Source organism: Schistocerca americana, chromosome 8 (genome assembly GCF_021461395.2).
Source record: "Schistocerca americana isolate TAMUIC-IGC-003095 chromosome 8, iqSchAmer2.1, whole genome shotgun sequence".
NCBI classification, from domain to species: Eukaryota; Metazoa; Arthropoda; class Insecta; order Orthoptera; family Acrididae; genus Schistocerca; species Schistocerca americana.
Genome location: NC_060126.1, coordinates 472,656,364 through 472,940,053, shown reverse-complemented (window position 1 = coordinate 472,940,053; position 283,690 = coordinate 472,656,364). Strand labels below are relative to the sequence as shown.

The following is a 283,690-nucleotide window of genomic DNA, read 5'->3' as shown; positions in this document are numbered from 1 at the left end:
CTGAAGGCGCTAACTACTGATAGGCATAGTTGGCAAATGAGAGAACAAACAATGTATTTACCTAAACAATGTTCAAAAGTCATCATATCTATATCCATCAATTCATGACATCCATCTTTACAAATTTCCTTTTTCTGGCGGACACACGTCCAGATCGTCCGCTTATAGTAACCTCTCAAAACTCTGGCACCTCTCCCCCCACATCCACCACTGCTGGCGGCTCACCTCCAACTGCGCAACGCTATGCGCTGTTCACATCCAACTGCCCAACACTACAATAGAGAATATTCCAACAATGCCAACCAGCCATAGATTGCACACAGCACAGTCAATGATTTTCTTATAGAGCGCTACGTGGCGTTACCAACATAAAAACCTAAACAGCCTACTAACAGCTTCACTGAAGAAGTCGAAGTAAATATACCAGAACTGTAATCTAGAACAATGGTCAATATGAGTAACTTAGAATTTGATATCCTAGGTGTAGCGAAGCAGTTCAAATCACTTAATAAAGGCAATGTCTGCGGTCCAGGTCGTATACCAGTCAGGTTCCTTTCGGACTATACTGATACAATAGCTCCATACTTAACAGTCCTATACAACCGCTCGCTCGTCGAAACATCCGTACCTAAAAACCGGTAAGCTGAACAAGTCACATCAATACCCAAGAAATGAAACAGAAGTAACCCGTTGAATTACGGTCGCATATCACTAACGTCGATTTTAGAACATGTACTGTGTTCTAAAGTTATGAATTACCTCGGAGAAAACGATTTACTGACAGATAGTCAGCACGGATTCAGTTCATCTGAAACATAACTAGCTCTTCATGACAACGAAGCAATGAGCGCTATCGACACGGGATTTCAAGTTGATACCATATTTTTGGATTTCCAGAAGACTTTTGGCACTATTCGTAACAAGCGACTTCTAATAAAATTGCGTGCCTATGGAGTATCGTATTCGTGATTTCCTTCAGAAAGGTAACAGTTCGTAGTAACTAATGGAAAGTCATCGAGTAAAACAGATGTAGTACCTGACGTTCCCAGTGAAACGTTTTAGACCCTCTGCTGTTCCTGATCCACAAAAGCAACATAGGAGACAATCTGAGCAGTCGTCTTAGATTGTTTGCAGATGAGTCTGTCATTTACCGTGTTGCAAAGTGATCAGATGATCAGAACAAATTGCAAAATGATTTAGACAAGATATCTGAATGGTGGGAAGAGTGATAATTGACTCTATTTAATGAAAAGCGTGAAGTCATCCCTCATGAATACCAAAAGAATTCCGCTAAATTTCGGGTACACGATATATCACAAAAATCTCAAGGCTGTGAAGTCATCTAAATACTTACGGATTACAGTTACGAATAAATTAAATAATGTTGTGGGGGAAGCAAACCAAATACTACGTTTTAATGGCAGAAACTTAGAAACTGTAAGAAATCTACTAAAGAGACTGCTTACATGACACTCGTCCGCCCTCTGCTGGAGTACTGTTGTGTGGTGTGGGACCCACATCAGATGGGACATACAGAGGACACCGATAAAATTCAGAGAAGGTCAAATCTTTTTCTATTATCGCGAAGTAGGGGAGACAGTGCCAGGGACATTACAGGTGAACTGGTGTGGCCGTCATTAGAATTACGGCAGAATTCTTGCAGGATCTTCTCGTGAAACTTCAATCACCAGCTTTCTCTTCTGGCTACGAAAATATTTTGTTGGGCCTCCACCTACGTAGGAAGGTATATAATACAATAAGAGAAATCAGAGATCGCTCAAAAAGATTTAAGTGTTCGTTTTTCGTACGCACCATTCGAGAGTGGAATGGTAGGGAAATAGCTTGAAGGTGGTTCGATGAACCCTCTGCCAGACACTTAACTGTGATTTGCAGAGTAATTATACAGATGTAGATGCAGATGCAGGGAGACCCAGGCTTGCCTACAGTAAGCTAATAGAAACGGCGTTAAGTTGCGATAGCGTCGTAGAGGTGGCGAGACTGAAGATAGTGTAGAGGACTCTAGCAAAGCAGTCTTGCGACTGAAGACCACAACAGAAGTCAATTCAAGGCATTATATGAAGCGTTAGGTAAATGGGAATTAGGCTACGATTTCGAGGTATAGTTTGTTCGGTAATTACAGGGAATAATAAGAGGGACAGAGGAAGACTAGGAAATGCTTAGCGAATTGTGGTGGATACTGGGTGAAACAGTACCGTAGAGTTAAAAAGATTAGCAGAAGATAGGAAAAGTGAAGGGAAGTATTAAACCAGTAGAAAAACCGATGACACAAAAAGCGTGACAAGATACCGAAAATTGAAATTTCGGCATCGAGACCAGTACATGTGCTCTCGTTCGTTGCTTAGCTCCGCGACCAGACAGTGGAACGTCACACGTGACGCGTCGAGTTCCCCACCTGTCGATAGACGGCGTATCGACGCCCCATGACGGCGACCTTATTTTTAAGACTTCGGTATTTGGTTTGCGGCCTACGGTAGTCATTAGCAGTCCTGCCCCCACAAGACATCACTGGTTACGTCGGACATACGTCGCCTGCGTGACTTATGTCATGGATATAAAGCAAGGCTTCGGTGCAATCGCCGAAAAAAACCGTGTGAAAGGAGGAACTGCTGCGGGTTTTTTCCACCCGGATGTTCACAACGGGCTTGTGCAACAGTGTATCGGTGCAGCGGTGCGAGGGTGTCCGTCACGAAATCGTTTACATCGTGCAAACTTGCTCTCTCCTACATAGCTTTTCCTCAGTTCCCCAGAGAGACATAAAATGGCCTTCCGAACGGGAGTCTGTTACCTCAGACGTTAAGATCGCCCTTTGGCACGTATGTTCTATCAGTTAATAGGTAGTTGAGAAAAGGAAAAGATCTGCTTGGCTTACCATACACAGTTACGTCAGAAGTCGCTATACTCGCTGATACGATGACATTTCGACCACCCATTGCCTTGATTATTTTTCTGTTTACCACGATACAGGCACTGAAATTAGGAAAAGGTGCAGTCTTCAAAGTACGTTAGTAAATCTGAGTGAATGTCTTCTATCCCAGGTGCATTATTTCGACTTAGATATTCCAGTGTCCTGCGAAATTCTTCTCGCATTACTGCAACTCAGTTCTCATCTCATCTTCGTCCACTTCTTCTGCCACTGCATAATACTATACTTTGCAATGCCCTCTGATATATTCCTTCCACCTTTTAACCTAAAACGGTACAAACTTCTTCATCTTCTTCTTCTTTACTTTGACTGATTCCTCTTCATTACTGCAGTTCGGTTAAGACAGTTGATGAATAGTTGCAAGGACTTTCATTCGACGAGGTGTGCTATAATGATTTTCAGCTTGTCCTGCAAGTTAATACGCAGTAGATACCTTCCCCCACCTTAGCTTGTGAAGTTTGAAGGTACCTTACTATACGCAACACTTATGTAGCTAAATTTTCACCAAAAACACCTGTTGGGGTTAAGCGCCATACACCCTTCCATTTAATCCAACCACTAATTAGACTGTTTCTGTCCTGAGCTAGTATGTCTCTCATATTACTAGGTAGATAGTGTCTGTCTCTAAGGAAGACTAAGATCGCAGATACAGAACACTAGTACGCTTCAATCACATACAAAATGAATACATATGAGGGAGACATATAGGCAGATAAAATAGCCACAAATATTATTTAGCAATACCTGCTGTGACAACAAGCAATTTTGGGTTACTATTTGCTCCTGAAGATGGGTGGATGGATAGGGAGTCGAACTGTGTTATACGGTTACGTCTTTCACCAAGCTAGTTAATTTGATGCGTGTTAGCTTATTATTCTTTTCAACTTAGATATGTTAGCATTCAGAATGTCCCTGGTGGAAAACTTTAACTATCGAGCAGTGCAATCAACAAATAAGTGAATGATTCCTGATTGAAATAAAGTTGATGTTAGCGTTAAAGCTTGAAATGACGCAACTGTAAACTGTTTCGACTTCAGGTTGGTGGTAACTGTAGTGCCTCTATTGTTTCACAAGCAATACCTTTAAATAAAGTGGATTCACTGTATAAACAGAGCAAAATTGCTCAGGCTTATCCCCAATATCTTCAAAACATCGCTAGTTACATTATGGCATTTGTATTACCACGAGTTATAGAAGTAATGGAGAAGTGATGTCCTCATCATTACCGCTATGTGTAGTCACATTATTGCGTGGAAAATACGTAAGGTTATGACGCAGAAATAGCCCTAACAGCAGCAATTCAATTTTGCTTTGAAGTGTTACTGAAGGAGAGCAGTTGAACGGTAAATCGAAAACTGACTTGAACCCAGGCAATGCACTTTAAAAATATTAATCTATAGGAGCTCGTACTGACTACCCGAAGCAATGAATGACAGTTGACAGTCGGCAGTGTGCGCAGCTTCCTGCCTGAAACGTCTGCTGTAGGATCTCTGGTACGAAGCTCCGTTGTCTCGTTGTTCTCTGGTCTGACAGAACACTCCATAAATAAACTTTCTCTGGTTCAAAAGCACGACGGGATACGTCAGACGTGTTCTGTACACACGAAGTCGTTATAACCCGAGGTAAGCAACGTTAACAGATGGAGAAGAAAAATGTGTACTTCATTAATTTATCCTCTAGCCACCCGTGCTTTGTAATTTTACGCCTTCCTTATATCTGATGCTTTAGAGATCTGATTTTCCTTATACTTACTTCATATGCCGTGTTTTTATATTTTCACTTTCATGATTTAAATTTGATATCTCACGTGTTATATAAGGATTTTTACCGCGTCTTGCCTCTTTAGTCAGTAAAATGTATTATCTCATGTATTATCCACGGATTGTCTTGTTGCCCATTCGTTTCTCTACTCCCTTCACTCTCGTATCGCTCGAAGTCATTCGTTGATTTCCTGTGGTATTTCTTTCGCCTGTTTCAGTCAGTCGCTGCGTATTTCTCCCTTTAAAACACTCAAAAATCTCTGTTTCGATTCACCCATGTCTCTACCTTCTCACAATTTCTTCAGTTTTAATCTACATTTCATAACTGGCAAATTATTATCGGAGTCCACATATCATCTCGCAAATGTATACGACCTTCTTAAGGCAAGTGTCAGCAAATATTAAACTGTGATCTGTACCAAATTCTACCAGGTGTCTGCCCATGTCATCATTTTCTCCCATCCCTCTTGTTATAATATTCTGCCTTTTCTTGCTACATCAGAATTGCATTCCATCAGTACCAGATATTGGTCTTCCATTACATATTTAATGACTTATTACTTAATGACACATTTTTTCAATCTGTTGATCATCTGCGGAGCTAATAGTCATATTTTAAAGTCATACTACAGTGGATTGTACTTTGTGTCTGTTTTAACTGTGGTAACTAGTTCAGTATGTTGATTATGGTAGTTCACCCACATCCCTATTTTCTTATTCATTATGTTATATAGTCATGCATTAGCCCCATTTGATTTGGTTTTGATAGCCCTATAGTCACCTGATCAGCGGTCCGTTCTTCCTGCCACCGCACGTCCACGCCCCAACCTGTGGAAAGCAAAAGTACCGCATAGTTCCCAGCTGAAGATTCGAATGGAGAACTACTTTACCTCCATAACTATGTTATTACATGAACTTTCACACAGACATTATGTCAAGTTTGTTCTTCTGTAATTAGTTACATGTTTTCTTTGCCATTTGCACGGAAAGAAACTTTGAACTACTTTGCGTGTTTTTCTTGCACTTGCAAGTTCTTTATGTTTCAGTAAAAAAGCAAACTGTATATCCCGTAACGACAGTTCCGAGAACGTGTTATTGTGAGTTCAAGTGTGCTAATACGTATGCACGTCGGGTGACCTTAGAGTCCAATGCCAGACGTGCAACTGTCTCCCGAGTCCGGACTTCCGCATAATCTCTGAGGGACCTTCGGCTGTCTCAACACGCGATGCAGGTGTTGTGTTGAAACTGTTCACTCGTGAAGGAAAGTACAAATAAATACTCAAATCTGAGTTTTTACAGCAGCAATATCTGTACTAATGTGTGTGAAACCTTAGGGACTTAACTGCTAAGATCATTAGTCCCTAAGCTTACACACTACTCAACCTAAATTATCCTAAGGACAAACACACACACCCATGCCCGAGGGAGGGCTCGAACCTCCGCCGGGACCAGCCGCACGGTCCATGACTGTAGCGCCTGAGACCGCTCGGCTAATACCGCGTGGCAGTATCTGTACTGCAAGTATGACAAACTGCTAGCATGTTAGAACAATAACTGAATAATAGACTGACGGGAAAACAGCACAGCACCAAGAAGGAGTAGTGCGACATAAACGAACCATCACGCTCGGCGTATGGCTCTGTCGCACCGCACTGCACCTGCGCAGCAATTTGAGCAGCAGTTGGCATCACAGTGACACGACGAACTGTTACAAATCATTGAGTTCAAGGACAGCTCCGATCCAGACGCCCTGTGTAGCGTGCATTCCGCAGAACCCCAAATCACCGCCATTTGCGACTTCAGTGGTGTCAAGCGAGAGTTCGTTGCAGGGCGGAATACAGCTCTGTTGTGTTTTCTGATGAAAGCAAGGTCTTCCTCGGCGCCAGAAACAGCCATGTGTTGGTTAGAAGTGAGCCTATTGAGGGCGTGCAATAAACCTGTGTGTGTGCTGGATACACTGGACCAACACTGGGAGTTAGGTCTAAGGTGTGATTTCGTATAACATAAGGAGTTCTCTTGTTATCCCATGCACCCTAATTGCAAAATTGTACGCCAGTCTGGTGATTTGATCTGTTATGTGCAATTCATGAACAGCACTTCAGGGGCGTTTTAAAGTGGATAACGTTCGTCTGCATACCACTGTTGAAACCCAACAGGCTCTACATTTGTTGACACGTTGCCTTGATATGGTCGATCACCAGCTCTGTCTCCAATGGAGCACAGTAGTACATCAACCTGCATAGACAAATGTAATGTATTGCGCATACATAGAAAGAAGGATCCTTTATTGTATGATTATATGATAGCGGAACAAACACTGGTAGCAGTTACTTCCGTAAAATATCTGGGAGTATGCGTACGGAACGATTTGGAATGATCATACAAAATTAATTGTTGGTAAGGCGGGTGGCAGGTTGAGATTCATTGGGAGAGTCCTTAGAAAATGTAGTCCATCAACAAAGGAGGTGGCTTACAAAACACTCGTTCGACCTATACTTGAGTATTGCTTATCATTGTGGGATCCGAACCAGATCGGGTTGACAGAGGAGATAGAGAAGATCCAAAGAAGAGCGGCGCGTTTCGTCACAGGGTTATTTGGTAAGCGTGATAGCGTTACGGAGATGTTTAGCAAACTCAAGTGGCAGACTCTGCAAGAGAGACGCTCTGCTTCGCGGTGTAGCTTGCTGTCCAGGTTTCGAGAGGGTGCGTTTCTGGATGAGGTATCGAATACATTGCTTCCCCGTACTTAGACCTCCCGAGGAGATCACGAATGTGAAATTAGAGAGACTCGAGCGCGCATGGAGGCTTTCCGGTAGTCGTTCTTCCCGCGAACATACGCGACTGGAACAGGAAAGGGAGGTAATGACAGTGGCACGAAAGTGCCCTCCGCCACACACCGTTGGGTGGCTTGCGGAGTATAAATGTAAATGTAGGTAGATCAATGGTCGACAACGCCAGCTTCATGCAGCACCAGCATTAACCGTCCCTATATTGACTGACCAGGTACGACAGACATGGAACTCCATCCCACAAAGTGACATTCGGCACATATACAACACAATGTATGCACGTTTGTGTGCTTGCATTCAACATTCTGGCGGTTACACCGGTTATTAACGTGCCACCATTTCACATTTTGCAATGGCTTGTCTCGCGATTACATTAATCTGTGATCTTTCAATGTTAATCACATAAATATGCTACCTAGAAAAACATATTCTAGAAATTTCATTACTCTACATTAATTATTTCTTGGTGTTGTGATTTTATTTCCATCAGTGTATGTCTAAGAGTGATGTAAGTTCGTATGTCCAGGCAACTTTAGGGCTCGAAATGCATTATGCTTCAAATGAAAACAAGTTTATGACTGAATTCCGATCTTCCTTAGTTTGTGTATGAGTTAGTCACAGGTAGAAAATTATATGCTGTGAATGAAATAAAAAAAATTAAAGACTTGAAATTTGAGCCACAGATCGTTAATCGTGAAGTAGCGTCTAGACACTCGTGAATGAGACAAGAACTGAAATTGAGGGTTACAAACCAAAAACGGAAATGCTGAAATCTTTTTACCAATATTCCTCTACATTAAAAAAAACCAAGAAAATTGCCTCAAGATTCTTGTACAAATCAAAAATAGGTGATATAACAGTAGCGTCAGTGGTGCTGAGAAACAGCTGAAATTGCCATGTTTGAATAAGGCTTCAGGGTCCGGTGGAATCCCTATCAGATGCTATACCGAATTTGCGACTGAATTAGCCCATCAACCAACTATAATCTGCCGTATAACCATAGGACAAAAAATCGTACCCAGTACTTAGAAGAAAGCATGGATCACACCTGTCTACAAGAAGAGTAGCAGAAGTGACCCACAGAGCTACTGTGCAATATCCTTCATATTAATTTGTTGTAGAATCTTAGAACATATTCTGAGCTCAAATTTAATGAGGTATCTAGAACGGAATAATCTCCACCATGCCACCCAATATGGATTTCGAACAGATCTAACATGTGAAATCAAACTCACCCCTTTCTCACACGACATCCTGAAAGCTGTGGATCAAAGCAGTCAGGCAGATGTAGCATTTGACTCAGTACCCCATCCACGACTGTCATCAAAAGCACGATAGTACGGAATATCAAGCTATATTTATAACTGGATTGAAGATTTTTTGGTAGGGAGGATGCAGCTTGTTATCTTGCATGGTCATGGCCATCGCAGGTGCTTGGTGCATAAGCTTGTAGAGCTTTTGTTATGCATGTTGGTATTCCAGTTGCTGTGAGTTTGTTTATCTGTTGTAATTTTTATTTGTAGTTCACGGTTGCTATTTGACTTTAGAGATTGTCATTTTGTCATGTGGAGATACTGAGTGGAGCTGTGGACGCTAGAAAATGGAGTGCAGAATAGAGAAACTGGAACATTTTCGACATATTCTTCTTTTTCTATTCATTAGACTGGTAACAACAGCGGAGGCAACCAGAAATATTTGCGCCACATATGCCATTGGACAAAGACGGTAAGAAAATGGTTTCCTCGTATCAACAGTAATGACTCTCCATGTTCAGGAACACGTTCGTGTTTTGATGTAGATCGTTTAAACATATTAATCCACAATGATCCAAGTCACTGTGTAAGGTGGCAGAATAAATGAAGGTCAGATTCACACCTTACATGAGAGCTTTATACATCGCAATGGGAGGGTGAATATGGCACCTAACTTAATTCAGCGGTAAGGAGAAAATTTGCCTAGCAGTATGTAACGCAAAAAGGGATTACAGTCAAACGACAGTAATTAACACACCATTCCTATAATGCATGTTTGAGCGGAATGTGAAACAAACAGAGAGAGACGTTTTAGTTTGGAATTCATAGGTGCGATGCAGAGGCAAGGCCGCACTACAGGGCGTACCACAGAAATCACTTAAAGGGGTGTCCCAGGCGGAAAGTCAACGACGGACCAGGTGGCTCAGGTGGGGAGAGCGAATATATGGCCCATCTGAGGGAGGACAGGAAAGAAAGCTTTTAGAAAACTGCATTTCGGAATTCCAAATGGATGCGAAACAAGACCAGTGACGCATTTTCGATCATGTGTCCAGCGAGTGGTACACACGTGAGAGAGTCAATGTACGCATTTAGGCGTCTGGAACGGGCACAAAACGTCCGATTGGCGGAAACGCACTAGGAAGGAGAAAAGAGCCAGAGTTTCGACGCAATTTAATGGTAGGGACCATGCAAATGGTAGAGAGAGTTTCTACAAAATAGGAGGAACGCTCCTATTGGTCGAAAAAAGCCGTGACGTGAAGAACTAAAGAACCCAGATGGGGAGACAGTTCAGCTATGAGTAAGACAAGACGGAAATTTTCGTGGACTCTTCTCTGAACTGGCGTCAAGTGCAGAATGGAGCGCTTAAAGCTCTGTGCGACGCAGAGGAGTAATTTGTGTGAAACCTGCGTTCACAACGGTTGATATCCAGCTAGAAATTAGCTGTAGCATCGTTTAGCTCCAACTGTGAAGGAACGAACCAGCGAATTAGTTAATTGTTCTTGCGAGAACTGAGAGATCATTATAATATGCACACTGCTCCAACACCGGCCGCGGTGGCCGAGCGGTTATAGGCGCTTCAGTCCGGAACCGCGCGACTGCTACGGTCGCAGGTTCGAATCCTGCCTCAGGCATGGATGTGTGGGATGTCCTTAGGTTAGTTAGGTTTACTTAAACCTAACTAAGTTCTAGGGGACTGATGACCTCAGATGTTAAGTCCCATAGTGCTCAGAGCCATTTGAATTGCTCCAACCATGCGCGTGTTTATCGCCACATTCTAAGACTAGGGATGAGTACTTGCTCTCGCATAACGAGAAACATAGGGAAAGTTTCTGCTGGAAAATTCAGCAAAGGTGTAATTAGTTTTATAGGAATTCCAGCGGAAGAGAGCGGCCTAGCAGATGACAGCTCATCGCACCGTGTGCAGAGGCATAAATTTGTTGGTTCACCAGCTTGCGTCCACTGTAAACTCTAACGACCTTGGGTAATCTTTTGCTCTATTTGTCACATAACTAACCGCCCACCGTAGACTTGATTGTCATCTTAAATAGTACCGAACTTTGAACCGGAATTGGACCATTGTCGCAGTACTGACGAACATCATAGCGTAAGTGTAGGAACAATTTTGTAAAGAAACTTCTAGTTAAACTTCAATATTGTCATGTTTAGGATAATTTAACCTTCTGAGAGTTAATATTTAATATTGTTGTGTTTAGGATTATTTCACTTTTTGATGTTGACGAGTTGGATTATCCTTACAACTGTTATTTTTTTATTTTTTTTTGTTACATTGAAAACTGCGTAAAAGCTTGTTATTTTGAGCTAATACTGCGAGATTAAACATGTCATTTCAATTTACACAGTTGTCTTCAATTCTAGAATAAGTAAACCACAAATATTGAACCTTACAACTGTACTCGAGAAGTAGGAAATGCGATGCGCTGTAATCTTTTCATCATCATGTGACACTTGCATACAATGGAGGAGGTTCAAAAACCGGGTGTATGGATACCTCATGTTCTAAACCAAAATCACAAAAATCAGTGTGCATCTTTGCTTGCTCCTCATCAATTGGCTTGTGAACAACTCTGACTTTTCCTATCCTGTATTGTTACTAGCGGCGAGAAATGGTGTCTTTATACTAGATAAGGAAAAGAAAGGAATGGCTGGGCTCAAACAAAGCAGCAGCTCCCCGTACAAAGACCTGTGCGCATCAACAAAAGATAATGTTACGCATCTGATGCAACAGCGGCGGTTGGGTGTACTTTGAATTGCTTCTCCGAGCTCTAACCACCATTGCTGACATTCACAGCTGAGATGCATTGCAGACGCATTACGATAACAACGACCAGGAAGTCTGTGTGAAGTGGTGCTTCTCCAAGATAACGCCTGCCCGCATTCTGCTAGTCTGACAAAAAACACTACACAGGAGCTGGGTAGGTAGTCATTCTGCACCCACCTTCTTACTCATCCGATCTTGCCCCCTCTGATTTTCACCTTTTCTGCTCTCTATCGAACAACTTTCAATGAACCTCCATTACGGATGGAAATGTACTCCGAGTAGCGTAATCGAAAAGTTTCTCCAGCGTTGGCAGAGTATTTTAAGCAGTGGAGGACAATATATTATTTATGGCTAAAGTCTCTGTTATGGGTATCAGTTGTGTTTATTAAACTTATGGAAAAATACTACGCACTTATGCACCAGCCTAACAGAGATAACTTCAAGTGTGTCTCAGGGAGGTGAATTGGGGCGCTTGCTCTTCATGTTGCATATTAATGACCTTGCAGATAGTAACCTCAAACTTTTCGCAGATGATGCAATTATCTGTAATCAAGTACTATCTGAAAAAAGTTGCACAAATATTCAATCGCATCTTGATAAGATATCAAAGAGATACAAAAATTGGCAACTTGCTTCAAATGTTCAGAAATGTAAAATTGTGTACATAAAAAAACGACTAAAATCAACGGGTCACAACTGAAATCAGTCAACTCATAGAAAAGTCTGCATGTAACGGTTTGTAGGGATATGAAATGAAACGATCACATAGTCAGTCGTGATTAAAGCAGGTGGCACATTCCATTTCATTTGTAGAATACTAGGGAAATGCGATAGGTCTCCAAAGGAGAATGTTTACAAAACACTTGTGCCACCTATACTAGAATATTTATCAAATAGTGCTAACAGGGGATACTGAACGTATACAAAGTAGATCAGCAAGTATGATCTCAGATTTGTTTGAACCATGGGATACTGTCACAGAGATGCTGGAAAACTCAACGGGAAAACGTCTGATGACAGACCCATAGTGTTCCGATAAAGCCTACATAAAAAGTTTCGAGACCAGCTTTTAGTGAGAAATCTGGGAATATACGAAAAGCCCCTATGTGTCCCTTCCGTAGGAATCGCGAGGAGAAGATACAACGTATCTTAGCGTATCTCAAACGACGGAAAAGGAAAATTTTGATCTAAGAAACCAGAGGCGAGTGGTTTCTTTTCATTTTAATTGCAGTTGTTGGCCTTTGGCGATCGTCATTTAGCCAAGGAAATGAGTAGTTACAAACTGCTATTCAGAACCACATACACAAAACATCATTTTAAATTACATTAAAACAATTGAAACCTCATAAAAAACTTGGTAAAACTGAAAGCTGTTATTTCATTTTGTTGCTTGGAAAATCACAATAACATTGAGAAATAAACGTTCACAGGCGCTGTAGGCAGTCCCTCGTGTGTGCCACGTCTGGTTATCTTGAACATATGATGATGTAACATGGACAATAACCCGACAAGTAGCTCCACATCTGAAGAGATCCAGAGTGTTCTTCACTGGTATATGTCTCTGGAACTACTGATTGTTCAATGCTATTCATAAGACATCTCACCCTGGATTCTAATTACTAGGCAAGAATTTCTCAGACAGTTCTTTAGTATGGGAGTCCCTCTGTAATGGACAGCCCTCTACGTTTGTGTCTACGTTACATTAATATATCCTTGCCTTTGAGAAACCGGGAAATACTGACGTAGTCCGCAGTGCGAGCTAATTCTGCAACAGACGTAGTTCGGGGAATTCAAGCTGTTACCAATCCCTTGATAAGTTAGTGCCGTTGCCTTCCACATCGCGAACAGCCCATTATCGCATTGTTGATGTCTACGATGTCATTTAGATATTCTTTGCATTACAGAGATTGCTCAGCTTTCATCCCATGTAGGTGCGACAGATAACAGCCTTGACCCAAATCAATGTGTGTTATAGTAGTGATGTGCCGCCCAGACAGTTTTATCTGTAGACAAACTTATAGGTGGGGCAACCACAGCTATGAGTTTTCATCTTGGGTATTAATAGCACCATTAATAGTACCATTTACGAAACAAATCGTGAGAGCCTATTTCTCCCTATGTAGGTGGAAGATTGAAATTTCGCTAAAAGATACTGCCACAACGAAGAAAAAAAAGAAAGGCTTGGTAAGAATCATTCCTTGGTGCCCTAGCCACTGTTCCACCCGCCAGGCGGCACATCATTGTTATCAATTTGATAGGCTAATTGATTAAATTGATCATGAGAATCACTTTGTATGATGAGTAGCTTTTTTTTTCAGCAGTCGGATTATACTCGCCAAGTAAGAGAACTGAGAATCCATGGAAAGAACACGATGTTCTTTTCAAGGAACGCTATTGAGAAATGACGTCTGAAGCTGACGACAGAGGGATTCTACAACCTACAACATACATTTTTGCGTAAGGACCGCACTGTTAAAAAACACGATAATAACCCCTGTATTACCTATATCACCACACTCCACAATGGAACTACTTGAGGAGGGATCTGCAGGATTTCAACTACCTTTTACAACTTGGAGGTCATTAAACCGGCTGCGCACTGGAGTAACTGCGTGCAAATTAAACCTATTTAAATGGGGCTACAGTGATAACGATAGGTGTGAATGCGGAGCAATACAGGACTTGGACCACCTACTGATTTGCCCAGATATGTCTATAACATGCACTAAAGATGATATTTTGAAAGTCAATGACAAAGCAAACTACGTTGCTAATTACTGGGAAGGGAAGATATAATTGGTGCATCCGGATACGGAAGAAGAAGAAGAAGAAACCATCACCCTGCATAAAAAGCGGTCTTGAGTCTACAGACACACGCGGTCGCTGATAGTGTGACGCTTTCAGGCTGAAATGCTGTCAGAAATGCTGTATGAAATTTGGAATCAAGTCTGTCCATTCAACCACATATTTGCGTATCTTAATGATTACAGCCACTGGCGAATCATAGCCGTGCCACTCTCGTATCTCGAAACGAGCTACCTTTTTCTTTTTCCGAAACTTTCTGCTAAGGATTCCATAGATCAAGAACTCCAGCGCTGTTTTCAGACAGTCCCTCTGCATCTCGTAACTGCTCCTAAGTCTCTGCCCCGCACTCCCTGCATCTTATTCCATGTAATCGTCCCAATTTAAGTCTGACCTGGGTGGAAGTCGGAGAGCGCTATATCTAAGACCTTCTGCATCCTGTGGGGAAACAGGACTGAGTTAATGCGACAGGAGCGCATTTTGACCACTCGGTAGAAATGGGAGCATGGTGTCATAGCTCCGCCAGCTGTTTACAGTGTGTAAGGCTAGCGCCAAAGGAAGCTTCCCCCTACAACATGAGGTATTAGAAGAGATAGTACAAGCAGTTGTGGTGATGTTTTTTGTTGGGAAAGTCAGGAAGACTGCACATCATACATGGCATGGAGGAAGGACGAAGATTTTGCGACACATCTCCAAACTACACACAGGTAGTCCGAAGCAGATCTGTGTCTCTCGGGTTGCATTCATATCTATGATCCAAACATATGTGGCGATCCTATTAAATATACAGGTATTGGTTCATTGGAGCAGGTGGTTCGTGACTGAAGTCGCTTCCACAGACAGGTGTAAAGTTTCATCACTTGTACTGTAGGACGACCATCCCCAACAGACTATCAATCACATGAGAGGGTTTCCTGTATTGCTCCTTCATAAGCTGTTTAATACGAATCAGTGTACACCGCCATGCACTTTGTTTTTTCTACCGTGACTTAGAGACTGTCAACTGCTGCTAAACCGACATTAACACATTTCGATCCTCTGACTCTCACAGAAAACTGAACATCGCATATCATAAACTATACAGCAACCATACTACAGGCTGGTAGAAATAAATCACAGATGCGATGTTTCTCATTGACAAAAATGTGAAAGACATCGCAACATATGGAAACTGGAGGAGTTTTCAGTATTGTAGTGCGCTTCCAATAACTATTCAAAGGTACAGTTAATCTCATCTTCCGATGGAAAAGGTGGCAGATCTCCCGGTGCTCCGTTCTGAAAAGCATTGTTCCATCGTTTTGCAGTCATGTATGTGATTACTGTTCCGGTGTTGACCATCGCTGGAAGGTGCTGTTCACAACACGCGTGAGGTAGCACAAATAAAAAGAGGTGCTGTTGTCTTATCGGTAAAAAAAAAAAAAATAATGACCGTGTGTAGGGTATTGCAGCAAACGGTAGTAGGACGGGTCTGTAGCAATGAGGAACACTTCCAAACAACTGTATTAAGGTGATGATCTTTACATTTAGTCTCATGTTCCACAGCAACAAGCAACAGATATTCAGTGTTCCATCAAGGTTCCCTTCATCTCAAAGGAGTGGTGTCAGTCAATCATTATGTGGTAATCAACAGTGTACCCAGTGGACAGTCGGGACTGGAAAGACGCCATGGATATACCACTGTATATATACACTGCAGTTGATAGCGAAATCAATTTTAGGAATTTTACCCAGAAGTAGGAGAGAGAAATATCCACTACATTCTGCAACCCGTGTAGAAACAGAATGAGCTGAGTTAATGCTATAGGGGCGTGTTTTGACCACTCGGTGGAAGTGGGAACACGTTGTCCTAGCTCCACCACCCATGTACGATGTGTAAGGCCAGTGTCAAATTAAGCCTGCTCCTGCAAAACGACGACAGTACGAACAGTTACTGTGGCATCTCTTGCTGGGAAAATTAGGAAGACTCAACATCGAAGCAGATCAGTGTCCCTCAGGATCCATTCACATCTGTCACCCATCCAGCAGAGAACAATTATGAACTATAAATGCTCCATTAATTTCATCCGATAGATTTTTACCTCATCTCTCTCCTCCGATATACCGAAAACGAATACCGTCTATGTGCCAGCATCCAGCATATGTGGCGTTCCTATTAAATACACAGGTATTTATTCATTGGAGTAGGTGGTTAGCGAGCGACGTCGCTTGCAAAGACCAGTGTAAAGTTTCATCGCTTGTACTGTACGAGAACCTTCTCCAATATGTTGTCAGTCACAGGAAAGGGACCCTGTTTCGTTGTTTGGTACACAGCTTTTTCTGCTATAACACGCTTGGTACACTGCCATGCATTTTTTTTTTCCGCCACTACTTCGACGTCTGTGTCAGATTCTAAACTGACGTTAACATGTTTTGTCCATTGACTTTCCCAGGAAACTAGACATCCCCCGGTGTAATCGCATTATGTGGTAATCAACAGCGTACCTGGATTGTTGGGATGGAAAAGACACCGTCGATGTACTGTAATAATATGCATCATAGTCGATAGTGCGATCAATTTTAGCAATTTGATCGTAATTTCAACATCAACCAATGACGCAGCAGAATGCTTACGAATTTCTGTATCATCGCTAAATAGCCCCTCCATTACTTTGAGAGTACCAGCGCGAATGTAAGTAGATGACTGTACAGTATGTTCATTCATTGTTAATGCTCGCACACATACACCAAAGTATACCAGACAGCGACCTACATATCTCTAGCACTTCGATCATAGTGCGTAATTTACGATCTTTCTCTATGTGGATGGGAGTTACAGGGTATTTTATCATTATTAGGACAAACTTAGAGACCGGAAGATCTCCTCGCATTGTCTTTGACCAACGCTCCCTGCAGCTGACCAGAAGTAGAGCGCTACATTCCACGTTTCGTGTAGGAACAGTGCAAACCGAGATTGTAACTACTGTCCCGCACCCATCCAGAGCACAAGATTACTCCAGATGCGCGAATGTCGAGGAGGTTAGCAGCCCTTATCGGCGTACTGTAGATATGAAACTGTTGTGATGATATAACACACGGATAAGAACAAGAAACAGGTGGTTTTTATGCATGATGGAGCTCCTGATGGACGGAGTGTACTGTGTTTTACGTAACTCAACTGCGCTAGCAATTCTAAAGTATTGTCATAGTGTCTGGGGTCATTACCAAGAAGGTAAGAGAGAACATAAACACATGCATTTCTAAGGCTGCAATGCTCTGCACTTAAAATACGCTATAATGTTAGATCGTTGGGTTTCCAACCTATTAGTAGTATGGAATGCAACGCTGTTACTGTCCCATTGTAAGGAATATATTTTTCCCCAGTACATGTGCTGTTTTATGACCTGTTCATTATGAGTGCTGCTTTTTTCACGACAATTTCGAAGTGTAATCAGAACTGTGACGCATTTTTTTCCATCAGTTGTGGTAGCGTGTATTGGCTTCGATTACCGGGGCTGCAGGATGGGTTCTGAGCAGGCATCTGTCACGAACAGTGACGTAAAACAGTGATAGGTACTGTATGGTTACAGGTAATACACTTTTTAAACTCCTCTCTGTCCAACACCATCATCTTGTCAGTTGAACATATTTCCCATCAAAAAGAACAAAGTCACCGCTGCCTTTTTCCTGCCAGCTTGTAGGTGTTGGTTAAAGTTTGAGTGTGTCTGTCACTAGTTTCGAGTGGTACTGCGAAATTTTCTCCCAGCAGGATAACACCAGTTGTGTGGTTTTTGAGCTGTATTGCGCTTTTATCCCGTCCTTCTGTAGTGCTATATATATATAGTTGGGTAATTAGGACCAATCTTTGTGATTAATGCAATTAATATCGATATCAGCGTCAGTTTCCGAACCAAAATAAATAAAGTACACTAAGTTAACATTCCTTTCCCTCATTTGGACAGTTTCCAAGTGTTAGGGGGTGCACGTGGGCTTTGCATCCACTAGAATTAGGGTTCCAGTTCCGGAAAGGGCACCACCATTTTTAATTTCTTGTCAATTAGAAGCACCACTGGTGGTTTAATTGTGTTAGGGGTGTACATTTAGGCTTTCCACCCAGGAGGATCAGAGTTCAAATCCCAGACAGGGAACGCCGATTTTAATTTTCCGCCAATTGCAGGGTTGGGGAATTCGAAATTCCCGCCGATAGGATAGGTTGGGGGGAGGAGGTTGGGGAATGGGGAGGGGGCACACTTGCAGCTGAGAAAGCACGTGACGTCATCCAGGGGCGGGGGTGGACGTGGTCTGGGGTGGGGGTGGGTTATTAACTGATCAATTTAATTAATTTGCATATCAATTTGGTATCAAAATTGTGCTGACGTCGCCAACTCCCTACTGCTGACAATCGTGTGAGCTTATTTCCAAAGTGTTGCAAAAGGATGTGTTGCAGTTGCTCCACCAAGGACATTGGGGCACTGTTCGCACTAAACAGTTAGCACGACGGCACTGTACTTGGCAGGGCATGAACGCCCACATTGAACAGATGACATCACACTGTCGCGCATGCGCTGTAAACGAAGCCGTTCCGCCACAGACGCTCTAAGCTTGGTCTAAGATTCAATCACTATGGCAACGAGTGTGCATAGACGTTGCAGGCCCATTTTGGAACAGTCGTTGGCTCATAGTGGTCGATACTCTTGGCAAGTTCCCGTTTACCGTGCCTATAGTTCACAATACATCATGTAGCACCATATTTTGCATAAAAGTTTCTCCAGAAGTACTTGTGTCGGACAACGGACCACAGTTCACTTCACGTGATTTTGAAGAGTTTTGTGTACGAAATGGGATTCGTCATCCAACAAGTACTCCGTTTCACTCCAAGTCTAACAGAGAAGCAGAACGCTTCATACGCACTTTTAAGCAACCGATGGCCAAGGTTCACACCACCCACACATATGAACAGGCGCTGCAACTCTTTCTATCGCTTCCACCCACGAGACGGACCATCACGAGCGGAAATTATGCACGGCCGCCGCCATCGGACTTTGCTTCACTTGATCCACCCACCACAGCATCTGGCACTGCCAATGGTCCCCAAGTATCACTTTGCGCCGCACGATCTTGATCTTTTCAAAGATTATGGCAAACATGGGTGCAGGGAAAGATGTGTGATCCAGGAACACATTGGCTATTTTATGTACTGACCAGGTGTACCGGTATGAAATGAGCGTTTTTTGTGAATACGTAACACTAATTTTGAATTGAAAAGTAAAACATTTTATTCAAAGTACTGACCATTGCTTTCTATATATTTTGACCACCTTTCTGGCAATTTGTGGACACCACGCCAATAGAAATGTTCGTCTTTTGAAGCAAACTAATCAGACACCCAATTTTCGACTTCTTCGTACGAATCGAAGTGTTCCTCAGCCAATGCGTGTCCCATTGATGAAAACAAATGGTAGTCGGAAGGGGCCAAGTCTGGCGAATACGGCGGGTGGGGTAGCAGCTCCCAGCCAAGTGTTTTGATTGTATCCTGAACCAAAAATGGTTCAAATGGCTCTGAGCACTATGGGACTCAACTGCTGAGGTCATCAGTCCCCTAGAACTTAGAACTAGTTAAACCTAACTAACCTAAGGACATCACAAATATCCATGCCCGAGGCAGGATTCGAACCTGCGACCGTAGCGGTCTTGCGGTTCCAGACTGCAGCGCCTTTAACCGCACGGCCACTGCGGCCGGCTATCCTGAACCAGTTTTGCTTTGTGTGCAGATGCATTGTCGTGTAAAAAAATTACTTTGCCATGTCTTCTGGTCTTTTTTCGATCAATGCATAGTTCAAATTGATCATTTGTTGTTTGTAGCGATTAGCATTCACAGTTTCACCGGGTTTTAGACGCTCATGATACACCACACCTTTCTGATCCCACCAAACACAGACATCGTCTTCTTGCCGAATCGATCTGGTTTTGCAGTCGATGTTGATGGTTGTCCCGGATTAACCCATGATTTTTTCCGTTTAGGTTTCTTAAAATAAATCTATTTTTAATCGCCAGTAACAATTCGATGCAAAATTGAGTTTCTTTCATGTCTTTGAAGCAATATTTAACAAATGGTTTTTCGGTTTTCCATCCGTCTTTCATTCACTTCATGTGGCACCAATGTCTCACAGTTTTGGATCTTTCCCATAGCTTTGAAACGGTCAGAAATTGTTTGTTGTGCAACATTTAGCATTGCTGCCATTTGCTTCTGACTCAAAGTATCATCTTCATCCAATATTGCTTGCAATTCGGCGTGTTCGAACTTTTTTGGTGGTCTTCCACGTTCTTCATTTCTTACATAAGATCATTATTTCTGAGCCGTTGAAACCATCTTTTTCATGTTGCTTCTGACAGAGCATGATCACCATATGCCTCGACAAGCATTCGATGCGACTCTGCAGCACTTTTTTTTAAAAATAAGAACAAAAAATTAATGCTTTCCGCAAATCACCACTTTCTGGTACAAAATTCGACATTGTTAACACGATGAAAACATATGATGTTATTTGTTCCATGACTTGATGTATACGACATATCTTTGACAGATGTCATACCAACCAAACAAAAAAATAATTAAGGCTCGTTCACAACATATATATATTTGTCCTTAGTATTCTGCCTGGTCTGATGTGACCCACCACGAATTCTTCTCCGTATCAAGCTCTCCAACTCAAAGTAGTAAATGCAACCTACGTCCTCAATTATTTCCTGAATGTATTCCAGTCTCTCTTCCTCTACATTTTTACCCACTACCCCTCCCTCAAGTACCACAGCAGTTATTCCCAGATGTAACACATCCTATCATCCTGTCCCTTCTTTTTTGTCAGTGTTTTCCGTATATTCCTTTCCTTGTCAGTCGACGTAATATTCAACATTGTTCTGTGGCAGCACATCTCAAATACTTCAATTCTCTTCTGTTCCGGTTTTCCCACAGTCTACGTTTCACTACGATACAATGTTGCGCTCGAAACTTACATTCTACGAAATTTCTTCCTCACGTTAAGGCTTGTGTTTGATACTAGTAGCCTTCTCCTCGCCAGGAATGCTCTTTTCGCCAGCATTACTCTGCTGTTTGCTACCTAGGTAGCAAAATGTCTTCGTCTACTTTCTCGTCCACGATTCTGGTGTTAAGTGTCTCGCTGTTCTCATTTCTGCCACTTCTCGTCACTTTCATTTTTCTGAGATTTACTCTCAGTCCATATTCTGTGCTATTGCAAGTTAAATGCAGGTGGAGAGGGTCACTAAAAAAGGTATCACATGTCTTTACTGTCTGTAATTTTGAGCTAACAGAGTTACTTATCTTCCTCGGATTCTATCGGTGTAGAGAATCGTGGTTTATTGTAAAGCGGCTCTCAAATAATTTTCCTTTGTCCTTTATTGCAGATTTGACTTGGAATTCGTCAAAATGGTGACGAGGAGAATGTGAAAGGTGTCCATCTGGTACGCAGCATCCAAATCGGTGACAATGGAACTGCGAAATTAACGGCGGCGGTATGGAAGGGCACCACCGGCAACAACCATCATGAATGAGGCCGTTCAGAAACTTTAAAGAGACAAGCCATGTCAAAAATATGGGAGAGAGTGTCACAGAAATGATACAGGATTTGGGCTGGAAATTATTAAAAGAAAGGCGTTTTTCGTTGCGACGGAATCTTCTCACGAAATTCCAATCACCAACTTTCTCCTCCAAATGCGAAAATATTTTGTTGACACCGACCTACATAGGGCGGAACGATAAAATAAGAGAAATCAGAGCTCGTACGGAAAGATATAGGTGTTCATTCTTTACGCTCGCTATACGAGATTGGAATAATAGAGAATTGTGAAGGTGGTTCGATGATCCCTCTGCCAGGCACTTAAATGTGATCTGCAGAGTATACATGTAGATGTAGATGAAAAACCTTCCTCGAAGTGGATGCACCCCAGAGTCTCAAGCACATATTGACAGAGTTAAAGCTTCCTGCGTTTCAACACAACCTCCAGAAGTCAGTTCGACGTGCGCGAATTGTAGGAAGCAAGAAAAACTGCCCGTAAAGTGTTAGCTTCTTGCGTTCACCGGTCAAGTGGCCCCACGCATCGCAGCCAAACGATCGTTCTCTGCATATTCGTGTATTCCATTCTCGCCTCCACAGATACTGACAACGACTACCTGAAAGAAGGCCTGAGGCAACCCCCGCATTCTAGACGCATTAACCAACACAACATTAAGATCTGAAGGTTCTGGAAGCTGACGAAAGACACCTGACCACATCCGTGATAACCCGAATGTTTCGTGTGGCCCAATGGTGATAGGGCCAGTTTTCTTCGTACAGAAAACAATAACTGGAAATATTTACCTGGACATACTCGAACAATTCCTGGTGCCACAAATTACACCGCTGCAGCCGTCCATCACCTTCCAGCATGATGATGCACCCCTACGTTGGAATTCGAACGTGCGGGAAGTACTGAATGAAATTTTCTCAGAAACCGCTGGCGTCATAGTCCCATTGCATGGCCCCTGCGTTCTTCTGATAGCATGCAATTTCACTTATTTTTGTGGGGTTGCAACAAGGATCGCGTGTACACAACACCAGTCAATGGCATTGCTATATTCTGTGCACCTATCTGTCAAGCATCAGAGTTGCAGAATGAGATTGTCACTCTGCAGCGGAGAGTGCGCTCATATGAAACTTCCTGGCAATTAAAACTGTGGGCCGGACGAGACTCGAAATCGGTACCTTTGCTTTCGCGGGCAAGAGCTCTACCAATTTTTTTTTTTTTGTAATCTCATTTTTGTTCGTTTCATCTGTTCGGTGCGGACGTCGCAAGACACGCGTTTCAGTTCGTCGTTGATCCATTAACTCAGTTTTTTTTATCACAGAGGGCAGCTAACCCTCTGATCGGACACGCTGAGTCACCGTGCCGGCTACCATCTGAGCTATCCAAGCACGACTCACACCCCGTCCTCACAGCTTTACTTCTGCCAGTATCTCGCCTCCTACCTTCCGAACTTTACAGAAGCTCTCCTGCCAACATTACAGAACTGTAAAGAAGTAAAGCTGTGAGGACGGGGCGTGAGTCGTGCTTGGGTAGCTCAGATGGTCAGTGCGGCTCTCGCAGCCGAGCGAAGCAGACGTGCGGTGTGTGCTCTCCGCTGTCAGAGAGAGCCCGCGCGCCTTGTTTACTTTCTTCGGCCGACACTAACGTGACGCCGTAGCGCTACAAGACCATGGCAAACCAATACAGAAGATCAACCTTGAAATTCACATTTCGGAACGACTTTACCCGACCAAAGGCGCTCGAAGTCGAACGCTTTTTAAAAGATGAAGCCAAAATCCCGGCTGCCGACATTGCCGGCATTCACTTTTCGATCGTCAGTAGCACGGTCTATGTAAAGCTCATAAACGAAACTACATGCGACAAGGTGCTTCGTGAGATGAAACAAGAACTCCGCTTCTGCCACGCAGATGGCAATGTTGTCAACGTCGAGGTTGGCCATGCCGCAATGGGACTGCGGACTATCCGCATATTCGAACTTCCATTTGAACTCCCGGCGGCAGACGTTGTAGCGGCGCTCCGCCCCTACGGCACGGTACACGAACACGTGGCTGAAAAATGGACACAGTTTAAGACCTATCCCGTACTCAATGGAGTACGCCAAGTGCGCATCGATCTCCAACGACACGTGCCATCCTATCTACAGATAGGAGGATGCCGGGCCATAGTTATTTATGACGGCCAGCCGAAGACGTGTTCCGGATGCGGCAAAGAAGGGCACCTTCGTTCCGAGTGCCTCCAGCGTCGGATCACACAACTCCCACCGAAGGACGTTGCACCACCAGCGGCGAAGACTGTTCTACCCGTGACTTACGCGGCGGCGCTCACGACGTTCTCCACACAACAGACACGGCCGACCGCTTCAGCGGTACAAGAATCACTTTCCACGGACAAAAACCTGGATGATCCGCCGACCTGGCCAGTGGTGGAAAATAGTACTACGACTCTGGAGCTACCGAACGCGACAGACATTGACGCCGGCAAGATGGCAATTGATTCCCTTATTGTACCGACCGAAGCGTTTGTTCCGGCGGAGCGTGAGTCAGTGCCGTCTTCTGACAATGAAGGCCATGTACGGAAACAGCGATCACCGAAACGCCGAAAGCGCCGTCGTCGGACCGTGTCGGAACACAGCGGTTCGCATTCGGCCGGGGAAGAACAACTGACCCCTCAAGAAGCCAGCCGCGAAGCTGGGGCTGTTTCCACTGACTCCAACCTTGCAGAACAGACAGAAAAACATGCAGCTTTCGAACATCAGCCCATTGACAGAAACAGTGAGCAGCGGGAAGGTACCAGTGCAGGCAGCGAAGTCGCCCGGTCCCTTACTACCAAACATTCCGAGGCTATGGAACATGAACAGACATCCGCGCCCGCTTCGTGGGCCGAGGACGTCGAGACACAAGATACCGACCCGCGGCCAGCTGAGGCGCCGCCGGATCATGCAGCATAAGCAGCACAGGGAGGACCGCGTTTGGCGGGGAGTGACATTACTTCCGATGTTCGCCTCTCTCCAACTTCAACATGGATAACCCCGCCCAAACAACGCGTTGCCAGGCTTACCGCCTGGCGACAATGAATATCAACATGATCAGTTCTCCTGTCAAGATCCAACTTTTGAAAGAAACCATACGAGCCATGGGAGTTGACTTTGCTTTCCTACAAGAAGTGAAAACGACTGCACTCCCGCACTTTTACGGTTACGCCACACATGTGACGCCCGGTAGCCCTGCAGACACCGGAGTGGCGATATTAGTGCGTGAAGGTATTGAAGTTACCGACGTCACGTTTCTTCCCTCCGCGCGAGGAATAGCATTTGCGGCACTCAACACCCGATTCATTAATGTTTACGCGCCGTCGGGTACCACAAGACGTCACGACCGCGCCAGATTCTACTCCACAGATGTCGCTCCCCTTTTCCTTGGACGATACGACCACAGCGTCTTCGCCGGCGATTTTAATTGCGTACTTCACCCCAAGGACCAAATCCCACATTACATGCCTTGTCCGGAACTGGGTGCGATGATCCAAGAACTTCACTTGTGCGACACGTGGGAAAAAGTCCACGGTAACCGCTCTGGCCACACTCATCTTACCAGTCATTCGGCCAGCCGACTTGACCGCATATATGTGTCACAAGATCTCACACAAGGTGTGGTGGACGCCGAATTATGACCTCAAGCCTATGCCGATCACAGTGCCTATATCTGCACTATACACCTACGCCCCCAACAAGTCTGGCGCAGCAATGGCTTTTGGTAGCTCAACATAACTCATCTCCAGGACCTGGATTGCCGTCGGCAAGTTGCAGCAACGTGGACTGACTGTGAACGCCGCCACCCACGATACACCTCGACCCTGGAGTGGTGGCTCCTCTGTGCCAAACCAGCAATCCGTAGGACACTTATGCGATATGGCAAGGACGTGACTGCGTGGCATCGACAGACCCTCGATTTTTACTACGCGGCACTCAGGGACCTCGACGCCTTACCCCCTTCCCCGGAGAGGCAACATGACCAAATCAGAATCAAGGCTCACATACTATCATTGACGAAGCGTCGACTAGAAGGTGCAGTAGTCCGCTCGCGACGGCACGACCGAACGGTTGCAGAGGAACTCACTATGCACCACGTTGTGGCGGATAAGCGCCGACAACGTCAACATTTAATCACACAACTCAGGACACACGACGGTCGCTTATGTACGACCCAAGCAACCATAGTAAAGGCGGTGGAGGATCATTTTCGTCTTCTTTACAAGGAAAGAACCGTCATTGACGAGGCCACTACTGAAGTGTTACAGCAGATAACACGTACTATCGACGAGGCTACCGTGGATGCACTAACAGAGGAAATCTCACTCGAAGAAGTCGAAGACGCCGTGGACAAAGGTGCGGGCAATAAATCTCCTGGACCTGATGGATTGCCCATCGAATTCTACCGGACTTTCCGTGACATCATGATGCCTCACTGGGTTATAATGTTCCGCGAACTTATGTCTCCAGACTGTGTTGTGCCGCCAGCGTTTGTAGAAGGTCTCCTCATACCAGTACACAAGCCAGGTGGAGGGCTATCGATTAACGACTATCGGCCGCTTACAATGTTGAACGCCGATTACAAGATTTTCACCAGGATTATGGCGAGCCGTATTAAGACGACTTTGCCGATGATCCTCGCTCCAGAACAGACGTCGCAGGGGGGAGAAGCCAACATACACATGGCCACCGGTGACTGCAGGGACTTAATAGCGATCGCTTCTGCGTGCCGTCTGAGAGCGGCGATCGTCTCCGTCGATTTCAACCGCGCCTTTGATAGAGTGCACCAAATCTTCCTCCTACGAGTGATGGACTGCATGGGATTCCCCCCGGGCCTCATCGACACCCTACGGCGTCTTTGGGCCGCAGCCAGCTCACACGTCCAGGTCAATGGAAGGACGGTAGGACCAGTACCCATTAAGAGGTCTCTACGACAGGGTTGTCCCCTTTCTACCTACCTTTATGCAATCGCACTCGAGCCACTCCTAGGGGGCCTTAACCACCGCCTATCTGGTATCACGCTGCGGGACGTCACCTTTCGCTATAGGACATACGCTGACGACCTGCTACTGCTGGTTCGTTCCAATGACGAAGTTCAAAGCGTACTAACCTGGATTGAGCGATACGGACAGGCCGCAGGCAGTCTTCTGAACATCAACAAGTCGGAGGCGTTGGACATTGGGCGTGGTCTCGGACCGGAAGCCCTCGCTCCCCTCCCACCAGTTTCTGATCTGCGATATTTGGGCATCACGTTCAAGAAAGATGTACGTAAAACAGCTGCAGCAAACTACCGACGGTTATTACAGATCATACGCGCAATGGTGCGACAGAACCTGCTCCGGGACTTGAATCAGCTACAACGTGTTGAATACTTGAACCTCCACGTAGCATCCAAACTCAACCACGTGGCACAGGTCCTCCCACTACCGCTGCAGATAGGTCGCCGGCTTCAGGCGGCCTTCAGTTACTACGTTTCAGCAGGTCATATCTTTAAAGTACGATACGACACTCTTACCCTCCCAGTGCACAAAGGAGGGCTGGGATTGGTCAACGTCAGGGCGAGAGCAGCTGCCCTTTACATGAGCAACATGAGGAAACGATGGAAAAGTCAATATACCTCTCTTACGGGTCGTTTACTACAGGTTCTGATGCCAGCCTCTAACGTCCCGCCGGTGTCGGTTGCGCACGTCGCACCACAGCTCTCCCATGTGTCGACCTTCATTCTTGATTACAGCTATGTCAGCTTGAACCTCTCCGCCACACGTCCACCGAAGGCGAAAGATTTTTATACCAACCTTCTGCGGGCTGTTCACCATAACGTGGTGGAAAACAAGTACCCTACGGTTCACTGGCCAAGAGTGTGGAAAACGATACACCACCACTTTCTGTCATCCACGGTGCGTTCGAAGTGGTATCAGATCGCCAACAAAAAATATGCCACACGCCAGCGACTTCACACTATTGGACTGGCAGACACCCCTTATTGCCCAGACTGTCACCTTTTGGATACCGATGAACATCGTTTTACTTGCGCATCATCGTCAGGAGTTTGGCGACTAACACAGAAGATACTGGCTTGTTACCTCCGGGTCACACCTGATATGATTGACCCGCAGACCCTACTCTGTCCCGATGAAACTTACTTTCCGGCTGCAAAATATCATGCGCTTACATGGTTCAAGGGACTTACCGTCGCCTACATCTTTAGCGACGGAGAGAAAGAGCAGCTTGATTACTGGTGGTTCCTACAAAATGCTCACAGTGCCCTCGAACGCACACCGAAATACCGTACGCTCTTCGCAAATTATTTACGCAGCGTTTTCGTTAACCCCCCACTCAGCTGGGGAGTGCCAGGCTGTGGTTAATGTGCTGTGCTGCATCACACTAACGGCTCAACGTTCTGCCTTGTCAGCCATGACCAAAGGAAGAGACAAGCTGCTGCAAGGATACTGTTTTCCTTGAGGCACTAGCGAAGCAGAATGCCGCCGTTGCAGATGCCCTTCAAAGGCGTTATTGGAGATTTCAGATAACGATGGCAAGGCCCCAAGTGGAACCAGTTACATTATTGAAGAACCTTTTAGTTAGAATTACATCAGTGGTTTATATTTTTATTTTTTTGATTACTGTTTTATGCCACCTTTGTTGTTGTAACACTTACTTGTAACACTTAGTTACTAGAATTCTCATTTGTACACGCTCCCTAAATGTAATCATATAAAAAAATAAGAAAAAGTGGCAACGAGTAGATCTAACCTTGATTCCCATACTTCCCCTGGTCTATAGGCAGCTCTCTGGGGTGGGTTTACTCAGGAGCCAACGCCTGAAGTGGATCAGATATTTTTTTGTTATAGGATGACAAGTGGCGGTGGCACTTAGGTTTTTTTCTTTTTTTCTTTTTATTTATTTATTTTTTTAGTTCCATTTTCCTAAGGGGCTTTTTAAGGGAAAAAAGTGGTCCAAAAAGGGGGTAGCGTCTAAAAAAACAAAAAAAACAAAAAAAATAAAAAAAGGGGACTGATGACCTCAGCTAAAAAAAAAAAAAGATGGTAGAGCACTTGCCCGCGAAAGGCAATGGTCTCGAGTTCGAGTCTCGGTCCGGCCCACAGTTTTAATTGCCAGGAAGTTTCATATTAGCGCACACTCCGCTGCAGAGTGAAAATCTCATTCTGGAAACATCCCCCAGGCTGTGGCTAAGCCATGTCCCCGCAATATCCTTTCCTTCAGGAGTGCTAGTTCTGCAAGGTTCGCAGGAGAGCTTCTGCAAAGTTTGGAAGGTAGGAGACGAGATACTGGCAGAAGTAAAGCTGTGAGGACGGAGCGTGCGTCGTGCTTGGGTAGCTCAGATGGTAGAGCACTTGCCTGCGAAAGGCAAAGTTCCCGAGTTCGAGTCTCGGTCCGGCCCACAGTTTTAATCCGCCAGGAAGTTTTAAGCATCAGAGTTGTTTACGCTCAGTGCCGACCAGTAAATGGGCAGAGATCCAATATCGCCTCGACGTTCTACGAGCGGCGAGTATAGCACGCATTGAAATTCTAGCTTAAGAGAAAAATTTCTGTGAGCTGCTAAATGTTCTACAATGAACCACCATGCTCTGTCTCTAATAGTTCCTAAGGGTTTTTTGTTTTGTTTTTTAAAACATAGGACTTCATGGAGACTTGATACGGTACTACACGTTACGTGAACTTACCGATATGCGTCTCATGTATAAAGTTCTCGGAAATTGTAACGAAACTAAAGAGAAAGGTTTCACAATAGGGAGTATTCCGATTGCAAGAAATTTATCACCATATGTTATTCAAGCCACAGGCGAATGGCTGATATTTTCTACAAAGAATTTCTTGCTCAATAAAATGAACTGACGGAAAAATATCCCAAAACCAAAAAAAATAATTAATGTACAGTAGTGAAACTTGGGGAATACGTTTGTTTAGGTGACATTTCAGTGATTAACACTGCAAGGTCACAGTTTAATTCAAGAGCGAGAAAGCCACTGCAAACGTGAAATGCTGGTACTTTAATAACCGGCGTAACCGCCAGAATGTCAAATGCAAGCGTGTAAACGTGCATGCATTTTGCTGTGCAGGTGCCTCATGTTCGTTTGTTGGATGGAGTTCAGTGCCTGTTGCGCTTGGTCGGGCAATACAAGGACAGTTAATGCTATTTGTGGATGGCGCTAGAGTTGTCGTCAGATGAGCTCTATTGGAGACAGGTCTGGTGATCGAGCAGGCCGACGCAACATGACGACACTGGAGTATGTTGGGTTGCAACAGTGGTATGTGGACGAGCGTTATCCTGTTGGAAAAAAACACGCCTATGGAATGCTGTTCATGAAAGGCAGAACAACAGGTCCAGTCACCAGACTGAAGTTGAAATTTGCATTCAGCGTGCGTGGGATAGCTACAAGAGTGCTCCTGCTGTTAGACAAAATCGCACCCCAAACCTATCTCCAGTTGTTGGTCCAGTGTGTGTACCACGCAGGCCCTGAAGTGACCTCCTAGTAACCACTACACAACCATCACTGGCACCGAGGCAGAACCAGTTTTTTCAGGGAACCCAACAGGCCTTCATCCAGCCCTCCAGTCAGATCTCGCTTGACACAACTGAAGTCGCAAAAGGCGGTGACTTGGGGTCAGTGGTACGCACGCTACAGGACGTTTCGCTCGGAGCTCTTTCTTGAAATAACCGATTTGTAATCGTTGTTTTACTGCGGTGTCAGATGCAGCTCAAATTGCTGCTGTAGATGTAGTTCGTTGCGCCAGAGCCATACGCTGAACACGGCTGTCTTCCCTCTCAATAGTGCTATGTAGTCGTTGGGGGCCCGGTCGTCTTGCGACCGTACATCGTCGTAACCACCGCAGCCAGTAGCCATGTACAGTGGCTACATTCTTGCCAAGTCTTTCTGTAATATCGCATAAGGAACGTCCAACTTCTCGTAGCCGTATTGCGCGACCTCGTCCAAACTCAGTGAACTGTTAATAATGGTGTCTTTCTCGCCTTAAAGACACTCCCTACTATCATCATCTCACCACGTGGAATCTCGAAGGTAACTAACGCCCACGACCGTTACAGCGTGTATTTAAAGCAAACCTAATTTGCATTCTTACAGTGGCGCTACTAACGCCACTGTTATGCAAATGGAATTAATTTTGTACAGACATCTTTCAGAAGTAGAAAAACGTATGTGAATGGCGCGAAATTTGAAGAGATATCGTATTTCAGATGTAGAAACACCCCTATTAACTTTCGTATACGTCACACAAGTCTTGGTGTTCCGATGCCCCCACCCCTAGAAGCGGAAGAATCAGCAATGATCAAGGGCATGAGGATGCAGCAGGCAACGGAAACCACTGTATCAAAGACACACAACGGGTATCCACAGGACATGTGACCCGTAATTGAAAAAAAGTGTCGTGATGATCTCTCCATTGGCGAATTATTCCGGAATAGTCTTCATTCGGATCTCCGGGAGGGGACTGCCAGTGAAGTGGTGACCATGAGAAAAAGATTGAATGGCCAACGAAAGGATAACGTTCTATGAGTCGGGGCGTGGGATGTCAGAAGTATGAATATGATAAGGAAATTAGAAAACCTGAAAAGGGAAATGCAAAATTTCAGTCTAGATATAGTAGGGGTCAGTGAAGTTAAATGAAAAAAAGACAAGAATTTCTGGACAGATGAGTATAGGGCGATATCAACAGCATCGGGAGTAGAACTGGTGACGAATGGAAAGGTAGGGCAGAAAGAGTGTTACAGTGAACAGTTCAGTGATAGAGTTGTTCTTGTCAGAATCGACAGCAGATCAACACCGACAACGATAGTTGAGATGTACATGTCGACGGCGCTAGCTGAAGATGATGTGATCGAGAAAGTATATGAGGATACTGACGGGGTAATATAGTACATAAAAGGAGAGGAAAATCTAATAGTCATGGGGGACTGCAATGTAGTTGTAGGAGAATATGGGCTTGGGACAAGGAATGAGAGAGGAGAAAGACTAATTGATTTCTGTAACAAGTTTCAGCTAGTAATAGCGAATACTCTGTTGAAGAATGACAAGAGAAGGAGGTATACCTGGAAAAGGCCGGGTGATACGGGAAGATTTCAGTTAGATTACATCATGGATAGAGATTCCGAAATCAGATACTGGATTGTAAGGCGTATCCAGGAGCAGATATAGACTCAGATCACAATATAGTAGTGATGAAGAGTAGGCTGAAGTTCAAGAAATTAGTCCTGAAGAATCGATATTCAAAGAAGTGAGATACAGAAGTACAGGGTGATTGCAATTTAACTTTCAAACCACTGCAGAAATAACACCACTGGTCGGAATGACGTGAAATAGCAACGGAATATTATCGGAGAAGGGGGAAAACGTATGGCAGAAGAAAAACATATACAAAATGTAGCAATAAATGGCGCTGTAAGCATCGCAATTTAATTGTGGTCGACTAAAAGTAGCAAATGAATCATACAACAACGCCTAAGGCGTAAGTTTGACGTTAAACAAACCGTACTACTCAGTGTCGATGGGTGTACAGGTGTGATACTGTTAGTTACGTAATCACATCCACCACGGCAAAGTCTATCACATCGGACTGGAAAAATCTGTTTTTAATTGTCTTGAGGCCAAAAAGCATCAATCACATCGGTTTTTAATTGTTCTGAGGCCAACAACCGCATAAAAATCATCAATCAAATTCCAATCGGATTATTAATTTTGCGTATGACAGGCGCAAAACATGTTCGGTTTGCTGTCCACCGTTTTCTGCAACAGTTTGAAATCGAGAAACAGCGTGCTCTACAACTGATCGGAGTGTTTACAGGGTTACGTTCAGAATGTGTTGCGCAATGCGTGCCTTCAATGCAGCTACGTTTGCTGTCGGAAGACTGAACACAACATCTTTCAAACAGCCCCATAGCCAGAAGTCACACGGGTTAAGTTCAGGTGCTCAGGACGGTCAGGCTGTAATGAAATGGCGGCTGATAATTCAAGCATCTCCTAAATAGCGCTTCAGCAAGTGCGTAACAATTTGCCGCGTGTGGAGGTGCGCCATCTTGTATAAAAATCATCCCATCCACTCTGTTGGAGAGCTGGAATGACGTGTTTGCGTAAAAGACACTCGTAGCGCTTACCTGTGACGGTATAGGTAACAGGACCTGAAGCACCTGTCTCATCGAAAAAGTATGGCCTTATGATAAATGATGCCGTAAACCCGCACCACATCGTGACCTTTCAGGATGAAGTGGTATTGGTTGATTTGAGTGTGTCGTATTCGACAATGCTGTGTATTGACATATCCTGTAAGATGGAAGTGGGCTTCGTCTGCACACATAACCTTCCACAGCAGATCATTGTCCACTTCCATGAGAGCGAGAAATTCTGAAGCAAAGGTCTCTCTTGCTGGCAGGTCAACAGGAAGCAACTCGTGCTCATGGGTAATTTTGAATGGATAGCAAAGAAGGATATTTCATAGGATTTTACGCTCTGTGCTCACGGGTATGTCCAATGTTCGGGCAATTCTCCGTGCGCTACACGTTTGCACACTACCACTATTCTCCTCCTGCATTGCTGTGGCCACTGCTTCCACTGACGTCGAATGAATTAGCTTCCTCCCTCTACCAGGTTGCACACGAAAAGAACACGTCTTTTCGAATGTCCTAATCATTTTCTCCAGACCCACAGCAGTCATCGGACCAACGCCTTTTTTTTTCAAACCTTTCAATGCCAGGAACTTCTGCGGGGTGACGTGTGCACAGTCATCATTCTTGTAGTACAGCTTTACAAGCAGAGCGCGATCCTGTATTGAGACAGTCATGGGGAACGTTGCAGACGCGGAAGGAGGAAAAGCTGTGTACCCGGTGTGTCAATACCAACTTCAGTGGGTCGTGCGCATGACAGTTGTTTTCATTTACGTATTCTGACAGATGCAGCTGAGCCGTACGTGGCTCGTGTTCGTGCCATATCTCATTTGACATCAGGTTTTTACTGTACTAGCACCTTGTTATGTTAATTTCAAATAATGATGTCACTCAGTTTCCACGTTGTCTGCCCGTGAGCGGCAGCAGCGGCGCTTATCGATATAAGCCCTGGCGTATTATCCTTGCTGACTGCTGTCACTTCCCGGTTGTCGTATGTTCGGAGTTAGTTCAGATCTGCCAGTGAGTTGGGAGGCGCTAGCAGTGCAGTTCGGACATGGCAGTGTCCGACTTACAATGCAGCAGAAGTTCAGTCGGGGCGCGGCTGCAGTGAGGTCCGGACAGCCATGACTCGCCTGACAGTTACGCACCACCCTGGTTGGTCTTTGGCCGGTCGTCTTGTTGGGCGACGTGTATGTTGGCCGGCGATCGCTTATGGGTTGCCTGTGGGTGCCGACTCGTGATTCGTCCTTGTTATTGCACAGTCGCTGCCGTTAGTATTGTCTAGTCCTTCGTCCAAGTGTTCGTGAAACTGTGTGTAGTTTGTCATGTCGACTGCTCAGTTATTTTAGTGCTGTCTCCGTGCTGATGTGGGAGAGTCTGTCGGTTGGTGTGGGGCAGCGAGGAAATCTCTGTGGGGCGTGGTTTGGCCGGGCCCACTGGCAGTCTCTACGTAGTGTCGGAATGTGTGAGGCTGTTTCCATTGCTACGAGGTCCGTGGCTCACCGACCCTGGACACGAAAGTTGAGTTTGGATTTAATTTATTAGGAAGTCAAGACTTCACATTGTGCCATCTGGTTCTCGTTGTTGGCCCCACGAGCAACAACGTGTGTGTTCGAGTTGGCGAATGTTTAGCCACTGTCCGGTGGAGTCTAACTGTATTTGGTTATTTGCAATTGAAGTGCACCAGCGGAAGTTTCTGCCTTGTGGCCATTAATGTTCCGGTTACCTGCCCTGGCCTTTGACGTACATTCAGGCAGTGTCCTTTCCTCACCTTGTTGTCGCTGTCCAGTATGAAGTGTGGTTTGACAGCTTAATCTATGCTTGGTTGTGGGCGTCCATGCCTTTTACGTTTTGCATTGATCTCCTGGTTGTGTGCTGGTCAAGTGGAGCACAAGTTACCTTGTCGGTGGTTCCATTGACTGTCTGTTGGTTGGGCTGGGTTGTAGTCTGATCGAAAATGGTTGGGCCGACTGCCTGTGTCACCTAAGTGACCGTTGGCATTTCAAGTGCTGGCCGAACCCCGAAATTTCTGAGCGCTGTTAGCTGCACTGCCTGTTCTTATTTTCTGTTGTGTGTATTTTTATGGCTCATAGCCGATGGGTTTGAATTAAAGTTATGGGCCTTCATCCGTTTTAAAATTAAAAGTTTCTTGCTTGTCAAGTGTTACATTATTTGGGCCTTCAGCCTGATTAAAAGATTTTTTCTTAAGATAAAGCCTTGGGCCTTCTGCCTACTAAAAATTATTTTAGTTGTGTTTTGAGTCATGGGCCTTCAGCCGTCTTTAAATGAAGGTTGTTGCTTTTCAAGTATTAGATTTTGGGCCTTCAGCCAAATTGTAGAACTTTTGTGTCTGAATTTTGAGTTATTGTCTTTCAGTCTTTTTTTAAAAAAAATTAAAGTGATTGTGCCCTTAAGGAATAAGATAGTGGTGGCATATTCAGGCGATGACTAAGTTCAAAAATTTGTACTGTAATGGTTGGTCAAGTAAATAAAGTTGTGTGTGTTCAAGTGTAACTGACAACCGCTCATTTTGGCCCCTTTCCACAATTCGAACTACCTGTTCTGTCCTGCGGGTTTAGCAGAGCGTTTCAACAGCACCATCTATTGATCAATTTCCACACAAAATTACTTCTTCCTCCCTTGCACTTTGACGTCATTCTGACCAGTAGTGTTACTTCTACAGCGTTTTGAGACACTGGCTTTCGTTACAATCACCCTGTACTAAGGGATGACGAGACAGGTTTGAAGTTCTCTAATACTATAGATATAGCAGTATGGAATAGCTCACTAGGCAGTACAGTTGAAGATGAATGAACATCTCTAAAGAGGGCAATCACAGAATTTGGAAAGAGAAACGTTGGTACAAGGAAGCTGAATGCAAAGAAACCATGGATAACAGAAGAAATAATTCAGTTGATCGATGAAAGAAGGAAGTACAAAAATGTTCAGGGAAATTCAGGAACACAGAAGTACAAGTCGCTGAGGAATGAAATAAATAGGAAGTGCAGGGAAGCTAAGACGAAATGGCTGCAGGAAAAATGTGAAGACATCGAAAAAGATATGATTGTCGGGAGGATAGACAGACTCAGCATACAGGAAATTCAAAACAACATTCGGAGACAAAAAGCAAGGGTGGTAATATTGAAGTGCAGGGCGAATTCCACTGTTAAATGCAGAGGTGAGAGCGGATAGTTGGAAAGAGTACATTGAGGGCTTCTATGAGGGGGAAGATTTGTTAGATGTAACCGAAGAAAAACAGGAGTCGATTTGTAAGAGATAACAGATCCAGTATTAGGATAATAATTTAAGAGAGCTTTGGAGGACTTATTATCAAATAAGGGATAGATAACATTCCAATACAATTTCTAAAATCATTGAGAGAATTGGCAACAAAACGACTATTCGCGTTTGTGTGTAGAATATATGAGCCCGGAGACATACCATCTGACTTTCGTGAAAATACCATCCACGCAATTATTAAGACTGCACGAACTGTCAAGTCCAAAAATTATCGTATAATCAGCTTTACAGCTCACAGTAAATAACTGAGAACATAGGTTGCAACTGCTTCTCTGAGACGAAGAGGTTGGCACAAGAGAGGAATCCTTGGCGGGCCACATCAAACCAGTCAGAAGACTGGTGATCTAGTAAAAAAAATAAAAGATAATAACAGAGCGTTCCAAGGAGGATTTAGATCCTGGAGAAGCTGCCCAGAACAGATAATCACCTTGAAGTTAGTTATGGATGTCTACAAAAGAAGGCAAAAACAACTAGTCATAACCTTTGTAGATTTAAAAAAGGCGTATGATTGCATCCATAGATCTTCAATGATGAAAATATTAAGAAATTTTGGACTTCATCCTAAATTAATAAAAACCTTAACAAACACCAAATCCAAAGTAAAATTTAGAGGAGAAATATGTGAACCATTTACGATTAAAACAGGGTTGAGACAGGGAGATTGTTTATCACCATTGCTATTCAATTGTGCTCTTGAATATGTAATGAGAGAATGGTTCAAGGAAAATCCTATGAATATTAAAATTGGAACTAATAAAGATAAAATAAACCTAAATTGCTTGGGATTTGCTGATGACCTAGCATTACTAGCTAATAATATTCAGGAAGCCACGAAACAAATAACAAGCTTACAAAATATAGCACAAAAATTAGGACTCCAGATATCATTTGAAAAGACTGAAATAATGGTAACGGATCCACTTGTAATAGATCACATCACAGTGAACAATAGGGAAATTAAAATAGTGAAACAATTTAAATACCTGGGTGAAATTATAACACACAAATTGTACGAGAAAACTGCATGGCGAGCAAGAACTAATAAAATGATAAAAGTTCAAAAACTAACATGGTCTACGTACAATAAAAAATGTCTATCAATTAAAACAAAATTAAAACATTACAAGACGGTGGTTCAACCAGAGGTTACATACGGAAGTGAAACTCTTTTTAAAGTCACCCAGAAAAACAGAATTGACAAAATTTGAAAAGTAGAGAGAAGAATTGCTAGAACATGCATAAATAAGAAATATCAAAAAGCTGGGCACTGGCGGATAGTTCCAAATGAAGTGGTATACAGAGAACTGGAGCCCATCACTGATACTATACGAAAGAAAAGGATCTCTTTTTGTGGTCACATTCTGAGGACACCAGAAACCAGATTATCAAGGAAAATTATTGAGAAACTCTGGAATTTGAAACAACAAGGAGGATGGCTTAGGGAAATAAGAGAGGATATGGACGAACTGGAAATAACTCTGGATGATTTACAGAACAAAACGCCAAATTTAAAGAAGTTGAGGGACACAGAAATAAGATTTAAACCAAAAATTGACAAACGACATACAATGAAAAGGGTATTTACAGATAAGGAACGACGAGAAGCATCGGAACGAATGAAGAGATACTGGGCCACTCGGAAGGGGAAAATACCAAAGAAGAGGACCAGAAATGATTGACTGAAGTGGTCCAATGAGGCCGTAAAAGCAGAAGAAGAAGAAGAAGAAGAAGAAGAAGAACAGAGCGTTCCAGAAATGGTGCGACGAATTTAGAGTCGTCGTGGAGGGTGCCTTGATGAAATGAAACCTTGGCCGGAAAGGTCATCCAACGACGCTACAGAGCATCGAAGCTACAGGCGCGTGCTCCTGCCACTACGCTTCCCCTTCGGCGGCAAAAGTGACTTTGTACGCTGCGGGCAGCAGTCTGAACGTCTGGCAGTGTTGCTTGTTGTTCGGTGAACACGACTGATTGCCACGTTCGCCAATGGAGAAGATGGTGCCAGCGGCTGCATAGGAAGGCCTTGTCTTCTACACATGCGATGCTCTGTTTCCTGGTTGATGCCCGTTTCAGAAATAGGCTTCTATCTTGTTTATTTTTCTCCTGTATACCGACAAACACTGGAGATTTGAGGGGGTTCCTGGAGAAAAATACACTGCAGATGGAAACCCGTGTCCGAAACCATTATCGACCGAGACAAGAGAGTATCGCATTCCTAGGAGACAATGTCTGCCTACGCAGCAGCCAGCTCCGTCTCCACTGACGATCATGCGATCAGTCGCTACAAGATCCATACGAGGCTATCTCATGAGGAAGCATACAACACTGACAGTTCTCCAGTAATAATGAAGGGAATGATCTCCAAAAACTTGCACAGCACATTTTTGTGGTATACAGTGAGTTTTGTGAGACACTTCAAGTAGCCCACAACATACACAGAAGACAATGAAAAGAAAAGCTGTCCGTCGTTTCTCCGTTCGTGTTTTTGAGAACATTCTTATCAATTTTGCTCACTTCCTAATTTTCTATTATGTTTTCTGGAATTTTTTTTATTTTATTACAATTTTTAAAATTCCTGCGATTGTAAAAGTGATACTTCGTCAAAAAGGGCATATCCACAACAATGCACACAATGCACATTATTTTGCACTGCCTCAAAACAAGATTGCAAAGCTGCACAGAAAACTTTTTACATAAAAACTGCGTGTTCCAATTTATCTGAAAATTTTTTGTGCCTACCGAACTCTCTCACTTTGGTTAGGTGTGTCCATTATGCATCTTTCAGGTCCGTTTCATTTTGTATAAGCCTCAAATGCTACACAATAAGCTACAACGAAAAACAAGTACATTTACTGTCCGTATTAAGTTAACTACATTTACGTTTTTAAGCTGTGTTGCCACATTTATGTTCTAGCGGCACCGTGTAACGGAACTGTGTGTTTAGATACTGACAGTGTGCATACACTGTCATCGCGTGGACAGCAATAGTTGACATTTCATTTCCTGCCAGCATGAATGTTCATGCTGAGCTGATAACTTTCCGTCACATCCCAACGTGCCTTTAGATTTACGGACGGACTAATAGAAAGGAACGACAGTGTTGATGGAACAGGGTCACGGAACGTGCAAGCGAAGTGTTAAATCTGGGTGAGTAGGTGTCTGCAAATTACGGTTCGAGGGACACTACTTTGAGATGACTGCTCCAAAGAAAAAGGTTTGCTCGTTTGGATAAGTGTATTATTAGGTAGGAAGTTCTGCGATATTATTAACAATACATCGGAACACAAACTTTGCGAAAACTTCAGTGGCTTTATACAACAGCAGTGGACATCAAGGCTGATAAGGAAACTTTGAGCAATTGTTCTCTATGGGATTTGTTGCGAAAAAGTGCCGTAGTAAACAAGCTATGACGTGCGAGATGACATTGTTAAAAAGAAGAGGCATATCACATTAGGTTTCTACGAAACAAATGAAGCACCAGCATTAAGGTGGCGAGTGCTTTATCCAGACTAAACAAGGATTCATCCGAAATACACTGTAAATAAATGTTACCACAGTGATAGCGTGCACGATAAAACGCCAAACAAAAGTGTCAGTCAGCGTTTAATTGCTGGGCTATGCAGCGCATGTAGGAATCGAGCCTGGCTATCTTTTTTTATGGTCTTCATGCTCCGGCACAGTCAGAAAAATCGATCCAAATAACGCGCTTCATACAGTCAGTAGGAAAGGACTGTTATAACTACTGTTGAACATTCGGTATCCTAAAGTACTGAGATGACCAGATCTTTTCACGATAACATGGAGGGTGCTGTGATATTTGGAGGAAGCCCATCAGATACATTTGCTGCGGAAAGTGGAGTTCCTAGAGCGTGCGTAGTGGCACCCGTATCTTGTTCGGTATACTCTCTTCCTTCTCAAGGTTGCTTCCGGCGAAACAAACCTGGCCATCTGTCTATACAGGGTGTTACAAAAAGGTACGGCCAAACTTTCAGGAAACATTCTTCACACACAAATAAAAAGATGTTATGTGGACATGTGTCCGGAAACGCTTAATTTCCATGTTAGAGCCCGTTTGGTTTCGTCAGTATGTACTGTACTTCCTCGATTCACCGCCAGTTGGCCCAATTGAAGGAAGGTAATGTTGACTTCGGTACCTTTACAAGTACGACACAACATGTGGTCCATATACGATGGAGCTCCTGGACATTTCAGTCGAAGTGTTCGTACGCTTCTCAACAACAGATTCGGAGACCGATGGAATGGTAGAGGCGGACCTATTCCATGGCCTCCACGCTCTCCTGACCTCAACCCTCTTGACTTTCATTTATGGGGGCATTTGAAAGCTCTTGTCTACGCAACCCCGGTACCAAATGTAGAGACTCTTCGTGCTCGTATTGTGGACGGCTGTTATACAATAAGCCATTCTCCAGGGTTGCATCAGTGCATCAGGGATTCCATATGACGGAGGGTGGATGCATGTATCCTCGCTAACGGAGGACAGTTTGAACATTTCCTGTAACAAAGTGTTTGAAGTCACGCTGGTACGTTCTGTTGCTGTGTGTTTCCATCCCATGATTAATGTGATTTGAAGAGAAGTAATAAAATGAGCTCTAACATGGAAAGTAAGTGTTTCTGTACACACGTCCACATAACATTTTCTTTCTTTGTGTGTGAGGAATGTTTCCTGAAAGTTTGGCCGTATCTTTTTGTAACACCCTGTATAACAAAGCTGACAAAACTTTATATTGATTTGGTACTCTGATCCAAACGCTATCGTGAAGACTTAAGCAACTTTTTATTAGCTGACGATCCAGCATTCCTAGCACACGCTCAACAAAACCTTCCAAGGCTTATGGACAAATTTGCTGTTGCGTGCCAGCTCTTTTTCATGTCTATGAATGTGAAGAACATTGTTATGCTCAAAGCAGATTCCATATTTCTAGATCTCCGGAAAGCGTGGGACACGGAGCTCCTTTGCAGGCTGTTAAAGAAAGTACGATAATTTGGAATAGCTTCACAGATATGTGAGTGGCTCGAAGGCAACTTAAGTTATAGAATCCAGTATGTTATTTAAATGGCTCTGAGCAGTATGGGACTTAACTTCTGAGGTCATCAGTCCCCTAGAACTTAGAACTACGTAAACCTAACTAACCTAAGGACATCACACACATCAATGCCCGAGGCAGGATTCGAACCTGCAATCGTAGCGGTCGCGCGCTTCCAGACTGTAGGGCCTAGAACCGCTCGGCCACCCCGGCCGGCAGTATGTTGTTCATTAGAGGCAAAATTTCCCCAAGGTAAGTGTGATAGGGGCACTATTATTCTCTATATGCATAAATGATATGGCGGACAGTGTGGGCAGCAATCTGCGGTGTTTGCTGATGATGCTGTGGTGTACGGTAAGGTGTCGAAGTTCAGTGACTGAGGATACAGGATGACTCAGACAAAATTTCTAGTTGGTGTGATGAATGGTAGCTAGTTCTAAACGTAGAAAAAAGTAAGTTAATGCGGATGAGTGGGAAAAAACAAACCCGTAATGTTCACATACAGCATTAGTGTCTTGCTTGACGCATTCACGTCGTTCAAATATACGAGCGTAACGTTGCAAAGCGATATGAAATGGAACAAACATGGAAGTACCGTGGGAAGGAAGGCGACTGGTCGACTTCGGTTTCTTGGGAGAATTTTAAGAAAGTATCGTTCCTCTGCAAAGGAGACCGCATATAGGACGCTGGCGCGATCTATACTTGACTGCTACTCGAGTGTTTGGAATCCGTGCTAGGACGGATTGAAGGCAGGCCAGCCGCTGTGGCCGATCGGTTCTAGGCGCTTCAGTCCGGAACCGCGCTGCTGCTACGGTCGCAGGTTCGAATCCTGCCTCGGGCATGGATGTGTGTGATGTCCTTAGGTTAGTTAGGTTTAAGTCTATGGGACTGATTACCTCAGCTGTTAAGTACCATAGTGCTTGGAGCTGTTTGAATCATTTTTTTTGATTGAATGAAGACACTGAAGAAATTCAGAGGCGGGCTGGTAGATTTGTTTGTGTGGGTGGTGGTGGGTAGTGTTTAACGTCCCGTCGACAACGAGGTCATTAGAGACGGAGCGCAAGCTCGGGTTAGGGAAGGATGGGGAAGGAAATCGGCCGTGCCCTTTCAAAGGAACCATCCCGGCATTTGCCTGAAACGATTTAGGGAAATCACGGAAAACCTAAATCAGGATGGCTGGAGACGGGATTGAACCGTCGTCCTCCCGAATGCGAGTCCAGTGTGCTAACCACTGGATTTGTTTGTGGTAGATTCTATCAACACGCAAGTGCTCCGGAGATGCTTCGGGAACTCCAATGGGAATACTTCGATGGAAGGCGACATCGTTTTCGAGGAACAATACTGAGAACATACAGAGAAATGGCATCTGAGGCTGACTGCAGAAAGATTCTGCTGCTTGGAATACACATTGCTCCAAAGGACCACGAGCATAATACGCGAGAAATTAGAGCTTATATCGAGGCATATACACACACTTTTTTCGTCTTTCTGCTTGCGATTGGAACAGGATGGGAAAGACTAGTAGTGGTATAGGGTACACTCCACCACACACAGCAAGGTGAATTGCGGAGCATCGATGTAGATGTAGATGGATATGTATGCCATGATATTGCACGGCTACTTGTTGAATGCAGTCGGAAATTTTTACTACCTCGGCCGCTGTCAGAAGGACGACGAAATAAGAGCGAGAACTGGCAAAGGTGCGAGTAGTTTCTGGAAGCCCTGCATAAGAGTGGGACAATAAACTTATTAGGTGACCACCAAAAGACTACCAAGTCTAGATGTTGAGACCTGGACACTATATGCAAAACAAGAACGCTAGCTCAACGCCTTTCGTCTGCAGCGCCTACGAAATATTCAGTGTGTGGTGTTGAGGGACCATATGATACACGAAATGGTTCGGAATACGGCAAAGCTAGCGAATACCACGGCCACTCTAAAGGCACGTCGCCTGCGATCGCTAGGACACGGTGTGGACCTCCCCCGTCTTCCCCGACCCACATTACTTAGTGAGACAGCAGGTGCAAGAGATCGCCTGGAAGATCCGCATTGTGCTTTAAAGACTCAGCCAAGCGCGATAGGAAGGCGTTCAGTACTAGCTGCAAACGGAGCGAGCTCTCCGAGGACAGCAGCAAATGGAAGAAACTCGTCGAGGATGCCAGCAAGCTTCACAACGGCGCCTGGCTCAACAACTGAGATGTTGAACGAGCGTGTACACACGCGCTTATGACGAACCCCTCTTTCCGAGTGGTGTGCACTGTCAGCACCTATGGGCGCCAGTGTGGTCGTCGCGTGGGCTCCTAAGTCACTAAAGTCACGAAGGTGACTGGATGAGGCTATTTGAACCTTCCAGTGGTGATATAGGACACTGGCGTCTGGACACTGCTCTACTTTTGAGAGTACTAGGTACCAGACTGTACGGTGTGAGATCATGAACAATGATAGCAGCCAGTGAGGCTACACTATTTTGAACTGAGTACTGTCAGTTGTTTCAGTTGTAATATATGTATTGTTGCTATTAAGGTGTAAGTTGTTTTCGTCAATTATACTGATTTTCAAACAGTTTCTTATCTGGAGATCCTCCCTTCATATCTCTTACTAAAGCCTAAGTGCTCGTGTGCTGATCGTTGCCTAGGTTATATAACACTCGCTAGTATGTGAATTTAGAATTATTAACTCCCTATTTGTTATCAGTGACGCCTGAGACAGTGTTATCAGAGTAGTCTTTATTGCGAGTTAGAGAATCACTATACGCATAAAAGTGATCTTAGATTTCTGACGACCTGTGCTTGCAGATTACTGAATGAATGCAAACTTCACCTGAATGCATAAAATATCGGCGCCGCCTTTCTGGAAGTGGAAATTTTTCCTTTCATATTAAATGACACTGCACTGGATCGCCAAGACGAAACCGAGTTTACAATTTTTCAGCTATAGGGTATAGTCAAATGAAAACGCGACAGGTGGAAAAAATAAGTGAATCGTTTATTATTTCAAAAGTTATCGCCGTAACTAATACATTTATGCAACTGAGACAAGACTGTCAATGCCTTCATGGAAAAACGTTTGCGGTTGCCTAGGGAAACTTGATTGTATGTAGGCGTGCACTATTTCGTCGAAAGCGAATTGACGGCCACTAATATTCTTCTTCGGGGCTCCGAAAATACGGACATCGCATGGGGAGAGATCGGGGTTGTATGGCGGTTGCGTAAAGTATTCGCAGTGGAACTTCTGCAGTGTAATGTGAATAACCTTAGGAGCATAATAGGCTCTGGAAGAAGAGATGCACGCGTGTATACAATCATGGTTCCGTAGACAACCGCAGATATTTTCTTTTTCAATGAAGGCATTGACTATTTTGTTAAACAGTTATGGCGATTACTCTTAAAATAACAGATTACTTACTTTTTCCCAAGTGTTTTGTTTTCATTTGACCTCCCCCTTGTACACTGACATCGACATTACTGTCAAGACGAAAACACGTTTATAACGTTTCATCCACATTAGTCTCATAAGGAGACTGAATGGTCAGACAGGGATTCGAACACTGCTGCTTCCTAATACGTTGCACTACCTCTCTTGCTAACGAATTTGCTGAAACATCGTAGTTGTGTTGGCACAAGGAAACCTGAACACTGTAGAAGTTAATAATCAATATTTAAAACTAACGTGAGCACAATGGGCCTATACCCAAAGCGAAATTCGCTGGCAATTGGATACAGAGACTATTTTATTTAGAAACAGTTATCTTTATTTAATACAGTTCAACTGTTAGATTTACAATACCACATTTAAATACTTGAATACCTGTAATATGGTTTTGGTTTGTACATTATAAATAATTAGTATGAATAAAGAGTTATAAAACAATAGATTGCTGTAGTAATTACTAATGAAAACGTGTTTTGGAAACTAATTATTTTGAATTTCAGAAATGACACAGAAGCGAACAGCACACGGCGCAAGAAACTACAGAAAGCTACCTACATTTTAAGCTAATTTTAGCTAACTGATAATCCATATTGGTAATAAAATCGAGAAGTACATGCTGTAAAAGACACACGGCGGGCGTGAAAAAACGAATACTGGTTCGCGTAGCAAACAAGGCGGGACAGAATAGCGCCCAGTTATTTAGTAAGTAAAACATTAAAACAAAATGTTTGCAAAAATAATTAAGCGGCTATCAACACAGCTGAAATAAATTTCGTACTTTTTTCGACACGTGAGTGAGGTTTCTGAAATTATTTTACACCTAAGAACTCTGAATGCTCTCCGAACATAATTAACACTCATGCCAACTACACAGATACAGAAACTAACACATACGCGACATGTTTTTAGAAGTATTACTGTGAAATATTTGTTGCTCTTTCTATGAGTATAATCATGTTGAGCTGGACTGTCGTTTCACTTTGAACTGGTATAATAATATTTAGACTTTTCCATCGCTTTCTGCTATTCTTTCATGAAAGAACATTTAAAGCTTCGAGATGGAAAATGCCAAGTAACCAGAAGCGCGAAGTAATTGGTGTATTTTTTCAGCTTTGAAGTAAATCGTTGGTGTTCTGTTCTTTGGAGCTAATAATGAATCCAGCACTACGAAAGTTTGTAGGGCCACGCACAGATTCACAGGCACTGTGAATATTAGGGTCGTTTCGGACGTTGGATCGTCTTCAGGAGGTCAGTCTACGGCGAGCTGCCTGAAGGAGCCGGCCATGTCGAAGACGTCGCGGCGCGCCTTGGAGCGGGCGGCGGTGGGGCGCAGCTTCTCGTCCACTCCGTACTTGCCGTCCTCCAGGAAAAAGTCCCGTCGGGACTCGAGGCGTTTGCGGAATCGCTCTGAAACACACAAATCATCTTTACTAAGCAGCAGCTACTGAGAGGCTAAACGTTTTTACCTTTGTCTCACTTATGAACACCAGATGTATAGCTTGCTGCGAGAGGCGTTCGGTAAGTAATGCAACCCATGTTGAAAAAACCCCGGTTGAAAAAAATCGTGGAATCCGGTTGTGGGATATCGTGGAATATTCCCGTTTCAGCTTGCTCAGGATAGAATAGCATGGAGAGCTGCATCAAACCAGTCTCAGGACTGAAGACCACAACAACAACAACAACAACAACAACAACAATACGTGGCCTTCAACATTATAACGGAGGTGCGATCCAACCAGATAGCTGTCATTGAACTTTTGGTGGAAAACCAGGGTATGGCAGATATTCATAGGCGCTTGCAGAATATCCACGATGAGTCGCTGGGCGAGGTGGTGTCATCGCAACGACAGTCGCGTAACCTGTCCGATTCCCCCTAGCCGGCCGGCCGCACACAGGTGTGACTCCTGCGATGTTGGAACGTGAAGACACACCCACTCCAGGTGATCAGCGAATCACAATCAAACACCGTGATGCACTACTAGACGTCTCTGTTGGTAGTGCTGACACACCAGTATCAGTTGGGGTACCCAAAGGAGTCGGCCTGTTGGGTTCCTCATCATCTAAGAGAAGACCATAAACAGCGACGAAGGACTATCTGTGGGGAAGTACTTGGGCGTAACGAGGCTGACCGAGACTACACTACTGGCCATTAAAATTGCTACACTAAGAAGAAATGCAGATGATAAACGGGTATTCAATGGACAAATATATTATACTAGAACTGACATGTGATTAAATTTTCAAACAATTTGGGTGCATAGATCCTGAGAAATCAGTACCCATAACAACCACCTCTGGTCGTAATAACGGCATTGATACGCCTGGTCATTGAGTCAAACAGAGCTTGGATGGCGTGTACAGGTGCAGCTGCCCATGCAGCTTCAACACGATACCACAGTTCATCAAGAGTAGTGACTGGCGTATTGTGACGAGCCAGTTGCTCGGCCACCATTGACCAGACGTTTTCAGTTGGTGAGTGATCTGGAGAATGTGCTGGCCAGGGCAGCAGTCGAACATTGTATCCAGAGAGGCCCGTACTGGACCTGCAACATGCGGTCGTGATTTATCCTGCTGAAATGTAGCGTTTCGCAGGGATCGAATGAAGGTTAGAGCCACGGGTCGTAACACATCTGAAATGTAACGTCCACTGTTCAAGGTGCCGTCAGAGCGAACAAGACGTGACCGAGACGTGTAACCAATGGCACCCCATACCATCACGCCGGGTGATACTCCATTATGGCGATGACGAATACACGCTTCCAATGTGCGTTCACCGCGATGTCGCCAAACACGGATGCAACCATCGTGATGCTGTAGACAACTTGGATTCATCCGAAAAAAATCACGTTCTGCCACTCATGCACCCAGGTTCGTCGTTGACTACACCATTGCAGGCACTTCTGTCTGTGATGCAGCGTCAAGGGTAACCGCAGCCATAGTCTCCGAACTGATAGTCCATGGTGCTGCAAACGTCGTCCAACTGTTCGTGCAGGTGGTTGTTGTCTTGCAAACGTCTCTATCTGTTGACTCAGGGATCGAGACGTGGCTGCACGATCCGTTACAGCCATGCGGGTAAGATGCCTGACATCTCGACTGCTAGTGATACGAGGCCGTTGGGATCCAGCATGGCGTTCTGTGTTACCCTCCTGAACCCACTAATTCCATATTCTCCTAACAGTCGTTGGATCGCGACCAACGCGAGCAGCAATGTCGTGACACGATAAGCCGCAATCGCGATAGGCTACAATCCGACCTTTTTCAAAGTCGGAAACGTGACGGTACGCATTTCTCCTCCTTACACGAGGCATCACAACAACGTTTCACCAGGCAACGCCGGTCAACTGCTGTTTGTGTATGAGAAATCGGTTGGAAACTTTCCTCATGCCAGCACGTTGTAGGTGTCGCCACCGGCGCCAACATTGTGTGAATGCTCTGAAAAGCTAATCATTTGCATATCACAGCATCTTCTTCATGTCTGTCAAATTTCGCGTCTGTAGCACGTCATCTTCGTGGTGTAGCAATTTTAACGGCCAGCAGTATTTTTTGTCGAAGATCGTCGTAGGCAGTGGATTCACTTCGAATTGGAAACGAAACGAGAATCAATGGAGTGGCGCCACACCGCTTCCGAACAAGTAGTTCAAAGCTGCACCTTCAGCCGGTAAAATAATGGCGACAGTCTTCTGGGACTTTAGAAGGGTTATTCGGTTTACTCTGTCCCTCATGGTGCAACGACCAGTTTGAAGTGTGTTGTGCTACTCTCAGGAAATTGAAGGAAACACTTCAGCGTCTTCCTCGCCACAAAAACGCAGAACTACTTCGCCATGACAACGCAAGTTTGCGCACCCGAGAGCAACTCACGAAATTTCATTGTGTTGGACTGTTCTCCCTCATCCATCCTACAGCCCGGATTACGCACCGACCGACTTACGTCTGTTTGTCCCAATGAAGGATGCACTCTGCGGGAAGCAGCGAGGTTCCAGCTTCGACCGGTTAGGGTGGTCCATGCGAGCATATACGCCCTCCCAGAAATCCGGCGTAAGGCCGTCGCATCGAACGGAAATTTTATTGAAAACTAGGGCTTTCTAGTCCAAAGAGTGGGAAATAATCTGATTTACTGAAATCTTTAATAAAACCGAGCTGCTTTCAGAAAATAAAATGTGTTGCATTAATTATTAAACGACTTCCGTAGTTTTGAAAGATGTGCGTAAAACCTCTTATTTCTTCAATAATTTTTCATAATGCGGGGCCACAGTCACATTTCTTCAAAGACAGTACCGCCTTACACTTATTTATTTACAGTGTTACATTTACGCTTGCTTACACAATCATGATTTCGGCTTCAAAGTGCGATTATCAAGTGTTTTTATGTGTTATAAACTGCCTAAGATGGCATACTGTCGTATTAAAATGCGCTATTAGACACATTGTGTAAGAGTCGATATTTCTGGCAGAGCCTACTGCTTTGTTTCATTACTAAGTACACCATCTTGACTGATTCAGTGCATTTTAATACGACAGTATGCCATCTTAGGCAGTTTATAACGCTTAAAACACTTGATAATGGCACTTTGAACCCGAAACCGTGACTGTGTAAGTGTAAATGTAACACTGTAAATGAACAACAATCTAATGGCGGTACTGACTTTAAACGTCTTCTTTCTTTGTATTGGATCAGAGACAAATGCTTCCGGCAAAATATCTACGATGGTGCAATGGTATAGAAATAATGAAACTTGCTGCAGCTCAAAATTTTCTCTTGCAGCTGCGTGCTACTGTGACGAGAACTTAATTTTTGTTATGAAACAGGCAACTTCAGTTAAGTGAGCGCAATAAAAAAATGTTCAGATGTGTGTGAAATCTTATGGGACTTAACTGCTAAGGTCATCAGTCCCTAACCTTACACACTACTTAACCTAAATTATCATAAGGACAAACTACACACCTATGCCCGAGGGAGGACTCTAACCTCCGCCGGTACCAGCCGCACAGTCCAGCGCTTAAGACCGCTCGGCTAATCCCACGCGGCGAGCGCAATACTTCCGTTTTATTTGTGCCTGCAGTTCTGAAATATTTAAGAAATCCTGTTTCTCTCATTTTAATGTAAGTTGCTGGATAAACTAGCTCACAAATTTCTAGCTACGTATTACGAGTAGTTCAAGAGTAAATTATATCTAGAAGACTGAATTTTGGGTAAAATAATATCATTAAAGGATTCGCTGATGACATTTCAATGTTCAGTGGAAGTGAAGATTTGATGGATCTCTTGGATGGAACGAGCAGTGTAATGAGTACAGAAGATGGAAAGAGTAAATCGAAGAAACACGAGAGTAATGAGAAATAGCAGAAATAAGGACAGTGAGAAACTTGACATTAGAATTAATTATCACGAAATAGATGAAGGTAAGGCAATCTGCTACCTAGGCAGCAAGGTAACCTATGATCTACGGAGCAAGGACGATATAGAAAGTATACTAACACTGCAAAATATGCATTTCTGGCCAAGAGAAGTCTACTACTATCAAACATATGCAACAGTTTGAGGAAGAAATTTCTGAGGATGTACGTTTGGAGTTTAGCTTTGTAGGCCAGTGAGACGTGGACTGTGAGAAAATCGCAATGTAAGAAATTAGAAGAATCTGAGATGTAGTCCTACAGAAGAATGTTGAAAATTAGGTGGACCGATGAGGTTTGGGGTGGTTATCCGCAGAACCGGAGAGGAAACGAACACATGGAAAACACTGGTAATAACAACGGAAAGGATGATAGGACATCTATTAAGACAACAAGGATAACTTCCATATTACTATGAGGAACATTCGAAGGTAAAACTGTAGAGGGAGGCTGGAATACATCCACAAATAACTGAAGTAGTTTTGCAAGTGCTACTCTGAAATGAAGAGTTAAGCACAGGAGAGAAATTCGTAGCGACCCGCAAACCAGACGGGAAAAAAAAAAGAATGGTGAGCAGTTTTGTTTAACGTGGGCAACGTTAGCCGTGTGTTTGAGTTCACAACTTCTTTAAAACACATAGGAATCAACATCCTATTTTCATTCAACCATCCGAGCTTTCAGGTTGCTAATCTTAATCTTCCGCACATCACGTAGTGTTTTGCGTGTTAATATAAGTATAAGGCGATTTTCTTTGCCTTTTGTGTATAGATGGTCTTGTGAACACATGATCCATTGAATGGGATTCGTATATACAGCACGAAATAGCACCTTTAGTTTCTGAACAATTTATTCAAGTTGTTCATACAACTTTGAATTATATCCAATTCGTTTTCACTCCTCCAATGTTTACTCAAATCTTTACGTATTATCAAATGTATTACGTTCACTTTAACTACATTTAAAGCCGAAATATGAAGCGATCAACGGTGTATTTGTGACTTATACTTATGTAGGAGAGTTATTCGGCCGTCTACAAATAGTGCGAGGTAAGGCAAATTTAATTGTACCGCTGAGCGGTGGCCGGCGGGTCCAGTCGAAGCGACCCGTACAAGTCAGTCCAGGTAGAAAGGCGAACGGTGCGTGGTCAGAAATAAGCAAACCGTAAATTCCAGAGCAGGGATGATTTGGACAAAGGTTTATCGCATGCGCAGAGTGCAGGAGACTTATCAGACATCGCTGAGGCAGTCAAACATGACGGGTTACAGATCTTAGAAATTCTATGAGAAGTCACAGATGTGTAATAAAGCAAATGTGAATGCATCTGTGACCTCAGAAAAACGAGGCAAAGTAATATTTTCAGTATTGTAAAAGCTAAGATGTTGATACTTTACAGTGACTAAATATTTTCACTATGAGCGTTAGAATTATCAACTTTTGAACACTTCAAGCGATTTCAACAAACAATATCATAATAGCATTGCACTACACTGAAGCGCCAAAGAAACTGGTATAGCCATGCGTATTCAAATGCAGAGATATGAAAAGAGGCAGAATACAGCACTGCGGTCGGCAACGCCTCTGTAAGGTAACTGGTGTCTGGCGCAGTAGTCAATTCAGTTACTTCTGCAGTCGCAGGTTATCAAGATGCGAGTCTGAACGTGGTGTAAGTAAGAGCACGAGCGATGATACACAGCATCTCCGAGGTAGCAATGAAGTGGAGATTTTCCTGTACGACCGTTTCACGATTGTACCGTGAATATCAGTAACCCGGTGAAACATCAAATCTCAGACATCGCTGCGGCCGGAAAAAGATCGTGCAAGAACGGGGGCAACGACGACTTCCACGTGACAAAACCGCAACCCTTCCCAGCGGACCAACCATTCAACGAAATATCATCGATATGGACTCTCGGAGAAGAAGGCCTGCTCGTGTACCCTTGATGACTGCACCTCACCTGGGCCCGTCAACACCGACATTGGACAATTTATGATTGGAAACATGTTGCATGGCCGGACGAGACTCATTTAAAATTGCATCGAGCGGTTGAACGGGATGGACGTGTACGGGTATGGAGAAAACCTCATGAATCCTGCATGTCACCAGGGGACATTTCAAGCTGGTGGAGGCCCTGTAATGGTTCTGGGCGTGTGCAGTTGGAGTGATATTGGACCCCTGATACGTCTTGATACGACTCAGACGGGTGACACGTACGTAAGCATCCTCTCTTATCACCTGCATCCATTCATGTTCATTGTGCAATCAGACGGACTTAATTCCAGCAGGACAACGCGACACTCCACAGTCCAGTATTGCTAGAAAGTGGCTCCAGGAACATACTTCTGAGTTTAAACACTTCCGCTGGCCACCAAACTCCCCAGACATGAACAATGTTGAGCGTATCTGGGATGCCTTGCAACGTGCTGTTCAGGAGAGATCTCCAGCACCACCACCACCTCCTCTTACGGATTTATGGACAGCCCTGTAGCATTCATGGTGTCAATTCCCTCCAAGACTATTTCAGACATTAATCGAGTCCATGCCACGTCGTGTTGCGGCACTTCTGTGTGCTTGTGGGGACCGTCCACGGTATTTAGGCAGGTGTAACAGTTTCTTTGGCTTTTCAGTGTATATCGTAATGGAGCGACCCCGCGCTCATTGTGACTTATCACGTGGACGCTGTGCCGCAACGTATTATCTATCCGGGCAGTCATTGTTTTCTGGTCGTTGATGAAGACACGACTCACTTTCGAAAGAAGCGCCTTCTGAGTCGGGTTTGAGATAGGTAAGAAAGTGGCGTGTCTGGTTTATTCTGTTCCATGAATCACGAGTACGACACTTCATAACGATGTGGAACGTGTCAGTTTAACAGAAGTTTCTTTACATACCATAATTCAACGGCACTTTTCTTAAAATCGTGTGATTACTAATTTACATCTTACAAAAGACGTTTCTAGCAAGCAGACGGAAGCAATTATTTGAACAAGATATAACATTTTGTTGTCGTGTAACGTGAGTCCACATTCACAAGAATGTTGGTTTATTTATTTATGAATAAAATATATTTATTGTAAACGTTCTGAGTATCACGGAATGTTTGTAACGTACTTTCTATTAAATATGATTATAAATATTTACTGTAGCATGGAAACTGGAGAAGTCGAGTGTAATCATGTCTGTGGAACATCAGAACGATGTATTTTGGTGGGGATGACCTTCAGCCAATGGAGAAGTAGACAGTGACGAAACACTACTTGAATCAAGTAGAGATGACACTCTTAGAGTGGTGCATTCAAGCCAATGGTTGGAACACTTTACGTGGAGTTTCGGAAGAAGGGAGACCTGCCGGAGGTAACTTCTGGGTAGTAAAAGGCAGCTCTCGAGGGGTCTGAATGTGCTCCAGTGCAGAACTTTTTGGCTTTGATTGTGGAACAGACTAGACAGAGTGAGTTCGTGCCCTTTATCTCTCGTGTGTTGATGGAAAGATCGTCGTGCTGAACTCTCAGTAACTTTGTTCTGGTGAATATTTCCTGTCTTCTAATCACGAGATGGACCCAGCTTTTAGCGTGCCTTGGATGAATACTAAGTTCGGGAGTCTGCTACCTTTCTTGTAACGCACTTAATGCAAACTTTTGTTTTTTTAGGTTATCTTTCTTTATTTCTATCTCATAAATGGAGATCATAGGACCACTTTCCGTTTATATGAGAAGGGTAGGCTCACTTGAATAAACATTATTAAATAATTCTCTACTGTCGCCTACATCAGTTTCAGACATTATAATGGAATCCTTTTTGTTAATCAATCTATCTTTAATATTTTTCATTAATTTATTAATTCATAATTCTAGCCAACGCATAGACTACGTGACTGCAGGATCACAGGTATGTATTATTTGCAGCCAGTTTAGCCGCAGAGTATGAAAGTAAGCGTGTACGGCTCTACGTAAGACTTCAACAGTCCATCCTAAACAGAGCTGTGCACAGCCAAATTACCTAAGGTTCAACTAGCCGCAGGTAAAACCGCGAAGTCAAAGACTATTCCGAAAAATAAAACTTCTTTTATTCATTTGTTTTCAGACTTATTCTACACATCTACGTTCTGGATGATGTGTCCTACGGGAAGACGTCACTTTAGTTTCGAATATCACGCTTCCAGAAAACGTCTAGCATTTCTTCATTTCCGATGACGTAATGAGATGATCTCCTCGACGACAGAGGGTCAGCGGTTACACGGTATTTAGTTTACACAAAGCATTCTGTGTGACGCTGTTGGCGTAGGCACCCGAACACCATCCTTTCGATATAAGAACGTAGGCTTCTGGGTATTATGTCGCGTCATTGCTAAAAACTAACAACAATAATAAACTAAAACCGACGTTTCAGCCAAATTGCAACGGCCTTCCTCAGGGCACGACTGGTTTTGCATGGGGATACGTGTTTCTATTTATTACACGTCCGTGTCCCGTGTAGCTTCTGCCCCGCGACCACTCGCTACCCGTTGGACTGGGATGGCCGGCAGCCAGGACGCCGTGAGTTTGTAGCCATCTTCTCTGTTGATGTTGTCAGGCTGCTTAGTAATTTCGATTGCCTCCCATATTTTGCGTTCTCGCATCCACGATTCTTTCGCCAGAACTCGGGCTTCCTAGAACCTGATAGGTTGTCCACAGTCACGGTGGTGTTCCGCTATCGCCGATTTGTTACGTTGTTGTAATCGTACACAGCGTTCGTGCTCTGCTACTCGTAAGCTGACAAGTATTCCTGCACTCAAACTATAGTTCGTGAACACCTGCAGTGTTAAGATTGTTCACTACATCCTTGGTGCCGGACGGTGTAGCCGTGCGGTTCTAGGCGCTTCAGTCTGGAACCGCGTGACCGCGACGGTCGCAGGTTCGAATCCTGCCTCGGGCATGGACGTGTGTGATGTCCTTAGGTTAGTAAGGTTCAAGTAGTTCTAAGTTCTAGGGGACTGATAACCACAGATGGTAAGTCCCATAGTGCTCAGAGCCATTTGAACCATTTTTACATCCTTGGTGGAACCTATCACTTCGTGGATCCTCGAGGCGATCGAAATTATTAAGCAGCATGACAACATCAGCAGAGAAGATGGCTACAAACTCCTGGCGTCCTGGCTGCCGGCCATCCCAGTCCAACGGGCCGCGAGCGGTCGCGGGGCAAAACCAGTCTTGCCCTGAGGAAGGCCGTTGCAATTCGGCCGAAACGTCGGTTTTCGCTTATTATTGTTCGTTTTTTAGCAATGACGCGGCATAATACACAGAATAATTTTAATCACCAACCTTTCGATGGGCACGCGGTTGCGCTTTCTAGAACATGCTCTTTTATCAGCACCAAAAACAAATACCCACTGCTAAATACCGTACGATCACCCACCGCTCGTTAGCCGCAATGAGTTCGACAACTGATCCAACTAGCAATAAACGACTATGCCAAGATACTGATGCAACCTACTACAGCGATGCCGATTAACGCGACAGGACGCTTCTGAGAAGTGGGAATAAGAGTAGAGCAAAATTTCGGCACTTTGGTCGCAAGAAAATTTGCAGCATTTTTTGTTCGACAAGGGCATAGCAGTTCGAAATCGATTTCAGGGGAAATGACGTCATTTGTTAAATTTTACACACGTTTGGGAATACGGAGAAGCAGCTGGCAGGTGTGTTAGGCGTCTCGGAAAGCCACGACATGCATACGGTGGCCCTGCCACAGATGTAAGCTGTTCTGTATTCTGGGTATGTAGGGCCGAAGACCGAGTGGCCAGCCAAAAGAAACTAAGTGGCGCGCGGCGACGCTGCTCTTCACGGAAATGGACACCGCAGAGCAGCGATCACCTGCGATAGGAATGAACAGCAAGCTAACGGGTGCTTAGTGCAGCCGACAAGGGACGTCAGAAGGTAAATGTTTAAGTAGTTGTAAGAGCACTAGACCTAGGAGACATCTTTGCTTACTTTAGGAACAGAATTTGAAGAAGGTCGAGCGTACTAGCACCTGTGTTTCCGCTTTTTGCCACAGCCACCCCGAGACCGTGGTTGGAGTTGGAGACAAGCGGACGGTGTGTCTCAGGTCGATCTTGGGCATCTTAGAAATCTTTTCGAATACCGACGGGGCTTGTAGGAGCGCTGCGGTATTAAGGGATAATTTGATGGTGCCGATTATGTGACGGAAGTTTAAACGGTTTACCTGTTATGGACTAACACCCACACTGATGTGTGTTTATGTAAAAACACGAGCTGTTGCTCTTAATGACGATCATTACTGAGCAAAGCGTGACAGTTGTCAAAAATTGTGTATCTCTGGTTGCAAAACATTTTATATTATTTATTAAACAGCAATAATGACAAGCTAGACACACAATGACCTGTTTCAGCTACCCAGTTTTTTTTCATTCTCTCCTCCTCCCTCCCCCCAACTAGACTGTGCCACTTGAAATGCAACCCATTATGGCGTCTCGGCTGTCATCAGCCAAATATCAGTCGATCAGCTAATGGCACACAGTGGTCATCAATTGCTAATAAATTGGTCGGGGTAAACGGTTCGGAGATTTTACATGTATGCAAGAGAAACTTCACGAAAGGCTTGACTGAATTAGGTGATTGCGAGTATTTTTTTAAATTTATTTTTGGGCTATTGCTGACTAAATTCCCAGACAAAAAGTGTGTGTGTGTGTGTGTGTGTGTGTGTGTGTGTGTGTGTGTGTGTGTGTGTTTTACACTCTTCCTCTAGCTCCGAAATTAAGGGAGACTGTAGCTGCCCTTTAACAAGATGTAACAACCAAGAAATTATACTGAACGCGCAGTGCTAACGACATACTGACACCGACACCAAGGGTTGCCATTCCAGAACGGGTTATTACAAGTGGGGTTATATGTATACTATCTGATCGGAAGTAAAAGGAAACCTATTGCTGGACAAAGTTGGAGACGCTTTCTTTGAGGTGTCTCAATGTCTGTACAGGACTGACATCTTATTCTTCCTCAACTCCCGTCAGAGAAGCTAGTGATGTTGGACCCTGCGGTCTGCAGCGAAGTCTGCGTTCTTACTCATCCTTAAGGTGTTCTACGAAGTTGAGATCGGGACTCGGGCCAGGCCAGTCCATTTCAGGAACGTTACTGTCCACAAACCATTGCCTACAAGATACTGCTTTGCGACAAGTGCATTGTCATGTAGGTATGGACATTCATCGTCTCCGCAATGCACAGTGCTGCAAAACGTGTTCACATCCTTCTGCATTCAGCGTTATCTTAAGCACAGTAACGAAGCTACACTGTAGGAACGGGAAACCAAGCACAGTAACGAAGCTACACTGTGGGAACGGGAAACCCCACCCACACCGTAACACTACTTCCTCCGTATTGACTGTTGGCACTGCACGTGATGGTAGTTAAAATTCTCCGGGCATTCGCCTAAACCAAACATTTCCATCAAATTGCCACAGAGTACAGCTTGATTGATTACTCCAGATAACTCGTTTCCAGTCATCCAGTGTCCAATGGTATCGCTGCTTACAGCCCACTGAGTGTCGCTTAACACTGACTAAAGAAATGGGCGTCTTGCGAGGAACGGCTCTACGTTTGTAACCTGTTCCCTTTAACTCAATATACACAGTCATTATTATAGATGGACTGCTTGTAGCACTTTGAAGCTTACGAATGATTCATTTCATTCCGCTGAATGTGTGCAACTCTTGGGGTTCCATACCTCAATTTGCATAAACGGAACCATTATGGGATCACTTTGTTGTCCGCCTGTGTCTGTCTGTCTGTCAAAGCTTTTTTGTCAGCAACAGTAAATTTATATCTGTAACTAAGGTGTATAGCTCCCCTGGCTGTGTAAAAAACTTAAGGGGAGTTTAACTATGTTTTGGTTGAAAAAATCGACTTTTTAAAATTGCATTTTTGGATCCATAAAACTGTTTAGAATCCACCCCCGAAACGGTTTTTTCGAATACAGAACGCAGATGTTTGTTATTCGCGATTGAACAAAATATGCACCTGCCTGAAATCGGCCTTTTCCACGCACCAGTTTTTTTTCTTTCAGAGGGGAGGAAACACACAAAATTCAAATGAAAGTTTGAACGTATGTGTTTGGAAATTAGCCCCTAAGCATTTGCATTCTGGTGCAAAGACTGAAGATTGCGACTTTCCTGGCAGTGAGAAGCTTCAACGAAAGGTACTCAGCACTTCTGAAGAACATGACAACGATGGACGCCACCCTGGGACTATTCGTCGCAGTTCGCCAAACATTCGGACGACCACCGGATTCGAACGGCCAAGAACCTCTTGTCACCGGCCGTACGAGCGGCTCTGGAGCAGCGCAGGATGGCCCAGATCGTGCAGAACGCCCTCTATGAGGGAGGACTAGTTTATGGACCCAGAACAGCAGATTGAACGAGAGTTGCATAATATTGCATTTATATGTAGTCAAAACTTCAAACGCGTTTTTCTCGAAATGAGATTTTTTTTAATCGCGAGGTATGGTAACTTCAAATCTACTGAACCGATTGGCACGATTCTTTGTTTCTGACGAAGCTAACTAAACTGTCTAGGAGTTGTACCACTTTTATTCCGATCCATCAACTATAAATATTTTTACATGGCCGACGAAGTATGAAAAATCAATGAAAAAACCCTATATTGTCAAATGGCCGCCGTTTTGTTTCCTATGGTCCAAATAACTTAAGCGGGGTACAACTCCTAAAGAATCTTATACACTTCGCTAACGTTCACTCAACTTTGATTTCAGACGAGCCGGCTGACCCGTGACATACCGCGCGTGCAGGTCTACATCGAAATTTTGTTTCGTTCCAACGGTATTTCCGCCTTTACTCTTCGACATTTCCAGTCGAAAAAATTCCAGTTTGTAGAGGAAATATGAAACATTTTGACTAAATTTGACATTGATATCTGTAACACATCCAGAGAAAAACAAACTCTAAGACCATGCTTTCTTCGGGCCAAAGATAGTAAACCTCACTTTAAGCTTTTAAAGTAAATTCACTCTTAGTATACGCTCGTTTATGTCACATGTCATACTCGAAAACTCGCTGATCAAAACTTACAGGACCGTTCCCTTGACCTAGATTCAGAAATTTGGAAGGAAGGGAGGTCTCACTGGACAAGTACAGGAAGAAAAAGCAGAAAACTTAATTTCTGATTATACAACACGAAAAAGACGTGTTGTTTGTTATTGTACTACAAAATTGAAATTAAGATATTCTCTGAAGTCTTGGAATCCTTACGACCGGTGTCTTCCGCATATCAGCTTAGATAGCAGGGAAAAATCGTCGAGACTCGGATCCCCAAATGGATGAACTGTGTACATACGTAACTAAGTCTGTACGGAACTCCCGGTACGTGAGTCCGAAGCGTTTATGTCCAACTTTTTTTACCATCATCACCCACAATGAAACACAGTATTAATCTGCCAGGAAGTTTCATATCTGCGCACACTCCGCTGCAGAGTGAAAATCTCATTCTGGAAATCACCCACAATGTTCGGCGGCCCCCATTTGTCAGGACGTGATGTCTGCTGATCATGTTGTTGTTGTTGTTGTTGTTGTTGTTGTTGTTGTCCTCAGTCCTGAGACTGGTTTGATGCAGCTCTCCATGCTACTCTATCCTGTGCAAGCTTTTTCATCTCCCAGTACCTACTGCAACCTACATCCTTCTGAATCTGCTTAGTGTATTCATCTCTTGGTCTCCCTCTACGATTTTTACCCTCCACGCTGCCCTCCAATGCTAAATTTGTGATCCCTTGATGCCTCAGAACATGTCCTCCCAACCGGTCCCTTCTTCTAGTCAAGTTGTGCCACAAATTCCTCTTCTTCCCAATTCTATTCAATACCTCATTAGTTGTGTGATCTACCCATCTAATCTTCAGCATTCTTCTGTAGCACCACATTTCGAAAGCTTCTATTCTCTTGTCTAAACTATTTATCGTCCATGTTTCACTTCCATACATGGCTATACTCCATACAAATACTTTCAGAAACGACTTCCTGACACTTAAATCTATACTCGATGTTAAATTTCTCTTCTTCAGAAACGCTTTCCTTGCCATTGCCAGTCTACATTTTACATCCTCTCTACTTCGACCATCGTCAGTTATTTTGCTCCCCAAATAGCAAAACTCCTTTACTACTTTAAGCGTCTCATTTCCTAATCTAATTCCCTCAGCATCGCCCGACATAATTCGACAACATTCCATTATCCTCGTTTTGCTTTTGTTGATGTTCAACTGCACTTCCAAGTCCTTTGCTGTCTCTGACAGAATTACAGTGTCATCGGCGAATCTCAACGTTTTTATTTCTTCTCCATGGACTTTAATACCTCCTCCGAATTTTTCTTTTGTTTCCTTTACTGCTTGCTCAATATACAGATTGAATAACATCATGGACAGGCTACAGCCCTGTCTCACTCCCTTCCCAACCACTGCTTCCCTTTCATGTCCCTCGACTCTTATAACTGCTACTGATTTCTGTACAAATTGTGAATAGCCTTTCGCTCCCTGCCACCTTCAGAATTTGAAAGAGTATTCCAGTCAACATTGTCAAAAGCTTTCTCTAAGTCCACAAATGCTAGAAATGTAGGTTTGCCTTTCCTTAATCTATTTTCTAAGATAAGTCGTAGGGTCAGTATTGCCTTACGTGTTCCAGCACTTCTGCAGAATCCGAACTGATTTTCCCCGAGGTCGGCTTCTACCAGTTTTTGCATTCGTCTGTAAAGAATTCGCGTTAGTATTTTGCAGCTGTGACTAATTAAACTGATAGTTCGGTAATTTTCACATCTGTCAACACCTGCTGATCATGGTGGCTGTTATTCCTTCGAGTTTCCAATTCACGATCTCAACACCGATGTCTATGTGAGCAGCTTTACAATGGCTGGAATGTCCCTGATGTGTCCTGTGACTAGTCCACGTTCGAAGTTACTGAACTATCCTGACTGACCCATTCTGCTGTCATACAGCTTCTCTACTGACTGAAGACCCCTGCGTCGTTTTGTACTCTATGGCCTGCCTCCCGTGACGTCTGGCGGTGAACTCTGCGTTAGTTGGTCGTGCCCAAATACGTTTTGTCAATACATAGAGCTCAATTAAGATTCCAATATTTAGAGGGTCTACCAGTACCACAGCGGGTTTCCGGCCAGCGGTGGAGTAGCAGCACTTCGTTATTGGCCGCATGCACACGGAGACCTGACCTGTTGGCAGTCAGCGCTCGACCAGCTGCTTGTGTGACGTGAGATTCCTGGAGCTGCAACCGCCACCAGCAGCGGCCCAGATATCGCGCCGCGTGGAACGTCAGATGGAGGAAGAGCGTCAGCGCGGCGAGGCCATCGAACCACGCCTTCTAAGAAGGTGACCCCTTGGCTGCCACCTCACCAGTGCGGGCAACGGCCTCGTCTTCTGTACGTGTTACACCACACGTAACCCGGGCTCGCTAACAGCGGAAAACAGCTTGTTGTGTGAAGCTATTAATGTGGTGACAACCGACATCCAGGCTCGGCAGCCAGTTTAATCCTAACGCATTAGAGTGCCGCATTTGCAACCATAAACAGAGTAAGTGCGTCAGCTGCAGAAACGTAATCAAATTCCACAATATTGCTTTCATGTCCGCATTATACAGGCTGTTTCTAAGAAGGGAAATCACACGGGACGAATACACAATGTCTACATTACCTTCAGGACAATACGTTGGAGTAACTAAAGTCATCGTATACCTCGCAATATTGTGTCTGACCTTTTTCCGGAGTATTGCAGCAGCAAGTCGTGCGATGTACTCAAGTCGTTCGAAGTTCGCAGCAGAAATACTGAGCCATGCTGCATCTATAGCCGTCCATAACTGCTAAAGTGTTACCGACGCACTTTTTTTTTCTTTTTTGCACGATCTGACGTCTGAATTACGTCCCATAAATTTTCAATGTGATTCATGTCGGGCTATCCGGAACGCCAAATCATTCGTTCCAACTGTCGATCATGTTCTTCAAATAGCCGAAAACAACTGTGGCCCGATGGCATGGAGCCTTGTCATCCTTAAAATTTCCACCGTTGTTTAGCCCCAAATGGTATCCAAGCAGCCAACCACAACGATTTCAAGCCAATTATGGGCTCATTTGGACCAGAGGACCCAGGTCTATGGTAACAATGCTGAAATTTGGTATTTTGGGCGCACTCTTGACAAGTATAGCTCTGAATATCAAATGGGTCAAATGGCTCTGAGCACTATGGGACTTAACATCTATCGTCATCAGTCCCCTAGAACTTAGAACTACTTAAACCTAACTAACCTACGGACATCACACAACACTCAGTCACCACGAGGCAGTCTGAATATCGATTCCCGGAGTGGAATGTCCCATGTGTATCTCAGACTACTATTCCGCGTTCGAAGTATGTTAATTCCCGTAGTGAGGCATAATTGTGTCCGCAACCTTTTCACTGGAGATAGCTGCTTCGCCACTGCCCTTTTATACCTCGTTTACACGAGACTACTGCCGTCTGTAGGCGTGTGTGTTTGTTTTCCCTTGACTTGTCAGTTTGGTGTACACCGTACGTTTGCTGTCATGAAGTGTAATACTTTTGTAAATTGAGTCTATGGAACAGAATGGCCTGAAGATGGTGTGTATTAAACCGTGAACGTAGAAACGGTGGAGAGGCTTTGTCCCGCCGTAGCCGTCAGTGGTTCACAACCCTACAACAAACACAGGGTTATTGTGCGGTACAGCCCCCAATGGACCTCCTACTCCTCCTCCTCCTCCTCCTACTACTCCTCCTCCTCCTACTACTACTACTCCTCCTCCTCCTACTACTACTACTCCTCCTCCTACTACTACTACTACTCCTCCTCCTACTACTACTACTACTCCTCCTCCTACTACTACTACTCCTCCTCCTCCTCCTACTACTACTACTCCTCCTCCTCCTCCTACTACTCCTCCTCCTCCTCCTACTACTCCTCCTCCTCCTCCTACTACTCCTCCTCCTCCTCCTCCTACTACTCCTCCTCCTCCTCCTACTACTACTCCTCCTCCTACTACTACTACTACTCCTCCTCCTACTACTACTACTCCTCCTCCTACTACTACTACTCCTCCTCCTCCTACTACTACTACTCCTCCTCCTACTACTACTACTACTCCTCCTCCTACTACTACTCCTCCTACTACTACTCCTCCTCCTACTACTACTCCTCCTCCTCCTCCTCCTACTACTCCTCCTCCTCCTACTACTACTCCTCCTCCTCCTACTACTACTCCTCCTCCTCCTACTACTACTCCTCCTCCTCCTACTACTACTACTCCTCCTCCTCCTACTACTACTACTCCTCCTCCTCCTACTACTACTCCTCCTCCTACTACTACTACTACTCCTCCTCCTACTACTACTACTACTCCTCCTCCTACTACTACTCCTCCTCCTACTACTACTCCTCCTCCTCCTCCTACTACTCCTCCTCCTCCTACTACTCCTCCTCCTCCTACTACTCCTCCTCCTCCTACTACTACTCCTCCTCCTCCTACTACTACTCCTCCTCCTCCTCCTACTACTACTCCTCCTCCTCCCCCTACTACTACTCCTCCTCCTACTACTACTACTCCTCCTCCTACTACTACTACTCCTCCTCCTACTACTACTACTCCTCCTCCTACTACTACTACTACTCCTCCTCCTACTACTACTACTCCTCCTCCTCCTACTACTACTACTACTCCTCCTACTACTACTACTACTACTCCTCCTCCTACTACTACTACTACTCCTCCTCCTCCTACTACTACTACTACTCCTCCTCCTACTACTCCTCCTACTCCTACTCCCCCCCTTCCCTCCCCCCCTCCCCACCCCCCACCCCCTCCCCCTCCCCCTCACCCAGGAACGCCTTATACCAGATGAGTGTAACCCAAATGTTTGTGTGGTTGATTAATTATGGTGTACACGTACGTGGAGACAGTATTTTCGCAGCAATCGCCAACATAGCCTAACTGAGGCGAAATAAGGGCAACCAGCCCGCATTCGCCTAGATAGATGGAAAACTGCCTTATATACCATCCACAGTCTAGCCGGCACACCAGACCCAGACACTAATCCGCCGGGCGGATTCGTGCCGGAGACCGGCACGCCTTCCCGCTCGAGAAGCAGCCCGTTAGACCGCGCAGCTAGCTGGGCGGGCTCTGAAGATGGTACTGTGTACCGAAACAGATAGCCAGTCGGCACAATAAATAAACTGTGACCACAGAATAAAACACTTTTTTCTAGTATTGCATTGGTCGCTGTTCCATCGAGAGTATTACAGGAATACATAAGGTTAAGATGAGGGTACGATACTTCAAGATAAATCTGACAGAACAGAAAGACTTTAGTGGAAACAAGGCCCTCTGAGTAAACGACATTCCCTCAAAGTTACTGAGATCCTTGGGCGAGCCAACCACGACAGAACTGTTCCACCTGCTGTGTATGATCTATAACACAGGTGAGTCTCAGATCTCAAGATGAATGTAGTAATTCCAATTCCAAAGAAAGCAGGCATCGACAGGTGTGCATACTAATAAACTATTAGTTTAAGGACTAACAGTTGCAAAATACTGACGTGACGTATCCTCAGAACAGAAGATCACTTTGGATTCCAGTGGAATACAGCATCGTTCCAGACAATACTGACCGTCTGACTTACACTAAGTTAACAAGTCATGGAATCCGAAGTGGAAGGTGACTAACGTCAGGAGATAAATACGTGCTCAGATACAGATGGCGATAATGTCACGTAAACTAAGTATAAAAGGGCAGTACATCGGCAGAGCTGTCATTCATTTTGTACTCAGGTGATTCATGTGAAAAAGTTTCCTAGGTTGATTATGGCTGCACAACAGAAATTAATTGACGAAGGCAGAATGGTAGTTGGAGCTAAAAGCATGGGACATTCCATTTCGGAAATCGTTAGGGGCTTCAATATTCCGAGATCCACAATGTGAAGAGTGTGCCGAGAACACCACATGTAAGGCATCAGCTCTCACCACGGAAAACGCGGTGGTCGACGGCCTTCACTTAACGATCGAGAGCAGCGGCATTGGCAGATAGTTGTCAGTACTAACAGACAAGCTACAGTCCTTGAAATAACCCCATAAATCTATGTGGGACGTACTACGAATGTATCCGTTAGGACCGTGCAGCGAAGTTTGGCGTTAATGGGCTAAAGCAGTATACGAACGAAGCGAGTGCCTTTGTTAACAGCACACGCAAGTCACTGAAGTTGCGTCAACTCAAGACTTGCAGCAGGCGAACGGTCTACTCGATGGGAGGCCCTTATTACATGACATTTCATTTCATCGCTTCCATCGCCGCACGTGGGCTCATGACCGTATTGATTGGACCCCACACGATTGGAAAACCGTTGCCTGGTCAGGCAAGTCCTGATTTCAGTTGGTGAGAGCTCTTTGTAGGGCTCGAGAGTGACGCAGAATCTAAGATGACATGTTCCCAAGTGGTCAACAAGACACTGTACACGTTGGACTGGGTCCTCCGGTCAAACTGAACCGCTAGTTGACTAAATGGTTATTTTCGGCTGCTTGGACAGCATTTGCAGCCATTCGTGAACTTCATATTCCGAAACAATGGAATTTTTATAGATGAGAATGCGCCACGTCACCGAGCCACAATTTTTCGCCATTAGTTTGAAGTACATTCTGGACGGTTTGAGCAACTGATTTGGCCACCCAGATCGCTCTCGGTGAATCCCGTCGATCATTTATGGGAAATAATCGAGGGGGACTGCTTGTGCGCAGAATGACGCATCAGCAACATTTTCTCAATTATCGACGGCTGTAGAGGCAGCTGTGGCTCAATATTTCTACAGCGGACTCTCGAGGACTTGCTGAGTCCCTGCCATGTCTAGTTTCTGCTCTACACCGGGCAAAAGGAGGTCCGACAAGGTATAAGGGAGTATCCCATGATCTTTATCACCTCAGTGTATCTTAGAAAATACATTTTTGAAAGGTAAAACTACGCTTATATCATTTATAGATTTAGATACCCAGTCTTTGACACTCTGAAGGTAGCAGGGAGAAACTGCAGGGAGCGAAAGGTTAGTTACAGCTTATAAAGACACAGGCTACCATTGTGTATGAAAGGGAAGTTGCAACTGAAAAGGGACTTCAGATAGGCTGCTGCCTACCTCCAATGTTATTCAGTCTGTAAGCTGAACAGCCAGTAAAGGAAGTCAAGGTGAAATTAGGAAAAGGAACTAAAGTTGAGGTTCGTCGATGATACTGTATTTCTGTTAGCCTCTTGGAAAGATGTTATGATGTGAACAACAACATAGGTAAAACAAGGGTACTGGAAAGTGAAGAATTAAATCAGGCGATAGTGAGGGAATTAGATTAATAAATGAGAGACTGGTAGATTAGGCAGCAGAACGTTATTAGGGACACAATGGCAAGGAAAATTTAGTAGAATATAGTTTGAGGAATAAATGTTGTATAGGTAGCCAACGATGGACTACAGTAAGCATTTACAAATGGATGTAGGCTGCAGCACTTACACACAGATGAAGAAGCTTCGACATGGTGGAGTAGGTTGCAGGGTTGTATCAACAAATGCTTTGGACTGAAGACACCCCTTTCCCTGCAGAAGATTTTAAATAAACAACACGCGACACTACACTGAACTGCGTTATTGTTTATCGTGTCAGATTCTATACTTTTTTCTAAGTTTTCCGCGTCGTTTGCTCCTAGCGCTGTGAGGCGTAACAAGAATCGTAGGGACTGTGATGACATGCCATCTTTATTCTTCTTGCCCTTTACGAGGGACAGACTGGGTGAGAGGTGGCCGCCAGGGTCTCGAGAAATCGTACCTGGACCTTCCAGAGGTCATCATCTCCTTTCTGCTTCCAGAAGCACCGAGTGTTTTGCCGTAGTGCAGTTCGTAAACCTGTCGGCGGTTTAGCATGTTCAGAGCTCCTCGTTCCTTATTAGGTCTGGCCTGTAGCATTGTCTTGGCACACTACCTGATCTGAGAGCTAATTGCTCAACACTGACAAACTGACAAGTGCTCGTGGTGCGTCTTAGTGAACAGATTAGACTTTGGTGATGTCTCGACAGCTATTGTAATGCTCCTGTGGTCTGCTAGAAGTAAGACATTCTTAACGTTTCTTTTGTGTTAGGAAAAAATAATGTGTGGACGAACAGCTGTGAAAAGTTAAAAATTCGACCGAAATCAAGCCTGAAACAGGGATCCCTTTCTTTCATGCATGGTGCACTATACAGGTTATCAGTGAATAGCATGGTGGAAACAGTACAGTGACCACGAAACTTTTAGAAGGGCAGGCTGCATTAACACACATTATTACGCCATATGCACACGCTTCTTGGACGAATTCAAAGCTTCAATGTATCGGTTGTTGTTCTCCCTATCACCCTAACTCAAAATTTCTCCCTAGGTGCTATAGAACTAACACCCTTGACTGTGTTGGTACGCCCTATACAGTACAGGGTGTGGTCGATAAGTAATGAGACTCAGTCTAGAAAAACAAATTTATTGATCCAATTTGTACAAAACGTTAATATTCTTCAAAGTACTCGCCTTGGGCGTCGACACAACGTTGCCAGCGCGTTTTCCAAGCTTCATAGGCCCCACAGTAGTCCGTTTGAGTTATCCCAGTTAGTGCCTTCGTGACAGCACGTTGGATGTTCGGAATATCGTCGAAACGATGACCCTTCAGGCATCTTTTGACCTTCGGAAATAGGAAGAAATCAGGAGGACTCAAGTCAGGGCTGTATGATGGCTGTGGCAAAACTTCAACTCCAATTCGGGTCAAGTAGGAGGTCACGAGGAACGGTGTGTGCGCCGGAGCGTTGTCGTGGTGGAGACGCCAGCGTTGAGCAAGGTCCTGTCGCTTCCGTTTAATGGCTCTGTGCAATCGCTGAAGGACTTCTTTGTAGAATTCGGCATTGACAGTCTTCCCCTGAGGGACAAACTCTTTGTGAATTAACCCCCGCTTGTCGAAAAACACAATCAGCATTGTCTCGATGCGGGAGTTTGACATTCTTGCTTTCTTCGGCCGCGGGGATGCCGGTGTGTGCCACTCCGAGCTCTGGGCTTTCGTCTCCGGGTCGTACTGGAATGTCCACGATTCGTCGCCTGTTACTACATTGTCTAAAAAGTGTGGATTATTTTCCAAATCATTCAACATCTCACGGCAAACGTCCACTCGTTGTTCCTTTTGTTCGGCGGTGAGCACTCGGGGAACCAATTTTGCGCAAACTTTCCTCATTGTCAAATCTTGCGTAACAATTTGGTGAACCGTAAATTTATTCACGGAGACCTCATCGGCGATCATTTTGAGACTTAAACGACGGTCGGAGTCCAGGAGTTCTTTCACTTTGGCCACCGTTTCATCCACACGACTCGTTGAAGGGCGTCCAGATCGTTCCATGTCTTCAACGGATTCCCTCCCGTTTTTAAATTCATTAAACCACCAGAACACTTGAGCTCTTGATAGGGAGTCTTCTTTGTAGGCCTCCGTAATCATAGCAAAAGTTTGCGAAGCAGTTTCGCCCAAGCGAAAGCAAAATTTGATTGCATACCGCTGTTCTATCGAGCGATCCATCTTCAGCGTTTTCACAAGTGTCACGGGCACACAAACAACGTAATACGCGAAGCTCGACCCTCACTGCACCAGAGCTCCGACGAGACTGCGAACCGGTTCTATTGTTAGCTCAGATCCCCCACCACGTGACGTACAAATGGAGACCGGCCTGCGAGCGACTGGGGCGCCGCGCGGCGGGCAGTCTCATTACTTATCTACCACACCCTGTATACAGTTTGTGCTGAATCCGCTGAGCACTTCCTGTGAAGGTGGGTTATCAGCTGGTGGTTGTTCTATTATGGTAAGATCCTTTTACGGGATTTCAATCGCCTGGATTTACTGTCACTGCCAAAAAGGGGATGTCGATTATCAATAGTTCATCTGAGCCTCTCTGTGAATTCATGTGATGCTCTCCCAGAGTTGGGATGCGCAAATCCGGCAACTATGTAGTATTGGTGGGGAAGTAGGTTTCATGCATCCCGTTGTTAATCGACATATTTCAATAAGACTTATGTCGACCTTCTTTGCATGGGTTGATCTTAACCATACTGGGCAGGCATATTCGGTTGTAGAGAAGCGTAAGGCTTGTGCGGTGGTTCTTAATATGGAATGTTTAGCACCTCATTTGCTGTTAGCTAGTTTCCGCAGAATATTAATTCTGGCTGTTAGCTTTTGTCATGTCTTTTCGCATTGGTACCTGTATGTCAGATCTATGAAGCACAAAGCCCAGGTAAGTTGGTTTGTCGGTATGCTCCAGTGTGGTGTTATTTCAAGAGACGTTAAGTTTACGGTTAGCTTGCCAGGATAGAAGGTGGAAGGCACTGACTTGTGTTTTGGATGGGTTTGGCTTAAAGTTGTTTTTATAATACTGACATTTCTCTAAGAGCTTTTCCCAGCTTCTGTGCTATAACTGCCAGATCATCCGCATACAGAAAATGTTTCGTTTGCTTCGGCATCGGTTTATCGTTGGTGCACATATCAAATAGGGAAGGCACCAAAAAGCTTCCTTGGTCCAGACCATTTTTCTGGTTTCTTCATCTGCTCTTTTTCCGATTGAGGACAACAAAAAATTGTCTATTTTGTAATAGGGACTCGATCTTAAATTTATAGTCTCTTCGTTCACTATAGAACTTCTATAGAGGTCAATTCCGCCTCACATAGGTGTATTTGGATCCTTTTCAACCGATCTCCTGATGGTCTCGTTATGCTGTTCTTTAAAGAAACCAGAGCTGTACAGCGTTGACCATAACAAGTGTGTTAGAAGCAGGTTAGAAGTGAAAACAGACAAATGAATGTTAAAGGTTTTCGAGTGCTGCGACGGATGGTATTGTCTGAACTGCGCAATATTTTGGGAGGCATCTGATCCTATCTTCAGGTGCTTACGAAGGTACTGCTCTTTTTGACTTGCCAAATTACACCGCAGTTCGCAACAAAAGTGCAGACCGCAAAAATCCCGACCGCAAGCTGCGGACCACAATACATGCTTGCAAGCAATGTGTTGGTGCCCATGGTGCCCAACTTAAGGGTCCTAATCTCGATTCTCTGCTGGTGTTATTTAATTTATCTACGGTCGATTCTTTAGTTCCGCCAGTGATGGTTCCCATGCTCTCAGGAAAAGAAAGCGCGTGCGCGCGTGAGTGCGTGTGTGTTTTTCTGTGAGCAGTGTTCAGTAAGTAATCCAACTCTCATATCTCGGCCAATTTCGGTTGAAAAACTGTGCAATTTGTTGCGAGACATCGCGGAGTAGTCACGCTTCAGCCCTATAGTTTCATGAAGTTCCGGTAAGCGCGGCCCTGTAAGTAGCCTTTCAACATTTGCAACGAAGGTGCGTTCCAAGCAGAGAGCTGTCATCGAGTTTCTTTTGGCAGAAAACCAATGCATCGCAGATATTCGTAAGAGTTTGCAGAATATCTACGGAGACCTTGCAGTGAACAAAAGCACGACGAGTCGCCGGGCGAGGCGTCTGTCATCATCGCAGCAAGGTGGCGCAAACCTGTCGGATCTCGCACGTGCTCGCCGGGCACACACAGCTGTGGCTTCTGTAATACTGGAATTCAGCGTGTTCGTCGCCACAAAAATGTAAACGAACTACTACTTCTCCATGACAAGGCAAGACCTCGCCGAAGTCTGCGCACCCGAGAGCAGTTCACAGTCCGAATCTCTCACCTTCAGACTTCCATCCGTTTGGCACAATGAAGCAGTACGTGGATGACGGAGTGGTTATTCATACAGCAGGACGTTGGCTCCGACGTTGACCAGTACAGTGATACGTTGCAGGTAAGGCGTTCGATACAGTTCCCCACAGTCGTTTAATGAACAAAGTAAGAGCATATGGACTATCAGACCAGTTGTGTGATTGGGTTGAAGAGTTGCTAGATAACAGAACGCAGCATGTCATTCGCAATGGAGAAGTCTTCCGAAGTAAGAGTGATTTCATCTGCGCCGCAGGGGAGTGTCGTAGGACCGTTGCTACTCACAATATACATAAATGACCTTGTGGATAACATCAGAAGTTCACTGAGGCTTTTGCGGATGATGCTGTTGTATATCGAGAGGTCGTAACAATGGAAAATTGTACTGAAATGCGGGAGTATCTGCAACGAATTGACGCATGGTGCAGGGAATGGCAATTTAATCTCAATGTAGACAAGCGTAATGTGCTGCGAGTACGTAGAAAGAAAGATCCTTTATCATTTAGCTGCAATATATCAGGTCAGCAACTGGAAGCAGTTAATTCCATAAATTATCTGGGAGGACGCATTAGGAGTGATTTAAAATGGAATGAGCATATAAAGTTGATCGTCGGTGAAGCGGATGCCAGACAGATTCATTGGAAGAATCCTAAGGAAATGCAATCGGAAGACGAAGTAGGTTACAGTACACGTGTTCGCCCACTGCTTGAATACTGCTCACCGGTGTGGGATCTGTACCAGATAGGGTTGATAGAAGAGAGAGAAGATCCAACGGAGAGCAGCGCGCTTCGTTACTGGATCATTTAGTAATCGAAAAAGTGTTACGGAGATGATAGATAAACTCCAGTTGAAGACTCTGCAGGAGAGACGCTCAGTAGCTCGGTACGGGCTTTTGTTGAAGTTTCGAGAACATACCTTCACCGAAGAGTCAAGCAGTATATTGCTCCCTCCTACGTATATCTCGCGAAGATCATAGAGATTAGAGCCCACACAGAGGCATACCGACAATCCTCCTTTCCACGAACAATACGAGACTGGAATAGAAGGGAGAACCGACAGAGGTACTCAAAGTACCCTCCGCCACACACCATCAGGTGGCTTGCGGAGTATGGATGTAGATGTAGAGTAGAGCTCTGAAATGGCTTAAGGGTGTCGGATTGAGCGGAGGTTACATTGGAAAACTTTTTGTAGCCTAAAGAGTGGGGAATGAAGTAGTGTATTGAAATCCTAAATAACCCAACTAGCTCTCAGAAGAAATGTGTCACGTTAATTATTGGACCCCTCCCCCGTAGTTATGTGTGTATTTTTATTTGCGCTTTAACGACGGTGTCCAATTACATGGAGGCGGACGAGACTATCTTGGACTCTCCGTAGTTCATAGCATGCCCCATATCGGGTTATTTTTTTTTCCAAGGTGCCTAGCCTTGAGTGATAAGGTCCATCGCCTCTGTTTTTGAGTGTCAAGCATCTGCCAAATGTGTTGTTTTCCACGCTCAGAGGGGATCTGTTATAGGCCTGGTCTCCTAAGACTTAGGTCGTGTTCTACGGAACCAGCGTCTATTGCACTTGCGCCGCAAGACAGAAGATATTTTATTCGATGTTTCTTGAAGAGAGCCTGTTGATCTCTGAAGACAGACCGCCAACTTCACGCTAGAAAACCGTTCTTCTGGCTACTGCTGAGATTTCATACGTGCTGGTCGCGAAAGCCTCTAACAGTGAAGACACGAATTTCCCACGACAAAAATGGTTCAAATTGCTCTGAGCACTATGGGACTTAACATCTGAGGTCATCAATCCCCTAGAACTTAGAACTACTTAAACCTAACTAACCTAAGGACACCACACACATCCATGCCCGAGGCAGGATTCGAACCTGCGACCGTAGCTTTCCCACGACAAATGAGGCACTTATTCCGCACTTTACGTTATTTTCTGTGTATACAGAGCGAAGTGAGAGCTAACTGGTCTCGTTGGGCTCCAAGCGAACAGTCTTTACGACACAGTGTTCTCGGAATGGAACAGGAAAGCCGCTAGCCTGTGCCAACTTCGTGACTGCCGAATGGACGCAGCTTCCGGTGGCGTGGAAACACAGACACGGCACTGGGGCCGCCAACGGCACGTCTGCCTCTCTAACTCATTCAGTAGCGTGAAATGTATTCACAGATACGAATACAAGCAATCATCAGCTGTGTAAGGGAATGACCATAACGAAAATCTGTGTCTGACGGAGTCCAACCCCGATCTCCGAAGGAAGTTTGCATCGTCCTTATTAACAACACAGGCAAAACAAAATCGGAATTATCTACACTACTGACCATTAAAATTGCTGCACCACGAAGATGACGTGCTACAAACGCGAAATTTAACCGACAGGAAGAAGATGCTGTGATATGCAGATTATTAGCTTTTCAGAGCATTCACAAAAGGTTGGCGCCGTTGGCGACACCTACAACGTGCTGATATGAGGAAAGTTTCCAACCGACTTCTCATACACAAACAGCAGTTGACCGGCGTTGCCTGGTGAAACGTCGTTGTGATGCCTCGTGTAAGGAGGAGAAATGCGTACCATCACGTTTCCGACTTTGATAAAGGTCGGATTGTAGCCTATCGCGATTGCGGTTTATCGTATCGCAACATTGCTGCTCGCGTTGATCGAGATTCAATGACTGTTACCAAAACATGGAGTCGGTGGTTCAGGAGGGTAATACGGAACGCCGTGCTGGATCCCAATGGCCTCTTATCACTAGCAGTCGAGATGACAGGCATCTTATCCGTATGGCTGTAACGGATCGCGCAGCCACGTCTCGATCCATGAGTCAACAGACGGGGACGTTTGCAAGACGACAACCATCTGCAAGAACAGTTCGACGAAGTTTGCAGCAGCATGGACTATCAGCTCGGAGACCATGGCTGCCGTTACCCTTGACGCTGCATCACAGACAGGAGCGCCTGCAATGGTGTACTCAACGACGCACCTGGGTGCACGAATGGCAAAACGTCATATTTTCAGATGCACCCAGGTTCTATTTACAGCATTATGATGGTCGCATTCGTGTTTGGCGACATGGCGGTGAACGCACATTGGGAGCGTGTATTCGTCATCGCCATACTGGCGAATCACCCGGCGTGATGGTATGGGGTGCCATTGGTTACACGTCTCCGTCACCTCTTGTTCGCATTGACGGCACTTTGAACAGTGGACGATACATTTCAGACGAGTTACGACCCGTGGCTCTACCCTTCATTCGATCCCTGCGAAACCCTACATTTCAGCAGGATAATGTAAGACCGCATGTCCTGTACGTGCCTTTATGGATACAGAAAATGTTCGACTGCTGCCCTGGCCAGCAAATTCTCCAGATCTCTCACCAATTGAAAACGTCTGGTCAATGGTGGCCGAGCAACGGGCTTGTCACAATACGCCAGTTACTACTCTTGACGAACTGTGGTATAGCGTTGAAGATGCATGGACAGCTGGCTGTACCTGTACACGACATCCAAGCTCTGTTTGACTCAATGCCCAGGCGTATGAAGGCCGTTATTAGGCCAGAGGTGGTTGTTCTGGGTACTGATTTGTCAGGATCTATGCACCCAAATTGCGCGAAAATGTAAACACATGTCAGTTCTAGTATAATATATTTGTCCAATGAATACCCGTTTATCATCTGCATTTCTTCTTGGTGTATCAATTTTAATGGCCAGTAGTGTACCTACACTGGGCAGCTACTTTCAATTAAAATGTTATCCCCTAACGGGAATAACCGTGTTGAACAGGTAGTGACGCAGGAATGACGACTTACGGAACTTTGGGTCTCGCTGTGAGTCGCGCATTGATAGCCAAAGCGGTTATGGCGACCGCTGGCGTAAGGCGAGGAATTTGAGTTAGAATCCCGTTCCGGCACAAGTTGTGTGTGTCGTCATTCCCTTATGGTTGTTCGTATTCCCAACTCCGCCAATATTTCATGTATTTCGCAACTGAGGTAGTCCCTGCAGTGTATATCGTTCTTCTGAACAACATAGGCACTGCAATACCGCATCGTTCATGGGCAGTGAACACAGTGGACGACACACACCGACGCACTTACACCGGGTCAGAGGTAAACAGTAAGACTCACTGGATCCCAGGACACCACGTTTTCGTCTGCCTTGTTGGAGAAATCATAATGGACTGTTACAGTTATGAACGAGGACGCAGGCATAATGTAAAGCAGTACTATTGCCCCAGAAATATTCGTTTAAACAGAAGGGTACCCAGGGCCAGTGCTGTTGGTAAGCCTGCAGCGGAACTTTATTCAAGCAACAGTTTTCTTCTTCGGTCAGCAGTCCTCTGACTGGTTTGATGCTGCCCTGGACGACTTCCTCTCCTGTGCCCATGTTTTCATTCCAGAGTAGCGCATACACCGAATGTACTCTGTTATTGGATATTCTCCAATCTCTGTCATCCACTAAAATTTATTCCATTTACAGACGGCTCTAGTACCACGAAAATTATCCCACCCTATCTTTACCTATGTCCGATCATAGTGTCCTTCATTCGGGTCAGTGTTGTTCACACATTTCTTTCCTCGTCGGTTCTGTGGAGAACCACCCCACTTCTTATCACTCTGATTTTTAACATCTTTCTGTGACACCGCATCTCAAACTTTTAGATTCTCTTATCCGTTTTTACCGAAATACCCGATGCACTTCCATGCAATCTTGTGTTGCAGACGTACATTCTACGAAAAAATTTTCATTATTTTCCCAATAAAATGAAGTTTGACATGTAACAAAGCAAGTTTTAAATCTAACCTAAAATAATTTCTATTGGAGAACTATTCAAAGCCGAATTTTACTTTAAAAGCTGGTACCCCCACAAAAAAGAAAACCCGTTTTTAAGTTTAGTTGGTTGAGAAAGATTGAACAGTAATTCGTTCATTAATGTTAAAATGAATTTTACATACGGTGTCAACTGACCCCTTTCACACAATTTGAATAAAAAATTGTTGAAATGATCTATGGGAGATGTAAATAATTGTGGATGTATTATTTGCTACAGGTAACCCGAAGTAATTTCTTTAAGAATGATTACGCATTTCTTGAAAATTTTTAAGACATTTGTGGGCATATATTTATGGATTGGAAGAGATCCTGTTTAAGTTACAGACAACATTTTGGCTGGCGACGATTCATAGTTTGGCGAACAGCGACTGCAACATAGGAGAGGAATCTACTGAGATGAGGAGGTTGGGTGAGATGTATTGATCTAAAAAAGGAAGCTGTAGTAAACTCTCAGCATTTTTTACTTGAAAATAGTCTTAGAATCAGCTAAGAACTTTGCAGTTGGTTCTCTTGTTTTCCCTGTGTTTTACTGGTACGCTATAAGATAATTCAAGCATTTTATTTCGTCTTTCGTATGTCGGACAAACCACTTTAAGCGGATTGAAAATGAAGGAATCAAATTTTATTGCGTTTTTGTGTGTAATTTTGTGACAAGGAAAGTACAATTAACGGAGCCTAAGCAAAAGAAATAGCCACTAACCCAAGAACTCACCTTCGGAGAGTGCAAATTTCTACTGAAGTTTTATATTTTGCAGTGAGCTGGAACAACCCATACATGTACATACATACTCCGCAGGCAACAGTACAAGCAAGAGTACTGTGCATGGTGAAGGGTATCCTGTACTTTTACTCCGTACGTGCCCCAGTCTCTCCAATCTTATCTTCGTGGCCTTACACGTAATGTACATTGGCACCAGTATAATCGTCCTCTAGTCAGCTTCAAATGCTAATCCTCTGAATTTTCTCAATAGCGTTCCTCCAGGAGAACGTCGCCTTCCTTCCCGGGATTCCCATTCGGATTTCCAAAGCACCTCTGTAGCACTTGAGTGTCAATCGAGCCTACCTGTAACAGATCTAGCAGCACGCCTCTGAATTGCTTCCATGCCTTCCTTTAATCCGACACTCTAGCAGTATTCATCAACAGGTCGCACTAGTGTTCTATATGCGGTCTCCTTTACGTATGGATCACAGGTTCCTAAAATCCTCGCAACAAATAGAAGTCTACCATTCGGATTCCATACTCTCCACTTTACTTGCTCACTCCATTTCATATTCCTTTGCAACAATACACCTAGATACACTGATAAGCCAAAACATTATGACCACTGCCCACCGTGACGATGGATGCCGCTTGGTGACGTTGCGGCCACGTGTCGCGGTAACAGAAGTATGTAAGAGGGGGCAAACACGTACGGGGATCACCCTAGGGAAGGCATTGGACGCAAATGGGGGAATCCATTGAGATAAGCGACTTTGACAAAGGGCAGGTTATTATCACACAGAGCCTTTCTCTAAAACGGTGAAACTGGTCGAATGTTTACGTGCTACTATCGTGAAAGGTCGCTAGTCGACACAAACGCCGGCATGGAGGTGAACGTCGGCTGGAAACGTGCAGCGCACCACGGACGCAGGCTGATGGGAGCATTATTATGCTATGGGAGACTCTCTTGCCCTTGCATGGGACCTGTGACAAGGATCTAAGGCACGCCGACAGCTGCGAACCACCTGTATCCTTTCATGCTTGATGTCTTCCCAAACGGCTATGTCATCTTCGACTAGTATTTTTTTGGGGGGGGGGGGGGGTTAGGGCGCAAAACATGTAAGGTCATAAGCGCCCAGCATAGAACCATAGAATGCTGGGACCACGAGGGTAAAAAACCGTTTCAATGTCCAATACAGAAAGGAAGAAAAAATCTAAAACGTCAAGACGTTACGGAAGAGTATCTACAAGACGTCGACAAGACACCGGAGTCACCAGGTAGAAATCAAATCTCTTGTCATATTTCTGCTTTTTAAAAAAAACTTAAAATGCGAGCCACAGCTCTCACGTGATCCGCTAAAATGTCTGGCAAAGCGGGCGGCATCCTGACCGTGAGTTGCTGGCTACAGAAGGGACAGCTGGGTGCAGGGTCGCCTCTCAAGTGACTAAAGCGGCAGTGCCCTATTCGCAACCGAGCTAACATTTCCTTTCTCACGGCGAGACGGCCGGGAGGAAATCGACCAAGCTGTTGGGAGAGGTTTGACTTATCTGAGTTTGTTCCCATGAAGGAGGTACCAATGGTCATGCCAGATTGACGTGATACGCCGATACAGAAAAGTACGAATATCTTGCGAGCAAACAGAGTAAGAGGCGGGACTACCGAGATCGACTGCGGCCTTGGATGCAGCATCGGCAGCGTTATTCCCAGGCACACCAACATGGGCAGGAACTCACATGGGCTCACTTGGGCTCCCCCATCCGAGAACAAATGGAGGCGGTCCTGGATCCGTCGAACGATGTGGTGGACTGGATCTGGATCATCCAGACTCTGAAAGGCACTGACGGAGTCACAGCAGATCACACAGCGAGTGAGCTGGTGCCTCCGAATGTAGTTAACAGCCTGATCGAGGGCAAAAAGCTCCGTGGTAAAAAATTGTGCACTGATCGAGAAGCTGGTATTGAAACTTATCAGCCCCATCTTTGACCAGTATAAATGTCAGTGTGTCAGAGCCAGAAACTTGTTACAGTAGTTTGAGGAGCATTGTATGAACTCAAGCTGATGTTTCGGCGAACAAATCCGTCCAATGTAAATCAATTTAAACCCATTTTGGTCGCTATCGGGCGTCATCACCACGTACCCAAACCAGCCGTCCTTTATTTATACAAATTACATGACATGCGTGTAGACATCTAATGCCACGGACCTCCAAAAACCTATCAACAACCTGTCGAAGCCCTGATACACAGAATCAGTTATCTATTTCCTTCCAAAGACAGATGGACAAACAAATTATTAAGCAGGTGGTCATAATATTTTGGCTCCTCAGTGTATTTACTGGAACTAAATGTGTGAAGAAGGACACTACTAAAGCTGTATTCGAACATTATGGGTTGTTTTCCCTATTCGTCTACATTACATCACATTGTTCTACATGCAGGGTTAGTTGCCGTTCATCACACCAACTGGGAATTTTGTCCAAGTCATCTTGTATTCTCCAACAATCACCAAACGGCGACACTTTCCCGTACTCAACAGCGAACAATCGCAGACTGCTGCTCAACCCATCGATCAAATCATTTATGTACACTGAAAATAACAGCGGTCCTCTCACACATCTCTGGCGCTCTCCTGACGATACCCTTGTCTCTGATGAACGCTCCTCATAGAGGACAACGTACTGGGTTCCTTTTTTTTTGTTTGGGGTTTAAGGGCGCTCAAATACTGAGGTCATTAGCGCCCAGTCACAATTGTTAGAGCACATAGAATCTAGTAAAACTCAAGGGGGGGGGGGGGGGGGACACCAGAAAGTTCTTACAAAGATGCAGATAAAATAAGTGAAGGAGTTAGATGTCTTTAGACAAGCCAGTCAAAGTAATGAAACGAAGAACACGAGCAGCTGCTCGAGCGTCATCAGCTAAAATATCCTGTAAAGTAGATGGCAGAGACAGGACAACACGAGATTGATTAAAACGGGGACACGACAATAAAACATGGCGCACTGTTAATGCATGACCACAAGGGCACTGCGGGGCTGGGTCACTGGAGAGCAGGTAGCGGTGGCTAAACCGGCAATGCCCAATCCGCAATCTGGTCAGAAGGACCTCTTCTCGCCGAGATGGTCGGGAGAAGGTTGTCCAAGCAGTGGGGAACGGTTTTACTGCCCGGAGCTTGTTTCCTTGAAGTGATGACCAAGTATCCCACCACAAGGACACAAGCCTCCTACAAACAACCCCACTAATGTCAGAGGCCGGGACACAATGGGAGGCTGGCCAAGGCAGGAGGACTGCAGCCTTGGCTGCAGCATCAGCAGCCTCATTCCTAGGCACTCCTACATGGCTGGGAACCCACAGAAAGCCGACAGGAGAGCTATCAGCAGCAGAAGAATGGACTGCTGGATCCGTTGCACCAAGGGATGGACCGGATATGGAGCTCCAAGGCTCTGAAGAGCACTGAGTGAATCAGAGCAGAGTACATACAATGAGTGGCGGTGGCGGCGGGCATACTGAACGACCTGATGGAGAGCAAAAAGCTCGGCCGTAAAGCTGGAACACTGGTCGAGGAGCCGGTATTTAAAGGTGCCAGCCCCGACGACAAAGGCACAGCCGACACCATCGTCAGTTTTGGAGCCATCAGTGTAAATAAAGGTGTGACTGGCAAGTCGCGCACGAAGTTCGACAAACCGTGAGCAATACACTGCAGCCAGAGTACCCTCCTTCGGGAGCGAGCTGAGGTCGAGATAAATATGAACCGGAGCCTGGAGCCACGGTGGTGTTGGGCTCTCACCCTCTCTGAAGGTGGTAGGGAGGGCAAAATCCAATTGTCGAAGGAGGCGACGAAAGCAGACTCCAGGGGGCAGCAGGGCAGACACATACAACCCATACTGACGGTCGAGAGAATCGGCGAAGAAGGACTGATAAGAGGGGTGGTCGGGCATTGACAACAGCCGGCAGACGTACCGACAAAGCAGTACGTCGCGCCGGTAGGTCAATGGTAATTCGGCAGCTTCAGCATAAAGACTCTCGACGGGACTAGTGTAGAATGCTCCAGTCGCAAGACGTAACCCCCAATGGTGGATGGAGTTGAGACGGCGTAAGAGGGATGGCCGAGCAGACGAGTAGACGAGGCTCCCATAATCCAGCTTTGATCGGACTATGGACCGATACAAGCGAAGCAGGACAGTGCGATCCACTCCCCAAGATGAACCACTAAGAACTCTGAGGACATTAAGGGAACGTGTACAATGGGCAGCCAAATAAGAGACGTGCAGAGACCAACAAAGTTTCCTGTCCAGTGTGAGCCCTAGAAACTTAGTTGTTTCCACGAATGGGAGAACAAAGGGACCGAGATGTAAGGATGGCGGAAGGAACGCTTTATATCGCCAAAAGTTGATGCAAACCGTCTTCTCTTCAGAGAACCGGAAGCCATTTGCCACACTCCATGAGTATAGGGTGTCTAGACAACGCTGAAGGCAGCGCTCCAGGAAGCATGTTCTTTTGGCACTGCAGTAGATCGCGAAGTCATCGACAAAAAGAAAGCCTGAGACATTAGGTGGAATGCAATCCATAACTGGATTGATCGCTATGGCAAAAAGGGCTACGCTCAAGATGGAGCCCTGAGGCACTCCGTTCTCCTGGAGGAAGACATCGGACAATACGGAACCCACACGTACCCTAAACTTGCGATCTGTTAAAAAGGAATCAATGAAAAGGGGCAGGCGACCTCGTAGACCCCACCTGTGCATAGTTCGGAGGATACCTCCTCTCCAACAGGTATCATAAGCCTTCTCCAAATCGAAGAACACGGCTACCGTTTGGCGCTTTCACAAAAAGTTGTTCATGATGAATGTCGACATGGTCACTAGGTGGTCAACAGCGGAGCTGCGGCGACGAAAGCTGCATTGAACATTGGTAAGTAGCCGTCAAGATTGAAGAATCCAAACTAACCCAGCGTTAACCATGCTCTCCATCACCTTACAGACACAGCTTGTAAGAGAAATGGGGCGGTAACTAGAAGGAAGGTGTCTATCCTTCCCGGGTTTGGGTATAGGAACAACGACGGCGTCACGCCAACGCATGGGGACTTGCCCTTCGGTCCAGATGTGATTGTAAGTACGAAGAAGGAAGCTTTTGCCTGCCGGAGAAAGGTGGGCCAGCATCTGAACGTGAATGGCATCTGGCCTCGGAGCAGAGGACCGGGACAGTGCAAGTGCACGTTCGAGTTCCCGCATAGTAAAGGGGGCATTGTCGGTTTCCAGATTCAGCGAGTGGAAGGAAGGTCGCCGAGCCTCTTCTGCCTCTTTCCTGGGAAGGAAGGCAGGGTGGTAATAGGCGGAGCTTCTCCGCGAAAAAGCGGCCGAAGGCGTTGGAGACATCCACAGGATCAACAAGGACCTCAGTACCTGAAGTCAGGCCAGGTACCGAGGAGTGGGCCTTAATGCCAGACAGCCGGCGCAGGCCACCCCAGACAACAGAAGAGGGAGTAAAACTATTAAAGGAGCTGGTGAAAGAGGCCCAACAAGCTTTTTTGCTGTCTTTGATGACTCTACGGCATTGCGCTCGGAGTCGTTAGTATCCAATACAATTCGCCAACGTAGGATGGCGGCGAAAGGTGCGTAAAGCACGTCGTCGAGCACGGATAGCGTCTCTACAAGCCTCATTCCACCAGGGGACGGAAACGCGACGTGAAGAAGAGGTAGTACGAGGAATGGAACGTTCGGCAGCATTGATGATAACATCCGTGAGGTACTGGACCTGACTGTCACAACTGAGAAAATCGTGGTCCGGAAAGGTCGCCAGGGAGGAGTAAAGTTCCCAGTCAGCTTTCGGTATGTTCCAGCTCGAGGGACGTGGGGATGGGGTGTGGTGCAGGAGACGAACGACACAGGAGAAGTGGTCGCTCGAATAGGTGTCAGAAAGGACATACCACTCGAACCGACAGGCAAGTGTGGTAGAACAGATCGAGAGGTCCAAGTGGGAGTAGGTATGAGTAGAGTCCGAGAGGAAAGTTGGGATGCCAGTATTGAGGCAGACAAGATTGAGATGGTTGAAGACATCCGCCAAGAGGGAGCCTCTCTGACAGGATGCAGGAGAGCCCCAAAGGGGATGATGGGCATTGAAGTCACCAAACAATAAAAACGGCGGAGGAAGCTGAACAAGCAGGTGCATCATGTCAGCCCGACTATCTGCGGATGACGATGGAGCGTAGATGGTACAAACGGAAAAAGTAAAAGCAGAAAGAGTAATATGGACAGGTATTGCTTGGAGTGGGGTGGTCAATGGGATGGGATGGTAATAGACATCGTCCCGAACGAGCAACATGACCCCACCATGAGCTGGAATACCGTCCACAGGGGTGAGGTCAGACCGCTCCAAGGTATAGTGGGTAAAAGCAAGACTGTCAGTTGGGCGCAACTTGGTTTCCTGGAGGCCAAGGACGAGCGGACAGTGCAGGCGGAGGAGTAGTTTTAATTCCTCCCAATTAGATCGAATACCTCTTATGATCCAATGTAACAAAGCCATCGCTAGTCAGAAGAAAGGGGGAACGAAACGGGTGAAGAGCTGGTCACCTCGACGGCCACGGAGGGCCAGGTTTCGAGGGAACAACGCTACAACCGGCGGGAGGCGGATCCTGTTCCATCGAGTCGTCGCCAGCTGTGGCCGCTTTCCCGGGTTGCATAGGAGGGGCAGCATCATTCGCCGACGAGAGGCCAGCTGAGCGCCTGGCAGCAGAGTGTCCCGGCGAAACTGAGGACGGCCGGGAGCAGCGACTCACGGATGGAGCGTCAGACGAAACGCGCCAGGGTGGAGAGGGGGATAAAGACTTCTTCTTGGAGGCCTTCTGGGATGTCCGATGAGGCACGGGGATGGTGGGCTGGATCCAAAGAAGGTCCTCACCCGCGGGATCCGTTTTGGAACGCCGGACCTCGGAAGCCGGGGTCCGGAACGTTTCCCTGATGGACGCCTCAGAAGAGGATAGCTTCTCAGGCGGCGGAGGGGGAGGAGGAGGAAGGGTGGCCCCTGGAGAAGAGGGGGCAGGGGCCGCGAGGGAGGATGATTTGGAAGGGAGGGATTTGGGAGGCGGAGACATAGACCCCGGACGGGGTGAGGAAGTGGAGGGGGGACAGGATAGGGGTGAGGATACTGTGGAAGGAGTGGACATGACTGAGGCAAACGAAGTTGTCAACATCACGGGATGGAGGCGGTCATACTTTTTCCTGGCCTCAGAATAAGAGAGGCGATCCAAAGTTTTTAATTCTTGGATCTTCTTCTCCATCCTATACACGGGGCAGTCTAAAGATCTAGGCAAGTGGATGCCAGGACAATTGATGCACCGAGGTGGTGGGGTGCACGAATGTTTCTCATGAAGAGGACGTCCACAATTGCCACAAAGGGGCTCAGCCTCACACTGTGACGACATGTGCCCAAAGCGCAAAAACACCGAAAGCAGCACATAGGAGGCGGGACGTGAGGTCGCATGTCGCACGGGTAGCATATCACCTTTACCTTCTCCGGGAGAACGTCCCCCTCGAAGGCGAGGATAAAGGCCCCGGTGTCGATGCGACGGTCTTTGGGGCCGCGCTGGACTCGGCATCTACTCCTTGGCCGACGTGGGGAGGGTGCAGCTCAGGTATCGGCAGTACGATCCCTGTGTTGTCAGGGGGCTACAACCTAGAGGGTACATGACGACCCCACCACAACGGGCTGGCTACCGTGCTGGATTTCGGGTGCCATGGAGAGTCCATCATGATCGTACGTGCAGATGGGGACGCACTATGATCCTAACTTGTGCAACCCATCAGGCGTTTAGGCCCAATTTGAGGAATAGCGGGTGTGGTTACAATGCCGTTACAATGCTGAGTGCCAAGGTCTTAGTGCACTGAGGACCAGTGAGACACCACATAAGGCGTCCTTCCCCAAAAGGCTCGTACTTCTGTAGAATTTTGAAAAATGGAGGTCAAACCCAAAGGGGGACCATCACATGGAAGGCCGAAACGGTTGAAACTCCTTTTAGTCGCCTCTTACGACAAGCAGGAATACCTCGGGCCTATTCTTACCCCGGACCCGCAGGGGTGTACTGGGTTCCGTTATGTAAGAAGTCTTTGAGCAATTCCCATGTCTGGGAACCTATTCCGTATGTCTGTACTTACGTTAACAGTCGACAGTGTGGTACCGTATCAAATGCATTACGAAAACTTAGAAATATGGAATCCGCCTGTTACCCTTCATCCATAGTTCGTAGTATATAATGTGAGAGAAGGGCAGGCTGAGTTTGACATGGAGGATGCTTTCTAAAAACATGTTTATTTGTGGACATAAGCTTTTCCCACTTATTCGAACTGAGAATATGTTAGAAGATTCTGCAACAAACAGATGTTAAGGATATTGCTCTGTAATTTTGCAGGTACGTTCCTTTATGGTATATGAAAGAGTCACCTGCGCTTTTTTTTCCAGTCACTTGAGATTTTGTGCCGGCCGGAGTGGCCGAGCGGTTACAGGCGCTACAGTCTGGAACCGCACTACCGCTACGGTCGCAGGTTCGAATCCTGCCTCGGGCATGGATGTGTGTGATGTCCTTAGGTTAGTTAGGTTTAAGTAGTTCTAAGTTCTAGGGGACTAATGACCTCAAGCAGTTGAATCCCATAGTGCTCAGAGCCATTTGAACCATTTTTGAGATTTTGTGCCGGGCGAGAGAATCCCGATAATTCAATCTAAGTAAGAGACCAGTGCTGTGAAGTACTCTTTGTAAAACCGAAGTGGGATTCCATCTTGACCTGGCGACTTACCTGCTTCCAGTTATCTTAGTTTCTCTACGCCAGGGTTTCTAATTACTACGTCCTCCATACGGGAGTATGCACGTTGGTCAAGCGGAGTGTTTGTACGATTCTCTCGCGTGAATAATTTCGTACACGCAAAATTTGAACCTTCGGCTTTCCTTTTGCTACGTTCTATTGCCACACCGGCCTAGTCAACGACTGACTGGATGGGAGTCTTAGACCAGTGTTGCCATTCTAGCGACGAAGTCGCTAGAACTAGCGGATTTTATGAACTTTTAACTGGCAAAATTGTGGCTTTAGCGGGAAAATTTTTTTTAGCGAATTCTAACGACTTTTTAGGCAGTCAAGACTAAGTTACTTTTTAAAACTTTTGCATATGAGTCGGTCTTAAAACTCAGTCACTTTCGGCTATGGACCACCGGTACATCCTGTACTTCCCCAATTCCCCTTGTGGGGAGGGAAAATAAAAGATTACTCCATGGAAAAAACTCAACAGATGCATATTGTACCGCAAAATACTTTTACACCACCAGTATCCGCTAGAGACTTAATTAACTCTTCGTTTCTACTCGCATAATGTAGTCAATTGCGATTCAAAACGCTTCCTTGCTATCATGAACTTTCTTACGACCTGCTAATTTTAACAATTTTCTTGGAAACTTATACACGGCTATCTTAATTATGTACAAAAAGATGCACATATTTCCTTAATCTAGTACAAAAATGCACAGCTGTGTTTTCTTTTTTAATGAAACTGAAGTATGAAACCAAATACTAGTATATTAATAGGCACAGATTGGAAAAGTTGTCAACTGACAAGCTTGTCAGCTTCAAGGTAACCACTATTATTAAGCCTTCGCGGCCAGCTTTGGAGAACGGCTATCCAACTACATCATCGTTACCTGCATTTATCACTAACTTGTAGGAATAGTGGTGAGAGATTCCCTTGAAAACAGAACAGGGTGTGTATTTACTCATTCCGAAACTACTGGAAGCTGTTTTGAATGCCAGGTTTCCTACATCGCGTTAGGCTTGGTAATTTCCCGTGCTTTTTGCTGTTTCCGTGTTTCTGTCCAACCCTTTTAGCTAAAACGAAACTATTTAACTATCTTTTTCGAGGTGATAAACTTTATGACCCATACGTACAGCTGCGATGAATCACATGACTGGCTAGAACACACTAAAATAAGAATAAATGGGAAGATCAGTTGAAGGAGGGAAGTAATCGAGGGGGGAGGCAGAAGTGAATAGCACAGTGGCTCAAATGGCTCTGAGCACTATGGGACTTAACATCTGATGTCATCAGTCACCTAGACTTCGAACTACTCAAACCTAACTAACCTAAGGACATCACACACATCCATGCCCGAGGCAGGATTCGAACCTGCGACCGTAGCGGTCGCGCGGTTCCAGACTGTAGCGCCTAGAACCGCTCTGCCACCAAGGCCGGCGACACAGTGGCAGCTGCGTTACTGCGCAGGTGCACGGTGTGCGATATGAAAGTGAAAAATGCTTGATTCTTCACCGAAAAAGCTCGTAGAAGACAAAACCTGCCGCAAGAACGTAAGCAACAAATTGGCGCCTGTGTGGTTGCTGTTGAGAGGATACGTGCAGTCCGCTTGCTCGTAGTACACCGTGCTGTGAAGCGAAACAGCGGCTGGAGAAAATGTTGCGTGTAACCATCTGCATGCGGCGCACGTAAGAGCTTCTGCGAATTCTGCGCTGCAGAGGTGGCAACGTGCAATTTCGCAAACAGCTGATCGGATGTCAAGCGAGTGTAGGACTGCTTCGTTCCAGGAGGCGCAGCAGCTAACATCGCATGCGCGGTGATTGGGCGAGACACTTTTCCGCGAACTGCCTGCTGCAGTAATGACACAGTGGCCGGCCGATCGCCTCCAATTGCCGCACCGACAGCGGCCCACAACGTGTCATTTTTCCTATCGACAGCCGGATCCGTCCAGTTTACTAGTCACTGGCGCGGCTCCTCCTTCCCCACAGCCTGATTTTACTGCAACCGACAACCCAAATCCAAAGCTTCTGCTGTGACATTCTCTGAAATTTAATCTCGACAGTGTGGTTAACGTACTTTGTGTGAACGCTTATTAAGACTCTCTCCCCCCCCCCCCCCCCCCCCCAACAACAAATGTAAGGCAATCGCCGTAAATTGCACGGACGACGGCTATCATTTTCAGACTTGTTAAGAATAATGTCCAGTATTCCTGGAAGGTTTGGAAGATAGTGTTCAACAAGCACTAGTTACGCAGTAAAATAAATACTAATTTGCACTGCCTACGCCGGCTGCTGTGGCCGAGCAGTTCTAGGCGCTTCAGTCCGGAACCCCGCGACCGCTACGGTCGCAGGTTCGAATCCTGCCTCGGGCATGGATGTGTGTGATGTCCTTATGTTAGTTAGGTTTAAGTAGTTTTAAGTCTATGGGGACTGATGACCTCAGACGTTAAGTCCCACAGTGCTTAGAGACATTTGAACTTTTTTTGCACTGCCTACACGTTCCAGCAAAATGGAAAAATCTTCGCAGCAGCTAAAACGTCGTGTTCGAGGAAGACCGATCAACATTCCAGGACGCCTCTGCACGTGTATTTGACAAATCGATCCATATACCCTGTCGTAGTGGGAACCAGTGTGGTCACACTTTTAAGTACAGTCGCGTTCCAGTTTGAACTAGTGTGCGTTGCTACCTCGTACTGCAAAGTCAAAGAAATTGCCTTCGCGGGCCGCCACGAAGGCTTCCTGTTGACGTAATTAAATCTTTTAGATTTTATTAAAACCTTTATTTGGCCAGGACCGCAATGCGTGAAACTGATTACTAGTTTCAACCGCTTAAATGGTCATCTTTGAATCTTGATACAAACCTGAAGTGTATCAGTCAACGGACTACGTAAGACGCTTTGTGCCATCTTGGCCGAATAAAGTTTTTAATAACATCTACGGCATTGAAGTTTAAGTCATTAAAATTGTTGTTGATCAGGAGAGAAAGCAGTGACACTGATGAAAACGTGCAAGCAAAAAGTCGAAGGTGAGTAGGTCGATGATGTGCGTACTACGGAAGAAGGGATTCAATGCCGAGTGGAGTGGAATTCAGCTATCTCCACAAATAAGTGGAAAGACACACAATAAATATTCCAGTTAAGATTCCGATAAATGTGTTATTAGGTAAGAACTTCCACGGTATTAGGCAGAATACAATGAAATACCAACTTGGCGAAATCCTCACGGCTTTTGTAGCACACAGAACTTTGCTTCAAGGAAGTGTAGCGTAGTAACTCAGTGAAAAACACACACTGGTTTTAAAAGACGCCGAAATAAACATTTGCAAATCAGATTACATAATAATAATAATAATAATAATAATAATAATAATAATAACAACATACAAGTATGCACCACTAAGTGTACTGGAGAATGATGAATTCAAATTATACTGGAACAGAACCATTATAACAGATAAAACACCACCACATAACAAACCTGACATCATACCAATAAAAAGAAGAAATTAACACAACTCATCGAAATATCCATACCCAATACAACAAATATACAAAATAAAACAGGAGAAAAAATTGAAAAATACATCCAACTGGCTGAGGAAGTCAAGGACATGTGGCATCGGCATAAAGTTGACATTATACTAATTATACTATCAACTACAGGAGTCATACCACACAATATCCACCAGTACCTCAATGCAATACAGCTACATCCAAACTTATATGTACAACTACAGAAATCTGTAATTATTGATACATGTTCAATTACCCGAAAGTTCCTAAATGCAATATAACACATACCATACAGTTAAAAGGAAGTGACGCTTGATCAAGGTCCGCGTCACTTTCCATTTTTAACCAGACTTAACGTCTGAGAAAGTAAAGAAAGAATTAATAATAATAATAATAATAATAATAATAATAATAATAATAATAAGAAATAATTATAAGAAATGAAATCTCGGAAAAAAACGAAAAAGGTTCGGTAAAATCTCACAACAAGAAGCTACAGAGCAATTACACGAAAAGAAGCAGAGATTACAAGCAATAGCCAAACGACTCAGAAGATACAAAAAAAGTGAAAATAGAAGGAAACAAAACCAAACATTCAACACAAACCAAAAGAAATTTTACCAGACAATAGATAACACACCCATTAAAATAAACAATCCACCAAACATAACAGACATGGAACACTTCTGGAGCAACATATTGTCAAACCCGGTACAACATAACAGGCATGCACGATGGATACAAGCAGAAACAGACACATACAAGATGATACCACAAATGCCTGAAGTGATAATTTTGCAACATGAAGTCACCCAAGCAATTAATTCTACTCACAATTGGAAAGCCCCTGGAAATGATAAAATAGCAAATTTCTGGTTAAAGAAGTTCACCTCAACACATTCACATCTAACTAAATTATTTAACAGTTACATTGCAGACCCATACACATTCCCTGATACACTTACACACGGAATAACATATCTGAAACCTAAAGATCAAGCAGACACAGCGAACCCAGCTAAATATCGCCCCATAACATGCCTACCAACAATATACAAAATATTAACTTCAGTCATTAAACAGAAATTAATGACACATACAACACAGAACAAAATTATAAATGAAGAACAAAAAGGCTGTTGCAAAGGAGCACGAGGATGTAAAGAGCAACTGATAATAGATGCAGAGGTGACATATCAAGCTAAAACTAAACAAAGGTCGCTACACTATGCATACAATGATTACCAAAAAGCTTTTGATAGTGTACCCCACTCATGGTTACTACAAATATTGGAAATATACAAAGTAGATCCTAAATTGATACAGTTCCTAAACATAGTAATGAAAAATTGGAAAACCACACTTAATATCCAAACAAATTCAAATAATATCACATCACAGCCAATACAGATTATGCGTGGAATATACCAAGGAGACTCATTAAGTCCTTTCTGGTTCTGCCTTGCTCTGAATCCACTATCCAACATGCTAAATAATACAAATTATGGATACAATATTACTGGAACATACCCACACAAAATCACACATTTGCTATACATGGATGATCTAAAACTACTGGCAGCAACAAAACAACAACTCAACCAATTACTAAAGATAACAGAAGGATTCAGCAATTATATGAATATGGCTTTTGGAACAGACAAATGTAAGAAAAATAGCATAGTCAAGGGAAAACACACTAAACAAGAAGATTACATATTGGATAACCACAGCGACTGCATAGAAGCGATGGAAAAAACGGATGCCTATAAATATCTAGGATACAGACAAAAAATAGGAATAGATAATACAAATATTGAAGAAGAACTAAAAGAAAAATATAGACAAAGACTAACAAAAAATACTGAAAACAGAATTGACAGCAAGAAACAAGACAAAAGCTATAAATACTTATGCCATACCAATATTGACCTACTCATTTGGAGTAGTGAAATGGAGTAACACAGACCTAGAAGCACTCAATACACTTACACGATCACAATGCCACAAATATAGAATACATCACATACATTCAGCAACAGAAAGATTCACATTAAGCAGAAAGGAAGGAGGAAGGGGATTTATCGACATAAAAAACCTACATTATGGACAGGTAGACAATTTAAGAAAATTCTTTCTAGAACGAGCAGAAACTAGCAAAATACACAAGGCAATCACTCACATAAATACATCGGCTACACCACTGCAATTTCATAACCACTTCTACAACCCTTTAGATCACATAACATCAACAGATACGAAGAAAGTAAATTGGAAAAAGAAAACACTTTATGGCAAGCACCCGTATCATCTAACACAGCCACACATCGATCAAGACGCAGCCAACACATGGCTAAGAAAAGGCAATATATACAGGGAGACAGAAGGATTCATGATTGCAATACAGGATCAAACAATAAACACCAGGTATTACAGCAAGCATATTATTAAAGATCCCAATACCACAACGGATAAATGCAGACTTTGTAAACAACAAATAGAAACAGTAGATCACATCACAAGCGGATGTACAATACTAGCAAATACAGAATACCCCAGAAGACATGACAATGTCGCAAAAATAATACATCAACAGCTTGCCTTACAACATAAACTTTTAAAACAACACGTTCCTACATACAAGTATACACCACAAAATGTACTGGAGAATGATGAATGCAAATTATACTGGAACAGAACCATTATAACAGATAAAACAACGCCACATAACAAACCTGACATCATACTCACCAATAAAAAGAAGAAATTAACACAACTAATCGAAATATCCATACCCAATACAACAAATATACAAAAGAAAACAGGAGAAAAAAATTGAAAAATACATCCAACTGGCTGAGGAAGTCAAAGACATGTGGCATCAGGATAAAGTTGACATCATACCAATTATACTCTCAACTACAGGAGTCATACCACACAATATCCACCAGTACATCAATGCAATACAGCTACATCCAAACATATATATATATATATATATATATATATACAACTACAGAAATCCGTAATTATTGATACATGTTCAATTACCCGAAAGTTCCTAAATGCAATATAACACATACCGTACAGTTAAAAGGAAGTGACGCTTGATCAAAGTCCGCGTCACTCCATTTTTAACCGGACTTAACGTCTGAGAAAGTGAAGGAAACAATAATAATAATAATAATTTCGTGAGTGTCAGTAGCCGTGTGGAAGTCTTTCATGTGTCGTTCCAGTCGCATGTGACACTACATTAGATTTTACTGTAAAAAAGTGAAACGTCAAAATAAAAGCGAACAATATTTTATACAGGAGTAATTCAAATTCACACACATTACGCTGTGAAGAAATGTAAACGTTATTTGTGTACATCGCAAATTCAGAAAACGGTATGACCTGTTTCGCTTGTGCTACGCAATCACCTTTAGTTCGTAATTTATTACAGAGTATCCTTTCAAACACTGTTAATTTAGATAGTAAGTCACCGAGTTTTAATGACAGATTACTTGATTGTACAACACTTTTTGACGTTTGCACACGGTACAGATATTTTAATATCTGAAGATGATTGCTAGCAGAATCGAAATGTCTTATTTTATACACCCCCGATCTACCCAAATAAAGAGTATGATAAAAATTAAAATCCCTTACCAAATTCTTGAACTGTCAATAAAAGTGACAAAGCGATAGTCCGCGATAAGTATTGTTAAAAAACGTATGGCATGCAGTGCACTGACGCCTTGGCACAAGTCTGTATAAAAATATTACAAGAAGGTATGTTTTAAAACTTATCAAGAGTGATTTGTCAGTGTGACGTAAAAACTTTCTGGGAATGTGAATACCGCAAGAACACAAGTTAGTACGTGGTCTGGTTTACTGTCGGTAATTTAAGTGAAAAGTCCAGGATAGGTGAAAAAACTGACGCCCACATCAAATCCACTGCAAGAGTGCTACATCTAATGGCCACAAGAATAACATTTACGGCTGACAAACCCACGTAGGTTATGCTTATAAATAAATACTTCTGTTGATAAAATGTCCGCAAATGATAAAATCCACGTATCCGTGTGCATTTTACCAACTGTGTGCATTTTATCGATTGGATTTTTGTTAAGACGTGTATATGCGGGTAGTGCTTTTTATGGTTCGACTTCTTGTAATGTAACATGACAATTTTGTAACAAGTTCCACAAGATCAGATGACAGTGTAGAACTGTTTTGGAGCAATAGAAGTGTCTATACTGCTATCGAAGTGCGTTCATTTTCAATTATACCGACCATGTCATGGCACAGTATGTGTACCTTACAAAATACTTCTGTAAACTGAGACACAGTCTTTCTTTTGTTTCGCGCGTACATGACAGTTGCTGGTTCGAAAATAGAAACTGTTCTTTTAGGCTTTGTAACATTATCTATTAGCATCGAAGTAACTTGAAATAAAAGGTTGACAATTGCGGAATCGAAGCTCAATTTAATGTTTCTGACACGCTAAAGGTTAACGTGAAACCGAAGCTAACAGGAGCAATGCTGATACACCTGTGAACGCATCATTATCCGAGGTCCAGTCGACTTTTTCAGTTTTCTTTGTTGCCTGCTAACAGTATTTTCTCAAAAGTCCGGATTTTTTTCGTCTCAGAATTTTAATTTTCCATGTTAACTTAATATTATTGGTCTACGAACAAAATTTATTCTTGTGAGTAATCATAAGTAGTTTTAGATTGTGAACCAAAATGGTGGCATTCGTATTTATATTAATAACACGGCATATAATATTGAATATCAAGAGCTTTGATGGAAACTCCGTACTAAGCAAAGAAGGGAAAGCAGAAAGGTGGAAGGAGTATACAGAGGGTCTATACAAGGGCGATGTACTTGAGGACAATATTATGGAAATGGAAGAGAATGTAGATGAAGATGAAATGGGAGATATGATGCTGCGTGAAGAGTTTGACAGAGCACTGAAAGACCTGAGTCTAAACAAGGCCCCCGGAGTAGACAACATTCCATTAGAACTACTGACAACCTTGGGAGAGCCAGTCCTGACAAAACTCTACCATCTGGTGAGCAAGATGTATGAGTCAGGCGAAATACCGTCAGACTTCAAGAAGAATATAATAATTCCAATCCCAAAGAAAGCAGGTGTGGACAGATGTGAAAATTACCGAACTATCAGTTTAATACGTCACAGCTGCAAAATACTAACGCAAATTATTTACAGACGAATGGAAAAACTGATAGAAGCCGACCTCGGGGAAGATCAGTTTGGATTCCGTAGAAATGTTGGAACACGTGAGGCAATACTGACCGTACGACGTATCTTAGAAGAAAGATTAAGGAAAGGCAAACCTACGTTTCTAGCATTTGTAGACTTGGAGAAAGCTTTTGACAATGTTGATTGGAATACTCTTTCAAATTCTGAAAGTGGCAGGGGTAAAATACAGGGAGCGAAAGGCTATTTACAATTTATACAGAAAGCAGATGGCAGTTTTAAGAGTCGAGGCGTATGAAAGGGAAGCAGTGGTTGGGATGGGAGTGAGACAGGGTTGTAGCCTATCCCCGATGTTATTCAATCTGTATATTGAGCAAGCAATAATGGAAACAAAAGAAAAGTTCGGAGTAGGTATCAAAATCAATGGAGAAGAAATAAAAACTTCGAGGTTCGCCGATTACATTGTAATTCTGTCAGAGGCAGCAAAGGACTTGGAAGAGCAGTTGAATGGAATGGACAGTGTCTTGAAAGGAGGGTATAAGATGAACATGAACAAAAGCAAAACGAGGATAATGGAATGTAGTCGAATTAAGTCGGGTGATGCTGAAGGAATTAGATTAGGAAATCTGACACAGTAGTAAAGGAGTTTTGCTATTTGGGGAGCAAAATAACTGATGATGGTAGAAGTAGAGAGGATATAAAATGTAGACTGGCAATGGGAAGGAAAGCGTTTCTGAAGAAGAAAAATTTGTTAACATTGAGTATAGATTTAAATGTCAGGAAGTCGTTTCTGAAAGTATTTGTATGGAGTGTAGCAATGTATGGAAGTGAAACGTGGACAATAAATAGTTTAGACAAGAAGAGAATAGAAGCTTTCGAAATGTGGTGCTACAGAAGAATTCTGAAGATTAGATGGGTAGATCAGATAACTAATGAGGATGTATTGAATAGAATTGGGGAGAAGAGGAGCTTGTGGCACAACTTGACTAGAAGAAGGGACCGGTTGGTAGGATATGTTCTGAGGCATCAAGGGATCACAAATTTAGCGTTGGAGGGCAGCGTGGAGGGTAAAAATCGTAGAGGGAGACCAAGAAATGAATACACTAAGCAGATTCAGAAGGATGTAGGTTGCAGTAGGTACTGGGAGATGAAGAAGCTTGCACAGGATAGAGTAGCATGGAGAGCTGCATCAAACCAGTCTCAGGACTGAAGACCACAACCACAACAAGAACAACAACAACAACATAATATTGAAAAATTTTTACCATTTCGGTCTCTAAGTAATGTACCTATAAAACGTTGAGTGGATTCCAGCCAGTCATTTGGGATACATTATGTGTGTAATTCCTCTCAAGTTTTTCTTTTGGGGCACTATACGTTCTGAATCTCACCCTTTCATACTAAAAACGGAAATTACCAAATCTTTCCGCCTCTCGGAAAAAGTGCCTGGAAAGAGAGGAGTCGCGGCGCCGAATCCCGGCCGGACCACGGGAATTTCGTCTGCCTTTAACGTAGCCTTCAGAAAAAAGGAAAATTAAGGTTTAACGAGCCGTCGACACCGAGATCATTAGAGGCGGAATCTAGCCGTCACCTTTCGCCGATGTGAAGTGTAGCCAAGAAAGACAGGCGGATCGGATTCCGCGTCAACCTGTAGGTTGATCTTACCCGCTTTGACAACTGGGGTAGGTAAGGGACACACATGACTTAAGTCGTCGAAGTGGAATCCAGTTTAAAGACTCACACTATGCTCTTTACACACACGAAATAGTAATTACATTAGATAAATTTCTGCAGTTGCCAAAGATGGAGTGACTGCATATTTTGACATACTTCACTTGGTGCTGTAACTTCGACATTGTTGTCAGTGCTCGGCTGGAAAACAAGCCTTCTTGCATCTTATTAAGTAATCAACCTTCTACGAAAGTAAATAACTAGCGAGGGTTACTGGCAGTACTGAAGCTATCGGGGAGGGTTCTGAGTCGTGTCTTGACATTTCAGACTGTTAAAGAATTACTCGCGTTCACGATATGATTTCCGGTACGGCACACTGTTTTAATCCGCCAAGAGGTTTCAGTTTTAAGAAGACGTTAAGCAGTGCAGATGGATGCCACTCGTACATATCTTTCTCTACGGATAGAATTGGTGTGGCAGTCATTAAAACGTTTTTCGTTGCGACGGGGTCTTCTCACGAAATTTCGATCACCAGTTAACTCCACAGATTGCGAAAACATTCTGTTTGCGCCAGCCTACATAGGGAGAAATGATCATCACGATAGAAATAAGATAGATCAGGCCGCGCACAGAAAAATTTAAGTGCTAGTTTTTCCCGCACGCCGTTCGCGAGTGGAACAGTACAGAGACAGGTGGTTAATTGAAACCCCTGCCAGACACTTTATTGTGAATATCAGAGTAATCACGTGGATGTAGATGTACGGAAACAAGGAGCCCATCTAACTGTGACCGAAGAACGCAGTTGTACATTCGGTGGTGGCACTTCCTGCAACAGCGCAGGTACTGTCACTGCTGCTTGAGACACGCAGCTCTAAGTGGTGACTTACCGTTGAGCTCTGCCAATGTTCCCGCTTCCCCGCCGTACTCCTTCGGCAGAATCCTCTTTGGGAAGAACTTGTGAAGTGACTCCAGGTCAGCGTGCTGGTGAAACTGTAACATACGAAGAGAATACAGTAGCAGATCAACAAAGGGATCTTTGAATCAAATAATAATCGTTCCAAATGCAGTGTCTCAAAAAAAAAAAAACATTTTGGGCGATAAACTGTGACGAAGGAGATGACCATGAAGTCGCAATGCAAGAGTGAGAGCAGCTAAATGGAACGCACCTGGGGTGTTGAGACTGGCTGTTCAAACTTTTTCAGTACATTATTGTGTATGAATATAAAATATTTCTATATAATTTTGGTTCGTGATCAGTATAGGAGGGCAAGCCGTTGATAGTCAGCAATTAGTTCTGACTTGAAAACTAAAGTTTCACAGCGGCCTTATTCAGTGCCGGTAAGAGAAAATTTTTTCACACAAGCGACTTACGGTATGTCCTCTCCACCCCTTCTCCCTCGTTTACTTTCATTCGTGTCAGCTTTTGCAACTAATTGTGATCCACTCTGTACACAAATCTTACACTTATGAGCCTCTCGTGTCCCTCGCCGTTTGACACCCTAAGTGGCAGCTTGAGTCGCTTTGACCTTAAACCGGCCCTAGCCCTAATTTTATCACTACAAGAAAAACTTACGTACTTCTGAAACTTCCTGGCGGACCGAGACTCGAACTCGGGACCTTCTCGTTATTGAGAAAGTATAGTTCCAGTTGGAAGCAGCAGATGTGCTCATCGAAGCACTCAAGTTCCTGTTGTTCGCAGTGAGACCCCTGTAAGAGGTTGAGACTTGTTAGTTTAGTGAAGCGTGATATTGTAGCACCACTGGTAGCTTACTTTTCCAGAAAGGTTCTACGAAAAACGAGGAAAGGCGGAGAGAGAGAGAGAGAGAGAGAGAGAGAGAGAGAGAGAGAGAGAGAGAGAGAGAGAGTGGTCTGACGTTCCGCAGGTTTTTTAAGGACGGTGAAGAAAATCGGCAGTGTCCTTTCCGAAAGACCCATCGCAGTATTTCCCTTAAGCGATTTGGGTATAAGCTAAAACATACGTCCTTATGGCAGGCTGGGGAACTGAACCTAGACTCTCCAATGCGAGATAGTGTTTTACCTCTGCACCACTTCATTCGGCTTAGTCACATTGTGTGAGTTGACTGCTGTAAATACGAGGGAACTCGCCGATAATTTAGTTTGAACTGAAAGCCTCCAGCTCACATTTATTTTTCGTCAGCGTACCCAAATAGCAGGGTCTCAGTGTTAATGCAATGAAAACCTTCCCCTTCGCGTACAAAATTTTGACGCATGAGGGAACAATAACACGACCACACTTTTTTCTTTCATTCGTAAGTCTTCTGGTTTGATATAGCCCGCCACGAATTCCTCTCCTGTGCCAACCTCCTTATCTCAGTAGCACTTGCAACCGACGTCCTCTATTTGTTGGATGTATTCCAATCTCTGCCTTGCTCTACAGTTTTTACCCTCTACAACTTTTAGTACCATGGAAGTTATTCCGCGATGTCTAACCTCCTTGTTGTCAGTATTTTGCGTATATTCCTTTTCTCGCCGATTCTGCGCAGAACCTAATTCCTTACCTTATCAGACTAATTTTCAACATTGTTCTGTATCACCACATCTTAAATGCTTAGATTCTCTACTGTTCAGTTTTTTCCTAGAGTCCATGTTCACGGCCGTACAACGCTGTGCTCCAAATGTACATTCTCAGACATTTCTTCCTTAAATTAAGTCTATGTTTGATTCCAGTAGACTTCTGTTGGCTAGGAATGCCTTTTTTGCCATTGCTAGTCTACTTTTTATGTCCTCCTCGCTCCGTCCGTCACTGGTCATTTTGCTGTCTAGGTAGTAGAATTCCTTAACTTTATCCACTTCGTGACCGTAGATCCGGTGTTAACTTTATTGCTGTTCTCATTTCTGCACTTTTCGTTACTTTCGTCTTTCTTCAATTGACTCTCAATCCATATTCTGTACCCAGAAGACCGTTCATTCCATTTAGCAGATCTTTTAGTTCTCCTTCACTTTCACTCAGGATAGCAATGTCATCAGCGGATAGGATCATTGATATTCTTCCACCTTTAATTTTGAGAATTTCTTTTACTTCCGTTATTGCTTTTTGTAGCGTAACCCTACTTTTCCCAATTTTGAACATCTTTCGGCATTTTACATTGCCTAACTCTCTTTCCAGGTCGACAAATCCTATGAACCTCTATTTTCTTCAGCCTTGCTTTCAGTATCAACCCTATCGTCAGAACTTGCTCTCTGATTTCTTAACTTTCCTAAAGCCAACTTATCGTCATCTAACACATCCGCAGTTTTCTATTCTTCTATTTATTATTCTTGTCAGCAACTTTGATGCGTGAGATGTTAATTCTGACTATGGCGTAATTCTCGCACTTGTCAGCTCTTGCTGTCTTCGGAACTGTGTTTCGTGATTATCATGACACTTTCTCAGTTACAGTCCCCATGTCTTGTGGGTACACGTTACATGCATTGCATGCAGTGGTTTCCATAGCCTTTCTCATGCTGCTGATCCTTGCCGATTCTTTCACATTTAGGAGCGGCTTCCCATCCTAAGGTCAAGAGTGCCCTGAACCTCTGACAACGCAGTTGACTGAATGAAGGTGAATTGTGATTCTTAAAGTCTTCGGCCGCCATTTCTGATGATCTCTGTTAAAAATTTAAGCGTAGCGGGGTTAGAAACCGGGACCAAGGACGTTTCTGATCAAATACGAATCAAAGGCGCTACCCCTCCCTATACCACGGGTGAACTGATCTGACAGTATCTATGAGATATTCGGGTGTACAATCAACTCTCTTAGTATAACGAGAACTAGTCCGAGTTGCTGTCTTTAACTGAAACCTAAACTGAGCCAATGTGAGCAACTTCACTTTGTGGGGATCGTGTATCTTTGCACATCGATATATTTGTCATTCTTTGTTGGAGTGGGACCTAAACTTTTCGATCTGGTTCATTGCAGAGTGTATTACAATAACGCAACCATTGCTGTTTAGCCGGGTCCCGTATTCCAACGTAATCACAGCTGACTGACAATGCTTTCAATAATAGTGATTGTTGCGATGAGCACTTAGCGTGGTGGTCGAGTGCAGCACTAGACGGGCTGTAGACTTACGACGATGTGCGCGCCAGCATTACTCGGACGTGGTTCCCAGCTATCTTTCAGTATAATTATTCGCGCCATATTTCGATCGTTGGAGTGACGTATGGTGGATTCTGAATATTGCTAAAACTAAGTGTATTTAAGAGTTTTTGAAATGAGTAATGATTTCGATGACAAACCGTGCCGTTTGTGATATGGTAACTATCACTGTTCTCAAACGAATCCGTCATTATTCACTTTCTCAAATTGCTGGTAAATGAAATAAATACACTACTGGCCATTAAAATTGCCACACCAAGAAGAAATGCAGATGATAAACTGGTATTCATTGGACAAATATATTATACTAGAACTGACAGGTGATTACATTTTCACGCAATTTAGGTGCATAGATCCTGAGAAATCAGTACCCAGAACAACCACCTCTGGCCGTAAAAACGGCCTTGATACGCTTGGGCATTGACTCAAACAGAGCTTGGATGGCGTGTATAGGTACAGCTGCCCATGCAGCTTCAACACGATACCACAGTTCATCAAGAGTAGTGACTGGCGTATTGCGACGAGCCAGTTGCTCGGCCACCATTGACCAGACGTTTTCAATTGGTGAGAGATCTGGAGAATGTGCAGGGCAACAGTCTTAACATTTTCTGTATCCAGAAAGGCCCGTACAGGACCTGCAACATGCTATCGTGCATCATCCTGTTGAAACTTAGGGTTTCGTAGGACCGAATGAAGGGTAGAGCCAGGGGTCATAACACATCTGAAATGTGACGTCCACTGTTCAAAGTGCCGTCAACGCGAACAAGAGGTGACCGAGACGTGTAACCAATGGCACCCCATACCATCACGCCGGGTGATACTCTAGTATGGTGATGACGAATACACGCTTCCAATCTGCGTTCACCGCGATGTCCCCAAACACGGATGTGACCATCATGATGCTGTAAACAGAACCTGCATTCATCCGAAAAAATGGCGTTTTGCCATTCGTGCACCCAGGTTCGTCGTTTAGTACACCATCGCAGGCGCTCCTGTGTGATGCAGCGTCAAGGGTAACCGCAGCCACGGTCGATGCTGCTGCGAACGTCTTCTAACTGTTCGTGCAGATGGTCGTTGTCTTGCAAACGTCCCCATCTGTTGACTCAGGGATCGAGACGTGGCTGTACGATCCGTTACAGCCATGCGTATAAAATACCTGTCATCTCGACTGCTAGTGTTTCGAGGCTGTTGGGATCCAGCACGGAGTTCCGTATTACCGTCCTGAACCCACCGATTCCATATTCTGCTATCAGGCATTGGATTTCGACCAATGCGAGTAGCAATGTCGCGATACGATAAACCGCAATCGCGATAGGCTACAATCAGACCTTTATCAAAGTCGGAAACGTGATGGTACGCATTTCTCCTCCTTACACGAGGCATCACAACAACGATTCACCAGGCAACGCCGGTCAACTGCTGTTTGTGTGTGAGAAATCGGTTGGAAACTTTCCTCATGTCAGCACGTTGTAGGTGTCGCCATCGGCGCCAACCTCGTGTGAATGCTCTGAAAAGCTGATCATTTGCATATCACAGCATGTTCTTCCTGTCGGCTAAATTTCGCATCTGTAGCACGTCATATTCGTTGTGTAGTAATTTTAATGGCCAGTAGTGTATATCTGTAGCTTCTTGGTATGGAGAGAGGCAATATCGTTTTAATGTAGCACAGCTGGCAGTCTTATTATACAGGGTGACCAACAAATGTTGCGATAGAGTTCGAGGTAATGCAGAAGATTTCTTGAGGAACAAATCGAAGATCGAAGCCCGTGTTCGGAAATTCCTCCAACGACGCTACAGACCAAGTTATAGGCACAGGCACCTGGGACGAGGCCAACCCTTCAGTAGGAAACGTTACTTTGTACGCTGGCGGACTGTAGGCTTTTCAGTGATCATGACTGACCGCCACGATCGCCAGTGGAGAAGATGGAGGTAGCTGCTGCATAGCTGGGACTTTTCTTGAGTCCAGTGATCTGTTGCCTTGGTTCATGACGGTTTCGGACTTCATTCAGGCTGTAGTTTATTTTTCTCATGTATACCAACAAACATGCGAGTTTTTAGAGGGTCCGAGGAGAAAAACTGTGAATGGAAACCAGTGTCAGAAACCATCATCCACTGAGGCAACAGAGCATCACATTCACAGGAGACATGGGCTGGCTCCGCAGCAGCTAGCTCCATCTTCTACACTGTTGCTCATGGCAGTCAGTGGCGATCATTGAAGAACAGCAATACGTGACTTTCCGCTTATGGACCGTCAGTATACGAAGTCACGTTTGCTGTCTAACTTTAACGTTCTGTAGCGTCACTCGATAACGTTTCCGTGCACAGATGGGTTGGTTGGTTTTGCTTTTTAAAAGGAGGGTGGGGGGGGGGGGAGGGGGGAGAACTGCGGGGTTATCGGTCCCTTTGTCCCGGTAAAATAATTACACAAGGGAAAGAAGAAAAAGACGTACAGCACAATAACAGGTGGAAGAACGACAGAAGAACGACAGAAGAACGACAGAAGAACGACAGAAGAACGACAGAAGAACGACAGAAGAACGACAGAAAAGCAACCGACACTACTATGGTCATAACAGGAAAAGAAAACCGCAAAGAAGTTAGAAATAGGTAGAAGAGGGTAAAACCAAGAGCGCAGATGACTGGCTGGACGACCACGAGAACAAAAAGGAAAAGCCAGCCACATTAAAACATCCACCCTTAAAGCATTAGAGTGCAGAACACTAAGGGACAAAGGATATGCGCTAAAACTTGCATAGAACGGTAACACCCACCGTCACATATAAAACTAAATTAGCCGATGAGGCGTTGTCAGCTAAAATTAATGACAACGAGTCCGGTAACTGAAGAGTCCGTCGCAGGGCAGCCAAAGAAGGACAGCTCACCGAGATATGGCCACTATCAGCCGGGCGCCGCAACGACACTGAGGCGGGTCATCACGGCACAGAAGGTAACCATGTGGCAAATGCGGAGCCGACACAGAATCACATAGTCCCTGCGAGATGCCCGCATGGAGGACTGCCACACATTTGTAGTCTCCTTAATGGTGCACAGTTTGTTGTGCGTGCTGAGGTTATGCCATTTCCTCTCCCAAAGCCGCAGAACCTTGCGGCGTAGTACTGAACGCAGGTCAGTTGCAGAGAAGCCGATTTCCATTAGCGGTTTCCGCATGGCCTGTTTGGCCAGCCTGTCTGCAAGTTCGTTGCCTGGGATTCCGACATGAACTGGGGTCCAGACAAACACCACTGAACGATTGGACCGTTCCAGGGCATAGATGAACTCCTGGATGGTCACTACTGATCACGAGGGTAGCACTGGTAGATAGCTTGTAGGCTGGTCAAGGAGTCAGTACACAGAAGAAACGACTCCACAGGGCATGAACAGATGTGCTCAAGAGCACGAAATATAACCAGCAGCTCAGCAGTGAAAACACTGCAGCCATTGGGCAAGAAATGCTGTTCAATATGTCTTCCATGGACATATGTGAAACCTAAGTGAGCGTCAGCCATCGAGGCGTCTGTTTAAATCACTTCGTGGTCTTGGTATATGTCAAGAATCTAGAGGAAGTGGCAGTGGAGAGACACGGGGCTAACTGAGTCCTTAGGGCCATGTGAAAGGTACAGGTGAAGACGCTGCCTAGGCGTACACCATGGAAGTGTACATTAATGGACCTCAAGTATAGATGGTAAGGGCAAAGACTCCAGTTTGGAAAGAAGAGATCGGACATCAACTGCAACTGGAAGCCCTGACCTGGGCCGCCGACACGGGAGATCAACCGCCGTGGGTGGGAAAAGAAGCCGGCGATTTGGATGCGCAGGAGAACTACGAAGGCGTGCAGCCCAACTGGCCAGCAGTTGTGCATGCCTAACCTGCAATGGAGGGGCTCTGGCCTCCACAAGGACGCTGGTCACCGGACTCATCCTAGAAGCTCCTGTCCCTAGACAAACGCCACAGTTGTGCACTGGTTCGAGTAAACGCAAAGCTAAGGGCGCCGCCGAACCATAAAGCAGACTCCCATAGTCAAGGCGGCATTGAGAAAGGGCTCTGTAGAGCTGCAGCAGCGTAGAGCCATCTGCACCCCAGTTGGTGTTGCTCAGGCAGCAGAGAGCATTGAGATGCTACCAGCACTTACGCTTAAGCTGACTAAGGTAAGGAGGCCAAGTCAATCGGGCGTCGAAAACCAGTTCTGAGAATCGACATGTCTCCACTACAGTGAGTGGATCGTCATTAAGGTAAAGTTCTGGTTCTGGATGATCGATACGACGCTGACAGAAGTGCATAACACACGACTTTGCGGCAGAAAACTGGAAACCGTGGGCTAGAGCCCATGGTTGCGCCTTGTGCATGACTCACTGTAGGCGGCGCCCAGCAACACCAGTACTGGTGGAGCAGTACTAAATGCAGAAGTCGTCTGCATACAGAGGTGGTGATACGGACGGCCCTACATCTGCTGCTTGACCATTAATGGCCACTAAAAATAGACACACACTCAATACACAGTCCTGCAGGACCCCATCCTCCTGGATATGAGGGGGAAATATGGGAGGCACCAACTTGGACATGGAAAGTACTAAGCGACAGGAAATTCTGGATAAAAAACGGGAGCGGGCCTCCGAGACCCCACTCGTATAAAATGGCAAGGGTATGTTGTCGCCAAGTCGTGTCGTATGCTTTACGTAAGTCAAAAGACGGCAATCAGGTGTTGGCGTCTGGAAAAGGCTGTTCGGATGGTCACAATATCAGTGGTAGAGCGACGCTGGCGGAAGCCGCCCTGACATGGAGCCAGTAGGCCATGTGACTCCAGGACACAGCCCAACCTCTGACACCACATCAAGCGGGTTTTTACCAGGTTTGAGCACCGGAATGATGGTGCTCTCCAGCAATTGCCATGGAAAGATACATCGCACCAGATCCGGTTGAAGAGGATGAGGAGCTGTCGCTGAGAGACGTTTAATCATCTGACTATAGGGTTCACTGAGGCGTGTAGTGGAAGAGTCCTTTCCATCCGCCCTTTGAGGATGGGGTAATTCTCCGCAGCATAGGCTCGAGCATAGCGCTCAGCAAAGTGCTCGGCAATAGCGCTTGCGTCGGTAGATAACAGGCCATTTATGTTAACAACATGAACACCTGTTGTGGGTCTGGTACCCGAAAAACACGTTTGATCTTTGCTCAGACTTGGGAAGGTGACGTATAGCACCCAATGGTCGAAATGTATCTCTCTCTCTCAAACACTTGCTTCCGTGGTCTGATAAGTGACGAATGCAGGCACAGAGCCATTTAAAGGCTATCAGGTGCTCCAGGGAAGGGTGCCGCTTATGTCGCTGTAGAACTCGCCGACGTTCCTTAATTGCTTCAGCGACTTTCGGCGACCACCTCGGGCACCCTAAAGAGCGAGGGATCGCGTTTTCAGCCGCAGAAAAAAATTGTGCTAGTCACCTGCTCAACCCTCACATCGATGTTACCGTGTGGGGGAGATTCAGCGGTGGTAGCAGAGGTGAAAGTTTTCCAGCCGCCTTGTTCATAGCCCATCTGGCCAGGCGTGCATGTGCCTGATGCTGGGGCAGTGACAGGAAGATGGGGAAGTGGTCACTACCCCACAGGTCGTTATGAGCTCTCCAGTGGAGAGATGGGAGAAGTCCTGGGCTGCAAATTAATAAAGCAATGGCCAGGTAACTACCATGAGCCACACTGAAATGCGTGGCAGCCCCAGTATTTAAGAGGCAGAGGTCCAATTGCGACAGTAAAGTTCCGACGCCTCTGCCTCGGCCAGTAAGCAGAGTGCCACCCCACAAGAAATTACGAGCGTTAAAGTCTCCCAAAAGTAAGAAAGGTTTATGGACTATATCAATCAGTGCAGTTAATACATTCAAGAATACTGCACCATCTGGAGGAAGATACACATTGCAGACAGCTATTTCCTGCGTCACAGCCACAGCTCAAGAGGGGTTGGAAGGGGCATAGTTTCACTACAGACTGAACTCAGGACATAAACGCAAACTCCACCTGACATTTGATTATAGACGCTACGGTTTTTGTAGTATCTGTTATAGCTGGAAAGGACAGGGGTCCACATTGCTGGGAACCAGTTTTCCTGGAAGGCAATGCAGAAAGGAGGTGTAAAGGTTAATAGCTGCCATAGCTCAGCCAGGCAGTGGAAAAAACCGTCTCAATTCCACTGGAGGATGGCGTTATCGTAAGACTGGGAAGGCATGGAAGATTCAATGAGGCAGTTCACACCTCAGAGTGACCTCCTGCCACTAACTTATTGCCCGAGCGGTCTACATCCATTGTGTCTGAGGGTCCAGCGAGATCTAGATCCTCAGTGGACGCCAGAATCTCTACCTCATCTGCAGACACAGAGCTTGTAGGTAGCGGTGGTGTGGGTGCCACACAATTCCCTTGGTCTTGGGAACCTATTTTGGGATTTATCTCGCTGCCTCTTGGGTTTCCCTGGCTGGGAGAACTTCACTGACTCCGTCTACAGGACTGAGGATGAACTTTAAGCCCTACAACCAGCTGCTTTTGGGCTCTTCAGACACTGGCAGGCATTATTTTTCCCACTGGGAGAAACCTGAGAAGGGAGTAACCCAAGATACCAGTTCCTAGCCAGAGGAGCCAAAGAAAGGCTTCTCCAGCTCAAACTGATATCCCTGGTTGTTGGGGGGGGGGGGGATGTTGCTTCCAAAGCACCAAAGTAGTTGGTACAGGAGCAACAGGGAGGGAAGTGCCCCCACCATCAAGGAGGCAGTTGTAGTCTTCCGTTTCTGAGAGGTGACAGGAATGCAAGGAACTAATGGGGTGACAACTGTTCTCGTAGCAGCAGTGTAAGAGGTGGTCATAGCCACAGGGTGTAGGCACTCTACTTTCCTCTCAGCCTCAGTGTAGGCCAGTCGGTTCAGGGTCTTATATTCCAAGATTTTCCTCTCTTTCTGTAAAATCCTGCACCTGGCGAGCAAGGTGATATGAAGCTCTCTGCATCTGACACAGATGGGAGGTGGGGCACATGGAGTATTGGGATGTGATTGACGTACACAATCTCGACATATGATTCTGGAAGTATGGCAGGAAGACACACAGAATAACTTCCAGCACTAAAAGCACCACATCGGGGGAGGAATATATGGCTTGACGTCACAGTGGTAGAACATAACCTTGACCTTCTCAGGCAATGAGTCACTCTCAAAGGCCAGAAAGAAGGCACTGGTGCCAACCTGATTATCCCTTTTACCCCAATGGGCATTCCGGCGGAATGCACACCTCGCCGCTCTAAACTGGAGCGCACAGATCGTCATCAGATTGCAAAAGAATGTCCCTGTGGAATATAATACCCAGGACCGAATTTAAGCTCTTATTGGGCGTGATGGTAACAAAACTTGTCACAAGCTAGTAATGCCTGTTTTTATCAAGACTGACCCAGAGCGCATTTTGGACAAGCCCTCCACCACCTCAAACTTCTCCAAATGCGCCACAAAAAATTGAGGCTTCACGGTTATGAAGGATTGCCGATCAACTCTCGTACATACGAAGTACTGGGGCGAATAAGCTTCACTGCCATCCTTGGACTGGCGTTCCTTGCAAGGTGTGGCCAGGGAGGGGAACTATTTGGGCTCGTATTTCTTAGCATTGAGGTTAGACCTTGACTGCTTAGAGACTGCTGGTGCCAGACCACCAGCAAGAGATGATGTACTACACCTCACTTCATGGTGTGTCATCTGCCCTGATGCCACCCACTCCAACCTGGGGCCCTCCCCATGGGCGCCACCCATCATCGACAAGGGCCACTGGCAGGATGGCCATTGCTGGAGTCCTCATGCCCCAAGGAGATGGGCATCTACTACAAGGCATACGTGGCGAGTTAACGGCGCAGTTATCAGCAGAGCGATCCACGTATTGACAGGGGCTACAATCAACAGCGTACATGGTGGCCCCACCACGAAAGACTGGCTACCGTGCTGGATAGGAGGTGCAAAGAATTCCATGGTCCTCGTCGGCACAGAGAACTACACTGCATAGTGGGTGGAGGAAAACGCACCCAGGAAGGTGTCCTCGCTCAAGGGATTGGAATGAGTGGGACTGCAATGCTAAGACGAGGAAGGGGGATAAAGATCTCAATGCACGATGGACACTATACACAATGTAAGGCACCCTTCCCCAATTGGCACGTTCTTCGGGAAAATTTTGAAAAATGGAAGTCAAACACTACAGGGGACCATCACATGAAAATCGAAAGCTGTGAGACTCCTTTTAATCGCCTCTTACTTCAGGTAGGAATACCTCAGGCCTATTCTAACCCCTGGGCCCGTAGCGGGGTCCGCACAAGGATTCCTATCCTTTAATAGTTCCTCAACACGACCTCTACAACTCTTCGAAGTTCGTTCCAACATTTCTGGGACACCCAGTAAACAGAGACTGCTGACAAGGACATTCAATCGAGCAAAACAGTGTCAATATGGAGACTTGTTGGCGGCATGAGACTGTAATTTTCAGTAAGGCAACGCTTTTTCGAGCAATAGTGAATAGGAAAAGCGATATGAACAGTGAAGAGTTAGCTATAAATATTGTATTCACTATATATATTTGAATAACAATGGGTAGTCAACTGAAGATGTCCTTTTCATTAATAATATTGATCAGGATTGTGTTGGTATGGAACTCATTAACAAATTGAGATTAAGTAATAGAATTCGAACTATAGACGAAGCGACGAACGAAAATTTAAATTTGAACGTCGACACTATCATGAGAAACATTACTGGACAATTATCGTGATGAAAATTTAAAAGGGAGGAGGTGCCGGGGAAGTTTTTGCAAAATCTTAGCAAAAATGTTGAATATGATAGAAAACTAGACGATATTAAAATTACTACAATAGACTTGAACCATGGACCTTGGCGTTGGTGGGGAGGCTTGTGTGCCTCAGTGATACAGGTGGCCGTACCGTAGGTGCAACCACAACAGAGGAGTATCTGTTGAGAGGCCAGACAAACGCGTGGATCCTGAAGAGGGTAGCAGCCTTTTGCAGTAGGTGTAGGACAACAGTCTGGATGATTGACTGATCTGGCCTTTTAACACTAACCAAAACAGCCTTGCCATGCTAGTACTGTGAACGGTTGAAAGCAAGTGGAACTATAGCCGTAACTCCTCCCGAGGGCATGCAGCTTTACTGTATGATTAAATGATGGCGTCCTCTTGGGTAAAATATTCCGGAGGTAAAATAGTCCTCCATTCGGATCTCCGGGCGGGGACTATCAAGAGGACGGCGTTATCAGGAGAAAAAAAACTGGCGTTCTACGGATCGGAGGGTGGAATGCCAGATCCTATAATCAGGCAGGTAGGTTAGAAAATTTAAAAAGGGAAATGGATAGGTTAAAGTTAGGTATAGTGGGAATTAGTGAAGTTCAGTTTTTTTTTTTTTTTGTGGGGTTTAAGGGCGCTCAACTGCTGAGGTCATTAGCGCCCAGTCACTGTTGTTAGAGCACATGGAATCTAGTAAAACTCAAGGGGATGGGGGGGGGGACACCAGAAGGACCTGACAAAGATGCAGATAAAATTAGTAAAAAGGTTAGATGTCTTTGGACAAGCCAATCAAAGTTATAAAACGCAGAATACGAGCAGCTGCTCTAGCGTCATCAGCTAAAACATCTGGTAAAGTAGATGGCAGGGACAGGACAACACGAAATTGACTAAAACGGGGACATGACAATTAAACATGGCGCACTGTTAATGCCTGACCACAAGGGCACTGCGGGGCTGGGTCACCGGAGAGCAGGTAGCGGTGGCTAAACCGGCAATGCCCAATCCGCAACCTGGTCAGGAGGACCTCCTCTCGCCGAGATGGTCGGGAGGAGGTTGTCCAAGCAGTTGGGAGCGGTTTTACTGCCCGGAGCTTGTTTTCTTGGAGGGATGACCAAGCATCCCACCACAATGACACAAGCCTCTTACTTACATCCCCACAAACGTCAGATGACGGGACACAATGGGAGGCTGGCCGAGGCAGGGGGACTGCAGCCTTGGCTGCAGCATCCGCAGCCTCATTCCCAGGCACTCCTACATGTCTGGGAACCCACAGAAAGCTGACAGAACCACCGTTATCAGCGAAAGAATGGACGGACTGCTGTATCCGTTGAATCAAGGGATGGACCGGATACGGAGCTCCAAGGCTCTGAAGAGCACTGAGTGAGTCAGAGCAGAGTACATACGATGAATGGCGGAGGCGGCGGGCATACTGAACGGCCTGATGGAGAGCAAAAAGCTCGGCCATAAAGCTCGAACATTGGTCGAGAAGCCGGTATTTAAAGGTGGCGGCCCCGACGACAAAGGCACAGCCGACACCATCGTCAGTTTTGGAGCCCTCGGTGTAAATAAAGGTGTGACCGGCAAGTCGAGCACGAAGTTCGACAAACCGTGAGCAATACACTGCAGCCAGAGTACCCTCCTTCGGGAGTGAGCCGAGGTCGAGATAAATATGAACCGCAGCCTGGAGCCAAGGTGGTGTCGGGCTCTCACCCTCTCTGAAGGTGGTAGGGAGGGCAAAATCCAATTGTCGAAGCAGGCGACGGAAGCGGACTCCGGGGGGCAGCGGGGCAGACACATACAACCCGTACTGGCGGTCGAGAGAATCGGCGAAGAAGGACTGGTAAGAGGGGTGGTCGGGCATAGACAACAGCCGGCAGGCATACCGACACAGCAGTACGTCGGGCCGGTAGGTCAATGGTAATTCGGCAGCTTCAGCATAAAGACTCTCGACAGGACTAGCGTAGAAGGCTCCGGCCGCGAGACATATCCCCCGATGGTGGACGGAGTTGAGCCGGCGTAAGAGGGATGGCCGAGCGGACGAGTAGACTAAGCTCCCATAATCCAGCTTCGATTGGACTATGGACCGATACAAGCGAAGCAGGACAGTGCGATCCGCTCCCCAAGATGAACCGCTAAGAACTCCGAGGACATTAAGGAAACGTGTACAACGGGCCGCCAAATAAGAGACATGTGGAGACCAACACAGTTTCCTGTCCAACGTGAGCCCTAGAAACTTAGTTGTTTCCACGAATGGGAGAACAACAGGACCGAGATGTAAGGATGGCGGAAGGAACGCTTTATATCGCCAAAAGTTGATACAAACCATCTTCTCTTCAGAGAACCGGAAGCCATTTGCCACGCTCCATGAGTAGAGGCTGTCTAGACAACGCTGAAGGCAGCGCTCCAGGAGGCATGTTCTCTGGGCACTGCAGTAGATCGCGAAGTCATCGACAAAGAGAGAGCCTGAGACATTAGGTGGAATACAATCCATAATTGGATTGATCGCGATGGCAAAAAGGGCTACGCTCAAGATGGAGCCCTGAGGCACTCCGTTCTCCTGGAGGAAGACTTCAGAGAATAGGGAACCCACATGTACCCTAAACTTTCGATCCATTAAAAAGGAATCAATAAAAAGGGGCAGGCGACCGCGTAGGCCCCACCTGTGCATAGTGTGGAGGATACCTCCTCTCCAACAGGTATCATAAGCCTTCTCTAAGTCGAAGAACACGGCTACCGTTTGGCGCCTTCGCAAAAAGTTGTTCATGATGAATGTCGACATGGTCACAAGGTGGTCAACAGCGGAGCGGCGGCGACGAAAGCTGCATTGAACATTGGTAAGTAGCCGTCGAGATTGAAGAATCCAAACTAACCGAGCGTTAACCATGCGCTCCATCACCTTACAGACACAGCTTGTAAGAGAAATGGGGCGGTAACTAGAAGGAAGGTGTCTATCCTTCCCGGGTTTGGGTGTAGGAACAACGACGGCGTCACGCCAACGCATGGGGACCTGACTTCGGTCAAGACGCGATTGTAGGTACGAAGAAGGAAGCTTTTGCCCGCCGGAGAATGGTGTGCCAGCATCTGAACGTGAATGGCATCTGGCCCTGGAGCAGAGGACCGGGACAGTGCAAGCGCACGTTCGAGTTCCCGCATAGTAAAGGGGGCATTATAAGCTTCCAGATTCAGCGAGTGGAAGGAAGGTCGCCGAGCCTCTTCTGCCTCTTTCCTGGGAAGGTAGGCAGGGTGGTAATGGGCGGAGCCTGAAACCTCCGCCAAAAAGCGGCCGAAGGCGTTGGAGACATCCACAGGATCAACAAGGACCTCAGTACCTGAAGTCAGGCCAGGTACCGAGGAGTGGGCCTTAATGCCCGACAGCCGGCGCAGGCCACTCCAGACGACAGAAGAGGGAGTTAAACTGTTAAAGGGGCTGGTGAAAGAGGCCCAACAAGCTTTTTTGCTGTCTTTGATGACTCTACGGCATTGCGCACGGAGTCGTTTGTATCCAATACAATTCGCCAACGTAGGATGGCGGCGAAAGGTGCGTAAAGCACGTCGTCGAGCACGGATAGCGTCTCTACAAGCCTCATTCCACCAGGGGACGGAAACGCGACGTGAAGAAGAGGTAGTATGAGGAATGGAACGTTCGGCAGCATTGATAACAGCCGTGAGGTATTAGACCTGACTGTCAACTGAGAAAATCGTGGTCCGGAAAGGTCGCCAGGGAGGAGTAAAGTCCCCAGTCAGCTTTCGGTATGTTCCAGCTCGAGGGACGTGGGGATGGGGTGTGGTGCAGGAGACGAACGACACAGGGGAAGTGGTCGCTCGAATAGGTGTCAGAAAGGACATACCACTCGAACCGACAGGCAAGAGTGGTAGAACAGATCGAGAGGTCCAAGTGGGAGTAGGTATGAGTGGAGTCCGAGAGGAAAGTCGGGGCGCCAGTATTGAGGCAGACAAAATTGAGATGGTTGAAGACATTCGCCAAGAGGGAGCCTCTCTGACAGGATGCAGGAGAGCCCCAAAGGGGATGATGGGCATTGAAGTCGCCAAACAATAAAAACTGTGGAGCAAGCTGAACAATCAGGTGCATCATGTCAGCCCGACTACCTGCGAATGACGGAGTGTAGATGGTACAAACGGAAAAGTAAAAGCAGAAAGAGTAATACGGACAGCTATTGCTTGGAGTGGGGTGGTCAATGGAATGGGATGGTAATAGACACCGTCCTGAACGAGCAACATGACCCCGCAATGAGCTGGGATACCGTCCACAGGGGTGAGGTCATACCGCTCCGAGGTATAGTGGGTAAAGGCAATACGGTCAGTTGGGCGCAACTTTGTTTCCTGGAGACCAAGGACGAGCGGACAGTGCAGACGGAGGAGCAGTTGTAATTCCTCCCGATTAGATCAAATACCTCTTATGTTCCAATGGGGGAAGAGCTGGTCACCTCGACGGCCGCGGAGGGCCAGGTTGCGAGGGAACAACACTACAACCGGCGGGAGGCGGATCTGGTTCTATCGAGTCGTCGCCAGCTGCGGCCGCTGTCCCTGGTTATGTAGGAGGGGCAGCATCATTTGCCGACGAGAGGCCAGCTGAGCACCTGGCAGCAGAGCGTCCCGGCGAAACTGAGGACGGCCGGGAGCGGTGACTCACAGATGGAGCGTCAGACGAAACGCGCCGGGGTGGAAGGGGGATAGAGACTACTTCTTGGAGGCCTTCTTGGAATGCTGAGGAGGCACAGTGATGGTGGGCTGGACCCGAAGAAGGTCCTCACGCGCGGGGTCCGTTTTGGTACGCCAGACCTCGGAAGCTGGGATCCGGAATGTTTCCCCGATGGACGCCTGAGAAGAGTATCACTTCTCAGGAGGCGGGGGGAGAGGAGGAGGAGGAAGGGTGGCCCCTGGCGCAGTGGGGGCAAGGGCCACGGGGGAGGAAGATTTGGAAGGGAGAGATTTGGAAGGCGGAGGCAGAGCCCCCTGATGGGCGGAGGAGGCGGAGGGGGGACAGGATAGGGGTGAGGATACCATGGAAGGCGTGGACACAACTGAGGCAAACGAAGCGGTCAACGGCATGGGATGGAGGCGGTCATACTTCTTCCTGGCCTCAGAATAAGAGAGCCGATCCAAAGTTTTGAGTTCTTGAATCATCTTCTCCTTCTGATATGCGGGGCAGTCTGAGGATCTAGGCGGGTGGATGCCAGGACAATTAATGCACCGAGGTGGTGGGGTGCATGTATGTTCCTCACAAAGAGGACGTCCACAATCGCCACAAAGGGGCTCAGCCTCACACCGTGACGACATGTGCCCAAAGCGCAAACACCTAAAACAGCGCATAGGAGGCGGGACGTAAGGTTGCACGTCGCACCGGTAGCACATCACCTTTACCTTCTCCGGGAGAATGTCCCCCCTCGAAGGCGAGGATAAAGGCCCCGGTGTCGATGCGACGGTCTTTGGGGCCTCGCTGGACTCGCCGGTCGCAATGCACGCCTCGGCGCTCCAGGTTGGCCCTGAGCTCCTCATCAGATTTTAGCAGGAGGTCACGATGAAAAATAACCCCCTGCGTCCTATTCAGTGCCAGATGCGGGACAATGGACACTGGGATGTCCCCTAGGCGGTCGCACGCCTGGAGCGCCGCCGACTGTGTGGCGGAGGTGGTCTTGATAAGAACGGACCCTGAACGCATCTTGCTGAGAGCCTCGATTTCCCCGAAGATGTCCTCAATGTGCTGAACAAAGAAAATGGGCTTGGACGTGGCGAACGTCCCCCCATCGGTTCGAGAACAGACCAAATAGCAGGGGAAGTACTTCGCCCCCAAGCCGGTGGGCCTGTCCCTCCTCCCAGGGAGTGGCCAAGGGGGATAAGGGCAGGAGAACCAGAACTAGAAACGGTACCTTTTCTTTTGAAAGACTCGGCCGCAGAGCGACCTGATACATGTTGATGTTTCATGTGCGATACCACCCACTCCGACCAGGGGCTCTCCCCACGAGCGCCACCCAGCCTCAGCAAGGGCCACCTGGCAGGATGACCATTGCCGGGAGTCCTGATGCCCCAAGGAGACGGGCATCTACTACATGGCCGACGTGGGGAGGGTGCAGCTCAGGTATCGGCAGTACGATCCCTGTGTTGTCAGGGGGCTACAACCTAGAGGGTACATGACGACCCCACCACAACGGGCTGGCTACCGTGCTGGCTTTCTGGTGCCATGGAAAGTCCATCATGATCGCTGGTGCAGATGGGGACGCACTATGGGCGTAACTTGCACAATCCATCAGGCGTTTAGGCCCAATTTGAGGAATAGTGGGTATGGTGACAACGCCGGTGCAATGCTGAGTGCCAAGGTCTTAGTGCACTTAGGACCAGTGGTACACCATGTAAGGTGTCCTTCCCCAAAAGGCTCGTACTTCTGTAGAATTTTGAAAAATGGAGGTCAAACCCCAAGGGGGACCATCACATGGAAGGCCGAAACGGTTGAAACTCCTTTTAGTCGCCTCTTACGACAGGCAGGAATACCTCGGGCCTATTCTTACCCCGGACCCGCAGGGTGGGGGGGGGGGGGGGGTTGATGCTGAGGAATTACATTAGGAAATGAGAAAGTAGCAAAGGAGTTTTGATATTTGTGGGAGCAAAATAACTGATGATGGTCGAAGTAGAGGGGATATAAAATGCAGACTGGCAATTGCAAGGAAAGCGTTTCTGAAGAAGAGAAATTTGTTAACATCGAGTATACATCTAAATGTCAGGAAGTCATTTCTGATAGTATTTGAATGGAGTGTAGCCATGTATGGAAGTGAAACATGGACGATAAATAGTTTGGACAAGAAGAGAATATAAGCTTTCGAAATGTGGTGCTACAGGAGAATGCTGAAGGTTAGATGGGTACATCACATAACTAATGAGGAGGTATTGAACAGAATTGGAGAGAAGAGAAATTTGTGGCACAACTTGACTGGAAGAAGGGATCGGCTGGTAGGACACGTTGTGAGGCATCAAGGTATCACCAATTTAGTATTGGAGGGCAGCATGGAGGGTAAAAATAGTAGAGGGAGACGAAGAGATGAACACACGAAGCAGAGTCAGTAGGATGTAGGTTGCAGTAATTACCCAGAGATGAAGAAGCTCGCACAGGATAAGGTAGCATGGAGAGCTGCATCAAACCAGTCTCAGGACTGAAGTCGACGACGACGACGACGACGACGACGACGACGACGACAACAGCACTTGAAAATACTAACAAAAACTAGATGATACTAATGAAGAATTAAGTCCAAATTTGAAGAAAAGTGCCTAAAAACGGAAAATGGATTTGACAGAATGTTTGATCAAAATGTGGCAGATCTTCAGGTGGGATGCAGGATTAGTTCAAAGTAGCAAACCTCTCAACTTGCAACAATGAGTTCATTCACAGCCTCAACACATTGTAAGCGGGTAGAAGCAGATTTAACTATAATACTGACCCAAGTAAAGTCATTGTTGGTACCTTTGTTGGACAGTGCTGCAATGAATGACGAGGTAGTTTGCTCTCATAATGCATGTGCACGAAATACAAAACGGTTCTAAACAAGTAATGGACGTGAAACAACAATCCGAATTAGAAAAAATGAAGGAATTTAAATGAACAATGAAGAATGTGAAAATATGCAACTCGGCTGATATTGTGAATGTAATCAGATAGGAAACAGAAGCACTAAGCCAAGATAATTGTATTGCAGGTTGTTATACAAATATTATTGTTTATGAGATGCTTGGTCCAGGAAGTTTAAGCAATTACATCCATTTGATATAATCCGAGTTGCTTTCGCATAAATACTAAGCGAGTCGGAGAGAATGGATATTTGGGTGCTACACCTGAGTGCAGTTGCTGTAACATGGGGAAATCTGGAGTCCAACCAATACACGGCTTTTCTAGACTATGAAAATGCGTTGCTCCTTAAGTGCTGATAGTGAGACAAACAACGAAGTCAATGCACATTTGCCGGCCGATGTGGCCGAGCGGTTCTTGGCGCTACAGTCTGGAACCGCGCGACCCATTGTGGTTGCAGGTTCGAATCCTGCTTCGGGCATGGATGTGTGTAATGTCCTTAGGTTAGTTAGGTTTAAGTAGTTCTAAGTTCTAGGAGACTGATGACCTCAGAAGTTAAGTCCCATAGTGCTCAGAGCCATTTGAACCATTTTTGAATGCACATTTACAACTCGCACAAAGAGTCAGTGACTAACTTTCTTCGCAAGCACTAGGAACGGAATAGTTCTTTAGATAACGTAGTCAGTGGCGATTTAAGCACAATTTTGATCCAGCTTTTATCGTGTAAAATAAGGAAACATAGTCTCTTTAGCATTTGATGGTTATGGTGAGCTGTTACGAGCTGTTTATCCTTTAGAGGAGATTGACAATGAAGGTGCACGCAGTGAATCAACATGGCACCCCACACATCGCGATTGACATTTTCAGCACACAACATACTATAGCAAGATCATTTTGGGTACCCACTGTGGAGTCAATAGAACTGCAATCGACCACGGTACGATGGAGAACACAAAGACCATCATTTTAGAAATGACGAGATGAACAATTATTTGGCAGATAGAACTAGCAGGCGGTCCAGGATGGAGGATTTCAGTATCATTCACCGCTCTGAGATACGCATGGCGGACACTGAAAACGAGTGAGGGCCGGTAAACTACGAGAACATGCTGAAATTTGTGCCTCCGAATATTTTATGTGAAAATTCTTAAACCTGTTTAAGTAAGACATAGGTTATGAGTATTCTACGTATTTTTCATGTATACATATCTGCAGCCACCTGCCGCTCGAGGGCTCCGGAGTGTAGCGTGTAATTTGTAGTGTGTAACGTGAATATGTCTGTGCTTGAGAAACATGCTATAATCTAGTTTTGAATTCGAGAGAGGGGGGAGGGGGAGGGGAAGGGACCGGGCGGTTTCGAATTCGAAGAGGTATTCCACACGAGGAGCACACACTCCAAAGCAAGACAATGCCGGAATACACTGTGAAGGTAACACCGGAGTACCACAGGGAAGTGTGACAGGACCGTTGCTGTTTCCAATACACAAAAATGATCTGGTAGAAAGCGTCGAATGCTGTTTAAGGCTATTCGCAGATGATGCAGTTGTCTATACCAAAGTAGTAACGCCAGAAGATAGTAAGAATTTGCAGAACGACCTGCAGAGAATTTATGAATGATACAAAATCTGGCAGTTGACCCTAAAAGTAAATGTAACATAATGCGCATACATAGGAAAATAAATCCACTAGTGTACAGCTACACTATTTATGACAAACAGCTGGAGAAAGCGTCTGCTGTAACATATCTAGGCGTAGCTACCCAGAGCGACCTGAAGTGGAATGACCATATCAAACAGATACTGGGAAAAGCAGATTCAGATTCATCGGAAGAATCTTAAGGAAATGTAACTCATCCACGAAAGTAGTGGCTTGTAAGGCGCTTGTTCGCCCGATTCTTGAGTATTGTTCATCTATCTGGGATCCTTATCAGGTATGGCAGAAAGAGAAGGTCCAACGAAGAGCGGTGCGTTTCGTCACGGTATCGTTTAGCTGGCGAGAGAACGTTACGGGGATGCTAGACAAACTCCACTGGCAAATGTCGCAAGAGAGGCGTGCATGACAGGGAGATTTACTATTGAAATTTCAGGACACCACTTTTCAGGAGGAGTGTGACAACATATTACTTCACATCAGCACAATCACTATAAACTGCTTTCATTCTTTGGTTCAAATGGCTCTGAGCACTACGCGACTTAACTTCTTAGGTCATCAGTCGCCTAGAACTTATAACTACTTAAACCTAACTAACCTAAGGGCAGCACACACATCCATGCCCGAGGCAGGATTCGAACCTGCGACCGTGGAGGTCGCGCGGTTCCAGACTGAAGCGCCTAGAACCGCTCGGCCACTCCAGCCGGCTCTCCTTTGGGGTGACACCTTCTGCTGTGAAGAATTCAATGACTGCACGTTGCTTAAATCGCATTGACCGACCGTCTGCGCAGTGTTCCATACCTCACACTGTAGCAACACAACCGTTCAATGGCAAGTCTTCCCGCCAACTGGAGCTGTAGAGAAGAGGCTGCGTAACAAGCCAGTACCTGCCGCATAACAAGAACAACAACAGAAGACAAACGTGTTAGATCCCAAGAAACAGGTATATATCTGTTAGATGGTCAAGATTGTGAATCAGTGTATTTGGGGATTAGTGTAATGGGAAACAGCAGGGATTTTTCTTGCAGAAGACAGTAAACTCAAATCAACCGAGACAGAAGTTAAAGCTGCATGCGAGATCATTGGGACAGAACTCAGTATCAGCGATATGAAAAAAAAAAACTAGCTGGATCCTATCATCAAGCTCAACTCCTGATGCAACTAAAGACTTTCGAGAAAACCTCATGTCACTTGCAAGTAAGCTCTCCAGCCATACTCCAACCATCACAGGACACTTTAATGATACAGCATTCATTTGGGATGATTACAGTTTTGTTAGTGGCGGGCGTGAGAAGATATCCTGTGAAACGATTAGACTTCACCTCTTTCAGGATGTCCACATTGACACTGATATCAGTGATCTCGGCACAGTTTTAGTAAAAATTTATACTGAAGCGCAAATGACAACTAAAAGTAGTAGAAAGCTTTATATGTTCAGTAAGCTAGCTAAGGAAGCTGTAGTGTCAATCTTTATTTAGGAACGTAAAACCTAGCTTAGGAAAGGGGGCATGTAGAGGAACTATGGCTTAAATTGGGAAGATAAATATACCATTCAGTGGATAGATATGTACGCAGCAGAGAAGTTCACGACCGAAGGCACTTCCATGGTATGCAGTCACTGTAAAGAAACAAACTACTGCAGAACAGGGGTAAAACAGAACACAGGATTATAGATAGAAAGACGCTGAATAGAGCGCTTTTGGCTCTTAAGACAGCACTGCGTGATACCTTCAAGACTACCATAGCAGAGTATTGTAGAATGATCTTTCACGTTACCCCAAAGAAATCCTAGTATATCTAAGGGCTGTTAGTGGCACCAGAATTAGTATCTATTCACTAACAGATGAGACGGGAATTTAAGTGTAACAAAGCAAAAAAAGAAGCACTTTACTCCGTTTTCAAGTGTTCCTTTACAAAGGAAAACTCAGGATAATTGTCCCAATTTAATCTTTTGCCACTGAAGATGTGTGAAAGAAGTATCAGTGGGAGCGGCGTTGGGAAATAGCTGAAGTCATCAAAACTGAACAAGGATCAAGGGCCTTATTCTTTATGGAGGTGTTGCAGGAAACATACAAGATGTTAAAACCCCTAGCGTTCAACAGATAGCTTAGTGGCTCGTGACGTCTCACTGAGGAAAAGCTACCACCATGGCCGATTTGTTATTAAGACATAAGTGAAGGCGCAAAGTAGTCAACCAATGAGTTTTATGAAACGTTTATTAACGAATCTGCCAACATTTACAGTACAAACGTTTGACCAAATGTGTGTACTGCAACTGCTGACTGACTTTTTAATAAACGCATCACGAAATGTTAGAAATGTTTCTTACTATCAATAAAATGTTGAAAAAGAAAAACTGAGTATATTTTAATTTTTTTACTAAGAAAATTGTTTTGGAGACTTATTTGCACTGTGAGACATTTTCCCATCCTTTATTTAAGTTATTGACCTCTATCTATACTACTACGTATTCCTTAAGGCAAGCGAGTAGTTTTGTCTTGAATTTACACACAGTTTCAAACCTTCACGAACCTTTTTGTTGCTGACAACCAAAATGATGAAATGGAAAAGTTCATCGCTTTCTGCAGTTCCTCGGTTAAGTAAAATTGCCGCATCCAGCTTGACTTTTGAATTTACTATTTCTTTTCTACAAACTGTTTTCGCGACAGACTCTGCAGACAATATTCACATTTGCCATTGATTGTAGAAACAGAATTATTTTTTGTGTAACTCACACTTCACTTCACTGGATGAAGTCAAACATTGATATGTGTGAAAACTAAATTGCAGGGCGAAATTCGTTAGAGATACAGGTAACGTCTGAGTGCAAGTATGTGTGGAGTATATTAAATATATGTGCCATGTGCTTATGTGGGCAAGGCCAAAGAATCTCTTCCTGAATCCCAGGATCGATTTCAATCAAACTTGGTACATATATTACTTACTAACTGGAAACACGTAATGTGGGAGCAAGAACCAATAACACAGAATTGGGGTAGGCGTGATAACCTGCAGAAACAATGTGGGGAGGACGAGATGGACCGAGGGGAGTGCGGTATCAGATGGGCAGAGAGGGGCAGGGGAAGATGTGGCCAGAGAGATTAAGATGTGCGGAGAGAGGGAGGAGGTGGAGGAGCTAATAGAATTGGGGTAAATACTTACCCAGGCAACGTTAGGTACTCACTACGTTATGTATTTAAGAAGTTGTGGCTTAAGACAGTAAGAGTTACACTTTTGCACTATCTGCTTCAGAGAGCTGCTGCGTACAGCTTGTAGCAGAGTTGTTATCAGAGCAGTGACTGTAAGTAAGGAGCGAAGAACAGTGCGAAATTTAGAACTTGAACTCTGTGGACTATCGATAAACACTGTATCACTCGATAAAATATAAGCTGAAGTGCCAGTCCTGATTGGGAACACTTCTAAAGTCAGTAATTGACGATGCAGTGAACAGTCACATCTCAAGATAAAAACCAGTTAGTCGCATCGCGCCAGAGGCAGTACGTAGTCTCTCTGGCAACCAAACAAATCTAACAGCGATGCTTACAGAGTGTTGACCTTTCTCTCCACCGCAACAGGTTTCTAGGACCATTACTTACGACTGTACGGATTGCGGCTGTGTACACGCTGATAACACATGGAAGGCATTGATTGAATGGAAAGAATGACAACGTGGAGCTCTGTGACAGATGGCAAACTGCGCGTTTTCTTCGACTGACATAGCGATGCCTGCGAAAGCAGGTGTCCAGATTCGAATTTCAGGTTTGCCACTTTAAAGTTTATCACCAATGAGTAGATAATCCGTGCTCATAATACTGCACACCTACATAAAATGTTTCCTGTAGTTTAACGGTTTTTCAAATACTGACTCGCTGATATTTAATGCTGGTGTAAGTTAGCCTCGAATTTGAATTACGTTCTTCGCTCGTTGGGAGTTTTTAAATTTACTTAGGATCTATGTGAAACACCATAAAAAATGGTCTTTTCGTGGCCGTGTCGTCATCCGTGCTCTAGGGATAGCGTCTATGACTAGTAATCAAGTCGACCTGGTTGCTTGGTTCGAATCTCGTCACTGCTAAAATTTTGAATAAAAATCATCAGCAATTACGGCTCAAGATTTCCAGTGTAAGAAGTCACCACGGTCTTCCAACAGCTTTGTCAAAATTGCCGGAGAAGCGAGCAGAGGTTCAGGGCACTCTTGTCCCTACGCAGTGCATTTCCCCTAAAAGACCAAGAATCAGCAATGATCAACAGCATGAGGATGCTGAAAGCAATCGAAACCACCACATTAAAGACATGATGTGCACCCACAGGACGTATGTCGGCTAACTGGAAGGTATCATGATGATATCTCCAATGGCAAAAGATTCCGGATTAGTACTCTGTGAGGTAACTGCCAAGGGGGAGATGACTACGAGAAAAAACCTGGAATAGTAGCGAAAGTCTGACGTTCAACGGGTCGGAGCGTGGAGTACCAAATGTTTGAACCTGATAGGTAAGCTACAAAATCTGAAAATGCGAAGGATCAATCTCGATGTAGTAGTGGTCAGTGAGGTGAAATGGAAAGACGACCAGGTTTTATTGGTCAGATGAGCGTAGGGTGTGTTCAGTGAATGGGTTGTTCAAATCAGAATCGATAGCAAACCGACAACGATGATTCAAGTATACAAGCCGACGACGGAAGCAGGAGAGTACGAGGACACTGAACGTGTTCTTAAGTACACAGAGGAGAAATGAGAACCTAATAGTCATAGGGGATTGGAATGCGGTTTCAGGAGATGGAACAGAATAAAAAAGTTACGGGAGAATATGAGCGTGCTAGTAGGAGAGAGAGGAGCTAGTAATAGCTAATACTCTCTTTAGGAATCACAGGAGACGGTGGTAAAACTAGGGCCAGGAGATACATCATGGTCAGACAGAATCAGATATTAGAATGTAAGGCTCATCCTGGAGCAGATACAGACTCAGATCACAATTTAATAATGATGGAGTGTAGGCTGAAGATTTGGGAGTCCCGTCAGGAAGAATCAATGGTCAAATCAGTGGGATATGGAGATTGTAAGCAATCAAGTGAGACTAGTTCGCTGTGGCTATAGACACAGTGATAACGAATAGCGCAGCTAGCAGCTGAGTTGAAGACGAATGAGTTTCTCTCTAAAAAGGCAGTAACAGTAGTTGGAAAGACATAGCACGAAGAAGGTTACTGCGAAGAAACCGTGGGCAGCAGAAGAAATACTGTGCTTGATCACCGAAATAAAGAAGTACAAAAATGTTCAAGGGAATTCAGGAATACAGAAACTTAAGTCACTTAGAAATGATATAAACAGGAAGTGCAGGGAAGCTAAGGGGAGTGTACTACATGAAAACAGTATACAGGAATATCTTAAAGCCAGTCGCAGCCTGGACGTATAAAACGAAAATGGAAGACATGGAACAGTAAATTATTTTCCGTTTTAGGGGTAAAGAAATTCTTTTGTTTTTTAAATGTTACCTATGTTGCCTTCTGGCAAACACAGTCCAATTAGATGATTACGAATAGCTATCCCAAATTGTCAGAAATGCCATGCTTTGAGGGAGTCCTTTTAAAATTATCCTCTGCTAATCCTTTAGAGACTGATCTCCAGCCGAAAACAATGACTTCTGACCCATGATAGATCAAGTACATAGTTACATCTTTAAACGGAACCGCTCGAGGTAGAAACGATAGTAGTTGATGAGTTCATGTGTATAATGTCGCCAATAAATAATATTGTTTGACCGTGTGTACCTCTGTCGACTTGTGATCGTTTTGTTCATGGAACTAATGTGTATGAAACCGTAACGATAGTGATGCTTTACATTTGTGGTACGAGATACAATTCTCCGAATAGCGAACCAAGGATATTCGAACGTACATAACCCTATCGAGGGGGGAGAAATAATTTTGCTGAAGTGGAGTTTAGTGTTACTGAACTTTACCGTTTGTCGTGTGTATTCAGACATAAAACGCGTCGTAGCTGGCCAACGTCATCAGAGAAATAAAGAAAGAAAAATCTGTGGAGACCGTGGTCCACAGATCATGTCAACATTTGTGCAAAACGCACACATTGTGTATGGGAATCAGGTTGGTGGCATAACCATTTTCACTCGGATAAATCGAATTAGGTATCTCAACAACATAGAGTACAGAGTGGCAGAGACGATTTTTAGCAACCTGCTGCTGCTGAAACTTTAAAGTAAAATTCTACTATGTAGCAAGTATTTTACACTTGTAAACGCAACTTTTGAAATGCCCACCATTTCTCTTCTAGTTGGTAGCACTGAAGGCTCACGACTGTCGTCTGTTTTCTTTGTGGTTAGTAGTGGAGCGCTTGAGAATGGAACACCGTGTAGTCCTAGTGAAAACGTTTCACATGGGTAGTGAATGTTGTGCACAGACCATTTGCAAACTTTGTGGAACGTTTGGTCAACTTGATGCACCAAGTAAGAACACTGTGATGAGAATGATTGCTAAATTTGAGGACATTGTTTCGGCCGTGGACAAATTCTCGAGGCTTCTTCGTATTAGTCGTTCTGCGGGAAACATCTCCATCGTGAGTGGTGATGTGACTAAGTCCTGTGAAATCTGTTCGCCCACTTTAACCAGCAAGCAACGATTTTTTTAAAGATGATCTGCGTCGTTCGGCCTACGAAACCCAACTGACAAGAACTGAAGCCAAACGATCACAAAAAGCCACGAGCATTTGCTAACTGGGTGCTTGCGAAACAAAGAACGGACAACCATTTCAACAAGGCACCTTTTCTGTTGAATGGCTTCGCGTACGAGCAAAATCGTTGAATAATTACGGAGAATCCCCTGTATCGTCAACTAGTGTGACTGATGTGGCATTTGGGCTGAGCTGCTCCTTGGGACGTTCTTTATCTAAGATTGCGCAGGAAACCCATTAATAGTGGCGGTGAACGCTATCGCAGTGTGTTAAGAGTGTTTCTGAGATCTGAAATGGATGGTGCGAATGCTGACGAAGTTCGGTTTCAAGAAGTTGGAGCAATCTGTCACACGTCTATTTCAACTATGGACTTGTTGACTGCCTGTGAAATTCCTCACAACGCTAACGGATTGGCCACCTAGATCTTGCGAAATGACACTAAGTGACTGCATTCTGTGGGGACGTTAAAAAATGTTATGTCAGCCAACAAACCACAATCGCATACAGAGATCAACGCCGAGATTAAGCTTGTTATTTCAGAATCAGAGGCACAAGCATGTCAAAAAATTATGGATAATTTCATCGAAATAATTGGTGTGCCTGCAAACTCAGAGGCCATTTGAGGAATATATTTCGTACATACCCACAGATAGCATACAACATAATATTTAATTTACTTAATTTCATCAATAATATGTATGTCACTATGCACTCTGATGCTGCGTTCTTTGTGGGACACACTTTACACTAAGCTCAGTGGACCGCAACGTACCTGTGTGGCCAGGTAGCCAGAGAGGGAGTTCTTGAAGAGCGACATGACCACGTCCACCGCCGAGGGGGCGTTGATGTAGTGGATCGCCAGCGTCCTCAGGGGGTACGCCTCCTGCAACATTCGGAGCACCACTGTTGGCTGTTTTCTGTAAGACCGTCACCGCAAGTATCTATTATGCAGCTGTAGGTGTGTAATGTAACGCCACCAATCTTGTTTTTGACTTTTAGGCTACTTGTTTAATTGGTGATTTTCCATGAGACGAACTGAATCGTCTCAAACTGTAATATTATCGATTGGTCTTTAACCATCCGTTTGCCATTCAACAGGTACTTTAAGGACGAAAATTATATTTGGTAGGACTTCGTATGTACTGTTTGACGCTCCTCGAATTCCATAAATCATAAATAGTCTTTTCAGACAGTGAAATACAATAACTAGACAGTATTAAATTCTTGGGGCGTGACATATATCACAACCTTCATTAAAAATCGCATGAAGCGCCTTAGTTCAGCTACATTTGCGGTATGCACGATTACTGTTGCAGACGACTTAAGAAATGGATTATTCTCTTTCTTTACAATTCCTAAGAGGTTAAGGAATCTTTGTGGGAGGGAGGGGAGGGCACTCGCCTTACAGGAGTATCATTTTCAGGACTATAGTTCAGTGGCCTCTTCAAAAAAAATTTGTTGTCTGAAACCTATGTCACAATACAGATTGATTTTTAAAGTCTCTTGCTAGTAACTGTATTTCTCACCTCTCAAATAATAGTGTAAAGCATGCACTTAATAGATAAAAAAACCGTTAAAGGCTTGGCTACATGTTAGTGAACTTTAATAAAAAAAATCACGGACTGCAGATATTGATGGTTTCACTTATGCACGTGTCGATCTATCTGATTCTGTGTACATTGAGTGCATAGCGGCCTGAAGATGGCAATGATGATATGCCGAAACTGGTTGTCTAAATAAAATAGCTTCTGAAAATATTAGGCTGCTTGGAAATTATTCTTTAGTAAATGGCTGACCAGCCGCTGCTCCCCATCCACTTTATTTTATACTTAGTATTAGCTTTTTAATAAATACTGTTTCATAATTTGGTCACTTTATTGTATTGCACGTAATTGTACATTCTTGACTTCGTTCCACAACGAAGAGTTCGCTCTCTTGACACAAATGGAATACAATGTAATACACTGAACATTTATGTGCTACGCATTTATAATACACGTGAGATTGTACCAGTTAGGATGCACATTCCACTGCAGCTTATAACAGACATAATGAATCAGCATTTAGAGATTTCTTTTAGTATTTAAGCAGTCAAAGAGATGAATAAGAAAAACAATTAACAACGAAAATAATGCGAGACGAGTCAAACAAAGCCACTGACGATTTCAAAAAAAGAGAAAGGCGACAGAAGATTGTGTTTCAAAATAATGTTTGGTATTAGAGTAAAAGTAACCCAAGAGAAACTCGCAAGACAATTTATAGAATATCTGCGGAGCAACACAGTTATCCAAACCAAAACAGTACTGTAACTGTTCTGCATCACAAAGAAACAGACGGACAATATACAGAAAGTTATAAATTTGGCTTACTTCCGTTCGTAAGTTCCACGGTAATCATCAAAATTAGCACCACAAAGCACCTTAAAGCCTAGAAAGAATTTTATAAGATTTTGAGTCTTCAGTCTTTTGAGTGGTTTGACGCGGTACGCACTAGTTCCTCTCCTGTACGTAGTACTTGCCACCTATGTCCTCAGTTATTTGCTAGAGGTATTCTTCTAGAGAAAAAAAAGAGTTACAGACCAGATCAGTCACTAAATTACAAATAACTTTTGTTTGTGATTTACTGAGTTTTAGAAAGGTACTGACTATTTCAGCAGCCCCTGAGAAAAGAGGTATTGATCCAACGTATGCTAGTTTAGTGTATATATATATACAATTTCTTTAGACTTCCTCAGCATAGTGGGAAATATAAATGTAAAGTATGCTCAGAAGCCCAACGGGATTTTTCAAATCCCTAAATTTGGAAAGGGTGAGGGGATACGTGCTTACGGAGCATATGCAACCAGCCAATGTTCTGGTGTTGACATACTGTTTGCCTCTAGAGCCAATTTAGTCCAGTAACTAAAGGTATGCCTTAAGGTGCAGTTTAGAAATAACGTCTGGGAAGTAGTGAACCCACCAAACGGAAACTTGTTCAGATTCAATACGAAATCATAGAAGTAGTTAATTTATAGCAGTTGAAGACAATGATTCAGTGGACAGAAATTAAGGGAATCGCGACTTCTCTGGATAGAGTCAGACAGATCCGTCCGGCATTTTCTTATGAATCAGGTGATAGAAGAGATGATGGAAACAAAATACTAACATCTCACAGCTACAGAAAATTTGAAGAAATATTAAGAAAACGAAAAAACCGAAAGTCTCCAGTTCAGCAGAAATTTCTACTGGAATACAGAGGAATGCCAATGAAATATCGGTTTCTGCATTTCATAAATATATTATGGCTTGAAAACAGGATAACGGGAAGTAGATTGCAGAAAATACAGTATTAGACTAAGAAAGATTTATCCAGCACCGAAGATTGTAGGGGAATAAGTATCTTTAACACAGGATACGAATTACATGCTAAAATATTAACGCTCGTTTCCAACCCATGACAGAGGCAAAGTTATCTTAAGTTCGAAAAGATTTTAGGGAAGGAAGATCTAGCACTGATAGTACACCCGCATAACTAGAATATTTGAGAAGTGGAGAGAATATGATCTTCCGACATGTACTGCTTTCGTCGAGTTTCAGGAAGTGTTGAACAAGCTAGATAGGAAGACACTGAAGGAAATTTTACAAACACATGGATATCCTAAATATCTTCCATCAGCAGTAAAGAGCCTGTATTTGAATACACAGATAATTCTACAAAATGAAAGAGAACAGCACTTATTAATTATAAATCAAGTAATAAGACAAGGGCATAGTCTTTCTCCGACACTGAAAAATGTCTTTAGACGACACAACTCTTATGAGGCAAGGTACACTTCCAACAACTCAAACTGTGACAAAGTGAATTCATTAATACGCTGTTATCTGCTAACGGCCAGCTGCTTATAGGTAAGACAGAAGATGGATTGCAAAGAGGATTACGTAAGTCACAGCTGTGCTCAGCTCAATATAATCCTAATCTTTCCATTAACGAAACACAGGTGATCGCCTTGTCACGAAGAAACGACCTACACTGCCGGAAAAAAGTAGTATACCCTTTTAGAAATTTCCAGTTCACACAAGATTTAATGTTGCAACATTGGACTAGGACTACATGAAAAAGATGAATAGCACAACCGGTTTGCAGATAGCAGGTATCGGCCCATGCTGGAACACCGATATTAGTACGTGGTGTAGCCCACACGGCTGGCAGTGCAGACGCAGACACTGGCATCGTTCAGACGGCGGATACCGTCATGGGATACGTTATGCCACACCTGCTCCAACTGTTCACTTAGTTCTGCAATATTTATCGGACGTGCCACTTCTTGTCACATCCTATCCCACAAGTGCTCGATGGGAGACAAGTTCGGAGATCGTGCTGGCCAGGGAAATTGCTGCACGTCTTTCAGAGCACGTAGAGTTTCACGGGCAGTGTGTGTGGAGAAGCATTATCCTGCTGGAACAACACGTCACGTTCCTGTTGCAAGAACGGAAGAGGAACGGGTCTAACAACATTCTGCATATCCCGAGCGCTGGTTAGCGACCCCTACACGAACACCGAAAGTGCACGAAAGTTTTAGCTTAGCCCACCCCAGACCATAAGGCCTGAAGTGGGGCCGCTGTGTCTTGGATGAATGCACTCTACGAAACAGCATTCACCAGGTCTACGTCGTACGCGCAATGGGCTCTCACCTGCGTGCAGGGAGAATCTGCTTACATCGCTGAAGACCAAGGGACCAAAGTGATCCTCTGACGGGATCAGTCGAGCAGTGCACGTCGATGCTGTGACGTGAGTGGAAGACGGGCTAGAGGCGTGCATGCTAATAACCCGTTCGCAACAGTTCGTGTTGGCACGTCTGGGATCACAAACCCTCTTATCTGTGCCGTGATAGCTGTACGATTGGCTACTGCTGCCGTTAGAATAAGACGATTCTGGCGGGCGTTTTATGATGGGTGGACGCCCAGAACCTCGTGTGCAGGTGTGAGAATGCTCACGTGAACACTGATACCAGCACCGTTGCACAGCTGATGCAGCACCTCCAACTTTTGTGACATTCCCGCCACTCTGAAGTCCTCAATTTGTCTCTGTTGGCAGTAGGAAGCACGAGTGCGTCTCCGTAGCGTGTTAGCGTGCTTGCTTCACACCGTGCCTTCTGGCTGAGAGCGTTCCCTATTAAAGTTTAGACATAGATGGCGCTTTGGCAGGTATCCCGCTGCACTGCTAGCGGACGACGTTCAAACGGTCATCAGTAAATGTGCTGTCCCCTGGGTGGTATATGCCGTTATCGGATCAAAATCTACACCTTTCCAGGTGTACTAAATGTTTCCGGCAGTGTATCATATCTTTCGAACTCAAAAGAGACATGTATATTGAATAAATTCCAAATGATACGCAGCACCATAAGGACACTAAAACAAAACCCAGAAAAAGACTGCTCAGGTTCTATAGTGTAACAGCTCTCCCTATGCTACTTTGTGGAATTGAGTCACCGAGATTATAGGCAGACGTTACAAGAGAGGCTTTGTGCGTGACGGAGATATTTCCTGTTGTAATTTCGGGACAACACTTCAGTAGGAGTCAGACAAATAATACTTCCCCCCTCCACAACATCTCGCGTATTGACAATGAGTAGAAAATTCGAGCGATTAGAGCAAATACAAAGGCTTTCCGACTATCATTCTTCCCACGCACTATTCAGAAGTAGAACAGGGCAGGAGGGATCAGATAATGGTACCGAAAGTACCCTCCGTCACACCCAATTAGTTCGCTTGCGAATTATGATGCAGATAGACGTAGATTTCAAGCTGGCTGCAGAAAGATTCTGTTGCCTCTAGCGGACATTGCAGGTAAGGAACACGAAGGTAAGAAACAAGAAATTAGGACTCGTACGGAGGCATACAGACAGTTTTTTTACTTCTTTCTATTTGCGAGTGGAAAGGGAAACGAAATGTAATCTTTCGATTAATCCCCTTCTCAATGGGGTCCAATTTCACACACGTGTGTTTTTTAATTTAACTTATTTACGAACATGCGTAGTCAATTCAACATCACAAATTTTACATTATTTCACACTCCTTGGGGCTAGGTATCACCTGGAGGCCGACTCCGTCTAGAGGGAAGACTCGTTCGCCTGGCTGCTGTTGTGTCTTTATGTTGATAGCAGCTCGGCGTTTTTTTTTGTTTAAGGCACGTTCGCGATAATCTTCCAAACGGGTCGTCTGCTGCCTCGTGTTCGCTGAAATGTCTTTGCTTCTGTTCTCGTATACTTCAACGAGTGTCGCATTTCGCTATTACCTATGATACAATCTGTAAAAAACTTTTCCATGCAGCGTGTGATGTGAACACGTCGAATTCTCTGAGCATTAAGAAACGTTGCTACATCTGTAACTGTATCTACATAGACACTCCGCAAGGCACCGTACGAATCATGGCGGAAGGTACCTTGTGCTACTGTTAGTCATCCGTTTCCTTTTTCACCTTCATATGGAGCTAGGCAAAAGCGACTAAATATTTTACACGCAGGATATCAGTAGCTGCTGAAGGTTTGATGCTGGAGACTCCGCTATCAACTGGTAAAACTTTATTCTAATTTTAAGAAAATTAAACACCTACAGCCGTTCTTTTTATGTCATTTATTATGTAGCTACCAATTTCGCCGCTTCAGTACACTATCTTCAGGCATTAGTCCATACATACGAAGCATCAGTGGCCGACATAGCTCGTTTACGCAGACCATCTGTAACTGTAATGTCATCACCTGGCAAAATTTGATGGTTGGAGAAATGACATCATAGAGAGAGTCTACGTAAACCTGTTGTGTTGGCCCCTGAAGATTTGATGACATCTTCAGCATCAACTAAGGTCTGAAGATGGTGCTCTGAAGCGCCGAAACAGGTATCTACAAAATATATGACGTAACAATAACGGCTGGAGGTGTTTCATTTTCTTACAATAGCGAATGGCCATAGTCCCCCAGGTCAAAAGCATGAACATACATTGTTCTAATTGTCCACACTAACGGTTTCACGTCTTACAATCTCATCTTCAGGTGCGAACTACATATTTAAGAACCGAAATACACTCCTGGAAATGGAAAAAAGAACACATTGACACCGGTGTGTCAGACCCACCATACTTGCTCCGGACACTGCGAGAGGGCTGTACAAGCAATGATCACACGCACGGGACAGCGGACACACCAGGAACTGTGGTGTTGGCCGTCGAATGGCGCTAGCTGCGCAGCATTTGTGCACCGCCGCCGTCAGTGTCAGCCAGTTTGCCGTGGCATACGGAGCTCCATCGCAGTCTTTAACACTGGTAGCATGCCGCGACAGCGTGGACGTGAACCGTATGTGCAGTTGACGGACTTTGAGCGAGGGCGTATAGTGGGCATGCGGGAGGCCGGGTGGACGTACCGCCGAATTGCTCAACACGTGGGGCGTGAGGTCTCCACAGTACATCGATGTTGTCGCCAGCAGTCGGCGGAAAGTGCACGTGCCCGTCGACCTGGGACCGGACCGCAGCGACGCACGGATACACGCCAAGACCGTAGGATCCTACGCAGTGCCGTAGGGGACCGCACCGCCACTTCCCAGCAAATTAGGGACACTGTTGCTCCTGGGGTATCGGCGAGGACCATTCGCAACCGTCTCCATGAAGCTGGGCTACGGTCCCGCACACCGTTAGGCCGTCTTCTGCTCACGCCCCAACATCATGCAGCCCGCCTCCAGTGGTGTCGCGACAGACGTGAATGGAGGGACGAATGGAGACGTGTCGTCTTCAGCGATGAGAGTCGCTTCTGCCTTGGTGCCAATGATGGTCGTATGCGTGTTTGGCGCCGTGCAGGTGAGCGCCACAATCAGGACTGCATACGACCGAGGCACACAGGGCCAACACCCGGCATCATGGTGTGGGGAGCGATCTCCTACACTGGCCGTACACCACTGGTGATCGTCGAGGGGACACTGAATAGTGCACGGTACATCCAAACCGTCATCGAACCTATCGTTCTACCATTCCTAGACCGGCAAGGGAACTTGCTGTTCCAACAGGACAATGCACGTCCGCATGTATCCCGTGCCACCCAACGTGCTCTAGAAGGTGTAAGTCAACTACCCTGGCCAGCAAGATCTCCGGATCTGTCCCCCATTGAGCATGTTTGGGACTGGATGAAGCGTCGTCTCACGCGGTCTGCACGTCCAGCACGAACGCTGGTCCAACTGAGACGCCAGGTGGAAATGGCATAGCAAGCCGTTCCACAGGACTACATCCAGCATCTCTACGATCGTCTCCATGGGAAAATAGCAGCCTGCATTGCTGCGAAAGGTGGATATACACTGTACTAGTGCCGACATTGTGCATGCTCTGTTGCCTGTGTCTATGTGCCTGTGGTTCTGTCAGTGTGATCATGTGATGTATCTGACCCCAGGAATGTGTCAATAAAGTTTCCCCTTCCTGGGACAATGAATTCACAGTGTTCTTATTTCAATTTCCAGAAGTGTATAATCTAACTGTATTACAAATTTATGCTATTGTAGAGAGATTATTTGAAAGCTTATAGTTACAAAAATAATTACGTTAATCCATCATAGATGAACACAACTTGCTTAGTCTCATTCTGAGACCAAGTTAAAAAACTGGACGAGCGAAGGGTAACTGAGAAGGTCGTCCATGAAGTAGTCTGGTTGGTTGGTTGGTTGTTTGGATGTTTGAGGTTTAAGGGACAAAACAGCAAGGTCATCAGTCCCGTGTTTCAAATATGCTCCATTCCGCTAATGGGACATCTGAGGAAAGTCAGAACAATAAAACGGAAAAAGGTAAAAACGTAAAAGGGCAGTCATGTTGTCATTGGTAAAAACAAAATGAGGGAAGTCAGCAAGAGAACGAACCCAACGCTATGCTGAAGCAGCATAGGCAAGACCACCTGTAACTTAAAAGGTGCAACCGCTAGAATGTAGAAATACGTATGGGAAAAGGAGACTAACCAGTCCTTAAAAAAAAAGTAAAAACAGAGTAAAAGGGGAAGAAAAGAGGATCTCCGTCAGGGAGGTGAATCGGGAATCTCCCAACACGGCTTACAGTGGGAGACACCCCAAACACTCACCGCCCTGCCCCAACACCAGAGAGAGATTAAAAACCTTAAAACTGAGAATGAAAACCACTTTCCCGGAGGAAACCAAGAACCAGAGAGACCATCCGGGAATCGTCAGCCAACATCAAAGGTAAAGTGTGGGGGAGTCTGTAATTAGCACGCAGAACCAAAAGAAGGGGGCATTCAACCAAAATGTGGGCAACTGACTGGAAGGCTCCACAACCACGAAGTGGGGGTGGCTCATCAAGCAAAAGAAAACCATGGGTCAGCCTGGTATGGCCAATGCAGAGACGACACAGTGTGGTCGAGTCCTTTCGGGAGAGGGGAAAGGAAGAACGCCACGGGACTGGTGTCACCTTAATCGCTCGAACTTTATTAGATGGGGGAGTAGCCTCCCAAGAATTGGCCCATGACTGTGCGAAGTGGGATTTGATGTGAAGCCGTAAATCCGCTGCAGGAGGGGTTACAGAAAATGGGGGGGGGGGGGGGGGGGGTAAGTGACTGCTCCCCCAGCCAAACGATCAGCAAACTCATTACCCGGGATACCCACATGGCCAGGGACCCAAAGGAAGTCAATGGAACAAGCAGCACGGTGAATATCAGCAAGATGGTCATAGATGGCAGAGACCAAGGGATGGCGCGAAAAACACCGGTCAATAGCAAGAAGGCCACTCAAGTCTGTACATAACAAAACGCGGTTGTGTTGGGACTTTTTAATAAAGGTAAGGGCCTGGGAAATTGCCACCAATTCCGCAGTAAACACCCCACATGTAGGTGGCAGTAGATGATTTTCCGCGCCAACAGAGGACGTGAAGAGATACTCAACATGATCAGCAGATTTAGAGCCATCAGTGTAAAAAACAACAGCATCCCGAAACTCCCATAGAATTTGGCGCAAAAAGGAACGGAACACCACCGGGGGGATGGAATCTTTCGGACCTCGGCGGAGATCCATCCGAATTCGAGGCCGAGGAACTAACCAAGGAGGGGTGGAGGGGAGGGAGCGAGGAAGACAGGACAAAGAAGGAAGCTGAAAATCACGGCAAAGAGACGCAAGGCGGAGCCCAACCAGTAAACCCGCCCGAGGGCGGGAGTCGGGTAGGCGACGTCCATGGTCTGGGAACAGGATAGAATAGGAAGGCTGAGTGAGAGAGGAACGGATAGTGAGTGCATAAGACACCAGAAGCTGGGACCGCCGGACAGAAAGGGGGGGGGGGATCCCAGCTTCAACCAGGAGACTGTCAACAGGGCTAGTAGGGAAGGCACCGGTGGCCAAACGGATACCACGATGGTGGACTGGATCCAGCACGTGCAGTGTGGAAGGAGCAGCTGCACCATAAACTTGACAACCATAGTCCAAACGAGACAGAACTAGAGCACGATAAAGACAGAAGGAGGGAACGGCCCACACCCCAAGAGGAGTGGGCAAGGAAGCGAAGGACATTGAGTTTATGGAAACATCCTACCTTCAGGAGTCTGATATGGGACAGCCAAGTGAGCTTGTTGTCGAAAAGAAGATCCAGGAAACGAAACTGTGGGACCACAGGCAATCGTTGTGCAGCAAGATAGAGTTCTGGATCAGGGTGGATCGTAGTACGGCGACAAGTGGACCACCCGCGATTTTAAAGGAGAGAATTGAAACCCGTGTGAGAGGGTCCATGCAGAGGCACGCCGTATAGCTACCTGGAGCTGCTGTTCTGCAGATGCCATCGAGGAGGAACCAACCCAAATGAAGGAATCATCTACATACAGGGCAGGGGCGACCAAGGGACCGACAGAGGCCACAAGTCCATCGATAGCAATGAGGAAAGGGACACTCAAGACAGAACCCTGTGGGATGCCCGTCTCCTGGGTCCGTGGAGAACTAAAATCAGTGCCAACTCGAACTCTGAATGACCGATGGATCAGGAACTGGCGGATAAAAATCGGGAGTGGGCCCCAAAGACCCCACTGATGAAGGGTAAGTAAGATGTGATGGCGCCAGGCCGTGTCATAGGCCTTGCAACCAAATGGCGGCGCTGGGAAAAAGCCTGCCGAACTGCGGATTGCAAGCGAAGTAAATGATCGATTGGAGACCTCTCGAAAGCCATACTGGTAAGGGGACAATACATCCCGAGATTCGAGGACCCAACTGAGCCGACGGGCTACCATCCGTTCAAGTAACTTACAAACAACATTGGTCAAACTAATTGGCCGATAGCTGTCAACAGATAGGGGGTTCTTACCAGGCTTAAGGACAGGAACCACAATGCTATCCCTCCACTGAGAAGGGAAGTCACCCTGGAGCCAGATACAGTTAAACACCCGAAGAAGACGTCGCCATTGTGGAACACTGAGATGTTGAAGCAGTTGGTTATGAATGGAATGTGGGCCAGGGGCCGTATCATGAGAAGAAGAGGGAGCAGAAAGAAATTCCCATTCAGTAAAAGGTTCGTTGTAAGATTCTGACTCACAAGGGGTGAAACATAAGGTGGAAGTTCAGCCCGCTGTTTTTGGTGAAAGAAAACAGCTGGATAGGAGGCTGACGCTGATGCCACTGCAAAATGGGTCGCAAGATGTTGTGCAAGAACTAATGGGTCCGTACAAATGCCATCTGGGAGGTGAAGGCCTGGGAGGGTGGACTGCCGATGGCAACCTTTGAGAGAGCGAAGTGTAGCCCATACCCGTGACAGATGGACAGTAGAACCAAGGGAAGAAACGAATCGTTCCCAACATATCCGCTTGCTCTGTTTGATTAAATAACGGGCTTTAGCACGGAGGCGTTTAAAAGGTAGTAAGGCTGGCTACGGATGGGTGCCTCTTAAAATGTTGCAAAGCTCGACGGCGATCACGGATGGCAATGGCAATGGCTGTACTCCACCATGGGACTTGCCGGCGATGAAATGGTCCAGGTGAGCGCGGGACAGCAAGGCTAGCAGCGCGAACAATTGCGTCAGACACGTCACGTAGGACGTCATCAATACAACCAGACAAAGAGGGAGAAAACACGACATGTGCAGTGTATAGAGGCCAATCGGCGCGGTGGAAAGACCAACGAGGTAACCTGTCCATCGGGGAGCGGGAAGAGAGCGTGATAATCAACGGGAAATGATCACTATCACAAAGGTCGTCGTGTGGCGACCAGTGTAGTGAAGGGAGGAGAGAGAGGGAGAAGAAAGAGAAAGATCAATGGCAGAAAAGGTACCATGACCGGCACTGAAATGGGTAGGGGAGCCATCATTAAGAAGGCACAGGTCGTGGTCTGCAATAAATTGGTCTATAAGAAGACCTCGTCTAGCTGGAAAGGCACTGCCCCTCAAGGGATGATGAACATTAAAATCCCCAAGGAGGAGGAAGGGACATGGAAGTTGCTGAAGAAGGGCGGTTAAGGCAGCAGGTGTAAGAGTCCTGTCAGGAGGGAGATAAAGATTGCAAACTGTGACTGCAGAGTCTAAGTGGACTCTAACAGCAACCGCTTCCAATGTAGTTTGGAGAGGAATCCACGTGCTAGCAATGTTTGTACAGACCAATGTACAAACGCCACCAGAAGCCCGCAAGGGTCCGACCCGATTTCGACAGAAAACACGGAATCCACCGAGGGTCGGTGAGTGAGCATCAGTAAAATGAGATTCCTGGAGAACCACACAAGCTGCAGAGTAGGACGAAAGAAGGGATTTCAATTCTGGAAGGTGACGATAGTATCCATTACAATTCCATTGGAGAACCACAGAACGATGGTTTAAATGGGGGCTGAACACGCTAAATCCAGTCATACCGCCGGGTCCCCACCCGTCACCGACAAGGAGGGGGCGACATCCATGAACGACAGGTCAGAATACGGTTGTGAAGTCGGGGAAGGGACCTCCGGTGACACCAGAGGCTCTTTGTCCCGGGACTTATGTTTCTTCTTCTTTTCAGGCTGAGATCGAGGAGGGCTGTGTGGCATAAAGGAGCCAGCTGCAGCAAGATCAGGAACAGAAAGAGACCGGGCGACCTGGGGTCCGACAGACCGCGGCTCCCGCGGTCGTCGCGCGGCAGCAGACCTTTGGCCTGGAAGGTGCCGGGAAGGGGCATCCCGGGAGAGGCGCCCGTGACCGGCAGACGCCGAAGGAGTGGGAAGGGGGAGGAGAGGGGTCCGGGATGGGGGTAAGGAAGAGGGAGCAAGGGGAGTACATGTAACCAAGGCGTAACTAGATGTCATGGACACAGGGTGAAGTCGTGTATATTTCTTACGGGCCTCAGTGTAGGTTAAACGATCGAGTGACTTTTACTCCTGTATCTTTTTTTCCTTCTTATATACTGGGCAATCTGGTGAACGTGGAGAATGACTACCATGACAATTTACACACACAGGAGGGGGAACACAGGGACTGCCCTCATGTAGTGGACGTTCACAGCCACCACAGAGAGGGGCCTGTGAACAGCGGGAAGGCATGTGTCCAAAACGCAAGCACTTAAAACACCCCACCTCATAGGAGGTGGGGTGTACGGCTTCACATCACAGCGATAGACCATAATCTTAACTTCCTCAGGGAGGGTATCCCCTTCAAATGCCAGGATAAAGGCACCAGTATCAATGCGATTGTCTTTAGGACCCTTCTGAACACGCCGAACAAAGTGAACACCCCGCCGTCCGAGATTGTCCCGAAGTTCATCAGTTTGAAGGATGAGGTCCCTGTGAAAAATCACACCTTGTACCATATTTAGAGACTGGTGGGGGGGGTAATGGACACAGGAATTGTGCCAAGATGGGTACAGGCACGAAGGGCCGCAGATTGGGCAGCTGAAGCAGCTTTTATCAGCAACGAACCCGACCGCATCTTGCTCAGGGAGTCCACTTCGCCGAACTTGTCTTCAATGTGTTCCACAAAGGATAAAGGTTTGACACTGGTGAAAGTATCTCCATCAGTCCTGGTGCAAACTAGATAACGGGGGAAAGGTTTTGCCCCTAGACGACGGGCCTGACCCTCCTCCCAGGGGGTAGCCACGGAAGGGAAGGCCGAAGGGGCAAGAGAAGCAGCACTTGAGGAATCAGTACCACGCAGAGAGACGGCCGCAGAAGAACGGCCAAAGTTTTGGACCCGTATGCGTTTCATCTGCATAGCGTCCGCCCTGATACCACCCACTCCGATCAGGGGCTCTCCTCACGGGCGCCACCCAGCCACAGCAAGGGCCATCTCGCACGGCGGCCATTGCCGGAAGTTCCGATGCTCCAGGATGACGAGCAACCACTCCAAGGCATGCATGAGGAGGTCACAGCTCAGGTATCAGAAGTGTGATCCCTGTGTGTTCAGGGGGCTCAACCAAAAGGGTACATAGCGACCCCACCACACGGGCTGGCTACCGTGCTGGCTATGCAACCTAGCATCAAACAACGACGTGAAAGAAAAGGTGGAATGTACTAGGAGGGTGACGTCGGAGACACTAGGTAAGGTGCTCTTCCCCATATGGCTCACACTACGGAGGAGAAATTTTGTAATGGAGGTCAAACCCCATAGGGGGACCAAGGAATGCCAAAAGGAGGAGATGATTATGCAACAAAGCCGAATTGGAAAACCAACAGAACCAGGAGGATAGTGGGGGCCAACACAACCAAGGACACCAAGAGAGGGCGAGGGGAAAGGACCAAGGAGGGGAAAGGACCAAGGAGGGGAAAGGACCAAGGAGGGGAAAGGACCAAGGAGGGGAAAGGACCAAGGAGGGGAAAGGACCAAGGAGGGGAAAGGACCAAGGAGGGGAAAGGACCAAGGAGGGGAAAGGAGCAAGGAGGGGAAAGGAGCAAGGAGGGGAAAGGAGCAAGGAGGGGAAAGGAGCAAGGAGGGGAAAGGAGCAAGGAGGGGAAAGGAGCAAGGAGGGGAAAGGAGCAAGGAGGGGAAAGGAGCAAGGAGGGGAAAGGAGCAAGGAGGGGAAAGGAGCAAGGAGGGGAAAGGAGCAAGGAGGGGAAAGGAGCAAGGAGGGGAAAGGAGCAAGGAGGGGAAAGGAGCAAGGAGGGGAAAGGAGCAAGGAGGGGAAAGGAGCAAGGAGGGGAAAGGAGCAAGGAGGGGAAAGGAGCAAGGAGGGGAAAGGAGCAAGGAGGGGAAAGGAGCAAGGAGGGGAAAGGAGCAAGGAGGGGAAAGGAGCAAGGAGGGGAAAGGAGCAAGGAGGGGAAAGGAGCAAGGAGGGGAAAGGAAATGCAGCTCGCCACGCACGTATCCACAAAAGAGTTGTGGACCCCCTGGGGGGATGAAGTATTCTGTAATAATGTTGCCGGGTAGACTGAACCGATGCACTGGTCGTTCCTTGCATATGCAAGTATCTATCAGAAAAAGAAGCACTCCTAAGGCGAACACTGATTTCCAAGGTGTACCTAATAAGGGTAGCTAACGCTGGAAATAATGCAAGACCGTAAGCACAAAGATGAAACTAGGCACGCTGCCTTCATACTTATCTCAGACCCGATACAGAAGGCGCAGCTTGTGAACGTAGGTCGTGCCTTCACAGGCTACTAGGAAACACTGACTGTTCAGGTAAATAGTAACTACCACGTGGACGCTGTGTCGCGATGTTTAAGTCACAATCAGCGCCGGGCCGCTCCATTGCAACATACTCTTAGTTAACCGTACAACCAACCAAAGTTGGTCAAAATATTATGACGCTTTAACTCTAACTATTGGGCGTGTTCTGTGTACTATCTTTTATGTACCTACGATTTTTCTCCACTGCTTCCAATAGATTCAAAATCTTGCCGCCTTCTTTTGTTTGGAATTTTAGAAGATTTTCAGCAAGATTTGCGATACTATGTACGCCTTCCCGTAGCTGCAGGGTTAAAGCAGATTTCGAGTTTGTTAGATTAAGAAGCTTCTGGAACCATGGCGCACCTTCTCAATTATCCTTCGTACGCCTAGACTTAAATTTTGACTGTATTTTCAGAACGGCGATACCTTGACTGATAACTTTGGGAATTTATGGGATTAATGTAATACGTTTTTTCAGTGTAAGTCATCAAATAATCTTTATATAATAGCACATATTTTCATTACGGTTCATAAATACATTTCGGTTCTGAAATATCTAGATTACACATGAAGATGGGCGTGTAAGCCGCGAAACCGGTGATGTGCTGAATTAAAACAAATTTTATCAGTTTCAGCGGTCCTTATGCTAACTGTACTTTGAGGATAGTATAATCTTTCTGCGCTCAACCGAAAAATGCCTGTTCATATTTTCTCAGTGACGTTTTTGCTAAAGGAACGTCGTTTCTCCACTAAGGAATCCCTTTGGGTTCACGGAGTTTTTGCCGTAATACTCTTGTGTTTATCAAACCTGCCAGTGACAGGTCTTCCAGCACGTCTCTGAATTTCACTGTTCTAGGCGAGTTTGTGGAGATCACTAACACTTGAGCAGTAATGAAGAAGGGAAAAAAAAAGAAAATCACCATTATTCTGTACGTGATCTCTTTTATAAATCTACACTTATCTAGAATTATAGCAAGAAACCGAAGAGGATCATTCGCCTTCTCTACTATTGGCTTGTACCCCTTTCATTTCATATCTTATTGCAACGTTATGCGTAGTTATTTAATCGACGTGACTGTATAAAGTAGCACAACACTAATCTGTATCCACACATTACAGGACTGGTTTTTCCAAGTCATCTGAAGTAATTTTTTTTACATTAATAGGACGCTGCCATCCATCACAAGAAACAGAAGTTCGGCATAAGTTATCCCGTATACTGCAGACTATAGTCACGCAACAATGACATTTTCCTGTATAGAAAGAGGGGGAAACCGCTTTCATCGTTGGGAACTGAACTCACTGGCGACGGTTCCTTTTCGTGAACCCTTCATTTTTACTCGTTCGCCGTGCCTTTTTATCTAATTGACCATGTTCTATGGATTTTAGATAAATTTCCAGAAAAAATATCAAATACAGCTAAGTGTTACTTCCGCATGATAAATTCACTGGTAACCATATGTCGGCACGTCGCTTACTGCGATTTCCTCATGTAAATGTGTTCTCTGAAAGCGTCAAATTAGTGAAGTGATGGGACGGGCCACTGGCCGCAACTCACGTAGAGGTCAAAGCAGGGATGAATGGAAGTACGGATTACGTAACCTGTTTACGACGCACCGCGGAACACCTCTATCGTCATTCGCTTTCCGGGGAAGCTCTTAGTCGAGCACGTACACTGGTTTGGATTTAAGTTCGTTTACAGAAAATTATACATATCTGTGCGGGCATTACTAGCAAGAAACAACTGAAAATAAACTATTATCTGTCAAACTGACATTCGTAGTTTTACAATTTGAAGAACTACTTCGGAGCCAAGTTCGAATTGAAGTATTTATTTTGAATTGATCACCGGTTTCAACAGTATTTTGTCATCCTCGGATCTAAAAATTTTAAATGTTTTAAGATTTTAATGTGATCTTTGCTCTGAAGTATTTCTTCAAATATTACAGTCTGCAGAAAGTCCCCTGACGAGAATGTCTAAAATATATGAATAGTTTTTTTTTTTTTACAATTTCGGGGTTTGTGAATTACTGTGTTGGAAAAACAACGACTTCCGACACAGGACCTGAGACACTGCATATTAAAAATGGAATGATTGTATCCGCAACCGTGGCAACTATATAAGAACTTTGGAAGGTCGTCGGAAATTAACAATGAGAAGAAGCAAGACTACTTTGTTAAAAACTTTTACAACACAGCACGTGTCATTGCCTTTAAGATTTCTTCAATCGAAAACGATAACTAGTTTTTGATTAGTCAGCAGTTTAAAGAGGCCGCAAATTTCATGCATGGAATCAATTATATGAGAAAGAACTTTTGAGAGAGCGCAGGCAGCCATTAATAGACGAGTGAAACGAATATTAAAGTCGACAACTCAGCAAATTACGTGTTAGTGTAGTTACTGAAAAATTTTACACATATATGTATTTGAAAATAAAAAATATCCACTGCTATTTCAATGCTGATAATTTTACCGGTATTTCGATCATTTAACTTACTATGTTAAAGTGCAAGACAAAGTTGTCGATGAAAAATACGATAATTTGTAGAGGTGCGTGTGCTTTTATTGAAAACATTTCGGGAAAGTCTTATTTACCTTACAGGAATAAGGTATGGGACGACTATGCTGAAAGTTTTTGAATTACCTGTAAACTCTCTTCTGGAAGAAGCATTTCATGGAGTATTTTTCGTGTTGTAAGGAGATTCGTCATGCAAGGTGGATTGTGAAAACCATTTGTGTGTTGAAAAAAAAATTATGTTCAGTGACGAAGTTTGAGTTCAACTTCAAGATTAGAATGCAATTTGTTCTATTTGCAATTTCGTTACCACTACGTATCTCGAAAGCCAAAGTACTGTATTTAGATTTCATGATTTTTTCGAATCTTTTATATATCACGTAGTCGATAGTTTTAACACACATGTGGCGTTACAAAAAACTGAAGAATCATTTATGGTTCCTATCCCCTGTTGTATCACAATCTTCTCAATCGCGAATTTAAACAGTCACTAAGCTGAATCGTGAAGCAAACAGCAGGCGAAGATACGTAAGTAGGGGTCGACCAGATCTAAAAAATTTGGCCTAGTGGGATTGAACCGCTCGTTTATAGTAAAGTAAGAGCAACTTTAAAGAAGCTGATTTCAGTTACAAATTGTTTAAGACGGTTTCTTCACATTGGCATGTAAATGAAGATGCTGTCAACACTCTGTATCTTGTTTCTAAAGTAAAAGTTGTAAATTATCCGGCTAGGAAAGGCGTTAAGATTGTGGAACGCTATAATAAATCATTTAAAAAATTGAAAGAAAGCTATATATACACACCTCAGGTTGTGTCTGAATACCCCTTAAGGCTCTAGGACAAGAAAAAGACTTTATCGAAGAATAAGAATGTATAAAAGAAATTTGCCACACACGCTTAGTAAATAGTAGGATTATAGGCTGTATTATTGAAGTTAATGCAACAATACAGCATTAATAATGAAGTTTGAAATAATGAAGTTTTGCGTTGGTATGGTACTTCTGAACAGCATATTTCAAGGTAAACATCAAACACGATTTTTTATCGTAAAAACTAGCGAAGTCAAGCAGATGAAAAAAATCTGTGCTAAAGTTACCCTGTAGTAAGGGCGTGTTCTACAGTTGATTAGAACGACTGAGAAGGAAATTTTTTTAGTTGTATGAAAAAATTGATATATTAGATGACACTTTCTTTTTATACAAGTTACACAACTGTAAAAAGGTTGAAAAACATGCAACGAGTTATTACTCGAAAAATAACGAGACCATGGCGGGAACGATGAACGAGCCCGACTGTCTGACAAGACTGGCCACGTTCCAAGTGAACAGTGAACGACCGTTCCGGGAACGAGACCGGCCGCGATCAAACTGGACGATGAACGACCATTCTGGGAGCGAGACGGGCCACGATCAAAGTGAACTGTGAACGACCCTTCCTTAGAGGTCATGCCCTGGTGCTTCAGTCCACTTTAGTGAACCATTCCTTTGGACCTATTCATCTGCAAACGACCCAGCCCTGTATCCTACAGAGTCATCAACGAACAACCTCAGAATGCAACTAACTAGCCGTCAGATCGTTTATGTATATGCAAAAACAGAGTGGTGCTACCGCATTTCTCTGGAGCCCTGCTCATGATATCTTTGTCCCTCACAAACACCTACCGTTCACGACCACGTACTGTGTCCTATTATTGAAGACTTAAGGCGGAAAGAAGTTGCAGTGCAGGAGCAGTCAGTGGGCTCACCTGCAGGATGGTCATGATCTTGGAGACGAAGGCGGGCGTCATCTGGAGCACGTGGCCCATGTTGGCGCCGTCCAGGTCCAGCAGGATGACGTTGCCGCAGATGATGGCGGCCGGGTCGTCGCGCAGCATGAGGTCGCCCGCCATGAAGTTCAGCTTGAAGACCCTCTCCACGGGGATGGCGGCCGGGTCGGCGGCGCCCAGCCGCAGCAGGAACACCCGGCTGCCTTGCTCGTCCGGCTCCGGTAGCTCCAGCAGCACCCTACGCACCAGCAGGGGTACCAACATCTCACGGTGGACGTACTAGCAACTCTATACACAACCATTCTTAATACTTCTCACATCAGTGTGGTATTGCTAAGGGTAATGTCTCAATGTCTCACCACCAGAGGTGAGAAAACTTCAGCAGTGTGTAAGGTAGTAATATTTTGCACCTTACTGTAATACAGGGTGATTCAAAAAGAATACCACAACTTTAAAAATGTGTATTTAATGAAAGAAACATAATATAACCTTGTGTTATACATCATTACAAAGAGTATTTAAAAAGGTTTTTTTTTCACTCAAAAACAAGTTCAGAGATGTTCAATATGGCCCCCTCCAGACACTCGAGCAATATCAACCCGATACTCCAACTCGTTCCACACTCTCTGTAGCATATCAGGCGTAACAGTTTGGATAGCTGCTGTTATTTCTCGTTTCAAATCATCAATGGTGGCTGGGAGAGGTGGCCGAAACACCATATCCTTAACATACCCCCATAAGAAAAAATCGCAGGGGGTAAGATCAGGGATTCTTGGAGGCCAGTGATGAAGTGCTCTGTCACGGGCTGCCTGGCGGCCGATCCATCGCCTCGGGTAGTTGACGTTCAGGTTTCATAACTAACCTTTTTCGTAGGACTCTCCATACAGTTGATTGTGGAATTTGCAGCTCTCTGCTAGCTCTGCGAGTCGATTTTCCTGGGCTGCGAACAAATGCTTGCTGGATGCGTGCTACATTTTCATTACTCGTTCTCGGCCGTCCAGAACTTTTCCCTTTGCACAAACACCCATTCTCTGTAAACTGTTTATACCAACGTTTAATACACCACGTATCAGGAGGTTTAACACCATACTTCGTTCGGAATGCACGCTGAACAACTGTCGCCGATTCACTTCTGCCGTACTCAATAACACAAAAAGCTTTCTGTTGAGCGGTCGCCATCTTAGCATCAACTGACGCTGACGCCTAGTCAACAGCGCCTCAAGCGAACAAATGTACAACTAAATGAAACTTTATAGCTCCCTTAATTCGCCGACAGATAGTGCTTAGCTCTGCCTTTTGTCGTTGCAGAGTTTTAAATTCCTAAAGTTGTGGTATTCTTTTTGAATCACCCTGTATAATAATTGTTGCAAAGACGATTTGGATACCGGTTATTATATTATTTATCTGGCAATCAGCCTATTGAAATTAATATAGGGAGTATCAGACGGCATAAGACGCGTAATAACTTTAAGAAATTCGCATGTTGCACGAAGTCTGGGTTCAGGTGATATTTTCAAGGAGTTTGGCTGGAGCGGACGAGCGGCACTGCTCAAAGGCAGGGCAGAGGGGTGCGGAAGTTTATAACCGACTATTACGAGTCGGCACGCGAAAGCGTCCCTCCGGAGCAGGTAGGCACCCATTGCGCGGACAACACAGGCAGGGCTTCAAGGGACTGCGCCTCGTTGGCGCTGGGCGTTACACGACGCCACTATGTCGAGATGAGCTGGCGCTTAAGGGAGCCTTCCCACGAATCTTAACGTTTTCTGGGGCTTTCTAAGAAACGCGGTTAAGCTGGTGCAATGACCTTTTCCCGTGCGAGGATGAACAGAGACACGATTGGTGGGTTCAATTTTGAGCGGAGTTTCAGTTTGTTCCAGAACATTCTAGGCACAGTAAGGAGCAGAATGTTTTAATTGGCTGGAAGAAGCCAGGAAATAATAGTGGGAGCAAACTGTGCTGGTCTAGAGCCACGGGATTGGCCAGCTCGAAAAATAGCGTGGGGTTGCTGATTTTTGCAGAAGGAAGCTTTTGGAGCTGTTATCGAGAGAAGCGTCTTAGCTCCTGTAGCGAGCGGACGTCGTGCATTCGGCTCTCCTGTAGGAGAGTAAATTCTTTTCAGTGTGCTGTGCAGAACTTTGAATAAGTCTGCCAGCTGCAACTGAAACTAGTATTCAGTTAGGGGTACTGTCATGTTTTACTGTTAGAGATAGGCTAATTCCGCTAATTACGGTTGGGAATACTGTCTCACAGGAAGCAGACAGGAGCAGAGCAATTTCCTTGAGGCACACTTTATTAAAGACATTAGTGGATTCCGCCTTTGGGCTGGTGAGTCCCATCTTAACGAGTGCGTGACGATTGGAAAGAATGCGGAATTAGCTTTTGAATAGGAGTTTACGAACAGGAAGCCTGTTCGCGAAAATAAATTCATTTTGTTGCAATTGAGGCTCCTCGACAACGCAGACGCCATCGGCAGCTTGCTGACCTGTCTACGATGCTGCATTTGGTAACGTGATGCTCAGTTTCGGCATTTAATCCGGTATTACGCACGCCTGTGATTACCAGAGCTCAGTTTTCCAGCCACGCTTTTATTGATAATTTGTTAACTGCAGTAGGTTTGTCTGACGTATTTTATGCCGTCTGACAAGGGGAGAATGTAGAAAATAAGTACAGATGCGTTATCCGACCTTAAGAGTCATTTTTGGAATTTAAGGGCCATTGCCATTACTAGATTAATTTTATCACTTATAAATGTATGTCATTGTTCAGTTCGATGTTCGGAAGATTGTTGTCCAATAAACGTGTTCAATGCTATCCTTGTTTGTTTAGTAGAGATCAGTTCCCTGAACACTATTTAGTTATTAAATATTGATCAAAATTAGTGAAGGGGCAGTTTTAATTAACAGGTTGGGTCTCCGCCTAGGGTCCCTAATCGTGATTTTATTGAAAGAGACCCCTTCCAAGTGTACCATCCACAAATCGCTGTAAGATAGGTGGAGGTGCATATGGGACACTATCTACTGATGAGATAGAAGACAGGGGTGGTTGCCGAGCTGAAATACATTGGTGATCCAGTTATGAAGTCTCGGTTTTAACATTTAACAAGGCAGAAGGTGTGGACAAACTTTTATTCACGTAAACCGTCACTGTAGAAGACCGACAAGTGTCAAGTTGTCGCAAAGTAAGAGCGATCTTAGAACAAACTTACGCAGCGATCGCACAGTCTCAGGTCTAGACAATTCGCCTGAAGAGCTTGCCCACACCTAAAGACCGCATTCAGGAAAATATTGATATTCCGCACAGCAGATGAACTGTCAGTTAAAAACGAAGAATCACGGATTGAATGAAAAGGAGAAAAATACGGCAAAATCTTTAGCTGGTCTTACTTTTGTGGTCAACACTTCCTTTAAAATACCAAGAATCCTCTACAAATTTCTTGTGAAATGTCACTTTCCGTCCAACGCCCAAGATTGCAACGTTTTTGGGATCAGTGGTGACAGAACCGCACAATAGGGGGGGGGGGGTCTGCTGTGGCCTGTTGTGGGGTTGTGAACCACTGAGGACTACGGCAGCACGAAGCCTCTCCGTCACTTCTAGGTCCCCAGTTTAATACACGATACAATGCAACCCAAGAAATGCTGCTACCGGACGAGCTGAGAGCATTTATATTCTCCCTGGGCGGGTGTGTTACCACAGGTTGAAAGGGAGGCATAGGAATGTTGCTTGTTTCCTATCCCTGAATATTTCACACACAGTTGGAATGAAGTTCCTGAGCGCAGATTCTGAACGAGAGGATCTAACATCTTTTGTAAAGACTAAGTGCACTTCCGAACAATTAACATTCCGTGAGCAAAAGGCTCGTATTGGTACAAGATTGATCTGACCCCATAACTGAATTACATTATTACTTCGCACAACGGATAGCGGAATTTGATACGTGCAGGCCAGGGAAGACAGCGACTCCTAAGTGTGTGTGTGTGTTGTATTACACAATACTATTTCCTTTCATTACTCCACCTTTTATGGTTCTTCTTACAACCGTGTTGTAACACACACACACACACACACACACACACACACACACACACACACACACACAGTTAAACCGTGGGCAACCATATAAACCAATTACCAAGAGCAACTTAAACCAAGGGCGAACACACTGGGTGGTGAAGGAAGCTCAAAGATACTGTACACAGTTACTGACGAAGTCTGAAATAATTAAGAACATGTTACTGATTATAATTGGGGTGGCATGTAAGTACTCGCTCCCACGCAGATTTTTATATTCTATACATATGCAGGGTAGTATATCCCTTTAGATTTGAAACCATGAACGATGTGGCAGGGTGGGTGGTGGTAGCAAATAAAATATGGTGCAATATTCGCAGAAAAATGACCTAAAGGTATCAGTAATCTTACACAAGCTTCTCCTTTACTTTTAATAGTGAGTTAAATCAAGGAGTAGGCATGGTTGGTGCTGGGTGAAGCCTGCAATTGCAGATTTACTGTCAGCAAAACTCTCAAATAACTGAAAACAAGTTCCTAGATTAAAAATTCTTAAGGAGTAGGTATTCATTCTGTTCTTACTACAGAGTACCACCCATAATGCCTTACTCGGCATTAAGTGATAAACACACAAGTGTGGGGGTTTAACGAAGATCTTCATACTGGTCGCAAGGAACGAAGCACTAAATCTGGATAAATTTCCAACTAACGTGTGTGTGTGGTATTTACCAGCTATGAGCCATAATGCTTAAGGCACGAGATTCTCTGGCCTATATCCGTGGTTCACACTCTCACAAACAATGATCAGAAACCTCAAACCTTTCCTTTAAGGTAAGTATCGCTGAAAGAATAAATAGGTGATTCTACAACTAAACACATTCTTATTCCAGTATCCAAAACCTCACCTTATCGTGCCAGAGCCCGAGTGAGCATGGTGGGCGCTGAGAGACAGCTCCACTTTCAAAAGAGTGGTGGGTGGGAAAAGGACTACTTGGGCCTCACCAGTTATCGCACAATGAAGTTCTAGCCTGACACATATCTCTGACTTCTCTCCTAGTCCTTGTTCTTTGGTGAACTTGCTCCTGAAGTTGAGTTGTTAATGGAGGTACTCACATTAGCATTCAAACTTATCATACACATTTTCACTATCATGAGCACGGGAAACAGACCCATCACCTCATATCTCCTCCAGAGGCTACTGGCCTGCAGAATTATAATATACACCACATGTGAAAAATACGCAACTTGCATCAAAGATTGAATCCGTTTCAGGTGTTAGCCTCTAGTCACGTAGTGGCTGTGGAAACACGAAGTTGTGCTACAATTAACCCCATCAACCACTTATTGCAGGGTGTCTCATTCCAGGGTATTGAGCTAGCAGTGCTGCCCCAGCATTGTACTCTTTCCCACTATTTACACTTGACATGTCCATACCTACAATCTCTATAACATGATATATAACGATCAGGGCAAGCAGAATGTTTCGTCAGTTGGGTTAAACGTCGTGGTCCATTCATTACGTTGGAAGGTAATGGTGGGCATAGGTCACACATGTTGAAGATCAAGAAAGCTCCCATAGCAGACATTCCCATTAGCATGACTCTGTGTTTGTAACGACTACAGTACTGCTGATTATGCTGGGACAACTGGTTGGTGAAAATTCGCGCATCTTGTGCTGCTAACAGCTTGTCGAGGGAACTAAGTACGATGGTTAGGTTCATTGCCGACAATTTCTAAAGGATTATTGATTAGATACAGCACAGGACTCCTTAGGTTCAGAGCCATACTCCCTGTTACGGTCGCTGATAGCGAAAAATTCAGCGCGAGATATCCTATTGGCCTCCATTTAGCAGTATCCCGCTGTTCCGTGATTCGAATCATTCTGTCTCCTCCGTGCTAAGTATGGACTTCCAGAGTCATGGGTGCTTGACCTGGGTCTCGGCTTTCTCCACTAAAGTCGTTTTTAGTCTGAATTATAAGATTTTAATCTACCTCCAGAGCAGTGGCAGTGTGGGTGGGGAAGTGGCTTCTCCCGCCGCATGTTAGGGCTGCGGAATCCCCGGCCACACCTCCTTGACCAGGCTACTCTCTCATCCCTCTTTTACTCTGCTTTAATCGCGTTTAGATCCGGCTTGCCTCCTTTCTGTCACATTCAATTTTCTATGCTAGGTGTCGCACTTTGTTAAATATTGAAAGCCCTTGACTTTAACGGACCAGGAGTGGGACATGGGTGCTTCGTTTCCTGTTGCATGCAGAATCCTGCCGACTTCCCTGTATCCTCCATCTTTCTTTTATTATTATTGGAGGTACAAAATATGTTCGTGTCCATGTCCGACTAGATCAGAAAACGTTCGTGATGGACTTGTCTACTTCCAGATGCACTACTCTGGGTCGAGGGAGTGAGGACATCATTTGTTCATTTAGCCAGCCAACCAACCAACCATTCAACAAAAACAATACCAATCTCCTTTGTACAGGTTTATTTATAGCCAACCAGTTTCGACGTTCCACTACGTCATCTTCAGGCCTAAACTGCTCCAATCCAGTAACCATGTTATAAATATAGCAGTGACTTTAACTGGTCTTTTAATATCTATTACGGGCATACGTGCTCGCTGGACAGCAGGAAGTTGCTGACTGCTGTGACGAAGTTGCTTGATCATATCAGGCAAGAAGAAAGTACTTCTGCTTTTAATTAACGTAACTGGTGTACCCAACTTTAATAAACAATCATTAGCAGTTGTGTTCACAATTTATTTTGAATAGTTAGTTCCACCAAGTGTGAGATGTGATTTGTTATCGCTAACTCGAAGATTCGTTGCTTGTGTATGTACAAAAGTATCGAAGAGGCTCAAACTGGTGGAGTCCAACAATTCGCGTACCTCCGGTGGTCGAATACACAGATTAAGCAATTCAGGTCGCTGTGTGCATGGTATACAGTTCTTTACGTAATGCTCTACACTCTGCTTTTGTGCGCGCCACCAACATTATTCAGCCACATGTCTTTCTGTTATTCTGCTAGAAGATGATATTGTGCATACTGTAATGCCTTTTTCCGCGTCGGAGCTGGTAACATGAAACTGAGTTCTGTATTAAAGATTCAAATCTGCCTGCACCTTCGCCATTCCACGAAAGTGGAACCCACTGTCACACGTCCTTGCCATTTCAGTATCACTCGCCAGGTCGATAAATCACCTGAAAATCAAATTCACTGATTTTTAACGCCCAGCGTGCTAACCTGCTCGAAGGATCTTTTAGTCACAAGAGCCACCACAAAGCTACATATTCCGTTATGATCTTTAATTTTCTGCAATGCAAACAACACTTAGTGTTATGCCCCATATGCTGCTCAGAATCTCCTTTGCGAAGAGGTTATTTTTCCGCTCCATTCAGTTGCTGTGAGTGGTGGACATGTGGATGTTTTGCTCAATTCTCTTTCTGCCTTAACATAGAGCCGAGCACCTGGTTGTTCGCATTGCACGCCAGCACAGAGTGCTTGTCATAACCCGGGAAAACTAATGCATGTTCATGTGTTAACAATGTCTGTGACTGACTGAATGCCTCCTCGCACTCTACTGACCAATTAAATGTCACACTTTTCTTCAGAAGATGCGTGCCTGGTTGCGAAGACTTGCCTGAAGTCCAGGCCACTGCAGTGTATCACAACTCTTTAATGTGGGCAGCTACAGCCCTTGACGTTCATGGTTAACTGAACTTTAATAAAACCACAGACAGCTGATTTAAACATGACCAGCTGTTTGCTGTTTTATTCAAGGTCAGTTTACCAGGGCACTATACACTGTCCAGTCACTCTGTGACCACTTGTCAAAGCCAGAATAATCATCTTCTGCAGAGCAGACCACAGAGAGGTGCAGGAAGGGAGTCGGTGAGGTTCTGGACAGTGCCAACAGGAATGTGGAGCCACACAGACTCTTGTGCTGCAGCCACTTACAGCTAGTTTTCTCGGTTGATGATCCACGGCGCGAAGAGCCAGATCGAAGTAGTCTCACAGATTCTCGATTGGGATAACATTCGAGGAGTCTGATCGCCAGGTGAGTAAGGTGAATTTATCCCGGTGCTCCTAGAACCACGCATGTGGACTGCGAGCTGTGTGATTCAATTGGTTCAAATGGCTCTGAGCACTATGGGACTTACCATATGAGGTCATCAGTCCCCTAAATGTAAAACTACTTAAACCTAACTAACCAAAGGACATCACACACATCCATGCCCGAGGCAGGATTCGAACCTGCGACCGTAGTGGTCGAGCGGTTCCAGACTGTAGCGCCTAGAACCGCTCAGCCACTTCGGCCGGCAGCTGTGTCACTCATTGTATTGCTCTGGTGGTAGATGCCATCATGCCGAGGAAAAACAAATTGCATGCTGGGATTCCTAACGGTAGAGACACTTGTGTTGATGCACTGTGTCTTCCACAATGAAGACATTATCCAAGACAAGATTGCCCAGACTATGACGCTCGCTCCTCTGGTCTGAATCCTTCAGACGATCAGGTTATTCGCCTTCTAACATTCTGCGTGGTGTCTGTCTGTTCTAAGTCGTGTCTCCCTACCACTTTCGCGCAACGACGCTCTCAGCGTGATTTTTTTCAGGGAATTGACTAGTTTGAACCTGGGACCTGTTGCTGGTAAGGAGACGCCAGACCACACATGACACGCAGAGTTCAGAAGAGTTCAGTGAGACTACCGATGATATAATCAAATACTTAATGATTTCAGCGTCAGCTCCACTGAACTCCCTGTAAAAGAATCTTAATACTAACTAAATTTAGTGGAACGGGTTCAAGGCTTTCCTATTTTTAGTTAGCTGGTAAAATAACGTCGGAAAAGCAATTGAGTTTACCATTGGAATTTTTTATTCTACTCACAAAACATCGTTTATAAATTGGGCTATTGATGAAAGGAAATATTTTAATACAGGATGACAAAAACCAACTGCGTTCAACAAAAATGTTAACGAATATTCCCTGAATGGGTTTCCAAGTTCTACAATGGATCGAAGGACGACATATGCCATATCACATCTATAATCTAGATTTAAGTTAAGTTTCATAAAAGAGAAAACTATCAAAATGGTCTACAGTGACCCTCAATTATCTTTCATTACTTATCTAACTTGTAACTTACAGTGGCTGATGTGGCTTCCCAGTAACTATATAACAGAAAAATCATCGCGTTTCAGATTTTTACTTCAAGTAGCAAATATGAACACCATGAGATTTGATTGACGATCGACACTAGTATTACTTAAAAAGGGGGTGTAACAGATGAGACTTCTGCAGTTCTGAGTGAAGCTTTATGCGCTCAAAAATGCGGCATCATGTGCGTTCATAACCTTGTCGGTGTCTAGGCAGCCGGCCGAAGTGGCCGTGCGGTTAAAGGCGCTGCAGTCTGGAACCGCGGGACCGCTACGGTCGCAGGTTCGAATCCTGCCTCGGGCATGGATGTGTGTGATGTCCTTAGGTTAGTTAGGTTTAAGTAGTTCTAAGTTCTAGGGGACTAATGACCTCAGCAGTTGAGTCCCATAGTGCTCAGAGCCATTTTTTTTGTCTAGGCAGCGTCAGGGGGCGGCGGGCGGCGCAGCTTCATACAGCTCGCCGTCTCGGAAACAACTCCCCCCCCTAGCTTCTCCTTACTACAACTTACCGAAGTTGGTTTAAAAAAAGCTATCTGGCTGTGTTTTCAACTGACCAATCAGGGTCTCAATGTTAACCTTAAGCTCCGCCTACAAAATTCTGTCTATCCAATGAGAAATGTTATACTTTTCGTGGTGGGGCAATGTTTTTAACTTTTGCAACGTAACAGACGGGAAAAAGTCTCACGCTAAAACTTGCAGCTGGTGTGGCCCTTTTAGTGTTATCGTAAGATCTATACTGTTCTTCTTGAGGGCTCTATCTGGGGGGGGGGGGGGGGTTTGGCGGTTGGCCGGCGATGTAGGGCCTTCTAGCTTAACACGGTTCTGGTCTCTGCTTCTGTTCTCGTTTCTTCCATCGGAACTGCGTCTGTTTCACGGTGGGAAGGTATGACATGCATTTAGGTGTTCTCGTGTTGGTCTGTGGTATTCCATTTGCTCACTCGTTACTCGTATTGCTTTGGTTAATTTGAAGTCAGGATTTATTTGGAGCTATGTGAAATACTGCCGGATTTGCTATCATGTCAGGGCTTTCATGGAAGGTGTTGGATTTGCCTGACACCTTACAGCCTTCAGATGTTTCACGTCATACACTCCAACAGCCATGTCATCTAAAAATGCCACTTGTCGCTTCCGGTTTCGGCACTGGCGAGCAGATTACAGCTTTTGTCACCGATTAACAGCAGTCAGCATGGGTGTATGAACCAGGTGTCTCCTGAGGAGGGCCATAAGCAGCAACGTTCGCTGAACGGTCGTTGAGGAGACACTGTTAGCAGCTCCTTGGTTGATCTGGGCTGCCAGTAGCGCGACAGTTACACGTCTATTCGCCCGTACACATCTACGCCGCTGTCTTTTGCCTCTGTCCTCTGTGACCTGTGGTCCATCATCGTTGTCTTGGCGCAAGTTTTGGACAAGCACGGTACACGATGGCATGCAAACAGTTTACAGAATTCGCCGTTTTGGAAATGCTTACATTCTTGGTCTGAACGCTAATGATCATGCCTTTCTGGACTTCAAATAAATCGCCCTATTTCTCTGGATATAATATTAGCTACATTTGGAAGTATGTGGCGTCATATATTGTATAATTATTTGAAGGTAAGTCCCGACTATCGTTTGCAATATTTTATAAACCTGTACCTCTTCCAGAACTACTTTATGGGGGTGAATTCTAGGTGCCTGCGAAAAGGACATCAGAAACGAAATTTTTAGAAAGAACGAAAGGCTAGTCCATTACAGACCACACACTAAACGAAACAGTGCAGCAAGATTTGAAATGGGGGGGGGGGGGGGCAGTTGAAAGAGATGGTTGGTTGGTTTGTGGGATTAAAGGGACCAGACTGCTACGGTCATCGGTCCCTTTTTCCACAACGGAAACGACAGACGACAAGAAAGACAGACAGACAGACGACAGACGACAAGAAAGACAGACAGACAGACGACAGACGACAAGAAAGACAGACAGACAGACGACAGACGACAAGAAAGACAGACAGACAGACGACAGACGACAAGAAAGACAGACAGACAGACGACAGACGACAAGAAAGACAGACAGACGACAAGAAAGACAGACAGACGACAAGAAAGACAGACAGACGACAAGAAAGACAGACAGACGACAAGAAAGACAGACAGACGACAAGAAAGACAGACAGACGACAAGAAAGACAGACAGACGACAAGAAAGACAGACAGACGACAAGAAAGACAGACAGACGACAAGAAAGACAGACAGACGACAAGAAAGACAGACAGACGACAAGAAAGACAGACAGACGACAAGAAAGACAGACAGACGACAAGAAAGACAGACAGACGACAAGAAAGACAGACAGACGACAAGAAAGACAGACAGACGACAAGAAAGACAGACAGACGACAAGAAAGACAGACAGACGACAAGAAAGACAGACAGACGACAAGAAAGACAGACAGACGACAAGAAAGACAGACAGACGACAAGAAAGACAGACAGACGACAAGAAAGACAGACAGACGACAAGAAAGACAGACAGACGACAAGAAAGACAGACAGACGACAAGAAAGACAGACAGACGACAAGAAAGACAGACAGACGACAAGAAAGACAGACAGACGACAAGAAAGACAGACAGACGACAAGAAAGACAGACGACAAGAAAGACAGACATAAACCAGACAAAAGGAATTAAGATCATACAGTGGGTGTGAGTGGACCACCGTAAAAAGGGATCAGCGACATAGAGGTGGGTCCTCGCGTCGCAATAAGTGGCCATGTGTCATCCATGTATGCCCGATGCGCAGCCGGCAGAGGACAACAGAGACTCCTTGCGAGAGACCCGCAAGGAGGAGCGCCACACACCGGTATCCTCCTTGATTGCCCGAAGTTCGTTTGGTGAAGGCAGGGCGCGCCATTCAGTGTCCCAAAGTTCGAAAACTTCGCGGCGTAAGACAGCTCGCAAATCAGTCTCCGGGAGGCCAATGTCGAGAGTCGGTTCACTGAGTTGAAAGAGAGAAACCAAATACAGCAACACTTGGTATGAACACGCACAAAGAATGGATACTAAAAAACGGACAGTGAACGACTTCCCCAGCTAGCCTTTGGCTATACACCGACTGGAATCAGTACTGTTCGAAGTCCTAAAATCAGGTGGACATTCAATTTATGAAGACTGAACAGGCTCGACAGCTAATCCATGAGGCGTAGAAGAATTACTGTGAAATCCTTTCTACCAAAATACTCAAAATATCCCTGACAACCTCGAATTTTTGTTGGCGTTCGGGCTCGCCGCGTATAAAAGACACCGTTTGGTACACTCAGCCCCTGACAAATGTGGTTACCTCGAAAAGCTCGAGTTGCAACAAACATGACCCAGCTTGGATATCTAGAGAATTTTGCGAAACGGTCTGAAAGTTGAAAGACCTACCTGGCGCTGACTGCGGCCACCAGCTCCTTGCCGAGTGGGTCCCGATTATCGAAAACATCCGGCATGAGGGAGCGCAGTGTGTAGTAATTGTCCAGCCGCTCCTTTGTCCTCTCCAGCGAGAACTCGCAGCCTCGCAGGAACGCTAGCAGCCAAGCGTCATCTGCAGAGAGAGGAAATCTCAGATTCCGGTACCACAGTCTCTACAACGGGCGACACGCCATAACTTCCTTCCCAGTGCCGAAGTCCTGGTTTTGGAGTAGCACGGTGACCACGGCAACACTAAGCGATACCTTTATACAAACTACATGCAACAGGTTAACTGGTGGTGCCAAGTTTTTGTGTGCGACGTGAAAACGTACTGCAAAGTTTGTGTGTTTTGAACGATGTCGCATGCTCTAAGTTGGAAGGCTGCGCCTCAATCCCGTTGAAGCACCATCACAATAGTGTATTATGATTTTGCAAACAATAGCAGCATCTAATTTCTTGAACGCAAACTTGGGTAACAAAAGGAAAATAATAAGACCTTTATGGTGAAGGAGAAAATTATTTTAGTTTGTGAATGACGCAACCAGCCGGAAATACTTTTTGAATGTTTTGTTTTATTGCCATAACCGGTTTCGTTGTGGCATGCCCACATTTTTCGTTACATGGATGTTTTGGTTAACAGATGTCTGCTCCACAATATATTCCAGTAGAGGATGGTTCGTTTTGTTGTGGTCCACATTGTTCTCTAGCTCACTGTATCCGTTCTTGAAATCCACCACATCACATACATTGTGAGTTACTGTGGCACACTTCACAAATTTTTAAAATGCTTGTTGAGCATCGTACATGTATTATACATGTGATGTTTTTCTTTATCGCAACAAAACCAGTCATCTACTGGAACATACTGTGGAATGATATGCTTATAACCCAGCAAGTTATTACGAGATAACATTCGTTGCAGTAAGGCACGCAGCCATCTAGTACGGTGGCTGCAGGATGGTTTTTTCTTTGCCTCGCTCTGCTCACAGCATAACTGACGCTGCCTGCCGCGAGAACTGCATAGCGTAACATTCAGTCTATACGAAGGTTCATACCATCTACGAATCTAAATAATCCATATTAGTTATTATCCGATTTTGTTCAAATTTGGTACACAACCTTTGTTATTAATGGAATGATTCTGTCAAAATTTCAGATTTTTATTTGTTATAGTTCTGGAGATAAAGAGAATTACCTAGAAACCCTAAAACCTACGCTTGGTTTTTAAAACCAAGTTAGGAACAACAACCGACTGACTCATCATCATTTGAAACCATTACAAAGTTGTGAGAGCATAAAAATCAATTAGAATTTTCTTTTTAAAACTTAGGCACTTTGCATTACGCAATACAAAAACCGGTCAAAATTATTTGATTATATTTTGTTGTCCGAGTGCGTGGGAATGATTGAGAGAATGTATGTGGGGCACACGTTAAAATTTAATATCTCGTTTTACGTAAAACTTCGTACGAACCGTGGGAAAGCTATGTCAGTGTGAACATGCTTTTGTATAAAAGCAACCAGAATGGAAGTTAGAGGCGGAGTAAGTTTATTTATCAATTTGAAGAATATTTCGCACTTATTTTGATTAAACATAATACAAGATACTGAAGTTTTGTTGACACTAATTACTATCAAATTAGTGACTGGATATGGCAAGATTTGCAGCGAGAATCAGGAAGTAACGTTCTGATTGGACGTTTAGATCAACAGACAATCAAAATTAAGCTGTTCCCACGCGAATAGAGGAATGGTCAGAGAGGAGAGTACCTCGACAGTGTCGCTTGCTAGACGGTCTACAGATAATACGATGTTAACTCGCTCCTTAAAAATACTGTAAGATGAAGAAATAGTGAGCTAATTTCGGATCGTACATATCGTGACTGAAGCGACTGGAGTTACGAACATTTTAATGAAATGTTTGATGTTTATAAGTTAAATAGTTTGAGAGAGATGAGCATCTGAACTTTCTGGTCGTAGTAACAACTCCACGCGGCTTGTTTCGTGTTCTGTACTGAGTATTTTGGCAAGCACTTCTTACGAAGAAGACCACTGAAATGACCGAATGTTTAACTCGCCAATAGTTGTGGGTCTGTGACTTTTAGAACGTGAAAATTAGTCGGGTCGAACTTGTTAAAATTCTGGCTGCTTTTTCGAGTGAATAGTTGTTACATGGACAGTGGACTTTCAATGATAACCTTTTACCATATCAAATACGGACTGTATAGTCATTTCATGTGTCTCAATATAAATAAAAAGCAGAGTTAATCTAATTTTAAATGCTTTTATGCAAGTAGACTGAATAGCCAGAACGCCCGATTTTCATCAGGACCTACTTCCAGGATCTACTTTCAACTGGAGTTACGCGGCCTCTGTGTGGTGGATAGTGGTTTCATCAACGCTGCTTTTTATACTGCCTAGCACGTGTCTGCTACCACAGAGTGAAGGGACATCGGCAAAAATTCTATCGAGGTAGGCGGACTGAACGATAGCATTAACACGGACGACCGACCCACCCAGCCGCATGCTGTTAACCAAAACATCTGTTCAACAAAAAATTTTAGTTATTTTAAGATGGGTATGGTAGCCCGAAACCGGTTATGGCAGTAAAATAAAACATTCAACGTCTTTGTGGCTGATTGCGTGATCCAATTATTATAAACGGCCACGGAATTCACAAGATCCATCATTAATAAATTAACAGAGTTATTTGTTGGACGTCAAAGATCTAACAACGGATTTGTTCAGGAAACAAAGGATTGAAGATATGTTAAAAAAAAATTGCATTAATGAGTTTAGAAAATTTGAGGTACTTATTGCGTAAGGCCATCCAAAAACAAAAATCTCATATCAACCATCTTGAGACAGTACTGGCCGGTAAGAGACTGTTAGTGATTTTAGAATTTTGAGCTAGTGATGACGGACTTCCCTTATTGATGTGCATGTTCCGGATGTCTGAACCAAGTATTTCAATTATCCCCACAGGTACACAGAATTTTTCCTCCACGATTTTCTACATACAATTAGGTTAGCAGTGTCATTCCAAACATATACACGATCAACCAGAACTCTACCGACAAATTTTCCGGGGGTTGTAGTATGGACCAAAACTCTAGTAAGTATGGTCTCTAAAATGTGTACCTTATACCTTAAGAGCTATGAGTACTTGTTGGGTAGAAGAGATGTGTTCCACAGAAGCGAAGATGAACAAGTGCTCGTAACTCTTAACGTATGCGTTTTAGAGCCCATCTTTACTAGATATTTTCTTCTTGTTTTGGTCCGTACTACCAGCTCTGATGGTTTGTGGGTGGAATTCTGGTTTTCCTTGAATATGCAATTGGTTATTTTCAAATCATTCTCTTTTTTGTTAGGAGACGGAACGCTTTTCTTCGACTGTTGAAGTCGTCACGTTCGCTACAGATTGTAAATTTTTCGTTCTGTTCTTTACTTTCAAAACACCTTGCTCACCTACTGAGCATGTAGAGTGTGTCTGTTGCGAACTCAGAGGAATCATGGGTAGCGTAAAGATCACTGCTGTGACCACCGTCACAAATGGTGCACAGCCGTAATGTCAAGGGCACCATCAGTCAGGCATTCTCCAGAGTCGAGCCACATGGCTCCAGTCAGTCACCACATAGAGGCCACTCTTACCACCACCACACAGGGCGCTAAAACTAGGAAGTATTTTCTTCAACAAAATACATGGTGGTTGAAGTCAAACTTCCGCTAGTTGGGAATACCTCATGGCAAGCGAGCGATCGTTGGACATTGAAGTTCGTGGAAAATTTTGTAAGGACATGCAGAAGAGAAAGAAAAACTACTGAAAGAAACTTTTTAATTCTCACGTCGGAGGATAACATTTGTTCAGTGCATACCATGTCTACGTTCCACTTTACAAACGATGCCCAATGCGAGGATCAGCTGCAGCCACGACACACTGGAACGGCACTTGAAATTACCCTACTGTTGCCCGAAACATCTCAGGTGAGATGTTGGCTGCCTTCTTCAGTCTGCTCATCTTCAGCCTCCAAAATGTGTTAGTATTCCGTCGATAAACTCCGTCCTTCAGGTAACCCCACAGCGAGAAATACACGGATTCAAATCTGGTAATCTTTGTGGCCACGCAGTTTGGAACGATCGGCTGACGATTCGACTTTTTCAAAATGTGTTATGGAGTAACAGACGTCACGAGCAATGCGTTAGTACTCTAAGAGCACCATCACTATTGCTGTTTTGCCGAAACGGCTTAACGAGTAAAGCCGTGCTCACCTTGTCCGGACCCAGATTTACTATTTGCACCTGAAATTCACAATGACGCCTGTGTTTCAGGCCTACATCGCCGTAACAGTACCGGCACGTAACGTCAAGTCTTGACACTCATGCTACTAACAACACAGATCCTGCATCGCACTACCTGAACATTATTCCTATAAAGTTGGGTACCCATACGGCAAATATTTTTCCGTCTATACTGGCTCAAGTAGCGAAAGTTCAGTTATAACCACGCTGCAGTTCGTAGAGGAACGTCCTTCCACCGTTCTTGCAAATCGAGTTGCCGATCAGTTCCAATCATGGACCAATTCACTGAAGTTGCCGCAGTTACGACCGCTCAACTTTGAAAGACTGATTATCAGACAACCATCGCCAAGCGTCGAAGTGTGTACCTTCCTGTGCGGAGTAATATTGCTGAAAGCATAGCAGATGTATTTTTAAACATACTCTGGGCAGTATTCTTCAGTTCACAAGAACCCTTTCTACGAAAATTACTACTAACACTACGTCCACAACACATTGCTATTCATAAGAGGAAATGACCGACATACAAACAATACACTAGGTAGTCAATGGCTTACATCCTAAAATGTAATTCACTATACAACTTTAAAACAAAATCGATAAACCTTCTGGTTCCCATAGTAACCAACAACTAAAAACAAACGTGGGAAATCGACAGAAAACCAATCTCTGGAGATGGAATAACTAACCATACATCTACACACCCAAAATCTCTCAAATTTGCATTTTTTCATTCCATGATAAACAGGGTCATAAATCTGCCAGTGCAACAGGGTGGCCGTACCTGAAGTATGGAGTACGCTGCAGCAGATTGCACCCAAGAACAATTACGACCCTAATATTGTTATACAAGTAAAGAAAGAAACATCCTAAATAAACCCCATAAATCATAAAATAACACTAACGAGAAAGACCACATTATAAAGATCACCTATATTCCAACAAACTATATGAGGAAACTATACGATAAAATAACACCTTACTAAAAAAATACAGAAGTGAAATTTGCCTTCAAACAAGTAATATTAGCACAAAACTACGTTCAGAAATACACACACTCCCGAATCACTTGAACACCGAAATTTACGAAATTAACTGCAATAAAAGCACAAAATTTTATGTAGGACAGATGAGAAGAAATTCCGCTATCAGATTCAGAGAACACACGAGGGAAACCAACAACAACCAATGCACTTACTTTACACACCTCAAAAATGAAAAACACGAAGTTGACAGCATTCGAAATGCACTACAAATCCTGCACAAAATCCACAAAGTCAACCAAGTATTTAGGAGACATTTCAGATAGAGATACGCACTGAGAATTATCCCCTTTTTTTTGAAAAAATTATTGAAATTTTGTACAGGTATAACGGATAACAAACTACGGGGGATTACAAACACATCAGCAGATGCATTCCGCAGATGCACGACCCGAAACAACAAATATCTTTCATTAAAGAAACAACTAGCTACTAAATTAATTTCTATGACCGTCAAAATAACAAAAGATATAACACGTACAACATCAAATCACCGATCAGCTTTAAACCGTTACTGAAAGAATGCTATTTCTAGCAACTACGGGCAGCAGTAATAGTTTACTCACAGTTGACATATGTCCGTCTACAATGTCAGGATGTGAGTGGGCCACATCTAGAGAGTACGGGGGATGAGGCATCACAGTGATTTCGTTTTTCGTGCGGTGGTCACGCACCAACAGGGGTGAATATGCGGGTGCGTAATCGTGATGCAAAAACCATGAATTGTTTCGCCACATTTCAGGCCACTTCCTTCTCACATACTCTCGCAGGTGTCGAAACACGTCCCGATAGTACCATGGATTGACAGTTTGTCTCCGTGGAACGAATTCATGATGCACTAATGCTTCAAAGTCAAAGAAAACTACCTGTATGGCTTTGACATTTGATCTGACGCGAAGTGTTCGTCTTTGAAAACCTTTGCCGACCGATTAGGTGAAGACTGAACCTTAGTCTCAACATCATAGCCGTAGACCCACGTCTCATCGCCAGTTATGATTCGCTTAAGAAAAATCTCTCATTTGAGAGATTCAAAAGCTCTTCACAGATTGCAACTCGACGTGCTTTCTGGTCTTGACTCTTAAGCCTCTGGATGAGCCGGCCGCGGTGGTCTCGCGATTCTAGGCGCGCAGTCCGGAACCGTGCGACTGCTACGGTCGCAGGTTCGAATCCTGCCTCGGGCATGGATGTGTGTGCTGTCCTTAGGTTAGTTAGGTTTAAGTAGTTCTAAGTTCTAGGGGACTGATGACCACAGCTGTTAAGTCCCATAGTGCTCAGAGACATTTGAATCATTTGAACCTCTGGATGAACTTCGCGGCAACAGATGCATTCCAAGATACTGTGTCACGATTTCATGACATGATCCGACTGAAATGTTACATTCTTCTGCAATCTTTTGGACAGTCAGTCTTCGATTGCCACCCACAATTTCGTTGACATTCCTGACAGGAGCGTCGTCTGTGGATGTCTAAGGGCGTCCTGAAGGAGGGCCGTCTTTAACTTCCATTTTTAAACCGTGTGAACCATTCTGAACACTGAGTACGGCTCAAGTACTCATCATCGTAGGCTTCCTGAGTCAATTGGTGTGTGTCTAAAGTCTCCTTGAGTTTCACGCAAAATTTGATGAGGACGCATTGCTGCTCTAACTCTTCTGTGTGAAATTCACAAACTGTGCGACCCAAAGTTTTACTCAATACAGCACTCAACAATAACAGATACAACAATGAAACTTCCGGCAGTCGCCCATTAAAAGCAGGTGTGCGCTGGGGTGCCAGCCGCATTTCGGTACAACACACCACTGGCGCGAAGTTAGGAACGTTCCGAAATTTTTGAACAGACCTCTTATACAAAAATAAAATATCGAGTAGCATACTGTCTACTTATTCTCTGAAAATTTTTGACGTTTCACCGAGCTGAACTAATAGGGAGTTAAGTGACAAGTCCATGAGTGAACTATTCAATTAGACAGTCATAATTAGACAGAATCAGAACTGCAGTCGGTGCCAAGCCTCTACATCACAGTTTAATATTTGTTGTGTGTATTATTTTAACAAACGATTGTTACTCGTTTCATATTATGTTCCCCCACATTCTTCGTGTCATACATTTCATCGTCCTGTAACCAGGCCAGTTGCATGCTTGCAAGCACGCTACCGTCAATATAGCAGCAAGGGGCTTCGCTTTCCGCTACCTTTATATAAGACGCCAAACTTCTTTGGTGAGCACAACAATCATAATTTGAAAAGTTAAAGACAGCTAAAGTGACTTTTGTTGACAAAATAGCACCAGGAAAGAATCCCATCCCTTACTAAAGCTGTGTGTAAATAATCATGAACAAATTTTCACTGTCTCCAGTAAGATACTGTAAGGTTATTAGTTTGAAACATTTTATCCTCGGTATTGACATTTGCAAGCTAATCAGTTCGAAATTATTTAACGGTATTAATTAGTCTGGCTTCATTACAAAAGACGAAACTTCACAATTGTTACCGCGATGCGAGACGCTAAACCGTGGGGGTTTGTCTCTTACAATGAATCTCTAATGCCTTCATTGACACTTTCGAGAATGAATATCGTGAAACTGTTTCGCGTCCAGGTACCTACCCAGCGATGGGACAAGGGAAGACAGCTGCTGCACCTCCCATATACCTCCCCTCCCCCCTTCTCCCCCTCCCATCCTAGAAAGAAAATCTAAACTTCGCAAACAAAACAACCTTAGTAGACGGACACGTATTAACCCGTTATCAGTTGGAAGAAAGCCAGAATATGCAGACAAGCTTCAAGTGTACCCGGAGCAATCTGTCGTGAGGTATCAACTCTTTTCACCGTTCCCAGATATCCCCGTTGCTACCGTGAATGCCAGAAGGATTTGGATCCTAAAGGAGTCCAGTAGCCTTCTGCCTCCAGTTCTTGATGCTTTTGTGTTACCAGGCAACATCAAGAGTACCTTCCTGACAGGAATTGCGTGTGTGTGTCTTACAAAACTATACTCTATTAATAAGAACATCGCAAGGTGTGTCAGTTGTGAAGTGGTAGTGTTAGTTTGTTAATGAATAAAAACAATATTTCAATAGTTTTGAGTTTTATTTTGGTAACGGGGGTGATTAGTTACTTCCAGTACTCGCCCCACTTAACGCCCTCCCTCCCCACCCAGCTGAAATTCAGGGAACATTCTCCCATCCCTCAGTGATTTACTTTACATCGCCGTCTGGGCAGCCGATTTCAGGCTGTCAGTGGTGCAGTGCCTCCGACAACAGAGTGACTTTACTTCGTCATACGCGTTGCAGTTACATAAACATCGCTTTAAGTACTCCAGTGACACAGGGAAACTTCATTTCGCTGTCTAATCCCTTCCTGCCTTTGACGTATCTAGTACGGCTTAGCCGATACTTCCTGCAACTCACCTGTCCTGGCTTTAATGTGTGGTTGCTTGCTGAGCCAGTCCCTGATGTGCTTTATGTCCTCCCCTCTCCTCCTGGGGTCCTCGTTCAGGTCCTGCTCAGCTCTCTTCTGAAGTTCGGGGGTCAAATCCATCTGTAACGGCAACACGAAAAGTATTTTATAAGAGATAGACAAAAAGAGCTCTGTGTCACAGTACCTTATTTAGTCAGTACTGTAGGCAGTTCATAGTGGATCTCGCACTTTACATAGCCTTTATTGCCAAAATGTTCATCTTTAGCGCTATTACAACCTTCCACATACACAATGCGTCTAAATTACACCGACAAACTTCGAGAGGTTGTAGAAGGCGCCTTGAACGAAACGAGAACGATGTCACAGAGCGTCGGAGTTATAGGCGCTGACGCCTGTATGTTTATGTCTATGTAGGGTGAGTCCGTGATTATGTTCCAGACTTTCAGGTAGGTTGGAGAAGGATAAATGTAATACTTTACTCGATTTCAGAAGTTTAAATATTGCATTCGCATTTAAAGTAGAGGCGGATTGCTTATAACTCATATGAATAGCCAGCTTTTTGGAGGTTTCCATCCTTCTTCAGCTAAAGTGTGTTCGTCATCGCTGTCTGGGCCCCTGAGAGCCAGAACTGTGACACGGGTAGCACGTGTGATTGGGCCCCAGCTCCAAATATATATAAAAAACAAGTTTTATTGTCATGATGGTTTTGAGATGGTTTAAACATAATTCGGGGAATTCTGTAGATACACAAAAAATACTTATTGGGATGAAATAAGATAACGTATATTCACGAACGTAATGTTTACTGTGATACGAGAGGAATTCCAGCGAACTGACAGTTGTTCATGGCGTAATGGGTTGAAAAACATGCGGTGGTATACACCTGTGGGTATCATAGAACAACTATTAACTGTACTAAGGTCGGTTCCGTGTTGGGCGTACTGTTTTCCTGTGTTACAGATCCTGTAAACATTCGAGGAAGCTGTATAGACTGACATGTCATTGCACTGCGTTTAGGAAGCATGCGTCCCCGAAGAAATCGCGCGATGTGTTGCGATCTAGAGCAGAAAGTTTACATATAGTTTATCCGAATGGTTTGAGGTGGTAGACGACATTAACATAAACATTACCTATCAATAATACAGTGTCTGCAAATGCATCGTTTTCTGTGCAAAAGCCAGTGCTCATCATTCAGATTTTAGATGCTATCCTTTCGGCAGTTATTCTTACCATATAAACTAAGAACTATGGAAGTTTGTTATGATAGGTTACAGAGTATCTTCTGTGAAATGAATTTATTTAATTTCGGGTTTTAAAATACGTAAGATTCTTTTTCTTAATTACAGAACTGACACTGGAAGTTACATTTACTTTCTGCAGTATCCATTTTTCCCGTGCACACTTCCTACATTCATGTCTAATGTCCACACATGTTTTCGCTCATTTAGCATAGATTGCGGTATCCACAAATTTAAACAACATTTTTAAATATAATTTCAATATTATATTTAATTATTTCGTAAAAAGAAAATTTGTAGGAAACCTGCGTGAAGTGTCATTGCTAAGATAGTGCTCTAAATTTTACACTCGTTTTGCAGTGAAATCCTTCCTGCACGTTTTACAGTATACAGTTTCCTTCATCTTAGTGCAAGCTCAGAACTACACGTTTCTGGATATGTCTTCACTAACAAAAATATTTCACTAGTGCCCTCTACTATTTCAGAGAACTAGAAATCGTTGTGACACGTTGTATAATGTACTTTTGCAATCAAATCATTTGGAATGTAGTAAAAAAGGTCGTAAACCGTGACTAATTCCTGCTGAGAACACACGAATCTAGTGAATCATGAATGACTGTGCAATGGTTAAATAGTTCGGGAAAGAATGCAAGCGCCATGACGTTTCCATGGAGGGGAGCCTGAAAGAGTAGTAATAAATATTGGTTTGGAAAGTAGTGATGAAGACAATCAGAAACTTAAGACCACACCTAGGGAACTGCATGACATGTTTGAATCACAGCATCAAAATCTGGTTGATTTGCGACATTGTATTCAGGTGGTAAGGTCCCCAAATCTGCGAGATCATATTGATGCATAGTTCATCTGGCAATTTTTAACACGAGACGAAACTGAATTAACTTTCCGCATCAGCTATAGTCACTGGAAGAATAAAATATGTGCATACCTACAAAACCATCCGGAAATAAGACAAATTTTAAGCTCGTGGATCTTGCTGAAGAGGTCTAATGGTTCCCAAGAAATGCGTCGAAACTTTGAAGTATGTACTGTTTTGAGATATATAATTTCTCCCTGTAAATCTGTTGTGACGTAATTACGATATTCATTGATAAAGACCTTTCATGTCTCAGCAGTGTCAGTTATCTTTCAACGTTTTCATAAAAATCCAAGTGTTTTATCTAAAATCTTCAGGTTTTCATGTTAGCCACTAGACTGTCATTGAAATAAAAATATTTATCTTTAATAAATCTGAGTTTCATACCAATCCACTTCATGATGTCAGTGCGCCACATCTTTAGAAATACAGGGCTACAACTTTAGATTCACGACGTACGGTCTCTCAATTTTCGCTAAGATATTTTAAGTTATTTCATAATCTCGCGAAGTGTTTCACCTCACCATCAATGGTAGTATTTAGAGCTTCTTTTAACTTTTTTTTGTAGCCAGTTGGTACCAACAATATTAGCCTATATTGATGATATTGTTCAACACTTTGAATATCTCTCATAATCCAAAACACCTCACACCACACAACGTGTTTAAACTGACCAATTTAACTTGGAGCTTCAGCAGCAACAGCAATATTATTCAAGTTAGCAGTAGTTTGTTTTATAGTGTCAATCTGAGCACTACAGGAGGCATCAGACATTGAATATAATGAACGGCCAAAGCATTCTTTCAGAATTTCCCATTTTTGTGGATTGTAGCTGAACAGGTTTAAAGGAAGCTGTATCAGACCGAAAAAATGTATCTGCTACATGCCAACATGTACCCCACGTAATGTTGTGACAAGTACACACAGAAAATTATGCAAGAGGATTGCCCGAAGAAAGCATGTCCAAGGTAATTTATAAGACCCTCTCGTATTACTTCTGTTATCATAACTCTGACTCAGTCATTCACTAATAGGAATTGTGTGTCTCACAAGTATTGCTCAAATTAAATGCCAATAGCAGCTCCTGTTTTCTGATTACAATCTACGAATCCTAAAAACCATTCACTTATTTCATAATTATGAAATTCCATATTCAAGTAAATTAACGCAGGATGAATGTTTTCTTTTCAACAAGACATGAATTAGGACTTGCATCGACAATAATTGAATGATACTGTCTTTCTGTACCAAGAGGGCAGTCTTTACGTGATGGGCAGGACTACAAATAAATTCCATTCGGGATATTGATATTGCACTTGTACGCATTCCAGTTTAACAAGAACTGGATCATAGTCACATAACAGCTGCAATATTCCGATGAAATTTCCGTTATATGGACTCCACTTCTGTGAGAAGCCAAAGCCAAGCTTCCTTGACCAAAAAATGCCACATCAGTAACATGTGTGTTCCCGCGTATGGCGTGTAAGACGGCTATTCTATGGATGAAAGAACATTACCTCTACTTACAAGCATCAGCATGGTCAATGTATCTCTTGTACGTTTCATTTCTTCACTTGCTCGGTTCTTCCAGGACAAGTAGATACAAATAGTTTTTCTTTTGTGTTTACTCTCGAATGCAAAATACTTGCTGTGTATTTTGTGTAAAATCGCGTTGTGAGGGAATCAGAAGTGAATGTTGTTGGCCATCTTACCATATTATTACGAAGTTTCATAGCTGTGTAAGTACACAATTGTTGGGGAAATGTGTCGGTAGGATTTGCAACAATATTTAAACAAAGCACATTTTCGACTCCATCGCAAGGTGGCTTTAGGTTACCACATCGGAAGAATTCAATATTGAACTTTAAATATGACTGTATGCAGTTGCTCTTCACGCAACATTAAAATGATGGAACGAAGTAAAAAGAAAGAGCTAGTTTGGCTATGCTGGCACCGGGTGAATGTTCTTTCATTTATTAGATGACAAGATTTGTTTTACAATATCAGTCCCATATTTCCCAACCGAGCATCCTGGAGTATCCAAACGCTTCAGAGATTTCCCTACTAAAAAAAAAAGAAAAAAGCATGTTGTACCGCATGTCTTCTACTCCTCCCTCACTACAGCCTTCCACTCACATGAAAATTACAACACGTATTGAACTATCCTTTCTATGGTCCGCCCCCGGTAGCTGAGTGGTCATCGCGACAGACTGTCAATCCAAAGGGCCCGAGTTCGATTCCCGGCTGGGTCGGAGATTTTCTCCACTCAGGGACTGGGTGTTGTGTTGTCCTAATCATCATCATTTCATCCCCATCGACGCGCAGGTCGCCGAAGTGGCGTCAAATCGAAAGACCTGCACCAGGCGAACGGTCTACCCGACGGGAGGCTCTAGCCACACGACATTTCATTTCATCCATTCTATGTCCCCATACGATTTCTCTAGTTCCTAATATTCTGCTTGAGATGTCGGGATGTCTATCTGAACCATTGTCGTTGGCGTTGGTTTGATGCCAGTTCTGACTGGAATAATCCCAAAACCGAATTGTTCACAGTTACTCGCTTTCAGACTGATGTTGCTATTCATAATGAATCTTTCTTGCTTTGTACCATTTTTCGCTTCAGTTGATATTGCCACATGACAAATACTTATATTGTTTCCAATTCATTATACTGACTCCGCCATACCTAGGCTGGGCCTTTACATTTCTCTTCTTAGATTCATATCTCGTTCAGCTTTCCAACTCTTAAAATATTACGCTTTCGTCGGTTATTCAGTGTGTTGCTCGTGGTTACCTCTTTTTGGCAATAGCCTCCTAGATAGCCGAATGGAGGACTAAGTGGGACTCCTTTAGCAATGGAGACAGTTTTTCCATTACAGATGTTCTGTGAATACACAATACGTGTGTTTAACGAAGTGGTTTCTAGTATCTTCTATTCCTCATATCGTTTATCACTGCTGAATCATCTGCCTTTTAGGGACAGTTCCCCATCCTAGGAGCAAGTGCTTGCCGTGAAACTCCTGTCCGCTTGTCCACCCTCTTTTACGAGGTCGTTGGCGAGGGTGACTCACTACCCCGGGAATCTTCGGCAGTCATTACAGACTGTCTACTCGCAATTGAGGTTTGGCTGGAACGTTACCGGGACTAGGTTAATAATGAAAGATAAGATGCTTCCCTGCACCACATTTTATGGCTGTTATTAAAACCATAGGCACCTGGGCTGTGTTGTGTACCGCGAATAACAGTGTTTGATACTAATAGTAGCTGCATAATAATCTGTATCAGAGCTGTATATGGCGTTTATAAGTCACCAAGGCGCACGGAACAAAATGCTGACGTCTATAAAGGAGTGGTGCATGTCAAAGTGATTTGGAGGTCTATGTCTGTGAGTGGAACATCCAAACGACAAGCTCATTGTGAGGAAACGGAACAGTTGTAAATCTCAAATAACGTACACAGTATACTAATCTAATATTACAGCCGATGGGAACCTTGTGATATCAAACATTGCTTATACTTCAGTCTGCGGCTTGATCTGCATCTGGAGTGCATAAAATGAAGCGTCTGGATTGCGAGGAGTTGTTCTTAAGACGGACTAAATCAATAGGCCATGTAATAAAACGCACTTAAACCTTGTGAAGCTGAAGACCAGGATCATACTGTAGTAACAACATACCGAAGGAGCTCTAAATTTAAGCACATCGCTCAAAAGAAGCAAACAAGCTGCCCTTTGAGAGGATCGAGTATCAGATACGTAGCTTTCTGTTAACTTAGTCGTTGTGGTTGTCCTCAGATGACTGGTTTGATGCAGCTCTGAAATGTTAATCTAGTAGTAGTATTTTTGTTCATCCGTGGAATGCTTTTACTGTGACAAAAGTGATGTGGTACCTATTAACATAGTGTCTGATCTATTTTTCCCTGTGTAGTGGAGCAACTCTAAGTGACACACACTCAACAAGTCCCTGGAAGTACCCTGCAGAAATATTGAGCCCTGCTGACTATAGCCGCCCATAAATGCGGAAGGGTTGCCGGTGCAGGATTTTGTGCACAAACTACCCTCTCGATTACGTCCCATAAATGTTCGACGAGATTCATCTCGGATGATTTGGGTGACCGAATCATTCGCTCGCATTGTCCAGAATGTTCTTCAAATCAATCGCAGACAATTGTTGCCCGCTGATCTGACACATTGTCATTCATAGAAATTCCATCGTTGTTTGGGAACATTAAGTACATGAATGGTTGAGGTGGTCTCCAGGTAGCCGAACACAACCACTTCCAGTCAATTACCGGTCCAGTTTGACCAGAGGACCCAGTCAACTCCATTAAAACACACTTCACGGGATTATGGAGCCCAGACACACTTGCACAGTTCCTTGTTGACAAGTTGGGCCCATGGCTTTGTGGGGCGTGCGCCACACTAAGCCTACGATCAGTTCTTACCTACTGAAACTGGGACTGTTCCAGCGAGGCCACGGATTTCCAGTCGCCAAAGGTCCAAACGGTATGGTCACACGAGTCCAGGAGTGGTGCTGCAGGCGGCGTCGTGCTGTTAGCAATGGTATTCGCGACGGTCGTCTGCTGCCGTAGCCAATTAACGCCGAATTTTGCCGCACTGTCCTAACGGATACGTTCGTCGTACGTCACACGTTGATTTCTGCTGTTATTTCACGCAGTGTTGCTTATTTGTGAGCACTGACAACCCCACGCAAACGTCGCTGCTATCAGTCTCCAAATGAAGGCTATCTACCACTGCGTTGTCCGTGCTGAGAGGTAATGCCTGGAATTTGGTATTCTCGGCAGACTTGAGACACTATCTGTGAATACTGAATTTATAACAGTATTTGTTCACGGTTAATTTAAATTTTTATAATTCTTTGCTTTAAAGTTTTCGCATATTGATACTATACTTTCTCTGTAAGTAAAGTGTACTATACTTGAGACTGAAGTTCTTTGTATTTATGTGAGTAATGTATGTAAAATACTATGTAAACTGTTTATTACGTTAAACAATTTTCTGATGACATTTTGTATTCAAAAATATTTGTGTGTACAAATTGTTCATGTTAATGTAAATTAGACAATTTAAGGAATGGTCACGCTTAGGAACAATATGTGTTACGTAAAATCCAGTGATCTTTTGGTTCAAACTAAAATGGCTCTGGGGAGTGGACTACGTGACAAGGGCGAATTGGTGCGCTGCCTAGAGCAAATGCGGAATGTAAGGGAGCGTCTGTAGGCAGCAGTGATTGAGGCAACATTTGCAGAGCAGGAGAAACTTTGCCTGCAAATTAGCACAAAATTCCTCGGATGGAGACTGCAAAAGGCTTAAAGCATAGGTGCGAGTTGTTGGGCTACTGTAGAACTGAATGACGCCAAGAAGAGAAATTGAGCTCAAAGATACTTGCAGGCCGTACCGTGGGTTATGTAGCCGTTATAATTGTTCGCCACACCCACGGCTATAGCCACCAGATAAGACTTTTTTATAGTTATATACTTTTGTACAGCGTGAACCATTAATGTAAACTCTTTTTTAAAAATCATTCTTGAACTTTAAAGAAAGTGGTTCGCCCCGTCATTTCATGCTGATCATACACCTATGTAGCGTTCCTTCCTGGTGTTTGCCGACTCCGAGTATCCTAACTTACAGACATATGAAGTGCCAAGTTAATATAAAGAGACACCATTTAAATAGTTTTGCGTTTTCTCGACTATGTCAGAGTGTTATAGTAAAAATTTGCTTACGTAAAATTCAATCAGAGTGTAGCCAAGTTACTAGAATCTGGTAAATGACTATACGGAGTCAGTTCAAAGAATAGCTTTTGAAAGTAAATTCCAGTAAGAAAGAGGATTTCTTGAAGTGAAATGATTAGTATAAAAATGTGTGCTTTACTATCTAAGTACACTCCTGGAAATTGAAATAAGAACACCGTGAATTCATTGCCCCAGGAAGGGGAAACTTTATTGACACATTCCTGGGGTCAGATACATCACATGATCACACTGACAGAACCACAGGCACATAGACACAGGCAACAGAGCATGCACAATGTCGGCACTAGTACAGTGTATATCCACCTTTCGCAGCAATGCAGGCTGCTATTCTCCCATGGAGACGATCGTAGAGATGCTGGATGTAGTCCTGTGGAACGGCTTGCCATGCCATTTCCACCTGGCGCCTCAGTTGGACCAGCGTTCGTGCTGGACTTGCAGACCGCGTGAGACGCCGCTTCATCCAGTCCCAAACATGCTCAATGGGGGACAGATCCGGAGATCTTGCTGGCCAGGGTAGTTGACTTACACCTTCTAGAGCACGTTGGGTGGCACGGGATACATGCGGACGTGCATTGTCCTGTTGGAACAGCAAGTTCCCTTGCCGGTCTAGGAATGGTAGAACGATGGGTTCGATGACGGTTTGGATGTACCGTGCACTATTCAGTGTCCCCTCGACGATCACCAGTGGTGTACGGCCAGTGTAGGAGATCGCTCCCCACACCATGATGCCGGGTGTTGGCCCTGTGTGCCTCGGTCGTATGCAGTCCTGATTGTGGCGCTCACCTGCACGGCGCCAAACACGCATACGACCATCATTGGCACCAAGGCAGAAGCGACTCTCATCGCTGAAGACGACACGTCTCCATTCGTCCCTCCATTCACGCCTGTCGCGACACCACTGGAGGCGGGCTGCACGATGTTGGGGCGTGAGTGGAAGACGGCCTAACGGTGTGCGGGACCGTAGCCCAGCTTCATGGAGACGGTTGCGAATGGTCCTCGCCGATACACCAGGAGCAACAGTGTCCCTAATTTGCTGGGAAGTGGCGGTGCGGTCCCCTACGGCACTGCGTAGGATCCTACGGTCTTGGCGTGCATCCGTGCGTCGCTGTGGTCCGGTCCCAGGTCGACGGGCACGTGCACCTTCCGCCGACCACTGGCGACAACATGGATGTACTGTGGAGACCTCACGCCCCACGTGTTGAGCAATTCGGCGGTACGTCCACCCGGCCTCCCGCATGCCCACTATACGCCCTCGCTCAAAGTCCGTCAACTGCGCATACGGTTCACGTCCACGCTGTCGCGGCATGCTACCAGTGTTAAAGACTGCGATGGAGCTCCGTATGCCACGGCAAACTGGCCGACACTGACGGCGGCGGTGCACAAATGCTGCGCAGCTAGCGCCATTCGACGGCCAACACCGCGGTTCCTGGTGTGTCCGCTGTGCCGTGCGTGTGATCATTGCTTGTACAGCCCTCTCGCAGTGTCCGGAGCAAGTATGGTGGGTCTGACACACCGGTCTCAATGTGTTCTTTTTTTCATTTCCAGGAGTGTATTTTAGTACTTAAGTTTATTGTAGAAAATTATTTTCTGTATGTTCCCTGGCCAATTTTTTTTTAGCTTCCCTGAAGTTATCTACTGGGCTTTTTCTCTTCTTAAAACGTAATGTTTAAGGGGGAAGTAGTCAATAAGAAATTATAGTGTCTGCACCAACATTAAGTTTAGTAATATTAATATGAAGAACGAAATCAAACAGTAGGAAGACAATAGGCAAACTTCATACTCTGCTTTTCCAATACTTCACTGTTTGATTGCCTGGATAGGCTGGCTATCATTAGTACATATTTGAACCACTAAATGAACTTTGACCTGAGTTGTCCTAGTTTCAGTATACTTTCATACTGCGTTTCTATTTAACTGCTGGGTAATGTCTTAGGAAAAGAAATAGTCTGATTTACTTACCCATTAAACACATCACACGGTCAAATCCTGTAAAAAGGGTAACTCTATTGATTGGCTTTTCCTACTAACTGGAATGTTCTTCCATAGTTTACATTATTTGGAATCTAAACTAAATTTTAGTAAGAAGGTTATACGTGGCTTTTCCAGTAACACGACTTTTGTTCTGTATAGTATTCGTGACAACATAGACAAAGGTTTTCTGCTATTTAGGCAAAAGCATGCTAAATTGCAATAGTAGGGGTAGTGTTATAAATTCTCCAAAGATTTCCGAAATGGAATGTCCCATGCGTTTAGCTCCAACTACCATTCCGCGTTCAATGTCTTCCCGTCGTGTGGCCGTAATCACGTTGGACACCTTTTCACACGAATCTGCTGAATACAAGCGACAGCTGCGCCAGTGGACTGCGCTTTTATACCTTGTGTACGCGACGCTGCTGCCATCTGTGTATGAGCATATCTATCTCTCTCTCTCTCTCTCTCTCTCTCTCTCTCTCTCTCTCTCTCTCTCTCCCCACACACACACACAAACACACACACACACACACACACACTTGTCGTGGTAATAGAGCTTAAGACCAAAAAGGAAGTAGATATATACAGAACCTCAAATAGAAATCTTACAAGCGTGGCTCAGGTAATCGGCCGCAGCCTTACAACAGAAATCACACCATCATTTCTGACAATTTAGGGCAACCATGAACAAACAGGATAGTCTGATTATCCCTAGTATATGATACTCTTGTTTATACACTCTTGATGTAGACAGATTAGTAGTTCCCTATACCGGTCATTGTACACAGAGAACACATACATTAATTAGTCTGTAATGTAACAGTGCATAAACTATCATCCGATTTCAGGATCATGATTATGTTTTGTTTCCATTCTATGTACGGAAAATTCCCATTTTTTGCTTGACAAACCGAGTCTTATAATGAGAGATGTTGAGCTCAGAAAGAATGTAAGTTTTTAGTATTATCCGTCGCAGAGGTATGATGTGAGGATTTCCATGCAAGGAAATAAACGAGAAATAATGCGAAATTGTGTTGCGAAATGACACGTTTCATTATTCTTATTTATTTGTTTTACGTCTTTTACCAAGCCCGGCGGTGAAGAGAGCAGAACCAAAAAACGGGGTTAGGAATGAATGTACCTACGTGTTCGTGAGACACGAGGAACAAACGTTCTATGGTGGAGTACTAGTGAAAAGAACCACATCCGAGACGCAGGACTGAAATATAAACTGATCGATATGGAACTGCAATACTTGTGTTGCAATTCATCTTTTATCTTTTTATACTGCTCCTAATTTCATGTCTGCAACTGTTTTATTCAGTCGTATAGATTTTGCTTTGTAGACGTTCACCACACAGACGATAACACTTCAAAATTTCGCTCCATTCTTCTGTACAAAACTCCGTTTTATTCTCCCTACCACAGCGTCTCAGAGACGCGACACCTGAACCGGATTGCTCCGCAACCGATGTGATATCGTACACATTGTTACGTCTTATCACATGTGTGGACTACAGTGATAACGTATCATTGTGCTTCACATCCTTTTCACTTATTTAAACCGACCAGAAGTAGTTCTACAACTGAACGACACCATTTGTCGTTGCGGCAAAACTGTGGCTGACTAACGATGGACATTACAATAAGGTGATAGTTTACCACAGAATCAGTTTTAGATATCCACCATGGGACTATAAATGGAGCAAATGACTGAAATAAGTTTGACAACAGTCGAATAAATTATTTCAGGTAATACGAGGTACGGTAATTGTAAAATTGAAAGATCATGGCTGTATTACACACATCAATAAAAGTTAGTGGTTGTTGACGGTAGGTGAGCTAGCTAGATGTTGAATACTAACGAGACACACCCGAACAGGGTGTTGAATTATGCTATCTAGGAAGTAGTAAACATAAAGAAGGAACCTGCAAGAAATGTACAGTAACATGACAGGAGTAAGGCAAAAAAGCTTTCTATAAAGAGAAATAGGTAACAAAATCCAAAAAATTTGTTTTGGACAGAAAAGGATTCATGGGAGGATATGTTTGGATCAGCTATTGTCGTGTACCGTTGACAAATAGTGAAACAACAGGATCGTAAGGGTTTGTGGTATGGTTTTATAAAATTATGTTGGATATGAGATGCATTGATCGAGTAAGCAACGACGTCGATAAAAAAATAATGAAGAGGAAAGATAAAATAGTTCTGCACGTCTGACATTCCTGAGATCTGTAACTGAACAGGTAGTGGGAGGAAAGGATGGTAGTAGATATGAGCAGATCGTCGATGATACTGGATGCGCTTTGTCATGCGTCTTCTGTCTGGTTTGATGTGGTCTCCTATGAATTCCTCTCATGTGAGAACCTCGTCATTCCAGAGTAGCACTTGTGACCTATGTTCTCAATTATTTGCTGGATGTATTCCAATCCCTGTCTTCTTGTGCGGGTGGAGGAGGCTCCGCCTGCAGCGACTAAGTGCACTGGATGCACCCGACTGCAAATTGTGTGTCACGTCGGTACGAATCAGAGCTAGCATTTTGCAGAATCGTTCCTGGAATCGATTGTGGTGCTCTGGTTTGGAGCCGAGTTGAGAGGCTCGAATGATTCTGTAACGATCTTGTATGAGGATATCTGTAACTCAGTGGAGAGCTGTAGGATCTACTGTTCATCAGGTTCGACCTCCGACTCAGGTAACGTATAACAGCGAATTAGTTATTGTAAGGCTGTTACAGCACTGCTTAAGGGGCTCCGGAAAGGCTCAAAATCATGGAAAGTTCAATTTTTACTTTTTTGCGTTTTCTGAACTTGAAACAAAAACTTATTAAATATCGCTTCAACACTTTGTCGAACTTATGTAAAGCATGTTTCTGTTATTCTTGAACAACTTGCGCATTTATGAATAAGAGGAAACTCGCGCCTTCGATCGTGATGAACGTTCTACTGAGAACAAAACATAAAAAATGTTTCGGTTACGTAAAAGCGCTTAAGTTACGTGATCAACTAATTTTTATCATTTATAAAATGCAGTTTATAGTCCTAAAGATATAAAATTCACAATGAACTGGCACTGGAAGTGTTGTGTGCAAAAGAAACAACCAAACGAAAACAAAAAGAAGCCGTCGGCTTCCCGTTTCTCGGCTCTACATTCATTCAGTTATGTTTCTTTCCCTACCAATGCTACCGGTGCTACCGATAATCCTACCATTTACTACCGAACCGTAGTTTTGGTAGAGCGGCACACTAGGCTCACGTAAAGCTTTCAGCGAATCCTAAAGTAAAACTGTATCTACAGACTTGACAGAAAATCATAAGAAGTTTATATCTTGCGTTAAATAAGCGAAGGAATGGAAACCATGTGTTTGGACACTCAGTGGTCATAATGACTCGAAACCAGAGGACGACAGAAGGTCGAAATACTGAACTTTTTCCAAAACTGTTTTACTGGGGAAGAGCGTACTGTAGTTCCTCCTCCAAGTCGTCGTACGAACGTCGAAACGACAGACATCGAAGTGAGTGACCACAGGATAGAAAAGCAAATGAAAGCGCTCAACAGAACAAGGGATATCAATATGGGTTTGCGAAGCTCATGCGGAAGAACTCTTTTAGAAGCAGCGAGGGCGAAGCGTTCCCAGTACTGCAAAAAGGTGGAAGTCACTAACATTTCCTAGAAGGCTCGTGGAACAAACGCACGAAACTTTAGGCTTACACCTCTGATGCCAGTCTGTAGAAGAATTTTGGAACATGTTTTACGTTTGCTTATGACATTTCTAGAGACCGAAATATTATGTGGGAATCAACATGGGTTCCAGAAACAAGTATCGTGTAAAACACTGTTAGTTGTGTTCCCCCACGAGACCTAGGAAGCCGCTGATACCGGTGGCAAGGCTGATGCCGTGTCCCTCGACTTCAGGAAGACGTTTGAAATAGTTCCACACGGCCGCCTAAGGAACAAAATAAGACCGTACGGAATATCAGACCAGTTGTGAGAAGAGTTTCTAGCAAACAGAACACAGCATGCCCTTCTCTTCAGACATTAGGTAACTTCAGGCATATCCAGTGTCTTACTCTGGAAGCATTACTTTACAGTTTATATATAAACTGACGTTGAAAGTCACATGATACTTTTGGCGAATGATTCTGTTATACAGGGTGTTTTCTTAAGAGCGTGCAAAAATGTAACATAAAGAATGCTCCACTGAACAATGAGGTAGGGAACCTGGGGTCTGAGAAGTCAGCTTAAGACGATATGGAAGTGAACTTGCCTACCGCTTTGTCTAGCATTACAGTTTACCAGCTTCTTTACAGCTAATAACCGTAAAGGTTTATTATACCTACTGTGCAGTTTATTTACACGTAAATTATTTCGTGCAAGGAAACAAGGAGAGCCCGATTACTAGGAAGTGATGATGCAGGTTTTGTTTACTTTGTATGTCCGTAACGCAGCTCTGTTGTATTTACATTGTCCCCTGTCGTGAGAGAATATGCGCACAACATGAGTGAGTACTGCATCACTTCAGTATGGATGTCTGCAACAACCTCAGTGCTGTGTATTTCCTAGTCGCTCGACTGGGAGAGAGGCCTTATTGCGTGGCCTGCGAGGTCACCTGACCCGAATCCCCTTGATTAATTCCTATCGCGATATTTGAAGTCACTCGTGTACGAGACGCCAGTGGATATGGAGATGGAATTAGCTGCCAGAATAGCAGTTGCCTGTTACGTGATCCGAAACACACCAGGGATATTTGTCAGCGTGCGTCAAGATCTTGTTCGCCGGTCTCATGCCTGCATTGAGGTTATGCCTAAAAAACGAAAACTCACCCCAAATGTAAAGTTTCTGTCCTTAACTGTTTGGGCTGGACGATGAGTTAGCCAGGACATTGTCTTTTGTACATATGCAGATTAACTGCATGTATAGATATATAGAGACATGAATATGTAGATTAACTGTATGACAGTCTCTGGAAGGAGTCACACCCATTGAATACAGTGTGAACCACAACACCGACAAACTTTGGAAGGTTGTTCCGGGGTACCTTCTGAGTATTTTGCTTTCCGTTCGGTTCCTTGTTCGAACTGAATTTGTATACGTATTGCACTGAAAATTGCAGTGAAAATGTCGAATCTGTACGCTGGCTGTTTTCTCTGGAAACAAACTCACTCTTGGTACTGTTTAATGACAGCACTTTACTCTTCTCCCTCAAGCTTGTGTTTCGCGTTTTGGCTATTGCATATTACAAGGTTCTCCACTGCCGCGAAGGCATTTTCTCAAAAATAAGAGTAACTGCGGTAACAAGCCAAATAAAACGTAATATCGTTATTACCCTGTAACGAACTGCCGGAGACGGTGGGTCCTTTATACCAAAATACTCTGAAGATATCCCTTACAATTTGTCCAGGGGTCCTCATTCAACCTGTATACAGTATGGTTACGGAGTGATTGAAAGTAGAAAGCCGATATGGAACTAATCAGAGGTAAGACAGATGCCAGACAGATTCACTGGAAGATTCCTCAGGAAGTGCAGTCCGCCCAAAAAGAAGGCAGTTTATAAAAATCACGTTCGACCAATACTTAAAAATTGCTCGTCGGTCTGAGAATAGAAAGGATACAAAGAAGAGTAGCACGTTTCGTTACAGGTTCATTCAGTAACCATGGAAGCGTTACGGAGGTGCTCAGCCAACTCCGGTGGCAGACGCTGGCATTCTGCGACATGGCATAGTCTACTGGTAACAATTCTAAGAGCGTACGTTTCTAGAAGAGTCAGTACAATGCTTTCCTACTTACATCTTTAGACAAGACTATCAAGATAAAATTAGACAGAATGGAGCCGACACGGAGGCTTACCAAAGAGGGGCAGTTACGCTGATACGCGAAGAACCCTTCACCACACACCCTAAGGCGACATGTGGAGTATAGATTTAGACGTAGACGTAGGGAATTGAAACTATGGATTACAGTCAGTCTGCTCTAAGGTACTTAAAATTTTGTCGCACGTTGTATGTAATAGTAATTGCGGAGTTGATGAATTAACCTTCTACAGATGAGCTCGACAGGTTTGTAACCCTTGCAGCAGACTGCTGAATCTGCATAGCGAGAAGCATTTTCTCGCAGACACTGTGCTTAGCAGGTTCGTAACGCTCGAGACCAAGAGAATGGGATGTTGCGCTGCACTGTGAGAATTTCTTCAACAACGTGAACATTTGCATCTTGGGAGTTCTGTGTAGCGTGGATGCTTGTATTTCAGCTGTTGATAATTATTAGAGATTTCGAAAAACATATGCTACCAACTTTACATGCATATTACGTGATGGAAGTAATTTTGAGTTTTATCTGGATAGTAAGGATAAAAAATTGTGGTAAACATTCATAGAATTTCTGAGCATGTTTTTCAAACGTTAAAATTCTGTCAAGTTACTTATTCACAAGCATTATTTTAGATAATAAATCCTGCAGTAATGGAAAGAGGAGTGTTGTCACTCTTGAAGCTGGTGGAGAGACTGTTGACTGTTGCACGAGTGTGTCCTCTAGTCATACTACTAGGTAAAGTGAACAAGTTCGATAAACAGGCCAAAGAAAGGTTTTGAGTCGACTGTCCCGCAGTTAACCTCTACAGCGGCCTGGTGGGGGTGGGGAGAGGGGGGGGGGTGGGTCTTTTATTCAGTAACTGCATTATACAGACTCAACGTAAGATCGAAGAAGTACTGCCATCGGCTAGTTTTAATACCTTCAGATATTTATTCACTTCTTGATATGATGGTAGTAACTCCATGGATATTTCACAGGAGGGACTGTGACTCTTGTTACACCTAAAAATAAGCAGAGGCCACTGTCAGTTCGAAGCTGAAGTAGCTAATGCCTTGTACAAAAACAAAGAGGACGTAAATGAGCAAAATGATTTTCAAATGTGGATACTGAACTAGCAAGAAAGTACAAAACACGGCATGGACGAAAGCAAATTCCTGCTATGTAAGCAAGAGGTCCCAGGTTCGAGTGCCGGTCGGGGGGGCACATTTTTCAGCTGTTCCCGTTGGTACTTATCAATGCCTGCAAGGAGCTAAAGGTCTGAATTCATTATAATTTAATTCCTCAAACTGTTGTTACTCCAATGGTTGAAACTGGCCAATTGTGTGTACAAAGAGGTAGATGTGTTACAGTACATAGTAGTAAGAGGACTGGAAATTAGAAAATTTTATTGAAACTCTCATCTTGCTACAAGCAACGTGTGGTTATGACAGAGGCAGAGAAAGAGCCAGCAATTGGGTCAGGCCTCAGCACTTTACAACACCGCGTAGAGAGAGAGAGAGAGAGAGAGAGAGAGAGAGAGAGAGAGAGAGAGAGAGAGATATCAGAAAATAGCACAGGACAAAACCAACGGAAAGTTGACATGCATATTCGTTAGCTCTTAAGAGACGTCGAAAGAGACTGTACCTATTTCATAAGAACCAGTATCAGAGAACCATACGCAGCAGTTAAGAGCCTGTTAAGCGAATACAGCAGAGTAAGGACACACTGTCATTAGGAACCGACCATCACGTGATAGCCTCGCGTTATCGCCTCCAGCTCCCAAGGAGTTGATCCGTCGGATTGATGGCGTTCACAGTAATAGCACTCGATTCCATGATTACTATAGCGAATCAATGTCCTAGATACTCCAAAACAGTCTACGAACGAGCCGAAGGTGTACCTGAGGTGACCGTCTTCACCTGTTCGCCGCCTGCCATTGCTGGCAGAGGAGCTGGCTGACTGCCGACACCACCACATCGCGGAGTGCTGAGAGCACCGAACCTCCGCGCGGAAACTGGCAGCTGGGCTTCGTGGGGTGGACGTTCCTGCTCAGCACTTAGACACCTATGGGTGCTGGAACCTACGTGGGCCGAAGGAAGTAGGTCGACCGACCACACGACTTGCGACAACAACACATCGCGGATGGGTCATCAAGGGTCAACATAGAACTTTGAATGGGATAAAGCACACTCCAGCTCCTAATACGAGACCATTCGTGTTGGACCACAGCCGCGCCGGCAGCTCGCCGCGGCCTGAGGTCATTCCCCCTTCGCCTAGACCCGCAGACGAGGACACAGCAGCAGTCATCGGGAATCGAACACGCGGCTGAATGATGCGTCGACTATAAGGCCGGTGTGGAACAAGACGACTGTAAAAATGGTTAATAAATAACTGAACTTTGACAATGTTTTACTACAGTCAGAGATGCTTCATAGGTATCCATCTGCTATCCTGACTTCACGAAGAGGTGCGTCTCGTAGGCGCCTCTGTAGATGCAAGATACCAAGCTGCAGAGGCAGTCCATGTTTCAGCCAGTAGCCTAGTGCTAATTTGTGAATTAAGAAAAAAGTAACTTTTCTGGACTTTTGTAAAGTATAAAAATTATGATGCTCAGCAGTTTCAAATTCTTAAACATTTTTCATATATCAGAAAAATACACGATACCAGTCCTCAAGAGCCGACACCACAGATGGTAGTGATGTTGGACGCTCAGAATGGAGCGAGGTGGACGTCCTGTCTCACCCCAAAGGTGTTTAATTGGGTTCAGGTCAGAGCTCTGGGCAGGTCAGTTAATTTTAAGAATGTCATTGTCACCAAAACGTGTGAGAGGATGCTTTGTCATGGTGATATAAAAAAGCGTTTTCTGAAGTGCGATACGGGAACACACCCTAACTTCGAAAATCACTCCGTACTCTACCACTACCTCCTCCTCACTTCATTGTCACCATTGCACGTGATGGCAGGTAACATTCTCCAGGCATTCGCTAAGCCTAAACCTTTCCACCGGATTGAAATACGGTATAGCGTCATTCAGAGCTCCAAATCATACTCTTCCCGGTCATAGTGTAACAAGCGACGTCGCTCTTTACACCAGCTCAAGCGTGATTTAGAACTGAGTACAGACGTGCGTGGCTTACGCGGAGCTACTCGACTGTTGTGCCACCTACTTAAGTCCCTATGAACAGCCTCTGTGCTAGCTGGACTGCTAGTGGCACTTTGAGATTCACAAGAGATTACTTCCGCGGTCGCATGCGTTTTATTCATTTTTTTTACGACCAACATCTGCAATCCTCTATGGTTCCTGTTCGTCTGTACATCAGGTCAGCGTAGTCTGTTTAGCTGCGCTTATTCCTCCGCCTTCCACTTTACAATCACCACCAACAGTCGACTGGTAGGTTTTGAAGGGTTTAAATGTACCTACCGTATTTGTTAGTCAGGTGACATCCAATGACTGTAGCTGCGTTCAAAATGACTGACCTCAGCTGACCGACCTGTTCTGCCTTTACTGCTTACCTACTGACAACTCCATCCTTTTGTACTGGCTTTGGAACGGCCTTGGCGCAATGGTAACGCCGGTTCCCGTCGGATCAAAGTGAGGCGCTGTCGGGCTGGGGTAGCGCTTTGATGGGTGAACATCCGGTCTGCCGGGCGCTGTTGGCAAGCGGGGTGCACTCAGCCATTGTGAGATTAACAGAGCTACTCGACAGAAGTAGCGGCTCTAGTCTTAAACTGACATACGGTCGGGAGAGCGGTGTGCTAACCACATGTCAGTTCATACCCGCATTCAGTGACGCCTGTGGTTGAGGATGACACGGCGGCCGGTCGGTACCGTTGGACCTTCATGGCCTGTTCGGCCCGAGTTTAGTTAGTTTAGTTGCGCCTCTAGTGACATCTAGCGGCAAGCTGCACACTACATAGAGGTATCCGCATACCGTCCGGCTATTGTGGCTCTACCAAACAATTTACACTAAATTAACGTTATTGGGATACGCGAATAAGTTTCAGCTCCTGAAATTAACCTGCTCTATTGAAACTTTTTACTTTATCCAGTGCGGCTATACGAAGCAGTCAATGTGCCGCGCCATAAATGCTATACAGAAATTCTATTACAGTATGCATGAAAGTCATGCAATGAAACATACTGCAAGGTTCATGTTGCATATTCGTCAGTATGTTCCATTATGGATAAGGAAAATTGAAGATTAGGGGTGTTAGAGAAGTTTGTCTACATGATAAACTTCATCTGCGAGCAAGCAGTATGTCCTGAAATTGTGCAGTAACTCGCTAGCTTGCGAGATGAGCCAGAAAACTGACTCCTGAATAATAATTTGGTATAGTGAAATTATCAGCATAAAAATTGTTTGTAGGCTGCTTCTCATACCTACTAGACACATGCCATGCTTGTTCTGCATATCAGTTCGACACATACAAATTACATGCAAGTTAAATATATCATGCAGAAGAATGTTTATAGATTGGTATTCAGATTATGTATGTATGTATGTACGAGGTGCATTTAAGTTCTAAGGCCTCCGATTTTTTTTCTCCGGATTGGAAAGAGAGACACATGCGCATTGTTTTAAAATGAGGCCGCGTTCATTGTCAATACGTCCCAGAGATGGTAGCACCATACGGCAGATGGAATTTTACCGCCAGCGGCGAGAATGATAACTGTTTTAAATACTTAAAATGGCGACGTTTTCCTTACTTGAACAGCGTGCAATCATTCGTTTTCTGAATTTGCGTGGTGTGAAACCAATTGAAATTCATCGACAGCTGAAGGAGACATGTGGTGATGGAGTTATGGATGTGTCTAAAGTGCGTTCGTGGGTGCGACAGTTTAATGAAGGCAGAACACCATGTGACAACAAACCGAAAGAACCTCGGGCTCGCACAAGCCGGTCTGACGACGTGATCGAGAAAGTGGAGAGAATTGTTTTGGGTGATCGCCTCCAGGGTTGGCATTTCTGTGGGTTCTGTGCACACAATCCTGCATGACCTGAAAATGCGAAAAGTGGAAGCACACAGATTCACCACCACCAAAAAAATTTCGGGTAACTGCCAGTGCTGAAATAATGGTGTCCATGTTCTGGGACAGCGAGGGCGTAATCCTTACCCATTGCGTTCCAAAGGGCACTACGGTAACAGGTGCATCCTACGAAAATGTTTTGAAGAACTAATTCCTTCCTGCACTGCAACAAAAACGTCCAGGAAGGGCTGTGCATGTGCTGTTTCACCAAGACAACGCACCCGCACATCGAGCTAACGTTACGCAACAGTTTCTTCGTGATAACTTTGAAGTGATTCCTCATGCTCCCTACTCACCTGACCTGGCTTCTAGTGACTTTTGGCTTTTTCCATCAATGAAAGAGACTCTCCGTGGCCGCACATTCAACAGCCGTGCTGCTATTGCCTCAGCGATTTTCCAGTGGTCAAAACAGACTCCTAAAGAAGCCTTCGCCGCTGCCATGGAATCATGGCGTCAGCGTTGTGAAAAATGTGTACGTCTGCAGGGCGATTACGTCGAGAAGTAACGCCAGTTTCATCGATTTCGGGTGAGCAGTTAATCAGAAAAAAATCGGAGGCCTTAGAACTTGAATGCACCTCGTATGTATGTGGACGAACGACAAATGAAAATTTGTACTAAGGCCAGGATTCGAACCGGGGTCTCTTTCTCACTAGGCAGATACGCTAACCGCTACATCACACTGACTGCACCGACTGCACTAACACGCCTCCTTTCTCAATACAAATTCCCACTCACGTCTCAGCCCACCTGGTATTGCCCTAAGGTCAAACAGCATTGCACAGGTACTCCAACTGTACTGGAACACCACTTCAGCATCGAACTAAACAGGGATCCTGCTTCAGACCTAGGCGAAGCGGCTTTAATCAGATGAAGCTATACGGTTCAGAGGCCTTTTCAAGTCGAAAATACACTCCTGGAAATGGAAAAAAGAACACATTGAGACCGGTGTGTCAGACCCACCATACTTGCTCCGGACACTGCGAGAGGGCTGTACAAGCAATGATCACACGCACGGCACAGCGGACACACCAGGAACCGCGGTGTTGGCCGTCGAATGGCGCTAGCTGGGCAGCATTTGTGCACCGCCGCCGTCAGTGTCAGCCAGTTTGCCGTGGCATACAGAGCTCCATCGCAGTCTTTAACACTGGTAGCATGCCGCGACAGCGTGGACGTGAACCGCATGTGCAGTTGACGGACTTTGAGCGAGGGCGTGTAGTGGGCATGCGGGAGGCCGGGTGGACGTACCGCCGAATTGCTCAACACGTGGGGCGTGAGGTCTCCACAGTACATCGATGTTGTCGCCAGTGATCGGCGGAAGGTGCACGTGCCCGTCGACCTAGGACCGGACCGCAGCGACGCACGGATGCACGCCAAGACCGTAGGATCCTGCGCAGTGCCGTAGGGGACCGCACCGCCACTTCCCAGCAAATTAGGGACACTGTTGCTCCTGGGGTATCGGCGAGGACCATTCGCAACCGTCTCCATGAAGCTGGGCTACGGTCCCGCACACCGTTAGGCCGTCTTCCGCTCACGCCCCAACATCGTGCAGCCCGCCTCCAGTGGTGTCGCGACAGGCGTGAATGGAGGGACGAATGGAGACGTGTCGTCTTCAGCGATGAGAGTCGCTTCTGCCTTGGTGCCAATGATGGTCGTATGCGTGTTTGGCGCCGTGCAGGTGAGCGCCACAATCAGGACTGCATACGACCGAGGCACACAGGGCCAACACCCGGCATCATGGTGTGGGGAGCGATCTCCTACACTGGCCGTACACCACTGGTGATCGTCGAGGGGACACTGCATAGTGCACGGTACATCCAAACCGTCATCGAACCCATCGTTCTACCATTCCTAGACCGGCAAGGGAACTTGCTGTTCCAACAGGACAATGCACGTCCGCATGTATCCCGTGCCACCCAACGTGCTCTAGAAGGTGTAAGTCAACTACCCTGGCCAGCAAGATCTCCGGATCTGTCCCCCATTGAGCATGTTTGGGACTGGATGAAGCGGCGTCTCACGCGGTCTGCAAGTCCAGCACGAACGCTGGTCCAACTGAGGCGCCAGGTGGAAATGGCATGGCAAGCCGTTCCACAGGACTACATCCAGCATCTCTACGATCGTCTCCATGGGAGAATAGCAGCCTGCATTGGTGCGAAAGGTGGATATACACTGTACTAGTGCCGACATTGTGCATGCTCTGTTGCCTGTGTCTATGTGCCTGTGGTTCTGTCAGTGTGATCATGTGATGTATCTGACCCCAGGAATGTGTCAATAAAGTTTCCCCTTCCTGGGACAATGAATTCACGGTGTTCTTATTTCAATTTCCAGGAGTGTATTTATGATTTATGTAAGCAGACTGAAGTGACGAATGAGAATTTGTACCAAGGCCGGGATTCGAGTCCGGGTCTCCTCTTAATTAGGCACATGCGCTAACCACTACACCACTCAGGCACGGTGCCTTTGCGCCACTGCACGGACTACCCTAGCTCAATTCGTATTGCGGAGGGCGACGTGCTAGGGTAGAGAGTACAGTACTGTACTGTACTGTACAGCTCTGTGCCAGTGTGTTCATAGTCTCATTCGATTACGTACACGTCGTTAATCTAACAAGGGAAACAGATTAGTTACCAGTTTCGGCCATTGTTTGCAGTATTATAGTACCTGCATATTTGGCTTGAATAAGTGTTGCTCTACTTCCATGCGGCTCTGAATCGTTTTCCAGAAATCGAGGTTCAAAGTTTTATTAGCATGCTGTCTATACGAGAGCGCTTGTGGTCGAGTGACGTTAGCGCAACCGGTAAGAAATACACTTAAGCAATTGCACATTGCTGTTTCAGAAGCCGACAAAATTGTCATCTCTCCCTGGTAGTGTACCTGTTGACCGCTCCTGTATTCTGGACTGTTTTGAAATACGCGTAGTTTGCGTCAATCAAATGGTTCAAATGGCTCTGAGCGCTATGCGACTTAACTTCTGAGGTCATCAGTCGCCTAGAACTTAGAACTAATTAAACCAAACTAACCTAAGGACATCACACACATCCATGCCCGAGGCAGGATTCGAACCTGCGACCGGAGCGGTCGCTCGGGTCCAGACTGTAGCGCCTAGAACCGCACGGCCACTCCGGCCGGTTTGCGTCAATCTCCATTTATGAATGCCCCTTCCGTTTAAATATTAATGAAGTGTATCTTCCTATATCATTACTTGTATTAAAAATCAAATGTGCGTGCCAGAAACCAGCATTCGTAAATTGCTCTTTGTTCAAGTCTGTACCGTGTCTTCTCACACTCCAGAGAGATACCACTACAAACGCTGTCGGCCTACCAACGACAACGAAGAATTTTGTGTGTAATAACTATATTTCAATATATTTTTAGTTGGGGAAGGGGGGTCAGTGGAAGAAACGGCGAACTTTTAATTTATTCAGAATTTGTCTGTCGTGGGCTCAGATGCACTACATGCCGGCAACTAGTCGTTCCGTTTGAACTGCTAGAAAGTATATACAGGCTACCTACAAAGTTTTGCCTTACAATATTTGTTTTGTTTGAGAACAGTGCCCTGCTGAAGTGTCAACATAGCAGTCACGAAATCTGTAATCGGGTAAAGCGATAGGTGTTTAGAAAAGAGGTTAATGACTGCAGTCGTCCCCTTTTTGGTGAGAGGGATGTAAATCCTGATTACGCACCAGGAAATGTTGAAAAAACCCTGTGTATGGTGTAGCTGTATATTGGCGCTAGTCTAACTCCAAAAGGTTTGCACATAGCATTTGTGAAAATATGGGAGGAGTTCTTTAATGTTAGCAGTATACAAATTTGATCTACATCTGTACTACTATATACAGACAAGTCGTCCAACTTTTACCAAAACTAAGGGTACAAGGTAGACGTCCTTCAATTTTTTTTTTACACGGTACTCCAAAAAACATTAACTTGTGTAAATTTTTGAACAATGTACAGATTCTTTGTTAAGATCTACCACAAGAAAGAGCATGCTGTGCAGTTAAAGTAGGTGGTTTAGATTTCTTTCCTGCAGTATTTCAACTACGGTAGGAGGGAGTGTTAACCATCACACCGTTTCTCCCACACGAAGGGCGTCTCCCGAATGTCGTCAGGAGCATTTTCTCTGATATTTCGACAGACATTTGCAATTTCATTTTTGCAGAGAGTAGTTGGGTTCAGCCCAAACAAATACAGCTCATTATGTCTTTCAGGCGACGACCAGTGTCGACGCAAAGCGCCGGTTTGTTTACCGTTTCAAACAAAGTAATTTTTAAAGCGAATTTTTGGTTTTCTCAGGTTAAACTAGTGCGAATTTGATGTGACTTCTGAAGTTTTCCCCGGCGTATTTCTTCTTCTAATAATTTCCGGGTATGCAGCCAGATCCCGTCGACATTCTGCCACGATATTTCGGCCCAGAGACGTCCGGCCATCATCAGGTTAGTACACAACTACTGAAGAGCCCAGGTACATTTCGCTTGCGCGAGATTCGGCATAAATACCGCGACTGCACCAGGGCGCTTCAGTAGTTGTGTACTCACCTGATGATGGCCGGACGTCTCTGGGCCGAAATATCGTGGCAGAATGTCGACGGGATCCGGTTGCATACCCGGAAATCATTAGAAGATAGTGCGAATTTGTTTTCTCAATACGTATTACCAGGGACAGTAAAACTTATGATACCCAGTGCTCCCGCAATGACAGCACCGCCTAGCACGCAGCGCTGCCGAGTCGCTCCTGGTTTGCTGTTTGTTCTTCTGCTTTACTGTCCCTACTGATATATACAGATAATAGGATAGACTAATTTGCGAGCGTTGTTGCTAATGGGCACGTACAATTCGGATTGATTAATAATTTTGTTTGTAACGGGAAACAAACCGACGTTTTCAGTTGACTCTGGTCGTCGTATCAAAGACGTGATGGGCAGTATTTGTTTGCGTTGGCTCTAGATACAGTCTGCGAAAACGAAAATGTAAATGTAAATGTAAATGTAAATGTAAATATCCGCCGAAAAAAGATAAAATGCGCCTGACGGCTCTCAGGAGAGACACCTGGTATATTCTCTCTCCTTACATATATTTTCAAACAAAATCGTATACACAAACAGTTTGCTGTATTTTTTTCTTTCTCGCTGCCTGTTTTACAGATGAAGGGGAAAGTTGTATATACGGCTTATATGCTTGCGATTAGATTATTAATGTGGGATATGAATTGTCCATAACCTTGTACTCCTACTCATTCGCAGATTAAAACTATGCGGCAAGCTGTCACTGTCAGTGATCGATCAGCTGAAAATCTCACCTATTCCCTTTATTCCAATGAACCCAGCCGATTTTCCATTTGTTTTCAAGTGACTTTAATTCTCCAAGGTTTTGTTTGCAATGACGATAATAGGCAAGGCTCTAGGTCAGAGAAAGGGGTAAGAGGTAGATAGGGAAGGGGGAGGAAATTGACAGTGGGTTAGTGGATGGGGAAGGGGGGGGGGGAGAAGAATATGACCAGAAAGTTCGTGGGACACACACACGGTAGGGGAAGGAGTTTAGGATGTATATCCCATTCTCATATATGTTTAGCAACTGCGAAGCAATGAGGGGTTCGCTAGTGTAATACACACGTGTATGTGAATGCCTGTAATGTTTCAGTCACTGGTTCGTTTTACCTTGTAAAAAAATCTATAAGAAACGTATGATTGCGTACCCTTCCGTGGCCAGACCCAGTTGACAAAAGTTTCCTGTCGTACCGTGTAATAATGTAAAAAACTTTACTGGTGAAATCAACGTTCCAGGCACGGTTAGAAGTGAGACCCAGAAGAAGGCCATTGTAACCGTGGCCGAAACGTTGGTTTTATCCAGATTTTTTACAATATGACGAGTTACAATAATCTCAGAAAACTTTTACTATAAACGTGTTCGAGGGATATGTTTGTTTCGGCTCTCACGTTAAACATTGTGGGTCACGACTATTTTTATCTTGTTGCGTTTCTCTACAAACGTTAGTATATATTTACTTTTAGGAAGGAGCACAATCTACATCCACCGGAAGAAGTGTGGAAACCAGGTGACGTTGTCAATGAAGGTCAAGCGTCAAGCTAAGACAGCTTAGATTTTTCATTACAAAAGTGAGGCAGAGAGGTAGTTGCGACCATTCTAGTGGTAGCAACAAAATACAATGGACGACAGTCTATCAACAAAAGTTGTTTATCACATACCTTCCATAAATCTTCACAGTTTAGAAAGTCTTCAAGTGAATAATGATGAAAAAAGTGAAAAATCCGATATTGCATTAATAGGGTTGTGATTACACCAGACAAAAGCTCAATTTCTTCCGGAGTTCTACACATGTAAGAAGTTTTGATCCTCCAGTATTCTGTTTTCTAATGCAAAGGCAATCTAACACGAAAGATCGGAAGCACTTCCTTATTGAGCCAGTCACTAAAAAAAAAAAAAAAAAAAAAAAAAAAAAAAAAAAAAAAAATCCCCTATTTGTTCTCTAATCTTTTCTAGGTACGTTCTGATGAGACTGTATCAACCAACAATAGCGGGCCAATATTACAAATAACTGTAGAACTTAACAATCTTCTTACTCATGTGACAGGTTACGTAGGTTAAAAGTAGTGTAACAATTCGTAGAAGTTACAAATAATTCCATTTTGATATACGATACGCAGATTTAATCAAAAATACAGCACGCAATAACTAAAAGCTATGCTCTCTTGGGTTTTAGCACTTTCTTCCGCCGTCTTTTACAATTCACGCACGAATGTATTTGTAATAATGTGTATTTTATCACGGCTATTATATCTCGACTAGACCTTGCTACACACTATGACAAACTTTTGGTCTTTTCCATAGAAATATGATTCTCTGTTAGAGCTAAGTGTTTGGTGGAACATTAGAAAAAAAAAAAGCCTATACTCGAAAGAAACAGACGTCTAGTCTGCCGAATTAAACTGCTCTCGTATGATCAACATGATCATTAAGGCCTGATCTTCGGTTTCTCGATAATTCTTTACATTATACCAGAGCAGCATTTGTCACATGCGTGTGTACTACAACCGTGTGAAAGATGAGCAAAACCGGTAACCCGTTGCCTGTATGCATTCCTTGTAAGCACGTTCAGGAAATGACACTGTACCGACAAGGAGGGCAATAGACTGGAGGAACACGCGTACAATACTGTCTGCAGGATGGACACCGAAAAAGCGCGGCAAACATTAACGATTGTACGGAGCGTAAATTGTCACAGGTAACACTCTGCTGGGTGATAAACGTAGCCCTTGTGGGTACTTACCGTGGAGGCTGTTGGTCTGCTAATCTGGTGCTAGTTTGGAGGAGAGGCAACGACTGACGGCTCGACCGATAGTCGCTCCTATATCTCTGGCAGCCGAGTCACGTGCTCGCTCGCCAATCTGTCCCATTTGCTCTCGTCACGTCTTCGCTCCGGACTGCGCCGTGCTCCATACAACACACATCTGGGGTCCAGACAGGAGACCGCGAAAGAGCATTTCAGAAACTTAGCATTTAAAAACCCTTCTTCGCAGTAACATAGTACTACATTATCACCGAATGATCTCCTCGTTTTGTAATATTGCAGTAAGCATGATGTACTGTGCGCAGTAAACAGTAAAGGAAAAGGGAAGAGTAATTTGGACAAGGAATTAAATTTCTGGGAGAAGAAATAAAAAGTTTAAATCTAGTATAGGAAGAGCAAAAACGACAAGATACAGTCTTTTTATTTCATTGACGACTAGTTTCCAGTTACCAGAGGCGTAAAGTTAAAATTACAATTTGTCCAATAAACAGTTGCAGAAATGAGTAGCCGGCCGGTGTGGCCGTGTGGTTCTAGGCGCTTCAGTCTGGAGTCGAGCGACCGCTACGGTCGCAGGCTCGAATCCTGTCCTACCTCGGGCATGGATGTGTGTTATGTCCTTAGGTTAGTTAGGTTTAAGTAGTTCTAAGTTCTAGGCGACTGATGACCTCAGAAGTTAAGTCCCATAGTACTCAGAGCCAGAAATGAGTGCCTATAGAGCATATTGTGCCAGGTTATATTTACCAAGACAGGCAACACATTTTTCCGTAATAGCATGCGAACGTTAAGGCTGTACATGCTCTTACGCCAAAGTCAAGTTTTTCTATGGACAATAGCAGGATAAACATACATCTAATGGTCTGTTTCCTACGCGGCCACAAAAAAACTCGGGTAGTGGGCGCCCTATCACGACGCAGGGAATTTCTTTGTTGCAGTTCGTAATCATTAAAAATAGAACAACTACTTGACTTGCACCACACTGCAGCTCCTTAACATTTTTCAGAGCAGCAGTACAATTAGAAGCAATAAACAGTCCGCCCGGCGGAGGTTCGAGTCCTCCCTCGGGCATGGGTGTGTGTGTTGTCCTTAGCTTTAAGTTAGAATAAGTAGTGTGTAAGTCTGGTTTGGTCCCTTAGGAATTTGAACATTTTTGCAATAAATAGCAAACCACAGGGGCGCCACATGTGAGGCAGGCAAACAAAAGCCGTAGGCTGTAGCGACACATAACATCAACATCAACATTTTAAACCATAAAATAGTGTGGAAAGGAACCAAATCAGTAAGGCGTTAAAAATCATCATCACTTTTCGAATTAAATATCCTCGTAAACCATGAACAAACATAACAGAATGTACAACTATTACAACTTTTATTAAATTAACACTCCATCGCTACACACAAAAGTTAAGACGAAAGGTTGTATCTTACACTGTCCCTAGGTTGGATTAAATAGCTATGTCATATTGTCATGCACTATTATGGGTCCTAGTATTCGGTATAACGTAAGACACAACCTAGCGTCTCAACTTCTGTTTGCATCATTGAAGTGACGATTTCTAAAAATAGTTTTTGTGGCTGCTAATTGATAGGACTGTTTTGTCTGTCTGGTACGTATATCGCGGTACAGTATCCTCTGTACCCTGTAATAGGCACTCAATTTCTGGAACTGTTTATTGGACAAATTGTAATTCTAACATTCCGTCTCATAAGATGATTGGAAAATAAGTTCAGGTAACCAGAAACTAGGCATCAATTAAATAAAAAAAACTGTATCTTGCAGCTTTGGCTCTTCCTATACCAAACTGGTTAACACGAGTTGCTGTCCCGTTATTAACCCAGTATGGTGGTAACCAATAAAAAGTAGAATATTTCCGAAAGCACTTTAATTCTGTCAGAGACGACCCAGGACTTAATTCAGTTGAACGTTACGTATAGTATCTTAAAAAAAGGTCGAGTGATGCTCATCAACAAAACTAAGACAATGCGACATACTCGAATTAATTCAGGCGTTGCTGAGGCGAATTACATAGCAAATGGTACGCTAAAAACAGTAAATAGGTATTGTTTTTTAGGCATGAAAATGACTATGGTTGAAGTAGAAAAATCATAAATTGCAGACTGGCAACAGCAAGAAAAGAGTTTTTTTTTAAATATGTATGTTTTAACATTTAATTATTACGTACTGTAAGATAAACACCACCGAGCGTTTTTCTGTCTGTATGTGACGGCTAATCTCGGGAAGTGCTACAGGGATTTCGATACGGGTTTCACTAGTCGATGGGCCGATTCACGAATAACGTCTGTGAGCATAATTTATTCCCGCTATGCGTGCGAAGCCGGGACGAGTCACTAGTATAAATTTAAGTATTAGGAGATCTTTTCTGATAGCATTTGTCGGCTGTAGAAATGAACCGTGGATGCTAACCGGTACAAATAAAAAGGGAACACACGCCTTTGAAATGTGTGGTAGATAATGAAAGTTACTAAATAGAATTCTGGGTAGGGGGGGGGGGGGATTTGGAAATTTGTGGTAAGGTCTTATGGGACCAAACTGCTGAGGTTATCGGTCCCTAAGCCTAAACACTACTTAATCTAACTTAAACTAACTCATCACGGTAACTCATCTGCTGTAGACGAGTTATGCCTGAAAATGAGCATACTGTCTGACAAATGTTTAGTAGATCAGTTGGAAAGACTTTAAGCCATCAGTAATTCGAATAAAGTTGCAATTCGGTCAAAACAGTAACAGATTTCTATGGACTACTGTCTACATGTCGTGGGTTAGTTGCGAAGATGTCTGAACTAAATCAGTTTATGTTCTCAAGTTTTCATGCTTCGATCGCTAAATGAACAGAGAGCAGTACACGAATTACCACCTAGGTTAAGAGCACAGTAAGGAAATGAAACCACCGTATCTCTCAACATTCGCCTGAACTGGTTTATGGAAATTATGAGCAATTTAAGCCGTTAATTATCGCACTGAGATTGGAACTCCAGTCCTTCCCTTAAGCGATTCGATTGCGGTTAGGCTTGGTAGCACCAGTCGTTCACAATGAAAAATACCTACAAGCAATTTTCCTTTTTCACTCAGTTTTGAAGTACTGCCCACGTCATTACATACGAGGGGCAATCAGTAAGTAAAGAAACACATCCAGAATGAGATTTTCACTCTGCAGCGGTATTGTGCGCTGATATGAAACTTCCTGGAAGATTAAAATGGTGTGCTGGACCGAGACTCGAACTCGGGACCTTTGCCTTTCGCGGGCAAGTGCTCTACCATCTGAGCTATCCAAATACGACTCACGCGCCGTCCTCACAGCCGTACTTCTGCCAGTACCTCGTCTCCTACCTTCCAAACCTTACAGAAGCTCTCCTGCGAACCTTGCAGAACTAGCACTCTTGAAAGAAAGGATATTGCGGAGACATGGCTTAGCCACAGCCTGGGGGATGTTTCCAGAATGCGATTTTCAATCTGCAGCGGAGTGTGAGCTGATATGAAATTTCCTGGCAGATTAAAACTGTGTGCCGGACCGAGACTCGAACTCGGGACCTTCCTTTCAGGAGTGCTAGTTCTGCTAGGTTCGCAGGAGAGCTTCGGTAAGGTTTGGAAGGTAGGGGACGAGGTACTGGCAGAAGTAAGGCTGTGAGGACGGGGCGTGAGTCGTGCTTGGGTAGGTCGGATGGTACAGCACTTGCCCGCGAAAGGCAAAGGTCCCGAGCTCGAATCTCGGTCCGGCACACCATTTTAATGTGCCAGGAAGTTTCAAAGAAACACATTTTTTTTCTGAAAGCAGGTCGGCTTTATCGGCCATTATTCACGTACTGCTTCCTTCATTGGGTCAAACAGACTGAAGTCAGAAGGTGCTAGATCCGTGCTGAAGGACGGATGAGAAAGAACAGTGCAGTGACGTTTTGTGAGCCCCTTTCGTGTGCGCGGACTTGTGTGAGGCCCTGCGTTGTCATGGGGAAGGAGAAATTCGTTTGCATTTTCGTGGCGATGAACACGCTGAAGTCGTTTCTTGAACTTCCTGAGGGCGGCATAATACACTTCCGAGTTGATTGTTGCACCACGAGCGAGGACATCGTTCCAGAACACTGTCGCCATGATTTTGTCGGCTGAGGGTGCGGTTTGAACTTTTTCTTCGGTAGAGAGACATGCTGTGGTGCCAGTCAATGGGTTGCCATTTTGTTTCCGGTTCGAAGTGATGAACCCATGTTTCATCGCCCGTGACGACTATTCGACAAAAAATTGTCACGATCAGCCTCCAAATTCGCAAGCAGTTTCGCACAGATGGTCGTTCGTTGCTCTCTTTGCCTTCTGGTAGGCAGAGAGGAACCCCGTGGGCATACGGCTTTTAGTGCCTCAGTTGGTGCACGAGTGTGCAGCACTGCCAACAGGGGCGTCCAGTTGAGCAGCGAGGTTTGACTGTGATCACCTCGAATGAAACTGTTCGCAGGAGTCAGTTGTGCGCGGCCGGCCGGCACACGGGATATCGATCAGGTTTGCGCGACTTTGTTGCGATGACGACAAACGCCTCACCCAACGACTCACCGTGCTTTTGTTCACTATCAGGTCTCAGCAGAAATTCTGCAGGTGCCTGATCACATACGCGATGCTCTGGTTTTCCACCAATAGAAACTCAGTGACAGCTCTATCTGGAACGCATGCCCGTTACAAACACTGTTTTGAAAGCTATGTATAGCTTGGCCACCTATGGGAAATTCATAGAACTATATGGGCTGAAGCTGGAATATTCCACCATGTCCCGCAACAGATCCCACCTTTTTGCGATCAAAACTGGTCAGGTTAAAAAAAATTGCGTTACTTATTGAACGTCCTTCGTATTATATAAATAAACGTTATTCTACATTTGATTACTTTAAAAACGTTGCACATGACGTAAAGTGTCAAGAGGAGATAACGTAGCATGTCTCTACGAAGCTGCGAATTACAGAACATTGCTTCACATTAAGCCGTTACGTTCTGCCCACCAATTGCCAGCGTGCTGATTACAAATTCAGACTCTACATTCAGTCAATTGGTTTAAATTAATGTCCTTATGTATGCAAATATGGGCGGCGAGGGCATCAGGGCAGTGACGAGCAAGATTGCTGAACGATAGACCGCACTGGTTCATCCAGCTGACCACATAATGCAAAATCCTTTCATGTCAAAATGCAAGGCTATCTGACATGAAAATCTATGCGGGATTGAGTGTGATGAACGTATCTTAAAATGGTAACTTTAAACTGATCACAGCGCTACAGTCTCTAATGACTTTGAACGATTTCATGTACAGTTACCACACTTGGCGTTCAAATGGCTCTGAGCACTATGGGACTTAACATCTGAGGTCATCAGTCCCCTAGAACTTAGAACTACTTAAACCTAACTAACCTAAGGACATCACGCACATCCATACCCGAGGCAGGATTCGAACCTGCGACCGTAGCGGTCGGGCGGTTCCAGACTGAAGCGCCTAGAACTGCTCGGCCACACCGGCCGACCACAGTTGGGGAATGAGCTACGTACATAACGATGAGAACAAACCTCTGGAGATCGCAGCATACAGATAATGAACGATGCGGCGTAGAAGCGTCAGAATTTAGTCGGAAACGGCATTTGAACTCCTCAACATAAACCAATGCCTGTGGTTCGAACACGGCACAGGTCACATCCGTCTACAACAAGAGTAGCAGCAGTGGGCCACAGAATTACCGTCCAATACTTTGTTCCAGTGTCCTGAGCGCAAATATAATGAGGTGTCTCGAACAGAACGGTGTCGTCCATGCCAAACAATATTTCTTCCAAACACCACGATCAAGTGAATCCCAACCTATGTTTTTCTCATGTATCATGAAAGTGATGGATCAAGACAGTCCGATAGATGCACTATTTCTCTATTTCCGAAAAGCACTTGACTCAGTATCGCACATACGTTAACTATACTGGGTGTCCGATTCGAAAGAGGCCCACAAACATGTATAGCAATTCCGCTGAAATTGCACGATGGAACTCGTGACGTTTGACGTGGCAACACTGCACTCTGCAACACCGCGTGGCGCAACAGTGCGTTTCCGCGCGTCGCTGTGGCTGGAACTCAAAAATGGTTCAAGTGGCTCTGAGCACTATGGGACTTAACATCTGCGGTCATCAGTCCCCTAGAACTTAGAACTACTTAAACCTGTCTAACCTAAGGACTTCACGCACATCCATGCCCGAGGCAGGATTCGAACCTGCGACTGTAGCAGTCGCGCGGTTCTGGACTGAAGCGCCAGAACCGCTCGCCCACCGCGGCAAGCATTTAATATTATTTCCTGATTTTTATGCAAAGTATTTAAGTGTGATTTAAGGAAATGTTTGTTTGTGGGACCTCTTTCGAGTGGGACATCCTGTAGAAAGGACGATCATATGCGGTATCAGGTCAAGTTTGGATCGAGTAATTCTTGGCAGGAAGGACATGGCATGTTATTTTTGATGGAGAGTCAACTGTAGAGGTAACGTCAGGTGTGCTCCAGGGAAGTGTGTTGAAACTCTTGCCGTTCATGTTGTACAGGGTTACTTTAAATGGCACACTCGGTTTCAGAGTTCTATACTTTCGAAAGTATTGCATGTACAAATATGAATGATGTGTGAATAGAACCGCAAACTTACCAAGTTTACATTTGATACTGTAAAAATATTTTGTGAGTGCTCCTCTGGTCACACGATACACTTCCAAGCTGCAGCCAAGTTCGTTCCACACCTTCTGTAGGAACATCCGGTCAATGGCCATCATAGCAGCGTTGATGCGTTCTCTGACCTGTTCCAGAGTTCTTGGCAGTGGGAGTAAACGAAAACGATCCTTAACGTGCCCTCGAAGAAAAAGTCACAAGGCTTTAGGTCAGGCGACATGGATGGCCAACAGGAACAGAGCCGCTACGCCTAATCCAGCGATGCGTAAATTCGTCGTTTAGGCAGCGAAGAACACCGATGCTCCAATGAGTGAGGGCCCCGTCTTGTTGGAATTCGCTGAATCAGTGGTCATTTGTGGAAACAAGCACATCTGCAACATATCAAGGTAAGAGTATTACTGCACTACTGACCCTTCAGATAATATTAATAGTAACCTCAAACTTTTCGCAGATTACGTAGCTATTTATAATGAATAGTTGCTTGAAAGAATCCCAAGATGTATTCAGTCAGATCTCGATAAGGTAAGTACCATCACAGTCTTCTCACAGAAGCAAAATGGCTCATAAAGCTTCGTCTGCGACAGTGGGTATAAAACGTTAACCTTTCGCGAATCTCATTTATGCGTCTATATTTAATGAGGATTTTCAGTGCCCTACGCTCTACATCGTGGCGATAAAGGTTTTCAGATAAACGGAAGGTTGTTCCGTTGCTGAATATCAGCTTGGAGGCGAAATGTTCAACCTCAGTTGCTTCGTGCACTGCGATCCTAAAGCTTCCGGTTTTAATTGTTGCAGGATCTGCAGACGATGCAGCCTGAAATGTAACCGCCCTCGCAAAATCTGCCTCATAGTTTGCTGCGATGTCCCGTCTGAACACACGTTCCACTTTTGTAACGGGTCTCCCATATTCCAACACACCAAAACTCTTTTCTGGCTTATTCGCCATTTTGTCAAGGCACTGCTCTCGGAACGCCATCTGGTGGGCACAACACAAACTCTGTAGCCGGCGGTTCTAGGCGCTGCAGTCTGGAACTACGTGACCGCTACGGTCGCAGGTTCGAATCCTGCCTCGGGCATGGATGTGTGTGGTGTCCTTAGGTTAGTTAGGTTTAAGTAGTTCTAAGTTGTAGGGGACTGATGACCACAGATGTTAACTCCCATAGTGCTCAGAGCCACTTGAACCACTACAAACTCTGTAAGATAACGGTTCCGTTCAAGTCATATTTGTACACGTATTACTTTGGAAAAGACTGTACTTCGTAAACGAATGTGTCATTTATAGTAGCCCTGTAGATTACTGACCTTACAGATAATATTAATAACAACCTCAGATGATGTAGTTATTTATAATGGAGAACTGCCCGATAAAATCTCAAGATATATTCAGTTAGATTTCGAAAAGATTTCAAAATAGTTCAAAGATTGAGAACTTTAATGTTGAGAAACGTAAAATATTAACTTGTCAAAATAGAAAAACATAGTATCCAACGGCTACATTATCACTGAGTTACAGCTGGAATCGGTCAACTTATTCAGATAATCTGGTGTAACAGTCTGTAGAGACATGAAATGGAACGATAACAAAGGCTCAGCCGTGAGCAAAACGGGTGGCAGTCTTCGGTTTATTGGTAGAATACCGGGGAAGTACAGCCAGTCTACAAAAGACATTGCTTACAAATTATTCGTGCTACCCATCTTAAAATATAGATCAATATATGGGATCCATGCCAAACAGAGCTAACAGAGGATATTGAACGTACACAGACAAGGACATCACGAATGCTCGTAGGGTTTTTTGTCCTGTTTCAGTGTGTCATAAAGGTGCTGAAAGAACTGAATTAACGAACGCTTGAAGATAGAAACCAACAACTTCGTAATTATTTTTCCAGCATGCCCATAGACGGCAACCTATACACAACCAATGCCACGTTTAGTTGTTTCATTTTTTAAGGTTCTTAGTATATTTATTTGACAATAACTACATTAACAAGCTTCTTTTTTTCTTATTTTGCTTGTGTAGGACATGGGGACCAGCCTCGTATTCACCTTGTGGGATGTGGAAAATCACCTAAAAACCACATCCAGGCTGGCCGACACGCCACTCTTCATCTTTAATCCGCCGGGCGGATTCGATCTGGGACTGGCGCTCCTACCCGAGTCCAGGAATCAGCGCATTAGCACTCTCGGCTAACCTGGCGGGTGCCTACATTAACAAGCTGTTTCTTCATTATTATAAAATTGTTCTACACAATTTTGAGCTTCTACTTATTAATAAATACATTTTTTGTACATAATTCTTTCGATATATATATCTGATTGATAAATGCTGACATCATGCTTCAGCTTGTAATCTCCCCCCTCCTTCCTTGTTCCATCTATTGCCCACAATAAACAATGTCCAGTCCAAGTAATTAATAAGCAAAGTCTTTTAAGGAGATTTGAGAGGAGCGAAGTGTACAATAAACTTTCAAGTTTACTTAGCTTGTCATGTTTAGAGGCTCCAGCTTTTCTTGTCTAAGGGTCTGGTTCTTGAAGCTGAAAATCTGCATCAGGTCTTCGTGATTGGTTTGAACTAAATAAGTTGGAAGGTTGTTGTTGCAGAATTTTTTATGTAAATATGTTTTTTATATATTTCCTCACATTTTAGTATATCATACAGTATTTTGATTTTTCACATTAACAAAGCTGAAATTTCATTGTTCGCACTTATACAAAAATACGTCCGATCATATCAGAGGCAAGCTTACGACTCTCTCACTCTGTGGAAATAACAGTAATCCATAGGGATTACATCTTTTCTTAACAAATGAATTCCTACTAGTTTTGTTACATTATTAATTTCGACTGTTATTTCATAAATGAATTCAGAAATAAGCACAGAAAACAGTAGATGATTGCGTAATTAATAACATAAATTATAGTGTGGAACTAATTCGTAATTTCAAATTTTTCATAAAAAAATAATTTTAACTCTACATTCAGGAATAGTGTTCAGTGGATTATAACATCGAAACTAAAATATTTTACAAAGCAATTCCTTTTCATAAATTTTAGCTTGAAATATAACATACTGGGTGTAAAGTTACATGAAGGTATTCAGAAAAGCAACTGAGATAATACTGACCTGGACAAAATTAAAAAAATAATACTGGTATCGACAACTACTATTGAGGAAAAGTAATGCTGGAGGAGGATGTCACGTTAGGAGCTGTAGATGGAGTCTCCAGTGCTTAAGAAATAGCTGCACTGCTTTCTCCATAAGTTGACTATCATCATTCAGCGGTTTCTGCACCGTGTACAGCCATTGTCCATCAGTATGTGTATATCTATTGTTTTGTAATCGTGTAGCTAATTTTAAATTCTTGTTATGTATCCCTCTAATTTATACCCTGTACCATATTACAGTTCTGAAGATCTGCAGATGATCGTGTGGTGATCGAAACAGGTCACCCTGTTGACTAATGAGCGTGCCTTTGCGTCATAAACTTTTATAATTAATTTCAAATCTTCAATTTTGAACACTTGCTTCCTCCAGCAATGTTTTCAAAAACAAAACTAGTAATATACGAGTAAAGTTTTATTTCTATACACAATAGATTATTGGTTTTGAACAACATATTTATTTTGTCAAATGCATCCTAGCACATCTTTAATCTTCTGATTACCTTTTATCCTGTCCTGCCCTATAATAAAAACTCATCCTATGGTTATATGAGTTCATTATTAACATGTGCTAGCTGTTATTGTAATTTCTATTAACTTTACTTTCAGATTTGCTGTATTAAGTTGTACCATTCGTGGCTGAGGTTTATCTGCTGAGATATAGCTGATTTCTAGGATTCAGCTGTCTGTGCCGAAATAGTTTGACATCATGTGTCGTCCGCAATATCAGACTCTCTCTGACTGTGACATAAACAAAATGGCTCTGTACGACCTGCAAAAATCACTAAATGCCGGGTATGATGGATCAGCTTAATGAAGTGTTGGTCTACAAAGCCTATTGTGTCCCTAAGAACTCTGTCTTGTGACATAGGTACGGTCGACATAATTGAGAAAAAGACGTGCACATTTGATTCACTCACACTTATCCAGCTGAAAAAGAAGTATTTAGTGTGAAATAACTGAAAACAAGAAGAAAAATCACGCACAATTAAAATTTAATTTCTATGTAACGTTAGGCTATCAACCAAAGAAATTCTGTTCTGCAAATAATCAAGCATTTTGTTGATGGAATCGATCTGCTGTACATGTAAGTAAGCAAACAGTTGGAATTACATCACAAACTGACACTTAAAGATTAGCAAGGTTCTAAAATTTCGAGTGTTGACACGTGTGTCCGTGAGACCCACATATCGATGGCAATCTTGCGAAATGTCAACGTTCGGAAGATTCGCTTTTATCTGATTAGTCGTTCATGTCAATATCTTTTTACTTCATCCCTGAAGTAAATCTCTGTTATGTTATTGTGTAGGACTTTCTTAAACGAACTAGTACATGGCTATGCTCCTTAAGTAAATAAAAAAAAAGTTTGATGCAACTCTTTCGCTAGGTATAATGCAGCGACAATTGCTGAGGTTTTGAATGTAGCCGATTGTTTAGTTAACTATAAAACTACATCGTAATTAACGGTACCTAGCAAGGTGACGTTAAGATCCAAACTGATATCATTTCATGGATGCTATCGTCTTCAAGTCTTCTTAATTTACTCTATCTGTAGCAAGACGTATGCCTTTCTTTAACCAAGAGCTTACATAATCCTTAGGTTGAAACATACGCCGTGGAGGACCAACCAGTTTAACGAACGACTGATTTCTGGTGGCGGAAAGACTGAATGAAGCTCTTGGAAGTGTGACAATAGATTCATTTCTGAAAACCCGTGTTCACATTTGCTAGTAGACATGTGTACAAATTTCATAGCACTGAGAAGGGGACGGAGGGATGCTGGCAGTTTCTTCTCCATGAAATAATCCCGAAATCCTCTAATCATCCCTTTCTCTGGAAGCCCTAAGCGACACTTAAGGTTTTGTACTTGTTTCACCATATACTGTTCCAGGATTTTCAGGCCAGGTTGATGAGTCCATCTCTTTCTCGCATTCAGAGATAGCAATGTCCTCTGTGTGTACAAGACGATCCTCCTTCCGCCGTTTCATACAATCATAAAACCTGCAGTGCTCAAGACTCTGCTTTTTCTTCCTCTTTCCAGTTTAATTACTCTCAACGTCAGCTCTTCTACTGCCGTGAGAGCTTCACAGCACTGAGAACCACTGCTCGGTTTCCTTTCTTCGAACACCAATAGCTGATTTCTGATATTCCACTGGGCAGATTACAGTGTGATGTCTCGTGACTGTAGCTCAAGACTTGGTTCTGATAATTCCTGAGGGGCATCACACATTAGAGCTAAGTCGAGAATGAAATAAATTTTAGTGAAGCACTTCAATAAACCTTTGTGCATACCTCTTTCAGTTGACTTCCTGCCTTGATCACCTTCTCGCAGCTGTGAACAACTAAAAATTTAAAGTTTTCCCACGGTGCTGGCAGGCTTCTGAAGGCTCGATGCCACCATCTTGAGCCCGAGAGTGTGCCATTTTTCAGAAATTTGGTTTCAAGTAGCTCTGCATGCTTCTTTACTTCTCGAGCGTTCTGCGGCGACTGGTATTACACTGAATATAGCTTGTCTACGAAAGACGTGAAGTGATTCACGTGTGGTAGAAAGTCTCTTTTTCTTACATCACCAACTGACGATCTAAGTTTGTGGTTAGTACAATACCAAAACAAAGTTTGTGGGAAATGACGTTTCATTAATGTGACAAATCTTTGCTTCTTCCCATCATCACTGCTGCTTCACCTGTTGCAATGGAAATAAGATTTCCTTCCAGGATATTATTAAAAAAATCCCATAGATTCCAAACAGTTTAGCAATGGGTTACAAATACATTCAGCAGTAACGTTATTTAGCTCAACTTTATCAATATTTGTGGGATCTCTCACATCGGCGAGTTGGTTTGTAAAAAAAAAAAAAAAAAAAAAAAAAAAATTAAAGATGATAACTGAATAATTGTTGTGCTATCATCAATAATTATTTAATGATTCTTTGATCATGTTATAGTAACTGTTTTAATCACTGTGTTTTTATTTTTTCCAATGTGATTAACATGTTAGTATGCGCATTTCCAGAATGTAAAATGCGGCTCACGTCAACTGGGTTGAGTTCTGAAAGGTCAATTTCGGTCTCAAAATCACTGTAAGATAGATTCTTGATTCTTTTTCACGATTAATAGCAGTGCGTAATATATTTGCTGTCCCCTCATGTTCATTTTTAAACGCCATAATGCAAGCTATTTCTAAACTCTTCTGTTTTAGAGCAAAGCAGTATTAGGGCAGCACCTCAATGAGTGGAATTTTCTTCATATTTAAATATTTTTTGCCACAAAGAAACGATCTCTTCTTTACTTGAATCACCTGGCCATGACACAGATACGGTAGCTCTAGGTTGTGAAGTATATTTGCCTTGTTAATTCGATTTACGTTCGTGAAATAAATTGTTGGCATACTTTGTCCAGTATTGTAAAGAAGTCACTTTGCGAACAGAATACCTTAAGGTAACGCGTCGAGCACCGTGCTCCCAGAAAAAGAGCTCTGTACAGGTCTCGAATAAGCGATTTACTGGTCCGAAGAACCAAGCATACGTGCTATTGTAGCACTGCTGGCGCATTGTAATAAACGCCGCGAATATACAGCACTACCACGAGACCCTGATGCGACAGCACGGATTTGTGTACCAGGATACCACGCAGAGCTTTAGAAAATAAGTTCTAGCACGAAATAATGACTTCCAGATGCTCGCAAACCCGTTTTCTTCATCCATTCTGTTCTTATGTATAGTTTCAGTGTTTTTATAAGTTCTTAGAAAAAAAAAACATGCCAGTTTTGATATATCAGATGAAGACTTTCATTTATTGCAAGATTCATTAACAAAATAAATAGCCACGTACATTACACCCTTCCATTTGAGGTATGGAAAAGGATGTCTGGCACACGACCTCTTCCTCTGCGCTGTATGCATCATGGAAAATTATTTCTGGGGTGAACTAAAAAGATACTGACACGAACGAGTAATCTGATAACAGCGAATCTTCCGAAAGCTGACATTTCGCAAGGCTGTCATCGTTATGTGGGTCACACAAACCAAGTGTCAACGCTCGAAATTTTCCGTCCGCGAAATTCGCTATGAGTGCCTGACAAGATGCCATTTGGATTTCGCAACATCATGTCGAATTTTCTCTTTTAGCTCGCAGACGTTTCAGCATTGACATACGCCAATGGTGTAAGACGATCTACATCTACATCTACATCTACATCCATACTTCGCAAGCCATCCGACGGTGTGTGGCGGAGGGTACCCTGAGCACCTCTATCGGTTCTCCCTTCTATTCCAGTCTCGTATTGTTCGTGGAAAGAAGGATTGCCGGTATGCTTCTGTGAGGGCTCTAATCTCTCTGATTTTATCTTCATGGTCTCGTCGCGAGATATACGTAGGAGGGAGCAATATACTGCTTGATTCTTCGGTGAAGGTATGTTCTCGAAACTTTAACAAAAGCCCGTACCGAGCTACTGGGCGTCTCTCCTGCAGAGTCTTCCACTGGAGTTTATTTATCATCTCCGTAACGCTTTCGCGATTATTAAATGATCCTGTAACGAAGCGCGCTGCTCTCCGTTGGATCTTCTCTCTCTCTTCTATCAATCCTATCTGGTACGGATCCCACACTGTTGAGCAGTATTCAAGCAGTGGGCGAACAAGCGTACTGTAACCTACTTCCTTTGTTTTCGGATTGCATTTCCTTAGGATTCTTCCAATGAATCTCAGTCTGGCATCTGCTCTACCGACGATCAACTTTATATGATCATTCCATTTTAAATCACTCCTAATGCGTACTCCCGGATAATTTATGGAATTAACTACTTCCAGTTGCTGACCTCCTATTTTGTAGCTAAATGATAAGGGAACTATCTTTCTATGTATTCCCAGCACATTACACTTGTCTACATTGAGATTCCCTGCACCATGCGTCTATTCGCTGCAGATCCTCCTGCATTTCAGTACAATTTTCCATTGTTACAACCTCTCGATACACCACAGCATCATCTGCAAAAAGCCTCAGTGAACTTCCGATGTCATCCACAAGGTCATTTATGTATATTGTGAATAGCAACGGTCCTATGACACTCCCCTGCGGCACACCTGAAATCACTTTTACTTCGGAAGACTTCTCTCCATTGAGAATGACATGCTGCGTTCTGTTATCTAGAACCTCTTCAATCCAATCACACAATTGGTCTGACAGTCCATATGCTCTTACTTTGTTCATTAAACGACTGTGGGAAACTGTATCGAACGCCTTGCGGAAGTCAAGAAACACGGCATCTAACTGGGAACCCGTGTCTATGGCCCTGTGGGTCTCGTGGACGAATAGCGCGAGCTGGGTTTCACATGACCGTCTTTATCGAAACCCATGCTGATTCCTACAGAGTAGATTTCTAGTCTCCAGAAAAGTCATTATACTCGAACATAATACGTGTTACAAAATTCTACAACTGATCGACGTTAGAGACATATGTCTGTAGTTCTGCACATCTGTTCGACGTCCCTTCTTGAAAACGTGGATGACCTGTACCCTTTTCCAATCCTTTGGAACGCTACGCTCTTCTAGAGACGTACGGTACACCGCTGCAAGAAGAGGGGCCAGTTCCTTCGCGTACTCTGTGTAAAATCGAACTGGTATCCAATCAGGTCCAGCGGCCTTTCCTCTTTTGAGCGATTTTAATTGTTTCTCTATCCCTCTGTCGTCTATTTCGATATCTACCATTTTGTCATCTGTGCGACAATCTAGAGAAGGAACTACAGTGCACTCTTCCTCTGTGAAACAGCTTTGGAAAAAGACATTTAGTATTTCGGCCTTTAGTCTGTCATCCTCTGTTTCAGTAGCATTTTGGTCACAGAATGTCTGGACATTTTGTTTTGAGCCACCTACCGCTTTGACATAAGACCAAAATTTCTTAGGATTTTCTGCCAAGTCAGTACATAGAACTTTTCTTTCGAATTCATTGAACGCCTCTCGCATAGCCCTCCTCACACTACATTTCGCTTCGCGTAATTTTTGTTTGTCTGCAAGGCTTTGGCTATTTTATGTTTGCTGTGAAGTTCCCTTTGCTTCCGCAGCAGTTTCCTAACTCGGTTGTTGTACCACGGTGGCTCTTTTCCATCTCTTACGATCTTGCTTGGCACGTACTCATCTAACGCATATTGTACAATGGTTTTGAACTTTGCCCACTGATCCTCAACATCATCTGTACTTGAGACAAAACTTTTGTGTTGAGCCGTCAGGTACTCTGTAATCTGCCATTTGTCACTTTTGCTAAACAGAAAAATCTTCCTACCTTTTTTTAATATTTCTATTTACGGCTGAAATCATCGATGCAGTAACCGCTTTATGATCGCTGATTCCCTGTTCTGCGTTAACTGTTTCAAATAGTTCGGGTCTGTTTGTCACCAGAAGGTCTAATATGTTATCGCCACGAGTCGGTTCTCTGTTTAACTGCTCAAGGTAGTTTTCAGATAAAGCACTTAAAAAAATTTCACTGGATTCTTTGTCCCTTCCACCCGTTATGAACGTTTGAGACTCCCAGTCTATATCCGGCAAATTAAAATCTCCACCCAGAACTATAACATGTTGGGGAAATCTCCTCGAAATATTATCCAAATTATCCTTTAGGTGCTCAGCCACAACAGCTGCTGAGCCAGGGGGCCTATAGAGACATCCAGACTATGTCTGGGCCTGTTTTAACCGTGACGTTCACCCAAATTATTTCACATTTCGGATCTCCGTCAATTTCCTTCGATACTATTGCACTTCTTATCGCTATAAACACGCCTCCCCCTTCACTGTCCAGCCTGTCTCTGCGGTATACATTCCAGTCTGAGTTTAGGATTTCATTACTGTTTACGTCTGGTTTCAGCCAACTTTCTGTCCCTAGTACTATATGGGCGTTGTGGCCGTTTATTAATGAGAGCAGTTCTGGGACCTTTCTATAGACGCTCCTGCAGTTTACTGTTAGCACATTAGTATTGTTATTCCCTGTTGCATTTTGCCTACTCCTTCCTTGCTGCGTCTCAGGAGGCATCTTGTCGGGCCTAGGGAGGGAATTCTCTAACCTAAAAAACCCACATGTGCACTCCACACGTACTCCGCTACCCTTGTAGCCGCTTCCGGCGTGTAGTGCACGCCAGACCTATTCAGGGGGACCCTACATTTCTCCACCCGATAGCGGAGGTCGAGAAATTTGCATCCCAGATCTCCGCAGAATCGTCTGAGCCTCTGGTTTAAGCCTTCCACTCGGCTCCAAACCAGAGGACCGCCATCGGTTCTGGGAGCGATACTACAAATAGTTAGTTCTGATTCCACCCCGCCAGCGAGGCTTTCCGCCTTCACCAGTTCCGCCAACCGCCTGTACGAACTGAGAATGACCTCTGAACCCAGACGGCAGGGGTCATTGGTGCCGACATGAGCAACAATTTGCAGTCTGGTGCACCCAGTGCTCTCTATCGCCGCCGGCAGGGCCTCCTCCACATCTCGGATGAGACCCCCCGGCAAGCAGACAGAGTGAACACTGGCCTTCTTCCCCGACCTTTCCGCTATTTCCCTAAGGGGCTCCATCACCCACCTAACGTTGGAGCTCACAATAACTAATAAACCCCTCCCCCCGTGTGCCTGCTCGGACATTGCTGAAGGAGCGGCCACATGTCCACTCACAGGCAGAGCGGGCGATGCCACACGGCCAGCCTCCACATTGACCCTCCGCCTCGTGCGCCGTGAACGCTGCTGAACCCGCCACTCCCCTTGGGGAGAGGGTGGCCCAACCGCGCCCGGTACCCGCGAAGATGTCTCGACAGCAGGGACAGTGGGTGAAGCATGTAACACCTGGGGTGTTCCATGCTACGCACCAGACTCCCCACTGCCGCTACACTCCGAGGCAGCAGCCTGAAGACGGCTGACTGCGTCCATCAACACATTTAGCTGTTCGCGAACAGTGACCAGCTCCTCCTGCGTCCGTACACAGCAGTCACACATCCTATCCATCCTAAGAAATCAATTTACTGTAGAGAGTTAATCAACTTTTAAGTAGACTGCTAATTGACTAAAGGCGGCTGACTAAACTGACTAAACTGTGGTTGCTAGCCACTTCTTGTAGAAAACAATGAAAATAGCACTACCTGTCTCTGGACTGTTTTGAAAACAAACACTAGCACTACTGGCACTATGGTTGACTAAAGGGACTCTCTGACTGTATTCAAAACAAACACGAAATCTATGGAACACTAGCAAAGCAAAAAATCGAAAAGGCCATTTTTGGTCACCAGTACGCGAAATTAGGCGATACAGAAACCATTCCTGTGAAATGAAGCCACAAAAGTTCCCTTATAATCGCGCGATATCGGTTTTTATTGACTTCCACAGCTTTTCCTTCCCTGTCTTAAAAAAAAATAAGAGCCGTTGATGCCGCCCACCCAAAATGTATCCCGCGTCCAGGCCGTCCTGACTTGGATTTTCCGTGATTTCCCTAAATCGCTTCGGGCAAATGCCGGGATGGTTTCTTTGACAGGGCACGGCCGACTTCCCTCCCCATCCTTCCATAATACGATGAGACCGATGACCTCGCTGTTTGGTCTCTTACCCCCAAATCAATCAACCAACCCAAAAGGTACAGGAAACTGACAGTCATTGTGGATACATTTCCCTCTTTTGAAGCTTGCAAGGAATTTACGACCACTAGATTTGGCAGTTATGTTCACTCACAAATCCATTAAAGAAGAAGTGCGACTCTTTCCGACTGAAAATTAAAGTTGAATGCTTGACTTGCGATCTTACAACGTAAAACCCGCGGTCGCCCAGGTTGTGGGTTGTACAAGGGGTATCCAATAAGTAATGAAACACATTTTTTTCTTGACCAGTTTAGGGTGAAAAAATGTGGAGGTTGTTGTGGGATTATTATTATTATTGTTATTATTATGTAGTATTCTGCCTTGTGGCAGGTCCATGTCTTCGTACAGAGAATTTCTGATTCCACTGTTTCCTGCCTTCAGCTTCTTCCTTCTGTCTGTTGTATCTCCTTCCATTTTTCATGTCGTCCAGATGTTGAATTCTTCTTCTTCCTCGTCCTGCGTTTCTTCTGAGTTTCCCTTCGATGACATCATGTATGAGTCCCTCGTGTCTAAGTACATGTCCAATCCAGTTGGCCTTTCTCTGAAGAATTGTGCGCAGAATACTTCTCTTCTACTCTTCGCAGTACATCGTCATTTTTTATGCGATCTGTTCACCTGATCTTTTCCATTCTCCTCCAGCACCACATTTCAAAGTTCTCTAAGTATTTTTTCTCCTTCTTTCTCGTGGTCCATGTCTGCTCCATACAGCGCAATGTTCCAAATGTAGCACTTTATCAGTTTTTTCCTCAATGCCAAACTCAATTTGGTGGTCAACAGAGTCCTCTTCTTGTTGAAAGCAGCTTTGGCCATGACGATTCTTGCTCGGATTTCGTTGTTGCAGTGGGCATCCTTTGTGATAAACTTCCCAGGTACTTGAACTGATTCACATTTTCCAGTTCCCGATTGTCAACAGTTATCTTCAAGTGTTTCTCACGTTTTGATATGCGCATCACTTTTGATTGTTCGATGATGATTTCCATGCCGTATTTTCTTCCCGTTTCCACCAAATTGTTCATCATGTGTTGCAGCTGTCTCTGATTTTTGGCGAGCACTACCAGGTCGTCTGCATACTTGATGGTGTTGATGAGACGTCCTCCTACTTTGAAGTTTCCGCATCCTTTCAGCGCTTCTCTCGCCAGCATTTCTCCATACCGGTTGAAGAGACTTGTGGGATGTGGTGGAATATTCACGATTGAGCCACTAAAGTGTCGTGGAGGTCCGACAGGTGGGGGCGCTAAACGTAGCATTCGAAATGTCGTCTGTGATGGAGGTCCGTCCCGAGCAAAGAGCCGTCACTGAGTTTCTCTTGGCAGAAAACCAGAACACTGCAGATATTCGTAGGCGCTCACAAAATGTTTACGGAGACTTGAGAGCGACCAAAAGCACTGCTAGTCATTGGATGAGGCGTTTATCGTCATCACAACAGGGCTGCACAAACCTGTCCGATCTCCTGCAATGTTGGAATGTGCGGACACTTTCATTTGTGCTAATCGACGGACCACATTCAAATACCTCGCTGCATAACTGGACATCTCTGCTGTTAGTGCTGACACATTAGTTGTGGTACTCAAAAGCCTGTGCCCGCTGGTTTCCTCCCCGCCTAACAGAGCACCATAAAGAGCAACGAAGAACCACCAGTGCGGAACTGCTTGCGCGTAGCGAAGCCAATCGCCACAATTTTTGTAGAACAACGTCACAGGAGCTGAAACAAGAGTTCATCACTTCGAAGAAAAAGTTCAAAGCCGCATCCTCCACCAGTAAAGGCAGAGCGACGGTACTGTGGGTCTCTGATGTGGTTATTTATTTGTTCGATGTATTCTAATCTCTGTTTTCCTCTACAGTTTTTGCCCTCTACAGCTACCCCTGATACCATGGAAGGTATTCCCCGATGTCTTAACAGATGTCCTATCATCCTCTCCCTTCTCTTCGTCAGTGTTTCAACATATTCCTTGCTTCTCCGATTCTGCGCTGAACCTCGTCATTCCTTACCTTATCAGTCCACCTAATTTTCATCATTCGTCTATAGCACCACATCTCAAATGCTTCGATTCTCTCCTGTTCTGGTTTTCCCACAGGCCATGTTTCACTACCATACAGTGCTGTGCTCCAAATGTACATTCTCAGAAATTTATTCCTCATATTAAGGCCTATGTTTGATACTAGTAGCCTTCTCTTCATCAGGAATGCCCTTTCTGCCAGTCTTAGTCTGCTTTTCACGTCCTCCTTGCTCCGTCCGTCATTGGTTGCCTTGCTGCCTAGGTAGCAGAATTTCTTAAATTCATCTACTTCGTGACCATCAATCCTGATACTAAGTTTCTCGCTGTTCTCATTTCTGCTACTTCTCATTACTTGCGACGTTCTTCGATTTACTCTCAATCCGTATTCTGTACTCATTAGGTTGTTCAACCCATTCAGCAGATCATGTAATTCTTCACTTTCACTCAGGATAACAATGTCATCAGCGAATCGTATCTTTGATATCACTTCACCATTTCAATTCCACTCCTGAAGCTTTCTTCTATTTCCTTCATTGCTTCTTCGATGTGCAGATGGAACAGTACGGGGGAAAGACTACTTCCCTGTCTTACACCCTTTTGAATCCAAGCACATCGTTCTTGTTCGTCCACTCTTATTATTCCTTCTTGGCTCTTGTACACACTGTATATTACCCGTCTCTCCCTAGAGCGTACCCGTTTTTCTCATAATTCGAACATCTTGCACCATTTCCAGGTCGACAAACCCTACGAACGTGTCTTGATTTTTCTTTGGTCTAGCCTCTCTGGTGCCCTCACCTTTCCTAAAGTCGAACTGATCGTCATTTAACACAACCTCAGTTTTCTTTTCCATTCTTCTGTATGTTATTCTTGTCAGCAACTTGGATGAATGAGTTGTTAAGCTGATTGTGCGATAATTCTCGTACTTGACAGCTCTTGTAGTCTTCGATATTGTGTGGATGATATTTCTTAGAGAGTCAGATGGTATGTGGCCAAACTCATACATTCCACACACAAACATGAATAATCGTTTTGTTGCAACCTCCTCCAATGATTTTAGAAATTCATTCCTTCAGTCTTACTTGTTTTTAAGTCCTCCAAAGCTTTCATAAATAATGGTTCTAATACTGGATCCCATATCGCCTCTAAATCGACTCCTGTTTCTTCTTCTGTCACATCAGACTAATTTTCACCCTCGTAGAGGCAATCAGTGTACTGTGCAGTCTCCTCTGCATTTAACAGTGGACTTCCCGTTGCAGTCATAATCCTATCATTCTCGGTTTTTGTTTCACAGAATGTTGTTTTGACTTTCCTTTATGCTGAGTCAGTCGTTCTGACAATCATTTTTTTTATTTCTTCACATTTTTCATGCAGCTATTTAGTCTTAGCTTCCTTGCACTTCCTGTTTATTTCCTTCCTCAACGACTTGTTTTTCTGTATTCATGAGCTTCCCTGAACATTTTTGTACTTCCTTCTTTCATCGATCAATTGAAGTATTTATTCAGTTACCTATGGTTTCTTAGGAATTACCTTCTTTGTACCTATGTTTTTGTTTCCAACTTCTCTGATGGCCCTTTTTCGAGATGTCCGTTTCTCTTCGACTGTAATGCCTACTGGGCTATTCCTTATTGTTGAAGCTATTGTCTTAGAGAACTTTAGTCTTGTCTCGTCATCCCTTAGTACTTCTGTATCTCACTTCTTTGCGTATTGATTCTTCCTGACTAATCTCTTGAACTTCAGCCTACTCTTCATAACTACTACAGTTTGACCTGAGTCTATATCTGCTCCTGAGTACGCCTTATAATCCAGTATCTAGTTTCGAAATATTTGTCTAGCCACGATGTAATCTAACTGAAATCTTCGCATATCACCCGGCCTTTTTCAATTATACCACCTCCTCTTGTGATTCTTGACCAGTGGATTCGCTTTTACTATTTGAAATTTAATTTAGAACTCAATTAGTCTTTCTCCTCTCTCATTCTTTGTCCCAGGCCCGTATTCTCATGTAACCTTTTCTTCTACTCCTATTAGATTTTCATCTCGCTTTACTTACTGTATCGTTGTTGTTGTGATCTTCAGTCCAGAGACTGGTTTGATGCAGCTCTCCATGCTACTCTAACCTGTGCAAGCTTCTTCATCCCCAAGTACCTAATGCAACCGACATCCTTCTGAATCTGCTTAATGTATTCATCTCTTGGTCTCCCTCTACGAATTTTACCCTCCACTAAATTGGTGATCCCTTGATGCCTCAGAACAATGTCCTACTAACCTATTCCTTCTTCCAGTCAAGTTGTGCCACAGATTCCACTTCTCCCCAATTTTATTCAATACCTCCTCATTAGTTACGCGATCTACCCAATAAATCTTCAGCATTCTTCTGTAGTACCACATTTCGAAAGCTTCTATTCTCTTCTTGTCTAAATTATGTATCGTCCATATTTCACTTCCATATGTAACACCTATATCGATTAGAAGTAGATTTATACTATGTAACTGTGTATCTGTGATTATGAAGTGTTTGTTCTTTGTTACTTAATGTCATTGATTTGTGACAGGAAATTTAAAGTTTGTAATGTATGTATGGGAAAAAAACTAAATAATGATTAAAATAATGACATTTTATAATATATGTGTGTTTGTAAAGAAAACATTGTATATTGAAAGCTGGTTCAAGCTTAGGACACTTGTGTTGTATAACGTAAAAGATGTAGGAAGTCCCTCCACAACGGAAGTGGCTTGGAGCGATGTAAAAAATGGTTTTGGCGGTCGAACTGGGCGGCTCCTTGGTGGGAACGGTAAGCGGTCAGTGGCTAGCCGCTGCACAGTACACATTGAGGGTGCCAAGGGAGGCATTTGGAAGCCGTTTTCCAAGGAATTTTGCCTCGGATGTGGATTTGGTTGTTGCCTGGTACTCTCGGCAATAAGGAACGGCTCTAACACGTTAAAAATCCGTCGCCAAGAAGAAATTGTAAAGAGCATTCAAACATCAAGAGCCGCGAGTACAGTTAGCCGCCACGTCGCTTGTCACCATAACTTCGCCACTGCTCCACCAGCTTCAAGCATACAGATATGTATCAGAGCATGGACAAGTTAATTTGTGTGAGTGTTTTCAATAATAATCCAAGTGCTATGAACCTGTGTTTACAACCGTATCTCTTATCCTAAGTATTCAGAAAATCGAGTATTCTGTTTTAAACAAACTAGTAATTTACTTCTGTGTGTTAAATGTGCTAAAATTCAGTGCCAGACTGTGTAAATGTTGCTGTCTAAAATACCTGCTTCACAGGTGATGGAAAAGGCACATAAGTTTAACGTTATTTGAAACATAGTTTAGCCTTGATTGCTAGTATGAACGATTTTTTTAAAAGTTAATCGAGATCAGTGTTGAGTAATTTGCTTTGAAGGATAAAAACATAAACTATTCCAAGTGAGACTAGGAATTGAATTTAGTTGAATTGAATTTTGTTACAGAAATAATCATAGAGTTTGGCTAGTGAGACAGTATCAGTTTAAGGTTCCCCACCATATTCTTCTCCTATTAGAAAGATAATTGGAATATTATTGCTACTAAATAAATGGGAATATAAACAGTGTGATTGTAGCATTATTTAATTTTATTAGTGGTATTTATATGTCAGTCAAGTGAGAAGCCCCTCCATGTCCAACTTAGTTCGGTGCTTCCTGCAGTAACATCTCAGTACTAAGTCACGTAATGATCGTGATTGTAACTGTTTTTATTATGAGCTGGGTATAATTTTGCTTTCTATGATCGCTGTTTTGTGCGTTAATGGTAACTACTGTTACCCACAACTTAGATCGCCCTGTATTTATGCGTATGCAGAGTGCTATTCAAAGGACATCTTAATGAAAGTCACTTCAACAACTAATATTCAATTTTCTTAAAGATAATATTTCAAACTAATGTACCTAATTGGGCTGACGACCGTTTATTGTTTCATTCGTGTGAACCTTCCTACTTTCATTATCCTCAAAGGAAAGCCTGTTTAGTTTTTCTGTAAAATACAACATATTCAAAATTACTGTCCGATACCCTTTATCTATTAGACAAACACGGGGTCAAAACTCAGAATTCCCTCACAGGCTAACATTGGTTTGTGTCATAGCAAGCGAGTGTTATACATACATGGCCACACTAGATACAAATTCTTTAAGAAAAGACTTCCTGACACTTAAATCTTTGCTCGATGTTAACAAACTTCTCTTCTTCAGAAATGCTTTCTTTGCCATTGCCAGTCTAAAATTTTATATCCTCTCTACTTCGACCATCATAAGTTATTTTGCTCCCTAAATGGCAAAACTCATACACTACTTTAAGTGTCTTATTTCCAAATCTAATTCCCTTGGCATCACCAGATTTACTTCGACGATATTTCATTATTACTGTTATACTGTATTACCCTTTGAATAACCTCATATACTCGCTCTATCATCTTCATCTTCAGCTTCCGACGTCGGCATGTAAGCCTGAAGTATCGTCGTCGGTGTTTGTTTGCTGTCGATTTTGAAAAGAACAACCCTAACACTGAACTGTTCACTGCAACACACTCTCTGCCCCGCCTTCATATTCATAACGAATCCTACACCGGTTATACCATTTTCTTCTGCTGCTGATAATACCCTGTGCTCAGCTGACTACAAATCCTTCTCTTCTTTCCACTTCACTTCACTGATCCCTACTATATCTAGACTGAGCCTTTGCATTTCGCTTTCTAGATTTTCTAGCTTCCCTACCACATTCAAGCTTCTGACATTCCACACCCCAACTCGCAGAACGTTATCCTTTCGTTGATTACTCAATTGTTTTCTCATGGTCACTGCCCCCTCCGCATGGGGGACTATTCCTGAATCTTTTGCCAATGGAGAGATTTTTGTGGCGGCGTTCGTAGCGACAAGCAATTCGCTGTAGAAACGGCTTACGAAGTCACCGCCACACTTTTAATAGCGGGCCGACCGGTCCGCTGGAACAGTGAACAGAAAGATGAAAACCCAAACACTCTGATTAAATAAAAGTCGGTACTTATCTTTATTAACGAAGATACAGCAACACAGTAGTGAACTCCGTGTCTACAGAAATCTGTCTAGTTCGAGTCGGAGCGGCTAGGTCAGCGTCGGCTGACGACAAACAACAACTCTGCTGCGATGAACCCACAACTGACTAGCAAGTACACAATTCGGTGGCGAGTATACAACTGAGCGGCGAATCCAGAACTGTCCTAGCGCTCGCGACTCCAGCGCTTAAGAAGCCAGAAGCCAGCGGTGGCGCGCGCAGACTTGCGGCGATTTCCTGTCTCGCTGGCGCTGCTTATGCGGACGGCGTCCGGACTTTGACGCTGCCAACCTTTTGGCAGCGGGCTCGGGTGGCATTACTGGCTAGGATATAACAGATATCATCATGACAATTACAAGCCACATGTCGTGTGGGTACAAGTTAGGTGTCTTTAATGAGGTGGTTTCCACCGCCATCTGTATCCTCATCCCCCCCACCCCCACCCCCAAGGACAAGAGAGTGCCCTGAACCTCTGTCCGCTCCTCCGCCCTCTTTGACAAAACAGTTGGCATAATGAGAGTCCGGGCGGAAAGTGCTGATTATTAATCAAAGTCTAAGCGGTGGCGGATTTCGAACCTGGTACCGAGGACGTTTTGATTCCTAATAAAAGAAGCTACCCCTATATCACGGGAACTTTGTACACTGTTATGACTATATTACTCTTGCCCAAAACTTGGCTACTTCCAGTGCATTTTCTGCTCCTTCATGAAGTTAATCTTCTGTGCAAGAGGATGGATAGAGCCTGTACTGAAGCGTATGATGAACGGTAAGGTCTTTCCCACAGTCGCACTGAATATCATACTGATCAGTGATGCCCTATCTGGCCAAATTAATATTTGACCTGCCAACCCCACATCTCAGTTCGCCCATTTCTTATCATAGCCAGGAGCTAGCGTTTCTGAAATTATATTCCAGCCAGGGTGAAGGTACATCGCAGCCCTCCGCATTTGCAATCTATCTTTCTCGACAGTGGTTCCAAGTGCCTTAGAAGTTGTTACGAAAGTTCTCCTTGACTTCAGTCGTTTTACTGCAGTTCGTGCCTACAAATAGGAGGATTACCAAAAGCAACAAGCAGATACAAGCCAGTCAGAAGAAGGATTGTGGAATGGGAATAAACATATTGCGAAGCCAGTCAAGGTCACTAAGGCCTAAGCCTCATTGGAAAGAAGAAGAAGTAAAAGAAGAAAATATCGTTGGATTTTAGCGATGGATGCGTAAATATTGTAATCTAGTACCAGCACTTCCTACAAAAGTTGGAACGTGATCTTGCGAAGAATTTAAACACTGATACTAAAACTGACTTACAAAACTTTGTTGGGCAGTTGGCAGCTGACAAAAGTCATTTCTAGTAGCTTTAGACGGAAAAATTGCGCAGGATACCTGTGGAGGTAACAGCTATCTGAAATTCTGCACGTGGTATCGTGTAGTCACGTTGAGAGACTCGCCTTTCTTATCTTCTATCGACGCGTGACTTAGTTACCTCACCTCTCTGCTTTTTTGCAGCTGCGGTACAGAAATGGATCACCCACTTGTTACGACGCTGTTACAGCGGCACCATTATCAGAAAATCAAACTGCTACTCTGCATGATAGCTTGATTTTATCCGTGAAAAGCGCGTGCGTTATCTCCCAAGCGATATCGCGTGTTCTCAGTTGTGCGGTACGCGGGAGGTAAACACCGATTTCGTGTTACTTTAAACAGTGTACTTGACTCTGGGCTCAAAATTCACTCCAGAGCAGGCGAATTAGAGACAACGCCTGGCATCGTGTTCTACGATGGCGGCAGAGATGTATCTTAAATTGGACTTCACGAATCACGGAAAGCATTGGAAAAGCATCCTGATCTGAAACTTCCTGGCAGATTAAAACTGTGTGCCCGACCGAGACTCGAACTCGGGACCTTTGCCTTTCGCGGGCAAGTGCTCTGCCATCTGAGCTACCGAAGCACGACTCACGCCCGGTACTCACAGCTTTACTTCTGCCAGTATCTCGTCTCCTACCGTCCAAACTTTACAGAAGCTCTCCTGCGAACTTTGCAGAACTAGCACTCCTGAAAGAAAGGATATAGCGGAGACATGGCTTAGCCACAGCCTGGAGGATGTTTCCAGAATGAAATTTTCACTCTGCAGAGGAGCGTGCGCTGATATGAAACTTCCTGGCAGATTAAAACTGTGTGCCCGACCGAGACTCGAACTCGGGATCTTTGCCTTTCGCGGGCAAGTGCTCTATTATCGTTCAACAGCTCAGTATAATTCACAATTAACATACGTCTGTCACTTAGTCTTTGCTGTTAAGCAAATAATAAGAATTAGTTCATTTTGCAGATGACACTGGTATTGTAATGAGTCTCAGTATACATACAAAACTAGAAGAAATGGTAAACATAGAAGTATCATTGACTGGTTTTCTACGCCTGGTCTCAACTTCAATTTTAAAGAGATTCAACATATTCAGATCAGCACATCTACGGATCGTACATCAATGACAGATATGAGCCGGTCGTGGTGGCCGAGCGGTTCTGGGCGCTTCAGTCTGGAACCGCGCGACCGCTACGGTCGCAGGTTCGAATCCTGCCTCGGGCATAGGTGTGTGTGATGTCCTTAGATTAGTTAGGTTTAAGTAGTTCTAAGTTCTAGGGGACTGATGACCTCAGATGTTAAGTCCCATTGCGCTCAGTGCCATTTGAACCATTTTTTGAACAGAGATGACACATAGCGAGGGAATAATAAATAGGCCTGAAACTTCAAAATTCTCAGGTGCCCTTATTGATGAGAATTTAACTGGAAAAAGCAGTTCAGCCACATTTGCACTTAGAATCACTGCAAATCTTCGGGAGAAACAAATCAGAAAGGTGTCATATTTTGCATATTTTCATTCAGTAATGTCATATGGAATAATGTTCTCGGATAACTCGTCTGTAAGAAAGTCTTCATTGCTCCTAAAGGTGCTTTAAGGCTAATAAGTGGCCATCAATCATTACCATCTTGTAGATATCTGTTTAATGAGTTGGGCATTCCGACTACTGTTTCACAGTGTATTTATTCTCTCATGTAATTTATTGTAAATGATTCACTGCATTTCAGAAGGAACAATGATGTACATAATAACATACCAGAAGGGAAACTGACATTCACTGCTCCACATTAAGGTTGTCTTTAGCACAAAAAGGGGTGCACAGTGCTGCGAGTAATGCCGGCCGCGGTGGCCGAGAGGTGCTAGGCGCTTTAGTCCGGAACCTGGCGGCTGCTACCGTCGCAATTTCGAATCCTACCTCGGTCATGGATGTGTGTGATGTCCTTAGGTTAGTTAGGTTTAAGTAATTCTAAGTCTAGGAGTCTAATGACCTGAGATGTTAAGTCCCATGGTACTCAGAGCCATTTGAATCATTTTTGCGAGAAAAGTTTTTGATCACTTACCCAGTCTGGCAGATAGCAGAGTAAAATGTGAAAACGAACTGAGAAAGTTGCTCCTTGACAACTCCTTTTGCTCCGTAGAAGAATTTCTTTTACTGTTATGTGTAAAAGGTGGTGGTAGGAATTAATCACGTCTGTATATACAGGGTGATTCAAAAAGAATACCACAACTTTAGGAATTCAAAACTCTGCAACGACAGAAGGCAGAGGTAAGCACTATCTGTCGGCGAATTAAGGGAGCTATAAAGTTTCATTTAGTTGTACATTTGTTCGCTTGAGGCGCTGTTGACTAGGCGTCAGCGTCAGTTGATGCTAAGATGGCGACCGCTCAACAGAAAGCTTTTTGTGTTATTGAGTACGGCAGAAGTGAATCGACGACAGTTGTTCAGCGTGCATTTCGAACGAAGTATGGTGTTAAACCTCCTGATAGGTGGTGTATTAAACGTTGGTATAAACAGTTTACAGAGAATGGGTGTTTGTGCAAAGGGAAAAGTTCTGGACGGCCGAGAACGAGTGATGACAATGTAGCACGCATCGAGCAAGCATTTGTTCGCAGCCCAGGAAAATCGACTCGCAGAGCTAGCAGAGAGCTGCAAATTCCACAATCCACTGTATGGAGAGTCCTACGAAAAAGGTTAGTTATGAAACCTGAACGTCAACTACCCGAGGCGATGGGTCGGCCGCCAGGCAGCCCGTGACAGAGCACTTCATCACTGGCCTCCAAGAAGCCCTGATCTTACCCCCTGCGATTTTTTCTTATGGGGGTATGTTAAGGATATGGTGTTTCGGCCACCTCTCCCAGCCACCATTGATGATTTGAAACGAGAAATAACAGCAGCTATCCAAACTGTTACGCCTGATATGCTATAGAGAGTGTGGAACGAGTTGGAGTATCGGGTTGATATTGCTCGAGTGTCTGGAGGGGGCCATATTGAACATCTCTGCACTTGTTTTTGAGTGAAAAAAAACCTTTTTAAATACTCTTTGTAATGATGTATAACAGGAGGTTATATTATGTTTCTTTCATTAAATACACATTTTTAAAGTTGTGGTATTGTTTTTGAATCACCCTGTACTTTAAAAAACTTAGAGACGTTCAGCATCTAACAATATGTACAAATTAATTTGCGATCCAAATGTAAAATGATTCGTTTCACATCAGTGCGATTTGTGGTGCAAAATTATCCAACTAAATCATTGTTAAATGTATTCGTAATTGCGAATAATGACAACCATCAGCTGTAGAAGCGAATGGCAACAGTGAAAATTTGTGCCGGACTGGGACTCAAGCAGCATTTTCCGCTTATAGCTAGCGGTCGCCTTGTCGTTTGACTATCCCTGCGCGACTCACGGCTCCAACCAGACCGTCATATGTCGCCATCCATGCGCCTACGACCTGGACTCGTACATCCATTATGTTTATTCCCGTACAGGTCAGGCGTTGTACTTGAAAGTCCCGGTCCGGAAAAGAATTTGCATTGTCGTCGTTCCATTCTACAGGTGATGGTTGTCCTTAATCGCGACTGCGAATACATTTAATGTATTTCATACAGGCTGTAGCCGCCGCACTTTGCATTGTAATCAGAATAACTCAGGCAGTGAAATATCGTATAACTAACTATTCAGATGGCCGCGCTTTCTATAAATGCGAGGCCAATTGCGACAAATCGTTCCATTCAAAAGCTGCTGCTGCAGATAAACACCGTTTCTATTTTTTTCACTATACGCAGCTAATCCCAGAATCAAGTTCTCCTATTTTTTATAAGTACAGAACTCTGTTTGTGTGGCAGCTGGTCACACTGTTATGAAGCGTGCTTCACGCGCTGTGTTTAAACATGCGCACGCCGCGCTGAGGCGCTCAGTCTTGGCTTGGCAGCCGTTGAGAATGGAGCTCCCGTTGGATGTTACCGCCACCAAGTGCGAATTGCGCGCAGTTATTCGGTTTTTGAACGCAAAGGGCACTGCGACGATTGAAATCCATCGCCAATTGACGGACGTGTATGGTGAGTTGTGCATGGATGTCAAAAAAGTTCGTAAGTTTGCAGCTGGTCGGACAGAAATTCACGACGAACAAAGAAGCGGGAGAGCGTCAATTTCTGAAGAGACAGTGCTGAAGGTTGAGCAAAGCATGCGTGAAGATCGGCGGATCACCCTGGATGATCTCTGCACGTTTGTTCCTGCCGGCCGGTGTGGCCGAGCGGTTCTAGGCGTTTCAGTCTGGAACCGCGCGAGCGCTACGGCCACAGGTTCGAATTCTGCCTCGGGCATGGATGTGTGTGATGTCCTTAGGTTAGTTAGGTATAAGTAGTTCTAAGTTCTAGGGGACTGATGACCTCCGATGTTAAGTCGCATAGTTCTCAGATCCATTTGAGCCATTTTGGTTCCTGAGGTTTCCCAAAGCATCGCTCACAGAATTTTAACGGAAACATTGAACTACCGGAAGGTGTGCTCAAGATGGGTGCCACGCATGCTGACTGAGGACCACATGCGGCAACGAGTTGATGCTTCCCGCGCATTTCTTCACCGCCTTGCAGACGAACAGGACAACTTTCTGGACTCAGTTGTCACGGGTTACGAAACCTGGGCCACTTTACGCCTGAGACCAAGCAACAATCACGCCAGTGGCGGCATTCTTCTTCGTCAAAGCCGAGGAAATTCAAACAAATACAGCCTGCCGGTAAAGCCATGACAACCGTTTTTTGGGATCGGAAAGGGGTATTGTTGGTCGACTTTATGCCCACTGGGACTACAATTAACACTTTCAGGTACTGCGAGACTCTGAAAAAACTCAAACGGGCAATTCAGAAGCGGAGAAGAGGAATGTTGAGCAAGGGCGTACACATTCTCCATGACAACGCTCGCCCACGCATCGCTCGGCAAACCATTGGTCTCCTGGAACAGTTTCAGTGGAACATAATCACCCACCCACCCTATAGTCCTGACTTGGCGCCCAGTGACTATCACCTGTTCCCTAGGTTAAAAGAACATTTCGCCGGAAAGCGATTCAGCTCCGAGGACGAGGTGAAATAAGAGGTTCAGAACTTTCCGAACAGCATGGCGGCGAGGTGGTATGACATAGGCATACAAAAACTGCCACAGCGTCTACAAAAATGCATCGACAGAAATTGTGATTATGTCGTAAATAGATAAATGTTCAAGCTGTAAACTGATGTAAACCATTCTAGAAAGAAACAGGTCTATGTACTTATAAAAAAATAGGAGACCTTACTTTTGGGATTATCTTCGTATCCTAAATTCTTCGTAATAGAAGCTGGTTCTGACGAAACACAGCAGCCACTTTTGGCAGTTATATAAAACTGCATGCAGTTATCCGCCCCCGCCCCTTTTCATCTTGACCCTTTTACTTATATTCATTTTATCAGCCCTCTTCATGTGTTTAACATTTTTCATATTTGGTTTCTCTTTCAGAAATTAGCTTTACTAACATGTACTGAAAGAACCGCCTCTTGTTCTCAGTGATATGACTGGTTTTGTGGGACCTATGTTCCATTAATTAATCTTGCGAAACCTGCCATGAGAACATGGCTGATCTTAATTCTGTCAATTTTGGAAAACGCTTTTGAAGTACTTGATGTAATTCAATCGAAACAGGAGGTTAAAAATATTTCGCTTTTGACAACCAGTTTCACTTAAAGACGATGTTTTAATTACTATTTGTTAATGAAATGTCTGGTAAATACATATCTGCAACATACTAAATGCTTTACGTTGACGAAATCCAACTAGCTTTGTAATTCTCTTATCAAACGGAATCGTTCGATGTACGACAAGATAGTATTCTGATAGATTAACTTTTTAGCATTTTTCTACTGATTTTTCTTCTTGTGTGTTTCTAGCCATTTCTACCCCTTGAATCAAAACATTTTAGACAACATTTACATGCGACCAGAATCGTCAATTTTTTTGGGACTCCCTTTCTCATTTGTGTGGATTAACTATCTATGTTACTAGCCACCAACATAAATATGGATGATATTTAAACTGAGCCGTAAGATACGTCGTAATCATTCTGTGGGGATTGTGTGACAGCAAGAGAACGATGTCACTACACCCTAGAATAAAAGTACCGGCCTCAACTGAAAAGGCATCTCTTTTGGCAGCAGCACTTGCGTGAGTGGTTGTTGTGGTGAGATTCTTGGTGGTGGTGGTGGTGGTGGTGGTGGTTGTGGTCGTGGTGGTCGTGGTGGGATGTATAGGGCGCGCAACAGCGAAGTCATCAATGCTCTTACTCAACTAATTGGATACGAATGTGTTTTTGTTTTGCGAAAAGTACTCATCAAAAGGTAAAATACAAAATGTAATCCTCAGGCACCATGAACACACAATTTCACTCACGCTCACACACAACACCAAAAGACGTATGTCTCAATGCGGTTTGTGTTTAAAATGCACAGACTATAAAATCTAAAATAGTGTAATAGAGAAAATAATAGACGAAGCAACCACTCTGGAAGCAAATTAAAATCTTCTTCCTAAAATACTACTGAGAAGATCTGACATCACACAGAATCTCAAAACATTGACCGCATTTGATAATCTTCTCCTCAAATAGGTTCCAGGTCAACTGGTATGTTGATGCCAGTCCTCATGGTTTGGTATACAACGCATTCTGTTCAAGTGTGTTGTGCAGATACCTGTACAACATTTCACTGCATTGTCTTTAGCCTGGGTGAAGGTTGTACTTTAGTCTTGCGATGCATTTGCCTCACATTGTTTAAGATCAGGATAATAAAGCAAGATTATTAGTGGTGCTTGTTTGTTGTTTACATAAGGTTGCCTCAAAAATACATAAGATGCCGTGGCCAACAACCACAGCAAACGAAAGACATATCCATCGGCGTTGTGAATTTGGGAATCTGAGTTGTTGGTGAAAGTTCAGTTTAATGCCAGCTAAAATAAACAACAAGTAGATCTCAGGATTCACCGACAGAAACGCAAGTGTTCACCACTCACCTAGTCTTTGGACAGCAATGAGAGAACTATTCAATTTTTATAAGAATACTTTTTTTCTTACTGCTAAAATTTCAGTACTTTGAAAGATATCAGTACCACTCGTCCCTTGTCACTGTAACAGGGAACTTAATAGCTAATTCTCGTAACCCATTGCGCTCAAATAGTTCCATGACGTCAGGGTTTTCTTCTCGCGGCTTCGACGTATAGGTCGTTCGCAACGTCCATCGTGTCCGTTACCTGCTACAGCCTTGACTCGATTATGGGTTCATTCAATCTTTGTTTACATCCACTATGCACGTTTATAGTCGAACACTTGTGTGATGTGTGCAGGCAACCTGTGGATAGTGCCTTTCATACAACAAGTACTGCTCCTGCACATAAGCAGAATTTTTTTTCCTTAGGTAATCAGCCGTATAAGTGATTTCCTCCCCTGCACCAATCTCTTCGTCTCATAGTAACACTTGCATCCTACTTCCTCAATTTTTTATTTTTTATTATTATTATTATTTTATTTTATTTTATTTTATTATTATTATTATTTTTTTTTTTTTTATGCGGCCCGCCACGAATTTCTCTCCTGTGCCAACCTTTTCAGCTCAGAGTAGTACTAGCATGCTACGTCCTCTATTATTTGCTGGATATATTCCAATCTCTGTCTTCTTCTACAGCTTTCGCCCTCTACAGCTCCCTCTGGAACCATGGAAGTCATTCCCTCATGTCTTAACGTATGTCCTATCATCCTGTCCCTTCTCCTTAAAAGTGTTTCCCACATGTTCCTTTCCTCTCCGATTCTGCACAGAACCTCCTCATTCCTTAACTTATCAGTCCACCAAATTTTTAACATTCGTCTGTAGCACCACATCTGTAATGCTTCGATTCTCTTCTGTTCCGGTTTTCCCACAGTCCATGTTTCACTATCATACAATGCCGTACTCCAGGCGTACTTTCTCAATTATTCGTACTATATATTTCAATTTTTGTCTTGCGCTGCCCATTTTACCCTCTGCGGCGCCATTTGGTACCATAGAAGTGTCTTAACACTTACCCTATCGGCCTATTCCTTCCTGAAGTTCTCCGTGTTTTCCATTCCTCTCCGATTCTTTGAAAACCCTCTTTGTATCTTAGCGGTCCATTAAATTTTCATTATCCTTCTGTAATAACACATGCAAAAGGCATCGTTCTCTTCTTATCTTGTTTACCCACAGTCCGTGGCATACTTTCTAACACAACGAGATGGTCGACCTAAATTTTACATAGTGTAAATAATCGCGTTATCAGGTGATGACGCAATCTCGTTGTGTTAACTGAATGTACTTGAGTGTCTTAGTCAAGAGAGATTGATTCCACGTGTGGGATTATGAGATATAAAGATTTATTTTTTCTCTGAACCAATTCATTAATCTATATTAGTTGTTCGGTATACCCATCTAATCTTCAGCGTTCTACTGTAGTACCACATTTCTAAACCTTGCGTTCTCAGTGTGTCTGAACTTCGTGATTTAAATGAAGAAAGTACAGCAGTTACTAATTTTTTTATGCTGAGCACAACGAGTTACGAGAATTTATCCTCATTTTTAAGCGCATTTGTACATTTGTTTAGATGGATATGGTTGGTGATGTTTGCTTGTGTGATTTTCTGCCTCTCTTGCGTGTTTTTGAAGTTATATTGAATTCGAAAAATCCTACAAAATGAATCATTGACTGTTTTTAAACGCTATTGTTCACAATTGTACTTTAGTTTGGCTACTTACAGGTATTGTGTCTCCTCCATTATACAGTATACTCATGCAAATCACCACTCATACTGTTTGTTTACAAAACATGCTACAAAGATATTATGACACTATGCTCTACAAAAAGTTGGTACAAATTCAGAGTTGTTACGATGTTATTGGGTTAAATTATATATATACATCATCATCATCATCATCATCATTTAAGACTGATTATGCCTTTCAGCGTTCAGTCTGGAGCATAGCCCCCTTTATAAAATTCCTCCATGATCCCCTATTATATATATACATTATGTATATATATACATAATGTTGTAAATTATAAAACGTATTTTCACCAATACTGATTACTAAGTAAGGGATCACTTTTTTCTAATGACGAAATTTACATATTTATGAAAGTTGTTACAGTTATCATATGCCGGAGAAACAGCTGAAGAAATTAACTCATCCACTATTTAGTCTGTCTTTGAGGATTTTTTTCTCCTTGCGGTTTGCGATGTACAAAAATTTCGACCTCCTCCATTAAATCCATTTATGAGATTTCTGGAAGAGGTGGAGTGTCTTTAAGGTCTTCTTCTGTTGTCTCGAATGGGTGTCCAGCGCTTTTTGTGTGTATCGCTATTACTGATTTTGTAACCTGTTTATGTTCATTGTGTCTAAATTTGAAAAATTCTGCCACTTTGTCAATGTAGTAGCGTGAGGAAGTTTTTCATGTTATTTTGTATATTCCTGAGCCTGAGAAGTTTTTATTGTTTAAGGTGTGGACTTGTTTCTGTTGTAGTTTGTTGTTCGTGGAGAAAGTTACTTTCACTTTAGTGACCTAAATAGGTTTGCTATTTTTTGAGAAATGTTATCTACATAAGGTAAGGTAACGATACATTTGATTGTATTAGTAGTTGCTTCTACACACCCAGGAATTTCTTTTTTGTTATTCGTCTCTGCATACTGTCTATCATTGAGCTGGGGAAGTCTTTATCCACTGCAGTTTGCTTAATGATGTCTAATTCTTTCTCCCTGTCCGCTTTGTTTATTGGGATTTTGTTTGCTCTGCGTATCATCGTTTTGTGTGTAGCTTTCTTGTTTTCGTCTGGGTGACACGATATGGCACGGATTGTATTGCTGGAGGTTGTCTTTTTTCTATGTATCTTGAACTTGCGCCTGCTTTTATATTTATTTATTTGTTTTCTATGCACAAATATAGAAAATTACTGCTATAGTTTTTTGGTATTCATCGGTGAAATTTATTTTCTTGTGCACATTAGTAAACAAATTTGAGATGTTATTGGTGTCTTTGGTGTCACATTTGAGTAAAATTAAGGTATCATCTAAAAATCTTTTGTAGTATATTGTATTTTTAAGCAATGTTCCTCCTGTTCTACGTAGTTTATGAAAATGTCTGCTATTGTGCCAGATACGGATGAACTATTTGTGGTCTACGTTTCACTTCGGTATACGACCAAACTCAATACAAATACTTTCAGGAAAGACTTCCTAACACATAAGGCCTTTCTTTCTATTCGATGTCATGTTACTATCGTCTCTACCCTCTCTGCCATCGTCCTTTATTTTATTGCCCAAGTAATAGAACTCGTATATTAGTTTCCCTGGTTTATTTCCTAATCTAATTCCCCTAGCATCATGTGATTTAAATCGGATAGATTCCATTGCTATTCTTTTACTTTCGTTGGTGTTCCTGTAAAAACCTGTTTTCAAGAAAAACACCATTCCGTTCAACTCAGCTTCTAAGTTTTTTGTCACCTGCTAAGAATTACAACGTCTTCGGCACACCTCTAAGTTTTCGCCTCCCTGAAAAGTAATTCTGCATCCGAATTTCTCGTTAATTTCCTCTACTGCTTGCTCAATGTATAGAAAAATTAAAGTTACTATCCACCACAAAATTAACGACGCTGAACTCATGCATTCGTTCTCTGTCTTCAATATATACTTACATGGATATGGTGTCTGTTCTTTCGGACATGTCCGGCAGAAAAGACACCATTGATGACCTGCAGGCGTCTAGAACGAAACTAGAATTATATTAATACCGTCAGCTGCTCATGGGCATTGATACATATCAACGGGAATAGGTGAAAATGTGCGACCCGACCGGGAGTCGAATCCGGGATCTCGTGCTTACATGGCACATGCTCTATCCATCTGAGCCACGGAGTGCACAGAGGATAGTGGGATTGCAGGGACTATTCCGCGCACGCCACCCGCGACGCTCATATTCTCACCTTGTATGTCCACACACTACATTCGTAGTGTTCCACCCCACCACACTCATTACCTGTGGAAGACATTCTTACCAAGTCCCGTAAGAGTTTGGGGAATATGTGTGCATCCGCACAAAATAAGAAGGTCATGGCCGGTATTGCCAGAACTATATACTTATATGGATATGGTGTCTGTTCTTCTGTGCGGATGCACACACATTCCCCAAACTGTTACGGGAATTGGTAAGAATGTCTTCCACGAGTAATGAGTGTGTTGCGGTGGGACACTACGAATGTAGCGTGTGGACATACAAGGTGAGAATGTGAGTCTCGCGGGAGGCGTGCGCGGAATAGCCCCCGCAATCGCACCATCCTTTGTGCCCTCGGTGGCTCAGATGGATAGAGCGTCTGCCATGTAAGCAGGAGATCCCGGGTTTGAGTCCCGGTCGGGGCATACAATTTCACCTGTCCCCATTGATATATATCAACCCCCGTGAGCAGCTGACGGTATTAATATACACTCCTGGAAATTGAAATAAGAACACCGTGAATTCATTGTCCCAGGAAGGGGAAACTTTATTGACACATTCCTGGGGTCAGATACATTACATGATCACACTTACAGAACCACAGGCACATAGACACAGGCAACAGAGCATGCACAATGTCGGCACTAGTACAGTGTATATCCACCTTTCGCAGCAATGCAGGCTGCTATTCTCCCATGGAGACGATCGTAGAGATGCTGGATGTAGTCCTGTGGAACGGCTTGCCGTGCCATTTCCACCTGGCGCCTCAGTTGGACCAGCGTTCGTGCTGGACGTGCAGACCGCGTGAGACGACGCTTCATCCAGTCCCAAACATGCTCAATGGGGGACAGATCCGGAGATCTTACTGGCCAGGGTAGTTGACTTACACCTTCTAGAGCACGTTGGGTGGCACGGGATACATGCGGACGTGCATTGTCCTGTTGGAACAGCAAGTTCTCTTGCGGTCTAGGAATGGTAGAACGATGGGTTCGATGACGGTTTGGATGTACCGTGCACTATTCAGTGTCCCCTCGACGATCACCAGTGGTGTACGGCCAGTGTAGGAGATCGCTCCCCACACCATGATGCCGGGTGTTGGCCCTGTGTGCCTCGGTCGTATGCAGTCCTGATTGTGGCGCTCACCTGCACGGCGCCAAACACGCATACGACCATCATTGGCACCAAGGCAGAAGCGACTCTCATCGCTGAAGACGACACGTCTCCATTCGTCCCTCCATTCACGCCTGTCGCGACACCACTGGAGGCGGGCTGCACGATGTTGGGGCGTGAGCGGAAGACGGCCTAACGGTGTGCGGGACCGTAGCCCAGCTTCATGGAGACGGTTGCGAATGGTCCTCGCCGATACCCCAGGAGCAACAGTGTCCCTAATTTGCTGGGAAGTGGCAGTGCGGTCCCCTACGGCACTGCGTAGGATCCTACGGTCTTGGCGTGCATCCGTGCGTCGCTGCGGTCCGGTCCCAGGTCGACGGGCACGTGCACCTTCCGCCGACCACTGGCGACAACATCGATGTACTGTGGAGACCTCACGCCCCACGTGTTGAGCAATTCGGCGGTACGTCCACCCGGCCTCCCGCATGCCCACTATACGCCCTCGCTCAAAGTCCGTCAACTGCACATACGGTTCACGTCCACGCTGTCGCGGCATGCTACCAGTGTTAAAGACTGCGATGGAGCTCCGTATGCCACGGCAAACTGGCTGACACTGACGGCGGCGGTGCACAAATGCTGCGCAGCTAGCGCCATTCGACGGCCAACACCGCGGTTCCTGGTGTGTCCGCTGTGCCGTGCGTGTGATCATTGCTTGTACAGCCCTCTCGCAGTGTCCGGAGCAAGTATGGTGGGTCTGACACACCGGTGTCAATGTGTTCTTTTTTCCATTTCCAGGAATGTAATTCTAATTTTTTTTTCTATCTTTACTGCCACGCCGGGTAGCTGCATGGTCTGTGGCGGCTTATCACGGTCCGTGCGGCTTCCCCCGTCGGAGGTTCGAGTCCTCCCTTGGGGCATGGGCTGAGGGACCGATGACCTGAGTAGTTTGGGCCCATAAGACCTCACCACAAATTTACAATTCTACCTTTACCCAAGTATGGAAAATTATAAGCAAGTGAATTAAAGAAACGTAGATTACACAAGCATATAGGACTTATGTTATGAATAATAAGTACGCAGGCACCAGTAAATGTATTCAGGCACCCAAAATTCACTGGCGCGGTCGACCTATGCATCCCGTGTTGTACTGTAAATTAACTGAGTACTAGACGTTGCCAGCGTATGTATTTATTCAAATCTTCTATTAGTCCATCTCCCCCTTCCTCCTTTCTCTGTCTATCTCCTCTTCCACCGTCACTGATCATCTCCTCCTCTCCCTCTTCCTGCCCACCTCCTCCACCCCCTCCTTGTCCATCTGCTCCTTCCCGCCTATCTGTCCGTCTGCTCCAACCTCTCTCTGTCCATCTGATCCTTTCCCGTCTCTTTATCTGTCTCCCATGTCTTTTGCACATCTCCTCCTCTCCCTATATCTCCTCCTCCTGCCTCTCTCTGTCTCCACTTCATCCCTCTTATTTGTTCATATCCTCCTCTTCCCTTTCTCTGTCCATTCCCTCCTCCCTCTCACTCAGCCCATCTTTTGCTCCCGCTCTCTCTCTCCTCCTTCCCCCTCTCTGTCGTCTTACCATCTTCTCTCTCCGTCACCATTTTATCATTTCGCCCCCCCCCCTCCTTCCACTTTCTTTTCAGATAATAACATGTGTACCAACTTCGGCTGAAATCGATCCAGAAATTTGGGTGGAGCTTTTTTCCCTCAGCCTTGTCCGGGTTCGTACAATACAGGTCGACAGATCAACTTACTTCCATTTATTCCACTTCTAACAAGAAATAAAAATATAATAATAAGTGAACCATCAGTTAAATATTTTACTGTCTAAGCAATAGCATCGACAATATTATTATTCTCAAATCTACTGATTCAAACAAAATTTCACAAAATATTTGAATACATACACTCCTGGAAATTGAAATAAGAACACCGTGAATTCATTGTCCCAGGAAGGGGAAACTTTATTGACACATTCCTGGGGTCAGATACATCACATGATCACACTGACAGAAACACAGGCACATAGACACAGGCAACAGAGCATGCACAATGTCGGCACTAGTACAGTGTATATCCACCTTTCGCAGCAATGCAGGCTGCTATTTTCCCATGGAGACGATCGAAGAGATGCTGGATGTAGTCCTGTGGAACGGCTTGCCATGCCATTTCCACCTGGCGCCTCAGTTGGACCAGCGTTCGTGCTGGACGTGCAGACCGCGTGAGACGACGCTTCATCCAGTCCCAAACATGCTCAATGGGGGACAGATCCGGAGATCTTGCTGGCCAGGGTAGTTGACTTACACCTTCTAGAGCACGTTGGGTGGCACGGGATACATGCAGACGTGCATTGTCCTGTTGGAACAGCAAGTTCCCTTGCCGGTCTAGGAATGGTAGAACGATGGGTTCGATGACGGTTTGGATGTACCGTGCACTATTCAGTGTCCCCTCGACGATCACCAGTGGTGTACGGCCAGTGTAGGAGATCGCTCCCCACACCATGATGCCGGGTGTTGGCCCTGTGTGCCTCGGTCGTATGCAGTCCTGATTGTGGCGCTCACCTGCACGGCGCCAAACACGCATACGACCATCATTGGCACCAAGGCAGAAGCGACTCTCATCGCTGAAGACGACACGTCTCCATTCGTCCCTCCATTCACGCCTGTCGCGACACCACTGGAGGCGGGCTGCACGATGTTGGGGCGTGAGCGGAAGACGGCCTAACGGTGTGCGGGACCGTAGCCCAGCTTCATGGAGACGGTTGCGAATGGTCCTCGCCGATACCCCAGGAGCAACAGTGTCCCTAATTTGCTGGGAAGTGGCGGTGCGGTCCCCTACGGCACTGCGTAGGATCCTACGGTCTTGGCGTGCATCCGTGCGTCGCTGCGGTCCGGTCCCAGGTCGACGGGCACGTGCACCTTCCGCCGACCACTGGCGACAACATCGCTGTACTGTGGAGACCTCACGCCCCACGTGTTGAGCAATTCGGCGGTACGTCCACCCGGCCTCCCGCATGCCCACTATACGCCCTCGCTCAAAGTCCGTCAACTGCACATACGGTTCACGTCCACGCTGTCGCGGCATGCTACCAGTGTTAAAGACTGCGATGGAGCTCCGTATGCCACGGCAAACTGGCTGACACTGACGGCGGCGGTGCACAAATGCTGCGCAGCTAGCGCCATTCGACGGCCAACACCGCGGTTCCTGGTGTGTCCGCTGTGCCGTGCGTGTGATCATTGCTTGTACAGCCCTCTCGCAGTGTCCGGAGCAAGTATGGTGGGTCTGACACACCGGTGTCAATGTGTTCATTTTTCCATTTCCAGGAGTGTATTTCACCCGTGACTCTTGCGAATTTCGCCCTGCAGTTTCGTTTTCATGCAGCTCAATGTTTATGACATCTAATCTTCTGAAGTATGAGTCGCAGAATGATATGATTTTGCAGCTACATAAAGCGATGTATGTAGATACTGCTTCTGGAACGTGTTGCGAATAGAGCTAGTAGTAAAAAATTAATAAATTAAAAAGTCATGTAGAAAGAGGCAGTTTTTCTCGTGTGTTGGTACTCATGACGTCATATCTTCTGAACTATGTGTCGTACAATAATATATTTTTGCAAGTGCATTCAGTGGTATATTTGAACAAAGCACTCCGTCTTCAGGCCACAAGTGGCCCATCCTCAGCTGAGGATGCGGATAGGAGGGGCGTGTGGTCAGCACACCACTCTCCCGGTCGTTATGATAGTTTTATTTGACCGGTGTCGCTACTATTCGGTGGAGTAGCTCCTCAATTGGCATCACGAGGCTGAGTGAACCCCGAAAATGGCAATAGCGCATGGCGGCCCGGATGGTCACCCATCCAAGTGCCGGCCAAACCCGACAGCGCTTTACTTCGGTGATCTGACGGGAACCGGTGTATCCACTGCGGAAAGGCCGTTGCCCGGTATTTTGAATGCGGTCCAAAAATTCATCTAGAGTTAGTAGTAAAGAAGTAGTAAATTATCATGCCTGATGAGGCAGTTTTACTGCATGCACAACGAAAATCTTTTTTTCCTTTCATCATTTTGTGGAGTGTAGTAAGGCTTTAAATTTATGTGGAGAGTTTGTTGCAAGTCACTAAGCTCTCTCATTCCCAAACACTGGATGAATATAGCGTTTCGTGAGCTACTCTTCTTTTTCATCCCCACCGTCTCTCCTTCGAGAGGTAGATGGTTCCTACCCCACAGTGGTTCTTGCCAGACAGGAAGAAATATGAGTACCAAGTTGAGTTGAAAGCGGTCTAGCGGTCTAGGGCAAGAAGTGGAACATACATACACTACTGGCCATTAAAATTGCTACACCAAGAAGAAATGCAGATGATAAACGGGTATTCATTGGAAAAATATATTAAACTAGAACTGACATGTGATTACATTTTCACGCAATCTGGGTGCATAGATCCTGAGAAATCAGTACCCATAACAACCACCTCTGGCCGTAATAACGGCCTCGATACGCCTGGGCACTGAGTCAAACAGAGCTTGGATGGCGTGTACAGGTACATCTGCCCATGCAGCTTCAACACGATACCACAGTTCATCAAGAGCAGTGACTGGTGTATTGTGACGAGCCAGTTGCTCGGCCACCATTGACCAGACGTTTTCAGTTGGTGAGAGATCTGGAGAATGTGCTGACCAGGGCACCAGTCGAACATTTTCTGTATCCAGAAAGGCCCGTACAGGACCTGCAACATGCGGTCGTGCATTATCCTGCTGAAATATAGGGTTTCGCAGGGATGGAATGGAGGGTAGAGCCACGGGTCGCAACACATCTGAAATGTAACGTCCACTGTTCAAAGTGCCGTCAATGCCGACAAGAGGTGACCGGGACGCGTAACCAATGGCTGCCCATACCATCACGCTGGGTGATAGTCCAGTATGGCGATGACGAATACACGCTTCGAATGTGCGTTCACCGCGATGTCGCCAAACACATATGCGTCCATCATGATGCCGTAAACAGAACATGGATTCTTCCGAAAAAATCAGGTTTTGCCATTCGTGCATCCAGGTTCGTCGTTGAGTACACCATCGCAGTCGCTCCTGTCTGTGATGCAGCGTCAAGAGTAACCGCAGCCATGGTCTCCGAGCTGATAGTCCTTGCTGCTCCAAACGTAGTCGAACTGACTGTTCTGCAGATGGTTGTTGTCTTGCTAACGTCCCCATCTGTTGACTCAGGGATCGAGACGTGGCTGCACGATCCGTTACAGCCATGGGAATAAGATGCCTGTCATCTCGACTGCTAGTGATACAAGGTCGTTGGGATCTAGCACGGCGTTCCGTATTACTCTGCTGAACCCACCGATTCCATATTCCGCTATCAGTCACTTGATCTCGACCAACGCGAGCAGCAATGTCGCGATACGATAAACCGCAATCGCGATAGATTACAATCCGACCTTTATCAAAGTCGGAAACGTGATGGTACGCATTTCTCCTCCTTACACGAGGCATCACAACAACGTTTCACCAGACAACGCCGGTCAACTGCTGTTTGTGTATGAGTAATCGATTAGAAACTTTCCTCACGTTAGCACGTTGTAGGTGTCGCCACCGGCGCCGGCCTTGTGTGAATGCTCTGAAAAGCTAATCATTTGCATATCACAGCATCTTCCTACTGTCGATTAAATTTCGCGTCTGTAGCCCGTCATCGTCCGCCCCCGGTAGCTGAGTGGTCAGCGCGACAGACTTTCAATCTTAAGGGCCCGGGTTCGATTCCGGGCTGGGTCGGAGATTTTCTCCGCCCTGGGACTGTGCGGTGTGTTGTCCTAATGATCATCGTTTCATCCCCATCGACGCGCAAGTCGCCGAAGTGGCGTCAAATCGAAAGACTTGCACCCGGCGAACGGTCTACCCGACGGGAGACCGTCGTCACACGACATTTCTATTTCGTGGTGTAACAATTTTAATGGCCAGTAGTGTACATTTTTATAATATCTGTGGATTGTGTCAACTGTGTCAAATTTAATGTCATCGGAATCTTCAAGTGGGTTTACAGTTCCAGTGTGTGCACTATTTGATATACACGGCACTGGTGTATTTACGGAGTGCATTTGTGTGTAGGATGTTTGATTACGCGGCACCCGCGCAACAGCTGTTACTCACGGAGTGACGCACTGGACAGTTAAGGGCTTACTCAGATCAAAGCAATGTCATCGTAACGTTCAAGTAGCTGTTTCAATAGCGACCCTCCTATTTGCGTCCACTGCACACGCAGGAACTACTACATCTACATCTACATCTACATCCATACTCCGCAAGCCACCTGACGGTGTGTGGCGGAGGGTACCTTGAGTACCTCTATCGGTTCTCCCTTCTATTCCATTCTCGTATTGTTCGTGGAAAGAAGGATTGTCGGTATGCCTCTCTGTCGGCTCTAATCTCTCTGATTTTATCCTCATGGTCTCTTCGCGAGATATACGTACGAGGGAGCAATATACTGCTTGACTCTTCGGTGAAGGTATGTTCTCGAAACTTTGACAAAAGCCCGTACCGAGCTACTGAGCGTCTCTCCTGCAGAGTCTTCCACTGGAGTTTATCTATCATCTCCGTAACGCTTTCGCGATTACTAAATGATCCTGTAACGAAGCGCGCTGCTCTCCGTTGGATCTTCTCTATATCTTCTATCAACCCTATCTGGTACGGATCCCACACTGCTGAGCAGTATTCAAGCAGTGGGCGAACAAGCGTACTGTAACCTACTTCCTTTGTTTTCGGATTGCATTTCCTTAGGATTCTTCCAATGAATCTCAGTCTGGCATCTGCTTTACCGACGGTCAACATTATATGATCATTCCATTTTAAATCACTCCTAATGCGTACTCCCAGTTAATTTATGGTATTAACTGCTTCCAGTTGCTGACCTGCTATTTTGCAGCTAAATGATAAAGGATCTATCTTTCTGTGTATTCGCAGCACATTACACTTGTCTACATTGAGATTCAATTGCCATTCCCTGCACCATCCGTCAATTCGCTGCAGATCCTCCTGCATTTCAGTACAATTTTCCATTGTTACAACCTCTCGATACACCACAGCATCATCCGCAAAAAGCCTCAGTGAACTTCCGATGTCATCCACAAGGTCATTTAAGTATATTGTGAATAGCAACGGTCCTATGACACTCCCCTGCGGCACACCTGAAATCACTCTTACTTCGGAAGACTTCTCTCCATTGAGAATGACATGCTGCGTCCTGTTATCTAGGAACTCCTCAATCCAATCACACAATTGGTCTGATAGTCCATATGCTCTTACTTTGTTCATTAAACGACTGTGGGGAACTGTATCGAACGCCTTGCGGAAATCAAGAAACACGGCATCTACCTGTGAACCCGTATCTATGGCCCTCTGAGTCTCGTGGACGAATAGCGCGAGCTGGGTTTCACATGACCGTCTCTAGTTGACCAGGACCGTTCACAGTTCACAGTTTACTCAGTAGCAATTCACACTGACTGTGGGCAAATATTAACTGAATGTTTTAACCTCGTCCTCAGGCAAGAAAGCCAATCCACGGGTCATGCTATGCGTCATTCGTCAGCAAAAACCGTCTCTGTCCTCAGTGACCCTACCCTTCGAACCTTCAGTTTTGATAATCGGAACTGGTACCTCTACAGTAATTACACATAAAGATACACTGAAACATTTCTTTTAATATAGATGTATTAGTAATAATTGAATGCAATAACATTTTTCATTGTATATAAAGAATAATAAAAGGAGAAAAAATATAGGGGGTTATAATTAAACTATCTCTGTTTAATACGTTAAACACGGAAACTAATTAGCATACGAGGACCAAACTTGGTATTACTAACGTCAAGGACATGGGGAAGAGAAATAATGCAGAATCAATTCAGTTGAAACACTTTTAATGTGCTGCTACGGTACATCATACCATGACATACCGGTACCATTACTGCTACAAAAGGTATTCAGTATGGCGCCCATCACTGTCCAGAAGATTCTGAAAGCGCAGGATTGCATTCTGCACAGCAGAACGAAGCATGCCCGCAGGTATGTTGGCTACCTCACAATTTCATCGTTTGCAAATGTGTTTCGCAGAATCAAGTGAAATTCACAAGCGATGTGCGGTGGGGCCCATCTTGCATGGAAACTGTTGAGTTCAATGGGTCTCGCTCCTGCAGTGCGGGTATGACATGCTGGCGAAGCATATCGCAGTAACGCTGGCCACTCAGACTGCACGCCTTTGGTCCTTGAGCGGCAACCTGTTCAAGAGAAAAATGAGCACCGTCTGTCCACAGGATGGTCCAGGTCCAGTTCTCGCCAACTTCAATCCTTGCGGGACGAGTGGAGAGCGAACTCAATAACTCGTTGTGCGTCCTGTGGTGCATGCCGCTGTACGACATGGATCTTGTACGGATACAATTTGGGGATGGTTCAAAGCACCTTCGGTACAGTGGACCACGGGATGTTCAGCTGTCGTGACACAGCACGCGCACCGCCTGACGATCGGAAATTGCGCGCAGCGTTGTCTGCCATAGCAACAGCGATTTCATCAACCACCTGTGGTGCAACCGGCCGTCGGCCTCTTCCCGGAACGACGCCCAGTTCTCCAGTTGATTCGAACTTCTTCACCATGCTCAGCACAGCAGGTGGAGCAAGAGGACCCTTCCGTAATCCTTCCACCCGGGGATATTCTTGAAGTGTAACTGCAGCATTACTGTTGTTTTGATAACAGAGTTTCACCAGTAATACCCTGCTCCTTTTGTCCAAGCTCATGTTGACAGGCCAACAAGTCCACTGCGACTGGTCAGGTGGTTGACACTATGAATCACGATATCCTGATAGTTGGAACTGGACGGTGGCGTTGTGACGCATGGAAATCGTGCTCCGCATACTCTGAACATTTATGCTACCAAGTTTGCTAATTAGTTTCCGTGTTATTACCATTACCAGAGCAGACGCTTCCTACATAAGCTATTACTGAGAAGTCATCAGAAACGATGACAGTAGGATATAGAAACATAATGACTGGCTCATGGTTCAGTGGAAACCGGGTCACCTGATCAACTGGTTTACGCTTCCTATTGCCGCTCGTCGTCAGTGGAGTACGGAGTTCCTCCCTGGAGAACGCCAGACCGACGCTTTCAAGTGTCGGACGCGTGCACAAAAAATGTGTGTGAAATCCTATGGGACTTAGCTTCTAAGGTCATCAGTCCCTAAGATTACACACTACTTAACCTAAATTATGCTAAGGACAAACACACACACCCATGCCCGAGGGGCCGGCTGCGGTGGTCTCGTGGTTCTAGGCGCTCAGTCCGGAACCGCTCGACTGCTACGGTCGCAGGTTCGAATCCTGCCTCGGGCATGGATGTGTGTGATGTCCTTAGGTTAGTTAGGTTTAAGTAGTTCTAAGTTCTAGGGGACTGATGACCACAGATGTTAAGTCTCATAGTGCTCAGAGCCATCTGAACCATTTGAACCATGCCCGAGGGAGGATTCGAAGCTCCGCCGGGACTAGCCGCAGAGTCCATGACTGCAGCGCCTTAGACCGCTCGGCTAATCCCACGCGGCATGCATGCGCGGGAAAACTTCCTACGCCGTACTAGAAGCTTTGTTGATACACGAGATACCTAGACGTTATAAAGAACAGCACTACTAGGAATGCAATCATTTTGTGTTCTAGGCCTAAGGCACAAAATAATATGAGGAAACTGAAATTATCTTTGCCGCAATCGGGCATCGATAACGTCAACGGCGACAAGTGAAAATATGTGGCGGACCGGGAGTCGAACCCGGACCTTGAAGGCCGCCTTGACCGTTTTTTATGTCATTTTGTTCGTTGCATTTTTCCGGGGCGGACATCCATTCAAGTTCATCGTTGGTCCATTCACTCAGTTTGTTTTATTACAGAAGGCAGCTAACTCGCTCACCGAACACGCTGAGCTGCGACACGACCGTGCCGGCATCTGCTTCGGCTATCCGAGCTCGCTTCCCTTACTACCAAAATTCGCAATTTGTGGCACACTAGAGACGCAGTGTGCCCTGCCCGTTACATCTACATTCTACATCTATATTTATACTCCGCAAACCACCCAAGGGTGTGTGGCGGAGGGCAATTTACGTGCCACTGTCATTAGCTCCCTTTTCTGTTCCAGTCGCGTGTGGTTCGCGGGAAGAACGACTGCCGGAAAGCCTCCGTGCGCGCTCGAATCTCTCTAATTTTACATTCGTGATCTCCTCGGGAGGTGTAAGTAGGGGGAAGCAATATATTCGATACCTCATCCAGAAACGCACACTCTCGAAACCTGGACGTCAAGCTACACCGCGATGCAGAGCGCCTTTCTTGCACAGTCTGCCACTTGAGCCTGCTAAACATCTCCGTGACGCATCACGCTTACCAAACAACCCCGCGACGAAACGCGCTGCTCTTCTTTGAATCTTCTCTATCTCCTCCGTCAACCCGACCTGGTACGGATCCCACACTGATGAGGAGTACTCAAGTATAGGTCGAACGAGTGTTTTGTAAGCCACCTCCTTTGTTGATGGACTACACTTTCCAAGGACTCTCCCAATGAATCTCAACCTGATACCCGCCTTACCAACAATTAATTTTATATGATCATTCCACTTCAAATCGTTCCGCACGCATACTCCCAGATATTTCACAGACGTAACTGCTACCAGTGTTTGTTCCGCTATCATATAATCATACAATAAAGGATCCTTCTTTCTATGTGTTCGCAATACATTACATTTGTCTATGTTAAGGGACAGTTACCACTCCCTGCACCAAGTGCCTATCCGCTGCAGATCTTCCTGCATTTCGCTGCAATTTTCTCATGCTGCAACTTCTCCGTATACTACAGCATCATCCGCGAAAAGCTGCATGGGACTTCCGACACTATCTAATAGGTCATTTATATATATTGTGAAAAGCAATGGTTCCATAACACTCCCCTGTGGCACGCCAGAGCTTACTTTAACGTCTGTAGACGTCTCTCCATTGAGAACAATATGCTGTGTTCTGTTTACTAAAAACTCTTCAATCCAGCCACACAGCTGGTCAAATATCCCGTAGGCTCTGACTTTGTTTATCATGCGACAGTGCGGAACTGTATCGAATGGCTTCCGGAAGTCAAGCAAAATAGCATCTACCTGGGAGCCTGTATCTAATATTTTGTGGGTCTCATGAACAAATAAAGCGAGTTGGGTCTACCACGATCGCTGTTTCCGGAATCCATGTTACCATGATGTTCGCAGCCTTACGCTGATTCCCACTGACTAAGAGTGCATCAGCCCTGAATGATTGTTACTTGCCGTCAAGGCGCATATATTTGTATATGTGTTTTCTTTCGGACATGTCCGAAAGAACAGACACCTTACATATGAACGAAATAATAACATTCAAATTGATTCTGGCCTTTGTATCATCGGCACTATTGTTGACAAGTATTCGTCTTTCTTTACGAACATGGCTATCTCCAGGAGCAGTGTAGTCCGAATCACAGTACCAGTGTCGTGTTCGGAAAGATTGATGAGACAAGTCATCTTATGTTGTGGCCTTTAGTTCGCCAGATGCAACCACATCGAACTAATCTGAAAAAAAATGGCTCTGAGCACTATGGGACTTAACATCGATGGTCATCAGTCCCCTAGAACTTAGAACTACTTAAACCTAACTAACCTAAGGACAGCACACAACACCCAGCCATCACGAGGCAGAGAAAATCCCTGACCCCGCCGGGAATCGAACCCGGGAACCCGGGCGTGGGAAGCGAGAACGCTACCGCACGACCACGAGATGCGGGCAACTAATCTGACTTCGCATATAAAGTTACCTCAACGGCAGTGAACAACCACCAGTTACCTACAGATAACGTGTAAACATGCTCGTCGAACTCTGATACTCGTGCGCGAGAGCTGGGGGCGTGGACCATCTGTGCCAAGTACAATACTGGTGCTGGCGATTACGCCGTTACATGAGTAGTCTTGATACTGCGAACTGTATAGCTGAGAATCACGCTGGAAGACAATATTTTCTGAATCTCGAAAATATCTCCTCACAAGATACAAGTTCCTTGTGTTGAAAAGTAATGACCTCCTCTTCGAAACTTGCAGCATTTTTCCGACTTTTCCATAGTTTTAGAGCATTTCGAACTCATAATGGTGAAGAAGTGTAGGGACAGGCGAGGCAATACTGACCCTAAGAATTGTCCTAGAAGATAGGACGAAGGAAAACAAGTTCACATTTATAGAATTTGTAGTTCCACATAAGGTTCAAAAATGGCTCTGAGCACTATGGGACTTAATTTCTGAGGTCATCAGTCCTCTATAACTTAGAACTACTTAAACCTAACTAACCTAAGGGCATCACACACATCCATGCCCGAGGCAGGATTCGAACCTGAGACCGGAGCGGTCGCGCGGTTCTAGACTGTAGCGCCTAGAACCGCTCGGCCACCCAGTCCGGCGATCTACATAAGGGTTTTGACTCTGAAGGATGAAACAAACACTACGGAATTCTAAATAGGGATGAAGTATAGAAAGTTGTAGTTTTATTTTTTTTATCAGTTCATACAGGACGCAGAATTCAGCTGTAAGGGCCGGAAAACAAGAAGGGGATGAAGCGGTTGAGAAGGGAGTGAAACAGGATCCTATCTCCCCTTTTATTATTAATGCACGTAGAGCCAGCAAGAAAAAAGGAGACGGCAAAGGGTTTGGAATATCAATGGAACGAAGTGGTCTCAAAATAACTCACAAGAGAGCATAAAACAAATAACTAGAGGGCTGATCTCAAACCAAGCTTTTAACTGATATCAGTCCTCACGCTATTTCTTTCATTTTTGGTTGTGAGTTATTTTGAGGCCACTCTTATGCTGTATAGAGCCATGGTGTACTACATGTTGTTAATTAAACATCTGATAACTCTGGGGGTTCATCTAAAGGAAAACTGAGTTGTTTATCTATCTGATGTACCGCTTTTTCTTTCTGTGATAATGGTCGCAACGACCAAGTTGGTAAAGAATAAAGAATGGCTAAAATGCAGTTCTTCAAAAACTGGATAGAGGCTCCAAAAGAGGTTATAAGATGAACAACAATAAAAAAACTTTTCAAAAGACAAGGCATAAATATAGCATTCAAAACAAACAGTTCCATCCAAAAATACATTCCAAAATCAACAAAAGACACATACATCTACCAGAAAGCAGAATACGCCAACTGCAACGCAACAAGTGACGAAAGATTTAGGACAAACCAGCAAAACATTCGATACCCGATACAAAGAACATATCAAACCATGGAAATATGGGACAGCCACTCAACTTTTGCAGAGCATTTAAGAGAAAATAATCGCAAGCCTACTAGAAGAGAGAGAGAGAGAGAGAGAGAGAGAGAGAGAGAGATAAATGAAAATATTTGGAACAAATAACGAAAGACACCTTCTAGCCCAACAAGAAAATTATCACACATGTAAAACCAAGGCTAAAAAGTTGCCACTACTAAATAACCGAGTGAATATGACTAACCACTCGCTGCTTACATTGACTGATCGTATAATAGACAGTAATCCCAATAGATGGTGACAAATCCCTTTTCTGTCCCAAGTATATAAATGAAAAATGAAAAACAAAAACTGTAATAATAATGAACACTAAAAACCTGTGAAAATAAATAAATTATAGTGGCAGAAAAAACAATTGGAAAGCAGAACCTGAGAAAGTTGGCAACGCACAGAACCAATGACACTCCAGCCACAGAAAATGGCAGTTAACAGTGCTATATTTCAAAAAGAGTGCCTGCAAAGGAAACTGCAAACATTCAGCCAGTTTGCTACGTGAAAGAAACCTGTTTGGCTTACAAACAATGAATAAACCATGACCTGCAAGTAGTTTTGCGTTTAGTTGTAAAAACATCGATGAACTGTTTTAGATCTATGACCTATACGTGTAAACGATAACTTGTATGTGAAAACAAAAAAAATCATGTAATATTTGAGGATTCTCACTGAAGATGCCTTTAACTACAACGTAACGCTTCTAGGTTCATAAGGTAAACGAAAAAAACTTAATGTATAGCATAAAAAAGGCATTTTTCTTTTGAACTGCTACAGTTAATACAGAGCTGCTGCGAAAACGGCCAACATAAGAAACTTGTTTGCAATAAAAGTCTGACTGAGTTTAGCTGTTTGGGTGGCAAACTAACTGGCCGTGGCAGAATAGCAAGAAAATCTTTTCTGAAAAAGTGCAACATGTTAACGTCGATTATAAATTTAACTTTAAAAAATATTTTTTGAAAGTATTTGTTGATTTAAATCAGACGATACTGAGGGAATTAGATTAGGAAATGAGACAGTGAAAATAGAACATGTGTTATGATGTTTGGGCTGCCGAATAACCTACGATGAGATGATACGAAATGAAGACAACATCAAGAAAATTTTTCTGAGAAAGATAAATTTTTAGCTTCGAACATAAATTTAAGGGTCAAAAAGTCGTTTCTGAAAATATTTGGAGAGGTGACTTATATGGTAATGATACGTGGACTATAAGCAGCACAGGAAAGAAGAATATATAGAATGTTTTGAAATGTGATGTTACGGTAGAATACTGAGTATAATAAGGGTTAAAGATTAGATGCCACTCAATGGAATCGGGAAGAAAGGAGCTTCATGGCAGAACTTAAAACAAGGAACAGGTTGATAGGATACGTTCTGTGCTGTCAATGAACAGTTGATATGGTACGGGAGGAAGTGTGTCGGATAAAAACTGTAGAGGGAGACCAAGACCAATTTAGTGAGCGGGTTCAAAAGGATGTCTGTCGTGATAGTCATGCAGACGGGAAGGGACTTCTACAAGGCAGACTAGCGTGGAGATTTCTATCAAATCAGTCTTCGGATTGGAGACCGCCACAACAGAAAACATCCTAGTTAACAACAACAAGACTTCTCTACGAAGGCAACAGTCGAAAATTTGAGAGCTTTTGCGCTCCGTGTGTCCCTGCTGCAACGTCAGCTGGCGGAATGTTGGCCCACGCCGATTCGTATCGTGAAGTACAATGGAAGGAAGGGTGGGGTGGTGAATGAACCAAACTTCCTGCGCCAAGGCAGGCGTGCACGGGAATCGCTAATGAGTCCTACAAATGACATTCTTGACACGCAGTGGGAGCTGGTAATTGACTGACCTGATAAGTAAACACAATGAAGTAACGTGGTTAGTACAGATTGGTGGGAAATGTTCAAAAGCACTTAATGTCGTTGGATCAGTGGGGAAAATCACAGTCACAAATTTTAGTTATTGGTAATCGTAAGTTTCCTGCTTACGCAGTTTAAACTTCTCTACACATGGGCCAAACTAGTTTTTCGTGTTACTTTGTCACAGGTTGGGTAACATTTGTTGTACGATGTCCTGCAAACGGCAGATAGGGTCTACTGAAAATTACACCTTGCTTGAATTACAGCAGAGTTAACGACATTAGTGTACTACTTGACAAAGTTTTGTTTCGGTACAGAATGAGAAGATAGAACCAAAATTTTATAACCATAATTATATTTTGCATTATTTTTTTAGTTTGTTATACATCTTAAACTCACCCTGGTAGAATAAATCCTCCTTCAATATTGCTTTCCGTCCTACCCATGGTACCACACTTGAAACAAGTTTTGTAATTTTTTTTTTACAGGTTACCAGTTTTTAAATAAAGTGTTCGCATCGAGTGGAAGAAGCTGTCCAGAAATAAATCATTTTAGGTACTAATTTAAAAAACCTTTTTATTACCTTTCAGACATATCAGTCAACTAATTAAAGATTTTTGTTGATACGTTTTGAACTTCTTTCAGAGCAACTGCCAGCTGTAATAATGTGTAATTTTATCTTCTAAAGCCAGGACAACATTAATCTTCTCAAATTATGATGGATTATTTATGAAGAATTTCAGCAACTAATATATGAATTTTTTAAGTGCTGTTAAAATTTCTATGCACAGGTGCGAACAAGATGACTGCAGGTCAGTACCACATATCATTCTTACTGTTCGCTTTTGTGCAGCCAATATTTTCTTTCTAAGTGACGTTTTACCCTACAAAATTATTCCGAAAGGCATTATTAAGTGCAAATATGAAAAATATGTTAGGTGATTGATTGAATTGTTTCCGAGACTAACAATAGTACGAAGAAGAAAAGTAACTGAGCTAAACTGTTTTAGAAGATCAATAATTAACTACTGGCCATTAAAATTGCTACACCAAGAAGAAATGCAGATGATAAAGGGATATTCATTGGACAAATAGATTATATTAGAACTGACATGTGATTAAATTTTCACTCAATTTAGGTGCATAGATCCTGAGAAATCACCTCTGGCCGTAATAACGGCCTTGATACGTCTGGGCATTGAGTCGAACAGAGCTTGGAAGGCATGTACAGGTACAGCTGCCCATGCAGTTTCAACAGGATACCACAGTTCATCAAGAGTAGTGACTGGCGTATTGTGACGAGCCAGTTGCTCGGCCACCATAGACCAGACGTTTTCAATTGGTGAGAGATCTGGAGAATGTGCTGGCCAGGGTAGCAGTCGAACATTTTCTGTATCCAGAAATACCCGTACACGACCTGCACTATGCGGTTGTGCATTATCCTGCTGAAATGTAGGGTTTCGCGGGGATCGAATGAAGGGTAGAGCCACGGGTCGTAACACATCTGAAATGTAACGTTCACTGTACAGAAGTGCCGCCAATGCGAACAAGAGGTGACCGAGACGTGTAACCAATGACACCCCGTACCATCACGCCGGGTGATACGCCAGTATGGCGATGACGAATACACGCTTCCAATGTGCGTTCACCGCGATGTCATCAAACACGGATGCGACCATCACAATGCTGTAAACAGATCCTGGATTCATCCGAAAAAATGACGTTTTGCCATTCGTGCAACCAGGTTCGTCGTTGAGTACACCATCGCAGGCGCTCCTGTCTGTGATGCGGCGTCAAGGGTAACCGCAGCCGTGGTCTGCGAGCTGATAGTCCATGCTGCTGCAAACGTCGTCGAACTGTTCGTGCAGATGGTTGTTGTCTTGCAAACGTCCCCACCTGTTGACTCAGGAATCGAGACGTGGCTGCACGATCCGTTACAGGCATGCGGGTAAGATTCCTGTCATCTCGACTGCTAGCGATACGAGGCCTTTGGGATCCAGCACGGCGTTCCGTATTACCCTCCTGAACCCACCGATTTCATATTCTGCTAACAGTCAGTGGATCTCGACCAACGCGAGCAGCAATGTCGCTATACGATAAACCGCAATCGCGATAGGCTACAATCCGACCTTTATCAAAGTCTGAAACGTGATGGTACGCATTTCTCCTCCTTAGACGAGGCATCACAATAACGTTTTACCAGGCAACGCCGGTCAACTGCTGTTTGTGTATGAGAAATCGGTTGGAAACTTTCCTCATGTGAGCACGCTGTAGGTCTCGCCACCGGCCCCAACCTTGTGTGAATGCTCTGAAAAGCTAATCATTTGCATATCACAGCATCTTCTTCCTGTCGGTTAAATTTCGCGTCTGTAGCACGCCATCTTCGTGGTGTAGCAATGTTAATGGCCAGTAGTGTACGTTAGGTGATTGATTGATTTGTTTCCAAGACTAGCAATAGTACGAAGAAGAAAAGTAACTGAACCTAACTGTTTTAGAAGATCAATAATATGCTGCTAAGTTTCATCAGTTTGTGAAACGAAAACTTTGCAGCGTTCTACCGTATTTTCTTACTGCTGTTCATGTGCCTCATCAATTGATGGTATGACTATTTGTGTACACAGAGGTTTTATCAAAATTAAGGGAGAGTCTGTTTACAGACAACCACTTAATAATTCCGTTAAAAAGATTATTAACAATATCTTCTGTCGTTTTCTTTCTAATTGAAGTTGTTATAAGACCAGTATCTGAAAATGAAGGTGGATGGAGGGGAAGGGAAGGGATGAGCGATGTCATCTGCATCGGGACATGATGTGGAACCAGCGGCGACGAATGAAAATGCGTGCTGGACCAGGATTCGAACCCATGACCTCTTGCTTACTCGGCTGTTGCTTTAGCCACTGAGCCACCCAGACACAGTGTTTATAGCACCTGCGTGGAATACTTCGGCACACTTCTTCCACCCACACTCCCGTCTAGATTTCCGCGGGAGGTCTACTGAAGAGGGTGGATTCGTTACCCATCGAGGCGAATCAATAACAGGAATGGGTGGTGTCTGTTCTTTCGGACATGTCTACCACGCGGAATCCACATCTGTAATACATTCTGGGGGAGGAAAGGAAAGAAAAGACGAAGGATAAGCGATATCAGCTTTATCGGGACATTACACGGCTTTCGTAGCGACAAATGAAAATGTGAGCCTTACTGGGATCTCCTGTTTACTAAGCTGTAGCGTTAACTGCTGCGCCACCCATTGACAACGTCATCGCAACTGCACGGACTGCCGCAGCGCGCCTCTCGGCCTACCCACACTCCCATCTAGTGCCGCCTATCCACAGTCCTGTCCATGTCCTCCATGTTCTCTTCTCAGAGATTCGCGTACGAGGTCGGACGTATTTGTGCATTCGCACTGAAGAAAGTGGATTCATTGCTCATCGAGGCAAATGAATTATATGAGTGCGTGAGTCTGCTCTTTCTGAAATGCCAGGTTATTAATGTACCAGCATTTCACATTTGCAATGGCTTATCTCGCTCTTACATTACCCTATGATCTTGCAATGTTACTCACTTAATTATGTTAACTACTCAAATGTATTCTCGAAATGACACTACAATGCTTTAATTATTTTTGCTGTTGCGATTTTTTCCGTTAGTGTATTTATATACCAAATATATCAAAACAAACGTGACCTCCACTCATGCTCATAAATTAAGGATAATTGCAGAATGTGGTGCCACACAACGTGGCACTACACAAAACTGGCGCCAATAGCATAGGCACATAGGTAACACACACACAAAATGGTTCAAATGGCTCCGAACACTATGAGACTTGACTTCTGAGGTCATCAGTCCCCTAGAACTTACAACTACTTAAACCTAACTAACCTAAGGACACCACACACACCCAAGCCCGAGCCAGGATTCGAACCTGCGACGGCAGCGGTCGCGCGGTTCCAGACTGTAGCGCCTAGAACCGCTCGGCCACCCCGGCCGGCTTAACACACACAACACAGATCTGTAAGTTCACGGTATTGGTGATAAGTTGAGAAAACCGTCCCGAAACATATGTGCTACAAAACGCCACTGTTTCCTGCGCCTGTACCCCGACATCAATATGGAATATGATCACGATGCACACGTACACAGGCCGCGCAACGGGTTGGCATACTCTGGTTCAGGTGGTCGAGCAGCTGCTGGGGTATAGCCTCCCATTCTTGTACCAGTTCCTGTCGGAGCTCCTGAAGTTTCGTAGGGATTTGAAGACATGCAGCGATACGTTGACCGAGAGCATCCCAGACATGCTCGATGGGGCTTACGTCTGGAGAACAGGCAGGTCACTCCATTCGCCTAGTATCTTAAGTTTCAAGGTACTCCTCCACGATGGCAGCTCGATGGGGCCGTGGGTTATCATCCATCAGGAGGAAGGTGGAATCCACCTGTTACAGTTCCTCTGTCAAACAGGAGTGTACGTCCACCAATCATAATCCCACCCCACACCATCAAACCACGACCTCCATACAGGTCCCTTTCAAGGACATTAAGAGGTTGGTATGTGGTTCTTGGTTCACGCCAGATGAAAACCCGGACTCGTTCGTGAACATAACCTGCGACCACTGTTCCAATGACCATGCACTGTGTTCTTGACACCACGCTTTTCGGGCTGGGTCAGTGGAATGCACCTTGCAGGTCTCCGGGCGAATAAACCACGACTGTTCACTCGTCTGTAGACTGTGTGTCTGAAGACAACTGTTCCAGTGGTTGCGGTAAGGTCCTGAGCAAGGCTACCTGCAGTACTCCGTCGCCGTCTGCCGGAACTGATGGTGAGATATCGGTCTTCTTGTGGTGCTGTACACTGTGGACGTCCCGTACTGTAGCGCCTGGACACGTTTCCTGTCTGCTGGAGTCGTTGCCATAATCTTGCCCGTGCTACGACCTGCTGTGTTTGACCAGCCTCCAGTCGCCCTATTATTCTACCCCTCATAACGTCATCAATACATGTTATTTGAGCCATTTTCAATACACAGTCTCCATTAGAATGTCTGGAAACGTCTGCACACTTACTCGCTGCACCGTACTTTGACATACACCAACACACCTGTGTGTATGTGGACTGCTGCCAGCGCCACCGTGCAAACTGCCGACCAGTGCGTTGTTTCACCATGTATCAGCATTATCCTTAATTCATGAGCATGCGTGTATGCCCGTCCGAACGCATGTTAGAATATCGAGTAAAAATCTGAGGGAAATGGTCAAGAACTTTTCGAGATTTTTGGTAACAACGTTAAACTACAACTTGTCCTTGTATAGTAGTATAGATTGACCGCCAGTCGCAATAGAACAATTATTTGTTTTCTGCTTCACCGAACTGGTGATGAGTATTTTCGTTCGTACAGCTTATTAAAGATCCAGACGATAAACGTTAGCTTACTATCAAATTTATTGGCAGATTGAAACCGTCTGTCGGACCGGTACTCGAACCAAGGACCTTTGCCTTTCGCTGGCGTGTGTTTCATCAGTTTTTGTTTCTTTTTCGTTCTATCTATTGTATCTTCGTCATTTTGCGTTATTTTTACTGAACAGCTGATGTCGTGTGACACCTCTCAAATTCCATCGATGAAGACATCACTCAGGTCTTTTTATTACAGAGGATTGTCAGTCCTCTGATCTTACACGCTGAGCTACCGTGCCCGCTCCTACAGTGTTAGTCCCCCAAAAGAACATCTTTGAAGTTTGGAAGGAAGGAGATGAGGTATACAGGCGGAAGTACAGCTGTCACGAGGGGTCGTAAATTGTGCACGGTAGCTCATTTGGTTGAGCACTTATCCACGAAAGGCAAAGGTCATGGTTTCCATTTCCTATCCAGAACACAGCTGTAATCAGCCAGGAAGTTTCATATCGGCGCACACTCCACTGAAAAGCGAAAATTCACTCTGAAGTAGCTTACTATTTTTATATCAGTGATAAATATACTTTTTGATTATTATAAGTAGCTAATCTTCAGTGTTCTATTTTACAGTAGAATTGAATTAATCAAACTTTCTGCAGAGATCTTTCATAAAGAAACAGCAGAGCACTGGGAAAATTTCATTTTTAATTGTTACAAACTGTTACAGACTTATAACAAACACATGTATTATCTTTTCCAAACACGAGAAAAAAAAGAAAAAAAGCTGCTCTCTCTTTACGAATTGACGAACAGTTTCCAGTTAGCATACTGCAGCCTGTGCAAAAAGACCAAAGCCAGCCACATCCCTTCTAAAAACGACTAATCTCTTGTGTTCAACTCGTTGCGTTCCCACATCACTAAATTTGCCCTTTCATTACGCGCTTCAGTGTGTATTGATTCCCTCCATGTTCTTCGTTCTGGAATAGTCGTCGTCGAGTTCCCACTGTTTCGTATCACTGCAACCATTTGAAGCTGCCTGCTTTAGACTGTCTCTAAATTTCGGTAGGCTGTGCTCTCCACAAGAGTGCAAAAGCGTCAATACTGTCTCGGTCTCATGGTAGAAAACTACCATGACGTAATCCGGCTGGAATCTCTCCATGTCTCGGTGCCTTTCCCATGTACACTTTCACCTCTTCTGATTTTGTACACTGTATTCGCTGTTACTAGCTGAAACTTGTTGCAAAACTTAATCTTTCTACTAAGTTATACCTACTACTGAACCCATATTCTCATGTATCACTTTCTTCTACTCTCTCCCTACTGCACTGTTATAACCACCCGTGATTAATATATTTTCGTTTCCTTTTACATACTAAATTATACGTTCAGTAACATACGAGGGTTGGAACTTTAATAGTGGCAACTATTTATTTACAGCTCGTACAAAATAAATACATGTTGCAAAGTTTTACTGACCTCCAAAGCAGTCACCAGCGTTGTGTATAACCCGATACCAGCGATGTGGAAGTCGTAGGATACTCTTAGCAGCGCCAGTTGTGTTGACAGTTCGAGCGGCGCGGTTTATTGCCCGACGAATCTCTGACAGCTCTGAAGCGAAAGCCGTGAAATGTTTCCTTCAGTGTAAAAATCGAGTTGATCTCACGAGGGCTTAAGTCAGGGGAGTGCAGTAGGTGGTATAACACTTAGCAGCCCCATCAGTCAAACAAATCAGTAACAGCTTGCACTGCACGTGCTTGAGCACTGCCCTGCAAAATGACGGTCAGAAATTTTCATCACTTCCGTCTCTAAGCTGGTCGTTGATTGTGTTCCAAAAATGAACAGCATGGGAACAGTGCCGTAGACACTGGCGAGCAGATTGATGCCGTATTCCTGGACTTCAGGAAGGCATTTGATACGGTTCCGCACTTACGTTTAGTGAAAAAAATACGAGCTTACGGAATATCGGACCAGGTTTGTGATTGGATTCAGGATTTCCTAGAAGAAAGAACACAACATGTCATTCTTAACGGTTCAAAATCTGCAGATGTAGAGGTAATTTCGGGAGTACCGCAGGGAAGCGTGATAGGACCTTTATTGTTTACAATATACATAAATGACTTAGTTGACAACATCGGTAGCTCCGTGAGGCTATTTGCAGATGACACGGTTGTCTACAAGAAAGTAGCAACATCAGAAGACTCGTACGTACTCCAGGAGGACCTGCAGAGGATTAATGCATGGTGCGACAGCTGGCAGCTCTCCCTAAACGTAGATAAATGTAATATAATGCGCATACATAGGGGCAGAAATCCATTCCAGTACGATTATGCCATAGGTGGTAAATCATTGGAAGCGGTAACGACCGTAAAATACTTAGGAGTTACTATCCGGAGCGATCTGAAGTGGAATGGTCACATAAAACAAATAGTGGGAAAAGCAGGCGCCAGGTTGAGATTCATAGGAAGAATTCTAAGAAAATGTGACTCATCGACGAAAGAAGTAGCTTACAAAACGCTTGTTCGTCCGATTCTTGAGTATTGCTCATCAGTATGGGACCCTTACCAGGTTGGATTAATAGAAGAGATAGACATGATCCAGCGAAAAGCAGCGCGATTCGTCATGGGGACATTTAGTCAGCGCGAGAGCGTTACGGAGATGCTGAACAAGCTCCAGTGGCGGACACTTCAAGAAAGGCGTTACGCAATACGGAGAGGTTTATTATCGAAATTACGAGAGAGCACATTCCGGGAAGAGATGGGCAACATATTACTACCGCCCACATATATCTCGCGTAATGATCACAACGAAAAGATCCGAGAAATTAGAGCAAATACGGAGACTTACAAGCAGTCGTTCTTCCCACGCACAATTCGTGAATGGAACAGGGAAGGGGGGATCAGATAGTGGTACAATAAGTACCCTCCGCCACACACCGTAAGGTGGCTCGCGGAGTATAGATGTAGATGTAGATGTAGAAGTGATAACACTTTCTGCAGGACCTGACGATCATTTTGCAGGGCAATGCTCGAGGACGTACAGTGCAAGCTGTTGCTGATTTGTTTGACTCATGGGGCTGCTAAGTGCTATACCACCTACTGCACTCCTATGTCTTAAGCCCTCGTGAGTTCAACTCGATTTCTAAACTGAAGGAAACACTTCACGGCATTCGCTTCAGAACTTCTACAAATTCGTCGGGCAACAGACCGCGCCGCTCGAACTGTCAACGCAACTGGCACTGTTAAGAGCATCGAACGACTTCCACAACGCTGGCAACGGGTTATACACAATGCTGGTGACTACTTTGAAGGTCAGTAATACTTTGAAACACGTATCTATTTTGTACGAGCTGTAAATAAACAGTGGCCACTGTTAAAGTTCCAGCCCTCGTATAAACACTGAGGCGCCAAAAGTCACGGGCTAGCGATATGCACATATAGAGATGGCGGTAGTATCCTGTACACGAGGTATAAAAGAGCAGTGCAAGCGCTATGGCAGCAGACGAACGACGCGATTGCCTTCCCTCTCAGCAAGACGTCGCCTGCAGCACATCTTCTGATCCCGTGATCATATCGGTTGGACCTTAGACGACTGTAAAATCGTGTCCTGGTCAGATGAGTTCCGATTTCAGTATGTAAGAGCTGACGGTAGGGTTCGAGTGTGGCGCAAACCTTATGAAGCCCTGGACCCAAGTTACCACGAAGACACTGTGCAAGCTGATGGTTCAAAATTGGCTCTGAGCACTATGGGACTCAACTGCTGAGGTCTTCAGTCCCCTAGAACTTAGAACTACTTAAACCTAACTAACCTAAGGACAACACACACATCCATGCCCGAGGCAGGATTCGAACCTGCGACCGTAGCGGTCCAAGCTGATGGTGCCACTATAATTATGTGGGCTGTGTTTACATGGAATGGACTGGATCCTTTGGTTTAACTGAACCGTCCATTGACTGAAAATGGTTATGTTCGGCTACTTGGAGAGCATTTTCAGCCATTCATAGATTTACTTTTCCCAAACTACGATGCAATTTTTGTTGATGACGATACGCCGTGTCAGTGGGCCACAGTTGCTCGCGATTGGTTTGAAGAACATTCTGGACAATTCGAGCTAATAATTTCTCCACCCAGATCGCTCGACATGAACCCCATCGAACATTTATGGACAAAATCGAGATATCAGTTCGTGCACAAAGCTCTACACAGGCAACTCTTTCGCAATTATGGACGCCATGCTGGCAGCATGGCTCAATATTTCTTCAGGGGCTTCCAATTTGTTGAGACCATGCCACGTTGAGTTGCTGCACCAATCCGGGAAAAAGGAGGTCCGGCTCGACTTTAGGAGGTATCCCATGACTTTCGTCCCTCAGTGTACTTTGTCTGTCTGTTCATCTTCTGCTCGTGACATCTGTTTGTGTACCGTCCTATAGTTGACACTTCCTGGCAGATTAAAACTGTGTGCCCGACCGAGACTCGAACTCGCGACCTTTGCCTTTCGCGGGCAAGTGCTCTACCAACTGAACTACCCAAGCATGACTCACGCCCGGTACTCACAGCTTTACTTCTGCCAGTACCTCGTCTCCTACCTTCCAAACTTTACAGAAGCTCTCCTGCGAAACTTGCAGAACTAGCATTCCTGAAAGAAAGGATATTGCAGAGGCATGGCATAGCCACAGCCTGGGGGATGTTTCCAGAATGAGATTTTCACTCTGCAGCGGAGTGTGCGCTGATACGAAACTTCCTGGCAGATTAAAACTGTGTGCCCGACCGAGACTCGAACTCGGGACCTTTACCTTTCGCGGGCAAGGGCTCTACCAACTGAGCTACCGAAGCACGACTCACGCTGCCAGGAAGTTTCATATCAGCGCACACTTCGCTGCAGAGTGAAAATCTCATTCTGGAAACATCCCCCAGGCTGTGGCTAAGCCATGTCTCCGCAATATCCTTTCTTTCAGGAGTGCTAGTTCTGCAAGGTTCGCAGGAGAGCTTCTGTAAAGTTTGGAAGGTGGGAGACGAGGTACTGGCAGAAGTAAAGCTGTGAGTACCGGGCGTGAGTCGTGCTTGGGTAGCTCAGTTGGTAGAGCACTTGCCCGCGAAAGGCAAAGGTCCCGAGTTCGAGTCTCGGTCGGGCACACAGTTTCAATCTGCCAGGAAGTTTCATATCAGCGCACACTCCGCTGCAGAGTGAAAATCTCATTCTGGTCCTACAGTTGTTCGCGTGGTTTGCTGCTGAATCTGATGAGAATGATCATTTCAATTAATTGTTCACAGTAACTTATTCTACGCTAGACCTTTCTAATAATAACTAATTATACTCTGTTTGCCCCATTTTATACTGCTGTTGGTAGCACCCTGCATTGGTCTTACCGGAAATCCTTACGGTCTTAGAATCTTACTGCACTGAAGCCTGCTAAACATAGGCGGAGAATTTGTATTTCCCTTTACAGGTTTCCTGGCTCCCTCAGCACATTCAGATTTTGGAACTTCACCCTCTGACTGGTGTAATATTACTCTTTCGTTATTTATCCAATATTTATCTCGTCGTCACCGCTGCCTTGGGAGAACCCTTCCAGAGATCTGATTGGGTGACTAATCCGGAATCTTTTGCCAATAGAGATGCGACTCTTTTACTGACTGCATTGAATAAACTCCTTTGTTATGATATCTCTGGTAAGTGTCACTCCTTATGACATTCTCTTTTGTTTCCTTCTGGTTTACTGTTACTATCAGTGACGTCACCCTCTACATGTGGAAACTGAATAACAATCGCTTATTCAAAGTGAAATGCCGACCTCCTCGTCTCAAGTTCTGGTGATTTCTTTCTTCCAGAATAACACCCGCTCAGCTGCCTATCTGCCTTCGGCATTGGCCCGTCCATCCGCTGACCCGTACCCGTAAAGATGCATAGCCTGAAAAAAAATCGTTCTGTTTCTCACTTCTAAATTTACTATTTAAGTAAAGTCGACTAACAGCAAGTGTAAAGCTTCATACAGTGTCGCTCAGACGGCAGACTTAACAGTGTATTTAGAATTGGAATGGCACCAGCACCAATAAGCGAACTGACATTGAAGAAAATGTCAGACCAATTGTAAAAGAAAATATACCTGTTACTAATGACTCTGCTGCATATTCCCAGTGTGAAAATATCAAACACATGGTATTAAAGATTTTTACATTTCGCTTTAGTATTTTGAGAACATGTTCACACTTATTGTACTGAACTTCCGTGAGACATGAAGTCTGTGGTTGCACTGTTGGAAAAGCAAAGTGGACACCGCCTCAAAAAACATCTTAATTGACTGGCGGAAGGTACTGAGTGTAGTTTCACAACACTGGCACTGTTTAGTAGTTGATGATTTCTTGACCTACACCACCCGAAGAACTTCCTATAAATGCACTGAAATCGCGTGCGGTATTGTTTACTGTCATCCAAAAAGAACTTTTAGCTTTTGAATGGTTATCCGTTCTCCCAAAGAAGTCACAAAATTACTACCCAGACCAATTACTAGCTTTTTAAATTTTGCGATGTACGTGAGGTCAGACTGTCTGCCCAAGAGATTCAAACTATTCAGTTGCTCCTTCATTTGATACTCGTTTTATATCTATGCTGCCGGCGACTTCCCAAGAATTGGTTACGTAAATATTAATTTTACACCATTACTAATTTCTGTAATTGCTTCATGGGCACCCGGCAACTCACATCCTGTCTTGTAACGGATACCAGGTAGATTTATCTCTAGTCAGGTTTGTGGAAGTTAATGATGTGCTACTAACGCTGTGCCGGCCGCTATGGCCGAGCGGTTCTAGGCGCTTCAGTCCGGAACCGCGCTGCTGCTACGGTCGCAGGTTCGAATCCCACCTCAGGCATGGATGTGTGTGCTGTCCTTAGGTTAGTTAGATATAAGTATTTTTAAGTCTAGGGGACTGGTGACCTCAGATGTTATGTCCCATAGTGCTTAGAGCCATTTGAACCATTTTTACTAACGCTGTACAACGCACTTGTTGTTCTACAAGTACACAGCACGACGGTATATCACGAAACTTCCGTGACTTTCTTACTCAACAGTACCTGGTGTCACTTACTTGGCTGGGAGTCCTTTTGCAGCATACGCAGAGATAAAATTATATTTCCACTGATAGTCGTGGCTCTTGAACAGCACAGTCTCGCTAGAGGACCTAATTCTTTTGAATTTAGAGTTAAACTACGTTCAATAAAATGACTATTGTTTTGGTTGGGAATACTTTCGGCAATCAAGTTAGTCCACGTCCCTCCACTGTAGAAGTTGTTTCTACAAATATTTTGCGAATTTTCGTGATATCTCGTTACTAAGGTAATACCATTCATGAGTGTTAATTGATTAGAACTAAATATACGGCATTATTTACAAGTTAGCGATGTTTTACGCTAATGGTTGCTCGTGAAACGTTGCCGTTTTATGTTGTAACTGACACGCTATACATCTTCTTCTGCGTGACCAAATATTATTTACAAATACTACTCTTTTGACACTGTGTTTCTTCATGTATATATGTAACTCTCGCTGTTAAGAAGAAATTGTAAGTATTGTTTGTATTTTTACTACAGTTTTCAAAACTCTATTTCATCTGTAATTTTCATGTACCAAGATGTGTGTACAATAGATGCAGGATAAGGGTCTTGGACCTAAACTGGTCAGTTAATTAAACAGCAGCTTAAGGTGTTACATGAATGGATTTCAACAATTCAGCATTTAAAATTCTTTAAGTGCTTTAGTTCCGCTATTTGAGGTTTGTGTGCTGCCTACATACAGAACTCTTCTACATACAGTGCTATTCTGTTCAGATGGCGACAATTCGCCGTATGTGTTAGCGCAAACACAATGACGGGAAAAAGTCGCAACACCAAGAAGGACATAAACGAGAATTGGTAGGCGTGTTTCTACATCTAAAAGATGATGCCTATTCAAATTTCACGCCAGCCGCATCATAAGAGTGACATTAGTAGCGCCACTATGAGGATGTAGATGAGGTTGGCACTAAATACAAGCAGTAACGGTGTTCAGCCGTAGTTGCCATTGACATCTGACGTGGTGAGTTGATGTTAGTCGAGAACGCCTTTAAGGCGGCAAATATGCCACTATCAGCACCTCACGGAGTTTGAACGAGGTGTTACAATAGGGCTACGAGGAGGTGGCTGTTTCTACTGCGATACTGTAAAAAGACTTGGCAGGGATGTAGCCACTGTATATGAATGCTGGCGGCAGTGGTCACGATAATGTATGGTCGCAGGAAGACCGGGCCCCGGACGACCATGTGGCACTACAGAGAAGAAACACCATCGTGTTCGGCTTACGGCGCTGGCGCATCGTACAGCGTCTGCAGCAGCAGTTCGAGCAGCATTTGGCACCACAGTGACAGAACGAACTGTTACATATCGGTTACTTCAAGAGCAGTTGCCTCGTAGTTTGTATTCCACTGACCCCAAACCACCGATATTTGCGACTTCAGTGGTATCAAGCGTGAGATTATTGGAGAACAGGGTGGAGGTCTGTTGTGTTTTCTGATGAAAGCTGGTTCTGTCTCGGTGCCAGTGATGGCCGAATGTTGGTTACAAGGAGTCCAGCTGAGGACCCGTGCCAGACTTGTCTGCGTGCTAGATACATCTACATCTCCACCTACATCTACATTTATACTCCACAAGCCACCCAACGGTGTGTGGCGGAGGGCACTTTAGGTGCCAATGTCATTACCTCCCTTTCCTGTTCCAGTCGCGTATGGTTCGCGGGAAGAACGACTGCCGGAAAGCCTCCGTGCGCGCTCAATTTTACATTCGTGATCTCCTCGGGAGGTATAAGTAGGGGGAAGCAACATATTCGATACCTCATCCAGAAACGTACCCTCTCGAAACCTGGACAGCAAGCTACACCGCGATGCAGAGCGCCTCTCTTGCAGTGTCTGACACTTGAGTTTGCTAAACATCTCCGTAACGCAGTTAAGCTTACCAAATAACCCTGTGACGAAACGCGCCGCTCTTCTTCGGATGTTCTCTATCACCTCTGTCAACCCGACCTGGTAGGGATCCCACACTGATGAGCAATACTCCAGTGTAGGTCGAACGAGTGTTTTGTAAGCCACGTCCTTTGTTGATGGACTACATTTTCTAAGTACTCTCCCAATGAATCTCAACCTGGTACCCGCCTTATCAACAATTAATTTTATATGATCATTCCACTTCAAATCGTTCCGTACGCATACTCCCAGATATTTTACAGAAGTAACTGCTACCAGTGTTTGTTCCGCTAACAAAGGATCCAGGACTGTATGGCGTTATGGTCTGGGGTACGGTTTCATATGACACCAGGAGCAATCTCGTGGTCAACCCACGCACCCTGACTGCAAAACAGGTCATCAGCGTCATGATTCGATCTTTTATGCTACCGTTCATGAACAGCATTCCAGGTGGTATTTTCCAATACGATAACGCTCGCCCACATATCGCTGTTATAATTCAACATGCTCTACAGACTGTCGACATGTTTGCTTGGCCTGCGCAATCGCCATATTTGTCTGCAATCGAGTACCTATGGGACATCACCGGACGACAACTCCATGTACCGCATTAATCGTCCCTGTACTGGCGGACCAGCTGCAATACGCATGGATCTCCAACCCACAAACTAACACCCGGCACCTGTACTACACAATGCGTGCACGGCTGCATGCTTTCAATCAACATTCTGGCGGTTACATCGGTTGCTAATCTACCAGCATTTATATTTGCAATGGTTTATCTCGCGCTTACGTTAACCTGTTATCTTGCTACGTTAATCACTTAAATACACTACTGGCCATTAAAATTGCTACACCACGAAGATGACGTATTACAGACGCGAAATTTAACCGACAGGAAGAAGATGCTGTGATATGCAAATGATTAGCTTTTCAGTGCATTCACACAAGGTTGGCACCGGTGGCGACACCTACAACGTGCTGACATGAGGAAAGTTTCCAACCGATTTCTCATACACAGTTGACCGGCGTTGCCTAGTGAAACGTTGTTGTGATGCCTCGTGTAACGAGGAGAAATGCGTACCATCACGTTTCCGACTTTGATAAAGGTCGGATTGTAGCCCATCGCGATTGCGGTTCATCGTATCGTGACACTGCTGCTCGCTTTGGTCGAGATCCAATGACTGTTAGCAGAATATGAAATCGGTGGATTCAGGAGGGTAATACGGAACACCGTGCTGGATCCCAACGGCCTCGTATCGCTAGCAGTCGAGATGACAGGCATCTTATCCGCATGGCTGTAACGGATCGTGCAGCCACGTCCCGATCCCTGAGTCAACAGATGGGGACGTTTGCAAGACAACAACCATCTGCACCAACAGATCGACGACGTTTGCAGTAGCATGGACTATCAGCTCGCAGACGCTGGCTGCGGTTACCCTTGACGCTGCATCACGGACAGGAGCTCCTGCGATAGTGTACTCAACCTGGGTGCACGAACGGCAAAACGTCACTTTTTCGGATGAATCCAGGTTCTATTTACAGCATCATGATGGTCGCATCCGTGTTTGGCGACATCGCGGTGAACGCACATTGGAAGCGTGTATTCGTCATCACCATAGTGGCGTTTCACCCGGCGTGATGGTATGGGGTGTCATCGGTTATACGTCTCGGTCACCTCTTGTTCGCATTGACGGCACTTTGAACAGTGGACGTTACATTTCATATGTGTTACGACCCGTGCCTCTACCCTTCATTCGATCCCTGCGATACCCCACATTTCAGCAAGATAATGCATGACCGCATGTTGCACGTCCAGTACAGGCCTTTCTGGATACAGTAAATGTACGACTGCTGCCCTGGCCAGCACATTCTCACCAACTGAAAACGTCTGGTCAATGGTGGCCGAGAAACTGGCTCGTCACAATACGCCAGTAACTACTCTTAATGAACTGTGGTATCGTGTTGAAGCTGAATGGGCAGCTGTATCTGTACACGCCATCCAAGCTCTTTTTGACTCAATGCCCAGGCGTATCGAGGCCGTTATTACGGCCAGAGGTGGTTGTTCTGGGTACTGATTTCTGAGGATCTATGCACCCAAATTGCGTGAAAATGTAATCACATGTCAGTTCTAGTATTATATATTTGTCCAATGAAAACCCGTTTATCATCTGCATTTCTTCTTGGTGTAGCAATTTTAATGGCCAGTAGTGTATGTTACCTTGACAAATGTATTCCCGAATTAATAATTTTTTGGTATTACGATGTTTCCGTCTGTTTACTTCTCTTGTTGGTCTGATAAACTGTTTCCTGAAATAGTCGTGTCGATCAAATACCGAGACGTAACGTTGCAAATGGAACGCGAAGCCCGTTTGTGGGGAAGACAAAAGGTCGACTTCAGTTTATTGGGAGAATCTTAGCAAGTGTACCTAATCTACAAAAGAGACTGAATACATAAGACATGTGTGACCATTCTGGGACACTGCTCGAGTGTTTTCTATCTTTAACAGGACGTATTAAAGGAAGACATCGAAGCGCTACAGAGGCGTGGTACTAGACTTGTTACTGATAGTTTCCATCACAACGTGTTGTTACGGAAATGCTGCGTGAAATCTTGAGCCGAAGAAGACGTTCGTTTCGCGAAACGCAATTGAGGAAGTTCAGATAACCGGTATTTGCGACACAATCCAGTGCGACACTGCTGCCGCCACCAACTTACACCCATCGAAAGAAGCGTGAAAACAAGATGAGAAATACGAGGGTTCCTATGAAAGCATGAAGACAATCATTTCTCCCTCTCTCCATCTACGATTGTAAAGGGGAATAAAGTGATTAGCCCTGGTACAACATTATCTCCGCCATGCATCGTATGGTGGGTTGCGCGGTTTTATGTAGATGCAGAAGTATCACACCTCGAATGGAACTGAATGAAATAATGTTAAAATAGAGGATTGAATCTCTTCTACCAGCCACAAAAGTCATTAACCCATGCAGCTCTCCATTTACATTGTGCAATCGATTTTAGAAAGTTGTAGAACCTGTAGACTAGAGAAGCACACGTCAATGAACAAAACAACGCAGTGTAACAGACAACCACGACCAGCAGATTCAAATGGCTCTGAGTACTATGGGACTTAACATCGGAGGTCATTAGTCCCCTAGAATTTAGAACTACTTAAACCTAACTAACGTAAGGACATCACACACATCCATGCCCGAGGCAGAATTCGAACCCGCGACCGTAGCGGTAGCTCGGTTCCAGACTGCAGCGGCTAGAACCGCTCCGCCACATCGGCCGGCGACCAGCAGATTCACAGGACTCTTAAATGAGGTATTATTTAGCAAAAATCTAAATATTTGTGTGAAATCATGTGCAAAAACTCAAACAGTACCTGCAGAGTCATATTTAGAAAACTAGAAGGTGCTGAATAATTCGATTTTCCTTTAATCTTGATAGAGCCAATGTGAGGTTCCAACCTGACAATAGTTGTGTTCCGAGGTAACAGTGAAGCCGTGTACGAAGTGAATCAGAAAAGGTGATATCACCCAGTTGACACTTAGGACTACGGTGTGTTCCTTACTCTATTGCTAAGCGTAATTACCGGTAAGAATTTTCAGTAAATTAATAATTGCCGCGCGGGGTAACCGTGCGGTCAGGGGCATCTTGTCACAGTTTGTGCGGTTCACCCCGTCGGATGTTCGAGTCCTCCCTCGGGGATGGGTGTGTGTATTGTCCTTAGCGTAAGTTAGTTTAAGTTAATTTAATTAGTGTGTAAGCCTAGAGAGCGATGACCTTAGCAGTTCGGTCCCATAGTCCTTACCACAAATTTCCAATAGTTAAACGTGAAATAAAATGTTTTGGTAAATAGCATCAAAACATTTTTAGTGGTAAAATAGCACCACCCCTTCCATATCCCATGCAGATCCCAAGAATTCTTTCGACTGGATGTCTTATCATCCTGCCCACTCTTCTTGCCAGTTTTTCCATACGTTCCTTTCCTTGTCGATTCAGCGGAGAACCTCCTCATTCCTTATCAATCCAGCTAATGTTCAACATTAGTCTGTAACACAACATCTCAGATGCTTCGATTCTGTTCTGTTCCAGTTTTGTCACTGTACATGATTCACTAGCATAAAATCTGTGTTCCAAAAGTAAAGTCTCAGAAATTTCTTCTTCAGATTAAGGCCTATACACGCTGTAAGCCAGAAATGCCCTATTTTGCCTGTGATAGTCTGCTTTTTATGTCCTTGCTTCGCCCTGCTTCCAAGGCATCAGAATTCACCAGTTTTGATGTCAATCTTCTCGCTATACTCGTTTCTGCTATTTCTCATTATTTTCGTCTTTCTTCGGTTTACTCTCAGCCTATATTCTGTACGCATGAGACTGCATTTCAGTCAACAGATCTCGTAATTCTTCACTTGCACTTAGGATAGCAATGATATGATGTCATTGGTATCCTTTTCACCTTGAATTTTAATCCCACTCTTCAATCTTTCCATTATTACCGTTACTGCCTCTTCGATGTGCGTAAACACAATTGTTCATCCGAGGACTTCGCCCCTGCACTTCAAAAATTTGTTTTTCCCTCTTGGTTCTTGTACATATTGCATATTGACCAGGTTTTACTATAACTTACTCCTACTTTCTCATACAGTACTTTCGAACTTCTCACACAATATATATATTGTGGTGTCACCGCCAGACACCACACTTGCTAGGTGGTAGCCCTTAAATCGGCCGCGGTCCGTTAGTATACGTCGGACCCGCGTGTCGCCACTATCAGTGATTGCAGACCGAGCGCCGCCACACGGCAGGTCTAGAGAGACTTCCTAGCACTCGTCCCAGTTGTACAACCGACTTTGATAGCGATGGTTCACTAACAAAATACGCTCTCATTTGCCGAGACGATAGTTAGCATAGCCTTCAGCTACGTCATTTGCTACGACCTAGCAAGGCGCCATTACCAGTTACTATTGATACTGTGTATAATGTACCGTCAAGAGCGACGTTCACCATTAATGGATTAAAGTTAAGTATTCCACCAGCTACGTCCGTTTTTCCTAAACTCTAATTTCCTTGTCCTGTTCCAGACCTCACGCCAGCCTGCGTGAGCTAAAACACGTGCCTTTCGGCTTCCTTTAGTAACACGGTGTTGGCTCTCCTGCCAACCACAACATATATATATATATATATATATATATATATATATATATATATATATATATATATATATATCGAGCGCCGTTTCTAGGTCGACAAACCGTGTGAGCGTGTATATACTTTTCCTCAGTCCTGTTTCCATTATTAAATCGAACGTCAGAAATGCCTCACAGCTGCCTTTACCTTTCCTGACGCCTAACCAATAGACACCTATCAGATCGTCAGTTTTCTTTTTCATTCTTCTCTATATTATTCTTGTTACTAACTTGGCTGCGTGAGCTGTTAAGCTGATTGTGCGACAATTCTCACACTTACCTGGGCTCGTTGTCTTAGGAATTGTGTGTCTGACTTTTTTTACTAAAGTCTGACGGTCGCCAGTCTCTAGATTTTTCACTCCTGAGCAGTCATTTGGTTGCCCCTTCCAGTCATTTGGTTGCCCCTTCCCCTAGTGATTTTAGAAATTCCTTATCGATTCCTTGTGCCTGATTTAATCACAAGTCTTCCAAATCTGTTTTAAATTACGGCTAGTGCTGAATCCTCTATGTCTGCCCGATTGCAGTTTCTTCTTGTACGTAACTCCTACCCCTCACAGAGGTGTTCAATGCACTCTTTCCACTTGCCGCTCTTTCCTCTGCGTAATTGCCATTGCCATTGCATTCTTCCCTTTAATTTCGTCAGTGATTCTACTAACTTCTACATACGGTGTGTCAGTCCTCGTAACGGTCACGTCGTTTTTCACTTCTACACATCTTTTTTGTAGCCACTTAGGCTTGCCTTCCATGCGCTTCCTACTGTATTTCTGTCTTCCCTGAGCCATTTTGTACCACTGAAAGGTGGCTACACTGAGCCACAGCGCCAGAGATTGCGCCAAAGAGTATTGTTCAGCCGCCTCCACTGGCAGTGCTTGTTGAGATGTGGTAGTAGGCAGTTTTTGTTGAGATGTGGTGGTGCAGAGTGCTTGTTGAGATGTAGCAGTGGTGAGTCGTTGTTGAGAAGTTCCCATGGAGAGTGCTTGTTCAGATGTTGTCATATTGTTTTGATGGGCTAGACACCAGATGTTGTTGGATTGGGGATGCTGTAATGATCAGAGTGTGCTTTTCGTCAATATATATGAAGGTAAAAAAATTCCTTTTTTTGTATTATTTCAATGTATTAAACAATAATGCCTATTGGTTACAGGTTCAGTCAACAAAGTATCTGGCTCATGTTCTTGTATTGGACTGTATTTCTGGTTTCTATGTGCAATTATAGTAATACTGGTTTTTTTAAAATTACTTCAGTGTAAATGGTGTTTAAAATATCTGGTCTTATTGAGGAAGAACCGTGCCAGATGTGTACGTTGAATCACACTTCCACACACAGAACAGCTACACTTGTGTTTTGTTGTTTCGTAGGTTTTATAGTTGCTGGGGACTTAATTAATTAATTGTGTTAACGGAAGTTTTCTCTCATTCTTTGTTGTTATTCTATGCAGTCAGATTGCGTACTAATACTAATCAGGGCCAACCGTTTACGAGACTTCGTAACCGGACAGTCAGCTACTAAAAATTAAAATTATTTGTATTCTATATAATTAAGCCCCCATGCACCACCTCCTTTCGTCTATCAACTGAAGCATTTCCCCTGCTACCCATGGTTTCTTAGCAATTTCCGTCCTTGTACGTACTTTTTCTCTGCAGCTTCCGTGACTGTCCTTCTTAGAGATGTCCATTCCTCTTCAACTGAGCTGTCAGCTTTAACTTTTGACTGTATTGCGGTAAGAGGAAGCACACTTCAAGATTACCCCGCCATTGAAAGCAGGACAGGTAAATGGGTTGGAGGAACTGTCTAGTGATTCTCAGAGCGACGCCACGGTTGAAGATGAGTGCTCCCGAGCATATGTGTTTATTGCGCTCCTCACCAATCCCAGGTCTGTACGAGTTTCCCTTTCAGACGGTTCGTTGTGTGCAGAGCGTCCAATTTTCACTGAAGAGTTTTCAAGGTTCCACAGCACGCGAAAATGTATGATATAAAAGTGGTAATTGATCGTGAACAAGAATAAGTGTCAGACAGGCCACAACTGTACTATAAAACATACGTTAAATATCGATTACTCTATAAACCAAACAAATATGACGCTTATCGGTTTCAACTGGATTACTGTCACGAACAGTGACCCGACTGAAAATGTGGGGAAGACGAATAAAAGACTGCATTTTAGACTGAGGTGACAGAAGTCATCTATATAAGGGTAGTGCATTGGCGGAGCTGTCATTTGAAGGGCTTAGTTCAATAGTGGTACAAGTCCATTTTTGTTCATTCTGAGATACAGAGTCCCAGTTAAATGAGCGCTGAAAAATCTGCAGTTGAGATACCAGGAATATTCATATATACTTCAATATTTCTGGTATCTCAATTGCAGATATTTTAGCGCTCATTTAACTTTAGGACTCTGTATCTCAGAATGAACAAAACTGGACTTGTACCAATATTGAACTAAGCCCTTCATTTGTACTCAGATGATATACATGAAAAGGTTTCCGACGTGATTATGGCCGAACGACGGTAATTAACAGACTTCGAACGCGAAGTAGTTAGACATATGGAAAATCGTTAGAGAATTCGATATTCCAAGCTGCACAGTGTGAAGAATGTGTCGACAATACTAAATTTCAATTACTACCTCTCACCACGGACGAACCAGTGGCGGACGGCCTTAAATTAACAGCCGAAAGCAGCGGCGTTTGCGTAGAGAATTTGGGAATTTGTGGTAAGGTCTTATGGGACCAAACTGCTGAGGTCATCGGTCCCTAAGCTTACGCACTGCTTAATCTAACTTAATCTAATTTACGCTAAGGACGTCATACACACACCCATGCCCGAGGGAAAACTCGAACCTCCGACGGTTGGAGCAGCGCGAGCCGTGACAAGGCGCAACAAACCGCGCGGCTACCCCGCGCTGCTTTGCGTAGAGTTTTCACTGCTAACAGGCAATCAATAATGCGTTAAATAACGGCAGAAGTCAATGTGGGACGTACGATGACGTTTTCGTTAGGACAGTGCGGCGGAATTTGGCGGTAATGGGCGAGTGCCCTTTCTAACAACACGTCATCGTTCTGGGCTCGTGACCACATCGGTTGGACCCTAGGTGACCGGAGAACTGTGGCCTGGTCAGGTGAGTCCCTGCTTCAGCTGATAAGAACTGATGGTAGGATTCGAGTGAAGCGCAGTTCCCACAAAGCCTTTGAACCAAGTTGTCAACAAAGCATTGTGCAAGCTTGTGGTGGCTCCATAATGGTGTGGGCTATGTTTGCAAGGAATGGACTGGGTCGTCTGGTCCAACGGAACGAATCATTGACTGGAAATGGTTCTGTTCGGCTGCTTGGAGACCATTTGCAGCCCTTCGTGGACTTCATATTCCCAAACAGGTCACCGGACCTCAACTGTTCGCGACTGGTTTGAGGAACATTCTGAACGATTCGAGCGGATGACTTGGCCACCCACATCACCCGACGTGAATTCCATCGAACATTTATGGAACATAAGCGAGAGGTCGGTTCGTGCAAAAAATCGTTCACCGGTAACACTTCCACAATTATGAGTGGCATGGCACGGCTCAATATTTGTGCAGAAGACTTCCTACGACTTTCACGTCGAGTTGTTGCACTACTCAGGTCAACAAGAGGTCCAGCACGATGTTATGAGGTATCTAGTGATTTTTATTAACTTAGTGTATTAGAAAGAATACTTACACGCGACAGACAGATAGTTCCCACTTTATGCTTGTCAGTTCTATTCTGAAAAGGGGAGGCCGCCAATTGTGAAATTCAGATTCGATTCATACTGCGCATAATAAAAGCTCATGGCCAGAGGTGTAATGTGCAAAGCACCAAGATGCACTTCTCAGCCGTTGTCGAGAAAATCGACAGTTAAAAGAAACCGTTGCGGTGAAATACTCTCTACGATTAATAATTTTCTACGGCGTCGTGGCGCAGCGGTAAGCGCTCGGGTTCGTAATCCGAAGGTCGCCGGATCGAGTCTCGCGCCATGCAATTTTTTGTATTTTTAGTTTTTTGTAATATATATATAGATATATATATATATAACTATTAATGAATTGCTTATGCATGTTGGTGAAGGCGGATCGCTCTCCAATTGTACCGCCTCCATTTTTCCGTTTTTTTAACAGGGTGTACCAAAGCTCTCCCGTCCGCACTGATTTTCGACGATGTTATAAGTTGCGCTAGGGACCGCATCTGCCTTCTTTCGAAGTTAGCAGGTAACTACGCTGTTATGCGGCGGCTCGTTTCGGCCCATTCAACATCTGTCCTTCAAGTGTAACGAGCGAGTAACGGAGTTTATATTTCATACCCGCCACAGCAAATTTGTGTTCGTGGGGTCTCTATTCTAATTCGAACGTTTGACTTACGCTATACGTATTCGTTTCGGAATATCGTCTCTACGTCTTCCGTTAACTATACGTGGTTAACATTATGAAGACAATTAATAACATTTGTAAAATACAACTTTGTTTGCGGAAAACATTATGATGTTCCAAGTCTCCAGTTTTTCCACGACGAACGACTTTCAACAACTTATTATATGCATAATTGTTGCAACTGATTGCCGGGAATTATATATATATATATATATATATATATTTGAATTACAAAAAACAAATACTAAAAAGAAATGGTTGCAAGGCGTGAGATTCGATCCGGCGACCTTCGGATTACAAACCCGAGCGCTTACCGCTGCGCCACGACGCCGTAGGAAATTGTTAATCGTAGAGAGTATTTCACCGCAACGGTTTCTTTTAACTGTCGAGTTTCTCGACAACGGCTGAGAAGTGCATCTTGGTGCTTTGCCACATTACACCTCTGGCCATGAGCTTTTATTATCGCAGTATGAATCGAATCTTAATTTCACAATTGGCGGCCTCCCCTTGTTAGTGGCATGGGATCCTTACCAGGAAGGATTGACAGAGGACATCGTAAACATGCGAAGAAGGGCTTCTCGTTCATTATCGTGAAATAGAAGAAGACGGTTCAGCATAAAGAACTTTTTACTGGTTATAAATTGTTGACATTCAAATTACCATCACAGTTTCGACAAAAAAGGTAAAGCAAAATGTGCAACTTGAGGATATACAGCAGAAAAGTAGGAGCCAGTAGCTGTAGTTATATCAGCGTTTGTGACTACTCCTTTGTTAACAACTGTATCACAAAAGCGTGTGCTGCAAGTGCGCAGTGAACATGAAACGTAATTCTGTATTTAGGCAGCATTCTATTCGCAACGGACAGCGCCTGCCGTTTCTGCAACCTGCCAGATAGAACTGCAAACGGTGTTGCTCGAGATGGAAGGCGCAGACACCTTCACCTATCGATAGAAGGTGGAAGATGAAAGAAGCAAGGGATTCAGCCGATAACTTCGCACAACAGTTCGGGGTCTGTGTTTAATAATGGTTTAATAAAAGTACCCGAAAGTTCCCCACGACAATCTCTTAAATAAGCTAAATAAAACTTCAGGTGCTGCAAAGGTATTCGTTTCGTCTTTCTGACTGGTCTATATCTCAGTTCTTTTATTCAGTTCAACATACATTCTGAATGATCAGCAAGGCATTGCACAGCGTTGCCAGATATGAAATACGTTTTCAGTGATTCTATTCTATTGCTTGCTCGATAAAAAGTTTATTAGTCCAAGTACTTTATTCAGTATAATGCAAAGCTCATAGAATACGTGATGCGTTTAGGTTTTAACCCATCTTCAGTTCGCGTGATATACATCTTTATTACTATTAAGTTTATGTCGAGTGCGTCAAATATAGCCTTGTCAAGACATAATAATAAACAACAGTAAATGAAAGAATTATCATCAATACTCCGTCTTTCATACTTGAATGTTGCTGATGCATCAGACGACCCCGTTAACAGCCTTTCAGCCATTTTCCCTGGTCTCGGAGTAGCTGTTCCCATGTTCGCGTCCACCTTTACCTGGTCCATAGATCGTCTAGCTGGCCTTCCTTGAAATGTTTCCCTAGACTTTGCCGTGTATAATAACTTTCTCCAAGTTACAAACAATAAAAATAACAAAAATTTGCGGCATCTTTGTATTCCACTGTCCAGGGTGACAATCTAGTAACTGTCAATAAAGTAGGTCATTTTACTTCTTGTTTTATTGATTCCTGAATGTCTTTAAAATATCTCCGTGCATTAACTGTATAGAAAGTGTGTGCTACTAGTCATTACGTGTTACTGCCAGTAGATTACTGTGCTTTCTGTACTCTCCAAACCGTCATTACACTGCTAGCACAGGTAAACCTCAAAATACTGTCCTTGATATGATCTAGCCTTTACGGAAACCAAGCCATATTACTTTTGTATCATTCGTTTCAAGTTATTTATCGTCGTATTAACGTTACCAAACAGTCACTGTTTGACTAATTAGGTAACCATCTAAAGTTTCTCTTCAACTTAGGTACTTGCTAATTTTTTTCACTTTCATATCATTAATCTTACATGTTAGTGTTTTGCAAAGAACGACATTCCAGTCGAGTTGGAAACTAGTGACTTTTTTGAAACTAATTTACTGTCCGAAACATTCACACTAATTTCAAAACGAAATAACCGGTTTAGGCCGGCATCGGACATCCACATACCACAAAATATATTCAGCGTTGCAATCCCACTGCTGGGGAAACAATGTTACCTGTAATACTAGCCGAAGACAGTCATATTGTTTGAAATTAGTGTGACAGTGTCGGACAGTGAATATTTTCCTGTTAGTGTTTATTTGTGCGACAAATGTGAATAAGAAAAAGTCATCCTTTACACGCATGGTATATTAATTAATGTATTGTTAACAACCTGAGCTTCATTTTTTTCTTTTCTCCGTCATACAGAGGTTCGTAGCAATTTTGTAGGTCACTAATACTAAACCCATACACAACTATCTTCTGAAGTACTTTCCATATATAATTCGATGATAACACACAAATGTGGGCAACATGTCAATCACTGTGATGCACCAGTACAACAGAGAATCTAAAAGTATGTGGCATGTACATAAAACCGATACAAGGAACTAGAAGTTACAGACCAAAGGTAGCAGAACCTAAGTGTAAATAAGATGCAATCATAAGACACTGGGTATGTGGTAGCTAAATGAATAATTTTGCATGTGGCATCTGCAGTATTAAAAATACAATGGAGATTGTAGACGCGGCAAAACTCGAAACCTGTCTTGGCATCAATAAAACTGTATAACAGTAACTACTTGTATTTCTTCAAGTTATTTGTCAACGAAGTTATGATACCACTAATGAGGGAGGAAAGGAGGCCAGATACACTCTGTTTCAAAACTTCATTGGGAATGTTGAAATATTAGCGTATATATCGCTTTCTTGTAAGTCGTAAGAACAAAGATATTACTTAATAACAATGGTTGTTTTGTGTCCCGTACACAGTGGTAAATTCCGCAGAAAATATTTATATACTGTGAATATAGTATATAATTTCAATATGTTTTTTCATACAACCTTTTTGGGTTAACAGCTGAAAATAAGAATTCTGTAAAACAAAGTCTTATGATACGAGAAGGACGTCATTTGTGTTCATGTCTTCAAGTCTACCGCTGAAGCTGTCCCCAAAACACATGTCACAACACTTGATTTGGTGTGACAAAGGAAACATGTGAAGCTTAGTCGTTAAGTATCATAACCGGTGGATGCAAGCTGTAAATTATGTTGACAGATGACATTGATTTGATGTCAGTTATTATAGTAAGTAATGTTTTTACAAGACCGTAAGTGAATTCACGCATTCACACCCAGTGTGAAAAAAAGGTTCATGTGTTAATGAAGCGCTACGTTATTTTTTAAATTACGGGTAGTCCTGTCACATTACACCTCCAATCATTGGCTCTCCACCGACTGAAAGGCAGCAGTTTCGTTTCTCATTATCCACATCTTCACTACAATCAATACCTGACGCCCTTAGCAAAGCTTATTACTTTGCATCCTACCCCTCCGACTATACAATTCCTGATGATTTTCAGTTTCATTACTCGCTATTTGCTACAGTCTGCAGTGGTGTCATCGACCACCTTAAGCGGCAATCGATACTAACGTTAAACCTTTGCGAGGAATTTTTGAGAAAATTGTGGCCATGGGAAAAGCGATTGGGAACAGAACAACCAGACTGCGATTTTTTCCGAAACACTTTAGCAAATTATAAACAACAGTAAACAAGTGAGTCAGGAACAGACGTTCTCCCAGCACAAAAGCAAGTTATAATATTACGTATTAATATCGGTCGCCAGCCTAATAAGGCATTCTTGTGTCAAGCAGTATAATTAAGCAGAAGGCAGTGCTAAGGCTAATCTAACCTTCCTTGACACACACACTAACTCTTTCTTTATATATGCTCACACTACAACACAGCAACGTAACCTTGCAGATAAATGCACTTGGAAGTCAAACAAATGGCCCATGAGATAGCAAGCAGTAACATATGCCCCTCAAAAATACGTACCGTAAATGAACTAGATGCAGCAGTTTGTAGAACCAATCACCAACACACATGAAACTAATAGCAGTACTAAACAAGGAAGAGCATGAAATGATTATGACTTAAATCAGGGGGTCTGTTAATGATCTCACTCTGTAACACCATTGCTTAATACAGGGTCTCTATGCCTGTGCATTAACCAACTAGCAATTGAATAGGTAACACGGTAAATATTTCTTTCTTAAGCTCAGTCTGAAGCGGTTAAACAGAACGCAGATCTAACCACACTGGCTCTGAAGGAGCCTTTGCTTTGCTTCATTAACTAACTAGTCTAGCTCATGAGAGCCCTTAAACTTTCATGATTTGAAGAACCCACGCTCTTTAACGAAACTGCACAAGTATGTATGAGAAATGGTAAGGATTCCCATCAATAATTATTAATTAAGAATCCTTTAAATAACAAATGTAGTTTGATAAGCAGTCTTTTAACTTACTCAAAATATAGTCGGCTGTGCAAATGTTAACACAACATTAAATTCAAGTTCAAACACTTTCTCATGAAATGAACTCTGATGAAACTTTGTAATTCTGCTCAAAGTGCATAAATACAATTAATAACCTTTTTCACTTGAGATCAATATTATTGTTCTATTAATTTACAATTTAACTATTTTCAGGAATAGTTTCAAGTAAGACAAATTATTTAAGAAAATGACTGCAGATTGATTTAAAAATGCACTGGAAGTGGAGTATTTCTCAAGCTACAAAACTGGACTTTAAACACAATAGAAAGCAAGCACAACTATTTTTACAGCTGCAGAATAAGTCTTTCCATAATAACGTAGGATACTCGTAATTGAGTTCACTAGGACAGGATTCCTATCCAGGTTTGTGATTTGAGATAATCACGGATGTAAGATAGAGTTTTTAGTAACACCACGATTATTATTAGAATCAATCAAATTTCACAAATACCTGGTCCATTTACAGAGGGCCAAATGTAAACAATTTAGTGGAAGGCTGGTGGTACTGGTGGCGTAATTTGCAGTGGCTGTTAACATGGTGGCGATGCAGTGATGGCAGTACTGTTGGTCTCGCCCTGTTACAGATCTTCTTGGCGTCGAAATTATATTCTTAGAGGGTCAAAAACCATGCCATGGTAATAATATCACCAAATGTAGCATCCGAGGCCCAGCTCCTCTGGCCTCAAAACTCCAAAATGCGATCACAATGATCCGTTGCTGTTATCGAGATGTTGACCACGGCACTGCTCAAATCAGACTCCTTACCTGTCACAAAGGACGAATTGCTGCTTGTGCGCCAACCACACCTTTTCCACTCCGTACCTGCAGGGCTTCCCCACATCTTTTACATTCAACCAGACGTTCCCTAACTATGGACCAAGTCATTTACGGTACAGTATATAACAATCATTTCAGTAATTATTTAAACCCACAAGCACTTTTAAACAGCATCGTTCAAAAAGTTCACATAACTGAAATAGACTCTGTGATCAAAACTATCCGGACACTCCCAAAAATATACGTTATCATATTAGGAGCATTGTGCTGCCACCTATTGCCAAGTACTCCATATCAGCCACCTCAGTAGTCACTAGACATCGTGAGAGAGCAGAATGTGGCGCTCCGCGGAACTCACGGACTTCGAACGTGGTCAGGTGGTTGGGTGTCACTTGTCTCATACGTCTGTACGCGAGCTTTCCACATTCCTAAACATCCCTAGATCACTGTTTCCGATATAATAGTGAAGTGAAAACGTAAAGGGACACGTACCAGCACAAAAGCATAGAGGACGACGTCTTTTGTTGACTGACAGACAGCCGACAGTTGAAGTCGTTCGTAATGTGTAATAGGCAGACATCTATCCAGACCATCACAGAGGAATTCAAAACTGTATCAGGATCCACTGCAAGTACTATGGCGGTAAGGCGGAAGGTGAGAAAACTTGGATTTCATGGTCGAGCGGCAGCCCATTAGCCACAAAAAATGGTTCAAATGGCTCTGAGCACTATGGGACTCAACTGCCGAGGTCATTAGTCCCCTAGAACTTAGAACTAGTTAAACCTAACTAACCTAAGGACATCACAAACATCCATGCCCGAGGCAGGATTCGAACCTGCGACCGTAGCGGTCTTGCGGTTCCAGACTGCAGCGCCTTTAACCGCACGGCCACTTCGGCCGGCCCATTAGCCACACATCACGCCGCTAAATGCCAAACGACGCCTCGCTTGGTGTACGGAGCTAAACATTGGACGACTCAACAGTGGAAAAACGTTGTGTGGAGTGACGAGTCACGGTGCACAATTTAGCCATCCGATGGCAGCGTGTGGGTATGGCCAATGCCCTGTGAACGTCGTTTGCCAGCGTGTGTTGCGCCAATTCGGAAGCGGTGGTGTTATGGTGTGGTCGTGTTTTTCATGGAGGGGGCTTGCTCCCCTTGTTGTTTTGCCTTGCGCTATCACAGCAGAGGCCTACATTGATGTTTTAAGCACCTTCTTGCTTTCCACTGTAGAGGAGCAATTACATCTTTCAACACGATCAAGCACCTGTTCATAATGCACGGCCTGTGGCTGAGTGGTTACACGACAATAACATCCCTGTAATGGGCTGGCCTGTACAGAGTCCTGACGTGAATCCTATAGAACATCTTTGGGATGTTTTGGGACGCCGACTTCATGCCAGGCCACACCGACCGACATCGACACCTCTCCTCAGTGCAGCACTCCGTGAAGAATGGGCTGCCATTTCCAAAGAAACCTTCCGGAACCTGATTGAACGTATGCCTGCGAGAGTGGAAGCTGTCATCAAGGCTAGGGGTGGACCAATACCATATTGAATTCCAGCGTTACCGATGGAGGGTGCGACGAACTTTTAAGTCATTTTCAGCCAGGTGTCCGGATACTTCTGATCACATAGTGTATGTCTACATACTCAAAGAATTTCGATGACAGACACAATACATATGCAGCACTGAAATTCATATATAAATATCGATACAGATAGAAAATAGGTCGAAAATAGGTGTTACAAGTCCACTATCGCAGAGACACCGTTGTTCTCCGCTTGCTCCCAGCTTCCTCCAAAAGGGTAATCAACCACAGACAGAGCTGAACACACCCGTCACAGTGTAAGAAATAAAACAAGTATTGCATAGAAACGCAACAATATTATCTGCATTACATAAAGCCACCTGAAACAATGTCCTAATCCGTTCTTAGTAACCATTGCACTGGCAACTAACCTGAACTGCAGAGAATCTCTCAAATCCTACTTTTCCTGAAATGAAACAAACCCCTGGCAATATTTCCTCCTACCGACCCATCAGCCCCATCTCGGTGTTTAGCAAAGTCCTCGAATCCGTCCTCTCGCAACACAGCCATAAAGGCCTATACTAACACTTACCCCTTCCTGTCAACGAGTGTGTCTTTCATATCAACTTCTCCTCTGAATACGAACTCCTGTGCCTCATAATCTCCCATGCCATCAACATAGCAACAGGAAATCTGTAACTTTCGAACCCCTCGCCCCTGAAGAAGCCTAAGACAGTGTCTCCTTTCCTAATTCCAGACATATACACTACAATAGACATATATACTCCTAGTTCACTATGTTCACCTAATTTGTTCCTTTCCAAACATTCATCCTTCGTCATTATTAAAACAAAACAATTCCTGATTCTTCTATCCTGCTGAATGTGTGCTGCATCCTGTACACTGCTGATATGTCAAAACTACCAACGCCTCACCCCAACCCAACCTCCTTCAATACGCTGATGGAACTGCATTCCTGGCCCCCAACCCAATACTTCAGAAATCCCTACGGTGCTCCAACTCTATCTTGTCGTTTTCCTCCTGATGTCACCAGTGGTTCCTGAATATAAATCCCTGCAATACAAAGGAAATAATTATAGTATGAGCCACGTGTAGTTTCTGTACCCATGTCTCTTACATCACCATTTATAACCGAAATGTCCAGTTAACTAATTCACTAAAATATCTTGGTCTGACTCTAGATCGGCAGCTAACATGTAAACCTCATCCACTAACTATCCAACAGAAAGCCCCCAGTACACGAAAGCTACCGAAAGTGCTAACCGACCGAACATGAGGTCTGCAACCGTCCACTACAATCCACACTTACAAAACGTTGATCTTCTCTAGCCTCTCCACGTAGCATGCACATTCGCTTCAATAAAGTTCGATCACTCCAACCAAATTCTTGTAAATCACGCACTCCGTCTGACTTTCCTCATGCACTAGATTTCCCTCACGTGAATGTTCTACCATCTCATCAAATTCCAGCGTCCTCACCTCACGTCGAACACCTCCAAGTATCCTACACTATCTGTGAACTAGATTCCAATATCCCCATTGTTGCCCTTGCTATTATTAATCCTGGAATTGTTCCGCACCGACAACAACACATCCCACCGTCCCTAGATCTCCACACTCTCTACAGTAATTCCTCTTCCAACACAGATTCAACCTACTCCCTCTCCCAGACAATGACATACACTTCCGTCTTTTTTGAGGTAAGCGATCATTCAGAATTGGCGCTTAATGTATTACGGGAAGTCAGTTCATTAAGTACTAGTTCTGAATAGCCGAGTATCTCAATAAAGACGGAAGCATTACTCTGTCAAGAGAAGAAAATTGTACCCTGTCGGGCAATGCGTGAGGTGAAGCTGCGGTTTCATCCGTCCTACCAACTGTAACTATAGCTCTTACCCACTTATCCCACAATATTTCAGGGATCCTCCCTATCCCTTCTCTCTCCACTTTCGCCATCCTTTCTCGATACCGTTACCTTGCATCCACTCTTTCTGTTTTCCCACTATTGATACCAACAACAGCTGCCTTCGTCTCGGTAGATGCTACCCAAAAGATAACTATGTTATTTTTTTCACTGCAGGTCCACCTTTTACTGAAAACGCAGTGCTATTTTTCAAAAGAATGTCATCACTTGGTCAATGAGTTTTAAATACTTTTTATCTTTTTCAGTCCTTCGTTTTTAATTTAAACAACAAAGAATGTCAAGTATCAATTTTATGTACATGCCTACAAAATTAATCCCTTTATAGATTTAAAAAACACCTGTAACATTTTCAGCTTTTTCCCGTATTTACTCCGTAGTGTATGCAGTGTCTGTATTATACGATGTACAATGTAAAGTCCATCAGACATGCATGTATGTCTGAAGAGACAGACACTGCGGCGAACGACAGCCGAATGGAATGAATTAAATGTACTCACAATTGCGAATACGATTAGATTTCAGCTGCACATTGCCTAGTGACAATGAAAATCTGTGCCAGACCGGGAGTGGAACCCAGTTTCCTGCTGATCGCGAGCGGTCGACTTAACCATTTAGGCTACCCGAGCACGCCTCCAGGAGTGACCCAAGCCTCCGTACGTCACCGAGTGCCTACGTCCTGTACTTGCACAATTGCTGTTATTCCTACAAAGGGAGAGATATTAACTATCTTTGTCGCGACCTTGTCTTAGTATGAAATTATGTATCCAGTGTCTGTGTTGTACGATGAAATATGCAATGTCTGGAGGTGAATGCATGTACACTACTAGCCATTAGAATTGCTACAGCACGAAGATGACGTATTACAGACGCGAAATTTAACCGACAGGAAGAAGATGCTGTGATATGCAAATGATTAGCTTTTCAGAGCATTCGGTTGGCGACGGTGGCGACACCTACAACGTGCTGACATGAGATAAGTTTCCAACCGATTTCTCATACACAAACAGCAGTTGACCGGCGTTGCCGAGTGAAACGTTGTTGTGATGCCTCGTGTACGGAGGAGAAATGCGTACCATCACGTTTCCGACTTTGATAAAGGTCGAATTGTAGCCTATCGCGATTGCGGTTTATCGTATTGTGACATTGCTGCTCGCGTTGGTCGAGATCCAATGACTCTTAGCAGAATATGGAATCGGTGGGTTCAGGAGGGTAATACGGAACGCCGTGCAGGATCCCAACGGCCTCGTATCACTAGCAGTCCATATGACAGGCATCTTATCCGCATGGCTGTAACGGATCGTGCAGCCACGTCTCGATTCCTGAGTCAACAGATGGGGACGTTTGCAAGACAACAACCATCTGCACGAACAGTTCGACGACGTTTGCAGCAGCTTGGACTACCAGCTCTTAGACCATGGCTGCTGTTACCCTTGACGCTGCATCACAGACAGGAGCGCCTGCGATGGTGTGTACTCAACGACGAACCTGGGTGCACGAATGGCAAAACGTCATTTTTTCGGATGAATCCAGATTCTGTTTACAGCATCATGATGGTCGCATCCGTGTTTGGCGACGTCGCGGTGAACGCACATTGGAAGCGTGTGTTCGTCATCGCAATACTGGCGTATCACCCGCATTGACGGCACTTTTGAACAGTAGACGTTACATTTCAGATGTGTTACGACCCGTGGCTCTACCCTTCATTCGATCCCTGCGAAACCCTACATTTCAGCAGGATAATGCACGCCCGCATGTCGCATGTCCTGTACGGGCCTTTCTGGATACAGAAAACGTTCGACTGGTGCTCTGACCAGCACATTCTCCAGATCTTTCACCAATTGAAAACGTCTGGTCAATGGTGGCCGAGCAACTGGCTCATCACAATACGCCAGTCACTACTCTTGATGAACTGTGGCATCGTGTTGAAGCTGCATGGGCAGCTGTACCTGTACACGCCATCCAAACTCTTTTCGACTCAATGCCCAGGCGTATCAAGGCCGTTATTACGGCCAGAGGTGGTTGTTCAGGGTACTGATTTCTCAGGACCCAAATTGCGTGAAAATGTAATCACAATCCAGTTCTAGTATAATATATCTGTTCAATGAATATCCGTTTATCATCAGCATTTCTTCTTGGTGTAGCAATTTTAATGGCCAGTAGTGTATGAAGGAGCAGACACTGTGGCGAACGACAGCTGTATGAATGAATTAAATGTATTCGCAATTGCGAATACGCTGAAACTTCAGCTGCACAATGGGTTAGTGACAATGACAATCTGTGATTTCGCGCTTATTGCGAGCGATCGCCTTAACTACTTGATCTAGCCAAGCACGTCTCTAGGACTTACACACGCGGTAACTTATGGAGGTTTGGGTCGGTTCTGGAGGCTTGCTTCGGTAGACTAAGTGGTTGAGACGATAAGCTGGGGATCAGGATTCGAGTCCCGGTCTAGCGCTGATTTTCATTACCATTAAACCATTATGCAGCTGAAATCTAATCATACTAGTAGTTGTTTTTAAAGCTTTTGACTGACCAGCGGAATTTTTGTACCGCTGTCATATTGACTCAGCCCCCATGGTGCAAGTGTGATGAAATAACAATAAAAAAATTCATATTACGCGAACAGAATATTTAAAAATGAATGACACGCGGACACTGACGCAAATGAATCGATACACTGACGCACTTCGTGGGATAGGAAGAGCTACAATTTAAAAAAAAACCTGTTTTTTATCAATTTTTTCGTGCCGAATTTTTCCTAGCCGAATTGTTTTTTAGGCGATTTAGGTCCTTACAGTTACCCACGGAAACTGGTACCGTAAGTCGATATCGCGACTGTGGTAACTACACAAATGTAATTACACCGCAGGTGGAAAATGTTATCCTTTTTAAAACCAACATTCAAATGGAATTTCTGAATGAGAAATCCACTGTGTAAACTTAGTTTTAGTTATATTTATCTGCTCGTAGTTTGTGCGGTTGTGCAGAAATGCGTATCGCTTGCGTGCCGTGGCCTGTAGTGTACTTCACGCCAGAATGATCATCCGATGTTGGATACCGTCGCCTCTACGGTTTTGCAGTTTTAATGTCCGGCAGCGTATTTC

At 44.4% G+C, this 283,690-nt stretch overlaps 1 protein-coding gene, 1 non-coding gene and 1 pseudogene across 2 annotated transcripts; 1 reads left to right on the top strand and 2 right to left on the bottom strand.

The window, feature by feature from the left end:
• Window positions 1-45,186: 45,186 nt before the first annotated feature.
• On the bottom strand, window positions 45,187-193,717 carry LOC124545182 (alpha-tocopherol transfer protein-like). Its single transcript, XM_047124041.1, has 7 exons — window positions 193,606-193,717; window positions 165,643-165,772; window positions 156,876-157,035; window positions 144,291-144,549; window positions 125,261-125,371; window positions 96,574-96,676; window positions 45,187-46,230 (listed from the first exon to the last, which is right to left on the bottom strand). The coding sequence occupies exons 2-7, from the start codon at window positions 165,770-165,772 to the stop codon at window positions 46,073-46,075; spliced, it is 921 nt and encodes a 306-aa protein (XP_046979997.1). The 5' UTR covers window positions 193,606-193,717; the 3' UTR covers window positions 45,187-46,072.
• Window positions 193,718-231,835: 38,118 nt separating this feature from the next.
• Window positions 231,836-231,910, top strand: Trnat-ugu. The gene has a single exon. It is a non-coding gene; the product is annotated as a tRNA-Thr (tRNA).
• Window positions 231,911-236,418: 4,508 nt separating this feature from the next.
• LOC124546350 lies at window positions 236,419-236,536 on the bottom strand (annotated as a pseudogene).
• Between the last annotated feature and the right edge of the window lie 47,154 nt (window positions 236,537-283,690).

What these genes read in the sequence shown, in the direction of transcription:
- LOC124545182 (XM_047124041.1), bottom strand. Translation starts at nt 165,772, where the DNA reads ATGGATTTGACCCCCGAACTTCAGAAGAGAGCTGAGCAGGACCTGAAC. An exon ending in AGATCATGACCATCCTGCAG is followed by an intron (nt 125,372 to 144,290) that starts GTGAGCCCACTG and finishes CGAATGTTGCAG; the next exon opens with GAGGCGTACCCCCTGAGGAC. An exon ending in AACATTGGCAGAGCTCAACG is followed by an intron (nt 46,231 to 96,573) that starts GTAAGTCACCAC and finishes TGTGTGTTTCAG; the next exon opens with AGCGATTCCGCAAACGCCTC.